This window comes from Camelus dromedarius, chromosome 2, assembly GCF_036321535.1.
Source record: "Camelus dromedarius isolate mCamDro1 chromosome 2, mCamDro1.pat, whole genome shotgun sequence".
NCBI classification, from domain to species: Eukaryota; Metazoa; Chordata; class Mammalia; order Artiodactyla; family Camelidae; genus Camelus; species Camelus dromedarius.
The window spans coordinates 104,303,808-104,592,165 of NC_087437.1; positions in this window are offsets into that span (position 1 = coordinate 104,303,808).

Consider the following 288,358-nt stretch of genomic DNA (forward strand, 5'->3'; position numbering starts at 1 on the left):
TGTATATATGTACTGCACAATATGAAAGATAATAGCTAACTTTTATTCATTTGTTACATTATCTTTCTTTTAGTAAGATATAGAATATTTTGGTTCCTTGGACATAAATGCACATGAATAAATTACTGATATGAAGAAATTGTCAAGGTCAAAGTTAAAAGCACTTCATGTAGAAATGTGGAGTCTTTAATTGAAAAAAATAAAACATTGTTACCTGATGATTTCAGGCATGTGAATCTTGGTGGCAGGAATAATATGAAAAATACTAACTTAACCTTTTAAAGACTAGTAACAATTTTAGTAATATATTTTCTGTTGAAGGCAAGTAAATATGAAATTTTAAAATATTGCCATTGACAGGACAGTATTGTAATGACATCTGTGGTGGTGACAACCAATACTTTATATCTACGAGAACATCATTTGCATAGACGGATAAAGGATGTTGGCGGGGTACAACTGTTGCCACACTGAAGAATAAATGCAGCCTAATTAACAGAATTGAAGCAGCTACACTCATATTCTAGTGCATTTATCTTCTTTCACTTACTTTCCATATGCTGTTGTGGTCACTGAAGTGTCGTTTCTCACTGGCATGCTGTAGTGTTTCCTGTCCACCTGCTGCATCTTGACTGCTATGTCAGGATGCTGTGAGTGCAATTCTCTTTCTGCTCAAAAACATTCTAATTAAAGTCCACTGTCTAATGGAGATTCTGCTATAAAAAGCAATTGAAAATGGTCCAGCCCTCCTGCTCTGAAGAGTAGGTAGAAACAATTACAAAAACACATTTGTCAATTGCCTTTAAGCTATACATTATATTCTGACAATGTTATGTACATAAGACTTTTATTTATTTCACTAATTTTCTGACTTAATTCTTTGCTACTGTTTTTCAATATCCATGGAAAATAAGCTTTTGAGAAGAAGAAATGAATGGAAATGAAGATAAACATACTTTCCTGCCGTGGTTATGGCCAATGTTACATCTCTTTAAATATATCAATCAATTTTTTTTTAAGGACATCAGCTCAAGTTTCTTATTTCTTTTACCTACTTTTCCAAGGATGGAGCAACTATTTTGCTGTGTGGAAATAATATGTTAAGGCATTACAACAAGATTATTTGTTCCGTGTTATGCAGGGGCACCGGAAATCTTACACTGTAACTCTTGATGTCTTTGACTAGAACAGGCCACTTATACTTCTGGGCTTTCATTTCTTATATGAATAGGAAGTAGAATGAATAACTGACTTTTAAAAGCTCATTAATTTTGACATTTCTGTGGTTCCATTTATGGTTTACTCCTTGGCCAGACGCACCTGCACATGCAGGTTCATATGGAACCAAACGTATTTCTTTATATCAATAATTAAAGATATGATGATACTCTAACTCATAGAAATAGTTCTTTTGTATGCCAACGATTTTATATTAATGACTCTTCGAGACCTAATGAGTGTAAACATTAGTGCTAGCATTTTACGTATTTTGAGTGATTTAAGTGAGACAATAACAAGAAAGTCCTTATTACTCTACAGTATTTACTTCAAATCCTAAAATAGTGAGTAAAATTAAACCCTATATAATTATCCTTTCTGTCAGTAAAGGTTCTGGGATAATATATCTTATACCTGATAAAAATATAAATATTTGTCTGTAAGGTCACCTTTGAGTAAAGGTAGACCAAGTTCACTTGCATTATCCTCTATATACTTTTAAAGCCAAATTTCTTTATTTCAACACCTCTCCAGCATTTATCCTCTATAGCAATCATCTCCTCTTGCCTCTCAGCCATCTCATTACTTCAGTACCTTCCAATTCTTGCCACTTGCCAATCAAACAAGAAAGACATAAAGGCATTTGAAGAATTTTGGACTGTTTCACTGAATCAGAAAGACATGGACTCTGGCACAACTAAGCTGGTTTGAACGTCCAATCTAAGCTGTGACCTTGATCAAGTTAAATATTAAACCTCTCATTTGCTTCTCTAGCAAACAGGTAATGGTGTCTGCTTCAAAATGCTGTTATAATAAAATGCTATATTATTTGACATAGATGCAATGAAAGATACCTAAAAATTCACTTGAATTTCATAAAATAATTTAGTAAGGTAGACTTACTAGCAATAATGTAGTGTGCTACACTTTTGAATACATTTCAAGTACATGGATTGAGTGGAATGAAGCACCAGTGGTCACCATTTTCAGTCCAAAGACTGTCCTAAGTATTTTTTGATTCTTCCCTTTTTCTTAATTCCTACTGCCTTTAACTTTTATTGGGTTTTCACTATCCCATACGGTGACTATTTCAACAGACCCCTAAAGGGTATCATTTCATTCTTCTCTGATCTCTCTTTGAATTTTACAATGTTCCATTAGATCATGATTCTAGTCACACCTTTCTCAGTTTTGCACTTTGTAACATAGTTGCTACTGACTGAAGGAGAGAGTGAGCATCTTTGCAGAGTCTGAAATGTCTCCAAAATCATCCTAATCCCATTTTCTGTCACTGTCATGACTCATGTTTCCTACGATCTAGTTGTATTAAATTTCTCCTATTTTATTAAATGTAAGATTCTATACAGGTAGCTGGGCTTCCTCTTAACTGCTTTCTTATCTCTCTAACAAAATACAACCCACCCTTGTAGTCCTGAAGGACCGAGCTCCAGTATTACTTTCCCAGTTTCTCAGGGTGGATTTGGCACATTTTCCTTTATTGCTTCTATGGCATTTTTTATAACAAATTTAATACTTGTTGTGTCTGTTTTCCCAACAGAGGCTAAGTTCACTTCCATTATCCTCTGTATACTTTAACTGTTAGCTTGGTAATTTCAGCACAATGAGAATGGATAGGGAAGCCGAGGGGGAGGGAGAGAAGGGAGAGAGAGAGAGAGAATGAACTATGTGCTTGTTGAAAAGAGAAAGACATTATAGGCATCAGTGTAAAAATACTAATTAGAATAATGAAATTTCCCATTTCCCCCAAGTTTATTTATTAACACAGAGCTAGATACACATAAACTAAACTTCCTATGCTGCAGATTATAATATTTCCCTCTTTAATCTGATGCCCAATAATATATAATCCTAATTAATTTCACAGAATATTTACTTGAACTCAATATGTTCCAACTCATGTTTAAAATTTTGGCTCATGTTTATTAACTCACCCAGAAGAATATTTTAAATCATAATCAGCTGGAATTATTCAATCATTTTTTCCCTCTCCACCTCTCCTCTCCTCCCCCATTCATTTCCTTTTATTCCATTCTGTCTGCTTTCCATTTGCATTGCAAAGGCCCATGACAAGAGAAAAATATGCACTTAAGGATGAAATATTTGAGTTGAAAGAAGCTTTATGGGGTAGGAAGACATTGAGGATAAGCTTGTCTGCTTCATTTTTTTATCTGCCCTGGTCTGATCAAAGCATATCAACTAGATACAGTCAAGTAATTGCAGGGTGCTAAGATTATAGTGCGATATATGCAAGCCTTCCTGTAGAAAAATGCAAATACATTTCTGTTGATCAGGAAATGAAAATGTGCATAAAAAGTTATGTCAATTTTATAGGAAATTTTTTTTTATCATTTTCAGCCTCACATGTCAAAATAGCATCATCATTATTAGTAAGAATCAAAGATGAGCTAGATGGAGGTAAGCCTGAGAATATATATATGAGTGATTTGATTTTAATTACAGGTCGTGTAGAGGTCCATAATTATAAGCACAGTGCAAGTTACCATTTCCTTTTCTAATGCATTTGTGTTAAGTGACTTGAGAGTATATGGTACTGATTCTCGAGGATGATTAAGTCTCTGTGTAAAGTTGACATTTAATTTGCTGGACTACCAAGTGTGACTGCAAAGTAAGAGGATGGCATTTGATGTCTGGATTGTGGAATTAGGATAATATTTCAGTATTACAATTTATAAAATGACACCAAGATGTTTTATCTTTTAATCTATTCACTTTTTTTTCTCTTAGAATAAAAACACTTATTCAGGATTTAAAAAATGTATTGGTTTCCTGCAGCCATACAAAAATCTTAAATTTTTGACTAAAATTTCTGTGACTTTTACCAACCTTAATGTCTCTACCTAAAAACTAAAAATAATAAACACAGAATCCTCAATTAAATACAATTGAGAGACTAAAGGGGGCAGCTCTTGTGCCCTTGATGATAGCAGAGTCCAATCAGAAGAAGATGTGTTTAAATCGACCATTTTCTTTCCTGGCAAAGACTCAACCAACGAAAAGCCATAGACTCTGTGTTTACTACCTCTCGCCCAACTTTCCTTTCCCCTACTCAAAAAGCATTCTCCTTTCCTTGCTGTGCAAGGACCTGCACTATGGTTGCAGAACCCAAATTGCAATTCTCTGCTGATCCTGAATAAACCCATTTTTGCAGGAGAAATATCTGGCAGTTCACTTGTTCTGGGTCAACATTTTAGTGGCCCCTGCGGGGACCAGAGAAGACCCCCGAAGACTCTGGGACTGGTAAGCACACAAGTTTGGTACCACAGATGGAGCCCGCTGTGCCCACTAGTCCACTGACCCTGCTTTTCTCCTGGATCTGAGCTCACATCCCCTTTGCATTTGAAGCTCTTCAGGTTTTATTCGGGATCTATTTTAATGTTTTATCTTCCTGGTGAAGGTCTTGTTCTGTATGTGAATACTGTTCATTTGGCACTTTGGTCTGATTTTGCAATCACACTATTTCAACCAAAGCTGGCTGAAAAGACCTTCAGCCCATTCCTTCAGGCACAGGGGTTGCTTCATTGAAATGTTCTGGTTTTTTAGCTTTCAGTCTATCCCAAAGAAACACACTCTGAAATTGCCTGAAAAAGCCTTGGCCTGGCTCTTCTGGGACTAAGCTATCTCCTTACAATTTGCTGATATTAGGTTGGCAAGTTATTTGAATTGAGCACTTTGAGCTATAAGCTGTTTGAGCTGTTTGAAAATTGTTCTTTTACTCTAGAGAAAAACTTCAGAGATATGGGGTCCCAATTATCAAAATATTTGGAGGGTGCCTGCCAATCCCCTGCCCCCAGCAGGGATTTTGGCTGATTTTGTATTTAAAAATCTTGGCCTTTCCTCATGTGTATTTTTAGCTAAATGGATTGACCAGACCAAAGGCAATTTAAATTCTCAAGAGCCATTATGGAGAACTTTTGATTTCCCCAAACTTAATTTTCTTAAGGCCAAATTGGGCTACAATAGCTCAAACATTTTGAAAACTGATTGGAATTTTTATTTTGTTTGGTATTTTGAGGGTTTCCAACATTATCAGGAATCTAAAAATTGTCTTTATGTGAAAAAAAATTTTAAGATTAACTAAGGCCAAAAAAAAAAGGATTAAAGAAAGATAAAATTGTTCCTGAAGCTGAGGCTCCTCTTCCTTGGATTCTTGTCTCTGCCTCTGGTGCCTCTTGTCTCTCTCCCTCATCTCCTGTGGCCAGACTGTCTCCAGCACCATCTTCTTCCTTCCCTTCAATGCCCCCATGCATCCTCTGTACCCTCAAATCCCTCATGTTTCTCTTGCTGAATTCCCCCTCTTCTTTGAAACTCTCCTCATCCCCTTTTCCTCTGAACTTTTCAAAATCTGTCCCTTTAAAAGTAAGCTTTCTGAGGATTCAGAAGCTAAACTCTTAAATTCTTAGACTCCCTGGACTAAAGCTGAACTGCAAGTCATAGTCAAAAATTTCCCCAGAGTAACTGTAGACACCCACAGATTTGCTGAGGAATTTAATATAGGCATTCAAACTTATCAACATAGTTACTCTGACTGATATCAGCTAGTTCATATGCTTGTCTGTGAAGGCCAGGGACAGTACTGGGTGAAAGCTGCTGACTGGGAAAATCCTGAAAGCTGTCTAGAATTACAACCAGAAGACCAGCCCACTAACTTATTATATGATGAGGCTTTTCTCCTTAGATCTGTTGCCCTTATCCATTTATTAGGTTGAGACTTCAAAGAGAAGTATCATGCCAGAATACCTGTCTCCCAAAAGGGGGAAATAATCCTAGAATTTGACAGTAGTCATCAAGTAATTGACAAAGCAAATTAAAAAACAAAACAAAACAAAACAAAACAAAACAAACAAACAAAAAACAAACCTTTGACATCTTTTATTTGTGTTGTCTCTGATTAGAGATCCTGGAAAAACTGATCATCTGTCCCAACAGAAGAGCTAACATCCCCCACATGGGCAAAATCTCCAGCTGGTATTATAAATAATCACAAAGCATCCCCCACCAAGATTCAAATAGATTCCTCAAAACCTCTTCCCAGAATTAATCAGTGCCTTATAAGCAAAGACGCCCTTCAAGGCACAAGGCCAAGGAGAGAAGATTACAAGGCTCAAGGCCCCATTATTCTTTGTAAATGCCCCTGTAACACTCCCAATTCACCAGAGAACAGAGTGGGTGAGGGTAAGAGGTCCATCTAGGACCTTCGGAACAATAAATAACAATGTAATTCCTTCATATGCTGTTATTCTTAACCTCATATGTTACTAACATCCATTCCTACCAGAAGTAAATTCTTTACTTAAAATGATTTAAGCAGTGCATTCTTTAGTTTCCAGGTGATAAAGCTTCTCGATACCTTTTTGCCTTCACTTGGGAAGAAAAGTGATTCACCTAGAAGTAGCTCTCAGGATCTTACTGAGAGTCTTCTTATTTTTCACAAATCCTGGAGGCTCCTCTGGATGAGATAAAAGTTCCTTAGAGGTTCCACTTTGTCACAGTATGTGGCTTATTTGCTTCCCTGATCTCCTTCTCAAGCCTCCTCACCAGAAGAGAGCATCCACCAGCTAAAGTTTTTAGCCTTAAAGGGACATGAGGTAGCCAAAGCAAAACTGCAGTTTGCTCAAACCCAAGTTCTACACCTAGCATCTGATATCAGAACAAGTGCTATACTTAGATCCAGATGGATTTCATCACGTCCAAAGTTTCCTAAAATCCAAAACTAAGTGCCAACTGCCAGATTTCCTTGGGCTAGTTAGTCATTGCCAAAACTGTATCCTAAATTTCTATGACCAAACTTCTGTATGTTTTACTAAACAATAACAACCCTGATCAAATTTTATGGGAAAAACCAGATTAAATCACTTTCAAGGCCTTAAAGGAGAGTTTGATGAATGCACTTGTCTTTGATATCCCAATGATCAGATTCCATTTTTTGTTTTTGTATATGAAAAGGAAGGAAATGCGCTTTGAGTACTCACACCAAAACACAGGGCCCACCACTGACCCATAGGGTTTTATAGCCAGCAACTGGCCCTGTGGCATGGGGATACCAACCCTTGCCTCAGTGCCATTACGGCCACTGTTCTTTTGGTTAAGGCCACTGGGGAAAATTTTGTGGGATCCTCTTTAACCATTTTTGTACCTTATGCAGCAGAAGCGCTCCTGAATTCTCGACACACTCAACAATTCTCAGCCAGCTGCCTCACCTCCTGTTAAGTCCTTTTGTTAGCTGCTTCACACATAACTCTTCTACATTGAAATAACCTTCACACACTACTCTTTCCCTCTCCATCATGGATGAAATTCCTCATGACTGTTTAATGTTGATGGATTATCTCCTGACTCCTTGAGATGATCTACAGGAAATTCTCTGGTTACCACTGATTTCTCATGGTTCAGTGATGGTTTTATTCAATAGGCAACAATGGCAAATATTGTCCTTATGCTACTGCAACTTCTTTGGATGCTGTTGAGACAGCATCTTTACCTATGGCTGTTTTAGCCCAACAGGCTAAACTGCACATTCTTACTTGGGCTGTGGTAGCTCATGACATTGAAATGTTGTAGAACTAATGTGGCTTCCTTACTTACCAAATAAATAAAATTAACCATGGTCCTTGTGCTCAGGAATCATTTGATGCAGTTCTTTTACTTGCCACTTTAGCTATTATTAAGAATGCAGGACATTGCAAATTTGACCTTCTGGAAGCTAAGAGAAATCACTTATTTGATATTTTTCTCCAAGGATTGCTGCCTTAATATCACCCAAAGGGTCCAAAGGGATATTTCCCCAAATGACAACAAAGGAAAAAATAGCCAGAGAATCCCAATAATTGGCCTCAGGAAAGAACAAACAAAACTGGAAAGTTAACAATTATTGGTTTGATAAAAATTTAAAAAGCTCTGGTTTGGACCAAGTAACAACCCAGTCTTACTGGAGGACTCCCCACTGTACACGCATTAAACCATTGGTCTCCTGACAAAACGATAGCCTTTATGGTAATCAATATTGATGTGACACATTAACAAGCTATGAAATGTGCCTACCTTACTTGTCCCTCTTGTCTGAAGTGCAACTCAGGAGAGCCTGTTAGTACTGCTCCCAAACATTAAACTGCCTAATGAATCATTCACAGCCTGGCAAATAGATTTCATACAACTTTCTTTATCTCATGGATATAAATATGTTTTAGTCATGGTCTGTGTGTTTTCACACTGGACCAAAGCCTTCACTTGCAGACAGGCTAATGCCTCTTTTGTGGATAAAATCCTTTTACAAAAGATTATTCCTACTTAGAGAAGTCATCTTGAACTTCATAGTGATCAAGTAGCTCACTTTAGTGGATAGATTCTTCAACATTTCTCTGCTGTTTGGACAGTTTTACCTTTTTCCTATTTCCCATCCTCAATACTCTAGCTTAGTTGAATGTACTACCAGAATTATTAAGACTCAGTTGGCAGAATTTGTAGAGATCTTGCAAATATCTTGACCAAAAGTATTACCACTGGTTTTTCTAAATCTCAGATCCACCCTTTTTGGAATTCTTAAACTATCACCCTTTGAGGTAGTCACAGGATGCACAATGCACTTGACTCTTGCTTCTTTTGACCCACAACCGATAAAAAGGGAGATATTTCAACATTGCAAAGGCTTAATTGCTTCTATTAAAAATAACCATGTTTTGGTACAGCCATCTGTTCACAGTGTGCTTTCAGGAGATGAAGACCTTAAGCAACACACCTTGTAACCTGGAGATTTTATCTACTGGACCAGATACCTCCAGAAGAACTTTCTTCAGCCTCACTGGAGAGGCTCCTATCAGGTACTGCTAACCAACTCTTGTGCCACCAAACTCCAAGAAATAAATTAGTACATTCACATGACACATCTGAAGAAAGCACTGAACACTGACTAGACCTACACATCATTTGATGACCTGAAAATGAAGAGTTCTTGGAATTGAAGCAGATGACATCTGATGATACAGCTTTCTAAAAATAGCCAGAGCAGGCCTGTTGGAAGTTTATCATGAAATCTTTGATGGTGACATAATGCTTCAGATGATTTCCAATGTCTAGGATTTTGATACCATAAGCATTTTAGATAAAAAATGCCTAACAGTTCTCCCTTCTACCTCTCCTTGTTACTTGAGTGTGACATCAATAGGTTTCCAGTCTGTGCAATTTCACTTTGACATGAGATACTAAACCCAGGAAAAGTTTTTTTCTGACATTGAGGGTTAAAAAGCTGTTGAAACAAGAAAACCTAACTATTGATCAGTAAGGCTTTTGGAGAAAGATCTTGCTCAGAAGGGGTTAATGTAAAAAAAAAATTAATAAACAGAAACTTCAGTTAAATAAAAATGAGAGATCAGAAGGAGGAGCTTTTATGCCATGTATAATATTGGAGACTAACAGGAAGAAGAAAGACTCCTCTTCTTTCCTGGCAAGGACTCCATAAATGAGACGCCATGGACTCTGTTTGCTAAAGCTCTCCCAACTTATTCCCCCTCTATAAACATGTTCTCCTCCCCTTGCTGTGTGGCGACTTGCACATGGCTCACCATGATTGCAGACTCCTAAATTGCAATTTTCTGATGATACTAAACGAACCCATCTTTGCTGGAAAAGTATCTGGTAGTCTATTTGTTTTAGATCAACAAAACCTAATCTCTTCCTTTGCAGCAGGACCACCTTTTAAAATCTTAAATGTCTTGATGGTTATCTGTCTTGTTCATACTAATTCCCTAATATGTTTAGTTCTGCCTTGCTGATATATCCTCAGGTCTTAGTTACACAACAGATGAAACCATCCACCCAACAGTTACATTAAGGGAAGTTTTTTAAAAATAGATATAATAGTATTTCTTATTTTAATACTAAAGAGCTATGTTATATCCAAAGTGACAAAAATAGAAACTGAATAATCAATAAAACAATGACATGTTGGTAAGTCCTTTCTCAACCTATTTTTGTGATTTCATGTCATAATCATCATAATCATCCTGGTTAGATGCTTTGATGCTCACTAACCAACACCTACTAAACTTCTTGCTTAACATATGGTCAGAGAAACCTCTACCAATTCCATGTGCTACCTAGTGATATTCTAGTCTTTGTTAAGTTTCATTAAATGTAAACTTTAATTCAACATGGCCCAACTTGTCTTAAAAATTGGCTGTGAAATTAATAGTCATAGTAAATGTCCAAAAAAAATTACCCAGTTAGACTAAATATTTTTTCCTACTTAGACTCAGACCATGGAAGAGATATGTAAAGAGATTGAAATTTTAGACTCTCATAAAATTGACATTTGGCTTTTTCCATCAGCTAAGTTTGAATATTAGCAAAATAAGTAACTTTATATGTTCATAGAGGAATATCTATATATCTACATAGATATATAGATACATGTAAAGGCCAGCCTTATACTTTATTATCTCTTTACAATAATTTAGACCTATCCTTGTAGAATATAAATTCAATATAATTTTCCTTTTTGTAATGTTCTCTTAGCCATCTTCATGCAAGATGGAAGAGTTAAAGACAAAATTATGTCACTGAATGTTAATTAAATATGCATAATTTTTCCTTTTTTGGGGAAACTAACAGCTTTTGATTCCTTTAAAAGTAGCCTTTCTTTATTGATTGCTAAATTTCCTTCCTCCCCCAACACCTACCTTAGGCTGAATACTACAACCAATTAATTGTTCCTTTAGCACTCCTTAAAACCAACTATTTTCTAGAGAAAAAATGCTGGAAAAGAGCACTGATTCTTTTTCTTCTGCTTCTAATTCTAAGCTTATCTGAGTCAGAGCTATTGAGATCTTCCGCAACAACTTGTGAGTGAGGAACTAAACTCTTAAAGTTCAGGTACTTTATTTTGTTCACAGGAGGTATAAATAGTCCAATGGAGAGTGAAATCTGAAACCGAAGCAAAACTAGCCAAAGGAGATCTTGACACACTCAAAAAAAAGCCAATTATGGTTCTCTGAACTTTGGGGGAAAACAACCATATTCACCCCACAGTCACTGAGCTAGGTTTTTTCAATGCCCAATAGGCTAAGGAGTTGAGCACTTATCTGGGTGAGTCTTATCCACCCTGAGCCTGGCAAGATGGGAAGGAGCAAAAATAGAGAATTTCTTCCCCGATTTCAGAGAGGGGTTGATAACTGTATTTGAGTCACAGACATACAGGACAAAACATGTTTGCTTTTCATAACTTTGAGATCCCAGCTATAAAGGATATTTTCAAACAGCCAGCAAGAGTCTTAATTATCAGAGAAAAATAACTCTCAATCTTAGGGAATTCAACAGTCAAAAGACACATATGAAATAGAATTACTAGAGGAGAAATATATAAACAGTAAAAATAATGATTAAAAGATCAGAGATTTCAATGGAATATAAAATCAAATTTTGATTTGGATCTTAACAGAAATGAGTTTGAAATATAAAATTAAAATATATGAATTAGAGTTGGTTTCCAGTTCTGCATGTAAGGAGCTTGGAAGTCACCATTTCATACTGATGACAGGTAAAAAGCTAAACCAAATAAAAAATCAACAGTTGTTCCTGGAGTCACAAGATAAGGGAGGACACAGGACAAAACTCTGCCCCCCCAACTGGAGAGACAGACAGATGCATGCTGGGAGTCATAACTTACCAGAGCAGAGAATCAGGACTGGAACTGCTGGGGGAATCAGTGCAGTGTTAGAAATAGATGGACTGGAACTGATGAATTGATGAAGGCTCAGTGCAGTCAGCTTTGAGAGTTAAAAACTAAAGGGGGACCCAGTCTAGTGGGGCCCCACATTATTGTGGAACCACTAGACGCTCAACCAGGTTTCCATAGTAAGTATCAGAGAAAAATTCCCTCCTGTTCCCAGCAGGATAACAGGATGAGGAACCATTTTGAAATACCCCGGAGAACTGTGTTCTTAATAAGACCTGCCCTCAGGGGAAACTAGTTAACCGGAGCCTAACCTGCTGGGGTTTCATCAGAGCTGGGGCTCCATTAGGGGAAGGGAAACACCCAACACCAGCATACTCTAATCATCTTTTCTCACTTAAGGGAGAGGAAAAAAATCCTGAGAAACACCTGTGAAGCTCATGGTTCACAGGCTTAGATTCACTAAAACACCTTGACCTAATCTTAGGACTAAAGAACAGTCCTGCTCCCCCATCCTCTCACCACCACATCACAAAGGTCTATTTGCAGCAGCTCCATTTATCCAGTGCATCATGCCCAGCTATCAAGAAAAAAATTGTAAGGCACACCAAAGGTTAAGTGTGCAATCTGAAATGATAGAGCAAGTGTCAGAACCAGAAACTGCAGAGACGTTAGAATTATCAGAAAGTTACCAGGGATAAAAAGGGCACTATATAATGATAAGGGGTCAATTCTCCAAGAAGACATAATAATTCTTAATATGTATCCACTTAGCAATAGAGTGTCAATCTCCCCGAGGCAAAACTGATAGAATGGAAAGGAGAAATAGATTATTTCACTATCATAGTTGGATGCTTCAACACCCTTCTCTCTGAAATGGACATATCCAGTGGGAAGAATATTAGTAAAAATGTAGTTTAACTCAACAACACTATCATCAACTAGCAATAATTGACGTCTATAAACTGCTTCATCCAACAACAGCTGAATTCACACATCTATTACAAGGCTGTTATCCAAAATATAAAAATAACTCTTAAAATATAACAAACAACCTGATTAAAATTGTGCCAAAGACCTTAATAGATACCTTAACAAAGAAGATATACAGATAGTAAATAAGCCTATGAAAAGTTACTCCGTATTGTAGGTCATCAGGAAAATGCAAACTAAAATAACAATCAGATACCACTATGCAGCTATTAGGATGGCCAACACCCAGAACCCCACCAACATTAAATGTTACTCGTCATATTTTTTTAAATAATGCTACAAACCTATTTGTACTATTAAGAGGGTAGGATCAGGAAATACTACTATTGAAAGGAGAAATAGAGAAAATTTCAAGTCAGCAAGGAGAAATTTAAATAAACATACATTTGTCAAGCTAGCAACATTAAAAAAATGGTTAATTTAGAAAAAAACTCTATTAAGTAATAAACATAATAATACCATAAAAAATAAAGAAAATTAGATATAGCACTTATTGCATTTAATGTCAAAGGTCTGAATTCGTTAAAAAGTCGAAGTTATAAGATCAGGTTAAAATGCAGAACCAGGTTAGATGTTTACAATGAACAAATTTAAAACAAAGTGTCTAAGAAAGCCTGAAAAGTAAGGAATGACACAAAGATAGCCAGAAACTATGAAACAAAGGAAGAAGGGGAACATTAAGAGCAGACTAAATTGAATAAAAGATTTCAAAAAATTAAATGTAAAGAAGAACTTTAGGTAATGTTAACAGGCACAATTAATGAAGGAAGTATAATTTCAGTATGCAACATAAAATATCACATCAAACAGATAAACTGAAAACATGTCACCTTACATCTAGCAGACAGGTAATACATTATAAATTATGATTCATTGCTGGCAGGTGTGTGAGGAATCTGTGCTTCCTTATATTTACATTGCTGGTGCAAAATATGAATTAATAGAGTTTGATGCAGGCAATTTGGCAATAAATACTAACATTAACATATGCAGTGTTTGATTCTTTGAATCTTTCCTACATAGATACGATGTTCAAATATGTCCAAAAATACTTCTTAAAACAATTTCATAGTGGGCAAGAACAAGAAACAATATAAATGCCCATCAATACAGACAGGTTAGAATAAAAGCGCACATCACATAAGCACTAAAAAAGAAAAATTAGAGTAACACTTGATTTTTTGGAGAGATTTTCAGTAAGAAATTGTTGAATGGGAAAAGTAAGATGCAGAAAGATGTGCATAATAGTACCCTGCTTTATAGGACAATAATAACCATCTCTAGGATAAAGGTATAAACGTGTGTGTGCATATGTATATGTATGTGCCCATGGAGAAACATGCAAAAGGGCACATGCTACTTGTTAGCATGGGTGAGTGTAGATAATGGCAATCACGGAGAGAGAAAAAAGGTAACTGCAGGAAACATTCCATGTATTATATAATTTAAATTATGTATATTATAAGATCCATGAAAAAAGTCAATAAAATGTTAACAAGTTTGTATTAAAATGTTGGGATTTGAGGTGATTTTTACTTTAATACATTTCATGTATTATTTCAAATTTGAAAAATAAGCACCCATGTTGAAAATTCTTAAAAATTGTCTTTGATTTTATAAATATAATACATGCATAATCATATGAATATGTATATAGTATATAAATGTTTATGTTATATGTTTTTATGCAGCACTGATATTTTTACTTCAATATGAGAAGCTTATTAATTTCAGTGATACGTATATAAATAACAATTACTATTGACTTCCCTTTTTAAGTGATAATTTCAGAAGCCTATCTGTAAATAGCTGAGAGAAATGTCCTAGGCCATTACTAAAATTGCTGATGAAAAAGAAGTGACTATCAAGATGCGAGAAGCAGAAAAGGTGATGGGGATCATGTTTTTTATTTCTTCCTCTGGTAAACTTTCCTTGGGAAAAGAAAAACTAAATTGACAATGACTCAACACATGCAGCTCATTAATAGATTTACCATTTTCAAATAATTGTGTTACTCAATGGAAAATACTTATGCATTGATGGAACATCAGCATCCTAGGCTGGTGTAATCCAAAATATCCCTCCAGCTTCTAGGTAATCAGAAATCCTGCAACTTAGATCGCCATTCCTTTTAATCACCTAACTTAATCACCTTATGGAGTAGAACAGAGAAACGCATGTTACAGTGTAAAGGACAAATGCTTTAGGGTCGCTACTTGTGACCTTAGAAGATAACTTTACCTCTCTAAATCTCTTGTATGTATGTAGGGATGATACAAATAGCTAATTCACTCTATTTCTTTAAGGACTTAAAAACATTTCATTTATGCAAATTGTTGGCATGGAACAGACAAAGCATGATAAATCGATGAAATCATAACTGATATCAAAATTCTGTTCTCAAATCAAAGCACTCTGGTAAGAGTTAAAGCCTTCTTTATGAGAATCAGACTCAAAAAGACTTTAACATTTTCCCCTGACAGTTTTTTAGGGGTATAGAAACTATAAAGGGATATGTCTAGCCCACCAGTCTATATCAGGTGGGGCAGGCAATGCAGTTAGAGACAAGGAGTTTAAGATGAAGGGTGTTACAGTTACCAAGGAGTACAGACAGAGGAGTGTCAGTCCCTTCGGACTGCTGTAACAAATGACACTGCAGACTGCGGCTTATAAACAATAGAAATTTATTTCTCATCGTTGTGGATGCCTGGAAGCCTGTTTCCTAGACAGCTGCCTTTTTGCTCTAACCTCACGTGGCAGAAATGGCAAGAGAGCCCTCTTGATCCTCTCTCATAAGAGCACTAATTCCATTTGTAAGGGGTCTGCACTCATGATGGAGGTCCTACCTCCTAATACCGTCATATGAATTTTGAGGTGACACAAACAGGGAGGGAAAGAGGATTTCTAAAAGTTTGCCAGCAGTAAAAACAAAACAAAACAAAACAAAACAACTTTATGGCCAAAGTATATTTAAATTATCACTAGTCAAATACATTTTTAAATTCATTCATATTTATTGAATTCTCACTTCATAGTCCACATTTTTTATCTCATGCCTTGTATTTACTTTCTAAATTTATGTCATTTCAGTTTCTAATAGTGAAAATGAGTGTCATCAACAATTGAGAAAAACCTAAAAAGAAAAGATACTAAACCTGACTTTTACAACATCTCATTGTTTTCTGTCTATATTTATTCTCCTTGTCATTGGTTCATTTACCTTGTTGGAATAAAGTACTCAATCTATTTTCCATTAAACTTCAAGTGCCATCTACACTTTTTACCATAGAAGAAGCGTAATGCTTGAAGACACTGAGCATTCTGATATCATGATATCAAGAGCATTCAGTATGACACTGTTGTCAAGGCTTAAAGATATAATTAAGAAGTGACTGCTAAATTTCCAGCAAAGAAAAGAACAATTATTCACTTTATCTTTCTTGTATGCCTCAGATAACTCTAAAAAAAGGACAGATTCATCATTGCTACATAGAAAGTTAAATTTTCATATATATATGAAAATGTTTATATTTGATTATATATATAAAATCTACTTTTAGTAACTGACATTGAAAAATCATGGTCATATGTTTTCACTGAAAGTATGGCATTTTAAATATAACATTTTAAATGTGAAAGTTATGCCATGCTACTAGGGAGGACACACAAGCTAAAAATGTAGCAATGTAGAGAAAATTAGAGTATCTCCTGTGACATTAATTGTATCACTCTAATAGAGATTTTTATAAACTAGTAAATGCTAATAAAATTTTGAATTAATCTTTTTTACCTTAAATTTGTATATTTGCAATTCACATATTAAGTATGAAATTAGTTTGAATATCTGAAAGTATTTAGGTACTCACTATTGAAATCTAATGTAAAATTTGTACTTTATATGCCAAAAATAAGTTTTTGTTCATAAATATATTCACATCAGTTTTATCTTCTAAATTTATGTATTTCCGTTTAGTAGCATCAAATTATAATCTTTCAAGTAATGAATAAAAATAAGCATTATTCAATTATACTCTTAAAGTAATATATAATTAGATTAATTTCTCCCTAATTTTTTTCTACTGTTATTTAGACAAAATTTGCATTAGCAAGTAGAAATATGAATAGAATTATTAGCATTTATTGATCTTTCAGTTCTTCCATCTTCTACTAGATTATGCTGATTAAGGATTTAGTTTAGCATTTTTCTCAGAATCATTTTGCTGTAGTTCCTGAAAATATCTGTGTAGCTGCTGTCTTGTTCACTTATGGAATTAAAAATTGACTTTTGCCTAAGGAAACTTCTTATAGTCATAAAAATGTGAATGCATAAATTATTTAGTTTTAATTAATCCATTACATCTTTCTGAATGGTCAGCTACAGAATTAGAATCTGTATGATACTGACTATAGCTTAAAGTGCTTCCAGTAAGGTTTCCATGATGGAACATACAGTTGGTTCTATGGGATAAAAAAGACTATTAGTTGTTGGCAGCCTAGATGTTAATTTTCATTTTTTTAAAGAATTTTGTAGATAAAAGACACAAATTAATCCAAATCACCTGGATTAAATATTCGGATTTTGCATGGCTGCCAAAAATCTACAACTTCATAGCACTGCAAATTATAATTGTATATATATTTTTCTTAAGTTCTCTCATACCTTTGATTTCTCCAGATTGAAAAATATATAATCATTAATAAATAATAATAATAAAATTGCTGGTTAATTAGATCTAAAGACAAAAGAGGGAACTTTTGTGTGTTTGTCAATTATTACATACCAGAACCTTCAATGGATCCGTAAATGAGAGCTTTTACTTCTAATTTTGAGGGTGCTATTATTCTAATTTTAAGATGAGAGAACTGAAAATCAGAATGGTTTAAGAAATGTTTCGAAGTCTGACATTGAAGGATTCAAAGACAAACCCAGATAGTACCAGAGCAAAACTCTTTCCAATATGATTCAAACACAGAAGAATAAGGAGTCTCAGTTAATACCAGAACTGACTTCCTGGCTATATATTCATAGACATGCCAAGAAACAGACTAAAGTTATTCTAAAATGGCACTCGGCACTCCACCCAATGGCATGTATGTGTTGGCGTCCACGTACAGGAGTGTGGGTGCATGAGCTGCGGGACATCTGCATGTATAAATTGTACTCCTCTCTAGCAGTTTTAACCCAAGGTACAAATGTTGTATATGCTGTAAGTGCACCGAATTTTTATAATTCAAGTATTGTAATATGTAGTAAGAAGAGATTAACGCTACATTTGTATGAGGGAAATGCCCTACTTCATGAACACACACAGAATTTTTTAAAGTTTTCTCATTGTTTCCAAGAATATCTGTTATCATAGTGCAATAAACAAACCCAATAATTCAGTACCCTCATGCTAAATACTCCAGATACTTAAAAATTTAACAGCTCAGAATTAATGCCTCTAATGTAACATGGTCAGCACATAAATATTTAATCTCACTTCTGTAAACTTTCAGAGTTAGCATATATTGTAGTAAGACTTTAACAGCACCAGCATATAGAGACATAAAGCCCACTTGGTTCATTGTAGCCAGTGCTTTGAGCCCCCAAATCTCTTACCAGAACTACTTAATTGGAGAAACTTAATTGGAAAAATCTAAAGATAATTATCTTCTCCCTTTAAAATTTTCCTACTCAACTGCTAATGGATGTGACAAGACTTTTTTGTTTATTTGGTTTTTTAAGACGTGAAAGTGTGCAAAGGAAAACCAGAAAGGGCAGGCATAATTCCTAAAATGCTTAATCACTTCTTGAACAAGTTATCAACCCTGTGTACACTTAGACTCCATGCACATGCTCTAGAGATATATAGGAAGCCATAGTAAAAAAATGAGCTTGTCTTCCACTGAACGCTGTTTAGCAAAATCAAAGTAGACACTGCCCTGACACTAACCTTATAGATGTCACTGTCCCTTCAACTCACCACAGGGTTTTGGCATTTCAAAAATCAGAGGACTCAATTTTCATCTTTGAGTGAGAGTGCCTTAATGTGAATCTTTAAGAAGCCATTTAAAGTCCTTTAAATCTCCAGGGTAGAATTAAATTTTTGAACTTGGGTGATGCCCCAAATATCTTTTATTCAGACAGGTGTCAAATATCTAAAACAACACAAGATGTTTATTTGAACACGAGTAATTTAACAACAAAGGAGAAGCTGAACTAGGATATGACATCGTGCTCTTTCCTCTGACTCTTTTGAAACAGATCATTAAAAGTTTGTGCTGATGATGCAGGTGTTTGTTGTGACACTTACCAGCCACCTACACTTTGCATTTGAAAAAAAAAATGCAAAAGCAAACACTGTTAGGGAAACCTATTTCTTTAAATTATCCAAGAGTAATTTATGCTCCTGAGAAGACAGTGTGTCAGCAAAATTGTTAGGTTTATGATTAAAAGATATGTGCAATTTAATAAGGTTTGTAGGTCAGTGAATTGGCTTCAGGATTTCAGGCAGGAAGGAAAACAGATTCAAAACAGCTGAGCATAAAAACTGCAATAACAAAAAGAAAACCACAATGGGAAAAAAAAATTAGAAGACGGAAACCAAACTGTTTCCACAAAAATGAAATCTGATATCATATGATGATCACACACAACATATTTCCAATAAGATGCAAAATAGCAACCGAGGATTTACATTATAATTGCCACACAGTACTTACTAAATTGAACCGGTTTCTACTTCCTAGAATATTAGAAAAAATACGCATCTATAATTCTGGTTTATTAGCCTGCTTTAAGGAGATGTTCCCTAGTTTATGCAACTACCAGTCTACAAGAAAAGCAGAAGGAATCAAATTCATGCTTTTGTTTGTTTTGTTTTTTAGTGAATAATTTTTTAATTGTTCTTAAAAACACTCAATATAAAAATAATTGAACAATAATAGTTACCATTTGTTGTGTGCTAGACACATTGTTCATTTGTCCCAGTGTAAATGCAGACACAAAAGAGAGAGAAAATTAGTATCAATCAATGTACAGGGTAATTTTAGGTGAACAATAGGCATTCATGCTGTAGATAAAATAAGTCAAATTGGGCATTCAACCTAATTTTTTCTGAGTTATTTTTATTTGATAAACTTAGACTTAACTCTAAATTTCTACTTTCCCATCCTGGAATTATGATTATGTCTCAAGGTTTTCCAGTATGGGGAAAAAAAAAAAAAAGCCCATTAGTGCTCTGTCATCTAAACACTCTGCTTATCTCTGATTTTCTTAATAGCCCTTAGGTTTGAAGTTTGATGATTAAGCTAATTTCAATGCCATGGTCAGATTAGAGAAAGCTTGCTAGCACTGGGTACTCACATATTAAACTTTGATCCTCTCTAAGGGCCTTTTTTTTTTTTTTTTTTTTGGTTTTGTTTTCTTATGAAGACTCTTTCCTTCAAGGAGAATAGTGTTGCTTTAGAATTTGAAGAGTTCTTCGGAATTCTCCTCAGTGGCTCATGAAAAACATTTCTCCTCACCAAAACTCTGCTATTTGTTTTCCCTCATAATGTGTTCAAATAAAATTATAAAAGATATTAGAGGATTTTGACTTTAAAGAACATTTTCCAAGGTAAATAATGATAAAAATAATAATGTCAAGAATACTAATATCTTAAAGTATCTTGAGGAGGTTGGAGGTATAACCACTTTAATTCAATGTCATATTTCAAGAATTATTTTGCCACATGTGTACAATGAAAATCACAGAATGAGTAAAAATCTGTATAAGAAAGGAACTGAGGAATCAAGGAGGGAGGGAAAGAGAGCTGATTTGGTTTCACGGCAGCAATGCAAAACTGAAGACAAGCTAGCCCTCAAATAAGATGCTGTCATGATTTTAGTGAACAAATATTTGCCAAGTTTCAGCACTGCCTGAAGTTGCATATTTATTCGACAATTCTCAGTTAGGCAGTTTTGTAATCCGTAGCTTTATCTACTATTGTTACAAATATGTTTCACTTACAGACTTCATTTTCTTCTAAATTAGAACTCAATTTATATGCTGATATTCTTGTTCTGTTAGGGTCTATTACGTGTTAATTTCCAGAAAGCTTCTAAAGTCACTTACAAAAGCTAAGTCAGAATAAAACAGAAGGAATTATACATTAAAACATCCTCCCCCTAAAACAACAAATTGGTTAAAAGAAGCAAAGAACTCGTATTCTAAGTCAACTTAAATGAAATTTCTGCCATTTAATAATCTTCCTAATAGAAAATCATACATGCTTTCAAAAATTGTGGCAAATCAAAGTTGTAAGAGGACCCTGAACATCATTTTCCCTCTTATGAGGAGACAAGCATTTTGTTAGCAATATTATTAGATATTTTAATAATTATGGACTTTCTGATTAGTTTTACACCTTTGAGCCCAAGAAGTCCAAATTCATGATACTGGAATCTCTTTTTTCTCCGTTACCATAGCATCAGGTTAGTGGACATTTAAATATAATCTAGACATCTAATTTGTTCTCAGTCCACAGATGGTTAACAAAGTGAGATGTAGCTACAGAGATCAGCGCAATTTGTCATTCAATTCATCTCACCAAATGAAGTGACAGATTATGCTATTGCTGGGTGAGTAATAAGAATTTCATCCCGTCACCTCTTCTCACATCACGTTTCATGAATTCTTATGCGTATTTTCATGTCAGATGTATTTAAGGGACAAGAAGTTCACTATGAGGTGACTTCACTTGAAAACTTCATGTTTTCATTTACTTGTTTGAATCATTTCACATTAAATAATTTTTTATATTTTATTTACTCTCAAATTATGTTGTAGATATTTACCTCATCAGTTCTGCTTACTCCTAAGTATGTTAAGCACATAATAAATGTTTCAATTGTAGAAGGACCATTAAAGAAAGAGGCTATGAAGCCAGGAGCTGAGTTGTCCATCCTGACTCCAACACTTACTGGCTCAATGACCCTGGCAAGTCATGTAACCCCCCTGAGCTGCATCAAGCATATCATATGTAAAATAAGGACAGTAACAGGACTCCTCTCAGTGGATTCTTATAAAGATTAATTAAGATTTTTAAAGATGTTTTTAAAAGCCTGCCTAATACAGGGAAAACTGTGTATTTATTGTTACCATCAGTGGCTATGACAAATATTCTCCTAGAGTGTCTAGATTGAAATTTGGCAAACTTTGTCTTTAAAATGCCAGACAGTACCTATTAAAGTTTCTCAGGACACAGACATCCCTATCACATTTTTGTTTCTTTGTTTTGTTTTTAGATTCTGTTAAAATAGGAAAACGTTCTTAGCTCACAGGCATGAAAATGCAGGTTAGATTTGGCCCACGGGCTGTAGTTTACTAGTCCGTGGTCTAGATGATGGGGTCCCTGCAGAACACAATATACAGTAACAGAGAGGAGGAAAGCCCTGGGGAATTGGGCCAAGTGTCTGGTTGTTTTTCCATGTGTTTTTGATCCTTTTTTTACTGATGAGGACTGAACAGAATACTTTTGCTAGACCAGGTAGGTGCTGTATTGGTTAGTGCTAGTAAAAACCTCATAACCGGAAGTAAACTGAGATTAGGACTTAACTAACTGGTCATGTTTGGGATAGTCCATATCATTCAGCTCCATCTGCCTAGTTTTGATTGAGACTGTGGTGGGAGCCGCCATCCTTCCATCCCCTCAGTCATTGAGAGTTTCCCCAGAATATGAAGTGGATTATGATTTCTTTTCTTTCCTCTAATGTTAAATATTTTGCTATTTAAAACAACAAAAAGGAAAGAAGTCTAGTTTATTGTCCCATTACCTTACAAATCTGACTCTTCCACACTGATAATTGTGGCCAACAATCAAAATCGCCTACAGAAGAAGTTTGTTTTATTCATTACAACCACCCATCATATATCACTATGTTTTCTCCTTTTGCTGATGGCTTCAGTCAAAATATATATCCTTTCAGAGAAGCAATGACCTATCTTTAAATATAATGTCTGGCCATGCAACGGTTTCTCCTCTCACATTAATAACCTGAGTAAGAAAAACATCTTGTCAAATACATTGGCTGTAATCTCAGTGCCACGTCCCATTACCTTTTGGTATGTAATAAAATTTTTCAGATGAACCCTCCCATTTAAATGATTGTACCTCTAAGAACATTCTTATATAAATGCATATTCACCTGGAGTTCTCAAAATTTCAGAGTGGGTGGAAAAAAATGGTCATTTAATCTCATTATGTCTTTTTCGCTTTTTATACCATCAAGGATATTCATGAAATTTACAAGTATGTTTGAGTCGGTTTTACCTCATTTAAGCTGCCTTAAGCCAGTGTTGCTTAGTGTTTCTTTAGAAGCATCACACTCTGATATATTTTGCATTGATCTGCATGCACTTTAATGTTTTGAAATATAGAGAATGTATATTAGGAAACACTGGTCTGAGGTTCCATTTATTTCATTACTTCTAGAATTAGTGGGTTTTTTTTTTTTAAGAAAATAGAGCTACATGCAAAGTACTGAGAAGATATTGAAATTCTGAAATAAATTAACAACGAGGCCAGATAATGTAGGAAAACACAGACACAGGTATAGCTGCCTTTTCCCAAAGACAGATACTAAACCAGGCCCATTGGCTTAGTCTCCAATCAGAGATGGCTGTGGTGCAAAATTTTAAAATTTCAGCAGCATTTCTCCCTGTCACTGTTTGTATGGATGTTACAATAACATCTTTTTTTTTTTATACACAATCCATAAAAATAATTCATTATGCTTTAGGTAATTAAAGCTTCAGGTAATTAAACTAGCTGATTCTTCTTTAGTGATGGCATTTATATAGACTTTCATTAAGCATTTAGAAACAAAGATAAAGCAAAAGTTCAGTTAAAAAAATGAACGTATTCTACCTTACATCTAAACTATGATTACTTTTCTGCTTGGAAATGAGTGGTGATTCTACTGCTCTCTGACTTCAGTGCAAAGGAGAGGCCACTACCTCTGAAATGGCAGTGGTGCAAATCACACCATGTTTTTCCCAATGTGAGAACAATGATGACTTTAAAATTATGCCTCAACTCAATAACTCATGTCAATAAGCACAAATGTGGAAATAAATACCATAAACTCAAATATCACACTATTTCTTCTAATTAGTTCCATACCAGAGATGCCTTCAGTTTAAACCCTATTTCATACACTTTGGATGAGGCTAGTTTCTTTCAGTCAACAGTTTGGACAAATTTCTCTTTTATAGGAATTGTGAGAAAATCAGAAACTTCACGAGGTCCCCAGTGAACCTACCATAAGTTCCTTTTTCTCTGAAAGTGCTCAATAAACATGATATGCACGATATCCAGTGCTGGCCTTGTCCAGCAAGGCAGCATCAGATAGTGAGTGAATCTAAGGCAAACTGAGGCAAACAGAAGCAAACTTAGCGTGAGAGACCAAGGATGATGAAGAGGCTTAATCACATTGTCACAGCCCTGCATCTGGCCACACCTGGAAGAAATAAGGCTCATGGATTTTCTTTTTTTCTTTCATTTGCAAAAGTAAACTTATTTAAGATTTATTTATGTAATTTGCAATTTAGTTTGAATCAGGTTTACATGGTTTGTAACCCAATGAGAGTCATTCAATACAGATAGTGATATATGACAGAAGATATTGAAAATAACAAACCTTACAGTGCAGAATTAGCTGTGCTAACATGGGATCAAGAACATGGACTGCATATCGCCACCTTCCGTCCCTAGAGGGGATATTAACATTCTTGTTATATGGAGTCAAAACCATTTAATAAATTACTCAACTGCTGTACCTACACATTCAGATTTACTCAACTAAAACTTTCAAGTATGTGATAGAAAACTATCCAGATGTTTGTGCATTTTGACTACTTTTCCTGGCCTTTCCATACAAAGTCTGTTTATACAAAGCAGCATTTGGTCATACAAACAATTGCAACAGAAGATGATAACTCTATGATGTCACTATTATTTGTGAACCTAGAAAATTAAGATTCAAAGAATCTCCACTTCAAGTAAAAAACAAACAAAAACACACCACATCATTCTTTCTTTACCTCACAGGGAGAATACAGTTAAATAATTAGATAACAGTAATCATGAACATTTAAATTGAATTTATTTAGTAAAAAGTAAAATGGTATTGGACTAAGTTCAACCAGAATCCAGGAAATGTCTTTTCTATAGACACATTTGTAACTTAACACTTTTGCAAGAATTTTTCAGTGACGTCGTCTCATTGACTGCTGACAGAATGTAACAGTATTAATGGGCATAAGAGCTTAGGTCCTTTTGTGAGGAGGTGATGGATGGTCTTATTTCTTTCTGTTTCATTGTTCAGTATATCTCTTTGAGTCAATGCTGACGACTGTAATAAATTCTCATCATATTTCCAGAACCTCTCCTTTATACTGAAGGTTGTTTGGATGTGAGCTTGCCAGCGTTTTCCAATAAAACTCCACTGTCAATGTCAATTAAAGTAAAATTTGTCAAACAGCTTGTCTAGAAGTCAGATTAATGTTAATTATGCCCCAGAAATAGATGCCTACTTTGATGGGTAGTTTTTTAAAAAAATTTAAATGACTACATTAGAAGGCATGTAACTCATTGGTTTTATGCTTTATTTTCTTAAGAGTTTTCAATATAGCAAAAAAGTACTCTGTTGACTTTTAATGTTAAATTCAATATCACTGCAAAAATAAATCCTGTTTAAAAAAAAACCCCTGTGTACCATTTTATCACTACTTAAATATAGATAGATACAGAAATATAGATAATATAGAGAGATAGAGACAGAGACAGAGATAAAGAATGTGAACAAAATTGTGAATTGTGAATTCTTTTATTCCAGAAATGCTTTTCCTGTTACAATTTTGTCTGTCAGCAAATCCCAAATCATAAGACCTTATTACAATAGCAAGTTCTGAGATCACAATAGGATTCGAAATTTGACTTCGCAACCAAAGAGTTCTGTGACCTTGGACAAGCTGTGGAACTTCTGTAAAACTCACTTTCTTCATCTAAATAGTAGAAACATAATGGCTTAACATGAGGAATAATTGAGATAAATTACTCAAAGCTGTTGGAAAAACATCGATTACTCAATAGACACCCATAAACGTTTGTTGGCTGTGTTGTTAACATTGTGATTCTTTTTATTGTTATTATGGAATATCTATTAGCCATTCAACCAAAAATTTATATATTCCAAAGATGTGGCTAGTGATTCTCAGTTATAGTAAAACTATTTGTTTACAAGTTGATAGCTTATTAAAGTCCTCTATCGTTTATGTGTTGCACATTCATTTTGCTCTGTCAAATTAAGTTTTTATGTCCATTTGAAACTTTAATAGTTCACGATACACCTTTCTTTATATGTTGGCAGTGTAGCATGACATTTAACACCAGACACTTTGGAGTTCTGGAGAATCTAAGGGGAGTTCAGACCCTGCTACTGCCTGGTCTTGAGACTTTGGGAATGCACGTATCTTTTCTAAATTGAAAGCCTCCGCAGTGTAATCGTGATTATTACAAATGTGTCTTTGTGGTATAAAAGTCCCCACAGAATCAATGAATTTCCAAATACATTTATATTTTTTAAATGAACTTAAAAATCTCAACTGACAAAACAACTTGAAAAATGGAAAATTATAGATGTTTAAAATTAAAGTGCACCAATCCCTCCACTAGAGATAATTCTAGCTAAAATTATAACTACTTTATTTCCAGTCCTTCTGTGGACCCTGTGGTTCAAACTCAGAGGTACAGTTTGTACCTTTCAAAAATTATAAAGTGTTCCCAACTGAAAAATCACATTAACATTGAAAATTTCTGCTGGTTTTACTGTTCACATGCTGGGTTCCTAGAAGATTTACACATTCTTTTCCCCTATCACCCCCATCCCTTCACCTTTGCTCATACACTGCAGTTCCTGTTTCATTTCCTTCTCTGTTTTCTCTCTTTCTTCTCCGGAAATCTCTGCCTTTATCAGACACTCTGGACGTTTTACTTTTCCATCCACTTCTATGCCAAAGAAAACATATTATTCACTTTTAATGTAATGTGTCTCTTATAAAACCTGCTGTCATTTTTTTAAATTTGGTTAAAAATCAATGAAGTTTTGTATTTTTATTAAATTTTACATTGTGGTAATAAACCATAAATCATATGTGTAACTATAGAAAACTACAAGATTTTGGTGTGTTGAGTTCATAGGTAACATTATTTCTCTGAATTTTCCAAAGTTTAAAAAATTGATATGCGTTGATCAGAAAACAGTATTGCAAAAACGGATTTTAGAAATGTCAGTATCATTTGAGCTGGCAAGTAATTTTAGAAAAAAAAATTACCTCAAGGACAAAAATGTTAGAAATGCACACCTTTATTTCTCATCAGGGATGTTCTTGATGAAAATCACCCAGTTTCTTGTGTTGATACTTGCCCCATGATGAGTTGCTAGGATACACAGTGCTTATTTAAAGAGAAGGAATTGAACCAACTCATAGACAGACTTTTTATTGTGATCAGAAACAACCAAGAGGAAAATTGCCAGAAGTTTTGTATAAATTAGTCTGTTATTTCAGCATGCAGTCATTTCTTAGAATATTTTAATCAGTTGTGGATTTCTGAAGCTTTTCTTTGATAGTCTCTCTCCCACATCTTGATGATAGATAGAAATCATAATGGAGTAATCAATTTCAGACTTGGGTGGCCACTGAGGATCTGGTTTCAGACATGTCCCTGCACATTGAAAACCTGAACTCTCTGAACTGTACCAAACCTAAGACCACCACTAGCCACTTTTAGAACTTTATTGCTAGTTGCAACCTTATGATCTCAAGGTCTCCTCCTGCAACCATGTAACTATTTTTGATCCCACCCAATTTTTGGTTTATAAACATTCTTATTTCTTGCCACCTCCAATCATAATTCTTGACAAACAACTTATGCAACTTACTGTGGCCTGGCATTTTTTTGCCTTTATAAGTTTCTTCATTTTGTAGTCCAGCAGAACACAACTCAAGTGCCTCTTAAACCTGTGTCTCCCTGACTGAAGTCCTAACAAATCCCAAATAAATGTGTCTTTATCTCAATCAGATCTTTGTTTCTGAACATTTAGGTTAACAGTCTCTATTTAATATCACATTCCCCAATATAAGACATACTTTTTTAGAAATATTATAAATATTTCATGACAACACGTGACAATTATTTTTGAGGAAGAGCAAATTCAATAATTCATGTTTGATTATAATTATGTAATTCATATATTTGTCTTCCACTTGCCAATAAATATCATATTTAATCATCTGAGAAGTTAAAATTTGTTTACATGAAGAAACTTCATATTGGAATATCATATTATAAGGAAAAATTCTCCAGGTCAAACAAAAAAAAATGTCTAGTATAGCAGGAAATTTTAAGTTTGATTCTATAAAAATTTAGAAAATGTTTTGTCAGTCATTGCATACTTCTGCTATCCATATATCCAAACAAACATGCCAACAACAGATTTCTTCATTAAATATTTGGGATATGTCCTGTAATCCAATTTTCCTTCATGGTTCAATATTCTTCCTTCCTCCTCACACTTCTTTTCTTCTTTCTTCTTTCTTTCTTTCTCTTTCTCTTTCTCTCTTTCTCTCTCTTTCTTTCTTTCTTTCTTTCTTTCTTTCTTTCTTTCTTTCTTTCTTTCTTTCTTTCTTTCTTTCTCTTTCTTTCTTTCTCTTTCTCTTTCTTTCTTTCTTTCTTTCTTTCTTTCTTTCTTTCTTTCTTTCTTTCTTTCTTTCTTTCTTTCTTTCTTTCTTTTCTTTTTTCTCTCTCTCTCTCTTTCCTTTCTTCCTTCTTTCTTTTCTTTTTCTTTCTCCTCCTCCTCCTTCTCCTCCTTCTTCTTCCAGTTCCTCTTCCTCTTTGTCCTCCTCCTCCTCCTCCTCTTTTTTACTTTATCTCTGTGACTCTCTTTCTTTTCTCTCTTTTCACTTTATAATTTCAAAACCTAGTTATATAACCCATTGCTATGCATTTGCTTAAAATCTCTGTGTGGAGGATTTCTACTTCAGCTTTAACATTTATTCTGAACCTATAAATTCATGTTTCAAATTGCCTGCCAAAAATTAGTGTAAATACTGTGCTAGACTATAATTCAACCTGTTAAATATTAAATGTATTTCTAAATGAATGTGTCCTTTTATTTCTTAATGTCCTTAATTTTCCGACAAGACATCAACTTGGCTCATTATGTCACCGTTTTCCAGGGTGTTCAGCAAAAAAAAAAAAAAAAAAAAAAAGATATCGTTGACTAGATATTTCTCCTCTTCAACTTTCATATTTTCTCAATCATAAGATACATTGTTCTGTCTCTGATATGTCACATTAATTTCAAGCCACTTACTGCCTCTATTGCAAATATTGCAAATTCTATATATGTCCTCAGCATTCCTGATTAGGATAATTGCAATAATATCCTGTTTTCTCTATAGACCTGAAAGTTAGCCTTGATAGCTCATTCTTAATACTGCAGGAAAAATCCAATTAGCCTATTTGCTTACTTGAAATCTTTATTTCCTATGCAGTATGGCCTATATTTCTAATACAAGTCATTCCAATGTTGAGCTAAATTGCTGCTACCTATATATAAAGTGTATTTCTCAGTAGCTTACAAATATATGTTCTTTTCTACTTTTCATATTTGTGCATTCTACGTCATATGGATGTACTTATTTATTTTTTTAAATTGCTTTTCACATATGCTATGGAATGAATATTTATGTCTTCCCAAATGCATATATTGAAACATAATCCCTGATGGTATTTGGAAGTGGAGTATTTCAGAAGTGATGAGGTTATGAGGATGGAGCCCATGAATGGGATTAGTGTCCTTATAGAAGAGATCCCAGAGACTTCTTGCATCTTTTCCACTATGTGAGGACGCAATGCAAAGATAGTCATCAATGAACCAGGAAGCAGGCTCTGACCAGACACTAAATTTGTCTGTGCCTTGATCTTAGACTTCCCAGCCTTTGTAACTGTGAGAGATAAATGTCTGTTATTTATAATTTACCCTGCCTATGATTTCTGTTATAGCAATCCTAACAGACTAAGAAACATGTCAACACTTTCTTATATTTAAACAAATTCTCAAGTTTTCATAAATCACATTGTAAAGTTTAAATCAAAAATTTTAAAATCAGTTCATAATTCAATGCTTTAGTGGATTTTACTCAATTAAAAGTGCCACATCTGATCTTTTCCAATTTAAAAAATATATTCTTTTCTTTTCAGGTTTAAAATGAAGTGTGGGCCACATTGATTCTGAGTTGTGTGAGCTCGAATATAAATTATATTGCAGATGCAGGCTACAAACTTACAAGAATGTTACAACGATATTGCTGTAACTGGTCAGGAACTCCAGGAATTTTAATCTTCGTTCTGTCACAAACCTGCTGTATGACCTTGGAAAGTTAAGTTCTATGTCTGTGCATTTTTACAGAAAAGATCACTGTTTTATCCAGGCACTTTGATAAACATGTCATCACTGTACAGCGTAACACACAAGGAAAATCAGATTCACAGAATGTATGACCTGAAAGAGAACATGAGGGAGTATCCTGTTCATACCTTTAATCTCAGACAGTCCTGCCTATAAACCACTAGTCATATCATGGCAGAGTCAACGCCGACTGTGGATGGAGCCCAGGCAAGTGACATCTATTTTAGAATTTGAACAAAAATTTAATAAAATGATTTCCTGCTCATTTTAATCATTAATTATAAAATACAGCAACCATTCAACTATATATATGATATAGTTTGCCCATTTTTAATGTATTTTTAAACATTATTTTATATACACCCAGTATACTGTTACATTTTTTAAGACAAATTGTTAAAGTCACAGCTCTTTAATTTTTTCTGTAAAAGGCTGATTTCACATCTTATCTGTCTTTGCATTTTTCTAATAATATCTGAAACCTTGCCTCCATTTGCATTAGAACTCCAACCACAAACACATTGTCTAATAAGTTCCGGAAAACTTAGCTTTTGCTCTTAGACACTGAAGAAATTAAATCTTAGGGCAATCTTATTTAACTTGGATTCACAGAGCCTTATTCAGCACACAGTATTCTTAAAAGGGTGGCTTTACTTAACTAATGTGTTCTTTCATTAACTTCTACATATATATTTTCTTTATAACTCTACATTATATAACTTTATGTTAAATAATTTAAACAAGCATTTGATTATAAGAAATATTATGGTAGATCAGAATTAGTTAATTTTGAGTAAAGTGCTAAGCTGACATAGGGAAACATCTTTTCTGGGCAACACATTTACTGAACCTCTGCTAAATATTTTTGGCATGTGAAAAATCAAAGATTGCACAATTTGGATTGAAAAGAGAATGAGAGTATTTGTAATAACTCTCATTTAAAAGCTGCCTTCACTTATTTATGAACTATGTACATTCTGAGTGTGACATTTTAGAGAAATATACTAAATCACCAAGTCTTAGTTATAAAGAAGGCACATTAATGAAATTCCTGGTATTATATTATTTTTGGGTACTTCAAATTACTAATTACTGATTCATTCACATGCTGCTAAAATCAATGTTGACATATAATACATATGTAATAAGATGCATCTATTTTAAGTGATCAGTTCGTTAAGTTTTGACAAATATATTTACTTGCATCTATATAACTCCTATAAAGTTTCAGGATATTTTAATAGACTTGCAAATTCCCTCTTGCTCCATTTATAATCAATGTTTCTCCCCCTTGCTCTAGGCAACCACTGATCTGCTGTCTGTCAGTCTAGATTAGATTTGTCTGTTAGCATTTGTTCACCTTGTTGAATCTGAGCTTGTGATTTCTCACCTCATAAGGAATTTCAGCTGTCAGTTTTGTCAGTAATCATTAGTTTCATCATTAGTTTCATTTTACAGATGAGGATATTACACCACCAAATGTTTAGGTGGCTTGGCTTCAATTCTATGACTAGTTAGAATCTCAGTAAGTAATTTGTGTAACTCTGACCAGGGACTTCTTATCTTTATTACTCTTTACACACCGCAAATCATGAAAAACACAATATGATGAAAATTTCAAATGATTTATCCTTATATTATGCCAACTATTTATAAAATAGAGTAAGTTATCTCTTTTCTACTTTATATTTTTGAATAAATTTCTTTATAAACTGAACTTACATTTCAGTAGCACTGGAACTTTTATAAATTTATCATAAACATTTTAATTCCACCAACTTGGACTGTATTTGGAGCTAGTCGTGATTGACATGAAACTTTTCTTCGGTGATGCTGTGAGAACAGCCACTAATCTCATCTTTTAAAAGTGACATTTTAAGTGACAGAGGATAACTGCCTTTCATTTATGTTTTTAAAATGTTAAAAATGTTAACGTTTGATTTCTTTGCCAAATTTGACTCTTTTTAAATAACCCAATTACTAAGGTCTCGTAGTTATCAGAATAATAGTCAAAGAGAACACAATTTTTCATAAATTGAATTTAATTAAAACTGTGTTTATCTCTTAAAATCAGAATATATCCTGACAATAAAGTATTATAAAATATGTTAAAACTGAAAAGAATAAATAGCAAAAAAAATTCTGAATGTGACCGTGTGCAAAAGAATATATTAAATCATACATATACTACTGAGTATCAAGTAAATAAAACTGGAACAGTGAGAAAAAGGTTTTGAGCTTATATGTTGCAACACTTATGCAAAGAAGCATGATGTACTTTCTCTTCAGCGTTTTACTTTTTTTACATGACTAAATATTCCCCTCCTAATTTTTCTCCATTTGGGCACTAGAATAGAGTTTGCAGTAAAAATATATTAACTTTATTTTAAAAGTATTTACTGAGACCCTAATCTGTACTATGACTTGTGCTGGGCTTGAGCATATAGATAGGACATATATCTTGTGGAGGAAACACACATGATACTGACATAAAAACAGTTAATCAAATTATATTTCTTATGTAGAAAGATGGGGTCTAAAAGTTGAGTGAATTAGGCAGGTGAAGAATGGAAACAAGTACATTTCATGTTGTCACTTTCCCCAAATGTACATCTTCAGAAGTGAAGGCCACCATTCACCTCTCAGAAAAATGGGTATCCCCCTGGAAATGACAATCACAAATAATTTTACTTCCCTGGAACTTACAGAAGATATTCATGGGGATAAAAAGCAATGAACTTGGGAATTAATCTCTAATTTGTATTGAGAGCCACAGAAATGATGGAATTGCTTAAAACATGAGATTTTAGTATTTGAAGCAAAGAATATCCAGTCTTGATTCCTAAAGAACTTTCCCAGTTAGAGAACAGGTAGAGAAGTAGAGGCCAGTGAAGGGTTCTAAGAAGGAGTGGCAGAGATGTGGGAGGAAGTAGAAATGTGGGAGGACACAAAAAAGGAATAAAAACGTGTTTTGAAAAAGTAGGAGCGATCCACTCTGTAGAATGCTGTGGGAAGTTCAGTGAGATAAGGAAAGAAAAAACACAATTGGGACTTAGGAACTTGGAATGTCAGAAAGCATTAATAAGAACAGCTTTGGTCCAGGACTATGTATGCATCGAAACATGGTTGGAGTAGGCTGAGCAGGAGAAGCAAGGTGGTGAAAATAGAGAATCATGGGACACCACTCTTCCAGGATGTTTATATGTTGTAGGGAGTCCACTTACTGACGGGAGCTTGATACAGGACGGGAAGTTTTCGTGTGCTTTATCGGGAGAGAGTGTCCCTTGTCTACAAGCTGATGGAATGATCCCACAGAAAAGAGGGCTGAGTGTGCAAGAGCTGAGGGAATAATTAAGGAAAGCCATTCCTGAAAAGGGGGAAGGAGCACAAGTGGAGGTTTGGGTCTTGTAGAAGAGGAGGAAAGTAGTAGTGAAGGATCAAGGCAGATTTGTAGATTTGGTGGTGGGGTAAGTAACGATATTGTTGATGAATGATGTTTACAAAGTGTGAGACAAGGTCATTAACTAAGAATAAAGTAAAATCGGTGATTTTTGTAGACTGCAGAGAGCAGCGCTTTCTCTCTTCTTCAGCTGTGCTCAAACCCGGGACTTGACATTTCATACACTAATAGCCGCACTTTATCATCTTGGCCTTGAATATGGGATAAGAAGAGGAAGGAACCGAAGGGAAAGATGGGGGTGACTTTAGAAGTGCATCTCTTTCACAAACCAAATAATGCGGGAATCACTGAATCCAGTCTAGTAGCTTCTGTTTTATTCTATCTTTTTGTCCACTTCCTTTGTAATTCTGTTTCAAAAAAAAAAAAAAAAAAAAAAAAAAAAAAAAAGCGGCTTTGGGTGCGCATGTGCACACACGCACAGTGTAGGACCATTGCGTGTAAGCAAGAAAATGTCCGTAAGACTAGTGATTTACGCAGAGCTCGACAGCCAGTGATCCCCCACCCATAGGAACAATGACACAGATAATGTTATGTTGAAACCTTTTACTCTTGTAGTCATTATTCGCAAGGTGATCTTTGGGTGCTACATTTTTTTCACGCCCACATTTTTGTGCTTTTCCAATAAATACGATCACTTTTTAAACAACAGGACAGCATGTTGTATATTGTAATATCTCATTGGTGCCCAGTGTCTTTTCGTCAACTGCTCATTATTGGCCCTTTTCATGGATATTTTTGGCCTAAAAATAATGAGCAGGTGGCGTGGAGGTAAGAAGCCATGTGGGTGTTAATGTGGCATCACTTTCTGCAGAACAAGAGGAAGCGTTTTCGGAATCTCAGGCTGCCAATCTACTCAGCTGGCACCTGTGGTCTAAACTGGAGCACCACTTTGAGAGCAGGCATGTTGCCACTGTAACAGATGGTCGCGAGTATTGACGGCCAAGTGATCATGTATGTACGTTGGTTGTGGGTGTTGAAAGCAAGCTGCTCATTTAAGAAGGTCAAACAGCAGTTTGTCCAGAGCTTCCACAAATAACACTAAGAGCAATAGCAGTCTATTTCTCATATTCTATTAATTATTGTCTTACTTATGCTCTCATAAAATTACTTAGATTATTCAGCCTGAGAATTTCATATGGCAATCGATAAAATGCAGTGGCATAGCAGATGCCCTGAATGTGAAATAAGTAAAATAATTAACTCTGATAGCTGGGAAAAAATGGTAGGGAGAGGCTTAAATGTCACATAAAGTGAATGGGAGTTGAGAGTAAATTACATGTAATATATTCTTTTTAAATAGGATGCTCGGTCTGGTAAATTTATCTTCAAACAGCCCTCAAGTTTCCACTAAACTGACTAGGCTTATTATTTATTAATATTGGAAAATTGGCACATTACAGACCCTGTGAAAGGTCTGTAGAGCATTGTTCCTACCAGTTATTTTTTCCCTAAATAGGCTCAATTCAAATATTACCAATCAATCTACAACGGCATCATTAGTCATCCAACTTCAAATGAATAATCAAAAATATCACAAGACATACTAAAAAATGTAAGCCTTCCAATAACTTTCATTCCAGTTTGTTCAACCAGCAATATTTTTATGAAAGAATAAATAAATGCAGACCAGTATGCATATCAGACAGACTCTACGATGTCTCCTTCTCCAATTAACCCTAAATCCTGGCATCTAAGACCGAGTGGAATTCCCTGTCTCTGAGTACTGGCAGGATCAGTGACTTATTTTAACCAATGGAGTATAACTAAGATGGTATTATATTACTTTTATCGTTGCATTATATAGATTATAACTTCTATCTCACTAATGGGTGAGCTTTTTTGCCTTTTTGTTTTGCATGTTTTGAGAAGCAAATGGCCATGATGGAGGTATATATGGTAAGGAACTGAAGGCCACCTCTGTCCAAAAAGCCAGCTAGGAGGTGAGGGAGACCTCTGACTGATAAATAGAAAAAAGACAAGTCTTGTACTCCAGAAGACTACAAGGAACTGAGTTCTACCAACAACCATGTAAGGCTGTAATCGGATCTTTCTCCAGCCAAGCCTTAATGAACTCCCAACTCTGGCTGGTACCTTGATGGCAGATTTCTCAGAGATCTTGAAGCAAAGCACCAAACTAATTCAAACCTGGATCCCTGACTCTCAGAAACTGAAATTAAAAAAAAAAAAAAGTTTGTTGATTTAGATCACTAAGTCTGTGACAATTCATTATGAAGAAATTCATAACTAATAAACGGTTATTGACAAATTAATAAAAATTCAGGCAATGACGGAATCTGTATGGACTACAATGGCAAGGAGAATTGCATAGAGGAGACTGCCTTAAAATGATAGAATAGGTATTGTCTGCATTCCTAAAAGAACATCATGAGGAAGTATGATCCACAAAGAAAAGATCACGAATGCTAGGGAGAATGCTAAAGTATATGGAGATAAAAGTGAAAACCTCTGCCCCAAACAACCCCATGCTTTTGTCTACTTTATTCTTTATCTTTGAATTGCATCAATTTTTTGAGTTATTAGTATGTAGTAGATTCTCAATAAGGTTTCTAAATAATTGCAAAATGATGAAAAATTGGCAGTTTAGTGAGGATGGTGAGTGTATGATAGAAAATAATAAAATTGACATGCTAGATAAGATATTATTTGGTGAATAATTGATGAAATAAGATGGAATTTTTGTAGTAATAAAAAATCCTGACATTTACTTGGTATTTCCTATGATGAACAATAGGCAAGTGTTTTATATGCATTATTACATTAAGACTGGCAACAAGCCTATGAGTTAGACACTATTTTTTGGAGAATATATATATATATATACACCAGCATGGTAAAGCTTAGAGATGTTAAACTGACTGTTCAGTATCTCTCACTCTTGACAGAAGTTGAGCTGGGGTTTAATCGTGGGGTTTCTGATTTTAAAAACAATGTTCTCTACCTATACAGAAAGCTAAGCAATTGATGAAAGAATAGAAAACATGGGTACTGTAGTTTTGAATTAACAATGAAGTAAAAATAAAAAAGAATAAAAAGGCACACATGTATTATAATCATAACTCTGTCACTACAGAATTATGCCATTAAAATACTTTCATCTCTAAAATAAGAATTATTTCCTAATTTTGTGTGTATATATACATAAATTTGTTTATTCAAATTCTACCTTTTTAGGTTTTTGAATTAAAGTGTACACTGGAGTTTACATTATTTTATATTCCACTTTATTATTTCATTTGTGGGAACAAATTTTTTTTTAAACTACTTTGTTTTAAGTACAATAGAAATAAAGGATTTTATGTTCCAGGAAAGCGGGGGAAATTGAGGGGAGATAGGAAAGATAACCCATAGTGCAGGTGAAAGTATTGGGTTTTAATCAGAAGGACACCTCTCTTCTTGTGGAAGGGAAGGAAGGAGAGCTGAAATGATGAATTTGAGTGTCAGAATTCTAGGGAATTACTATATTACGGCTTTGCTTAGCTCTTTTTCATGTGAATTAAGTGTATTAGTTTATAGGGAAAAAGGAAAGGAAAATATCTAGTCTGAAATGACTGGAAATAATTATGGGCAGTGAACAAAGAACCAAGTTCCTTGAGGATCATTAAAAAAAAATCTGAGATTAACAACTAGTTGTTATTAGTGACTATGAAGATATGGAATAGTGGTATCTATTTGATTGTATCCATCAGCATTTAATCGTATAGGGGCATGTTTAGAGAGGTTACATAGAGAGATTTTAAGTATGAATAGGTATTGCTGGAGAAGTAACAAAATGATAGAAGGACAAAGTTTAAACAACTAGAAAGAAATGGTCCATGAATCTCAGTTGTATATGAAAAAAGATATAGCCCATGATGATAAAAAGCTATGGTTAGACACTAGGATATTTATATTTAACACAATAACTTCAAGGATGTTTTATTCCCAATAATCCAGTATGTAACCCCAGGATGGGTGAAAAATGTAATGCAGAAAGTTATTTATAGGAGATGATAATTTTTTATCAAGAATATGTAGGCATTCTGGTGGATTAGGGAGGGATTCTGTAGATCATATATGAAGATATTAGGTAAATGAAGATAGTAGCCGCAAAAGAGTATGATTACACAATGAATAATTATAGAGAGAAGTATATAATGACGGTAAAATCATTAAAGAATAGTGAATTTTGCAAGAGGATGGAGGAGAAATAGTTTGGGAGTAAGGAACAGAGTGATCGTGTTTCCCAGCAGTAAGTCTGTGGAACAAAAAAGAATAAAGAACCTCTTTCTGCATGGACTGAAAAGAAAAAAAAAAAAAGCATGCTCATTTAAGAAATAGAGTTGGAAGGAAGTTTTAGACAAGAAAAGTTAAGAGTACAGCTAAAGATATTGACATTGGAACAGAAGATTTAGTGCCTATAGTAGTGCTGTTAGAGGTGTGGAGGGATGGAGGAGAAACTCCATCAGGGAAAAGGAAATTTAGAGGGTTACTAGAGATATAAGAATAAAGCACAAGACTGATGCTCCAAGAAACTTACATGTGGAGCATTGACCAAGAACAATAGTGATAAGTGGTTAGTCTTGATGTTGTCTTGCAGAACAGAGAGCTCCTTTAGGTCTAATGAAATACAGCAGACGCCTGGAAGGGACAGTCCAGAAGTTATGGTGTAGAGCTGGGCATTACTTTTCCTGAGTTAGTACAGCCGAGGCTGTCACCAAGACTCGAATGTCTTGCAGGTGTGAGAAGACAGTGACCCATCTGGCCATTACTCAGCTCATCCTTGCTGGCGCAGCCTTTGTCAGGCTGGATATTATGGGCTCACCTGGTTTGCCATTTGTCAAGGCATTTTGCCATTTGCCTTATGTGCAAGAGAAGTTGCAGTGATTAGAAAACTTTCATTCTGTAAAATAATCATGACAGTAATAACCTCAGAGAGTCAGAGAAAATTGCAAAACTATGTAGGAAAATGCGAAGGCTGAGGGAAGATTTGTGTACCATATGCTTCTATTAACAGAGATGCACTACAAATTTGGTTCTAACGGCCAAACCAAAATGGAGACATGATCAGTTAAATGACTCATGCCATCCATCCAGAAGGAGAGCAGGAATATTAAGCACAAAAAGACCTTTATTTTTAAAGACAAATATATTTTCTGATGTTGAGAACTGAGAAACAATTTCTTTTTTTTCTTAAAAAAAGTTCTATTTAAAAGAAGCTAATAGAAAAAGTGAGAAAAATATTCTTTAATTTATCCCTACAAATTTCAGGAAAATGTTTAGAAGTTTAAAAAAAAAAAATATATATATATATATATATAAAATATCCCTCTTTTTTCTTTTCATGCCACAACTTTTCAGTAAAAATGGAATTAAAAATATTGCATATGTCATGAGATCACTGTAATAATTAAATGAGGTCTTTTTAACTAGCTTAGCATTGATATACTTGCTTTAGAAATCAGTGAGTCACAGGGAAAGGTTAAGACTTTTCAGTAGAATTTAAGACCGGAACTAAAAATCCTGGTAAATTTATAAAGGCAGAATGGAAGTGTACCTACGTGTAAGATCCTGTTTTCCTCAGGAAACAGATCTGAGTGCATCTGTTCCAATTAAACTATTAATGAATAGTCATGGCCACAAAATGCTGTGCCATGGAGGTTGTACGTAATGGTTTTTAGCTTGGAAAGTATTCGAATAATGACCTGGTGTGATTTTTTAAACAATTAAATCCTCACAGTGGTCTCATTTAAGCAATTTAGTTATGTTGAAACAGTCAAGATGAAGGTTGTGAACTGAACTGTCACATAACAATTGTACCGGATTGTTGGAAGATATGCCATGAAATACTTGAAAACAATTGGTGAAGAGGATGGTTCTGGTTTTAGAATAACTAATGATAATCTTGGTTTCAGAAAATAGTTAGAGAGCAAGGACAAAAGTCTGCTGAGGCCACTCATAATGTGGGAAATAACACCATATAATCGGAATAGAGACAAATGCCAGTTGTCCTAATTTTAATATTAGGGGTGTTTAATTTGACATTTACAGAATTAGAATTACTTTGAAATAGTTTTTATAATTTAAAATGAAGAGTTACAATTTATAATTTTTAAGTGTATCCTTGCGTATTGCTAGTGAAAATCTGTCTGATTTTTAAAAAGGCAGCCTTTTAATGACCATTTAGAGAATGGAGGTTCCGATCAAAGAGACAGGGGATATGACCATGACAGTCATTCAACAGTGGGATGACATGGCCAGGACAGATGTGCTGGAACTGGCAAGGAGAAAATGGGTGAGGCTGAGATACAGATCAAAGAACACAGAACAAACATTCGTAACCTACTGATATCAAAAATTCTGGTTTAGGAGAAATACACACTGCTAGTTTATAATCCTAAATTTTAGTACACATATACATCTTTACTCTCATTAGCAATGACATTCACTACATGCATTTAAGTGTGTATACAAGAGAAAAACTTTAAACCCCTGTTTCACTGAATTTAAAACACCATTCCACTTAATTTTAAATGTCCTAAGGTATCTTTGAAATAAATGGTTGTATGTATCAACATTCTTCATTTAAAAAAAAGATGTTTCCTTGGACCAGAAATGGACACATCTGTGGCAGTTACTCTCTCCTCTCCTGAGATGCCCGCACGCTATCTGTCCTTGGCTGCTTTCTGTTTGGAACAGTGTTTTTCCATTCTCTTTAGATCCACAGGATGATTTTGCTGGTTCCTGGGAGGTTTCTACCCACACTTAATTGAGAATGGATTTTACACATACTCCTCTTGGAGCCACTTATTTCTTGAGAAATACTAGGTCAGCAATCTGGACAATATTTACTAGGTGAATGGGGAATATATTTATGGATTTTTAAGCTTAGCCTTCCAAATACTATGATAATTAAGACAAGAGAATCACAGTGCACTCCTGAGTCAATGGTAACTACTACAAACATGGAAAGAAACTTTCAACATCAATACAAGATCTGCTTAGTCACTGAGTACTAATTTTGGAATACAGATTTATTGTATACAATAATACATATAGCAAAGTTTGCAGAAATACAGAATAATTTAAATACTCCCTAATTAGGTTTAAACATTAAATAACTTTTGCCAAATGTAGACCTCATTAGTTTGCTTTTCTGCTTCAGTTCTAATATTTTCTAACATATAAAGCTCAAAGAATTAATCTAATATTTGACTTAAAGTTCATTCTTGTACTATTTTGTGCTCAGATGGTCCAATTTAGAGTTTCATGATGTTATGAATTTTTTTCACAGTGACAGAAAGCACATAGCTTTCACTACATAGCATTTTGTCCATCGAAGAATGGATTCCACTTTTACGTTTAACTTGATCTTTTTTTTCCTATGGTTAACTGTTTCAACAAAATTCCATGATGAAAGTAGATTACTTATTTCTCATAGATTTCTCTACTTCTGATTTTTTTATCAGAATAAACCTTTATCCATCTCTAATTATTGTGAGAGATCAAGAGTTCCACTTCAGTGAAGTAGAATAAAGTAGGATAAAGATAAGCAAACGAGTGACATTTGTAATAGTTGACAAAATAGACATTTCCCAGGATTAAGTAGTAGCAATTTGTCTTTGCAATGGATAATCAAGTCCACATGATGTGCTAGAGAAATGCTCGATATCACATGATTCTGAATGCTCGTATGCTCAGCACTTGTCAATAACAGAGCTAAATTTCGAGTTTTAATAATATGTCAAATATTAATGACATCACAAATAGGTAAACTTATGGAGTGCTTATGATTAGAAGAATTTTGTTCACATGATGAGGTATATTTTATAATGATCCTTATTTTTAATATTAAGAAAATGAGGCAAGAATATTAAATGACTTGCTCATCCTCATGTAATGTGTTCTCATTTCTAAATAAATGTGTTTCATGAACCTTCTAAATATCAAAATAAATAATAAAGCATAATGTAAAATGTTATAACCTCTTGTGCAAATCCTGATTCAACCTCTACAAAAACAGAATTCTCATACATATTAATTCTTAACATATTGTTCTCAAAACTGTCTCAGATGCTCTTTTAGAATAGTATGACTTTGTAGTGGAAAGATTAGGTCATTTAGCAAGCCACCTTTATTTTAGAGATGGAAAAATTTATGCTAGAAAATAAGGTCTATATACTTAGTTATTAGCATATCTATGATTGAAATGCCTGTAAAATTCTATACTATATTTTAAATATGCATTTGTGTGGTTAGTTATATGCTTAAATGGCTAATTTATCCAGAGAGACTAATGGTTGCAAATAAGAACCCTAACAGACAGACTTAAGAAAAGAAAAAAAATACCATTTGACCCCAATTTACCTGAAACTATTATCTTACTTTTATGTCATTTATAATAAAACAAATCAAAACTATAATTTATATTACCACTCCATTTTCTTGCCTTGTAGTCTCTAATTTAACCAAATTTAGACTCATCTCTTTAAATGCCTACCACATTTTCCCCTTAGATACTTACAAGGCAGTTCAAAGCAGAGTTTATGACACAATCCATCCCACTCCACTTCTCCTTCTCCAATTTTTTGTTTCAGTAAGTGGTGCTACTAGTTACTCAAGTGGTCAGGCAAACTTCCCAGATACACTTAGTACCTTGTGTCCCTTCAACCAACAACCAACAAGCAATTCATTCTTAGGTCTGTTGGCAATTCTTCCAAAACAGTTTAAGAATCTGAACCATTTTTTTTTTTAATTTTTTTGCTAGCTACATTGCTATCACCCTCTTCCAAGCAATTATCAACTCTGACCTGCACTGTGTTATTATGAGAGTCTGGTAACTGATCCTCCGGATTCCATCCTTTGCTTCTTATTGGACATGGCATCCAGAGTGAGATTATTACATGTAATTTGGAATCATCAGCTTATAAAGAATATTTAAAGCCGCGGAATGAAACCAAGAGTTCATAAAAAAATGATAATGTAAGTAAAGAAGAACAAGGATTAATTTTAAGGCACTCCAACATTTAGAGGACAAGAAGAAGATGAGAGGCAGAAAAGAGTTAAGGAATAACAAGTGACATAGCAGGAAAACCAGGAGAGTATAGCCTCCAAAAAAACACTGACAAAGTTTTTTTGTTGTTTTTTTTTTTTAAAATCAGAGAGTGTTCATCTTTGTCAAGTAGCATTGCAAATTTCAGGAAGAAAATTTATGTAACTGGATTTGAAAAAAGAAATCAAGTTTGTTGGTAATTAGACAAATGTTGCATCAATGAAATAGTAAAGACAAGAGTGTGTTAGATATTTGTGATGAGAAATTGTTGACAACCAATAGAAACAATCCCTTTGAGGATTTTTCTTCTGTGAAAGGATCACAGAATTGTGGTGGCAGCTGAAGACAGAATAGAGTCCTGGGAGGACTTTTGTTTGTCTTTAAAGAAAGGTGTCATTCTACTATATTTGTATGCTAATCAAAATTGTCAAATAGGAAGAAAGAAATCAGAGACAAGAGAGAGCAGTAATCTGTACAAAAGCACTTTTTTTTATTACTTGAGATGTAAAAGGGTCTGGTGTACAAATGGAAAGATAAGCCTTGGTTGTGAGCGGGAATTGGTCATCTTTTATAGTAGGAAAAAATATTTGGGTAGAGATCATGCTTTATTTGAGAAACAGAAGACAAAATAGTGTCATCAGGTGAAACAAGGTTTCAATTAGAGCAAGAAAGGGAACACAAGGTGGAGAGAAGAGATAGAGTAAGTACATAAGAGATTTTTCTGAAGAAAGACTATAAATTCTTGTGGATACAATAAAGTATGTCTGGGAGGCACGAGGAGGAGGCACTCAGGAAGGAGCTGGGAGAGCTCTAACAGCAACTGTCTGTCTTTGTGCCCAACAGATACTTAGCACAAGAAAAGCTGAGAAATTGAAGTTCTGAGTAAAACACTAGGTAGCCTTCTTCACAAAGTTTCTGTCTCTGGATAATAAACTTTAAAAAGTAAAAAATGAAACTAAAAATTCAAAACCATAAAGAAAAGGTGAAGGGAGGTAGACTTCTAAAAAATTAAATTTATGAAGGATACTAAAAAAAGTATAAAAAATCAAAAAGGAGAAAGATCATACTCATGATTATTTGCAGACCATTGAAACATATTTCCATATTTCTATATTGATTTTAAACTATTGTATACTGTATACTTATATATATTTTATATTTAATATATAAAATAAAGTACAAAAGTTCTCACAAGTGAATAAATCATTATAAGAGAATTCAATAGAAAAATGATAAAAGCAGTGAGGACGTAATGTAGGTAACCAGCATAAACCCTTGGGATGTGGAGCTTGCTAGAAACAGAGATACACAGGATTTACTCAAGCCTCTAGTGAATCTGTATCTTTGGATATAGGCAAGCAATCTACATGTTTAACGACCCCCAGATAATTTTATAGATGGCATATTTGAACTATTGGGTTAAGAAGTTTAAAAGTACTATTTATAAGACTCATTGTGAGAATAGCTTACAATTGCTGAAGAATGAAGTGTTAATTGAGCTTATTTCTTACATGAACTGATCTCATCATCACCAGAAGCATTATAGTTATTATCTAAATGTTAATGATGTAACTTTACTTACATAATTAGACAATTCTAGAGGACAATTCGATCCAATTGGGAAATAGGATTATGAGTCATCATATTCATGGTTATTTTACTTTTTATTCATTAAAATACAATGCTTCAGTGTAATTTTAGAAAACAGAAAGCCAATCTCTGAGTAGGATCCAAGATGGTTTCTAAAAAACTACCTACAACGTTTTGAATACAGTTTATGTAAGAGTGAACATAAAATGTATATTTCTTGTTTCAAATTAGCATGCATTCATTTCTTTAGTTGATGCTAGGTGAATTTACCAATTTTCTATTTCCTTCTGTAAGTGTAAAAATATTTCAAAAGTATTCTCTAAAAATAAAAAATGATTCTTAAGGCCATTTAATGATATACCAGAATATATGTTTACATCAGCCTATTCAAATTCACTTTTGGTAAAAGTGAGACCGTTTTAATAGGTAATATTAACCAGTCAATCCTCTCAAGCCCGCAAGGTAGGTAATGCTATTATCAGCAATTTAGAAGGAGAGAGTGACTTGTTGAAGCTCAGACTTATCATCATCAGACCACCTGAAATTTGAATCCAGGTAGTTTGATATCAGAATCTGCATGCCTAAACACCATACTCTAAATGCTTTGCAAAATTAAAGACAACACTTAACGGCAAATCTATGGCATTGAGTGTGCAAAGAATGAAACTTCACTTGTACTCAGAATGAAAATATGGTAGGAATAAAAATCACTGCAAGCTTTTTTCCTTCTTCTTTTTTTTTTTTTTAAGTGAGGGAACCTATATGTAAAGCATAAAACTGTAAAACTTGTAGAAGACAATTTAAGGGAAAAACTAGTTAACCTGAATTATGGTGATGACTTTTTAAATACATCACCAAAGGCATAATCCATGAAAGAAAGAATTGTTAAACTGAACTTCATTAAAATTAAAAACTTTTACTCTGAGAAAACAATGTCAAGATAATGAGAAGACAAGCCATAGATAGGGAGAAAATATCTAATAAAGAATCTAATAAAGAACATCTAATAAAGAACCATTATCCAAAATATAAAAAGGGCTCTTAAAACACAATAATGAGAAAACAAGCACCCCAACTGAAAAATGGGCCAAAAACCTTTACAGACACCTCACCAAAGAAGAAATACAGAAGACAAATAAGCATGTGAAAAAAATATTCCACACCATAGATCACTAGGAAATGCAAATTAATAACAATGAAATACCAGTATCTACCTATTAGAATGACCAAAGTCTAGAACACTGGCAACACCAAATATTGGCAAAAATGTGGAACAGCAGGAACTCTCATTCTTTGCTGGTGGAAATGAAAAAGGGTGGGGCTACTTTAGAAGAGTTTGGAAGCTTCTTACAAAACTAACCATGTTTTTATGCCAATACTAGGAGGATCCATTGATAGTGTTCTTCCAAGTATTTATCCAAAAGAGTTGAAAACTTATGTCTCCAGAAAAATCCATCGATTTATGGACAATTTATTCACAATTGTCAAAACCTGGAACCAACTATGATTTCTTTCAGTAGGCAAATGGATAATTGGCCTGTGGTACATCCAGACAATGAAAAATTATTCATCTCCTAAAAGAAATGAGCTATGAAACTGAGTTATCAACTCTTTTATCAAGCCAAACGACGTGGAGTAAACTTAAATGCATATGGCTAAGAGGATGAAGCCAGTCTGAGAGAGCTGCGGACTATTTGCTTTCATTATGTGATATTTTGGGCAAGGCAAAACTATGGAGACAGTAAAAAGACGAGTGATTGTCAGATGTCAAGGGGGATAACGGAAATAGATAAGGGCACAGAAGATTTTCAGGCAGTAAAACTAGTCAGTATGATCATTTAATGTTGGATCCATGTCATTACATATTTGTTTAAACTTTTGTCCAGTGAGCTGTAATGTAAACTATAAATTTGGAGGGATTATGACATGTCAATGTAGTCTCATCAGTTGTTAACACATGTACCACTTTGGTGGGGGATATTGATAATGGGGGAGGCTATGCATTTGTAGAGGCAGGAGTTTTATGGGAAATCTTTCTGCCTTCAGCTCACTTTTGCTGTCTTAAAAGTTCTCCAAACAAAGTCTTTAAAACAAGTGAGGCATACATAAAAATAGTCCAAATATTCTAAAACTCAATAAATAATTGAAGATTATGAGTCACTATTTTCTTGTAATTTTGAAAGTACTATCAATATTTTAATGAAACATAAATTATAATGTGTTTAAACTGGGATGATATAGATTTTATGCAACATCATTGAGGTTTTCAAAGTACTTTTATTTGTCTTTATAAAGTTAGAAAAATCTAAGGATAAACAAACGTGCATAACTATTGTGTGAATTATAATTTTTTCAAATTCAAATTTTTATTTTTTTTTAGGAATCTATGACTATTGGGAGATATGTTCAGATTTAAGAAAATAAATTATGTTAAAATGTTTTAATATAACATAATTTCTGGATTTTTCTAATAATTCTGATATAGGTTTTTAATACCAAAAATAATTGCAAAGTAATCATAAGCAAATGAAAACCCGTTATCATGATCTTGCATAAAATATTAAAGACCAAACTAATTTTATTTTTATATAAGTTGATCTATACATATTATAGGTAATGAAATTTTATGAACAATCCTTTGTGTGTGTGTGTGTGTGAGAGAGAGGGGGAAAGTTAATCATTTTAGCCTAAATTAAATTGATCAAAAAGTTGAACATTCACTTTAAAAGTACTATATCAAAACTATGTGCAATATGATTCAAATAGTAACAAATACATAGATTTACATATCTTTCACAAAAGTAACCACATGTATGAGTATTTGTATATTCAGATATATATCTTTATCTATATGTCTATATTTATAAACATAATCTTTATCAATGGCTATACAATAATTATAACTATATATTTGCAGTTTATGTATTTATATGACCATATGGGTAAATAAACCTATAATTAATGTATATTTTACTATATATATAGTGTATAAAATAATACATATAGTTGTAGATATTTGTATCTTAAATAAATTCACCGCTTTAAGGTGTTTATTTTTGTAAAGTGAAATTTCAAGTAAATGTTATGGTCTTCCTTATACCTGCCTAATTTTTCTAAATTTTCTACAGTAATTGTGTACTGTTTTCATCACTCAAAATGTTCTTTGTTGTTTTGCTAAATATCATTTTCAAAGACCAATACAGGTGAAGATGGAGGCTGTGACCAGATGATGGTGGAGGGGACTAAATTTTAATATATATGATTTATTAAGATCCATTCATCAGGTATTAGAGATTGATTTTAGAATGGGGGAGAAAGAGAAACTGAAAGACAGAAACAGAGACATACGGGGACCAAGTGATAGTGTCAGAAACAAAATGCAATGCACAGATCTCAACACTGGGAGAAATTGTTCATTTACTCCATTTACATGCCTAATTCTAACATTATACAATTTAAAACTACCTTGATTAATTGAAATTTAACCTGTGAAATCAATAGGAATTTTTCACCCTGCTTCTACAAGAGTCAGTACAAATTGAACAAGAAAAAAAAAATTTCCCTTTTAAAAATAAAGGATAAGATTTGCCCTATTTATTCCCTTTTCCTTGAGCATTTACTTTATAATAATTTTAAAGTATTTCTCTGTTTCTTTGAAATGCATGCAAAATTTTTTTAAAGCTAAATGCTCACTTTTGACCTAGTGCTCACTTATAGTCCAGGAATGTCTTTCTCAAAAAACTGGGAGCCACCTCTTGAAATGTAATCATCAAGGAAGATAGAGGCCCCAAGTCCCAGTTTCTGTAGGAGGTTAGGAGCCTGACTTCCGCAGGGGATTTGCTCTGACGTGAAAAGTACTTCCTGTCATAAAAATATGAGAAGTTATTTTTTTCTTTTAAACAAAGTCAATTGCCAGCACAGGTGGTTTCTCTAAATACCAAGTGAGTTTAGAATGAATTATGTGTGACAAACGGTGCCATCAGGTTCTCTACTTGAGAACCAGTGATTGCTTATCTTGACAGCATGCATGGAATGGGTTGTATCTATTTAGCTATGAAAACCATGAGGGTTTTCCTGCTTTTGCAACTTCTTACAGGTTGCCTGTGAAGCTCATCCCATTCTATTATTGAATGCTTATTCAATAATGGAACTATTTTATTTCTCATCTATATTTGTGGAGAGGCATTCTGATTTGGGAGGAGATTTTGATTTTAATTATATTTTCCACAACACTTCCAACTGCTAATTCATTTCAGCTGTTTGCATTATGACATAATAATGGTGAGGTAATTTTTTTTAATTTCCTGATTTGCTTTTTATGGAAACCTCCAAAGCCTCAAATGTTTCTAAAATATGAGCTGTAAATTTTAAACGATCAGAATTTGTATAAGCATCATCTTAAGTAAGTTTGTTTTCATTTTTAATTTTTTAAATTACATTGGTTCATGGAAACATAAGGCAGTATCCTAGAAGAAAAAAAAATGAATGATGGCAAAAATGTAATAATTAACAGGACTTAAAACAAAATATTATTTATGTTTATGGTTATCATTAATTGACAGGTATAATGGCATTACTCTCTGTTCTCTCATCCTTCAATCCACTTCTTTTTACCATCAGAACGTTCATTGACATGATACTCAGTAGAATTGCAGTAGTTTTCAAAAAATAGATGTCATTTTATTGGAAAAGAGATCATTGCATTTACCTAGACAATAGTGATTTGTTACATTTTTCTCTGGTATTCTATTTTTGTGTCATTATTAATAATCGTTGTGTACAGCTAACCAAGACAGCAGGTGTGATGTCCTGTAAAAGACGAGGTGAAATCATTTGAGACATGACTTTCCATTGTCATCATTTGTCATTTTTCATCATATTTAAGATAATATGGTGTTTAAAATTAATATTTGCAGACAAAGGGCTAGGAACCATAAAGACAATAATGAATAGAGTTCTTTAAAACAGAAAAAAAAGAAGATTGAAGTCACAGAACTCTGGATATTAATTAAATGTTAAGACTAAAAACATTTTGCTATCATCATAGACTTAAGAATTTGGTAATTGCATGATTAGAACTGCATGGATTAAAAAAAATACTCCTTAGTTATACAAGTCATGCTTCAGACTCTTGCACATAGTTCATAAAATATGTGCAAAGGACCAATATTATTTTCTATGCATGAGAAAAATGTTTGTTATGAGTGAAAAGCATGTTTTCATGTTATTAATAGCTAGAATGCTAATACTACCAAAATTAATCCCATTCTTTGCTCTGTAAAAATAACTGGATATTGTAGGAAAGACGTTTAAGCTTAGTTCCCTCCCTCCAGATGACTTCCTTTATCTTTAAACATGTTCATCGAAGCAGTTATTGAGATTCAAGGAGAAAGTTTTCAGTGGGTATTTCTCCTCACAGTCATTTAAAGTTGTTTTTTATATTGTTGATATAGTTAAATATGGCTCTATAAAAAGGTTTTAAAGAAGATTTATTTAGTAAATATATTTATCTCCTAAGACATGCCTTCTATTGATGTCTACATTTTGTTGGTCACTAATGTTCACAAACAAATCGATGTTAATTTTTATTTGACAAAACTACACATGCCAGGAATGCATTTCTAAATTTGAGTTTGTGAACTTTTACAATATGGTGAGCAAAAGAATTTTGCAATAAATCAATTCTGACAAAATAATGAACTGATTATATAGGTGATAAACCTAATAAATAGTAATAATTAAATCAATTAAATTTACCAAGGGGACCATAAATAATGACACCTCATAAAAGTAGGAAATATTTAATTACACGTTCTCCTCTTCAGAAACAAATTACTGAATGAAATCGTTTGGGGTTGATTAAATCATTGTATTATGACATAGTTATTGCTGGTTGAAACAGAAGCTCAAAATAAGAAATGACTTACACACAATATTTGTGTTCTATCTCGCTTAGCAATCTAGACTTGTATGAAGGTTACACATCATGAGTGTGTCCAGGGACCCACTCCCCTGCTATGGTTTTGCTCTGCCATCCCTAGCATGTTGCCTTTTTCTGTGAGGTCAGTGCTATCTCATTTGCATGTCTCGTGTCATAAGAAAGAGGAACAGAAGGGAAGTCATTCCTCCTTAAGGGAAATACCAGCAAGTGAACAGAAGAACTATCCCTTCTATACAATTGGCCACTCCTAGTCACATTGCCATACCTGCCATTTAATGCAAGTACAGAACAGGAGCTTATTTTTCTAGAAAATAGTATGGCCAGTGCCTCCCAATACCAAATTTAAATAAATCCACCATAATACAAAAGAAAGCAAAACAAAATAAACATCCAGAAACAAAAACAAATAAAACACACACACACACACACACAACTACCCCTCAAACTCAGTCTTTTAATACAAAGAGGGAAAGGAGAAAAAAAAAAAACTAAAATTGAGGGAAAATTAGCAATCTTTGGGACAATCAAAACAAGTAGAGAGAATACTGAAACAAATTACTTGTATTTCATATGAAAATTCATCAGGATTAGTTTAATACAGTGTAGTGACTCAAACTATTTAGGCACCAATAAGTTTTTTTTTTCAGTCAAAAAACAGCCAATCAACTGATTTTAATATTTAAACACTGAAAATAATCCTATCATGCTGTTATCTTTGGAATTACAAATACTCTGAAAAATCTTATAATAGTAAATATAACGTGGCTCAGAGGATCAGAAGATGTAGAAGGAGAAGATTTTATATATCATAAAGTTGAAAAATTCAGTTAATCTGATTATTCAGGGTGGCAGAATGATGCATTATGAAAGATTCTCAGTGATGACAACTTTCTGTAAACTGATAATTAAAAAAATGACTAAAATACAGTACAATTAGTCTTTATCACATGAAACATTGCAAAATATAGAATTAAGTGATTTTAATGTAAAGTAAGGGTATTATAAAACATTCAAAATGAAACTAAAGTAAAATTTTATATAATACATTCATAACTGATCAGTTTTATAATAAAGTTCTAATTTTCATCTCCTCTTCTGAGGAAGTTAGGATAATAAACATGCCCACATGCACAGTCTGATTCTCCATCCTAGTCTGATACTTCACCGTAGCACAGGGGAAGATACCATTGTGATTCTCATGCTGAGATCTAAATTTCCATATCAAGATTATTGCCACATCAAGGTAACTTTCTTGCTGATATTCTTTTTGGAAAGACAAAAATAAATTTTTAGGGTGAAATGCTGTATGTCTCGATATAAAGTAGATTACACAGTTTTATATATTCCTCAAATCTCATCACACTATACACTTAATTATTTTTTTATTTTTCTTTATACAAATTAAAATTCAATGAAATAATTAATTCCAAGGTGTGTAGGGAGGTGGGGCATGTTTTTAAAGTAAATACTTTGTTATCTCATCGTATAAAGTTAATTTAACATATGTTAAAGCTCAAAGTCACTTTTCCTTTGAATGACATTACTTAAAAGAGAGCAATCCATCCATGATACTCCAATGATATTCTATTAAAATATTATTATAAAATAATTTAAAATTTATTTACAAAACCAGATAATTAACAGATTATAAAACTTATAAAACTTCTAACTAGTAAAGCATAATTATTACTTAATCACATTCAAAAGTATTGTTATAACAAAAGTATTATTATTATTAAAACAAAATTGTCTCTAATATTAAACCAGAAAGAAATAAGTGGCTTTAGTTTTCATACATTGCTCATCAGCAAACACCTCATGTGACAGTCATTATTTGAGAAAGTTCTTCTGACATACCTCAAATTCCCTAAGGTACCAAATTTACAATACTCATACAGCAGAGATATGTTTGGAAAGTGGTGTTATAAGATGGAGAAATCGTTAAAATAATATTTTACCTTTAAAATTTTGCTGGCTAGAAAGATAAGAATCTCAGATAATAGAAAAAATTATTTAACAAAGCTAATAAAACTTTGTGGGGCATGATATGATAAAGAATTACATGTGACAATGAATATATATATGTTCATGTATAACTGAAAAATTGTGCTCTACACTGGAATTTGATACATTGTAAAATGATTATAAATCAATAAAAAATGTTAAAAAAAAGAATTACAATGTAATGATGTTTCTATTTAATAGTTATATATGTAATTTTTATTTTTACTGAATCAATAATTCTTTAAAATGTTTAAAACTATATTTGCTTATTTTAATATTTATTATAGAATGTAATGAAAACAATATTTTATAAACTAGACCCTTATTAAAATCCTTTCTCTAGAGTTCATTTCATGGGCATAACACATAGATGAAGATAAACTATAATGAGGCCCTAGATAATTTCTGGAGCTAATTCTCTCTGGAGAGCCATAAGATAAATTGACCTTATACAGAAATATTCTCTCTATTGCATTGCAAGTTAACACTATTGATATTTCAACACCCTTAGAAATCACATCATATGAGAATAAAACATCAATATTTTAGACCCCTAAAATTCTACTTTATCTAGTTCAACATTTTGCAGATGTACACTGAGGGCTAGATAGATTTGGCTTCTAGCTAGATCTGCTCCATTAGTTCCTCTTTGGACCTTCAGCTGAGGTAGGTTTCCCTCAGGGCAAATGATAGGAAGTCAGACTATAGAAGCATATTATACAAAAGAAAAAAAATGATGACTAATCATTCAGTCCTCTGCCATTCAGAAAGTGCAAGATGTCCTGACCATGGTTAAGACTTTTTCATTCTGAGTGAGACATGAAGCTGTGATAGAATTGGGAGCAAAAACACCTATTATCTGACTTTTGTCCTGAAAAAAACTATTCTGGTTATCTTTTGAAGAGTCATGTCATGGAGGAAGGGAAGAAATTGGGATCTTATAATAACCCAGGTGAGAACTGGCCAAATCTAAGACCAGGGGTAATTTTTAAAAAAAAATAATGAAAATTAGTGAAAACTGAGATTCAGGATATATTTTGAAGGTAAAAATAATAAAATTTCATCAATTATCCATTCAACAAATATTTACTGAGAGCTATGTGCCACTATCCAAAGCTTGTGGGATACATTAATTGACAAAACAAATGGTAATTACCAATAACATAGAGCATTCTGGTGAAGATAGTAAGAGACAATGTAAATGAGGAAAGATACAGTATTTTAGGCGGTGATAAGTACTAAGTAGGAAAATAAATCATGGAAAAAAATATAAAACTTTTATTTTAGGAAAAGTTGGATACAGATGAAGTTATGTAGGGCGGGACATAATGGAGACTTCACTGAGAAGCTGACTTTTTAATACAGAACTAGTTATAGATACCTGGATAACTAGTATCCAGGCAAGTGTAAAAATCCTCGGCCTGGATCCTACATACTACTGTGTTCCAGGGCAGAAAAACAAAAAGACCCCAATGAGACTAGTGTGTAGTGAAAAAACGGAAACGCCTGAAAGAGATCAAGAGTTATCATAATCCAAATCTAGGATGGCCATGCAGGTCCTGATAAGCACTGTATTGGGGTTGTCCAACAAAACAGAACCAGTAGAATATAAATGAAGATTTATTATAAGGAATTGGATCACATGATTATGGAGGCTGAGAAGACGCTGGAGAGTCAGTGGTATAAATTCCAATCTGAGTTGGAAGGCCTGAGCAATCAAGGAGTGTCAATGGCCTAAGTTACAGGTCAAAAGCAGGGGAAGACCAATGTCCCAAATGAAAGGTCAGGCAGAGAAAGCAAATTCTCTCTTTATTCTATTCAGGCCCTGAATTGACTGTTTGATCACCACCCATGTTTGGAGGCAGTTGTTTTATTTAGTCTACTGATTTAAATGCTAATTTCATGCAGAAACACGTTCACAAACACACCCGGAATACTGTTTAGCCAAATGTCTGGGCACCCTGGGGTCCAAGCAAGCTGACATAATATTAACCATCACAAGCACATTAGCCTTTTCTCTGTATGAGATAAGAAATCATGGAAGATTTTTCTCTAGACGGGATATCCAGGTGCTATTTGGGGAATAAAAAGGTAGAATAAAAGAGAAGGAGATTGGTGGTGGTTTGAGTCAACTAGCAAAAGTAAAAAATTTGGAAGGTATATATACAAAATATACATATACAAAATACAGAGAGTTAAGATGCTTCTACTAGAATAGTAACAGTGGGAATGGTGAGATGTGGTTAAATTCTGGATGCACTCTGAAATAAAAGTAGCAGTGATAAGATTTTCTGAAAAAAAATCAGATGAGATGTTTAAGGAAAGGGATTAATAATGACACCAGCTCTTTTCTTCCAAAATACTGGAAAGTTAATGTCACTATTTGATGACACGAAGAAGACTAAGGGGAAATTAGCTACATGTTATATCTGGGTAAAGACATATAACTTTTATTTGAATTGAGACCATTATTAGACACTCAAACAAAGCTGCTAAAAGAGAGCTGGATTTCTTGAGTTTGGATTTTGGAAAAGGGGTCTGGGCTAGAGATCTAATTAGGGAATTATTAGTATTAGGTGATCATCAAATCTATGATATACTATGAGATCATCTAAGTAGTGAATTTAAGTATAGAAGTAATGAAGTCTGAGTCCACAGAGGGATCTGAAATACCCCAAAACTTAGATATTGGGAAGATTATGAGGTTCTACAAAAAGACATTTGTGAACGGCTGTTAAACATTAAAAACATATTTTATGCAATAACTTAGAAATATTTAGTTTCAAGTTTTGGACCTTAGAATTCACCTAGGAAAATAGTGAGAAGTAAGCAGTCTATTACAAGTTCTACATAATGTATGACATGCATATTTTATCATTCAAAGTGCCACAAAACAATTTCTAATGCTGATTGCTGTGTTAATACCGTAATTTAATTTCATGTCTGCTTATTTACACATGATATTTGTAAGCTTTTCAGCATTAGTCCTTATAAATCTAGAATTGTTTTACTGGAAATGCACCTCTATTTTCAAATGAGAGTGAGTGGGAACTATTACTTCGTTAATATGTAAATGTATCATAACCATTTTAAAAATATATTTGGTCTTATCACTTAATCTCTACCACTTTCATTACTATTTATTTGTATAAATTCACATGAATTAATGAATTACTATAATAGCCTACTATGCTGATGCAAGCTATCTTTTCCCCAATGCCCATTTTCTACAATGGTGGCTTCTAACTTTTCATCCTTCTATAGAGTCAATTTTAAAGATAAGACAGATATTTGATACTATCCATTGCCTTTAAAGTTTTCACCACCAAGTTCTGTTTATCTGCACTTATATATTTTCATTTTCCTTATTGGATAAAGATTAACTAGCATACAATATTTTCTCTATAACTTACCTGGCATTCCTATTATTTATTGCTGTGTAACAGAGCATCCCCAAATTTAGCGTCTTAAAACAGTCATTTTAATATGCTCACAGATTCTATGTGTTGGGGATTGGGAAGAGGCAAAGTGAGGACTGTTTGTCCCTGTTCCATGAAGGGACCTTACTTGGATTCCTTTAAAATAATAAGTAACTCATCATTTGGATCAAGAATTATCTGAATATATATTCATTCACTTGCCTACGCTCTGACACTTGTAGTTGGCTAAGAACTCAATTAGAGCTTTGGTCAAAATATGGTATTTCCATTGGCCTAAGCTTTATTGCAGCACTATGTACAAAACATATTACACGTTGGATTAAGCTCCTAGTGCAAGTGTTGCAAGAGAGCCAGGTGGCGGCTGTATTGCCTTTTATGACCTAGCCTCAGAAATCATGCAGGGCTCACTTCTACCTTAGTGACAAGCCCTTCCAGATTCAATGGTTGAAAACATAGGCCTTATTTCTTCATGAAAAGACTATCAAAATCACATTATAATAAGAGCACGAGCAATGAGAGATGTGGCAGCCATCCTTGAAAAATATAATCTTCCACAGTGTACCCTCAGCCACATAATTTCACATCTCTCCCACATGAACAATGCATACATCTCCTCCTTCATTTGGCCATTCTAGTATTAATTCAAATTTGAGAATTTAAGTTCCCAGGTATAGAGGAAGCTGCTCAGGTAAAGGATACTGGGTACAGCTCTTTGTTTACTATTTCTTTTAGTCTGTAGACTTGTAAAATAAAGAGAAAAAGTATTTCTCTGCTCTATTGGGACTGGAGGGAAGGGGGCAGGGCACAACCATTAAAAGAATGACATAGCCTTTGAGGATACGATATAAACTGGTTAAAGCCAACTAGCCCCAAGATGGCAGAAGATTCAACTTCCAGTAAACCTTGAGCTTCACTATAGGCTTATTGTAATGTATTAAAATCCTAAATGACACACCCATATGCAACATGACAGTTCCCACACCGATCATAAAAGGCCAAGAAGCGGGGGGGGACACCAATTCCTGGCATTCCCTCTCTTTCCCCAAAACAGTTGTAATAACCCTCTCACTTGTTAGCATTATGAAATTACCTAGCCCACAAAAACTAACCAACCCTGCATCCCAGGGCCACTCTCACTTTTGAGGAAAAAACCTCACTCTTTCTATGGAATGTGTTTCTCTCTAAATAAACTTGCTTTCACTTTACTATGGCCCCCTCTTGAATTCTTTCCTGTGTGAGACAAGAACCTGCTTTCTGGTAACACTACCACACACTCATCACACAACTGTGGAATAGGCATGGGTAACCACTATAAACATTCCCAGTTTCAAATGGGAAAGTCAGGAGGCACTCAGAAGCCACTAGTCAATAAAGCTCCTGAAATCAATTTGGGCAAACAAAATGCTAAAAAAAAAACAAAAAAACTACCTGGATATATACATACATGCTACTTTTTGTCAAAAAGGAAGGATTACTCAGATGCTGTAACTAGAAGTCAGGTTCAAAAGCCACAGGGAGCAACTCCAAGACACTACAACTGAGCCCAAATCCAAATTTAAAAATATGCCCAAATCTAATCAATATAATCCTCTATTGATTTAGTCTCCCAATGGTACTACTGTGAGAAAAAAATCCTTACGATTATTAGAACCCTCTTTGTTTAGACCTGTATGACACCCCTGCATGATTTTTAGAGGGAGTTTTGCCCAAAAGGTTATGTGAAATATTACCCTATATAATTTAAGGTCCTAACATAGGAACTTATGGTTCTACCATGGATTTAATCTTTGCCTCAAAGCTATTTTTTAATTTCAAAATAATTTGCCATCTGGAAAATTTGGCAACAAGGTGCAGTTTTAATTTAGAATTCTACAAACTCTGACTTTTAAATATTTAACAGCTCATTCTTTATTTTATTTAAATTTTATTTAAAAGCAGAGAGAAAAGGCCAGATGGCATCTTCAACACTTTGCCTGGAGGTCTTCTAGTTAGCAATTAAGTTCATTAGATATGATTCCTATTTTGCACCTTAATTTAGGCAAGAGCATTGCCAAATTTCTTGGCACTCTATGGCAATTCCCCCTTTCCCCTATTTCCCAATGCCATTGCCCTTAATCTCCTTTAAGCTTTTACCAACAGGCTTCTCCAAGCCACTTAGGTTCATTAGCACTATTGTAATACTGTTCTAAAAACCTTTTAGGCTTTTATTAACAATAACGTTATGACTCAAAGACAATTTCACATGGGTTAGGTTTTGGTTATGGCAGCTACTACTTGCAGTTTTGTTCCATTCATTTACAAGTGCATACAACATTACCCCAAATTTTTCATCTTAAAACAATCACTTATTATGATTACGGATACTTTGGAAATTGCTGAATTTAGAAGAAAAACAGAAGGAATTTCCATCTGTTCAACGATATCAGAGGCTATACCTGAGAGGCCTCAGTTTCTGGGCAAAAGAATCATGTGAAGGCATTTTCATTCATGTCTGATGCTGGCAGTAATTAGGGATTCCTGCTGGCTGTGTCAACCAGAACACTACTTCACATATGCTGGACTTCCTTATAGCCTTGGATGTGTTACATTATCACTCAGATTTCCAAAGTTCTCCAGTGTCCTTATATGAACCAGCCTCAGATGTCATTTAATGTATTTTCTGCTATAATCAAAAAGCCATCACTCAGATTCCAAGGAATGAAAATCAACCCTCATTTTTTGATTGAAAGAATGTCAAGGTGACATCATAAGAAGAGCCTTACATGGGAGTTATTTTTATGGACATCTATGGAACATAAAGTTGGCCATGCCTGCCCAGCTCAAAATCTTTTCACAGAGATTGTATCATTTAAGTAAAAGGTAGCAGAAATTATTGCATACTGAATATGTGTACTAGTTAGAATATTTTATTTGTTTTGTAGCATTAAATTGCTGTTGTCTATAATTGATCAGAAGTTACAAAGGTACAAAGCACAATCAATATTATACCATGTAGAGTGCCAAGCAGCAGGTGCATTTTCAGTGTTAATTTCTAAATTAATAATGCTCTTAATACTTTTGATCAAAGTAAGAGTCCCTTGGTCTCATAGAGAGGATGGTTAACTTTATGTGTTAACTTGACTGGGCCATGGATTGTCCAGACATTTGGTCAAGCCCTATGTATGGCATGGTGCTTCTGACACCACAAATTGGCAGAATTTGTAGAGTGGATTGCTTTCTCTAACATGGGTGGGCCTCATCCTATCATTTGAAAACCAGAAGAGAACAAAGAGGCCAAGCAAGAGAGAAATTTGTTTGGGTTGAGCTGAGACACCTGTCTTCTCTTGACCTTGGACAAAACCTCACATTGTAGATGCTCCTGGTTTTCTGGCCTTCCAACTCAGACTGGAACTCAACCATCAGCTCTCCTGGGTCCCCTGCTTGCTGACTGCAGGTCTTGGGACTTCTCAGCCTTTGTAATTTTTTGAGAAAATTCTTTATAAAAAATCTCTCTCTTTCTCTTTTTCTTTTGTTCTCTAGATAGACAGATAGATAGATCGCCTGGTGGCTCTGTTTTCTCTGGATAATCCTAATATAGTCATATAGTAAAATTTTATAATTCTGGAAGGAAAAATGAAATTTCTCAAAAAATAAGTTATAATAAGTGTATTTTTACAGTCATGAAGAAAAGTAGTCATGTTTTAATCGTCTTAAGGGAAATAAAATCCATCCTTACACAAATTGAAAAAAATATTTCATTCCTATTACTGTGGAACTGTTATTTTTGTTGTTGTTGGTAAGCTGTAATTGACTAAAATTGATTTTTACTATTGAAAACAAAGTGGCATTAGTTTTTTCAGATTTCTACCTTGAGGAATGTTACACAAATAAATTGAGGGGAAATGTTATAAATGCATATGATTTCATATCTGCTGCTCTCATTTTGTAAAAGAAGACTATTTTCATGCTATCTTACTACCAGTTTACTTATTCATTTCACAAGTGACTAATAATAGCTAAACATATGATAGTAAAATAAGATATGATAATAAAATAAGATTTTATCAAAACTAGGTAAGACTGCAACACAGAGACAAAGATCCAAATTTAGGAGATGGTGAGAGATTTTTTAAATAAATATAATAAATCAAAACTGTAGAAGTGAGAACACATTAAATGATATTTAGTTAGTAAAACAAATTTTGCAATATTAATTCTGTATCAATGTGACTGTTAAGCTCTTTACAAATCTAACATCATTTAATTCTTATCACCACTCAGTGTTATAAGTATTGTTAGCATGCTTTTGCTTTACAGATGGGAAACTGACACATAGTACCCCAAATAACAGATAAAAAGTAGTATTTTATTCTCAGTGGCTAGAATATACTCTGTTATTAGTTGTTGGATGACAGTCTTGATAAATTGCTAGGATAATTTTTATTTCTAACAATTGAAAGAGGATATTTTCAAAACCTGGTCATGTCATGCATTGCTTGTCACCTTTTAGGAGGTCCCCTTTGCTGACTCTGGATGACAAAGCCTGAGAACTCCTCCTGTTCCAGCCCTTCATCCACCTTCCATAAGCTCTCCTGACTCGGGTGCCTCACTGTTTTATCATCTTATTGTCCACAGTGGCAATGTATTATTTAGCCCCCAAATCAAATAAAAATGAAATGAATGAATGAAAGAAGCAACACACAAAGTGAAGATACTGTCTTTCAAAGGGAAGTCAGTAGATTCCTGACGCTGACTAGGAAGAAACTATCCCACTATTTGATTAGAGCTTATTCAGTCCTCCATGAGTAGGCATGCAGACACATAAAAACGATTTCACATCCCCACATTAATTTACAAAGATTAAATGTGTTTATTACTGAGATTGTATGCTTAGAGTTTTTTAAAGAAGCAAAACTTAATGTAAGTCTCCATTATACTATGACCAATAATTTATTCCACAAAAATCATAAAAGTCCACAAGCGTGAGTTTATTTTGAGTATTAACCATATAAAGTGTTAAGTTCTGATTGGGAATGATTTGCTCTCAAGAAGGGTCACGGTGGCTATGAAAAAGAATTCAGTCTTTATCAGAAGGACCATGGTTCAAGTTCTGTCTTTCCCATTTAATAACTATATGACTTTGGGAGTAAAAAAAATCTTATTTAAAAGCAGTGACTAAATATTCACTCAACTTAATATTATTATAATTATTCAAATAGATAGTAACATGAATATTTAAACACCTGTACTAAATACATATTTACAAGTTTTAAATGACTCCAACTTACATGCATAAATATTAATGTATCTCCAAGTTGTTATCCAGAATAGTCTAGAATAATGTGTTTTAAACAAGATTCATCCAATCCACTAAAATACAAGTATTAGGGATACTCACTAGTGAAACTATGTATCCAGTTGCCCAGAGCTATTCTAGATCATATCTATTGTCCCAGCATCCCTTTCAGGTTAACATTTTTCCAGAAGAAAAATGTCTTCTTTGGACAATAAATTATGTGATCATCCTAGACTCTCATCACTAGAAGAAGTGTTTCAAAACCCAGCACAGATCTGAACAGATCAATTGAGATTTAACAAATAGTTACAAGTTAAATTAAATACTGTTAGTAAACTGAAATTTCATTTTGGGACTTTACATAAAAAATTGGTCTAAAATTCTTCAAGCATTCCTAGCTGTGTAGAAACTTTTTTTTTTTTAATTTCCAAAAGCGATTAGGAAATAAAGATATATAAGTGATTTTTAAAATTACTGTTAATCATCTATAGACAGAATGTATACAACAAATGTAGTTGTTATTTGTTTTTCATACATGTTTATAACACACTTCTACTATTATCATGTGCTTTCAGTTCCATCACTTATCCTTAAATACATCATTAAAATATACAAAGTTATGTATATATGCATGCATATGTTGGCACGTCTAAAACATCCAAACAGCGACAACCACCAAAGTGAGAGTTTAACGTTTCGAGTTGGAGGTAAGATTTCAATGCCAAAACTCACTGTCATGTTTTGGATTAGCATTCTCTCTAGCTCACATGTTCAACATATGAGCCCGTTCTAGTCACTGTTCTAGATACTGTACAAAACTCCCTGCTCCTTTGGAGTTTATATTATAGTGGGCTTACTGTACATTAAAAATAAAAATAGATACTAATTCATATGTTAATGTTAAGGAGGAAAATAAAGCCAAGAATTGGAGTTGGAAGCTTGGGGGGCTCAAGAGTGGACATTTTAATGAGGGAGTTAGGAATGATCTTTCTGAAACAAGGGAGCAAACCAAGGAAATACCTGAGGAAGGGCCTCCCAGGCAGAGGACGTAAGAGTCGTAGGGGTCCTGTTGTGGGAATGTGCCTAGACCCTCATGTGAGTAACTGAGCGAGAATGGTGAACAGTATGGCTGGAGCAGGTTTCTAAGGACGGTAGCAGGTGCTGAAGTCGGGAAGAGACTGAGAGACCATGTGAAACTAAGAATGTGGTTTGCTATTGCAACAACTGGTTTCCTTGCAGAAAAAAAACAACCTACGGGAACACTTTGATCAGAAGCTTGGTCATATCTGACTTACACAAGACCTCTGGACACTGGATTAAAGACAGACTGAAGAGACCCATGGACGAAAGCAGGGAGATCAATTAGACAGATATTACAGTGATTCCAGGTGACATGGGCCAGGCTGGTAGAGTCAGTGGAGGCGGGAAGGACTCTGGATATTCTGAAAGGGATTAATGAGATGATAACAGTGTCTAACAGAGTTCTTATGCATATCAAATAAAATAATATGCTTGGAGTATTTAGCACAGTGCTTGGCAAATAACAAGAAATTAATGAATATTGGTAAGCAGTGGTAAGTAATAATAGGGGATTGATGGTGAAGTTAATGAAGCATATGCTTCAGAACTCCTCACCAATGAAGGTCAGTTGTAAGGCACTCTTAATGCTTGCAAATTCGTATGAATTTTCTTAAGGGGCTCCTCAAACATGTGTAAGTTTCAGGCCACAAAATTCGGATCTGCCTCAGGAAAAATTATGACAATAACAATAGTAGAGGGAGAAAATGGGAAGGAGAAGGAGGAAAAGAGTAATAATAACAAAACTAAGGATTGGAAGAATGAGATGGAAAACTGTGCACCACAGCAAAGTTTTTAAAAGGCTCAAGAAAGATGCATTAATTATAAACGTAAATATACATATTTGCAGCTCCTCAAGCTTATAAAGCAGAGTTGAGTAATGTTTAAATTTTTTAATCAATTTTCTTATGTAGATGAGAGGCCTCTGATGAATTTGGCTGAAAATTAGTAACTAATCTTTTTCAAGTTTAATGATATATAACGATTTTTAAAGTCTATTAGTTTTCAAGAATTAATGGGAGTGCTCATAATGGAATCAGCCTGATTGTCTAGTGTAAATCCTGGGTGGAACATCTGGGATCTCTTCAAAACATTTAAATCTTTCAGCACTGCTTGGTTTGCTTGCTTGGTGGATATGCCTATTATCAAACACTTTTTTATCATGAAAAATTGCATTTCATCCACAGATGGCCGCCATTATTAGCAAGCATAGCACTGTGATATGTGGAGAAGGTATTCTGATTAATTTTTAAGTGTGTTGGTAATGTTTATGTGTAATATTTTATGTCAATTGATAAAGAATCTTGAATACAAAAAATATTGTATAACCCATTTCACAAATGGCTATTATTGTGTTCGCTTTTTGCAACAACTGGAGGGCGGCTACACTATTAGATCTAGTTTATAAATAAGAGGCTTGGATTGATTAATGACTTTCACAAACTCATGAGATAGAACATGGAAAAGCCAGGGAAAGACACAACTGTAAAAATCAGAATCTCGTATCCTTTCTAATAGATGGTTCTTCTCTTTAAACTCTCATTTTGTCTCCTTTTTTCTTTCTGTCTTTAAGAGGCTTCTTTCTCTGTGTGTTAAGCCATTTTGCTCTGTTTTAAATGACACAGCCATCTGTACTTTCCCTGAGAGGTTATTTTATACTAGTGCATGACAGCTCCTTTCAAAAAAAGTGTTCAATCAAACTGTGACAGCTATTAATAATTATTTAGCACCTGTGTTTGTCTAGGAATCTAGTGACTTCATAAAATGTATATAAATTTGGCTCCTTCAAGCTTTTGCATTATTTAATATTCTATTGAGAAAGGGCTCATTAAGTCACTTCTAAAGGAAGATTTTGTGGAGTCTCTCCTTACTCTCTTGGATGAAGAAAACGTAGAGTTAAACCTACAGGAAATTGAACATTTATTTTTTCTAGAATTTTCCGCATTTTAGTTTCTTTGCATCTGCTTAATTAGGGATCAGGGACACAAAATTATCATTGAGAATTAAATAACTCATTAAAATTCATTATTATAGATAATCAAAATTATTTGACATTTTTGAGATTGCAAAATTTAGTTCTCAACTGCCTGAAGTTGTAGGTTTCTGTCTTTACTGGACTGTATTTGTAGTGAAACACTTAAGTGTCTGTGTATTGATAATTGAAAGAGTTTGAAATTTTGGAAAATAGTACTAGTTTGACTATGCATACATAAAAGTAAACATTTCACATAATTATGTTCTGGTTTATCATAGTGTCAATAGTTATAGAGTAAATTAAATAATTATTCAAGTATCTAATAAAATAAAAATGGATAAAAATATTAACCAACACATAACATTTATTGCTACAGACACTATCTTAAATGTTTTATGTATATTTACTTATTTAATCTTTTCAACACTCTGTTGAAGTAAGTAATGTTATTATCTCAATTTGCAGATAAGAACTTAGGTATAGAGAGTTTAACTGCCTGGACAAAAGTTACATCACTGCTAGGTGATAGATGCAGAATTTATCCCCAGGCGCTCTGGTTCCAGAGTCTCCACACTATCCAGCTGTGCCCTATTGCTCACTATGGTGCCTTTCACAGCCTCACTCGGATGAAAGGAGAGTGACAGATGAAAGTAGCAGGTATATAGGTAAGGAAAAAAATTATTGAATGTTGAATGGAATCAACTGTCTTTATCATCACTAAGATGAGAATTAAAGAAAGGTAGATATTTGAATGTCAACAAGATTAAATTAATCAGAGTTGTTAAAACATCATTGTAGAATCTGGGGACAGTTTCCAATAACATAATACTTGGTAATATAAACTCAAGAAATATATCTTCCCTTATGATCTTAGTAAATCTGTGTTCATTTTGAATAGTAAGAAAAAAAATAGCTTTGTATAAAAAAAATTTTTTTTCCAGAATGGCTGTACTCCTTGAAGTGTGTTCAGGAAAGATGGGTTACAATACTCACTGATTGATATGTATTCCTAGAAAGCATTTCTATTTGCTATAGTTTTCTTTGCAGTTTTCTAACCATGGTCAGTATTTCCTTATCCTTTTGACGTCTTGACATTTGTCTCAACAAGCACACAGATTCTGCTATACTATTCAAAATGGTCCTAGAGACCAGATAGAAGCTCCATTTCTACTCTTTTTTTTTTTTTCTTTTGGTTCAATGGAACTACAGTGTGTCCTCAAAACCAATATCTATGAAATAGGGTTATTTGATAGGAGCATGATACTACTTAGAACAGCAACATTAAGTGTGGGGTAAAATATGAAATGAGTGCAAATGAGGGGTAGACACTTTTTTGACTGGCAAACATACAGCAGAAGATCCCATCGGGAGCCTGCATATAAGCTAGTACCAGGATAGCCAGGGACTCTGTTCCCTCTGTTTGCCCTGCCACCGCTCCTGCCCAGCTCTCATTCCATTAGGCCTGGTACTTCCCCTCATATGTGCATTTTAGACTTACCAAGATTCTTCTGCATTGGTCCCCAAACTTCACTATGTCATTTTCAATTGGTATTTTAATTACATAATTTTGCCAATAACACATCATTAAATGAAAAATGAATGTGAATGTTATTTTCTCGATGGAAACTAAGTTGAATAGCCAAGAAAGACTAGAAGAATGCAGGTAGATTAAAATTTTAAAGTTTTAAAAAGAGGCATAGGCAATAAAAATGTAAAGTTTGCAAATAATTTTTAAATGTTTGAAAGAATCTTGCCTTCAAACTATTGTGCCACTAACAAAGTTTCCGGTGTACTTTAAAGAAACAGAAACTTGTGGATTTATAGAAAATGTGTTATTGGTGAAGACTGTAGGAACAGTATGAGTTTGAACCCCAATCAATTGAATCCAAATTTTAAAAAAGGATTCTTTAGATAATTAAATAAATATCTCTGTACTAGAAAAATGTTAACTTTTAAAAATAACTTTGTAGTACTCAGTAAATATACATAAAAAATTTTATGTTCAAGAATGAGCATCAAGTATTACTAGGCAAAATACCCTGTATGCAAATTTTAGATGAAACTAAAATAAGTAAAATCAAATGCTTGAGATAAGTTTATATTATTGTGTATGATTTCTTTCTGTAACTTCCTTAATTATTTTAACTAAGTCTTCAGTTCTTTGATATTAATTTTGTATACCAAACACTCTCCAGCTTTACTTTGATTAGGATGCAGGGCATTCTTCACTAACTCAGAGAAAAAGGTGATTTTTTTTTAAATGTGTTTACATATATGTTGCACTCAGATGACTGACCCCTGAAGGAAGAATTCTAAGTGCATATATGTTTATTGAAGTGGAAATTATTGTGCTAACACCAAAAATTGACTATCCTGTCTGCCTCATGAGAAAGGCATCCAGTATGATTAAAAAAAACAAATGCTAGACAAAGCCAGGTAAACAAAATGACACTTGGATTCACTTCTTATTCCTATTCGGAATGAAGAATTTTCAGACAGGAATAAGCATCATACAATTCACAAATTAAGAAAACCTCAAAATAGGAAACATGACAAGGAATATAAAATCACCTCCTCATTCCCAAGTCCTACATAGCTATTTGTTGAAATTCATATTAAAGCCTTGAGCTATTTTAATATGTTCTCAAGTTTAGAAAATTTTATATGAATTTGTATCAGACTGGTAATTTTTCTAGATCTCTGAGTTTTTGCTGGTTATAAATTTAATATATTTTATAGCTTCCTTGATCCATCAATTGTAGATAGTTTAGCGGGTTTATAGTGAACAATTGCACAGAATTCTTTAAACTTGCTTTCTATCAAAAAGAAAATGATATAATTTGAAAAAATGCCTGTACAATTTACTAGTCCATATAATTCTTCCAAGTTTGTAATATTGCTTCCTGTAGCAAGTTGATGTAAAAAAATCCAGCTTTCCAAACATGATTGGAACTAGAATTAGGTATGATTTAACTGTGCTGTTGCTTTTTTATACAATTGGATAAACCTATTTCCTGTGTCAGATAGCTTGAAAAAAAATGTACTAGGAAAGAACATTGGGACCTTTGCTTGGTTCTTTCAAATATAATGTCAATAATATCTAAAAAGTTAAGGCTACCCAGATTCAGATGACTTGAAACTGTATCAAAGCTTATTCATGCAACTATCCCTCTGAGTTTTGTCAAACATCCATTGTCACAATTGTTTTTTTTTAAGTACATCTGTTTACTCTCTTGAGCTTATAAAATTTGCCACACAAAACTTAAAAAAAAGAAATATTCAATTAAATTCTACAATACTACCTTAACCTTTGCCTTCATTTTCTGAAGATAATGAAAAAGTAGTATTAGATGGTCTACATGTGCCACTTTGCTACACCATTTAATAAATTAGATATGCTTTTAATGACAATATTATGAAAGAGACTCACTCTCATACACTACTTAATGTAATGTATAGAAGAGGCAAACCAAAGTCATTATTTTAGTAATTGTTTTATCCTTTCTTAAATGTAGTCATATTTTATAATGAGAATAGGAGAGAATTTTTATTATATATATATGTTTTTATGTTAAAGTGTACATTTTAATTGGAAGTGCATAATTAACTCATTACTATGACTGATTGTCCTGTAAGTGAAAAGAATTAAAAATAAGAATAAAGTTATAAGTAATTAATCCATTAAGTATTAACTTTATCTTATTTTTTTAAAAAAGAAACAACAAAGCTCATGAGACCTTGGTACATGAATCTACTTCACCAGTTTTTCCTATGCCTCTATTTTCCGTTCCTCCTAATTTATTTGCATACTATTTTTGTTTGTTTCCTGTCTAGGCAGCTTTCTGAAACAAGGAGAAAAATTATATACACAATCTAAGTAAATAATCATAGACCGTTTTGGACTTCTGTTGCTTGTACTAATCTAGAATTCTTGCATATTTATTTTGGCAATTAATTTTGGAAAACCCTCAATAAAGTTTGGTAAGATAGACCTTACCTCTATACAGACTTTGTAACTGACTTAATTCAATTAGCTTAATCATAAACCCTTTGGTTCAGGAAAGAGTCACAAATTTTGAACCACAGAAAACTGGATTCAAGACTTCAGCTTAGCTGCTCAGGGAGAGCGGCCCTCTCTTCCTTGGAAGAGCGATAATGTAAGGAAGTCAGTCTGTGTGGTCCCAGTTTGAGTTGAATTTTTGTCACTGGGAACACAGATTTCTGTCACAGACAGATAAGCACAGAATCGCATTGTCTTGGTCTCTCACTTTTCCCTCTAGAGCTACGTTCTCATGTTGAGTGGAAAGTGATACAATTTATGGGTAGAGAGAAACTTCATCTTAAAGCATTATTTTTATGAAGTCTTACACTCATAGGCCATGTCAAAAATCAAAGCAAAACAAACAAGACCAAAAGTGACTTAGATGTTCCTTTCCTGAACAACTGCTTTCCCTTCACCTAACTGAATGTAAATTTTGAACCGATAGGGTTTTTCTCTTCACGTTAGCTGATAGGAATCTCATAACCAAATTTACAACATATCTCTGCCAACTACATGAAAGATGGTGATGTTCCCACCAGTGAATTCACTTTACTTTGTGTTCAATGTGTAAATAATACCCTTATTTCTCCTCACTCTTATTTAGCCTTATTTTAAATTCTATTCATTGTGTGCTTTTGTGTTAGGTGACAACTATTCTTGCTATTGAATTGAAGTAACAATAGTAAATAAATAAAACAAAACTGTCACCACAAGAATAACACAAACATCTATCAAACTCTTAGGAAACTATCTATTGTAAATAACAAAAATCAGATTCAACTATTTTCAGAAATGAAGAAAATGTATCGTTTTCCCCAGGAAGTCTAAGGTTGAGGTAAGTTTCAGGTGGGTTTATTCAACAATTTAACAATATTTTCAAGGATTTAGGTTCTTCAAATATCTTAATTGTGCCATTCTTAGATTTGGTTTCACTCTAATATAAGTAGCAAGATGGCTGCTTCTATCCTTCCACACTTAAAAATCCTATTTTCCTAGGATTGGAAAAGACAGAAACATGGTATCTGAATCCAGGAGTCTAAGGAGCAGGGACAGATAGACAATCTTATCAGGATAGTAGGGCTCAGAAAAGGAACAGAGTAAAGTAAGATCTTATGAGTAGTCACCTCATCTATGTAATTTGATTGCTATCATTAAGTTACAGTATAATTAAATGTTTTTAATACAGTGCATTAGATGTTCCAAAAAAAAATTAAACAGTAAAAGTAACTGACAAGACTAGGCACAGGTAAATTAGCAATTTTTTTTTCTCTTTGAAAAAGATCTGAATTTCTGTTGCTTCAAAATTCTGCTCTCCAAGGGATCTGTTAACTTTACTATTTCATGTCTACTACATATAGGCCACCATATCTTGCAGAAATTTATAGCAATTTTAGTAAGTAAATTAAATCCTGCATTTAACCAGTGAATCATGGAGTCCAACATTCTGTCCGTGTGTGAAGGACACATCTCCTCCTCATGCAGCAAACTCACTTTGCTAAAACAAACAAAACTATAGAAACTGAAGTTCTACATATAATAATAAAAAAAAAAATCAGGCTGTATGTGACACACAATTTATTTTCAGCAAGAAAGCATTTGACCATTTTGTACCTATAAAAAGTCCCATGGGAGAAATTAAATTATTGACCCTGAGGCACTTATTTTTAAAGGGAAGAGTGAATTTACTTTTCTAACCATTAATCAAAGAAGAGTGGGTGAAACTTGAAAAAAATATATATTTCCAAAGCAAACCTGAAGATTGAAGTCCTCCCTTTCCTACAGAATGATGTTAAAATAAAAATGGCCTTGTCTGTGTGTTTGCTGTAGACACCAGCTCCAGTAAACTACTCTGTCAAGGCCATCGTCATAAACAGTGATGGCAGGAAATGTGACTCTTCATCTTCTTGCCAGATTATTTTGCGGCAACAATTTAGTGTCACCCGTAGGCATAGTTCATCACTTCGGGAGGAATGAATTGGAAAGATGTCTCTCTCACACACATTTAGAGTCTTTTTAAAATAATAAGTGAGAGAAACAGAGACAGGAACAGAGCTGGAGAAAAAGAGAGTAGGGGAGAGGAAGGAAGAGAGAAAGGGAAAAGGAGAGGGAGACGAGAAACCAAGATTTTGAGAGAAAAACTAAAGAGCGAATGAAAAGGCAGAGAACTGAAGTATCTAGAAATAAGTGCATATATAGAAAAAGTAATAAATTTTTGTGGATAGATCATATTTCTAAACACTATTAAATGATGTTAAATAATATTTTTAAGTGATACAATGTTGAGCAGTAAAGTGGTAGATGTAGTGGGCTAAAAAAATCTGCAAGTTGAAGAAAAGCCAAAAGAAACAAACATGATGGAAAATAAATTTCCATATAAAACTCAATTAGACTGATAAAATTCTTAGTTTTATCAGTCCTGGAATTAACAGTCAATTGGCCAGAGATTTCTGACTTTTCCAAGAAAGAGACCTTGATTCCTAAAAGAAATAGCCCTGATCATTCTCATTCTGTTGCTACTTTAAACAAGGGAAACATTCTCTCCCTCCTGCTTTTTTGTTATTCTTTGTCTAGTTCTTAACTGTGTTCTAGCTCTCTTTCTATCATTTTAGTTCTGCTTTGATTAAATTGTTCTCTTTCCCAATAAACCGAAGAACCAGCATCAAACACGGTCAATGAGAAAACCTAGAACAATGGCACACTGAGGTTGTAAGGACCAATCATGTCAAACACACAGACTAGACAAGACTGTCCTACTGTATGCTGATAGGATGAATTAATAGATTGGAAGATTAGGATGACATAATCCAAAACAAAAGTTAGGGAAGTTATAATCTAATTACAGCATTGTACTGTAAAATCTGAGTGGTGTAATGAAATATATCAATAAATAGGAATTGTTCAATTACTGATACTAAAATGAGAAAATGGTATGCATCAAATACACACACAAATACACTTCAGCATATTGAACTACATGCCATAAATATTTGCAAGTGGATAGATATTGAAATTCTGTTGGCAGAGACCCAATTCTTGACATTGTCATGTTTAAGAATTTGGGTTTGTCCATGAGGATTGAAAAGATTATAATAAGCCCTGTCTGATAAATGTGATAAGTAGATTGAGGGAAGAGAGATGACAAAAAAGGAAAATCTATTTTTGATCAGTTGTTTTGAAAGAGTGAGTTAACTGCAAGCTACTGAGAATATTATCATTAAGTAAAGAACATAATAGAAGTAGGATGTAGATAAATGAAACATTAAAAACAATACAATTCACTGATTATCCTCATCATAATCTACCACCAATGGCTTCATCATAATGTATAATATGTATAAAACTAAAAAGGTGCAACTTAATGTCAGCTTTAATCTCAAGACAATTTTCACTGCTTTGAATTTCCACAACATTTGAGCTAATAAGGTGTTAGGGTACAGTGGCCGAAATTGGAAAAAGAAGAATGAGAAAGAACTCCACTATTTTACAGTTTTACAAAAGGATGGGTGGGTTGAGTCGTTCATTTAGATAAATCCTCCTATCTTTGTTTTCTAGGGAGACTGTCCATTGGTTCGTAAAAAACTACAGGATTTCTCCAATTTCAGTCTTGTTCAAGAATTGCTTACTGTAGCCTTTGCTTTGAGTCTATGGTTTATCCCATATCTTTCCCATAAATTATTTTCCTAAAGCTAGCCTGATCTGCTTCTATAGCTTGTAAACAAATAATTCAGAAAGACACAGACACGGTTTATTAGTTATCATTGATCTAAGGACCAGTAGAGTTGTCATCATAGCTCTGTATAAGCAATTTGCTTGGGGAAATCAATGCACTGCTTTGCCTCAGGCATAGAATCAGATTAAAAAAGAAAGCTTGTGGGAAAAGTGAAGGATCTGTTCATCCTCTCTAAAACTGTGATGATAACCAAACAATCACTTTTCTTATCAAATGATTATATGACAGTTCCTATAAATCTATTCTTTTCATTGATGTGAATTATCTTGTAGGGTAAGACAGTAATTCACAACCATGAATACTGTTTATGCCTTCTTGGAAGATCAAAATAAACGCCTTACAACAATTTTATCTAATACCTTGAAGTGCTCTTCTTTTTCCTCATTTCTTTCAGAACTTTGCTCAAAAATCATGATGATCATATTAAAGATTATGACCACTCAGCATTAACTTTCGCTCTATCATATTTTATTTCTCTATACACACACACACATACACACACATTACTTGTGACTTTTCTTATTATACTTGTGTATAATAAACTCTAGAAGGGCATGGGCTTCTGTTTCTTTTTTTTTTTTCCTGGGTCTTCACCCTAAGATCCCTGTTGCCTTCTTCTTTTTGTAGCTACCAACATCCAGGGAGTGACTAAGATAAGGGGTTATCCTCTGTCTGCTCATGAATGCAGCCACACTTAATCCCCATTGTCCCTGGTGCTTCCAGACAGTACTCAGTGCCCCCATCCATCATAGCATCACACACAAGAGGACAGTGACATGTGTACCTGTATAGAACAATTTTAAGTTCAACATAGCTAGGCTTTTTTCCTTTTTTTTTAAATTTTATTTTATTGGTATAGTCAGTTTACAATGTTGTGTCAATTTCCAGTGTAGAGCACAATTTTTCAGTCATACATGACCATACATATATTCACTGTCACCACAGCTAAGCTTTTAAAAACAGAACAAATCAACAGACTTGCAGGATGTAGAAAACCTCATTGTCTCTCCACAGCTCTCTACCTTTGAATTAGAAGGTTGGGTCTGCAGCCTTCAGAAAAGAATTATATGGCCAACACTCAGATACATAGGAGCTTCTTTCTGAAGTAGCTAGAATATGTTGAGCTCACTTCCTATGACAAATTGCTTTGTAATGGTTCTCGCATCTCTGGTATTGGTAACAAAAATTGTGTAGCTCTATGCTGAATGGTAAGTTTTATATTTGGTGATGTAAGTATGGCCTTGGTGTTGAGCAAGGTGAGCCAAATAATCATGCTTAAGAAGGACAGTCATCAAAATCACTGTGACCCTACAGACTAAATATGTTGCATACTAAATTATTATTAATTACATATTTATATTTTAACTGATCTAAGCAAAGTAAAGCTAATCAGAATCACCATTAGAAGTGAAACATCTTTTTTTCTTATATTTCCTTTATTTTATGGTGAAAAGTTGCTTGGGGGTGGAGTAGAAGCCTGCAGTATAGGAAAGGGGTCAAAGTATATTGGTCAAAAGCACAGGGTCTGGAGTAAGAAATCTTGTTCTAAATCTTTGCTCCATTCTTTTCTTGCTGTATAAATTTTGCAAAATAAGTGCATATCTGCACTTCAGATTCCTTATCTGTGATACATATATAATAATTACATTTAACAAGATGTAAATGAGATATCAAGAAGGTTGAAGATTTTAACAAGGGTGAAGTACCTTGCACAGTTTCTAACTAATTCATAAGCTCTCACTGGGTGTTTATGTTTCAAATGTAAAAGACGTTAAAAGAGAAGCAGCTTCCTTTTCAGTTGAGTGGAACTCTGCTAGGAAATGGGATAGGTCTCCCACACAATAGTCATGTTCCACCTCTAGAAATAAGACGGAAATTGGGAAGTATCTGTGTAGATGCAAGTAAGAGGACGCAATGGAGAAAATGACTCACTACTTGAGAGAGCTGGGACGGAAGAAGGGAATTTAAAAGTTTCAAGGTGCCTGGCACTTTTTGCTTGAGTCACATTAAGGGAGATGACAGACATAAGCCATGAGCAAGGAGGAGAGTGGCTGGATGCACAGCTGGAGAAGTTAGCAGGGCCCAGATCAGAGCACAGTTAATGAAGGACTTTGAATCCACTCTTTTTTCTCTCCACCAACAACTAATCCGTCTGATCCTAAGCCAGTCATTAGTTTTCTTCAGTAAATTTGAACTTTCCAAGCTTATTCTTGCCCCTGGGTAGACACTTGCTGTTGCCAGTCCCAACAAGCCCCCCTCTTCAAGTCCTGGAATGGCTGCTTCTTGTCACTCAAGTCTCAGCTCAAACTGTCCCTAACTGTGGCTGTGCCGGACCTTACTTCCTAACGGGGCCTGTCTCTGCTGCTGTCATCCCATCTTGTTGGATTTTCTGCTTTTAATTTATCACTATTTGAATTGATTTAAATAACTGTGGAAAAATAACCAGGCCACAGTAAATTATTAATTTATGATAACATCTTTATGCTTATGTTACCACAAGATGTCCTCGTTCGTAGCAAACTGATGAAACTCTCTCTCTCTCTCGCTATATATATGTATATGTTTTACATATATTTTATAGACTTTTCCTATGTGTAATTGGGATTTTACAGAATCCTTGGATGTGTCACACGGTTTGAAGAAATAGTACATCATCTTTATATATAAACTCTAGGTCTTGCAATTTTTTTATCTTGAACTGATTAGAAATGACTTTTAACAAATATTTTTTCAAGGAAGAAAGACAATTATATGTTTTTGCTATTCTCATTTTGAAACCAACTTTTAAAGACTATAGCATGCTCATTTTTAATGACCTTGTGTAGGTTATGAAAAACTTCCTTAATGTTTTAGAATAAAGATTTACAAATTTAAAATTTGTTTTCCTGGTATCTGCAAAAGTGGTCTTCAAGTAAACTCATGCATTTTAAACAGGTATTTATCCCCAAAATGTTGTGTGGGAACATATAAAAATTAATTTTGCATTGCCTGTTCTTTGCCCCTGAAATGAAACTTTATTAGTGAAAGAACACTATTTTATTTAACATTGCCTCTAATAAAATAGGAAATCCTCATGTATAATTTTTGAATGAAATAAAAAAAATGGGGGAAAAAAAAGCAAGGTCACTATATTAAAAATAAAATGAAAGAAAAAGACAAGCCAGATAACCCAAAAGTAAAACAGAAGACAAAATAAATTACACAAAAATGAAACAAATGATATGCAAAATAATGGCACGGGAAATGTAAATCATGCTAGATTTTTAAATCATGATCAAGATCCCTGCTTGCAAACACGCTGGAATAATTCATAGCAGAACAACAATTTCCTTAAAAAATAACTAGAGGAAACTCAACAATCCCTCTAAAAAGTGACATTTATAAAAAGCAACCAAAATATTTAAAAGTATATCTAGAGGGATTAAACTACCTGGAGCAAAGAACCTTGGAGACCTGAGCTGAGGATCTTCCAAAGTCTTTACACTGTCAGGAACTTGGATGTGAATCTGGTCCCAAAGGATGTGAATCTGCTTGTTTTGCTCTAGTCAGTTCCCAGCTGAATCCTCGCATTAATTTCTCTCCCAAGCATGTTTGCTTGTCTGTGAGGTTGGTGGGTATCTCTGTTCTCCTGTTAATGACTTGGTGTTGGGTGTATGTGTGTCCCTGGCTCTTGGAGGTGTGATCTGTTTCCCTATGGTTTCCTGGCTCTAGAGTGGATTCAGTACTAACTCTGAGCTCCCCACAACTTTACCTCCTGTCTTCTCCCAGCTGCAATCCGTTCTCAGTGATGCCTTAGGAGCTGTGGTGTATGTATTCTGTAGAGGAAGAATGAAAGAAGGATCTAGACCTGGTTTCTTACCTCTCCTGAACTGCTGCTAGCTCTTTCCCTCCCCCAAATTCTTCATCAGATTGGATGCTTTTGGATTCTTTCCCACCTTGTGAGTGCTTGCTGGGACTCCTTTGCAAGAAGATGTGTACACCTCCAATCTCCGCAGCCCTTGACGGTTTCACACTGTCTTATCCATTTGCACTGGACCTCACCAACTTTTCGCATATTCAAGATAAACTCTTTCTACAGATGTTCAGTTATGTTGACCTCAGGTGAGCATGTGTGTGGGAGCCCATGATTGGGTTAACAAATTGTAACAGACTCCAGCCACCTTGTCTCCTTAAAGAAGAGCAAATGTGCTTAGTAACTGCCTTGCTTGCATAGTTGAGATTTTAGATAGCACTCTGCTCTTTGCAAAGCAAGCACCCAGGCCCTCGGCTATAAATGCTGGGTGTGCCTGCTGTTAGATAGTCTTCCATCCCCAAAACAAAGAACTGGCTGGTCTGGTGGTCTGCTTTAACATATCTATAAGAATGTATCTTGTTCCCCTCTTCCCTTGACTTCCCTAAAGATAAACTGTAGGCCCCCAATTGTGGGAACAAAGGAACGAGTCTTGGGCTGGAATGGTAAACAAGTTATAAAAAGCTGCAGACTCAGAGGTGAGAAGGCTGGTTAGACAATGATGGGTAAGATCCCCAGAGGGGTGCAACCTAAGACAGACTCAGACACCTGAGTCCAAGGAAAATGTTGTTAAGCAGCTGCTTCTTATACGTCCCTCCCTGATAAGCTGTAGGCTCGCTGGTGCCAACACAAACATGATTTACCAAAACATAAAAGGTCTTCTGACCTTGAGCCAGACTCTACAATCTCAGTCCCACCTTGTCTTTCCCTAAATTCCTGAATTCCATCACACAACTGTCAGTGACTTCTCCTTTGATTGTACACAATAAATGCGGGAGCATCTGAGAGGTTCGTGGAGTTGGCTCCCGACTCCCTCTCACTCTCTTGACTTTTTCCAGAGTAATTCATTCCATCTTGGTAGGACTTCTGCCGGCCAGAACCCACAACTGGTGACAAACCCACACATGTGCTCGCGCCTCCTTTCTTCCCGTTGGCACCAACTCTCCTTAGATTTTGATCAAGTTATTTACAGGCTCACCTCCAATTTTCAATGGGTTCAAAACAAATTTGTGTATTTGTAGTTAGTCTGGCTCTTTGTCATTGTATTTTAATTGGGCAGTGCTGATCTAGCAGTAAACATCTACAGAATCATTTCTACCCAGTGCCCTGCCCACCTTGGTGGTATTTTCTGCCTCCCAAGTGGGTACTTTGAGAGCACATGTACATTCCACAGATTCAGCAGTGCCAGAAAACTGGTTCTCTTAGGCACCATGCTGGGCACAGACCTCTCTGCTCTCAGGACACACCCAGGAGCACAGCCAGTTGGGAACATGTAGCTTTCTGCATTGTAGGGGAGGAGACAAAATTCTCCCTGAATCCTTCTTAGCAAAATCCCATAGCACATTCTTTATTTGAGCAGAGAACCTCCCATCCCCAGCCCATCAGCTTATCTGCAGGCAAGATTCTTCTTTTAATCGCCCTTTGTGCACTAATTAAGGGAATGATCCACATCATTTTATGCTTCCATAAATAATCCCACTAGTTTAACCATGGTCTCTTTGATATCAGTCTGTTCAATGAGTTTATAGATTTTTCTAGGATTCAATTTGAAATATCATCATCATCATCATCATCATCATCATCATTTCTATAAGCAGTCCCTCTTTAGTCTACATTAAGTTGATACCAACTTTTTCTACCAATCTTATTTTAACATTCATATTAAAAAAAAAAAGTTAGTTTTTTTTTTTTTTTTTTTTTTTTGTCCAGTTAATACCATTCCCTGTTTTTAGAATTTCAATGAGGTTCCTCTAGGGAACTAATGTAAGTACATTTATTCAGTCTGGCATTCTAAGCTGTGTTCCCTATGACTTAGGGATTTTAGCTCTCTCTTCCAAACTCATACATCCTTTAAACCACCCTTTCCTATGTTTTAACCACTAGGCCAGACTCTCCTGTTGAACTGCCACAATGCCTTAGGATGAAAAGCTCTAGATATATGTGAAAGGTGCATTACTTATAAGAACAGAACTTCAGCACCTTGTCTGCAATTAGCATTGTGTTATCCAAATTGGTCCTGAGCTTTTATTGCTAAAATATATTCAAGTGACTTAGAATGCTCTGTCAGGAAGTAATTTTATCTGATTAAATATAAAAGTATCGATAATTTCAGAAAATCTGAATAATGAGAGCTTAAAGTGAGGGCATGTCCCATCAGATAGTGACACTTTCTATGAACATACACTGCTTAACACCATATTACACTGGTATGGATCGGATAGAACAGATTAGAAGTCTTCTCCACCACCACCAAATATTTTAATACACATAAGGATAGGCATATGCACTTTTCGTGAATGATTTTAAATCACATTTCAAGAAAAGGAACTGATTTTAAAAATACATAAATGGCATGGGGATATTGGTGAAGATTTGGAAGAAACATCATAATAGAACCACTGTCATGAAAAAAAAGCAGTATTTGTCCATGATGTCTCTGGATGTTGCCCCTCAAGTAGCCTAGCAATGACCAGCTAAGTCTCCTTTGACCTAATGACCTAAAACCAAGCCTGATGTGCAAATTTGTCAAGTATTTAGCATCTAGAAACTGTATGATTTTCACACCAAGACTGTAAACTTGATTGCAAAGTTCAGCATCTTCTGGCTTAGTCTATGTTCCTACCTTCCCTCTCTTTCCAAGTGTATTTGATGCCCCCCTCCTAATGCATAGCCCAATCAATCTCCCGGGTCCAAGGTTACCTATTTATGAGAAGTCAAGAGTCTTGGGAATCACCAAGAGTCTAGAATCCTGACAGACCTATGCCTGTAAATTTTTATCTTTTTCTTTTCATCTTTCCATTTATTTTCTCTCCTTTTTTTCCTAATTGGAGTACCGTTGACTTGTTAGTTTCAGGTATACAACATAGTGATTTGATATTTTCATAGATTATGTATGATACAAAATTATTATAATATTAACTATAATCCCTGTGCTGTACATTACATCCCTGTGACTTATTTTTTAACATAATTGGTAGACTGTACCTTTTAATCCTCTTCACCTACCCAACCTCCCACTCCCACCTTTCTGTTAACTACTAGCTGTAACTGTGAATCTATTTCTTCTTTTTTTTTTTTGATTGGTTCCATTGTTTTCTTTTCTGAACCTGGAGCATATCATTTTATGGTGTTTGTCCTTAACCCTGCCTGACATTCATTATTTTTACAGCATGTAGTAAAATTATTTCAAATGGAGTAAGTTATTAAGCAATGAAGGATAAGTCATGTAAGTATTGAATCATCAGATTCAAAAAATACAGAATTATTTTATAAGCATGAAATTTTAAAAATAGAAAAAAATTTAAATCTATACATTCTATAGTAAAACCTATCAAAATGATTTTGTATGCTTAAATGCACCACTAAAAATATTAAGAGATAAATAAATAAATAAATTTAACCAAGGAAGGTGAAAGACCTGTACAATAAAAGTTATAAGATAGATGTTTGATGAAAGAAATTGAAGAAGATGCAAATAAATGGAAAGACATTCCATGTTCATGGATTAGAGCAATTAACATTTAAAATGTCCATAAGAGCCAAAGCAATCTACAGAGTCAATGCAATCCCTATCAAAATTCTAAAGGCATTTTTCACAGAAACAGAACAATCCTAAAATTTTTATGGAAACTCAAAAAAACAGAATAGCTAATGTACTCTTCAGGAAGAACAATAAACCTGGAGGTATAGCACTGCTTGATTTCAACCTATATTACAAGCTATAAAAATAAAAATAGCTTGGTATTGGCATAAAAACAGACACATAGATCAGTGGAACAGAATAAAGAGCCCAGAAATAAAATCTATGCATATATGTCTAATTAGTAATATAGTAAACTATTTTGTGATATAGTAAATTAGTGATGTAATGAAAAGCTAATCTGTCACCTTCCATTCTCAATGCTAAAAGGTATGAAAAAAAGAAGGAAAGATTGGAACTTCAATATCTCTGACAATTACGTGTTCCTGTAAAAGCACCAAGTATGGAAAAAATGGCCGATCTACTAAAAGGAGAATTAGTGCCATTTTGAATATGCCAAATAACTCAAGTACCTGGATGTGACATTTAATTTGGTTGTTTTCTGCATGAACCCACTAGAGAAAGCTCTCATTTACATAATTGCTTTCAAAAAACTTTGCTGCACACTGGGATGCATTGTAGAGGTAACACTCAAGGTTCTGGCACTAAAAAGGAGAAATAACAAAAGATACTGAAGGAGTTAAAGCCAATTTTATTTGAATCTCATAATTACCTCAACAGAAATTGGGTACACTAATCTATGAAGAGTAATAGTACTATAAGAGATTTTCATTCATTTGTTTTTCTGTATTTGCAGAATCTTCAACATTGCTCATATATTCAATTTATAACTAGAATAAAATAATTCTATTTAAAAATAATAAGCATAACTTTATCAAACTTGAAATGATGTATTCATTGAGTGATTTACATGATTAAAATAGAGAATTATTATGGAGAGTTATTTTAAATTACTTAATTAAAATGGAAAATTAATATGCAATTCATATAATGATATCTACAGTGGACAATATATTAATGGTAAACAGAAGTATCAGCTTAATGGAATTTTCAAAACGTATAGTATATCTAAAATTAATGACATTCTGTAGTTAGAGGGGTTATTAGAAAATGAAAAACATAAAAGGCTTCAGAACTGGATAAATTTTTAGAACTAAAAGCACAGTTAGGGGGTTTTGCATTCTAGCATATATTTCAGATGTGCTTATGAAATATTTTTTCTTCCTTATCTTCTGAAAAAATAAACAACTGTTTTTATTCGATTATTCAGGATTTTGATCTCTTTGAAAGCAATTTGGAATTATAGATTTCCAAGGGTTAGGGAATTGCAGAAGACAAATTTCTGTTCTTCAAATTGTTTTTCTTTTTTCTTATAATTTTTCCATTAAGAAAAATTATTTTTAAAGATCTTATTTGGTATAATACTCAATTCATTGCACCCACACATGTGTCCCAGGTAATAGATGTAGACTATTGTCCTTATTGGAATAACCTCCTGTCCCATTATTCCTGAGGATATCTAAACTATGGAATGCACTAGATGATCATAATCCTTCTGTTAACTCTTTCAATGCAAGGATTCAAAAATATAAATGTATTAAAAAAAGAAAGTTGTAATATGTGACATTCTCAAAAACTCAGTTTGGATCTGCTTTCCCTCCTTCACTTTTGGCTTGAGTGTCAGGGACACTCTCTTGTCACTCTCTTCCTGGTCTCTCTGGGCCCTGAGGACCAAAGGCCTCACCCTGGGGGCATTCGTCTCTCCGGTGTGGAAAGTCACATTCAGTTATATCCTCACCACGTGACAGCTTCTAAGTTGTATGGAAACCTACAAATCATACTTAAGGATTTAGCAGAGGAAGAAGTATAAAACCAGAGCCTTGTATTTTGCTTTTTATTTTTATTCTTCCAACACCAATAATTTTGTCTTATTTCTTTACCAACAAAGTGATTGGATCTGTAGCTAGGTTCTTTGGGAATATTGACCCATTAATCAAAACCCATACCTTATTTTGAGGAATGTTATCAATTTATTCTTATGAGTAAAAGCATCTGTTTGCCTTTATTATATAATATATAATATCTTATACATACACACACACGTATATATGTGTGTGTATATATATATATATGTATAATATGATATAAATACATGTTATCCGTTGATTTAAAGAGAAGTTTAAACTTGAAATTAACCATTATAAATTACCAGGACATAATATTGAATGACTCCTGGACATTAAAAGTTGTGGAGGCCTAGACAAAGTCTCTTTGATTACACTAAATTACTAGCATCAGGCACATTTCAGAAATATAATTGATACTCAAAAAGAGTTGTAAATAAGGGAATGAATGAAAAGGTAATAATTGTAAAAGAAAGAAAGAAAACTCAATATATAAAAAATGTTTCCTCAAACATTGAGATTGCCTTTATTTCCTTTTTTAGTGATATTTTTAAGCTGTTAGACTATATTCTTCTAGATCCCCACAATTAGAGCCTCAGTGTTTTATTCCATAACTACTATCTTCATTTATGTCAGATGAGCAGATTATAGTGAAGCATACACCATGTCAGCAGGATAAATATGTGTCCAATTAAATTAAATTGTCTTGGATTAGGTTGAAACTACATTTTGATAATAGTTTGGATGCTTCATGTGTAATATAGGAAACTACATAATGGAAAGGTTTTTTATTCCCCTGAAAATGCATTTGCTTTCTTGTATATAATTTTTTCAAATGTTTAAGTAAAATCTCAATATTTAGCGAATTATACATTTGTATAAAGAGTCATTCATTATAGACTACATTTAGGTACATTGGTAAAAAATGTTTTGTAAAGCTAAACAGATGTCACAAAAAAATGTTTGTATTGTTTTTGTTGAATTTGCAATTGTCAGCATCTGTAATATGTCAGTAGGACAGGTTTGAATATGGCTGCCAAATTTTCGTAGCCTACTAATTTTACGCTAAATATCACACCATCAATTAAACCCTTCAAAATAGGAAGATATCAATTAATGTATTGATTCCCCAGAGTTTGATTTTTTAATTGAATCAGAGAAAATACGATTTGTTGAAGCCCACAGTTTCAGCATTTGCAAGATAAATATATGTTATAAATGAATAGGTTTTTTTTTTTCCTGTGTCAAAATAAAAATCTACGGTTACATTCTGGCTGTTCCTTATTTTAGGGGGAATAAACCCTTTTAGGAAATTTTGATAACAGGCCTCAAGTCATTACCAGACTGTATTCAGTGTCTTAATCTTGTCTTTTTTCATGCATCTAAAAAGTCACCTTTGTGTTTTTTAACAGACAGATTTCACAGTCTACAGGTGGAACAGCTTGAATCCATGCCTGTGGAACTTAGGTTAAGTTCAACCATTCTGTGCTTTTGTTTCTTTATAAGAAAAAAATCAGAATAATGATAATACTTATTTTATTGTACTATTATGAGGAATAGACAAAACAATATGTACAAAGCATTTAGAACAGTGCTTGTAATATTGCAAGTAATATGTAAGTGTTTTTATTATTGTTAACTGTATCTCACTGCTCTAAGTCAGGCCTTCATCATGTCTTATTAAAGGTGTGTAATAATTTTCCATTGGACCTCTCTGCTCCCAGTTTTTAGATGTCCTGTTACTACAAGTAGCTTACAGTTTGATATTTTAGAAATTAAAATTCACATATATTAAGTCCATAAATGATTAACATTTTTCAACAGTTTATTTACAAGAATAACTATTTTTTCCAACAACCTAGAACAAAGCCTTGGAATAAAGAAAAAAGTTTAAAAAGCTTTGTATTGTGATACCAATGCACTCATGCATTAACTTCTACTGTTGGTACTAAATAGTTATGAACCCACAGGCAAATAATTTCAACTTTCTAAAGAAAATTATATTCTGTTCAAGAATGAAGAGTTAAAGCTTGCCTCTTAGATTTATGAGCATTAATAAAATAAATTTATGGGTTTAAAAATAAAACTCAAAGCAAGTTTTCTCTCATGCAGCATTCAATGACTTTAAGTAACTGCTGTTATTATTGCAATTGTAGTTTTATTATATGATGTGCACTTTTCATCAAATGACGTATTAACTTTCTAGGTCTTGTTTGTTTATGTATTGACTTCCATCAGAAAAGGGGTTGTTTTGTTACCTTGTACAAGACCAACTATCCTGTGATCTTTTATAAGCCACAGTACACTCATGTACGTCTCTTCATACAACTATATATAATATGCATATTTTTATATGTGTGCTTCTGGAAAAAAAAATAATTATGTGCCAAGTGCCTCAACTTTAATATAGCAGAAATGAATTGGAAAATAAAATTAAAAATAAAGGTCAACAACTGAACCAAAAATATGTTTCGCTGGAGAACTGACCTTAAATATATTCTTTTAATTGTTCTGATTCATATCACTTCAGATTTTCACATCCAGATACTTTCAGTTCAATTCAATCTATACTTTTAATTGTTCTCTGTATTTTAAAAATGTGAGAAGATGGTTTAAGAATAGCATTTATTTTATCACAATAATATATTTGTGTATATACTTTGTACTATGTATATTCATATATATATGAATATACACATTCTTCTCTGGTACCCTAGTCATTTTCATTATGGAAAATTTATCCTTTCAGAGAATTCCATATCCCTTATCATATTGGAGTCTCACAAACTTTCCCTGAGTTTGACAGTGTAGTCCTAAATGATCCCTGACTCTGGTTATTCTCTTTTAGGCCCCAAAGGACTGTGACTGGCCCATATATGCAGTAGGATATGGCAGAAATGGTGTCCTCTGACTCCCACGGCCAAGTTGTAAAAGATATCAAGGCTTCACTTTAAATTCTCCTGAATCACTCACTCTGGGGGAAGTCATCTACCATGTTACGAGGACACATGCAACTGTGAAGAAATCCAGATTACTAGTCAATAACTGAGTTCTCCTGGCCACAAGCTCATCAGTTTGCCAGGCATGTGAATGAGCCACCTTGATAGCGGATCTTCTGATCCTAGATAAGCACTCAGATGATAGAAGCCCCAGTCAAAAACCTACTCTGTAGTCCCAGCAGAAAACTTGATTCACAACCAGTCAGCTAAACTGCACCCTAGTGTTTGTCAATAGAAACTCTGAAATATCATCTTTATTAAATGTCTTAAACACTAAGTGTTTAGGCAATTTATTACACAGCTATGGGAAAAGAATCCAGGTAGAAATGAGCTGATCATGCCGATTTTTTCAGATGACTAAACTGAGGGTCTGATACATTAAATTATTTTCTCAATATCATAGAACTAGTTTGGAATATAATGGGGATTTGAGTACAGTTTTTTATTTTTTCTTAGACAAGAAAGCTTTACAAACAGGCAGTTGGTGAAAATGACCCAAAGGAGGCCATTGAAGTGGCATAATCACATGCTTCTTATGCTCCCCATAGTCATGAAATATTAACGGTAATCTAGATAGATTCTCCATTCCTCTCATTCTACCCTTCAGCTCTTAGGAATTGAACAGTATTGAATAACTTTCTTCATAAAAGCAGCTCCCTCTGCATATCTAACTCTAATATTTATACACCATTAATTCCTTATTGATTATCAGGGACTTTCCATCCTGGCTAGGAATATAGATAAGTTACTAGTATCACAATTTTAATGCACCAGAGAGCCATGAAAGAAACAAGAGTTGATGAACTAAAATTCTAGGGAAATGAGCATATTTCTGAAGTTAATTGATAATCTAAGGTCATTTCCTTCCATGAGGTCATCACCACAAAAGCGATGGAAATATACCAATTTATTGGTAACTATAAAAACTAAGGCAACTCTTTGCTAAGACATGAAAAAATTTAACCTAACTGAAGTGGAGCTGGGCCTGGATTGAAAAGTACAGCTTCCATAAACCCAACTCCCAGAATATGAAGAGTGAGAATGTGCTAGTCAAAATCAAGGATCACAATAAACAAAAAAGATGGGTATATACATGTATTCAGGTATTAGGCTTGGAGATAAACATAAACATATCATTTATCCCCATATATAATCATATATATATGATTTCTGTGACTTGGTTTCTAGACTACCATGATGATACAATTAGAAAGAGACTGTAGGATTTTCATTCCTCTCTGTGCCTAGTGAAAAGTTTTAGATAAATGATTGTTAACAGAGCAGGAAGAGAATTCGGTTGTATACATTAATGTTTTTCCCAATGATAAGGGGAGTATCTGCAAAGAAAAGTAGTTAATAGGTCTTTGTTGGAAGGAAGGAAGGACAGAAGGAAGAAAGGAAGACAGGAGAAAAAGAGGAAGGGAGAAGTAGGGAGGAAGGAGATAGTAAAGACCTATTTGTTTAGTTAAGAAAAGAAATCAGCACTATTTCTGAGTACAAGTTATGGGCTTGCTCCTAAGCAGTCAGTCATCTCCTTACAAAAATTCAGGGCTTGTTTTGATATTTTACATCAATTTGGTACAATATCATCAAAGCGAATGAGGATTAGCCATTTTGAGGATCAATAATTTCTTCATGCAAAATAAAAATTGTTTTCTTATGTTGGACATATTTCTATGTGTGAATATGTACCATGTTTATAGATATATTTGTATAAACACAGTATAAATTCTGCTTTCATATTTTCGCTTGTGAGTACACATCATCACATCATGTTTGTGCCAAATAATCATTAAAATGAAAGTCTTATTTTAATATAATGGTGAATATATTTGACCATAAATAAGTTACCATTTTTGTTGTTAAGTAGGATTTTTAGTGCTATTTTTGTATGTACAATTATGTTGATTTCCTCCAAAGCGATTGATCCAAAAAATAAGTTTCTGTTTAAAGTTAATTTATTTTTCCCAGGAAAAGTAAATGAAAATAGCAATAATAATTACTCAAAAATATCTGTTATGCTCGAAATCAAAAGAAGTTAAGAATAAGTAAAATAGAAAAGTTACTAAAACAAAACATAGCTGATGTGTTTTTGTTGATGAAACATAATCCATGGTATGTTCTTCAATGAAATTAGAATGGCTAATATTGATTTTTAGAATTTTAATGTTAATTTATTCATGTTATCAAATAAGACTTCTAAACATGAGGAGTTAATACCTAGTTTTATATTTAACATGTGGTATGATGATATTAAAGATTATTTGATATGTATGTGTATGTTATTTTTTTCCTTTTAACAGCCTCTCCATTTACAGCCTTCCTTCTCCACCCTTAACTTACATTTTCACAATGAAAGAGACAACAGACCACTGTCAGCTAGAAAGGAAAGAGACAACAGAGAAGCTTATATTGTCTGGTGGGTCCAGGACTTGACATATACGATAGATCTGGAAAACAATATGGAAGTTGACAGCTTTTCCACAACAGGAAGTTTTTTTTTCTACACAGACACAGACACACACAGACACACACACACACATACACACACACACACACACAGACACACACACACACACACCTGTCTATGGTGAACAGGAATTTGAAAGAAACACAGAAAAGCTGAATAGAGTATGTGGGCTTTACCTATTTTTTGCTGTCTTCACTCCTATTTACATGTGAGTGGAAACAGTGCATGACTATGGATATTTAAGAGAGAAATCATCACAAGGTGCTAGGATACTGCAGTACAATGTCAGTACAATGTCAAGGGCTCCATCAGAGTTTGGGGATGGTGGCTTATGCTCCAGTCCCCATGACTCCAGAGGTGAGACTAGAGATGGCTTTTGGGTGGTAGTCTGCAGATAGGGTAGAGTCATTTCATGGCAGGCCTTCTAGTGCCCATTTGGGCAGTTCTAAACATCCAATGAAATAAGGGAAAAGCTTAAACCTGTGAAAGGCTAATTTTAATTGAATTTTGCTTGAGAAAGCTAGAAAAATGTTTGTTTATGGAATTTTTTTTTTAATGTTTTCATTTGCTGGGAATAAGTTTTGGTTTGTGATAACTCCTTTGGAGGTTGTTTGGAATTATATTTTATTTACGCACGGAATCTTGCCCTTAATTTCACTATTTTTTAATTAAGTGTTATTTAAATACATGTTATGAGATAACGGTTTTCTGTCATTTGCTTTAAAGTAAACTTGATTTTTATATTCTAAACTTTTTTGAATTTTTAATAGTTTATTGATATCCAACAGGTCAAACATTTCATACTTTCATGCTTTAATCCATATCATTTGTCATGTTTTGAGCTATACCTTACATTTTAAAATCAGATTGACACTGCACCTGCCCTCCAGTGAATGTATGTGTGCAGACAGGCTGTTTCTACTATAATGAGGTGAATAAGAATGTCCATTTCACCCTAACACAAATTATTTTAAATGCAGCTATTGATTTATTTACTTAAAGGCTTTTGCTTTACAGAGATGTTATGAATATCAAGTCTCAATTACTGCATTTTAAATTTATTTTCTACCTGAAGCATCATGTTTAAACCAGAACAATTACATGGGTTATGCTGAGTAATTTTTCATTATTATAAGTGCTAAACCACCAAGAAGGACATTTAATTTGGAGGCTAGATTAAGAAGAAACATGCTTCATTGGTTGTTACTATGTCAGGAAAGTGAGCAAGAGACTTTAAGGATAAAGTTTTAGGAACAAAAAAAATATTCTCTCCCCTGTGCTTGAGCTATAAAACCATTGGCCTTAATCCATCTCACTAGTAAGAGGGTATTATGTAGTCCTAAAAATAAATGTGCTTGGGGGTCAAAAGGATATAGAAGCTGTGAAAAAATGTGAAAGTAATGTGGAAACATGAAAATATCATAGAAGATATATAAAGGCCCATTTTTAGCAGGTCTATAACCTCTGCTGGTCACTGATCTCTGTTTATTCTACAGGGTCTTTGAGAATCAATTTCTAGAAGTATGTAAGTCATTTATAAATTAATGCACCTTGTAGACAGGTGAGGCTCCACAGAGGCACACCGCTATGCTCCCACTGAGTACCCCCAGAGAGTCAGCTGAGACAGATTAACTTCTTGGAGGCTCAAAAGCATCAATACTCATCACTAGAATCAGGATAGTTGATGGTGACGAGAATTGATGGTGAGTCTGTGTTTGTCTACAAGGACTGTACATAGAACCTAAATCCACTGGGGTTTCTTTAAAAATATCTTAATTTTATTGACATTTGATGAAGAAATTGTGGTACTCAAGTCACTAGGCTTTCCTGTCATGCAATGACTCAGCAGAAAATTGAGCTAAGAAATTGAGCTTTCTAGAAGGCAATTGCAAACCAAACTGCTGCTTTCAACCTAGCCTAATTATTCCAGCTAAGAAAAGTCCCTGCAAGTGAAATGGTCTTTCATTTTAGTTTTTAACTGACCTAATAATCACCTTATCTCATAATAGTATGCCTCACTCTGTGCTCTGGGGAATTGTTTTCTCAACAGTCAAATTAATGTCAAGCAAATCAAACTGTGTGTAATGAGACTTTATTTTAAATTATAAACAGAGAATTTCAATCATGTGAACAAAAGAAATATCACCTTCCCTTTCAATGATTTTTCCATTATTCCAAGACTAAACTCTAAATGTCTGAACACAACTTATAAGGTCCTGGATAATACGTTTAGAACCCTCTTGGCCTCCTGTTTTAATTTGCTAAACCAGAGCTTCACTGATCAACACTTAATTTGAGCTTGACACATTCCTACCAGTGTCAGGATCTGACCATGATGTTACCTTAACTAAGAAGAGCCATCTTTTCTCTTTGCGTTCTTTACACTCATTGTTCAGATCCCATTTTATATATTTGGTTTAATGTCATGTCTTCAGGGACAACTTGTCCAGGCCTGCAGCCTCTCTATAATAAACATATAAACAGCGCCCTAAATTTTTTTCAGAATATTTTCACAATAACTCTGTATGTGAAATAAATCATTAAAAGAAAACAAAATTTCTTGGGAGGTATAATTTAAAACACAGTTTAACAAGCAACTGTAGTGTGCTTTTTGTGAGTATTGATTTCATATCTTTTTCCCTCTTATACTCTAAATTCTAGGTATCCAGGGGTAATCATTACTTTGCTGCCCGGTATATCTCTAGCTCCTAGGGCACTGCCTTACACATAATCATCAATTTGATAAATATTTAATGACATTAATTTCTTCAATTAGCATATTAAAATAGCACTCCCTATCTCCAATCTGCTAATGAAGAATGATCAATTGAAAGTCAAGAAAAACCACATTCTACTTAGTTTATCTATATTCAGCCTATTACATATTGAGGACTCCAAGCAACTTACTGTACTGACTAGCAGAGTTATTAGAATAATATTTCCATAACTCTCAGTAGTCAATACGGATTTGTGATAATTGATAATGAGTGAGAGAGACATTTTACTAACGGATTGATTCGTCAAAAAACTGACCAGATTGACACTGATGCAAAATGCAGTCCAAAGGTTAATGATTCTTTCGGAAACATACATAGAGACTTTTAAATCAAGAGCTTGAGATAGTTCTTTTTACCATTTTATACCAACACTTAAATTTAAAATGGCTAAAATAAAAATTATTTTTCTTATAAAATTTTCCTTATATAAAATGCATTATTAAATTTAAATGATGATAAATATAGGTGTATGATCAATTTGGTACATATTTATGTCTTTTTATGTAGTTAACATCCTTGGACAGAAACAATTGACCTGAGGCATTATCAGCATAATTTGTATCATGCAATCTAGGCTGTAATTAAACATCATATCCCAAGCATCTTAAAATATACTCGTCTTTTATTGTATTGCCAGATCCCTGATTGGAAGCCACATCAATTCAACAGCTAAAATAAAGCAATGATCATGAATCAGATAATTATCAGAGAGCCTTCCACATCTGTTGGTCCAAAGAGAATTCATATCTCTCTCTTTGTGCATCATTCCACACATAGGAAAAAGTTGATCCACTATCCACTTTAGTTACAGAATTTGAGAATTTCCAGAGAGAGAAAGAAACTGATATAGAACTAGACACAGGCATTTATTCATCATCATTTATGGTGACAATTTATGTATTATTTGAATGTCAGCTGCATTAAAATATATGTGTATGTAATCTCCTTTAAGCTGGTTTCTAAATGTCATAATTAAATTACGTGTTTTGCTAATTTGAGGAAAGCAGTGTTAATTTTTGAGATGATAATGCACTTTTTTTTCTCTTTCCACAACTATTTTTCTATGTTTGTTATATGCATAGGCACATCCTTTCTTTAGTTTTACATTGTGTGAGGCTGAAATTGCTTTCATGTAAATTCACCTACAGAGAGATCATAAAGTAGACTCTGTCAAAATGTCCCTGTAATGCATTTTAAATATAAATGGAAAATTGGCATTTCTCAGTATATCTTATTTTAGTAAGAATGTATTTTTCCACATACAAGTTTTAAGTTCCCGCTTACATAAACACCTGTTCTGGCTGTTGTTTCCAGTTTAATGAGTCTGGGGACGTTTATATCTCTGAACTGAGAGTTGTTCTATCGTTTTGACATTTAATTTTGTTTCTCTTTTATAAATGTCTTGTAAAAAGAGAATCATTTAGCATCTGTTTCGTTATCTACCAACATCTGTCCCAGTTATCTACTGTAACAAAAAATACACACTTCTTAAATCACAGATTGATTCAGTCTTTGTGGTGGCGTTCTTAATAGCACAAATTTCAGTGATGTATTAATGTAATATGTTATTAAAAGAAACATTTTCCCTCCATTACTATACATATATAGTACATATGTATAATGAGAGAGAGAAAATGTTTATTTTTGTAATAACATATATACATATATATACACACACATATAAATTCCGGACTTCTGTAAAGAAATTATTTGGAGACTTGAATCAATTATTTTAAAGATTTAGGTAAGATTCTTCCTTTTGGAAAAAAAAAAAAAAGTGGAGCCAGATAGAATTTTAGCAGTGATGAGTTTGAATGCTTTAAAGATAAGAGTCATCCTATAAAATTCACTTAAAAACATTTAAAAATATGAAATCATCAAAAGAGCTTCTTTCCCAAAAAAGGTACTCAAAAACCTCACAACCTGTCAAATACATTCAACCTTTATTGAGGCAAACCTCCACAGTGATCCAGACCTCCTACATTCAGACTTGTTTATCTGAGATTCTGATCTGGAAGTGATCTCCAAGGAGAAGGGAATATTTTTGGCTGATTCAAGAGGAATCTAAATTTCAGGAGCAGCTGTGGTCTGAGTCAGGGACACTGAAGAGGCATTGGTGAGGCCCACAGCGTCAGCCATCGCAGTGCTTGCACTAGTGCTGAGTGAGGTAGCGGCAGCTGGGATGCTTCCTACCTGGGTAGTGCTTTGGGACTGGTTCTCTGGCCCTATAAACAGTTGCTTTTCTTTTTTTTTTTTTTTTTTTTTTCCCTTAATTTGCAGAGTCACTGCCTTTGGCTACTATTAAAACCCTGAGAATACAAGAGAAATAAACAGTAAACAATAACTGCTTAATGTATTATTAGGTGTTTATATGCACTCTGAAAATAAATCAAGAAAAAGAAAGTGATGGGAGCTGCAATTTCGAATAGAGTGGTCAGGACAGGTTAGACTTGAAAATACTCATGTTTCTAGATGCTTCAGTTTAGTGTAAGAAGGCAGTATTTCAAAAGGTTTGAATGAAGTTTGAAAATGAGCTCTAATATATTAAGAGAAGAAGCTTCCACGTCCAGCTAACAGAAGTGAAAATGTCTTCAGGTAGAAATACACTTGGTGTGCATGAGAGAGTGTTCAGGGTATTTTTTCAAATAACAAAAATATTGTAAACAAAAATTATGATGAACATATTATGTATATTTAGTGTAAGATTAATCTTCCATTTAATTAAAAGTCATAAAAGTCTATGCAATAGATATTGCCTCAGAATAATAACAAAACTAAAGAAAATAATTAAAAGAATCAGCACTGTATTTAGTGTAAAATATGTCATTGTCCCTGGTAGAACATAAACACCTTTGACTTGTTTTTGGTTATATAACAATTAGCATTTGCTGAATACATTTTTATTTATGAAACTGTTCTATTCTGGACCTGATTTACTTTTAGATTTATAAAATATTCATGCTAAATATTAAAATACAGAGTTAATGCATTCTTTTTAATTGGTCCAGAATATATTTCAACAATATTTTAAAAACCAAATGTTATTATGAAAAGTGAGTCATGATATTTTGTTTTATAGGTTGAAAGACGTGATCTTGAAATACTCCTTATGATGAAGGAAATATCAGGCATAGATGAAGGAGACCTCAGATGGGGAGATACAGTAGTAAAGAGATAATGGTTACAGACAGCTAGATAAGTACATATAGTGCAATATAGGTAGTGTCATATCTAACACTATTACTAAAGGTTAGTAAGTTTATGGTTTTATCCAACTTTCTAAAAATTAAAGGTAAAATCCAATAAAAATTACAAATATCATAACTGAGAGCCACATGCATAGTACAGAGTGTGTTCATTTCTGACACTTGCTATCTAGACAGAAATTGTGGGACAATTCTCTCCTGTCCTCAAACCAACTTGTATTGTTTGCTGTAGTTGCAGCTGAGGCCATGGCTTAACAGTAACTACAACAGTATAAACATATTATACTTTTCAAAGTCAGAAAAATAGAAAACAGACATCTAACATTGGGAAAGCCCACGTTTACTCAATTCCTAATTCCTGGTGATTGTTTGCACTGAAAGTTCCTCAGTCAAACTGTCAAGTTTCTGTCCTTCCAAAACTCCATACAGAGACAAGTTACATGCTCATCATATATGTTATGTTACGTTACGTTACGTTAAGTTATGCTATGTTACATTATGTTACATTATATTATATTGTTATATTCCTTGCCTATATATTCCTCATCTTATATGAATCGTTTTAAGCCTCTGATAATGATTTCCCTAATAAAGTTGATGTTAACTCATGTAAGCAAGTTTTTCATGAAATGCATTTTATGGCATTCATGTTTAGTCTTTCTTATTATCAAATATAAAAACAAACATATGCTTTTACCACATTATGCAGCAAAATGTTATAGAAAATTCAGGGAGAAAAAATGAATCTAGTCCTAACTAATCCCCTTAATGTTTTTCAAGGGAAAGTTTTAATGAGAATGTAATTTTTCTGTCTTTTGTAAATGCCAAAGTTTGAAATGATCTTTGATACAAGAAATACAATGATGTTATCATTTGCATCCAATATATTTTTAATCTTTATACTGATGGCAAAAGGAAAAACAAAAGTTTGGGGTCAAGAAGATGAGAAGATAAGTCACAGATCAAGAGAAAATATTTGCAAAAGATATATCTGCTAAAGGACTGTCATGTGAAATGTACAATGAACCCTTAAAACTCAATAATAAGAAAACAAGCAACCCAATTAACAGACACTTCACCAAAAAAGATATACAGGTGGCAAACAAAAATATGAAAAGATGTTTTACATCATATTCCATTTGGGAAATGCGCATTAAAACAAAATGAGATACCACTACATACCTTTTAGAATGGTCAAATTTCGGAACACCGACAACACCAAATGCTGGTGAGGATGTGGAACAATAAGAACTCTTACTCATTGTTGGTGGAAGTGCTAAATGGTACAGCCACTTTGGAAGACTGGTTTCTTACAAAATTAAACATAGTCTTACCACATGATGTAGAAATCATGCTCCTTTGGTATTTACCCACATAGGTGAAAATTTATGTCTACACAAAAACTTGCATGCAGAGGTTTATAGCAGCTTATTTATAATTGTCCAAGTTTGGAACAACCAAGATGTCTTTCAGTAGATGAATGGATAACTAAACTGTATATTCAGACAATACAATATTATTCAGCACTAAAAAATGATCTATCAATTCATCAAAAGACATGGAGTAAAATTAAATGCATTGTTAGTAAGTGAAAGAAGCCAATCTGAAAAGATTAATGCTGTATAATTCCATATATACAACATTCTAGAAAAGGCAAAACCATGGAAAAACTTAGTGGTTGCTGGCATGGGGAGGAAGGGACAGGTAAATAAGTGGAACAGGTAAATAAATGGAACACTGATTTATAAGCCAGTGAAACTATTCTATATGATACTGCAATAATGGATATATGTTGTTATAAATTTGTCCAAACCCATGGAATGTACAGCATAAAGAGTGAACCCTAATGTACACTACAGACTTTGGGTGATAATGATGTGTCAATGTAGGTTCATTATTGTAACACATGTGCTGCTGGGGAGGGGGTTGTTGATGATGATGAAGGCTATACATGTGTATGGGCAGGGGTTATATGGGAAATCTCTGTATTTTCAGCCTAGTTTTTCTTTGAACCTAAAACTGCTCCCTTCCAAAAAAATGTTCAAATATTTTATGATATCACTTATATGTGGAATATAAAAAATAATACAAATGAATCTATATACAAAACAGAAACAGATTCACAGACACAGAAAGCAAATTTATGGGAACCAAAGGGAAAAGGGAGGAGGGGAAGGATAATTTAGGAGTATAGGATTAACAGATACAAACTACTGTACATAAAATAGGTAAGCATCAAGGATTTACTGTACAACACAGGGAAATATATTCAATATCTTGTAATAATGGAAATAATCTAAAAATATATATATAACTGAAAAAAGTCTATTGAAAAAAGGGAAGGAGAAATAAATACTTCCGCAGACACAAAAATTTTAGAAGTCTTAGAAACCCTTTGTAATACAAAGTGTGAGTTTGTTTCACCACATGAGAAAATAACTGTTTTGTAACACTTGGTTATTTCAAAACTTGTTTTTGAATTGTTACTTATTTTCTTGGCCTTTAAATAAATAATCTTCAACTATATGTTATTATCAATAAGTGTAAGAAAAAGTATTACAAATTCGTATTTTAAGTGTGATGCTCTTTTTACAAAAGTATTTAATTAAATAATGAAGCAGAATTTCCAGCCTCTTGGGATTTCTGCTTAATGTAAAAAAGAAAAAAAAAATGCTTTCTATGTCTAAAGATGCATTTCTCTCAAAATTGAAAAAACTGCTCCTTTGATCAAGTCTTATTTTTAGAGCTATAGTTTCACGAAAGCATTCTCTAGTATCATACATAGCAGTAACTGTGAATCTCTAAAATGTTTACTGAATTATATTATTAAATGTACAACTATCACTGCACTCACAAATCTACTAGAACTTTTTTTTTTAATGAATGAGAATTCCTTTTTAATCAAATACTTCTGTGTGTCTTTAGGAAACTCCCCTACTTCTGTGTAAAGGAATAAAACTACTTACTATTCCATTCTACATCTTTAAAAAATCTTCAAGCTTCTAAATGATTGCAAATGAGTCAAGTCCTAACTTTACTAAAACATGATGAATACCTTTCATGAGAAAAGACAAAGCTTTCTTTTTCTCTTTTAGTATTGTTTGCAGAGTGCTTGTTGACAATATAATACAATACAGAAGTCGTGGTAAGAAAACAGTGAGAAAGAGATCCTTTTCTGAAGTGGGAAAGGCAGTTGCATTGCTATGCACAGAATATGCTGTATTTGTTCGCCAAGAGCGCAGGCTTTCTTTCAGTTGAAGGCTTGGTAGTTTTCAAACATGTTTCACTAAGATCTCTCATATTATGCTTGACATCTTTACTTGACAATGTAAAACACATCCTGGTGTGATACTTCCAGACAAAGTCATTGTGTTCTAGCAAAACTAGTCTGGTAGTGAAGGCACTTACATCTGATCCCTGTTTTTCCAAAGAAATATGCACTCTGATGCATTTTCCAAATGAACATAGACAACTTTTCTACAGTTTGCCAATATATCGACAAGGAAGTCAGTTTTCTTCCTTTCTTCTTTTGAACACCACCACCACCCCTCTTCCAGTGACGTGATCGGATGTTTTCATCTAACTCTAAAAGTGCATTTTATTCTGATATTTAGTTAAAATGTTTCTTGTCCTTACCTGTTCAGCAAAAAAGTCAGAAAATAAGGACTAAAACTACAATTTAAATAACACACAGAGAAGTACTGATCTTTTTGTGTCTCCATGTTCGATAATCAAAGTAAAGCCAAATTTTATATATATAAAATTATTTCTTAGTTTTTGGCATTTTCAAACATAGCCTAGGTCTTGCATGAACAAAAGAACTATCCGTAACCTTAATTATAGAAATTATATTTTTTAGTCCTTTTTAATGGAAAACCATAATAGTACACTGACAGTGACTGAATATTATGAATCTGTGCTGTAGTAACTTGCTGTATCAGACAGTCCCTCACTACCACAGGATACTTGACCTCACCTTTCTCTTATCCTGGCTACCACAGTGCATTTGCTCCAGCTGGTTTCATGGGAGCACAACCTGATAGACTCCCATTATATGCAAGTACCTTGTGAATCTTTCTTTTTCTTTTTTCTCAAAGCTTATCTTTGATATCATAACAGGACCCTACTCAGTGCCCACATACACAATTTGAAAATGTTGGGAAATTAATGCAAAACTTTGATTAATGGGAGCTTTTAGCCAAAATATAAAATCTTCCTCCTTCCCTCACCCATGGACAATTTACACATTCTGTTTATTTGTTTTTTTGGTTTGTCTCCAGGGGTTGTACAATTTATATTACTGCTCAGGATTCTAGAATGATAATGACTCTCTCACTTTCCCTACTTCATTCTCCTTGTCCCTCACTACTGGCTTGGAAATTATACTCCTTTTTAAAAGAATAGCTTATGAGCCACTGTCTGAGGTTCTGGTTTGTGGATAACACAGTTTATGACACGTATTTGTTCAAACATAAATTAGTAAGTTAAAAACATAATTTGCCTTTTTTTTTTTCTAACAGTATCTTCAGAAGTGAAGTCAAAGGAAAGTTGAGTTTTTGGTTTATTTGTTGGTTGTCCAGATTTTCTCAAGATAACTTAGAAGTCTATAATAAAAAACATCTATTTCTATCATAGTCACATTCTTTAGGCAAAGATATATCTAACCACACCAGTGCCCCAATTTATACTTGTAACCAATAGTAGTGTGAGCAGAAACATTAAAAATATCAAAATATAGATATAACCTTATAAGCATAAATTAATTTACCTGTATTGATAACAATCCTATATCCTACTATTTTTCCTAACGTGTTGCAGGTTGATTTCAATGTCAATCTGAATACTTTTTTGTTCTGCAGAATAGGAAGTAAACCAGAAAGGCATTATATAAGATCAGATCAAACTAAAAGTTGAAAAGTATATGTAGACTAGATAAACAAGATTATACTGTATAGCACAGGGAAATATATACAAGATCTTATGGTAGCTCCCAGAGGAAAAAATGTGACAATGAATATATGTATGTTCATGTATAACTGAAAAATTGTGCTCTACACTGGAATTTGACACAACATTGTAAAATGATTATAAATCAATAAAAAATGTTAAAAAAATAAAAGTTGAAAAGTATATAAAAGTATTGGACTATGTAAAAATATATGAGTAGAGTGTAATGTTGGAAAGATTCAAGGTGGAAAGTTAACTTAAATTATTGACATATAATGAACGCTGGAAAATAAACCACTTAATTCTATCAGATGAAGGGGCCTAAATCTTTGAATTTGAAAAGACATGTGCATTTAGAGAAAATAAAAAATGTAGAAGTGGTAGTTGCATCTTAAAATCTGGTCCTGCACATTCTTTATTTATTAATAAATATTTTATTAATATTTTAATAAATATTAAACAGTATTGGTTGAAACCAACTTTAAACAGTATTGCTCATTCCCACACATTTTCAATTGGAATAACTATTCTTCACTGTCATATCTGGGTATTGGAATAAAACATATGAACAATTTTGGGGGGAAGTGGTTTATGGCTTAAGCAAGATACATATTTTGAGAGATATTTATTAACCCAGTCTTGTTTTTTCTTCCTAACTCTGTCAAATATATCCCTAACGTTGAGCAGTGTGCTATATACACATGGCCAACAATACATGTGATTTAGCAACATGAAACAAAAGCCAGTCAGTTTTTATTTCATATATACAGGCAACATTAGGCAACCTTATGCCCATTCAACTGTAAGCGGGCTGCAGGATCTCTATAATTAAAAGAAAAATGGAATAAAACATCAAACCAGAGGCCATGCCTATTAGCATTCATGTTGCATTCATGAAAATCTATACTCAGTTTTAAATATTACTTCAATATGTATCACCTGATATTAATCCCAGAGAAGAAAATTTTAATGCTTTTTCAGTTTTTGGCACCCCATTTCCTAAGACTGAACTAAAGGAAAGAATTGAAGTGGTAGTGCATTTATTTGACAAGCTAATTGAAATTGCACAGTAAGTCAGTCCGATTTCCAAGGACAGAAAGGTTAATGGACTGTGCTTCTCTGCACTTGGACAATAGCTGAGTTTTCGTTACTGAAATAACTGTGATTTCCTCTATTAGTAGTTACATTATTCAAACAGCAATGATATGTTTGAAAGGAAAACTTAATCATTATAAAATAAACCCCTTTTAGAATATACAGTTCACGAACTTACACTGAACACACAAGGCCACGTCCTTGTCAGATAATACAAAATGCACATTTCTTATTTTTTCTGTTAAAAACTGTTGTGACTTCAACTTAAATGTATATAGTGAAATGACACAACCAGAAAGCATTTTAGACAACTGGTATTTAGCCTATTACAATGCTGCTGTAAATGGGAAACAAGAGCTTTTCTGATACAATTCAGCTCCAGGTGAAAATACATGCAAAGCCTATGTCAGTGGCAATTTTTCCATATGAGGATAATATTTGAAATCATGCAGCCAGAAAGTGAAGTTTATGTGAGAAATTAAACTCGGTTAGGAAAGGACAATACATAGGAACAAACTTCACTCTAACTTTTCTAAGTTGAACTAAGAAAAAAGTGAAGACTTAAAAAGTTGAGAGAAGAGCAAAACACAATCATTTCTATCACCAACTTAGTAATGTTTAATGTCAGCATAAGTGTATTTGTAATGTCTCTAAGTTTTCCGTCACTCTGGGATTTGGATAAACATTTAGAAATAATATTTACTATTGTCTTGCTACAAAAATAATTCAGGCTCAATCATGTATTTATCACTTCAACAAACATTTGTTAGGATCTACTGTGTGGCAGGGAGTTTCAGAGGTCTTGCAGATTTATCAGTGGATAAAATAAAACGTCTCTGCTCTTATAGAACTTGAAAAGAGACTGTAAGAGAGAGAAATAAGCAAATTGAGCATCACTACGATAGTAATGGTAAGAGCTAAAGAAAAGAAATGAAAGAAGTAAGGGAATATGATAGATCAGAACTGGGCAAGAAGTGGTTGGATAGGTGATTACGTAGTTCCATAGTAAGTAGTTTAGAATATATAGAAATGGTAAGTAAGAAGTCTTTCAAAATCTCCTATTAACTTTTATTCGTGGTCAGCTTGTGTATATTTTGATCGACTCTCTTAAATAATTGATTTTCAGTATGCATACTTTCAGACATGCAACAGTTACAAAATGAAAAATCATACCTACACGTGGCATTTTTTGGAAGATTTCATTGAAAACAGTATTTTTAACATTTCATTTCATTTTTTAAACTCACATTTAAAGATTTTGTTGAATAATATGAATCAATTTAAAAATACTGACTAATATACATTAAATAGATAAACAACAAGTTTATACTGTATAGCACAGGGAACTATATTCAATATCTTGCAGTAACCTATGGTGAAAAAGAATATGAAAATGAATATACGTATGTTCCTATATGACTGAAGTAGTGTCTTGTACACCAGGAATTGACACAACATTGTAAACTGACTATACTTCAATAAAAATATATTTAAAAATTTTAAAATAAATATATAAATATATCCAGTCTCTGGATCAATAAATAAATAAATAATAAAATATGCAATCAATTTTCAAGTTCTAAGTAACTATATTGTCTCTAATTATATTTTTTAATCTGAATACATAATATAGTTATGCTGTATCTGTAACAATTTATAATCAACAGTGTATGGTTAAGAATTTTTTAAACTGTATAAATTTCTAATTATTAACAAATAGTTCAAGTAATATGAATGGGTCAAGACATGATCATTTTAATATTTTGATACATATTTCTAAGTTGATTCAAAGAAAATAAATTTTAATTTCACCATTACCAGCAGAACATGTACGTTTCTGTTTTCTCACCCTCAATAGTAAGCAATAGATGGTACATGAAATGACTTAATAAAATAAAGAACAATTTAGTTGATTTTACATGCTGAACTTTTTTCTTATTTTAAACTTTTTACTAGTGTCATTGCTACACAACAAATCCATAACACAAATGTGTAGTTTGACGAACTATAAAAAATAATAAATAATAATACTATAAAAACCTAGGATAGGAGAGAGAGCCTTGAGTGCCTCCTGGAAACCTTACATGTGCTCTTCCCAATCACAGGCCTATTCCCACTATGATCAGTCACAGATCTAATTTGAGAGTAAATACTTCCTTTTAAAAACAGTTTTACCATCCAAGTGTGTACCCCTTACGACTATGGTTTAACTCTGTTTTTTTTTTTTTTCCATTTATTCTTTATATCTAAAGATACTGTCTAGATTTCTTGGCAATTAACTTATCGAAAAAACATTATGTTTTTTCTACACAGAGTTCTTTACATTCTAGATTCTGTAGATTTTTATCTGCATTACAAACTTTAATATGATTCTCTATGGATTGAAAATTGACTTAAAAAGCTTAATCAAAATCAGGTTCACTGTTTTTAGCAAATTTATTTCACAGATGGGTTCTTTAGCAGAAGGCTTTTATCATTGGAAGTTTTTTTTTCCAATAGGAATTGAAAACAGTAATATTATAATTCTATCATTTCAGCTATCTGCCATAAAAAAAAGAAAATTTGTGTCCTGCCATTTTACTAAGTAGTTTAGTTCTTATACGGAAATGCTTCTGTCTTTTTTCTTGTTGTTGTTCTTTAATACTAATTTTCAAAATAATGAATGGAGTCCCTAGTATTTTCCAAAGGTTACTACTTATTTTTGTGTAATGTAGAAGCTATGAAATTGAACAAAGGTGATGCGTTTCAATCTATAATAGCAATTTTCCTTAATTATCCTCAAATTACTTCTTTTTGGCAGTGGAAACTGTAGTTCCTGAGTCCTCCTGACATGATCCTAAAAGGCAGTGATTGCCTCCTAGTTACCGAGAATGACAATATGTTCCAAAGACACATTGGACATTTTCTGCCCTGGACTTGGAATAAATAATACTTAAAGAAGTGTCATTTTAAGGCTGCAATCTAGGCACTAGAGATACTTATTCCCACTATTTTGTTATTATTTTTAGCCATTTTCAGTTGACAGTGCAATATATGGTAAAATATAAATTGATTTCTGATACTTCGAATCCAATTCAGGACTGGAGATTCTTTACTTAATCTCTCCTATCTTATATATGAATATTCTTTTAGCACATGAAAAAAAATTCCTCAAGGACATTAAGAAAGAATTAAAATACTACATAATTACACAGTTGCTTTATCCCATTTCATACACATATTCTTAAATTTGGATACCAATGCTATGACCAGTAATATGAATATTTAAATTATTTTTGCATGTGTTTGCCCCATTCTCTACCCATTTTTACAGTTGTAAGTACATTGCTAGGTATGTAGCCCTCTTAAGTAATAATTAGTCTTTCTACACCTTATATCAAACATTTTTTGTCAGTTTTACATGTGAATATATATTTTACTCTTATACACAATTGTTTATCTTGATGTCTGTTTAGTCATTCTAATTGTCTGAAACTTATTCTATGAACCCTCAAAGGCAATTGTATGTTGATCACAGTTTTTCCTAAGGCCTGTATATTTGAAGTCAATTTAATTAGAAAATGAATACTTGGCTCATATTTTCTTTCATGATATTTCTTAAATATATATTTTCCCTTTCCCTTTGGCATTAGTATTGCTCTTGGAAAGTATGAGGATAATCTGGGTATATTTCCCTTGTTTTTCTTGTCTGGACGACAATTTTATTTCTTTTTCTTAAAATCAGTGGTGGACAGTATAGTGCCCCCCAAAGATGTCCATTTCCTAATCCCCAGAACCTGTGAAAATGTTAACAGGGCAAATGGGACTTAGCAGGAGGTGTGATTGAGTTAAGGCTTCTGATACGTGGAGATTATCCTGGATTATCTAGGTGGGGGCCAATGTGATCACAAGGTCCTTATAAGAGGGTGGCAGGAGGGTTCAAGTCAGAGAAGCAGCTATTATAATGGAAGCACAAATTGGAAAATGTGGGGCCCCAAGACAAGAAATAAGGGCAGATTCTTAGAAGCTGGGAAAGATAAGGAAACCAATTCTCCTTTAGAGTTTCCTGTAGAGCCTCCAGAAGGAACACATTCTTGTTAACTCATTTTAGACTGTTGACCCTCAAAACTATAGGATAACAACTTATTTGTTGTAAGTCACCAAGTCTGTGGTAATTTGCTACAGCAGCAGCAAAACAAACAGAAACAAAGTCAAACACCTATACTGAAATATGCCTCAGTATTAGCTATTCTTGATTAATTTCCTCACGTAAATTGATGTGACCTCTCAATGTACACTTTGAGAATTTATCAGGGAAGAATAGCGTCTTTAATTTCTTTCCCCTAGCATTTTTTTTTTAAATAAAGTGTATCTAAGATACTTTTTGAGTTAATTTTTGTTTATGGTGTAAGACTTTTTGTACAGATATATTATTCCACTGAATATATATATTATTGTTTCAGAATCATTTTCTGAAAAAGTTATTATTTTCCCATTGGATTACCTCATCTCATTTGTCAAAAAAATTGATTATATTTATGTCTGTATTTTTTAATGCTCTCTTCCATTTCACTGACCTATATGTCAATTCTTAGGTCAAAAATCACACTTTTTATTATAGCTTTAGTCTAAGTCTTCAAATTGGTGGTATAGACCTCCAGTTTCTGGTCCCCAAGTAAAAAGTTCAGAAGGTGCCACACTGACTTAACAAGTGAAAAAGCTGAATAGACATAAAAAAAAAAACATTGATTTTCTTGGATCCATAAGAAAGGGGAGGACATAGGACAACCCTCTGCCCCCAGGATTGAAGAGAGGACAGGAGAATACAGGGAGTCACGACTTACCAGAGCAGGACTCGGGAGTGGAACTGCTGAGGGAACCAGTGCTGTGGCAGGAAAACCTGGGCTGGAACTAATGAATCCCTGGAGAGCCAGTGGAGACAAGTCTGAGAGTTACAATCTCCAGGGGGACTGAGTTGTGGGAGGCCTTGCGATATTCTGAGATTTACTTCCAGGAGTTCAACCAGGTTCCCAGAATAATTATTAGAGAAAAATCCCGTCTACCTTCCTGAAGGAGGAAGGGAAAAGAAACCATCTTGAAATACCCCAGGGCTCTCTGTTCTTCTTAACAAGGCTCGCCCTCAGAGGGAACTAGTTAATCAGAGCCTAGACTCCTAGGGGTATTATCAGAGCCTAATTGACCTAAGGGAAGGGAAATACCCAAGACCAGCTGCTTGAGCCATTCCGTCCCACCTAAGGAAGAGGAAAGAAACTGGGAAACACTTGTGGTATTTAGCCCAGAGGCACAGACAACCTAAAAAATCTGAGACCTAATCATAGGGCTGTAGAGCACTCCCCTGCCCTCAAACCTCACCACCACATTACTATTTGCAGCAATTCCTTTTACCCAGCACAGACATGCCGTGGAGATTTTGCAGGTTCAGCTCTAGACCACCAGAATAAAGCAAATATTGCAATAAAGTGAGTCACACAAATTTTTTGGTTTCCCAGTGCATACAAAGTTGGGATTACACTATACTATAGTCTATTAAGTGTGCAATAACATAACACCTAAAGTAAGTACGAACTTGATTGCTAGAAATATACTTTATTGTTAAAATTTTGACCATCAACCTGAGCCTTTAGAGAGTCATAGTGGTAACGTCAAAGATCGCTGATCACAGCCCATCATAACAAACAAAATAATAATTTAAAAGTTTGAAATGTTGAAAAAATACCAAATTGTGACAGACACACAGTAAGCAAATGCTGTTGGAAAAATGGCAGGGGGTAGACTTGTTCAATGCAGGCCTGCCCCAAAACTTCAATTTGTAGAAAAGGCAATATTTATAAAGCACTTCACTGTAAAGTAAAGAATAAAAAACGAAGAATGACTATACATGATGCTTGGCTGTCAAGAAAAAATTGCAAGACATATTAAAGGACAAAAAACCAGAATCTGGAGGAGAGAGAACAAGACTCAGCTATATGAGGCAGGGATGTTGGAATTAACAAAATTTAAAAAATTAATTAAAATGCATAAATAAACTTAGTTACCTTCCCTGCCCCCCCGGAAAAAAAAAATTAAACATTAACAAAGACATGGACGTTCTTAGAAACAACCAAAAAGCATGGCTAGAGATCAAAAATTGTAACAGAAATGAAGAGTTCCTTTGATGATGGGCTTATTAGTAAACTGAACACGGCTGAGGAAAGAATCTCTGAGCTTAAGAATATCTCAAATACATAGTATAATTTCTCCAACTTTATTATTTTTCAAAATTTCTATAACTAAATCAGATACTTTTAATTTCTATGTAAATCTTAAATCATCTCATCAATTAAACAAAAATTATCTGCTGGGTTTTAATTCAGGCTTTGTGATATCCAGACATTATTAATAAGTAATTAATAGCAACAATATCATTTCCAATCAATGAACATCATATATATCTTCACTCTTTCATTAATATATCTCCACTTTAATGTAATGTCTTCTATTGGTTTGTTACTGTTCCTTAATTTCCATATTTCAGTGCTATTCTAAATAGTTTCACAGTTCTGGAGGCTAGACGTCTGAGACAGAGCTGTCAAGGTGTCGAGGTGTTGGTGGAGCTGGTGTCTCCGGAGGCCTAGCTTTTGGCTTGTAAATAGCCTAGGTCTCTCTGTGTCTCAAGCAGGTCTTTCTTCTGGTGATTCTGTACAGGTCCAAATCCTTATAAAGACACTAGCCAGATTGGATCTGGGCTCACCATAACAAGAGCTTTTCAACTTATTTACGTATTTAAAGACGTCTTTAAATACAGTCACTTTCGGACATACTAGGTGTGAGGGCTCCAACATATGAATTTAGGAACACAATTCAGTCCTTACTACCTTTCAAGAAACACTTTCCATTGTTGCTTAATATTTGGTAATTATTAATTAAAATGTCCAAATATGAGAGAAGAAAACTGAAATCAGAATTTTAGAACTGGATAATAACTTAGGAAACCTCAAACCTAGTATCCATGTTTTTAATATGTGTGTCCTGAGGGCCTTTAAAATAAAAGATTTATCCAGTTTAAAGAGGAAGGTAAGTTAGGACAGGGAGCATCAGGCATATCTCTATGGTCTCCAGAGCATCTTCACTGTTGTTTCCTCCATGTGATGGAATCATATGCCAATTGTGTATGTTCTTTTAAGACGTATCACATTGCCTCATTTCTTATAATCCGATGACTAGATTTTTCTTTTGAAAAAGAAACACATAATTTGAGCCTTAGAATGCATATTCATGGTAAATCAAGAAAAAATTGTTACCAATTTTAATGTGTATGGTTAATGTGAGTGGTTGACTTCTGAATAATTGCAGCTTACAGTGACATTCACATAAAAGGCGCTCAAGATAATGTATAGGTCAGACATTTATAACATATGGAAAATACAAAGATTTTCAAAATATTGTGAAATAAGTCTTTCTAGAGAGACATCTCATAGATTTAATATTAGTGTATTAGTTTCCTAGGGCTGCTGTAACACAGCACCACAAACTGAGGGACTTAAACCAACAGAGATTTATTCTCTCACAGTTGTGAAAGGTAGAAACCTGAAATCAAGGTGCAGACAGAGCCATGCTCACTCCGAAAGTCAGGGAAGAATTTCCCTGGCCTCTTCCCAGCTTCTGGTGGTTACTGGTCCCACTTCTTGGCATTCTTTGGCTTTTAGGTGCTTCGCTCCAATCTCTGCTTCTGCTGTCATGTGGTGTTCTCCCTCTATATCTGTCTGCATTATCACCTGGCTTCCTTATAAGTTATTGGAAGTATGGCCCACTCTAATTCAGTAGAACCTCATCTTCACTTAATTAATTGCATCTGAAAAGATCATGTTTCCAAATATGGTCACATGAGATTCTGGGTCGACATGAATTTTGGGAGGACACTTCATCCAGTGCACTTGGTTATTACGTCTTTTGGGGGCAAAAGAGCCACACAATAATATAGTTTATAACCATGATTTTTAAAATATTTTTCCATCCAAAGCAGTTGTTATTTCGTCAAAGAAATGCTAATATGGAAAAATAGTGATTAAAGTGGAAATGGTCAACACTGATCTGATTGAACAGGGTTAATGATCTGAAGTTCTCACTCACAATATCATCATAGTTCTCCCTCAACTTGAAAGCCTTTACAAAAGATAAAAGAGAGAAGGAAGAAGTTATAAGACACAGAAAGATGTAAGATACTTGAAACTCAGTGGATTGTTAATTGCATTAATATTAAGCAGAATCTGAAGGAAGAAGAGTAAGTAACTTCCAAAATATTGTATCAATTGAGATTTTCTTTTAAAGTGGTAATGAAAGTGCTGCCAACAGCTCTGGCTAACATAAAATTAATACTTTTTGCTATTCTGTCTTTTTGGTATGAAGTGATCCTATGTTATATTGCAGACATTCTGCCTTATCTTGGGTATTTTCAGAAAGTAATAAGAAATGTCATTCAAGGATGTTTGAAGAACTAGAGATCAGAGAGCAAAAAGCCCTTTGATCTTCCTTTGAGTAAAAGAGATATCAAATTGGCAAATGTTATTATAAAGTATAATAGCAATCCCATTAACTGAAAAAAAATCATATATTGGCATGATGCTCAATAGAAAAAATAAAGTTTATTATCATATAACCTTAATAACAGTTCAAGCTCTATAGGAAAACTAAAAATCAGCTGGATTATTCAGCCTTTCAAGTCACTGCAGAAGATAACTTCTGTCTATTGCTTTAAAGTTGTGCTAAAAAATTTATGAAATAACTTTTTCTTAATTGAAGTAATCAATAATGTTTTGTGTACTTCAGCAACAGTTATTAACTGACATTAACTGATCATAAGAATATTGGAGCAACAATGTTAATCAAAAACAGTCCTACATTCCTTAATAGCTCCCAATGTGACAATAGCCAAGAAGATAAGAAGTATTTCCAAATAAACGTGCAGTGATGATCTTAGTCTCTAAGTAAGTCCATTTTCTTATATTTCAAAACAACAATTTATTCATTAAAGCAAAGGAAGCATCTAATATGTTGTATTCAAACTGCAGATGAACTTGTTCGCCTGCTATTTCACAAAGCTCCACAATTCCTTTGTTCAGCACATAGTCTTTGAGTTCCTACAAGGTTCTAGTCAGTATTCTAACTGCCAGAGATTCCTGAGTGTTGGAAGAGTCCATCAAAAAGACATGACTGCTGAGATGTCCCTCAAGCTGGACCTGCGCAACTGGGGCAACTGGAGGCTCCCCCACCTCCTTGGTCCTTGTAATGTGCATTCTGCTTGTTTTACCCACTTTTCAGAAACTGCTCCAAGGATACCACTCTGAAACAGAATTGTGCTGTTGAGGCTATCTGGACTGGGTTCTGACTGAACCCAGTAATTCTTCTAAATAAACTTTTAAGATATGGTGGACATACCTTATTATGCCCACCACAAGCCTCTTAAATAAGTTCCTTTGCTCCTTAAACCTACCACTTGCCAATCTGTAATGATCCACCTCTTTCTTCTGTCTCCCTGTCCTCTGCCTGGTTTCAGATTATGCCTGGACATCTCTTAAGGTTGTGAAGGAACCATGAATGAAGAAGACAGTCAAAAATCTCTGCCTCACAGAAACTACATTTTGGTATTAGGGGAAGACAATAAAAGCAAAGCATAAACTGCATAGGGTTATGGAAGCTTGTAAATGCATTTTAAAAATTGAATCTGGAATTGGAAATTGGTTGCACAGCATGGGTTAATTCAAATTCCAACAAGAGAAGTTCTCACTGAGAAGGTGATATTTGATCAAAGCTTTGAAAGAGGTGAAAGAATGAGCCATGGGAGTATCTATGGAAGAGCATTACAGGTAGAGGAACAGGTATACCTTGGAGATACTAGGGGTTTGGTTCCAGACCACTCAAGAAAGCTAATATCACAATAAAGTGAGTCACATGAATTTTTTGGTTTACCAATGCATGTTAAAGACATGTTTATGCTATGCTGCAGTCTAGTAAGTGTGCAATAGCATAATGTCTGATAAAACCAATGTATATACTTTAATTAAAAATAATGCTGTTGGAAAAATAGCACTGATACACTTGCTCTGTGCAGGATTCCCACAAACATTCAATTTACAAAAATGGCAGCATCTGCAAAGGGCAGTAAAGTGAAACACAATAAAATGAGGCATGACTGTACTCACCAGAATAGAAGCCCTGAGTGGCCAGAACGGAGTATTTCTATGGTGGAGGGGAGATGACAGTAGATGGGATCAGAGAGATGACAAAGGGGCCAAGTCATGGAGATGAAGCTGTGTTCATGCTCATCCAGACAATGACAAATTCTGAATACTCTGGGGTGCCATGAGTTATGCTACTCAGGCATCTATTTTCCACTTAATATTATGAATGTATTTATTTTCAGATAATTCCATATACAAATACACTTATACAGAAAATAAGTATTCTAGAAAACATTATTTTCTTCATGATTGCAAAATTTTAAAAAATTACCTAATCTAGGCATAAAACAATGATTTCTTATTTCAGATACATAACAAAAGTATTTACTGTATATAGAAGTTTTGCATTAATATTATCAAAATTATCAAAAATTTTGATATATGACTAGTTAGGACTAATTTTGGTACAATAAGTATCAAACAATAGAATTTGTGGTACCAAGCCACCAGCAAAGCCCTCAATGATCTCAGCAACTAATCTTGATCCCCTGGTGTAGTTTCCTCCATGTGATACTGGGTTGGTCTGTATGTCAAGCAGCATTATGACAGAATTAATGGTTTGTCACTCCTAAGATTAAATTATAATTGCTCCTGCTCTCATCAATCACTCTTGGGAAACAAGCTTTTATGTTGTGAGCAGCCTTATGGAGAAAACTACATGATGAGGAAACAAAACCTCTCGCCAAGAGCCAAGAAGGATGAAGCCCGACAATAACCACAGTGAAGGAGCTTGCAGATATGTTCACAGGACTTGGAGTCTTGAGTCTCAGAGCCTTGAATCACCAACCAACAGTACGGCTGCCATCCTGTGGGAGATCCAGAGACAGGCATTTTCAGCAAAGCCCCTCCCAGAATCTCGACCCTCAGACACTGCATAAGAAGTAAGTGCTTATCGTGTCAAGCTGCTGTATTTTAAGACAATTTGTTACAAAGCAAAATAACACCGTGCATATTTTGGTATCAGAATCTGCATCCTAAAGAAACAAACTTGAAATGTGGGAATGGCTTTGAAACCAGACAGTAAAACTTAAGAATGATAGTAAAAGTCTAAAGCATTTTTTGAAGCATTTAATAGAATTTTATGGTCTTTGATAGATCTACCAGAGAGGACTTACCAGAAGAGAAGGAAATGTTTTTAAAAATTAGAGAAAGGGGTTTATTGTAATATAGTAACAGAATGTTTAGCAACACTATAGTCAACAATGTAGTCTTTAGAGTTAGATATAAAGTTAGATTTAATGAGGCTAATGTAGTCAAATACTGAGAAAAGTTTGAGATTTTTATCCTGTTTGAAAGCTAGCAAATTGGCCTGCCACAATCCCACTGATGCTAACAGAGGACATCAGAGTCCTCAGAGACAAAGAACTGTACATGCCTCAAATCACTGCATATGCCACAAGATCCAGATTTGCTCCAGCTAATTTTCCTTCCCATGTCCCAAAGGTGATGCAAAGCAGCTTTGGGTGATGTTGAATTTGTGTCATCAATGAGGAACCACAAACTTTAGAGACTCCCCATCTTAGGAGGGAACTGTATGAAAACTATGGTAGGCAGAATTCTTCCTCCAAGAATTCCAGAGCCTGTGAATATAACATGGTATATATCAAAGTCCCTCTGCAGGTGGAGGCTACAATAAGAATCTTGAGATTGGGAGAATACCCTGATGGGCCCAAAATAATTAGAAATGTCCTCATAAGTGAAAGAGGGAAATAGAAAAGTCAGTGTCAGAGTAATGCAGCATGAAAAAGCTTGGACCAATCATTGCTGGCTTTGAAGATGGAAGTGGTCCATGGAGCCAAGAATGGCAAGAAAACAGATTCTCCCTGGGAGCCTCCAGAACAAGTGCAGCCTTGCCAACATCTTGATTTCAGCCCAGTAAGACTCATTTCAGACTTCTGATCTCTAGAACTATAAGCTATTATTTTTATGTGGTCTTAAACTACCACATTTATGGGAATTTATTACAGCAGCCTAAGGAAATTATTACAGATAATGCCTGGAAGTAGTGTGTTGCTCTAACAATTACCTAAAAAACAATAAATGATTTTGAAATTGGGGGTTGGTCAGAAACTGGAAAAAAATTGAGGAGCATTCTAGAAACAACTTAGATTGCCTTGAACAGACTTTTAGTAGAAATATGGATATTTAAGACTCCACTGGTGAAGGTTTAGAAGAAAGTGATGAGCATGGTAGAGAAAACATATCACCTTAGAGAATCCCTAACTCATTGTAAGCTGACTGGTGACAGATGTATATGGACATTAAAGGTATTTCTGGTGAGGACTCAAACAGAAATGAAAAACATGTTATTGGAAACTGGAGGAGAGATATCCTTCTTATTCAGTGGCAGGAAGTTTGGCTGAATTGTGTCTTGCAGCTCTGTGCAAAGAAAATTTTGTATGTGATAAACTTGGAAATTTAACTGAGGAAAATTTCCAAGCAAAATGCTGAAGATGTGACATGGTTGCTTCTTGCTGCCCAGAGTAAAATGCAGGAGGAAAGGAATACACTGAGGGAAGAACTATGAAGTAAAAGGAAACAGAATTTAATTATTTGAAAACAAAATCAGCCTATCCAGACTGCAAAAGATGCTAAATTAGGAGGTTCACCATCAGGACAATATGCTCTAGAAAGAATGCCATGGGTATGACTGGAAAAAGTCGCTAGTGCCGAGGAAGGAACAAAAGGTCATACATAGTGTTCACTCCCAAAAAGATTCTTTGAAGGTGTTTCAACTCATGCATCACCTCAGGCATCTGGAAAGAAGCCAGGAGTAAGTATGTATTATTCAGGAGAGATCTGTTGTAAAGCCTCTTGTCTGATAGAGCAAATCCCCATGACATACATGGGGAACTCACAAGGGTCCTAAAAATTTTTTACCAACAGACAATCTGCTAGCTTGACCAAAAGGGACAGAGAGAGGATGAAATGATTGAAAGACGGCTGTTGGGCTCTCAAAATTCTGTAGCAGAAAACAGACAGGTAAAATTACTAAGCTGCAGACATGAGCTACACTCCTAAAAGATAAAGGTTAACTGTGAGGGTACAGGAGCCCTGACTCAGGGAGTAGAGCTGAGAGCCAAAGAAAGCTAGTGCTTTGAAAGCTAATGCTGTGTGCCCAGCTGGGTTTCAAAACCGTGTGAACTGTCAACTCCTTTTTTGCTTCTGTTTTCTCCTATTTTGAGTAGGAATATCAGTAACTACTATCTGCCCCGCCATTGCATTTTGGAGGCATATAACTTGTATTCTTGTTCCACAGACCTACAGACAGAGTGGAATTTTGCCCTAAGATGAATTACAACCAAAGCTTTACTCAAACCTGATTTAAATGCTGAGATTTGGGAGTGTTGAGCCAATGAGACATGATTTGGACTTGAGTCAAGGCCATAATTGGTTGAGACTTCTGGAGATGTTGCTATGGTATGATTTCATTTTGTGTGTGAGATGGAATTAAATCTTTGGGGTCCAAAATATACTCTACGGTTGGCAGGATAATGGCCCTACAAAGGTGCCGTGTCTTAATCCTCAGAATTTGTGAATATGTTACCTTATCGGTGAAAGCAAGTTTGCAGCGGCGACTAAGTTGAGAATCTTGAGATGGGGAGACATCCCAGAATTTTCCAGATTGTCTAGGTGGGCTCAATGTAATCACAAGGTTTGTTTGTTTGTTTGTTTGTTTGTTTTCTTTTTCAGGATGGCAGCTTTAATCATCATGGCCAAGGCCCCTCAGGATCCCTCCACTACAAACCTCTTTGGCCAGAAACCCATCCTTGACCATCCCCAGAAATCATTTCCCAAGAGGCCTCCGCCCTTGGGCCACTGACATAAGAAACTGACATCCTGTGTCAGTCTGTGGGTGTCTTGGGCCTATGGGCCACTCTTCCCCAGAGGCCTATTGGACACTCAGGCATGGGATTAAGCAGCAGTGAGCCGGCTCTTCTGACCATGTCCAGCTTCTCCTAGGGCAGAAGAGTCAATGTAGGAGTGATACAACATGAGACAGACTGGACTAGCCATTTATGACTCTGAAGATGGATGGAGCTGTGAGCCAAGGAGAAATGTATGTATGTATGTGTGTGTGTGTGTGTGTGTGTATATATATACACACACACACTTGTGATTTAAGCAATCAAGTTTGTTACAGCAGCAATAAAAGGCTAATACATAAACCTACAAAATAACTGCCACAGAAGGAGACACAATCTTTATCATCCCAGGCAACAAATCCTGGAGATACAATCTCTGTCTTCCAAGTCTGTTTGCTATGCAGACGTTCTGCTATGCAGAAGCACCATAGACCCATGGAGAATTGTTTCTCAATGAGGAAAATTCCAATCATAGTGTGGAAAGTACTGCATGGTTTCCTCTTATTGCTTATAGTAATAAGTGAGAGAAGTGAGAGAAAACAAAGGGAAGGTTGTTAAAATATTAACACTTGATGGCTTTGAAAGCTCTCAAGTTTTTCAGATGGCAAAGGATGCTAGTGTTCTAAGGAAAGATCAAATACATGACTGCTAAAAAATAAAATAGACCAAAGATAAAACTGAAGGTATAACTGAAAATCTTCTGTTGAGACCTCAGAAAGATCAAAGGTTACTTCAGACAAAAGACTCTCCAAATAGATAAAACATGTGCCTCAGATATCCTTTCCGTCAAACATTACAACTTTTAAAAACCTGAAGGTCATTGCCCCTCAACCTTCCCAGATGAAATGCAAGGTGGAGAAGGCTTATCTCCAAGAGATTACAAATGTGGCTTTTATCTAATGGTAGGAAACTCAATAAGAGTCACAACTTTTAAAAGGAATTCTGTATTCAGAAACATTACCAACTTTGACTGAAAAGGTCAGAGAAAGTATAAAATGAAAAGAGAACCTTTGACTCACAAAATCCTAGTAACAGTAAGCAGACTGAGAAGCAACATGTGCTACCTTTCATGAAAAAAGAAGCACAACTCAGAGTGGAACCGAGACCCTCCATCAATTATTTGCTGGCCTTGAGACCTAAGCGTAGAATGTACAGCTCTTGCCTGGCTGAATTTTAGAATTGTTTTGAACCAGTGTCTACTTTTTCCTTCTATTTTCTCCCCTTTTTGAAGATGTTGTCTGTGCTAACTTCACTGTTATCAGCTGGGTGTTTCGGGGGCAGATAACTTGTCATTTTAGTTTTACAAGTCAAGAAGGACTATACTTGAACGACTATACTTAAGGAATCAGATTCAAGGAGCTTCATTCCCCCTGGACCTGATTTAGATGCAGGATCTGGATTTGAGCTGATTTTGTAATAGATAAGACTTTAGGGAGGCCTAAGGAGAAGGTGGGTGTGTTTTGCTTGTAGGAGGAATATGAATTATTGATAGCCACACAAGGCTGGGGTTGCCAGCTTCCAGGATGGCCACCAGTGTTCCCCATTGGTTGGTCTCACACATTTGTATGGACTCCTCCCATATGACTGGGGTTTGTCAATGTACAAATACCATAGGGCAGAATATTGTTCTCTCTGTCTCTCCCTCTTTGTCTCTCTCCTGTCTTTCCTCCATCTCTCCCTTTCCTCTCTTCCTCCTGTTACTCTCTGGCAGAAATAAGCTGTCAGGTTGAGCAGACATATGAGGAGGCCTATGTCTTGTGAAACTAAACCTCCAGGCAGAGCCTGTAAGGAACTCAAAGGCCAACAATCAGGTGAGTGAACTTGGAAGCAAATTCTGAAGCACCAGTTAAGGCTTGGAGTGGCTGCTGTCCTCCCTAAGGGCTTGGTTTGACCTTGTTACAAACTCTGAGCTAAAACCGCCCAGCTCAGCTCCTGGTAGATTCCTGACTGTCAGAAACTGCGGGAGAAAATAAACATTTGCTATTTTAAACTACAAAGTTTTAGGGTAATTTGTTACCCAGCAACAAATAACTTGTTCAGTTTTGTTTTAGATTTTCCAAATTAGCTTGCTTCAAAACTGTAATTATCACTTTAAGAGAGAAGCATTCTCAGACTTATAAAAAAAAGTGAAAATTCAAAATACTTTTTAAATGATATTGGAAAATATTATAATACATATATTAGACCAATAAAAATCAAATTCTGACTATTGATGACAAAACTCAAAAGTGCAACTTATTAAAAAATAAATCAGTGCAAAAATTATTTTTAAATAACACTGATTTTTTATTGTTGTTTTTATTTGCAATCATGTGTTTTTGTACTGCTGATTTTGTTCTTTCTCTAACTATGAATTAAAAAGTAAATAAACATTAAATCGCTGAGGACATGAAACATTAAAGCATGAATGACATGTTCCTGCCCCTACTTCAGAAAAAAGTGGCAAAACACATTTAAAATTTTCTGAATCAATTTTTAATTCATAGTTTGAGTTTTATGGGAAAAAGAAAGGTAGATTTACAGGAAATAAAGAATCACATGAATAATAAATTAATAATTTTATTAATTTAAAAAATCAGTCTCAAACATATAAATCAAATAATGATTTTAGCACAACTTACCATGCCGTTATAATGGAGAGAAAGTGAAGCAAAAATTTTAATTATAAAAAGATGCTTTTTCTCTGTGGTAATAAATTTCTGTTGCTTGTATATAACTTTCTAATATAAAATTTAGAAAGAATTACAAAGTGCCCTATTTGTACTGATTCATGAAAACTCTTAATTCCTAAGATCTTCTATTCTGTTTTCATTATCAGTTAGCAGTTACTTTTTCTATTAGATGCTATAGTTTCATTAAAGTTGTTAATTTTAAGATTTTGCTTCCTTAAATTGTTCAATAACTTAGAAACTTCTTTATGCTTTCTTTTACATTTTTAGAAATCCTATTTTAATAAATCTTGAGTGTCCTAAAAATTAAAACTTGCTTTGTAGTTTCCTGCAATGGTACACATATGTTTTATAATAATTAGTACATGTGAAATATACAAATGAGGAAGTAATTGAAAACAGTCAACTTATTAAATAATCATCAATTTATGTTGTTTCTTATGTTTTCCATAGTTAAATTTCCATATTGATGAATCAAGACTGTAACTTCTTCTTTTGTTTATATCTCAAAATTTTTCTCTATTTGGCAAAAGCAAAATACAGATATATATTTCTGTTTCACATGTTTTTGTAGTTTCTATACTTACTAATTAAATAATGAGAAAAATATTGTCCTGTAAAATATGTTTTCTCCAAATTTTAAATAAATATCCACCTGCGTATATTGAATGACATGCAACATTCTCACTGGTCTAAAATGATAGCTGTAGCCTATTGTCATTCCCTATGTATAATCAGATTCTTATTTTTGTTCATCTCTTACTTATTTGCCAATGTCTGTTTCAATTTGTAAAATAAGTGTGATGTTTTAAAAGCCATTTCATTTTAATAATGCAAGGATCTATTCCAAGTCTTTCTTGTTGACTTAGAAATTTTTCTTAGAAAGTTCTCTATTGACTCTCCCCATTTCATTCAGGAATTACTTTCAAGTTGAAAATAACCTGAAAATTCTTCTCACAGAGATTTCTAGTGTTCCCTGGACCCAGTGCTCCTCCTCCTCCAGGGTGATGGGATGGGGGTGCACTGTGGATAACTTCCTGCTCCTTGGAATTAATCAGAGATTTGTTGCTATCTCTTGCCAATTAACCCAGTCCAGAAATTAAATGAGTCTTTCGTGGCTTAAAGTTCACATGAGTTCTCCTTAGTCTTCTTTTCCTTGTCGCAGTTTCCAAACAAGACCTCCCGTGGAACAGAAAGGACACAAGATCAAAGGCCAAGTTGCTGGATCTCTCCACGGAAGATGACTTCCTTGGATGGCTTACCAGGCCCACATGATCAGTATGGGATATATTAGTGGGATTCAGTTGCATCTTTTTATAGGTAACCTGCCAATTACAAAACTCTTTATTAGTTTTTCCACTTCCTGCATTCTTCTTGAAGTGATCTCTCAAACAAAATGCTTAAAGACAAATCCTTGCATCAGGCTCTATATTTAGAAGATGCCAAACTAGAATAATAAAAATGCCTCAAACTTCCAATGATAATGTAAAGACAAATAAGACAGCTTGGTCACTGGGCTCTGCTCTCAGTGCCAGCTTTCTTAATAACATCACCTATTCTGCTGACACTACTCTGTAGGAAATAAAACATGAGAGCTCCTGAATCAACAGGATCTCAGAGAAAGTTAAAGGTAAAGAATCAAGAGAAAGGATCATTATTCTGTGTGGCAGGGACATACATTGACCACCTTAAATGTTTTTTAAGTCTTTATTTTATAGAGTAGTTTTAGGTTCACAGCAAAGTTGAGAGGAAGGTACAGAGATTTTCCATAGACCTCCTGCCTACACATATAGCCTCCCCCACTACCAATATCCCCCACCAGAGTACATTTGTTATAATCAAGGAGGCTACATTAACACATCATGATCACCCAAAATCTGTAGTTTCCATTACAGCTCACTCTTCCTGATGAACATTCAAAGGGTTTGGACAAATATACCACCATTATGGTATCATTCAGAGCATTTTTCACCATTATAGCATCATTATACTGGGAGTTTTAGTTACTATAAAGAGGTAAAAATTAAATAAAATGTATACAAAATAGGAAAGAAGAAATCAAACTGTCATTAAGACTCAATGGAGAGTATGTTGAGAGATTTCTGGGAAAGGTTTTCAAATTCGCTTTTAAATTTTGATCTTTGTTCAGGTCATTTTTTTTTTCTTTTCACTCTTTGCCTTCCTCCTTTAGATAATGGCATGAGATGATGTGCTATGTGGTGTTGCTTCAGAGATCTTGAAATAATGAGGGAAAGTCTAAGGAAATATGTAAGTATCAGCCTAGGGCTGTGATATCACTAAACTGCTGATCTTACCCAGCATCTCCTGCTGAGGAGTTTTTGATCAGGAAGACAATTATATGTTTCCATTTTATAAGCACTTTTTCTCCTTAAAGTATTATGACACACACAAGGCTTACCTGAAGAATAGTTTAGAGAAAATCCTTAGTTATAATAAAAATGAGAAGATTGTCATTTATAATGAAAATAACAGATATAGCAAGTAGTATTACTGATTAAATAAAGTATATTTTCACCTGTTTAAGAAAACAGAAAGAAGAAAATAATAAAGGAAAAAACCACAATCAGTAAAACTGAAAGCAGAAAGACAATGAAGTAACTCAATGGAATCAAATCATGATTGTTTTTAGGACAATAAAATGTATAAATCCTTAAACCGATTGATTAGGAAAAGACACAGGTGGCACAAATTACAAACATCTGTAACAGAAAGGGGGCTATCACCACAGATCCTAAGGACATTAAAGGGACAATCATGAAATATAGTAAACAATTTTATTTGAATAAGTTTGTCAATTTTGATGGAATGGATACATGTCTGGGAAGATACAAACTATCAAAGGTTAATCAAGATGAAAAGAGAATACATAAAGTCCTAGCTATGTGGATAAAATTTAATTTTTTAGCTAAATATCTTACAACAAATAAAATTGAAATCCAAAAGGCATTAATTGCAAATTGTACCAAATGTTTAAGGAAAGAAATAATACCAGTTCTACACAGACCCTCCCAGAGCAGAGGAGAAATAAAATTGCGGTTCATTTTATAAAGCTGATTACCCTGATTCCAAAATCAGAAATTATAAGAGAGTAAACAGCAGAACAATATACTGCAAAAACATAAACACAAAAATCTTTAAAAAATCAAATCCATAAAGATACAAATATGATAATGCATCATCACCATTAGCTTGTATAAGAAGCAACCACTACTTCTAGGGCTGAGATAAAGCACCCATGAAAGACCTCCCACAAAATCTGAGATCCAGATTTTGTTTGACAAGACACTGCCATGGACTCCTGCATGGCAGGGAAGTTGTACAGTAATGTGCCCACGTAACTTGCTAGAAATCGACCCCATCTGGTGCCAGCAAAATCTGGCCATGGGATTGGGTCTCCAGAGGGATGCCACTCCAAAACTCCTCAAGGTGGGTATCTGGGGAAGTTTTGGGTGCTCCTGCCATGGGGCAGTGTAGAACTCTAGAGCAAGGGAAGTTGCACGGGTTGGGTTTTGGAAATCTCCTGGGCTGCACATGCTAAGGGTTTGGTGATGGAAATTCTTCCCTTACTGCAGGAACCTGGTGCAAAAGAAGCTACACAGTCCATAGGAGCTTAATGCTAAAAATAACATCTATGCTTCAAGACTTTGGTGCAATAGGAGGTACGAATGCTATAGGAATCTGGTTCTCAATCATCAAACATGGCTACCAAAACTTGGTGAGATAGAAGCTGCATATGTTATAGAGCTTGGTGCTAGAAATATCACCTGTGCTGCCAGAAGCAGGTGGTAGGAAAATGAACATGTTAAGTACTTAGTGCTGAAAATACCGCCCATGTTGCAGAACCCTGGGGCAAGAGAAACTTCCTCTGCTGTAGAAGCTTGATGCTGGAAATACAACCCATGCTATAGGACCCTGATGTAAGAGGAGCTGCATATGCTGGAGAAGCCTGGTGTTGGAGAAGTTGCCCATGCTGCAGTTTCTGGGAGGCACATTATACACATTCTATGCTGGAGAAGCTAACCACACAATAGGAGACGGCTGCCAGAGCACATGGGAACCAGGAAGCAGAAAAAAAAAAAAAGAATGATTTCTTTGTTCAATGTCTACTCATGCCTTTTACTGACAAAGCTGAACAACACAACAGCTGGCAAATAAAAAAATATTTAAATGCCCAGATCCATTTTCTCAGAAGAGAAAATATGGGAGATATTTATATCATCTATGCAAACCCTTTACTTGAAAGTTCAAAATATTTTAAGATAAATTAAAGATTTCAATAGAGAGATACAGTATATTGCTGAATTGGAACAGGCAATATTTTTATGATGTAATCCTTTCCCAGTTGACTTATAGATTCAACGTAATCACACCCAATAGCTTAACAGGATTTTGTAGCAGTTGTCAAGTTGACTCTAATGTTTATAAGGAAATGCAAATGACCAAGGATAGCAAAATAATTTTGAAAAGGGAGGACAAAGTAACAGGACATACACTGCTTTATTTCATGACTTATTATAAACTTACACCAGTAAATGTAGTATAGTTTTGCTGAGGAATAGACAAATATGTCAATAAACAGAAAAGAAAGTTCAGAAAAAGGTAAAACAGTCTTTCAAAAAAATGATGTTAGAACAACTGGATATTCAAATGAAGAAACAAAAACAGAAGCAGACAAACAAACAAACAAACAAAAAACCTTTGATCTTTATATTATGCTATATACACAAGCTAACTTGAAATGAATATTAGACTCAAATTAACCATTCAAATGCTAAGGTGTCTAGATAAAAACATATGAGATAAATCTTTACAAATTTGGGGTAGGCAAGGCTGAGACAGGATTAAAATTAATTAATTAATCAATTAACTAATTAATTTTGAAGTTAGAATTCACCAAAGTTATTTTTTCAAGGATAGTGTTAGGAAAATGCCAGTGGCAAGCCACAGAGTGGGGAAAAAAATATAATTGCAGATGTATATCTTACAAAGGACTTTTATTTAGAATATAAAAAGACCTCTTTAAACTCAATAATAAGAAGACATATAGGAACCCAGTAAAAATGGCAAGAAAGTCAAACATTTAAAAATAAATTCAAATATATTTATATTGCTGAAAAACTGCTCAACAACGTAAAAGAAGAAATGCTGATACACTCAACAATATAGATGAATCTCAAAAACATTATGTTGACTGGGAAGAAGCTTGATTTCATTTATATGAAATTTCCAAAGAACAAAACTGAAAAAAGAAAAAAAAAAAGCAAAAAGAAAAAAAAGCAGATAAGTATTGTCTCTGGCATAGGATGGGAATGACTGACTTCAACTAGGTAGAAGTGATGGTTTTCAAGGTGACGGTTACATGTGAGCATTTGTCAAAACCCATTGAACTATATATTTAAAATGGTGCACAGCTATGAAGATTATTAACAAAAAGAAGCATTTCATCAACCTCATTATTTTAACATCTTTAGTTCTCAAAATAGCCTTTCTGCATGTGTTTTTTCAAGAATGTATCTCAGTCCAGTCATCAACAGGGTGGCCTACGTTTATCCTGTATCAGAGAATGAGCTCTGTACTGTAACACATATTTTAGTCTCTTTATATCAGGGGCTTTGTTTTGCTCATCCAGGATTTACTGTAAAGATTTCAGGTATCAAATATGAGCACTAGTTATTCCAGGAAAGAACAGCAAAGATAGGAAAGAAACAATGACCTAAAGAATTTAGACGTTAAACTTTAGTCTTGTGTTAGTAGGAGAAAAAAGAAGAGAAATCTGTAAGTGGAGTCCACTGCAGGAATTAATCAAGAGAAACCTTATTCAATAAGAAGAATGTTCTGATTTCTGTATTATTTTTGAGAAATCTTAATATGTGTAGGGTATTTTAGGATTATTTTTAATCACAAATACTTAAAATAGTATAATATTGTAATACTTAAAGAGGAATACTCTAGATAGCTGAGATATTTAATTTATAAGAACTCATTCTGAAACAGTGACATGTAAGTATTAGATGAAGGCATACATTTAAATATTTAAATATATTGTGGAAAGCTTGACGTATTGATGCATAAATACATCATTAAATAATGTAAACTGCTATGTGTGGTGTTAACTTTCCTAGACACTGTCACCTAACTCTTGAAGAATTAGAACTACAAGAACTAGCACAAATGAAAGGTAATATGTTACCAAAAACTGGGTACAGCAGAAAAGTCAGGTAATTGAAATTAGACACTTTATTAAAATCATGGGTGATTCAGAGCCAATTAACCATTTCAAGCTAAATGATACAATCCAAAGATAGCTGATGACAAACAAAATGTTAATCATCAACTTCTGGGTTTTTACTAGAACTCTCTCTGATGAATATACAGAATGAAATTTCAATAGGAACTAGTCTAGATGAGCTCTTCTTTAAGGACACTTTGGTTTGGTCATATCTGGTGGAGGACATACCCTAATGCTGCTACTCATAGTCTACATTTTCCTAACATGAAAAATTAAAGAGAAGCTGAATGGGATGGCAGTGACCGGATCCTCTGGTATTACTTCTTTCCAACTAGGCGATACCATTCTGAACAGGTAGCAGGAGAAATGTGGATATTGGAGTTTTTAATTCCTTCAGGCATGTGAAGGAGATAAGAGAGGCAAAAAATGAATCTTGATATAATCCTTATTATTTAGAGTGGATAAGGTAAGGAAATCTGTTTTTCAAGTATTTAGTTGTCATATGTTATTTCATTAAATGGCTAGATCATATATATATTTTTAAAGATTATGCACCAATTTCCGATTCTTTTGTTATCCAGTATTTACTGATAATTACAGTAGTTCAGTTGAAAAAAATTTTGAATATAAAGAGTAGATCTGATAAACATACAGACTGATGAGCTGTCAACTCCAGTCTCAGCATTCTGCTGCAGGAAAAATGCTTTCTTCGCCTCTATTAACTTGTCTTATTATCAGAATTGGCTCATAACTTCATAATTTTTTATTACAGACTTACAATTGATTATGATCCTCAATTATTTTGGTGCTCAAATTTTCCCAAAATTGAACATGGAGATCCCCTTGAAATTGGCCTCTGCAATACATTTTTAGTGAGATAGTTCAGTTGTTTTGTAAAAACTAAGTTGATACACAAATATGGTGACAGCAATGCCTGAGATAATGCCAAGATTTTGCATTTTTGTTTGTTTCATTGTTTTTGAAAATCTTTCATGGCAAGGCTTCATACATATTAAAAAAAGAAAAATACCCTCTAGAAAGATTTTTAATTTTATACTCCACAATCCTGAATATTTTCTCCCATTATTCCTCAACTAATGTAGGTAAATAGTATTTCTCCAAATCTAATTGCAATTATTTATTTCCATGAGTAAAAAATTTATATGTTCAGAATCTCTTTTTGAATTGTTGCATGGAGGCCTTTTTCATAATTTATGTGCTTTTGATTTTTATATGGAAGATATTTAACCAAGTAGTACCCTAGATCTGTTGATAGATATAAAGCTTCTCCTAATTTATAAATCAAATTAATGACATATTAAATGATTTGTGTTTTGTCAGGAGTTTTCCAAGGTATGTAATTCTACCTTTTCCCCATGATATCAACACTTAGTAACTGTCTCAAAATGAATGCAAACTTCATTTCAGTTTGGTCTTCCATTCTTTGGACATAGTATACTACACAAATTTACTATTTGTCAGAAAAAAATTACTGAATAAGTAGCATATAAAATTGTTTGCTTCATAAACTAATTTAATATCCAAACCATAGTTTTTAATACTTCAAAGAAATTGTTATCAAGATGAAGTAATGTAACGGTAAGACACGAAATCTATCAGATCTGAGCAGAGCATTAACTTATTATTTACTCCTGGAAACAAATGATCCTTTCCAGGCCTTAGTTACCTTATCTGAAAATAAATGATATTAGATTTTCCAATTGTTTAAATAAGTTACATATTAGTTAAAATCATGTCACTCCTAGTGCATATTGCAAATGAAATAATAATTTCTTCTTGTACATATGTAATGGAATAAAACAAAAAATAAGTATATACTTGGCCTGAACTCGAGGCCATGGTTTTATGTGTAGTCCAGTAATCAACAGTCTTTAAAAAAATTTTGTCTAATTCTATTAGTTTGGGGAAAGTTTTTATAATGTGTATACTTTTTGAAGATTATTTCCTACTTGCTTTGAGTCTCTAACAATATTTTTCTAATATTTGTATAACCTTTTTATTATGTTTTTAAAACAATATATACCATAACACTGAGAAGTTGACATGCCATTGCCTGAACTTACATAATGAAATTATGTTGATAGATTGCCAGAGATTCATTTACATCAATGCATATTCTGTTTATATTTATATTAGAAACTCTCTCTGTATAAACATTTTTCAACATGAACTTTCTAATAATAGTCCTCCTGGAGCAGAATATCGTAATCTTATATAATTGGTATTATATAAGAGCACCCTCCTGATAAAGCCATAATTCTAGGTTACAGCATCCCATCCTTGATGTAACTTTAAAGAAGAGAACATGCTGTGACAAAAATAAAATTCTTGAAAACACTTCATTAATTTGTTCCTTTGAGGTCATTTATATTTTCAGTTTATACAATGAGGGTTATCTTTCAAGCAGAAAGTCTGATAACACCTACTGCAAGCTTGACCTAATTAGAATCTGAAAGACAGCTTTTTAAAAATGCCCCTTTAACCTTGACCCAGGACAGTGGCCCACTATTTTAAGTCTGACTGTTAGAGCCCATAAGCAGTGTTTATTCCTCATTCTGACAGGGTCTTCATGCTGCACAAGTGAGAATGAAGAATACGTTAAGACAAGTCTTGAGTAAAAAGCAAAGCTACAAATTATGCAGTAAATTCCTTATTTTATAAATTACGTTCTGAAACATAGCTATTACAAATAAACATCAAGCATCTGTGAGTTGTGGGAGTAATCGGTGAGATTAATGAACAAATACCTCTAAGGGATGTGGAAAAGTGAGATTGTCCCAGATTGACTTACTTGTATAAATGTTAATCTTTATGTTTATGTTAGTGAATTCTGGGCATGATGCAGAATAATTGTCACTGAACCTCTCATATCCTAGGTCCTAAGCTAAGTATTTTTTAATGTGATATATTCATTCCTAATGACCTTGTAGAATAGGCATTGATCTTATTTTACAAATTAATAAAAAAGAACTATTTACCTGGGGTGAGCAAATAGTAGCAAGTTATAATGATAGTCTACTTGCATTAGAATGATGATTTTAATACTCTTGTGTTTCCTCTGTCTTGATAGCTATGCATAGTAATATTGAAAAATTCAATAACTTGAGTCTTACAAAAACAAAAAATGATGCTAAGTGACCTCAAATGTCCAATCAAAACTCTATGATTATAACTTTGAGTTTACTTTGTCTAACTCATATATAACCAAATGTAAATCATACACACTGCCCACCAAACCAAAACTTCAAGTAGTCAATAGATTATAATGAGAATATATATAATTAAGGTAGTTTTACTTGGACTTACCAATTGTAAATCATAAAGTGTATATATCATACTCAGTGGTTGCTCAATCAGATCACATAATCAGATCGATAATCTGTTATGTAAAGGTAGAAAATTCTCACATGCAAAAGGAACAAAATTTGATCATGTTTATTGGAGAATACTTTAATTAGCCTATAAATTTGCATTTAAATGTAATAATAATATTATAAAAATTATTTTTCAGCACAGATAATAATTTTCACCAAATTACAAAGTCATTTATTATAATAGAATTTATTCCTATTCCATTATTTTTTGTTTGCCTTTTTTCTCTAACCCAAAGTGGCTCCTCATCACCCTATCAAAAAAATACTTTTTTTTCAAAAAGAAAAAATAAATACTAGTTTGCTTAGTATTGAAGCAATTACTGAGGAAAATTAATTAAGATTAATTTATGACTGTCAATTATTGTGGTGTTGAGGTTTTTTCACCTCTAACAATTCCTTTCTACTCAATTATTTTGCCTCTGAAATGTTTTTAAAAGCATGTTTCTTAATATTCTTCCTGTCAATATTTCACTTTGGAAAAGGAAATATAACCAAGTAACAGGCTATGTGTGGAAATACCTTAGGGAATAGAGTTCATGATTATGTTATTTTAAAAAGCAAGATAAACAATAAGAACGTATATCTTGATGTTCAGGTACAGCACATGTTTTGAATAGTTATTAGGCTCTGGGCATTTAAAAATTTGTTGGCATCTATAAAATGTAGTGTATATGCAAGATAAAACATTGAATCAAAAGTAATTTATTCATCCCCATTCATTCCTCATAGTGTTTCTTAGAAGTAAAAGAACCAGAAAGAAACAAGACACATTTTTTGATAAATTAGACTGATGAGCAGGATCAGTGAGAGACAAAACGTTTTCCAATGGACAAGAATATGTAGGGACAGGATGGTGGTGATGGTGATGACGTAGAATAGCTATTACAAAATCTAGAAGGACCCACTAGCAGCACATTTATTATCAGATACAACCAATCAAATCAAATATTTTGGCATTGTATCAGAGGATGGAGAAAAGTAATGATAGGCAGCAGGTACCACTTACAACAGTAATCATTAAAGCAAATAAATAAAACAAATGGATCTGTTTTCTCTACTAAATATCTGACATTTAGTGAATAATTAGGATCATCTACGGATGGTGATGCAGGAATTTTGATAATCTGTCTTTTACAATACAAATATTTTTTGTTTCTTCTAACCTCAATACATCTTAATATGGAAATTATTTTATGATAATATCCATGGGAGGAATTGATTAGTATAGTCATTCTTTTAATGCTTCCTTTTAATTTTATTTTCTGGTGCTGTGTGTTTGTGCGCATGTTTGTGCATGTGTGGTTTTTCACAGATATGTAACTTGATATTCTGCTTCTTTTGTTGCCTTGAACTCACATACTATGCGGCTACCACTGGCTTAGGACTCCCATCAACAATATCATGTCACTATGCACTTGAAGTCATTCCTTTCTATTGATGATGCCCTCAAATATATTCTTACCTTGAGACCACCCTAGAATAACTATGCTTTCTACTTAGAAGCTATTGCATTTTTTTCTATATTCACTGGCATGATTTCTCTTCTATATTATTTGATTATCTCCCTATTTTTGCTAAACTGTTGTCCTCTAGGACATGCATAAAAGTCAAATGACTTTTGGAATTGACTAACATTGACATGTCTTCTATATTGATTACAACCAGATTGATTCTATATCATTCATTAGTGATGACATTTCATTGTGGTGGCTTGTGGCCACAAGTTATTTCAAAATTCTCCTTGAGATGTGATATCTAATTCACTTACCCATTATTCCATTATTCTGTACTGGCCTTAGTGACTTGCTTGACTAATCAAATATGATAGAAGTGAATCCCGGAGCTTCCAAGACTAGGTCACACAGATACCTGAAGCCACAGTCTGGGCCCCTAAAAAGGCTCGGTTTTGGAGCCATGATCCGTCATGTACATTAAACTAACTTGATAGGGAGGCTACATCAGAGGTCCTGAGATGACATGAATTAGAGGGAGGGGCCTAGCCGAGCTGAGACTTGGAGACAACTCTGTCAAAGAGTCATGCAGCTGACAGAAGTGATTTTAGAGCCTATAGGAAATCTTTAGCTGAAGCATCTCCCAGCCAAGTCCTACCTGAATTTGTTGCCTATGAATATATAAGATATGATAATTTTTTGTATTAATTAAGTTTAAATTGATTAGTAATTTCTTCTATGTGCCTGGAAAGCGAAACAGATAGGGAACCAGAGAAGCATGGTTTCTGCCTCAAAACTGTGTTCAGAACAATGTATAATCCATGCCTGTGAGTCACAAAAATTAATGTTGGTTTATTCCCAGTCTTAAAACTTTATATGCATTTATTCAGAAAAAATAAGCTATGCAATTAAATCTCATTTATCTTTTAAAATATAAGTACAGGATTTCACCTATTTTGCAAAAGTTGTTACAAGTCAGTCAATACCTTTCTCTTTCACAAGGGCAGATCCAGGGCATTTTCTTCCCATGAGTCAAAATAATTCTTAAAAGTCCAGAATATCAAAAGTGTATTTTGTATGTATTTTTATTTAAGTTTCAAAGTAGGCTCTTATGATAAAAGGATCTCTCCTGGTATCTGAAATTTTCCCCTGCCAGATTTGATTTAGCTTATGTGACATGATTTTATGGCATCTCAATGTGGATTAGAAATCATTTTCAAAGTCAGAAGTAACTTATTCTAACTATTTCTGTCATTCATCATCATTTTAAGTCTCTCTTGAGTAAACTGCAATTTATACCAAATTGTACAATATGGTTTGGGGATGTCTGATATTATCTAGAGGAGGGTAAAACACAAACTGTCCAGCTCTTTTAAATTAGGGTTTTGTGTAGGATATGCGTTACAGTAAAAACATTAAACAAAATTTGCAATTGACTGGAGACTTGAATAAGAATTATTGATACAGCCAGTTTACCTGATATGCTGAATCTCGTATAGATTCATCCAAAAAATATAAAATTCATCTGGAATTCTAATATTCCAAGTTTATTTACTACTTCAAGATTTAATCTAGAATAAAAACAGGGGAAAAGTTTGATACTGGAATTAATCATATGGTGCAATGAATTCAAAATGCCTCAATGAATTTTAAATTATTTTTCTTCTGCTATGTATTAGAATTACTATGGCATATTTATTTTTATTCATTTTTTTAAAGTATAAACATTGCATATGTAAGAAAGCTGCTTCTGGATTTATTAGAGAAGTAAAAGATTATTAGTTAATGTATATTAGATGAAAACATTGTATTTAATATTTACTAGAGTAAATCATTATTGCCACCAATAAGTACTATAAGAATAGGAAAATAATGAAAAAAAATCATCTGTTTTGAATGGATAAAAAGCTTTATGAGAATCAAGACCACATCATATTATAAGCTTAGTGACAAGGCACTCTAAAAGATGAGTTGAAGTAGAGGCTTTTCCCTTGGGGTGTTGACAGATCTGTGTTGTGCAAGAGGCTGAGAACGCACACTTGGTTTCAGTAGAGGGTTTTGATGGAGGGAGTGAAGAACCTGACAGCCTCATTAAACAGGAGTGATAAAACTGAACACTTAATGTGCCTAAATATTTGACCAAACCCCTACTCTGTCCCTGCTCCAAAGATTGGTCGAGGGTTGGAGTCTAAACATTTAAGCACTAAAATAAGTCCTATGGACAATTTTTCAGTCTAGAGGTTTAAAGGGCCTTTTTAGATGCCAAAAAGATCAATCTAACAATAAAACAGGACACTCCTAAATCTTTGTATATTCAATGACATAATTTCAAAATATTTTAAGTGGAATTTGACGTAATAAAAAGGAGATACAGACAAAGCCATAATCAGATAGAAATACGGCAACATACTTCTCTCAGTAGCTAAGAAGACAAGGAGACAAAAGTGTCAACAAGGAGAGCAGACCCTCAGTACATGGAGGGGGCTGGTGCCAGGACCCTGAGGACATCAAAATCTGAAGACGCTCAAGTCCCTTATATAAAATTATATTTGCCTATAACCTATGCAAATCCTCTTGTAACTTTGAATCATTTCTAGATTACTTATGATACCAAATACAGTATAAATGCTATGCAAATAGTTCCCAGCACACTGCAATTAAAGTTTCACTTTTGGAAGCTTTCTGGACTTTTTTCCAGATATTTTCAATCTGTGGTGGGTTGACTCTGCAGATTCGAAACTTGAATACAGAGGACTGACTGTATATGGTATATCTGACCTAATAGATTATCAAATTGAGCAGATTTATATATTATGTATACACGTGCACACACACAAAATATGCTTTTAAAGCTATATATACAAAAATGAAATAATTCACATTCCTTAAAAATGTACATGGAACACTTGTCAAAACACTTACCAAAATCTATTATAAACAGGGCCATAAATAAAACTACAATAAATTATCTGTAATGTTTTCTCCGACCTCATTGGTATTAAGCTAGCAAACATAAAACAAATTCTGCAAATTAAAGAGTAGACATTTATGACACTTATAGGCTGAATTGTCTCCTCCTCAAATTCCTGTGTTGAATTTCCAAGCCCAGTGCCTCAGAATGTAACTATATTAGGAAATGAGGCCTTTAAAAAGGTAATTCAGGTTAAATAAGGTCATATGGCTGTAACTGTATTTAGAAATAGGGCATTTAAACAGGTAAGTTAGGCTGAAGACAATAAGGTGAGGAACTAATTCAAAATGACTAGAGTCTGTGTAAGATGAGACAAAGAGAGACCACAGGCAACGTGTACAGATCAACCACCATGTTAAGAGGCAGCAAGGGCGTCTACATCTGTAAGCCAAGGAGAGAGGTGTGCAACAGGCCACACACGGTCTTTGGAGGAAATCCACCTTGTTGGCGCACTGATTTTGGAATTCCACCTTCCAGAGGTGTGAGAAGATCAATTCTGTTGTTTAACCTACCCAGTCTGTAGGAATTTGCTATGACAGCCCTAGCAAACCAAGACAAAAAACATTTCTTATACAAAGAGGAAAGAGTAACAAAATTAAAATTAAAACAATAAGGTAAATAATAATAAAGATTAGCCATATAAAAGATAGTAAGATGAAACTACAGCAGTCTTCAAGGAAAATTCCTAACAAAAGTACATTTATTAGAAAAAATAAAGTTGAGTATCAGTAACTAAAGGCTTTTATCTCAAAAACCTAGCAAAGTACAGAAAATCATATGTAGTAAACATAGAAAATAAGAAACTACAAAGAGCAGGACAAATGAGACATCTTTATGTTTCTCTCCATCTGTATGTTTATACGTGTTCTCTATCTATCCATCCATCTGTATTAGAAATATTAAAGCAAGCTACAAGTCCGATCTTTGACTATGTCAATAAAATTCATAAGCCTTTATCAAGACAGATTAAGAGAAAAAGTGTAAGTGGGAAAAAAATTACCAGTCTCAGGAATTAGAAAGTAATATTTAAACAGATCTACAGACCTAAATCGCACAATAATGGCTATTATGAAAAATGTTATGCGAAAAACTGTGACAATTTAGGTAAAATGGATAAATTCTTAAAACCAACTGAAGCTGAAAAGGAAATCTTAATAATCCAATATCTGTTAAAGGAATGGAATCTATCTTTCCAAAACTTATAAATAAGAAACCCTTGTCACAAGTGACTTTCCTATATATGGGAAAAGTAACACCAATATTACATGAACATTTCAGGAGAAAAGAAATTGAAATAAAGATACTTCTCAACTATTTTTATGAGACCAAAATTATCTTAATATGCAATCCAAAAAAGGATATTACAGGAAAGAAGAATCAGCAACCTATCTGCCTCTTGTTAGAGTTGATTTGAAATCTTAAACATTGAAAATTGAGTTTGGTGTTAAATAGGAAAATTTGAGATATCACAACCAAAGTAAAGATGAGAGTATAAATGTTGGATTAAAAAATACTATATAGTACAGATATTAGTTAATTATCCCTAACTGTTGTGATGATGTCAACACAAATAATCAATGAACAATCAATAATAAGGAACAGAAAAGAGTTTTGTTTGAGCCCAGCTGAGGACAAGCCCGACGGTAGTCCAGAGACCATGATTTTTAGCACAGTTTTATACCTTGTCAGAACCAAAAATATACATCAAATATGACAGGGATACATTCCTTCAAGGTTTCAACAGAGACATATAATCACAAATTAACATGAAAACAGTGAGACATCATGACCCTGCCTTCTGGGAAGGGAACCTTATCTTTAAATTCATTAAATGAGTAATATAGCATTGACTTAATGGAGGAGAGGTAGTTCTCCCTATCTTCAAGATGGACGTTCTTTAATTGTTAAAGCAGATGTACCATGTATGTTTGACAGACCATAAGTGAGGCTGCTTTAGTTCACATAAATTTCAGGCCAAATCATGTATGAGGGAATGGCTTTCCCATACAGCAATATGTGAAAATTTTTTCCATCAATGGGTTCAGTAAAATCCCAATAAGAATGCAACTGAGTGTAGAAATTTTCAATCTGATATCAAAATACATAGAGAGAAATACAAAGAGCTGATAAGAGCCATGATAATCTTGAAAAATATATTGAAGCAAAGACCTTCCATTACCAGACATAAAGCTATAATACATGAGACTTTCTATTAGTGTCAGGACAGACAAACAACAATGGGACAGAACACAGACCCAGTAATATTAGCCTTGCTAACACAATGTCACTTGAATTAAAATAAGGATGGAACTACATTATAATAAAAGTATTTCTTTTTAAATAAATGGTAGTGCCTCAAACTAGATAACCATATAGAAACAAGAAATTCTTGAACTCTAGTTCACATGATACACAAAATAAATTTGGATAGACTGTAGACGTAACCTTCATAATCTTTGGGTAGATTATGTTCTAATGGGACATAGAAGAAATAACAAACTATAGATAAAAATAAAATATAGCTAATCAGAAGATATAACATGAATATAAAATATCAAGTTATTAGAAATAATAATTGAAATTATTATACATATAATTTATATATTATATATTGAATGTATATATAAAGGATTCACATTTTATAAATAACATCTAAAAGAGTATGAAGCAGTATTACATGAAATGGTGAAGTAGGCAGTTCTAGGAGTCTGTCATTCCACCAAAATAAGTAAACTAGAAAAAAAAAAACCCAGAATCAACAATTTGATGCCTAATAAACCTGATCTGACACTTACAAAACCAGGACAGAGCATTGATAGAGAAAAAGCTACTTATCTTGAGAAGGATAACATTGTGTATAGCACCCACCATTCTCCATTTCTTAGCCCTGTCCTGGCAACAGAATAGCCACCTGCTTGCCTGGAGCAGCTGACTGGTGCCATTAAGGTCAGTGGAGATTTTTTCCTGTGAAAATTTGGTGTCAGGCATTTGGTCATACTGGCAAATTATTGCGGGATGTGAGGGGGAGAGGGAGCTTTTGCCCTCTAAAGTTGCAGTAGCTTCCTCCTCTGGCATTTACTAAAATACTTAAAGATTGGTTAAGATTTAACATTTGGACAGCACTTATTTTTGAGCCAGACATTAATGATAATCTTTGCCAGGTAATTGGCTGATGCAGAGAAAACAGATGAAAAAAAAAAAAAATCAGTGGCCACGCACAACAGGGACTACATGTGGTGGTGGTTAATTTTATGTGTCAACTTGACTGGGCTAAGAGATGCCCGGATTGCTGATAAAATCTTGTTTCTGGTTGTGTCTGTAAGGGTTTTTCCAGAAGAGTTTAGCATTTGAATCACCCGACCAAGGAAAGAAGATCCCCTCACCATTGTGGTCAGGCATCATTCTTTATGGAAAATACTATATAAAAATATATGAGTCAGTCTTAAAAGAGAAGCAAATTCTGTTACTTACAAATTTACAACATGGATGAAGCTGGAACGCATTATGCTAAATGAAGTAAGCTACACAGAAAAAGACAAATCCTGAATGTTATCAGTTAGATGTGGAATCTTGAAAAAAAGTCAAACTCAGAAACACAGAGTAAAAAAAGTGGTTGCCAAGGGCTGGCAGTGATACTATAGTTGGTAACACTGTATTTTTAATTCAGATTGGTCAAGAACATAGAATGTAAATGTTCTCACACACAAAAAAGGAAATATATGAGGCTATGTGATAGATGTATTAATTACCTCAATGGAGGGAATCCTTTCATAGTGTGTATGGATATCAAGCCATGGGACCTTGTTTATCTTCTTTAATACAAAATCCTCACACCTAAAACTAGGCTGTCACCTAAGCCTACTTCTGAACATATATGTTGCATAAATGACAACATTATTTGCTACAGGTTTTTATTATGTGTCAAACTCCTACTTGTTTGTTTTAGCGAAGTCTTTAACATACTAATTTCTCTGTTCTTGAAACTGAACAATAATCTAATTATGTTTTTCTGTGCTTTAGCTATGTACTTATTTTTAACTGATGGATTTTCAATCACACATTTAAACAAAACCCTGTACTAATTAGTACTAAGCTATGAGTATGAAGAGTGAGGCCTTAAACCTAATGCTAGATTATATTTTAAAGGATATCTAATTTAATGTTCACATTTATTTGATATACTAATCTACAAAGGGCATTGAATATTTGGAACACACATAAATATTTAATTTTACTTAGAGTATATTATTTAAATCACATGAAAATCACATTTTGTTTAATTACATTTATACACAATCATCATAAGACTACCTTTTCAGGAAGAAACCGGCAAAAGAGTGTCTTTTCAGAAAGGAAGGATATGAAGAAACCACATTCCATGTTTGGCATTTTGAAATGGAACCAACTTGGCATTTCTGATGTCAGGATTAGGGTCACAAACTCCTGTGTCTTTAGGTATCATATACATTTCTTAAAACTATGCAAGTAGAGCAGACCCAATCAAGACAACAGCAGTGATGGAATTGTGTTGTTAGGGAAGGGGAAATTTCCCCCTCTACCCGTCTTGACTTCTTGTGGCTGGGCTAATAATAAAATTGACATAAGACAGATAAACAGGAGAAAAGGAAACAAATTTTAATTCACACACATGGAAATGGGACCTAAGAAGTGGCCAAAGCAGGCAGTTTTTATATAGAATCAGCTCCTGCACAATCAGAGAATTGTGTAGGAGCTCATTACACAACCTGCAATTCTTGCCCTCACTTTGCCTTTAAAAACCCTTTCCTGAAGTCCCTGGAGAGTCTGGGTCTTTTGAGCATTAATTGCCTTTGCTCCTTGCTCGGTTCCTGTAGTAAACACTGCATTTTCCTTCACTACAACCCCGTGTCAGTAGTTTGGCTTTACTGCATGAGGGTGAGCAAACCAAAGTTCATTCAGTAACAACTGAGGCACATTTGAAACAGGGGTGACCTACCCTGGCCCCCAACAGTGGAGATATGTACCTTACTTAGTTATTTCTGTTTATCACAAACACTCTGCTCACCAAGTAAAACATGTCTGTAATATATTCTGTTACACTTTTGTACCTATATGTATCTAGATTAATAAACAGATTTGCAGATCTTACTGTATAGTTACATAGTGAATGTGCTACGCAGCCTGTCCTAAAGTGAATCATAGGTATCAATTTTTATTATGAATTGTAGGACTCACATTGAAAAGGTAAAGATGAGACAGGAGGGAAGGGGGCAGGGCACAGCCATTCAAGGAATGACATGGCAATTAACACCGAAATGGCAGAAGATTCAACTCCCAGTAGGCCTTGAGGATCAAGATGGTGGGAGATTTGACTTCCAGTAGACCTTGAGCTTCATTATATGCTCAATGTAATATATTAGCATGGTAAATAACATGTCCACAGGAGCCATGACAGTCCCAAGGCTAATCACAAAAGATAAAAGAGTGGGCAGTGATCCAGTTCCTGGGAATCCCAGCCCCTTCCCCAGGGTAGTTGGAATGGTCCTCCACTTGTTGATGTGTGAAGCTACCAAGCCCATAAAAAATGGCAACACTGCACCTCATGGCCTCTCTCGCTCTCTTGTCTTTGGAGATGGACTGCACTCTGTCTATAGAGTGTGTTTCTATTTTTACTTTAACCTGAGCACCCAACCCCCACACCCCGTGGCCTTTTGCCTTCTGAAACAGCCTACACTCTATGTAGTATGTTATCTCTCTAAATAAATCTATCTTTACCCAACTGTGGCTCACTCTTGAATTCTATTCTGTGCAAAGCCAAGGACCCACACGTGGCAGGGCACGTCCCAGGGACTCAATTGAGATGTGAGACACGGTCCTCCTCTCGCCCCACATTCATTTTCCCTGTATCAAATATACTTCAAAATTTGTTTCAAGAATGTTTTAACAAACCTTTATTTCAAACTCATACTAATGAAGTACAAAAACTCAAACTTTTTTTATACCTGGCATTCTAATGTCTTCATCAAAATTTATATTAATTTTATCAATGCAATAACTACTTACATATCAAATATAAGAGTAAAAATGGTTACAGTAACATTCTACTATGTACAAACAGCACTTGAATACCACAGCACATTGTCATTCTTGAGAAATGCTGTTATATGAAGGCTGTCTTATGCATAAGTACTTCTATGAATCAATTCTCCAAATTTAAAACAATTGTTAAATTACTTAACTGACAAGTAGGGCATTTCTTCATCTTAGAATGTTCTTCATCATTTTTCTTCTCGACTTGTTTTTGTCCTAAAAATATTTCAAGAAAAATCAAATTTTGCCTATTTTATTCTGCCAAATTACTGAAGTTCATCCAAGTTCCAATTGTGTATAATCAATCAAAGTCCATTTAATGCTAAAAGTGAGGTTTTAACACTACTTATTTTCTCTCATAGATATTTACTATAATAATGTCATTTTAAGAAAAAATATTCAAATTTTCCTTCTTATAAAAAAGATATTCTCTGTAATCCCTTCTTCTTGATCTATGTAAGATTTATAAAGCAGTTACCTCTCATATCTGGCAGACCAGGTAAAGGGTTAAGTATCTCTTATGTTGATGTAATAAAAGCTCAGGGAGAGATACAGATTCACTGAGATTCTAAAATACTGTGATTTAAAAAAATACTGTAAGCCCATAACTAACAATAGTTGTGAACATCTATGTCTTGATTTTTTTTAATCTAATATTTAACAAATGGATACTATTTCACAACAATGGTTCCTATCTCAAGTATGTCACTTACTAAATATTAAGATATGTTCCAAAAAAGTATAGTAAATGAAGATTTAACAGTAAATAATACATTTATTTATATATATATATATAAAGCCTATAATATACTCTATCTCTATATATAAACAGGTCCATAATATATTCCATCTAGATACATGTATAGATAGATCTAGATTAACAGAAAAATTAAAGTTATTTAAGGTCATAGTTATTTATTAATTTAGAAATTTAGGCTGTTGGTGATGGCTAGTTAGAAGTCTCCAAACCAAGCAAAGCAAATAAATACTGTCTGGAGAGGAAACCTGATGAAGAGAAATGTTGGAGAGAGCATTTGATATGAGTCTCCACGGGGACGTTGCTACCCACTTTGCCCCATGCCTACTGAAAAGGCTTTCATGGCATCACCAAGAGCTTGAAGTTCATACACTGTGACCTGTGGAGAACACCATAGAATGATGCCTGACTCATGCTTAAGAGTGATGGAAGTAGTTGCTTTGGGTTGGTCTGCGCACTCAGATGGTTCGGAGCACAGTCAACAGGCCACAAGTGAGTCAACATGGCCATTTTAACGAGAGTCCCAGAGAACCACAAGGAAAGGTGGAGACTTCAACAGTGAGAGTCTGTGTGGAAAGGATGATGGCAATACTAGGAATGAGCTAAACATTCATCCGTTACATCACAGGAATTGTGATGGGGGTGGGAATACAGCATAGGAATCTCTGAGGAGCATCTTAAAGACACGATGAGAGAAAGTGTTCACAAAGCACACCTGCTAGTGCTGAGCTACGAAGGACCTGGACCAATCACCTGTCGAATACTGAGAAAGAATGTTCCTGCTCCCCTCTTTAGATCCTCCTCTGCCTTTTAACCCCAGCTGTGTGTTAAAATCATCTATGGTTTTTCACTTACTGTAAGTGACAAGTCCTAATCTTGATTTGGGAAATACGAATTTCTAGCCAAAATTATGAATTCATAAGACATCTGTCAAGACTTGTGCTGAAACTACGGTACTTTCACTGTCTGTCCTTTGCTGCTTAACTCACTGGGATAGAAGCCAACTTCACATTAACCTTCTGATAGAATAAGGGCCCCTCAAATATGTCCTCACCCTAATACACAGGTGCCTGTTAATCTGTTACCTTATATGGAAAAAGACCTTTGAAGATGTGATTAAGTTGAGGGTCTTGAGATGGTACAGTTTTCATGGACTGTCTGTATGGGTCCAATGTAATCATAAGGGTTCCTATAAAAGACAGGTTGGAGGATCAGCATCAAAGACAATGTGACGGTGAAAGCAAAGACTATAGATAAATATAGATCTGTGAGTGTGTGTGTGTGTGTGTGTGTGTGTGTGTGTGTGTGTGTGTGTGTGTGTTTGTAGGAGAGAGAGAGAAAAGAGGGGACAGAACTTTGATGATGCTATGTTGCCTTTGAAGGTAGACGAAGGGGCCATAAGCCATGGGATACAGATGGCCTCCAGACACTAGCAAGGCAAGGAAGAGGATTCTCCCCTAAAACCTCCAGATGAAGTGCAGCCTGCCAACCCACTTCAGACTTCTAAAATCCAAAACTTTGATATAATCATTTTGCTATATCTTAAGCCACTACATTTGTGATACGTTGCCATAGCAGCAACAGGAAACTAATACACCCACTCATCAAATTTTAGAGTTTCAGTGGCTGGTAAATGATTGGAGCAGGAATGATGCCTGGAGCTAAGAGGGACACTGCCCGATACAGCCAGCTCAAAACAGTTATTCCCAAGCTTCCTAAATGTAAGTGTCCTTGGGTCAGTGTCCTGAGAAATCAAAACTCTAATTTTAGCATAAATTCCAACACACTCTTACCTGTCTTCCAGTGCAAGTTTAAGAAATGTATCCTGAATATTCAGAGACTTGCAATGTTGCCAAAACTTGTTTCAAAAGACACAGACGTTCAGCCGGAGTCACAGAAGCCTTGTTGGTTTTGAGTCCAAATGTCCTCAGAGGTCATTTTCTTTAAATTGTTCATTTGGCAATTCAGCTTCTGGGAAATCAGGTGCTTGCCATCTCTGCAACATTTTCTAAAGCAGTCAGACACATTTTGGCCTGGCTGAGATACAAATTCCCCTTCCCCTTGGGAGGGAATTGCATCTTTAAAAATAACATTTTATCTTTTGCTAGCGGCAGGTCAGCACTTTTATTTTATGTAAAACCTCTTTCCTCAGGGCGCTGACATGCTAACACCTTAACAAGCATGCCCAAGGTCGTGGTTGCGTTTGTGACCATATGGACTTTCCTCTCTTGAAATAAGTTTTTCTGGGCGGTTAATTACATTTTGTTTTGCTTGAGGCCATTCAGAGCCACATGCAGGCACTTAAGATTATCATCTTCTTGTTTGTCTTTTCTAAGGGTTTCTCTTAGTGCTAAGAAGAATTATGTTATCATCAGAACTAACTGGTTGCTTTCACAAATGCTTAGCTTACTTTCCTTTTGTTGGACATCTAGTATTTGAAAACACTCTGAAGGAACCTTTCAAATGTGGCCTTTTCACCATCCATTGGAATTCAGCAAGTGAGCAGTGCTTTCGAGTTCCACCCTCATCTCTGCAAACCATTTCCAACTGTGTCATCTATCAAAATAAACTGACAACAATTCTAAGAGTTTTAATCGACCCATTATGCAAACCATCCGTGGCCTGAATCATAGCAAACCCAGATGTAGTGCCTACGTTAAATTGCTACAAATCATATTTTGTAAAATGTGGGATGTGAGATGTAATGCTTCTTTTTTTTTTTTTTCTGTTAGTCAATTTAATCTCCGCTCTAAAGCAAACCTGGCTCAAAGCTGATGTCAAATTCAAACTCAGTTATCCTTGACTGTCTCTGTTCAGCTTGAGTTTGGTTAATAAGTCAGAATAATATATGTGCACATTTACTTCTTCAAATTGAGTCCTTCATTCCTCTAAAAATTGGATTTTCATATTAAAGTTGCTTTACGAAGTGTTAATATTTGAAGCCTATGATAGTTCTAAACATCCTTTATTAAACCTTTCATCTTTAGTTCATTGTTTTGTTAAAAACAAGACAACCGGCCTAAAACGGAGTTGTTTAAGTTAAGTCTTGCCAGCTAAAATTTGTCATTCAGTATCTAGCTTTACAAGAATGAAGTCACAAGCCACTGCAGTTGCTGATCTTCAACATACCCTGAAAGGAGCTCAGGGTGGAGATCAGGAATGAGGCGCTCTGTGCCCTGGGAAAAACTGGCAGAACAGGCCTCCACATAGATATTTTCAGGAGAAGATTTTATGAGCCCAGTTTCTTGCATCTTCTCATATCCAGGAGAGCACTAAAGTCATTAAAGGAGACATCTGCTCCTCGTGACTAGCAAGAACCTTCCACCACAATGTGTGCTTGACTGCACGTGTCCCCCTTTACTAAAATCGCATATATTCCGACTCCCCCCGACACCTAAGCAGTTCCTCAGAGCTGTCTAAGAAGATGTCTGCCTGCCATTCTCCTCCTTTCGCCCCCAGTAAAACTTAAATCACAGCTCTCACCTTGTGCTTTTTTTTTTTTTTTCTCAAAGTCAAAGCTCCAAGTCACCAAACTGAGATTTACCTTAATCACAGTTTGGGCTCTCCCAAAAATGGACTCTTAAGCCAGCCAGTCAGGAATCATCAGGTCAGCACTAGTTAGGTCCTCTGCCTGATAGACTTCCGGCATTCCCTAAAGGAATCTTACAATAACCCATCTGCTTTGGGGCCTAGTTTAATTTCCTTGTTCCTACTCCCTTGTCCCTATAAAAGTCTTTTATTTTATACAACTCCTATCGGTCTGCTAGATTGGACGCTTCCAAATTCATGATTTGTTGAATAAAGCCAAAACGATCTTTAAAATTTACTCAGTTGCGTTTTGTTTTTTTAACAGTTTGTTCCAGATGAGGGAAAATCTCAGGCACAGAGTATTACGTCATTTGTGCATGTTGGCACTCAAGATTTTATTTGAAGTTACTTGCTTTAGATGACAAGATTAATTTTATACACTAATAAAATCAGGCCATACTGTTACTATTCTGTGTGTATGTTACACCAACACAGTCTTCTTTCACTCCCGATCGGGGTCAAATTAACTGAAGTTTAACCACTATGAAGTGCAGTGCGACCCTGTGTTCACCTCTGTCCCCGCTAGAAAATGCCTCCTAGGCATCTTCATTTCTGTCTCCATTTGTGACATATATACATGTTTTAGGCTGATGAACAAAATTAAAAATCATATTGAGTTTAAAGTGCAAGTAAGAGCCAGTAATTCTCAGTCTGCCTTTCCCCACACTTTTCCCAGTGATGCTAGTTTTTGTCTCAGGCTCTGCTTTCTGGGAACTGAGATTAAGTAAGATACAGAGGCGTGGTCTTAATTTCCCAACTTAATGCATTTTGCAAAAAGATTTACCGTTCTACGGCATTTAATAGTAACACCAGAATGGATTAGTCTTCTGTTTTGAAAATTACAAGATCTCAAAGGGCTTCCAATCCCCACCTAAAAAATGTCTCTGGAGCTGGAGTATCACTGAGCTTCACTCGGAGTCAGTTGTGCTGGGATGTGTTTGCCCTGTTGAGTGCTCAGTGTTGTGGGTGTGGTGCTTTTCTATTCCTGCTGTGTTGTTGGGCCATTGACACTCCGTCAACATGTCAAAAGCTGCTGCTCTGATTCAGGCATATATGGGAAAATATCCTACTCCAAAAAAGGCTTCTCTAATTTCTCCCTCTATCCATTATTTTAAAGTGTTCTATATGAGTTAGGATTACATTCATGCAGTAGAAACTATAAAAAATATGGCTCTAGCAAGATTAAATTGTAGTTCTGTTTTATGTTTACAAAAGACTTCTAGCCCAGAGTTGTGAGGGCAGCTTGGAACAGTCATCTAAAGCCAAGATCTTCCTGTCGCAATGCTCGACCATCCTCATCCTCAGCCATAAGTCTGCTGTCTCATAGTTCAAGAAGGCTGCTTGAGGTCCTGCCATCAGAGATCATTCCAACCAGCAGGAAAGGGATGAAGAAAGATACAAGAGTGTTCATTCTACAGTAAATAGTCACTTGCCATCAGCTCTCTATGTGACTCTGGTCTTGGATTCTGTTTCTTTTCTAGGAAGTCTATTGTCTAAATTTTGGAAGCTGATCTGAGAAGAGAGAGCAGATTCAAGACATTCACACCAGAATCTGATTCTCATGTTTTCTTTCTTATTTTCTCTTTCACCAGAATTTTATCCCCCATTCCTGCTCCGGTGCAGGAGAAAAGTAGGAGAAGAGGGGTGACAGGATAGAGAGATATGAAAAAAAGAATTAAAAAATATATCACAGCAAATATTCCTTAGCACAATCATTTTATTTTACACTGAAACCACAGACTTTTAGAAAAACCAAGATATTGATATGATTGTTTTACAACTCTGGTGCAGGTCATTGACAAGTTTAGTCTCAGTGAGTTCAGGACATTCAGGCAAGGGTGTCCCAAACTTGTCAAGATGGTGGAAGTAGGCAGTTTAGATGAAACACTTTGATTTATTTCCTACCATATATATTACTTCCTTATATTTGTAACTTGACTGGGGTGGTGCTGAGTTCATATAAGCAAAGTTGGTCCCAGATTGTAAGCTTTTTAAAATCTCCAGATAAAAGCTCATCCAGCTCTGTATGTAATAGTCCACGTAGGCACTTAACAAGAGGTTCATTTATTTTTATGGTTCCATGCGTGCCTGAGCCCCACCTCCTAGAAACTTCTTTCCAGTGGAACAATGGAAGAGCTTAGGCATTTTCCATTTTGAGAAACTCTAATGGAAATTGTAAGGCACCTATGTTAACAGCAGAGGAAAACTTAGGCACACGTGCCCATGACCAGAGCTGTCAAGAGAATGTGAACTGAAGGCGATGTTTGTGGGTAAGGACTCTCGTGGAGCTGAGAAAGAAGGACAGAATCACTAGGAAGTTCAGTTATTAAAAAATGTACTTGATTAGGAAAACTAAAGGTGGGGCTTGACTTTTGTGCACTCACTTTGCAATTATTTCTGCAGTGCCCAGCTCACACGTAAAGGAAGTCCACCTTTGCATAGGTATGTGTGAATTAAAGGATAGGAGCACGTCCTAAATGATCTAGTAAATAGACTTCTTGTGATAACCTACCTGCGTTTTTATATAGTTAGTTAGAATAAACCATTCCATAATACTGAGGCTTTTAGAATTCTCCTGTTGCCTTTGTTGGAAAAAAATAAAGCTTCTCTCAATATATGTACACACATACAATAATGTACATGCAAACATTTTTTGCAGATGATCACCTTCTAAATATTCTTCCTAGATCTCATGTTAAGATAAAGAAGACCCCAAGCAAAGATGTTTTCACATTTTTGCTCTACAAGTGAGGAAGCTGTTTACACAAATACACACTCATAGGAGGAATGCAGAAGACAGATTCTGTTCAACTGCAGTTCCTCTGTCTTTTCCAAAGCACAAAACAAATTTCAAATGGGGCCATAAAATAACCTTAATCCTCCACTTATATTAGGTTTAATGATCGCACCAAAGGGCTCTTCCGTGAAGCTTACTCCACATGCCTCTCAGCCTTCCTGCTATGGGCTATTACAGAAAATTGATAAATAACTGTATATATTTATAGAGAGAGAGGGAGAGGGAGAATAAGAGTAAGTTCACATAACATTTAAAAAAAAAAAAGCATTATTTTGATAAATTTTAAAAGACTTCTGGCCAGGGAGGTGACGTTACCGCATCTCTACAAGACGTAATTGAAGATGCAGCACCGCAGACGGACTATCGCATGAAGAATGGAGATAGGGTTTGAATGTAGGCTTTGTCACTTACTAGGCGGGAGGCATTAGTAAGTTTCTTGATTTTGCTGAATTTCATGTTTCTCAATTGTAAAATGAACATAATGAAACTGAATAATATTTTTGAGGTTCTGTCATACTTTATTCTACAAACATGCTTGTTAAACAAATTATGGCTATTATTATTATCTTGTCATGTAACTTTAAATATAAGCTTGCCATTATTTTTCAATTGATAGAGATCAGGATACAAGATTATGTATTACAATAGAAGATAGGAGATAATCTGTTATAAGATTCCTTAAAAACAACCATTGAGTAAACTCATAAAATCCTCACAAATTTCAAAATAATATCATCATAATGCATATTAATTATGGGAAATGGAAATTTGGTCTTATAATTCAAAGAGATCTTGAAGATGAATTACTTGTTCACAAACTTTATAGTCGCAGAGAAGCAAATGATGAGGAACACATTATCAATTCTGTGAACCACTACTGAGCTGATTTGTACCTGTATTGGACTACTTTATAAATACAAAGCTAGATAGAATGTGACACTTTCCCTTAATCAGTGCATGCAATTATTGAGATAAAAATGAAAAAGTATATCCTTGAATGAACCCAATACTCCTTTGATCTCATAATATTGTGTAAGGAAAACAATTATCTTAGTTGGACCATAATAAAGACATTGATTTTAATCTCTGGTATACTCTCTCATAGTTGAAAAATATTTTGTTTATGAATTCCTATGAATAATCACTCCCATCCTTTTTTAATCAAGCTGAATAAAATAAAATATTTATGTTTATTTAAAAAATAGGACACTATTGAAAACACTTTTTTATAAGATGGTGGAAGTTTATACTATATTAATAGGGGAAAAGACTTCCAAGGTATATTAGTTTTTATTGTTATTTGTTGTTAACAAATAAATATGATTTCCAAGTCAACTGCTTTGATCTTAATACATATGCAAGATGCCTATCACAATGGTACATAGTGTGTGTTTTTTCAGTATTGGTGCAAGAGGAATAAAATAATATAAAAATGTTTTTAAAAATCATTTCATTCAAATGTGACTTTTGTTATACATTATTTTATGTAGATTATAAGCAGAAGTTTACACATGCTACTAAATATCTTTTCAAATAAATAAATGCTAGAAAATATACGGGTCATTTTTATTAAAATTAAAATAACTGTGTATAAATATTCCACAAAACTCATGCAGGGTCTTTTAAAAGCCAATAAAACTTTAGTTACATGTAAAAGATAAATTCTAAATAAATGGGAGGTATAGAATGTTCCTTGAGGGAAGTAGTAAATATTTCAAATATGTTAGTTCTCTACAAAATGATGTGTAATTCTAATAAACTCACAATCAAACCACAAAATTATCTTTGGCAAAATTGAGAAAATTAAAATAAACAGTATTTTAAAAGTTAGTGGATGACACACAGTAAGAAGAGATTGGCCAGTGGAAGGGAGAGATTTTGCATTTACAGACATTGAAATTCTTTATAATGCTAAAATAATTTAGAAATGAGGACACTTGTGACATGATAGAAAAATAGAAATACAAACAAAAAATCCTGAGTAGCTATTCATCTCTAATTCATTATGTTATACTCGGGACATCTATTATTCATGAAATTCCATCAATACAATGCCTGTACTTTTCCCCAAACTGAATGGAAATGAATTCGTTATGTATTGTTCAAAAAGGGGCTATGTAGAAAACGTTTGTAACATGTTGGCAGTTTTTTTCCTATTTTATTAAAGATGATACTAAAATTGTAGTGATAGTTGAAACATTTAACAAATGGTGTTGGGATAATTGAATGTGTTATACTCCAAAATAAACTTCAGATGGACTTTATAACAAAAGTAATATAGTTAACAATTAAATAAAAATCAGAGGAAATTAAATAAAAAGTCACAAATATAAATATTTCTAGAACAAGAGTGGTAGAAGGCAATGAGAGACTTGATTTGGGTTTTCAACAGAAAGTATATGTTTGTGTCTTTCTCAATATGAAGAACTGCTGAATCTGTATCACGTTGATGACCCCGGTGGCATCTCTCAAACATTGCCAGTACATGGTGGTATCACTCAGCCAGCCTCAGGAGCAGTCACAGGTGCAGTTAACACATACATAAAGGCAGAACCAAAAAGGAAAAAAAAACAAAAAACAAAAAACCTGCACAGATATAACAAGGAGATATATGGAAATGAGAGAAAAAGTGATAAAATGGGTGAGAAAGCCCACAGTTATGGTTCCCTTCCTACCTCCACAGCCACTTTGGTCCTGCATGCTAATGCAAGTTGACATCTATCATCTGCTATCATCTGGCCAGATTAAGATCTGACTGGAACATTCCCACAGTGTGTACATATTGTGGGGTCCAGAGGGAATCCACAGACTCTACTCCCAATAGAAAACTTGTGCTGGGTGGACCTGTCCTCATTAACAGAAGATGGATTACATGCCCTTACTCTCAAAAAATCAACCAGGAACTTCTGGTGATACTTTCAATAAAAAGAAAATGTCATTAAATAGAAAAAGAGAACAGTTCAGAAAAATATTCACCTATGGCAGAATTCAGTGGTATATGATGTCAATAATAAAATCCATTATTTCTAGTAAATAAAAATGAGAAAAAAAGGTAATAAGGCATTCAGATTGAGATCTCAAGATTATAAATTAATGAGGAACATTACATTATGCTGTTAATACTGTGGAAAATTGGATCAGTTAAGTCTGTACAAACTTTCAGAATGCAGAAGAGATAAACATGAATATGAAGATAGGGAAGATGATACACAGAGAACAGATACTATACAGATGAATATTCTTTCTAAAAAAGATACGGGAATGAAATGAACAAAAGCAAAAACCAAAGACAAAAAACATAATGCATGCGCTGTGGAGGAGACATCAGAAGATCTACATCAGTAAATCAAAGGGGTTATTGCAGACCAGGCTATATTAAATGACAGAAATGAAAATGCTAGATAATATGCAGATAAAATTCTAGCATTCCCAATATAAAGGAAGAAATGTTCCAAAAATTACGTATGTGGTGGATTTCTTATAGTTGTTCTTTGTAGCTTTTATACCTCCACTGATCACTCCATTTTCTGTCTACTCCTTTCTCCTTTTTATTATTTCCTTTAACACAATACAACTTACCTAGATTCTAAATATGCATTCCCCTCCCACCTTCCTGCCAGGTTCTTATACACATTACCAAACTTCTCACCTGGAGAGCTACAAAACTCCTCAGATCTTTTCATGCTCCTGTATAACTTTTTACATATTATGAGTAGATTCTATATTTAAAATACACTGAAGCACCCAAGTGTACTATTTGATGACTATGTGGTGCTTAGGATAAAGTTTAACATCTTTACCAGAGCCTAGCCTCCAACAACCCTCCAGCCCCTTTGCTGGGAACTGACATAATGTCTTATATCCATTTTATTGGGTTGTTACATTCTTTCTTACTCCACGGCTTTGAATATCCTGATTCCTCTACTTAGATGTCTTCTCTATCCCATTCTTCACACACAGCAGGTCAGTTTCCCTTGAAATCTTTCCCAAACAATAAATGTTGGAAATGGTTCCCTCCACATGTCCTATCATACTTGTGATGCAGGAAAACAGATATGGGGCATGAGGAGGGCTGTGTCCCAGGCTTCGGTTGAGCCCCTGGGACGTGCCCCGCCAAGTGTGGGTCCTTGGCTTTGCGCAGGAAAGAATTCAAGAGTGAGCCACAGTTGAGTAAATGTAGATTTATTCAGAGAGATACATTGAAAGGCAAGAGAAAGCCACCAGGTGTGGGGGTTGGGTACTCGATTAAGAGTAGTACACACTCCATAGACAGAATGCGGGCCGTCTCTAAACAGGGAGAGAGAGGGGCGGCCGCGAGGCGCCATGTTGCCAGTTTTTATGGGCTTGGTGGCTTCATATGCTAATAAATGGAAGGACCAGTCTAAGTAGCCTGGGGAAGGGGCTGGGATTTCCAGGAATTTGGCCATTTCCCACTCTTTGACCTTTTGTGGCTAGCCTTGGGACTGCCATGGTGCCTATGGGCGTATTATTTACCATGTTAATATATTACAATGAGTGTATAATGAGGCTTAAGATCTACTAGAAGTTAAATCTCTCACCATCTTGAGCCTCAGGGCCTACTGGGGGTTGGCTTTTTCCCCATATTGATGTTAATTGCTGTAGCATTCCTTGAGTGGTTGTGCCCTGCCCCTTCCTGTTTCATTTGTAGCTACTTTCCAAATGTTTTCCTTTCTTACACTATTACAAACCCACTGCCTAGTTCACAATAAACACACTGTTGAAAGAACTATTTATGTTTGTGTTGTGTCTGTCTCGATGTGGATGTATGTGTGTCTGTGAGAAAAAGACAGAGACAGAGACAGAAAGACTTTCAAGTTATCATTTTACCTGTGATTATCTCTGAATGGTGTAATTAGAGATGATCTTTTTTTTATCCTTTTTTAAACATTTCTGTCTGTTTCGTATTTTCCATCATATACACGTATCACATTTTATTGAAAAAAGTACTAAAAGCCTTAAGAAAAAAAACCCAAAATAGTTTAACCATCTCTACTTCTTGAAGTCATGTATTAATTTCTTTACTGTCGCTATAACAAATTACCAAAATTTAGTGGCTTAAAAAAGGTAAGTTTATTACTGTACCATTCTGTGAGTCAGAATTCTGAAATGTGTCTCGTTGGACTAAAACCAAGGTGCCATCAGCTTGCTTTCCTTTCTGCACCCTGTAGGAGATGAACTTTTTCCTTGCTCATTTGGGTTTTTGAGAGATTACATTTCTTGAAATTATAGGACTGAGGTCCTCATTTTCTTACTGACTGTAGACTGAGGACTATTTCCAGCTTCTGGAGATTGCCACATTCCTTAGGTAGCTCATGGCTTCCTTCATCTGCACAAACAGCAATGGCAGGTCAGGTCCTTTCAGTGTGTCTTTCTAATCCCTTCTTCCACTGTTATATCTTTCTATGATTACAGCAAGGAATAACAGTTCTCTGTTTTTTAGGATTCATGTGAATAGATTAGGCACACCTGGGTAATCTCAGTCCAATTCAAGATCCTGAACCATATTCACATCTGCAAACTCCCTTTTTGCCATGTAAGGTGATCTCGTATTAGAGTCTGGGGATTAAGTCATGGGTATGTTCGGTGGAAGCACTGGGGGAGGGCATTAGTCTGCCCACCACAGAGTGCAAATCAGCTACTCAAACCACATTACCTGAATATTCAGCCTCAGAAATTAAGATTCAAATATAGCTTTGACAAGAGTCTCTGTCTTTGCATTTAAGCTTTTACATTTTTAACAGGTGAAATACGTAGTAAGTTATGATTGGAAAATAATTGTATTGAATCTAAGTTTTATTACCATCGAATCTGCTGATGGCAAAATGGATCACCCTTTTAACAGACCATGGGAGAGTTAGTATAAGAGAAAGCAATTCAGTCTTTAGTGTTTTTAGTAAATATATTAAAGAAACATTCATTTAATGCTTGTTATTTTACTATATTTTCCTATCTCATGTATTATTTCATTTTGCAGTGATGTAATTTCTTCCTTGATTTATCTTTTGTCATGATAATAATGAAAAATCATTTTGAGCTGTTAGAAGAATCTTGATCCATAGCAATTTGAAATCTTCCTTTTTTTATCATTATTGTCCTTATAGATCAAATCATTTTTTTCTCTAGGTCTAACTGGATGTGTTTATTTCATTGTTTATAAGGAGAATTAATGTCTCTGTCTTTTATTGTATTTCAGGTTTATTAGTTATTGTCTCTTATTTTTCATAACTTACTTATAAACGCTTGACTTCTAGTTGAATAATATCTCTAATAACAAAACTGACGTGTAAGATGTATTTTTGCAAATAATGAGATTTTTCTGACTTAGTGTTTTTTAAAACAGTGCCAAGTAATATTATGAGTTCAAGATACATAAACTGTAATTAACCTTTAATACCAGACAATAAATGTCAAGAGAATAGATTATCCAGTTATTTTCGTGGTGGTGGGCTGGGGAAATGATGAATTACAGCATGAATCACTATCTACGTAGAGGATACTCAGTTACATTGTGCACATGGTGGAAAATATGAAAGAGGAGCAAGATGTAAGAGACTTAGGTTTTAATATTTCCCAGGCCTATCAGTTGCTAGTCCTTTCCCCCATTACATTCTCAGTTTCTTTATTAGGTAAATATTGATATTAAGTGATTGTGTCTTTTATATATGTGCAGTTTTATTCCTGCTATGTTTTCTGTTTTTATTTATCCTGTTTCATCAAGATGAGCTTCTCTACTTTACTGTTAAATGCTAGACAACCCACTTCTCTTCTTGCTCTGTACCCTGTATAATCAGTCCTGCCCTAGGTAACTTACGATCCATGAATTCATTTACTATATGCCAATGATTCCCCAATTTGTGTCTCTCACAAACTTGGACTTATCCTGATCCACATACTCAATCATTACCTTGATATTTCCACTCTATTTAGAATTCTCAACAATCCTTTAGACTCAGCATTTACAAAATACAACCTATGTATTGTTCTTTTCCCCAAATTGTTTCCATTTGGTGATGCTAATATTCATCAGGGCCATCCATCTGTACAGCTTACAAAAAACTTACTCTTCTTGAAAAACCATTCTCCCCTGCCTTCTTTCAATCCATAACATCTTTTCAATTGTATTTCCTAAATTTATTTCAATTTATCACCCCTCCCTTTTTTTTTTTTTTAGATTTCCAATTAATCTTCACTACTGCCACCTGTTAACAGTACTTCTGGAAGGTTCTCCAAAATAATCTCCTTTCATTTACTCTGATCCTCATCTGATCCGTTATCTCCACTACTGACAGTCTTATTTATTAAATAAAAGCTACATTATGTGTTACCTTTTCTTTAAAACAGCCGGTCCTGCTACTTCCTGAACATGGCCTCAAACATATTGGAGGATCTTTCTGACTCATCGTTTGCTATTTCCTTCTTCACTTTTTGAATTCTAGCCCCAGTGGGCTTTGATTGTTCAGGTCCTGTAAAATTTTACACCTCTCTGGATAGCAATGCTACCTCTGTTTCAACTAAGTAATTTATTTTTAATCCACCACCTCTTAGCACAAAAATTATTACCTCTGAGAATAAGAAGCCAGATCAGTAAGGTGTTTACTTCAAAACTTGTAGAAATTTATAGCTAGAGCATAATATTATAAAAATTACAACAATCATGACATTGATTAATGTGCACAAACTGCTCACAACAATGCCACGTGGTAGGCACAAGTGTTATCAGATTTCACAGATATGGAGAATGAAGTTTGGAGAGTTTATATAAATTGCTTAATGTCACACAGTCAATAAGAAGTGAAGGCATGATGCAAACCTAGATAATTTGATAGGAAGGTCATATATTAATCAGGATACTGCCTCAGAATCAGAGTTCCCTTCCACGTTAATCTATTGTAATTTAAAAAATGAGATATGACCTGGGTGATGAGAGTGTTTAGATTGTTATGGAAATGCTGACTCTGCCTGATCTAAAAGGCAATCTAAATATTTTCTAAATTATATTGTATTTGTCAATGATTTTTTTTCTATTTTTGATTAGAAGTATTTCATTGTACAGATTTATCATTATTGCTGTGTCATAGTTGAAAATGTCAACCTATATTTGAGAAAAGACATCACTATTAAAATTATATTTTCAATTTTATTTTAACATTTCTCATTGAGTAAGAAAATAAAATTAAGTTTTCCTTTAACTCTTGTGTAACACTAGTGGTTCTGGCATTTTTAAATTCGAATTGCATACAAAATAGTTTCTGAAGGGAAAAATTTGGAAACTGAAGATTTGATTGATGCTAATAATCTACGAATTATTTCCTACAAATTATGGTATTATGCTAGATCAGATTTGTCTACAATAATTCATAAGATAGTTACTATAAATAAGATAAGGGAAACAAGAAGAAAAAAGTGAAACATGACCTTGGAAACGGACAGCTAAAATCTAGGATGTAGTGTTTCTTACTGACATAAAAAATTCCATATAATGTTAACATCAGAATAGAACACTCCATGCTCACTGTGGAAGTAAAAGCAAGACCACTCTTGAATCATGTCTGTGTGTAGGAAGAAGACAAAGAGCTTAGCCACTACAAAAATAACCAAAACTTTTTTTCTAGCTATTTCTTTGCCAATGACAGTTCTAGCCCTCTTCACTTATCTCCTCGTATAGATAAGAATTGTTTAGATAACCACTTCTTGAATCAACCTTATTTATTGGTATCCTACAATCCAGAACAAACTGTTGCTTCCATGAGCCCTCTTTAAGATCACTTAACAACTCAAACCCCATAGACTCCTGATTCTCTCTTACTGAAAACATTCACAATTCCTTTAATATTGTCTCCCTCATTACAACAAGTTAACAAACCTAACTTTTTTTTTTTTGCCACAATTGTTTTCCAGGTAGCCTTTTGGATCTGGACTTTTAACAACATTGTGCAACAAAATTAGACCAGTTTGGTTGGAACTTAATTTTCAGCTAAGAGTGGTATGTAACAATTTTGATGTAGTTGGTAAAGGCCAGATTGTGCAAGGTCAAAAAGGTCTTATTAATATTTATTTTATTTTATTTTACATTTATTGAATACACAAATTGATTTAGACAGGTTCATAATTGATATCTATTATATATAGTATATAGTTTATATTCTATTGCATACATGTGTACATGTGAATATACATATAGATGTTAGTTGTATTTTTCTTTTACTTTTATTAGGATTTGGTATGTTGCCTTAAATCGAGCCTTTTTATGTACTTAGTTTTATTATTCCAATGACAGTTCAATGTGATCTCATGTTATTATATCAATGAGTTCCTACTTTTTAAAAATAAAATCATAGTAACATTGAAGGTAATGTTACTTTCCATGCTGCTCCATGAATTTCAAACAAAATATTTCCTGTCACCTTGGTCCCCATGTTGGAAACTACATACTTTTGTCATAAGTGCAGCATCATGACATATGATATGGAAGTTTCAGTTGATCAATCTGCAAGGGAAAAAAAACTATCATCCCTTATGTCTTATGAAATTCAGAAATTTTGATAGAGAATGTACAGAAGTACCTATTTCTTACTTCAACTTATCTTGAAAATAAGAGTAAAGGGAACCTAAATTATTACCTTCATCAATATCATTAAGGAAAACATTCTGAAAAGGTCTTTTTAGGAAAAAATTAGTGTTGGATGTCCCTATCCATAAGAACACAGTTTCAAAGATTCTTGCTGAATGGATGTAAGTCTTAACATATAAAAGATAATTTTCAGTGATCTAACCAAAGAAGTGCTATTATTGCATATGATGAGCCATGTCAAGGACATTAAATAAACTATATAGTCATTGAGTTCATTCCACTATTGGCCCAATACAGGGACTGAAATATGGAAATAGTAGACAAATTATCCCAGGGGAGATTTACAGAGGGGAAGAACCCACCAAGAGGATTAGTTGATTCTTTCTTTCCAGTTATTTAGGGCAACTATAATTATTGTTCCATTACAAGATAAAAATAAAAATAAAAATAAAAATAAAAATAAAAATAAAAATAAAAATAAAAATAAAAATAAAAATAAAAATAAAAATAAAAATAAAAATAAAAATAAGAAGCCCCTCATGCTACTATTAAGCCAAAATCCCTGAGAAACACAAATCTCTGGGGAGTCAACTATAATTCACGGTAGCTGAGTAAGTGACCAAAATGACATAATCATTCCTCCACTAGTTAGAGTAATTTTCAAAGAAAGAAATTCACACTAATCACATTCCATATAAATTCCTTACTCTTCAGGAGAAGGATACAAGAATACATGATTTTTTTCCAATCAAAAAATCCCTGTCCCTGCTACCAATCTACAAATTACCTAGTTTTCCCAAAGACAGCTATCTGAGACACATCTCTGGCCTATACTTTCAAAGTCTCTAAAACCCCTGGGAACATCACAGCAGACCCTTTTCACCTGGAAACAGACAGTCTCCCACACCAGGAAATGTCTTCAGAGAGTTAGAAAACCTGCACCCCCCTGCCACCACTTCACAACCCTGCATCTTTCCAAAACTAGTGCTAAGAACCAAACTGCTCATCAGGACTAGAACTCTCTGAGAATGACAGTCACCTCTGCTATGGATGTCTCTCTCTAGTATTTAGAAGGGTGCTGAAAAGTATTGCTCTAAAGCACAGTATTCGTCATATCCTTTTCCTGACAATCATCACGATTCAATCCCCTCTTTCTGGCTTTCTCTCTTCTCTACTACTCTACTTTTATCCCCATAGTGCTGCTTTTTATTTGCGCTGACTTAACTTCTAATTCCTCCTTTCTAAATTCAAACTCAACATTTCAAAGACACTGGAATCCACAGCAGGTGGAAGGAATACCTGATTCAGTGGTCCAGTGAGAATAAGGAGTATCACCATGACAGGGGGAGAATGGGTAAAAGAATCCAAAGGTATGTTCAGAGAATGGCTCTAAGGAACAGCCAGGCAGGAAGAAATTCAGCAAAAGGACTGTGTCTCTAAATTTTTCCAATTCCAAAAATCTGATTTAGACAAAATCACTACGTTTATTTCAGTCAGATTATTTGATCAAAACTCATCAGTTCACTTCATCTAAATTAGCTGCCAATTCTAATTCAGTAATGTTTCTATTATCTGGGGCAATTCATTTATTATTATGTTAAAGAATATCTCATAACCCTAAAAATTAAGAGAAACAAAGATATTAAGATATTATATAAAGATGCTATATATTGAAGCAGGGGTTAATAAAATGCAGCTTACGGGCAAAATCCAACATGCTGCCCTTTTTGCTTTATTTTATCTTTATGTTTAAATAAAGTCTGACTGGAACACAGTTATGCCTATTAATTTATGTATTATTTAAGGCTGCTTTCACACCATCACAGCAGAATTGAGTGGTCCTGCCATAGATCATCTGGCCTGCAGAGCCAAAATATTTATTTTATGGACCTTTATAAAAAAAAAGTTAATCCCTGAATTAAAAGAATATTTTTGTAGAATCCCAAATCCAAAGTATTTTGAACAACATACCAATACTTCAGTTATAGAGAAGGCTCTTTAAATTTGTGGATTTTAACATACTGTAATAATTGTATTATGACTCATGTAGTTGCATTGTGAGAATGAATGATGCATGATTTGGGGCAATTATGTTCCCATTTCAGTAGTTACTGATGTAATTTTATGATGAATAAATGTTTGTCATATCAATATAAAATATATTCATTTCACATACCTCCCCACAACCAGGCAAAATGGTTTATAGCCTCGGGCTATAAACAGGAAGAAAAGCTCCATCCAATCGCCTAGGGTTGCAGCCCACTAATATTTGTTTCCATTCTTTTTCGGTAACTCTGTGAATAGTGCTAATACTTGTTTACAAAATTCCTTAAAAATATGCCTTCTCACTTTTCTCTCTTTCCAATCAAAATAGCAGGCCTTTCTTGCTCATCATAACTGGCTTTGCCCTGATGCTAAAACTTTTGGTACCAGAGATAATGTTCTTAGGGCCATGTGGGATCATTTTTGCACATTTGTAATCGCATGTACTGGATTCTGCAGCCAGGGCTGCTGTAGTCTCAGAGATCACTGCTGATCTATAACGTATTTTAAGCAACTGAACTAATTTCACTGGGTTTTTGCTATAGACTGAATATTTGTGTCCCTCCAAAATTCATACGTTGAAGCCAAATCTCCAATGTAATAATATTTTGAGGAAGGGCCTTTGGGAGGTGATTTGGTCATGAGAATGGAACCCTCATAAGCAGGATAAGTTTTCTTATAAGAAATACCCCAAAGAACTCTCTTGCCCCTTTCACGATATGAGGACACCGTGGGAACATGGCAGTCAGGAAGTGAGATCTCACCAGGCATGGAATGTGGTCTTTTCAGTTTCAGCAATTGTGAAAAATTAATTTCTGTTTATAAGCTAACCAGTTATAGCATCTCAAACTAACTCAGACAGGCTTCAACTTGTTGAGTTTTCCCTGATTTCAATGCTTAATAAAAAGAATCCTAATTTTCTTTGCATGGGTTATAATATTCCATTATTCTCAAAGCAATTTTGTGTTTCATACTGAAAATTTCAGTTACTTCAGCTTTTGTACTCACCCCTACTTCTCACCTTAGCACTCAATACCAGTCCCCCAGAGCTGATCTTGAAGAGAACACCAATGATTTCGGTAAATTCAGATATGCTGCTCTCCTTTGCTTTCTGAATCACTGTTATTGTACCAAGTTGACTGACTTAATTCACTCTTCTCTTAAGATAAGTTAATTCTTGGAAGATTTTCCTGTCAAGTATTAGGGTTCCAACAAACTGTTTTCCACTAATTATCCAGTAATTATCAGTGTTTTCATTAACAGTGACAAACCTAATTTTGGCTCAAGTAAAACTCCTGTAATATGGTCCCTCTAGGGAGAGAAGTCAATTGACATTTAAATAATGGCATTATTTGACGGTAAAACATATATAAACTTGTTAAACCCTGGGGGGAAATGTAATATAAGTAACTTTATTAAACAGTAGGGGAAATTATGACTGTCACAGTGTATTTCCTGAATGCTGTGTACTATTGACACATGAAATGAGTTCAATAGTTATTAACATTAATAGTTTCTCTTGTTCACAGTTGGATGTGATTCAATTTAATCAAGACATATTTACTGAAAATCTGTTTTGTAATGTTTTGCAAATTGTTTTTGAAAGTGGAAAATGTCCAGCTTGGCTTTCAAGGCATCTAATCTCTTCTCTAACTGTCATAGTATACAACATAAGAGAGAAACAAACGATTACATGGGATCTAAAGGACGTTGTATCTGTTTGAGGATATTGAGAATAACTTCCTATTGAAGCTTGTATTTGAACTCTAATATGACAAATACATAGCATTCAGAAAACCAGACCAGATTGACTCTAAAATTACTCATTCATGTAGACAAGGTTTTGGTGTTTGAAATGCAGAGTGAGTTTAGAATGAGTAGTTCAGTTTAATTAAAATACCCAGAAATGAAGAGCTAAAAATAGAAAAAAGATGCATACTATACAATGCCTTAAAAGCAGGACATTGTTTTTTCCTAATGTGTTCGGAAATACAGAGTCACTAAAGAAATTTTTAGACAGAATATTGACATGATCAGAATTTCAAAAAAAAAATAATTAGAAGTAGTTGGATCTATTATTTAAGTTAGGGTTAATATTTTATTTACTTCCTTATTTTATATGTCTTCAGATTGTGTTGAGAGTAGGATCATGGGAAAGAGTGATGGTTTAAAATTATTGTAAAGGAACTCTGGATCGGTGAAGTGACAAATACAGTATTTCTGGGCTACCACTACTTATACAATTTTACGCACTATGAAATATTTATACAATAGAATAAATAACAGCACTTTTTGTGCTTCATAAAATGGATCCATGCCTCTGTAGTCCACATCCTCATGCCATAACCAACCAAATGGCATACTTCCTGGAATTATTCATCCAAGGAGAAAATAAAAGTAATAACAAAAGCAATTGGGTGGAAAACAGGATTTAAGACTTCAAACATGTTTAAAGCTCAAATAAACTTATTCATTTTCAGTCTATTCATAGCATTAAAACTATTTCAACCATCACATTTATGTCTTATAAAACGAACAGTTGTGGAAGATATTTTGTTTTAGTATAATATGTAATCAATATAAACATATGGCATTCTGAAACCCTAATTTACATGCAAGTCTAAAGTTAATTGTTCTTCAGCATCTTTTTCTTCCTGTAGGTTAGACTGTAGATAGGGAGATGATCATTTTATAGCCTTTACCTCTTTACGGAAAGCAGGATTTCTCATACGTTGCATTTTGAACCCATGATTTACTGGTTTCCCTAATGAAAAACGTGATTTCCAAGTCTCTTTTACCTTAAATACTAAAATTTCAATGAAATTTTGTAAGCATATAGTGAACAAAATAAAATGCCACATTTTAAATGGGATTGTGTGTTTGTGAAGAAAACATGTTTCATACTGAGTATCAGAGAAAACTGTATTATTTTGGGTTATAATGTAGTAACTCTGTTATCACATCTTCCATACTTTTTTATTTCGCTATTCTTTTCTGCTGAAGTCTCTGTACTCCCTCAGTTTCTCTCTCACACTTTCTTTCTTTCTTTGAAACCTGGATTCTTGGAGTTACCCTTGAGTAAACTACTCTAATGGTCAGCCAGTGATCGTTCAGTGGCTTAGATTATCTTCTTAAGCGGCTTGAGCCAGTAAAGTCTTCAACGCTTTGCCGAAGGGATATATACATATATCCCTTAATGTCCTATGCCGTGAATACCCAAGTAGTTTACACATATACCAGAACCATACTTTCTGCTTGTATGGGGCTTCAGTGTCAGTAAGATCTGACACACCCCAGCTGGGTATACATTCAGTGTTCTTTATCACCAGGACTATGTCAGAGCTTTTCAAAGTCTTTTATCAACATCTCCTTTCTCAAATCTTCCTTTAAATTTTTTTGACTTTGTATTTCATTTGTCCACATTCATATTGCAACTTTCAACAGATTACAATTTTGAACAATTGCTTCTGACTGATTTCAGCAAACACCCTGAACATCAGGCTTTTCTCAAAGAGAAAGCTCTGAGTCAGATCAAAATGAGCCTCTGCCCTGCACAGTGATGCTTTTCCGGGGAGCTTCCACTCAAGGCAGATAGTGACAATGCTGTTGCAGTGGAGCACTTTGAAAAGCTCCACATTAGGTCTGGTCTCGTTTAGCAGCTGCACGGTGTCTGGTATTTACAAGTAATGCAGTTTTAAAGCTTTTTTTTTTTTTTAAACCAATCACAGAGCCTGGGAATGGGAGTAGTTTAAGTTACAATGCAAAAAACCCTATTCTTACTAAGGGTTAGCTATTTTTCTTGAATAAACCATCTTCTTTAGTAGACATTATAAGAAAAACAATAAGTATAAAACAATACTAGAAAATTGCCATTAGATATATTAATAAATTCAAATTATGAATTCAAGATTCAGGAAAGATATAGAAAACCATTAGTAAAATTAAATTGGAGGTGCTAGAAACTAATAAAGAATAGACGTTTTTAAGCTATTGAAATGTTCAGGTTTATTTATATTGTGTACCCTACTTATCACGACTGATGCAAGTAGTAAAATCAAAATATTAACAATAGTAGACATAAAAAGGAGATCTAAAATATGCATATCCTAGGAGAAAACAAACAAATACAGCAATGGTAAAGAACAAACATTTAAGAAATATTTTTTTAAAGTATTCTGAAATGAGATACAAGAAAAATAAGGATTGTTACACAGATCAGAATGGCTAGGAAATTTTGATACATTGTGTCAACACAGGAACATATTCTTGTAATGTTATTTAACTTGAAAGATCAAAATCCCTTTGAAAGGCCAGGGAAAACAAAGCAAAACATAACACAAAACACCTATAATTAATTAATTATAAACATATATTACGCTAATTTCCTAAATCTGTTTTCCTTCTAAAGAACTATCATTTTATATATATGTATATATATATATATATATATATAGGGCCATAGCCATGAAAAATTATGTCTCCTGTGTGAACCAAAAATACTGCAAACCATATCAGCAAACAAAGAATGCGGAACCCATCAAGTCATCAGCTGCTGCCGCCAACCTGCAGTGAAGACAAGCCTGCAGCCCGGCCTCTGCAGCCACTCACAATGGTGCACCCTGAGGGGACTCAGAATAAGAAAGGACAGGATATTGGCTCTAGATAGATAGATGCTTGTCAACGGAATGAATTCAGTGAGCCCAAATGTTTGCTTCCTCCCATACATAGAAAAGTGCTAAATTCTTTAACTTGAGATGCCTGATTTTCTTTAGATAACAAGTAATATTTTATTGTTCCAACTACCTGGTCTTTGTTGTAAAGTTCCTGTATATTCTAGCTCCTCCCCTACCTCTTCGGAGCAGTCCCTCCGAGTGATCTCAGAAGCTGTTGTCCCAGGCTGAGTCCTCCCGCCAATAAAACGTAACTCTCAACTTTTAGGCTGCGTGTTTATTTCAGTCAACACTGGCGTATCACTGAAAACGCACACCTAGATCCTGATCAGAGACCCTCACATGGTCAGCCTCAGCTTATAAGAAACATCTGATTTTATATCCTCCTTGGAACAGGAAATGAAACAGGCAGGTTTGGGTGCCACTAATTTAAGAGAATCAAATTAGGAAGCTGCTTGAGCCACTAATGGAGGGAGGAGGAAAAGAAAAGAAAAGCCGTAAAGACAGGACTAGGGCACATCTACATTTTGGGTCAGAAAAAGGAAGAACAGTAGAGGCAGAAGGAGACACCAGAAAGTAGGCAAAGACGGCAAGAAAGAAGAAAATGAAGAATGAGGGATGGTCTGTGTGGTTATGACCTATAATGTGTGTTACTATTACAAACCGCATATTTCTAGGGATTGAAAGGGCAGATAGAAAAAAAGGGGAAATGGCAGGTAATAGTCAGAAGAGGAGAATTCCAGGGATATTAACGTTCTTATTTCCATCTGTATTACAAAATGCCCCTGGGCTAATATTATTTCCAAACTATATTACTGCTAGTTAACAGGACATGATTTTTCAAGTAGAAATAACGGAATGAGTTTTTTTTCTTCCCCATCTTGTTAGAGCAGGCAGATAGCTAGATATGAGCAGAGAAAGGGGGACATAAACTAAATGGCAGGAACTGGGCAGAAAGGAGGGGCACAAGCCAAATGCAGGAAACATACATAAGCACCAGGGGTGCCTGGGCAGAGAAAGAAAAGCTGGAATCTTTGGGCTGATAAGGGGCCACACCTTTTGGCCTGGAGACCAACAAAGAAAGGTCAGAAAAGGCAAGAGTTTCCAGTGTCCAAATGTAGCCTTTTACTCATTATGCCCTCGTTTCAATAACATTAGCCTTGCAGATCAGAAGTATCTGTCATACACCGACGCCATGACACTTCTGCTCCAGAGTAAATAAGGACAAAAATCCCTTCTCCCTTTGGGAAGGTGGAGTTGGGATGATCATCAGGAAATAGGACCCCAAGCCCTTCCCTCCTCAGTGAACATTCTACCCATTCATTTTTACACCCAATGTAACTAACTTGCCAAGGAAACTCAGGGCAGCTGCTCACCTGAGCCTGCCTACTCTCCCCTTAAGAGTGTACTATCCATCCTTTAATAAATCCTAATTTTACTTTTCTTAACCTCTATGTCTTGTCTCTGAATTCTTTCTGGGATGGGACAAGAACCTGGAACACCGGTTGGATCCACTGGCAAAAATCTGATTTTAAGAATGCATCACACTCTCCCCTTTTGCTAAGCTATTCGAGGAACTCATTTACTGCTCTTCAAAAAAAAAAAAAAAAATTCCCAAAATAATACATGAACAAAATTAGGTTGTGATATGCATTGAGATCACTATAAAATACTTTTCTCATTGAAGTTGCTTCATACATGACAGATGTTTTGACAACCACATTTATTATCTCCCTGTGTATTCCCCTTTGTCCTTCCCTGTGCTAACATCTACTGACAGGCAGTGATCAGCGTTAGCAAATAGCTCATCTGGGGCTGAGCATCTAGCCAGCAAGCCTCCTGCAGTCTAGAGGCAAAACAAAAATTCTCTGTTGCATAGCTGTTCAGTTAATTAAACACTGGTAATGTCTGTTCTGTTGTTCTTATTGAAATTAAAAAGACAGTATTTTAACCGATAGTAATACCATGCCAGAACAAACCAGGGCCACATATCAAAGAACATTAATGGTAAAATGCAATATGTCCTGCTCTCCTACCTGCAAAGTGATGTTATTGGGAGGGAAAAACATTGCCCTTTGAATTTTTATCATTATCATGTGAGATTTATTAAACACTGATATCGTTTTATTGAGCTAGGTCTTCTCCAAGCAAGTTTTACAAGCCCTGACATTTAAGAGCTAGGGTTTTTAAACCAGCCAGTGTTGATAAAGTTGATTGTAAAATGCTGGTACTTGAAAAAGAGAAATTACAAAAACAGGTTGAGGGAAGGGAAGTAATATTGAGGGCAGAATGAGAGAAAAAAATGCTTTGCAGTTTATCTCTAGGAGAGATAAAGTAAGTTAAAATGCTGGAAGTGTACTCTTATTTGTCAGGAAATGAAAACAATTAAGCATATAGTTTGTAGGAAAAGATCTCGGTTAGGAACAGCAAGACATGCAAGTTACAGCCACTATCTGGCAGAAGGTTATTCTGTGAAGAAGTAAAATTGTAGAAGTATTTGTATGTGGAATGAGTTTGAGGAAAACTCCTAAGTTTATCTGGGATTGTTCTCCTTTGATCATCAGTGGTTAGTGATAACTATTTTCATTAAGGTTTCAATATATTTTTCTTTCATAAGGATCTAAGCACTACTGTCTTTCAGCAGATAATCTCCACGAATGGCACAATGGGATAGAAAGCAAACAAAAATTTACAATTAACCAAGGCTGTACTACGCATTTATTTAGAATTCCATACCACTCATTAATCGTATATTCTTTCACATATTGAATTGTTTACACAAATTAGGAGAAAAGCAACCAGCCACTAACAGGGGAGACTGGCTGAGTCAGGCAGGAGTATAGACAATGCTCCTTTCTTTCTGCTCTCAGTGAGTTCTGTTCCTCCCTCCACTCCATTGAAACTAAAGTGCATTCAGTGAGTCTTGAAAATTTCCCTTAAAAAACCTTATGTGACTTTATATCCTTTGACTGCAGTTCAACCCATATCAATCCTTCAGTTTCCTCCATGAATGAGTATAAACAAAACATTTGGAAGATAGTTTTTTTGACTTCACAGATAGTTTCAGATGCTCACTGCCTTGAAAATGTAGGCATTAAAAATTGAAGGAGTTGTGAGATAGGACTGTTTTTACTTGAAGAAACCTTGCTAAATGGCCTAGAGAAACTGGTAGCGGATAGAGGGACCCCCAAACTGGAAAGCCCACCACACGTATGGGCAAGACCATGAAGCAGGTGAACAAGACCCGCCAAATGTGTGGATCCTTGCCCATCGACTGAGAAAGAATTCTCAACAGAGGCAGGGGAACAAAGGGGAAAAAAAAGAACTACTTTTATTGCTCAGAGAGGGAGAGAGAAGGAAATACTCAAGTGGAGAGCTGTCAGCTAGGTAGCTGGTCAAGACAACTCCAATTTCTGACGGAGCCCTGGGGTCTTTTATTGGAAGGCTCTGCCTTCATTATCTTCATTCTGGTGATGGTGCTAATTACTTTTTGTTACAAGCTATTTCCTCTGTCAGAGCTCAGGCCTGAGGCAGAAACTTTGGCAGGAACAAAAAAAGAGATACTGGGTATGTCCTTGGAGTTAATGCAGCAGCTGTGGGACGTAAATCGTCCTGTTGTAGGACTATGTCCTTGGAATTAAGGAGCCAGTTGTGGGATAAGAGCAAGGTCCTGCCTTTCATCAGCCTGGCACGTTCTGCCCCTTGTTGGAAGCCAGTCAGGGTCAGTAAGCCTGTCAAATCACCTCTCTCTACTTCCCCCTGAGAGACTTCATACTCAAGAATCTTCTTGGGGAAATGGATGGAAGTCTCCATTTTCTGTGGCTTCTTCCTGCTGAAAAGGGGTGGAGGCCTGCCTACTGAAGCAGAAGTCTCTATCTTGTTTAAATCTAGATATTCTGACCCTGGGACAGACTTCTGACCATGCAGCAGCAGCATCTTTGAAACGGCTGGAGGTGATTTGAAATAAAACGGGAAAGTACTTGAATTAAGATGGTCCAATAACATAATAATACATTTACTAACATTTGCTTTACTAATACAAAGCTATTGGGATCACAAGCAATATATAAGCAATATACCCACTTACAGTGAGATAAGTTTTGCTGTAGGTAAGTTCAAGAAAAGCAAGTTCCACTTTTGTAATTTTCCAAAAGTTTGATCAATGAAACTAGTAGTGAAGAGTAAGTAAACGACTTGACCTGGTATTTAGTAAATCTATGTGGCGTGGATTCCCTCATCCTGTTTCTTAATTTCTCTTTTTCAAGTACCAGCATTTTACAGTCAACTTTATCAACATTGCCTGGTTTAAAATCCTAGCTCTTAAATGTCAGGGCTTGTGACTTATTAAAAATAGTTTTTATCTCCTTGGATTTTCTTTCTTTCTTTTGGCACAACTGAGGAGTCACTATCTTCACATTCATCAACCAGCCACAACCACGGTAATATAAAATTCTTGACATCTTGAATAAAATGTAGTGAGATAAAATCATTGATTTTCAAGTCTCTCACAGTTTTTATCACTCTATTTGCCAAACTCTATCCCTCCCTAATTTTTTGACATTTGGTTCTAAGTTACAAATGACTACTTTAAGAGGAGTTATCTCTTGGAATTCATAACATACAATGGTTTTCCATATTTTCATGACTTCATTTCATTTCCTGCTGCTTGAAATCCTCCCTTGTCATCACCCTTCCAACCATCTCATCAGTTATGGCTGAACTCAAATCCAAGCTTTCTTGTGAAACATACATTGGAATCTTTATTCTGTAAAATCCTTACAGTGGTTCCTGTCAGCATCACTCATTTGAGCATATAAATTTTATTCAAGTGTATGATTAATTGTGTGTATCTTGCTTCCCCAGTTAAATTGTGGGTACGAAGTGCAACACTGCTGAGTCAGTAAAAGAGAGCACTGGGGTGCATATATTTTCCCAAGCTCCATGAGGGAATGGAAACAATATATGCACTCCTTATCCCCCTCATAGACTCTATCTCAGTGCAGAAAACATATTTTGGGCTCTGTTTTTATTTGTTTGAAATAGTGGTATATTTTAGACAAATGCAATTTAGAGAAGAGTATGGAGGGAATAAGCCATGTCTACTCCATCTCATTGAAGCAGTAACCACTCATTGCCTGTCTGTACTGTATCCCATGGCGTGAATCTCATCTCCCCCTCTCAAGGACTATGATCAGGCAGCAGTTCAGTTCGCAGTCCAATGCGACTGCCCTGAAATGTGGTCTTGTTAGAGCTAATGTCAGTGGGCCTGTCAGAGTCAACAGCAAGTCCTCATTGTCTCAGGAACAATGAGGTGTTAACTTTGGTTGATCTGCAGTTATCAACTGCTTGATATCACTCAGCTTTTCCCTGGGCTTTGAATGAGTTCATGGCTATCAATACATACATATATATGTGTGCATGTATATATATATACACACACATATATATGTATATATATTTGAAATTCTTTATCTGAAAATTATTGTAGCATTATGATTACTCTTTCCCTTGTGATGTAACCCAAATGTATTGGTTTAAGAATGTATCATCTCTGATATTGCAAGGGATATTTGCAAGCCAAGACATACTAGCTCATGCTTTGAAAGTAACAGAACTTTACATAACTGCATCTTCACTACAGTTTGAAATTTGCTTTTACGTTGTTTAAAAGGTGGTGGTAGGAATTACAAAAGCATGGCAGCAAAAAAAGTTTTACTGATAACATATAGTGTGTAATATTAGTGATTCTATATACAAGTGACTTTAGAATATCTTAGTCATTCTTAACTCAACATCATGAATGACCTTTTTGTGGAGGAAAAAAATGTAAGTTATCTTAAAGGAAGCTAGTTTAATTGATTTCATTGTCTTTGTTTTTTATCTCTAGGCATGAATAATAATTATTCAAAATCATTTAATTACTTTGTATAATATTCATTAAAATCCATCATTTCAGCCATTCTAAAACACATCATTATTTTATGCATTAAAAATGCAGAAAAAAAATTCTCCCAAACGAACCAAGATAGAATTTTTCATAGCATCCTAAAAATTGTATCCTTTTTGAAATATCTAACCCATCTTCGTTAGTGAAATGCTTAGCATATATTACTCCTGAGATTACAAAGAAGGAAATGATGAGTGAAATTAATTAGTTAAGGTATTCCTAAACTTCATTTTGAGAATTAAACTCTTTTGCAGTACTTTTTATATATTTTTGTTGAAGTATAGTCAATTTACAATGTGTCAATTTCCAGTGTACAGCACTTCAGTCGTGTAGGAATGTATATTTGAAGCACTTTTTGATTCAGAGTTATCAGTATTTGTATTCTTCACATGACGTCATCCACTGTGCCTTCAGAAGTGTTGTTGCAAAATTATTAGAGTGCTTACTTCTTGTCTCTGAAGGTTCTTACCAAGACTCACCCATTTTACCAGTTTTTGTACATATACAAGCAGGTCATAACATCTACATCATGCCTATGAAAACCCTACTGTGATGACAAAATGAATTATAATTTCAGAGATGTTGAAATGTGTCAGAATGTGTGTCTTTCAACCAGTGAAGTAACATATAATACTGTTTTCCTTTCCCTCAGACACACAAAAAAATGCTAATCAAATAATTCAAAGCCATAATACTTTAGAGAAGTATATATATGCTGAGACATTCTTTGGGGGTTCTCCCTAGATATGACTTGTCTTTGTTATTTTTCTTGGTCTTCACTAAGTGTGAAGCGTGACTAGGATTTCCAGTACTATGTTAAACAGAGGTGGTAAGAGTGAACATCCTTATTTTGCTCCTGGTTTTAAAAGAAAAACTTTTGGCTTTTTACTGTTGAGTATGATATTAGCTGTGAGTTTGTCATAAATGGGCTTTATTATGTTGAGATATGTTTTCTCATACCAATTTTGATGAGAGTTTTTATCATGAATGGATGCTGAATTTTCTCAAATGTTTTTTCTGTATCAATTGAGATTATCATGTGATTTTCATCTATTCTTTTGTTAATGTGGAGTATCACATTGACTGGTTTGTGGTTATTGAACTATCCTAGCATCATTGTGATAAATCCCGTTTGATCTTAGTGTATTTTATATATATATATATAATTATATATGTAATATATATAACATATATTATATATATATAACAAATATATATGGTTTAATTTGCTAATATTTTACTAAGGATTTTTGCATCTATATTCATCAAAGATATTGGCCTATAATTTTCTTTTTTTGTAGTGTCTTTCTCTGGTTTTGTTATCTGGGTAATGGAGTCCTCATAAAAATGAAATTTTGGAATGTTTTATCGTGTTCAATTTTTTGGAATAGTTTGAGTAGGATGTATATTATCTTATCTTTATATGTTTTTAGAAAATCTTTGTGAAGCCCTCCATGTTGGACTTTTGTTTGCTGGGATTCTTTTGCTTTTTTAATTACACTTTGTATTTCTCTCCTAGTGATCAGTTTGTTCAGATTATCTATTTCTTCCTGATTTAGTTTTGGAAGTTTGTATGTTTCTAGAAATTTGACCATTTTGTCTAAGCTGCCTATTTCATTGGGATATATGTCTTTATAGTATTCTCTTATCATTTTGTTTATCTGGATCTTGTCTCTTTTTTTAAAAAAAGCCATGGTAAAGGCTCATCAATTTTGTTTCTATTTTTAAAAAACAAGATCTTGGTTTCCTTGGTCTTTTCTATTGTTTTCTTTGTCTCTATTTCATTCGTTTTCCCTCTGATATTTATTATATACTTCTTTTTTTCTAACTTTGGTCTTCGTTTATCCTTGTTTTTCTAATTCACATAGATGGAAGTTCAGGTCGTGTGAGAGTTTACTTTTTTCTTGAGTATGGCCTGCATTGCCATAAACCTCCCTCATAACAGCTTTTGCTGTATCCCATAGATTTTGGAAAGATTTGTTTCTCTGTTTATTTATCTCAAGGTAGTTTCTGTTTTCCTCTTTGATTTTTGATCCATTTATTTTATTGTAGCATATTGTTTAGTTTCCACTTGTTTGTATTTTCCCACTTTCCATCTTGTAATTGATTTGTAGTTTCAAACTGTTGTGATTAGAAAAAAATGCTTGATATAAATTTATATCCTCTTAAATGTGTTAAAACTTGTTTCTGGGGTCTATCCTGGAGAACATTCCGTGGAATGTATATTCTGCTGTTTTGGGATGGAATGTTCTGTAATAATCCATAAAGTCCAATAGGTCTATTGTGTCATTGAAGACGACTGTTGCCTTATTGATATTCTGTCTAGATGATCCGTCCATTGATGTAAATGGAGTGTTACTTGACTTTCCATTCTCCTGATTCACACCTGAATTCTCTGCTATCAAATAAAACTTAATCCTTGTATAATCTTTTTAGTGTGTGCTTACATTTGCCCATTTTTTTTCCTAATTCTTTGCACTTATTTTCACCATTTTTCCAATAGCCTTAAGCTCAGTCTCATGTGACACCTAGATTTCCAGCTCCAGCGTCTCTATTAAATCCTCTATTACTTATTTTTTGATTTACTATAGATGCTGAGTACTTCACTTATGCAGTAAAATTTTAAGTAGCATCTTTTCTTATTAAAAAATCAATATGTGTTAATTATAAAAAGCTTAGTATATGTAGGTAGGCCAAAATAAAAATTATCTATTACTTTCATAACATTGATTTAGGTATTATTGTGCGTTCTGGTATCTGTTTCTGTGCCTCTTGGGCTCCCTTCATCCATAAATCTACCTCACCCCAACTGATCAAATACAGTATTTTAAATTACATTTATACAATTCATGTAACTTAATTTAAATATAAGTGCTATATTGCATTTCATTTTGTAAATATATACAGAGTATTTAATAAACCTTATTTTTGAGCATTTAGATTATTTCCAAATGTTAATTATGTAAAAATTATGTGCTGTTTTTGCATCTCCATGATTTCTTTGTGATTAATACTTAGAATTCTATATTAAAATATATTAATATTTTTGAAGCTTTTTAAAACTACAAGTTAGCATATGCTCAATGCTGAAAACAAAAACAAAAAGACACAGAAAATCTCAGTGAGGGAGGAAGGTTATCCAGTCACACCTCCCAAACACATTTACTTTTTAACTCTTTCTCTGCATCTTTTAGTCTTCTTTCCCATACTATCTGCATGCTCGTTAGACAAATGTTGTCATACTGTGTGTGTGTTGATATGCCAGTTTTGACCTAACTTTTCACATTGCAACAATTTATTATACATTCACCTGTCAATCAAGATTTCTTACAGTTATTCAACAGCATAACATTATATCATGCATATCATAATAGAAAATCTATCTAACCAGTGACTCTAGGTTCTTTCCAACTTAACATTGTGATTAATATGTTATAAATTTTCAAGCATTTATGATTAAATTATGAAGGTAAATGTCCTTCTGGTTATCCAGTTGCCATAACACAATTAGCATCATGTGCTGGGTATAGATTTTCTGGGTCAATGTTTAGCATACAGTATTTAAATACTTAATAAGTACTGCCAAAGTGCACCAAAATAGAACTTAGAATTATTTAAATACCTACTAGCAAATGGTTTCCCTGCTTCATCAGCAACTCTGGCTAGCATAAAATTTTTAAATGTGTATAATGCTTAAAGGTGAACTAATTCACAATAAATTAATTTGCTATACTTGACTATTTGATTACTAGGTTTAACTTTTATTTTTCACATGCTTCTTCACTTGTCAATTGACTCTTGCTTATGTCCCAAGCGAAAATAGAGGACACGCCCCAAGTAGACATTTGAAGAGAATTTCATAAAGGGGAACTTTACAAACGTTTGGGTAGTGTGTGGGAGAACCACAAGGGATAGAGCAGAATCTGAGGACTAGGAATAGCATTTCCAACCCAGGCCCAAAAGGACAAGGAGAGAGTTGTCACCAGAACCCAAAAACAGAGCTGTGTGGAGAGGATTGCCAGTGGAAGCTGTGGCCTTATGTCCAGCTATCCCTGCAAGACCCTGAGGGAAGGAAGGAGACAGAAGAATAATGACCGCCAACCAGACTTTCCTCCTGACGTCTCCTTCCAGTGTTTCCATCAACTACTCTCAGTCAGAAGGTGGTGGACAAGAGCTCAGAGAGTGGAGGGGAGCTGGCTGAGTGTGGATCCTCAGTGTTAAACAGAAATTCCCTAGCACAGTGCTCTTCATTCGGTTCCATAATGATGCTCTTTTTTCTTTGGTGTTTATTGTACTTATTCATTCAAAAGTACAGTGACGTTTTTCAATAGATGATATAAATATATTTCCAAATGTATTGTTTATCTTTTAGTTTTGTTGCTTTCTCACAGGCAGAGGTTACTCATATTTATGTCATTACGTGGATCTTTTGACATATGGTGACTTTCTTTGGTAGCGATCCAAAAATAAATATAAATGTAAACATACAAACAACCACACACACCCACCACATACTCTACTGCCAATGTGTTTTTTGTATATAAATAATGTAGAAATATTTAATTCTTCTGAAATACAATGTATATTCTCTGAGATAGATTTTCCCCCCAAATGTGCTAGTATATCCATGCATATCTGGACCAGATGTGTATCTCTGTCTCTGAAATGCCATCTTTATATCTACTCTATCTATCCACCATCAATCAATCAATCATCAGGATACAGATACACATGTTTTCTCCTTCCTCTTTTTCTTTCTTCACATCAACCATGAGCCCTTCATTAGCATAAGGTCATGTCTATTACTCTGCCTCTAGTGATAGCTCTTAATGTTTTTCTAGCATCAAGTTGGATTTTTCAATACTCTATTTTTTAAACTGATTTCACTGTGGATTTTAAGATATTACTTTAGTTTTCAGTTTCCTTTTAACAGTTATGGCTTTGTCTGTTCCTATTGGAGTAGGCCTTTGTCTACTTCCCATTTTATTTATTTTCATTTAATATATTGTTTTTTAATCTTGTCTGTCCACTCGTACTAGTTTTCTGCTGTTATTTTTTAAATGCATATTTTAACTTCTTTTGTTCAAGTGTTTATACTGCATTGAGAATTTCAAAGAATTTCTTGTCTTTATTCCTTCACAAGACTAATTGTAAAAATGTATGTATTGCAACACTATGCCTCTTCTCTGAATATTCAGCATTCTTCTTTTTAATCTACCAGGATGAAATAATAAATACTGGTTATGGAATATTTTATATGGAAAATGTATAAAGAAATACTATATTATGCATCAGTCTGGGACTCAGTTTAAGTAGGAAAATAATGCAGATGAAGTTAAAAGCCTATCAGTATTTTATTGTTGATAAATCTTTCCCACTAGTGTGCTTTTTATTTGACTTGTTGTTTGCTATGTCTTGCTTTTCTCTGCAGTAACGTTCCCCTCGTCATGTTTTATTGCCTTCAGTAACATTCCCCAAGTTACGTTTTACTGCTTTTGGAATGATCTGTGATTTTTTTTAGACTGTGTTTTTTGAACAAATTTTCTCTTTTAATTTCTTTCTTTCCATTTCCTCTACTGACAGAAGTCTCTTCTGAGGTTAGAGAACTGCTATGTCTACAGTTGAAGCCCAACATGTGTTCAAATTCTGTTCTATGCTTAGTACCTAGTTAAAGCACAGATGTCTGTCTTCATTCAAAGTAAAGTGTATTCTTCAAACTACACTCTTTATTAGTCTTTTTCATTTGTTTACTTGTTTTTGAGGGTGCTGTATCTGAATAGGTTCAGGATGATAATGGTTGTGATATAACTTTTCTATACTCTCTGGCAGTCTCAGGAAGCAGAAACTTCATAGCAGAGGAACAGATCTCTGATTCAGATTAGAAACTCATGACCTTGGATATGGGTCTCTACTGAAATGCAACGTCTCCTTGACTTTCTTCAGAAATTGTTTATTTGAAAGGTAATATCTGGACAATACATGCTGTTAAACCTAGAAAAATTTCTAACTCCTTCTGTCTTTGGAGGAAAGTGGAAAAAAACACTTAAAGGCAATATTTTATTGCATCTAAATGATTATTTTTTATTTTGTTTTGAACACTCAAAAGAAATTTCTAATAGAATGATTTCTAAAGGCATGTGAAAGTGATAAAATATACAATGGTAATACTTTTTAGATATCATCACTTCCACAGTCATTTGTGGGGAAAGAATTATAACTACGTGTTTGTGTTTCCCACAAGGTTTGAACAGGATCATCTCTGAGGTTGAACTGCTGACTCCTTACAGCCCACCTCTCCCATTACTGCAAAATGTGGCAATAGCCTTCTGATGCAATATTCATTAGTGGGAAATAGTTGGGCCAGTTGTTCTTTCTATATCCTACCAAGAGATGACAAAATTAAATTATTTTTTTTCTGGTACTGTTTTTCTTCAATCACTAATTTAATGTGTATTACTGTTTTAGTTCTTTAGTTAGTGTTTTGATTTCAGCATTTGATCAGAAATAATTTAATTTTTATATTGTTCTCAAAAAGTTCCAGTCTATAAATTTTTGCCATGTCAACCTTATAATCATCAGACTAGGTTTTTACTAACAATTGTTCACATTTATATTAATCTGTCTGTCAGACAATGTCGTAGGAACTTTTTACGTATAATAAGTAATTTAATACCCTTGACGACCCATTGAGTTTGGCACCATTACGATCTTCATTTTACTTATAAAGAAACTGAAGCACTGAGAAATCAAGTGAACTACTTAAACTCAAAGGATCGGCAAGTGGCAAGATTGCCAAGTCTGCTTTCGGGTCTTTCCCTACATATATGATATTCTCATCCCAACAAAAGTCCTCTTTTAAGCGTAATCATTTGTGTGTGGTAATTTCTTTATTTCTATGCCATTGATTATGCTCTTTTATCCAGGTGGAGTATTTTCCCCCTGCTTCTCTATCAGTATGTGTTACCTATGACCTCATATTAATAATATTTAATAATCTTATATTATTACAACCATTCCTTAAATTTCCACCACAGTATGTCTAGCATATGTTTTATGACATATTATTTTGTACTTGTATAAAATTGGTATACTCACTCATTCAGTAGTTAGTTATTGAAAATCTACTGTTTTCTAAGCAAAGCACTAGGTACTGAGAAAATACTAGGATTCAAGACAAAAATGTCTGCCTTTGATAATGTTATATTCTGGAATATAGTTCACAAAAATTATAATTGGTTTTTTTTTTTGCTTCAAAATAAACTAGCATATCCATTATAGCATATTAAATATTTCCATGAATAATATCGTTTCTACAAAGACTGCTGAGGTTCATTTAATTATTTTGCTCTAACAGTTTGTCAGTTTCTTATAAAGGTTAAAAAACTCATAAATTCTAGTCATTTACCAACATGAAATTAAAAGTTATGTTCACAAAAAAGTTTATATATAAACGTTTATTAGTGTTTATTCATAATTACTAGAACTTAAATTGCCTGTAACTGGTGAATGCAGAAACCAACTGTGGAACATTCATACAATGAAATACTGCTTGGCTAGAAAAAGGAACAAAGGCAAGACAAAAGACAAAGGTAAGAACACGGAGGAAGCTCTAAGGCATAATGCTAAGTGAAAGAAGGCAGAATCAAAAGGACACAAACAGTATGTTTCCGTTCTAACAGCAATCTGTGAAAGCAAAGCTATAAGGAAAGAAAGCAGATTGGTGGTTCCTAAGGGCTGGGGCAGAGGGGAGGGTGTGCTACCCAAGAACATAATGGGACTTTTGGGGGTGATAGAAATGTTCTAAATCCTGATGTGATGATGGCGATTACATGACTCTGTATTTGTCACAATTCATGCAAAAAACTGTAAGTTTATAATAAAATAAACAATAAAAATGAGAAGCAATTAAATGAGTTAATAGTAGACTGAACATGAAAGAAAATAGAGTTGCTATGGGGAAAGGTCAATAGAAAATAAACAATCTGAAATACAGAGGTCATGTATATCTGTAACTATATCTATAACTACAACAAATAAATCAGTATAAGATACTGGCAGAAACAAAAGCGTATGATAAATGGCAATTTTAGCTTCTAATGAATAGGATTAAGAGTGGTACAAAAACAATACATGAAGAGATAATGACTGAAAATTTTCCAAGAATGATGAAAAAAAATGACCTAGATACTTAAGAAGCTCATCAAATGCCATGTGGGAGAAAATGACATCTAGGCACATTACAGCAAACATGAGAAAACAAATGAAACAAATCACAAAGAAAGAAACAAGCAACCTTAAAGACAGCCAGCCAAAAAGACACGTGCCATGAGAAGAGTAATGACAATACTCTTAAAGAGAAATTATGGAAACCAGAGACGATAGAGTGATATCCAAAGTGCTAAAAAAAGAAAAGAAAAGAAAAAGCCAATCCAGGATTTTAAATCCTATTAAAATACTCTTCAAAAATTGAAGCAAAAATAAAGTTATTTTTGGACATACAGAGGATGAAATCATTGGTCCTTATTTTGCATTATAAAAAGTACCAAATGATATTTGTCAATCCGAAGGATTCTTCTCATATGAAATTTGGAACTCTAAGAAGTCATAAAAATTGGTGGAATTAGTAAATGTGTGCCTAATGCAAAACAATATAGACTATTTTAAACAGCAAACATTATATTGTCTTAATGCCTATTGCACAAAGGATGGACTAATTTTAATCAGTTGAATAGTTATAAGGTTCTCACATTGTTTCTTAAGTGGCAAATAATTGATTTATTGTTGATTGCAATGAGCCAAGACTATATAATACATTTTTTAGATTACATGGAAATATCAAAATGAGAAATATAAGCAAAACCTAAAAAGAAAACAAGGAATAAAAATTCTCAAGTAATCTAAAAGAAAGGAAAAAGACATTTTTTTCTCTTTTCTCTCTTTCACAAATCATTTCATCTTTAACACTCTTTTTCTTGAAGTAACACTGAAAGAAAGAATAATTCATTTATTAATAAATGTGTGCTTTAATAACTAAAAAGAAATAATGAGCAAAGTCAAAAAGGGTACACTAATAATATGACAAGAATAAACAAAAAATGACAAAAACAATCAAGATTTACATATTTTTTGCAGAATGGTCCCTGTTGACCAGTCTGCAGTTTCTAATGATTAAAACAGAGAAATTAACATGATATATTCTGCACATCTTTATGTGAGAGGTATTGCTAAATCTGTGTATACTATAAAGATATACTTACATTTTACTCACCTATGAATTCTGTATTTCATTTATTTATTTTTAAATGTGATACCATTTGTCATCTACTAGAATAAGCTTAACTTATTGGAGATGAATTTAAAATGGGTATCATATTGCCAGAAATAATCTACTGATGTGTCTGACAAATCATTTTTGTTCAGAGTTTCAATAGTATATAAGGTATAAAACATTGAATATTTGTGGCAAATATTGAGCTGTTCAATACACTCTGCTTCTGTTTAATTGCATGTGAAAGAAAAATTTATGTCTTTAATTATCTACATTTGCAATTGATAAGAAAGACAAATTATGAAGTAATTACTGGAATCAATGTAGTTGGAAATGAAAGCAAAGCTCTGTATCTTTTGCTACTTAAGTCTTTAAGTTCTCTATTTTTTAATACAGTGGCTCTTGATGTATTGTGTTTCTTGGATAGTTACTCATAACAAAAACATATGAGAAAAATTAAATATTGATGTTCACAGTAGAAGAGTTGCAATATTTCACAGAGTTTTACCAAATAAGCAATATTTCTACTTGCTAGGCATTCTTTGTTGATGAAAGGTTATTTTTCTTCCCACTCGAGAGGAAATCAGAAAAGTCATTTTAAACTATATTTAACTGTATATTCTATTTTTTTAGAAGCAAATAGACATGAAATGCAACAGAATTGTTGACCGAGATGGCTTTTACTGTGACAAATCTGATGATCTCTATGTTTTAAAACAAGCCATGCTGTATCTTAGAAGTATGGCTGTATTCTATTTGAAATGTTTGGAATATTTTATGATTGAAAAAATATCAACTTCTTTTTAAGAAATAAATTCTTCTTTCCACTCTAATGTGGAATTTTCAAATGCACATACAGAAATATTCAGATCTTACCGAATTATTGAATTTGACAATAAATAAAAAGATAGGCAAAATATCACATGACTCTTTAACACATAAATATAATTTCTCATTATCTCTGATCTGGCCACGAAATATATACATGAATTTTTTTATATATCTTTAAAATGTAACTTGAAAATTTCTGTCACTATCTGAGTAGGTATCCTCTGGGATGCAGCATTAATAACTTAGAAACAATTTAACTCAACACTCCAACTCCGTTGTAGATTCTCTACTATGTTACAGTCATTATGATGAGGTAAGTAGACTCAGATGCAGGCATTTTCATTTATTTTTCTCACTGATTCATGTAGTAAGTCTCAAGAGACTCCTCCAAGGCAAAAATTATAAAAATAATTAATATAGAAATCAAGAATGAAATCAAAGAAGAAATGAACTAAAATTTTTAAAATAAGAAAATGTATATTTTGAGACAAAAATTAATGGAAATGCTTCAAGGTACTGGAGAGTTATAAATTTATGAAAGCGCATATTTTTAGGAATGGTAGAAGAGACTTAGCTCTGTGGTATGAATGGCAGGGTGATATATAGGATACACTTTCTGCCCTTGATCTTTGGGAGCTTTCTGACTACTTAAGCAAGATCAGAAACATACTCATTGTAAAGGGATTAAAAAATAAATGTTTATAATATGTATAAATAATTTTAGAAAAGCAAGGGAAATAGGTTTAAGGAAATCAAAGAAAACTTTCAAAAATATCAAGAAAAGACACCACGAAATTGTTTAATCTGTGGTGGCCTTTGAATAAGAATTCAAATTGCAATGAAAAGGAAATGTACACCCAAACAACTAAAATTAAGTAAATAAATATATTAGGTGTGTACAATGTTGCAGTTGTTACTGTAAACATTTTGCATTTCTTATCATACTCAATATTTCCAACATTATGAGGGGCATAGTTACTATTATTTCATTTTTAATTAAAGGAGCTGAGGCCTGGGATTAAATGACTCCCCTAAGTCATAGAGCTATTTTGTGTAGATCCAGAATTCAAACACTGGTTAACATCTGAGCCTGCCTTCTAAACCACACTGTTACATTGCTTAGACACTGCAATGGGGGTTGAAAAAGATCACAATGGTAATCGATACATTGAAAAGCATATTTTTGGTTATTAGCATTCATGAGGCAAGAAAGAACTAGAAGAACATGTTAAGGTCAGATTCTTAAAGAACCATGTAATATAAGATAAGAAGTTTGTATTGGAGTCTGTAGTCAATAGTGGAGATCTTTACATAAATACATAAATACTAAACATGTAAGTAGATAGATAGTCACTGTGCTAGGATCACTGATACATCACTTACATTTATGTGTCCATTTGTTTACTCATTCAGTTGTTTACTAAGTTTAAAAACCTTTTTACAGAATGCTTATTATATGCCAGACACAGTGCTACACACAGGGATCCTGATATAAATTGGAGACTTTTGATGCTGTGAAGAATTTGCAGAAAGATTTTTTAAGTCAAGCTAAAATTAAAGTCTAACATGATAGTAATACTTTTGAGTATGTTACTCTATGATCCATATAGATTTATGCAATACATAAAATTATTTGTATATCATATATAAAGAAATACATATGTATAAAGAATATATATAAATATATAAAGAAAATATATATGTGTAAAATATATCCATATAAAAATAACTATACATATATTTTATTTATAATATATAATGTTAGAAATACACATGATTTACACATAATTTTATGTAAATATGATTACTAGCATACCACAGAGTTAATATTCTTTTTATATGAATACACTCCTTTCTTATCTACATGACACTCATCCCTAAAGTACTGTGAGTCACCTCAAGTTAATAAAGTAGTTCTTACTCTTTCATATTTTTAAAATTAATATTTACTTTTCCAAATAAGTGTATGTGCATTTATGTATTAGTTGGCTAGGGCTGCCATCACAAAATACCACAAACTGTGTGGCTTAAATAACAGAAATTTATTCCCCATGGTTCTGGAGGCTGGAAGTCCAAGATCAAGGTGTTGGCAGATTTGATTTCTCCTGAGGCCTCCCTTGTTTTCACAGATGACTACCTTATCACTGTGTTCTCACACTGTCTTTTCTCTGTACCTGTGCACTCCAGGAGTCTTTTCCTTTTCTTGGAAGGACACCACTCATATTGAATTAGAGTCCTACCCTTAGATTTCATTAAATATGAACTGCTTCTTTAAAGGCCCTATCTCCAAATACAGTCCTGTTGGAAGTTGGGTCTTCAACACATGAATTTTTGAGAGTGTAACAATTCAATCCAAAACAATGTATAAATATGCACACAGTCAAATCAAATCATGAAGTATTTTTAAATGAGCTTTTAGATATAATTTTTCATATCAGACATTTCTAACTATGAAATATTTTGTATAAACCATTAAAAGTCAATTGATACTGACCTAATTCATTCTTGAAATAACTGCATGATATTCCACTGTGTGGTTAAACCATAATTTAGTCAGTCATTCGCATACAATATATTGACGACTTTTATGACATTGCAAGCTTTTATGCAATAAATACCTTTAGATACATATTTTTAAGTATTAAACTTTAAATTTTTTAAATAATAAATTCTCAAAAGTGTGATTTCTAGGTCAAAGGCTTTGGGTATTTTGAGTTTTAGAAGAAATTGCTAAATTGATTTTCCAAAGGAAATACACTTGGCATTTCCTCCAAACATCTTATAGTAAATCTTTTTTGTTATAGACTCCACAGCAGTAGGACTTTTAGCCCTTCATTTTATTTTTTAAATCACTTTTATGAGGTTGTTACTTCCTTATCAATTTAATTTTCTTTCTTAATATCAGTGAATTTTAGCATCCTTATATAGATTTGGATTTGAAAATCTATAGATTTGCAAGTTGAACCACATACTTTTGCTCCTATTTTATAAGTCTTTCTCTTATCAGTTTATAATAATTATTTGAAGATTATGCACAACTCTACAACTGGTATCTGTTTGTAAATTATTTACTGGGAATTTATCTTAATAGGTAAACTGAGAAGATGCTTGTCCATTTCTAGACATACAGTGCTATTTTCCTCCACCTCTAATTTTCCTCTAGTGTCTACATGCTAGACAATGAGACAGATAAAAAGGCAAGTACAAAACAATTCACTGTGAAGTGACAAAACTGTAAACAGAACAAGTTATGACCCAGACTCTCAGAAAGAAATTTAAAGTATGGATTATTAATATGTCCAGGTTTCTAAAAGAAAAAGGTGGACACATTTAATGAACAGATGTGGGTTCTCACAAGACAAATGAAAATTATGCAATAAAGTCAAAAGCAAATACTAGAAATAAAAAAAAGTGACAAAAATTAATAGTATGTTTATTATGTTCATTATTAGGCTAAACACAACCCAGGAATGAGCAATACATGCAAAAACAGAGTTTAATTAAAATTATTTCAGGTGAAACCCAAGAAGGAAAAAAACACAGAAATGAAGAAAACAACACAGAACAAAAAAAGACCAGTTTTGAGAGAATATCTAATGGCCCAACATAGTTGAACTTGGCATTCAAATGGGAGAAGACAGAAAGAAAACAGCAGGAGAAAAGATTTGAAAAGATAATGACTGAAAATTTTCCAAAAGTAATGAAAGACTTTCAACCACATAGGCAATAATCTCAGAAAATCTCAAACAAGAGGAAAAAGGAATTTACAAAATACTAAAACATACCTCATGTATCTACACATTGTAGAAAGATGTGTTTACACTGATACCTGCAATTTCACTATATTTCATTTGGATTCTTAATATACATATAAAACAGTTTCAGAATTATTTTACTATATCATTACAATAATTAAATTGATAAAAAACAAATTTGGGCTACCTTTTGCCATTTTTTTTTTGAACCACCTCCCAAAGACCTGTTCAAGACCCAATAGTGTAGAAATAACTGTCTAGGCCCAAGATGGAGCCACTTCTGCCTGTGGTGCCATATCAGCAAATCAAAACTCAGAGAATTTTTGCATCCCTGTGAATGCTCCCCTTGACCAGAAACACAGAGTATCCAGTCAGCCAGTCCCCAAACACCAAGCCAGCTCTGGGCCTTCTCACCCCAAACAGGGTTGACTGTGTGGCCCCAGCCAATCAGATATTTTTAGTTTTTCTCTTCCTTTTTCTTTATTCTTCATCCTATAAATCTTCCTGCCTTCCACCTCATTTTGTAGTTCTCTGAGACTATCTGCTTCATGAAATGTTAAATAAAATTTGCTTGTATCACCTAAACTGTCTTCTTTAATCTTTTTTTTTTTTTTACAGTGTATGGTTAAATACCTTACCCTAGGCTTTGGTGCGGTTATAGTATTGATTTGAAATAAAACTATGTTTATTTGTTTTAGTGGGTTTTGGCTTCTTTTGTTGTTTATTCTTCCAATTTTAACTGATTAAAGTTTATATATTTAATGATGTGGGACATTATTGTGCTTTCAGTAATTAAAGAAGGTATACTTAGAGGAATGTCAATTTTCCTTTATCCTTTCCATTCCGTTTTGTTATCCTGTTGGTAAACAACTTCATTGTTTTCTGGTGATTCTTTTGGTAACAGAAGTTTGTATGTGTGCTTATTAATTTTTAGCAGGCAATATCTCTTGAAAATAAAATACATCCTGAACAAAATTAAACTATACCAAGTGATGCCAGAAATAATATTACATCATTTCCAAGTTGGATTCGTTTCAGCAACGTGAAATTACTACAGTGGTATTTATTTAATCATTGTTCTTTAAATTGTACATTAGTATTATATATATTCTTCTTTCTGCATATTTCATAGTAAAATATGTTCCCCATATTGGGCCAAATACAAGGATATATGAACTTAATGTCACTTAAAACCCTCCTTTCATTGTATCATGTGATTCAATAATAAACATGTAATTCCAGTATTTTTGTAACTCACTATAGCATATCTTTTGAAGAAAAAGACATTGTTTCTGACCTCATCATTACAAATAATCAGATATCTTCATTGATTCTTACTGTGAACTTGAGTATTTAGTTTCAGTATTAGATTTGAACTAACTGTTAGTTAGCTAGCTAGCTAGCTAGCTAGCTACCTTTAAGGGATATTTGAATCACCATGAAGAAGGGCTTTCATTATCTCCTCATGAAAGAATGACACCTTTCAGGAAATGATGATATTGTTTCCATAAGTAAAATAGTTTCTTATCTTCTATCACCTGAAAATGTTCAGAATAATTATGAAAGCTATAATTTACTCCTAAGTGCTGGTGTAAGAGTTCAAATTAAGTCACACAGCAAAGAATTCCTAAATTCTTCCAATTCTCACGTGTTCACTTAAAGAAATTATGTTATAAACACTCTCTAAAAAAAAAAAAAATCCCTTAATTGCATTTCATTATTTACCAGATTTTAATTTGAAAATCCTGTTGATTAGCTCAGTGATTAACCTGTAACCATTGTGTCAAACTAGTTCTAAGTTGCATGTTTAAAAACCTTGCTTTAATTGACAAAAATGCATTAAGTAAAAGTAATATCCACTTTAAACAAATACTTGAATTTAATAACATAATTTTATTGCTTTCATTATATTTGTAGTCATTAGTTCACAAATTCAAAATATATCTGGATGTATTTTTACTTCTTTCTTGTGCAAGCATAAAGTCTCTTTTGATCAAATACAGTTTTTTTTTTTTTCTTTTGGTGAAGGGGTTGAATTTCTACAGAGCAAAATCAGAAGAAAGAAAGAAAGAAATATCAATCAGATGGTAAACCTCTTGCAAATAGTAAATAAATACATGTTTACAGAATTGAAATCTTTCCTTCAAGCCAATCCTTTTTGATTGTTGGTTTATTTGCTTGTTTGATTAGTTTTAGTATGTATTTCTCTGCATTTCTTGAACAGCAAATTTACTCATCTAGGATAATTTTGTCTATACATATGCAAACCAATGTTTAAGTACATGTTTAAATATATCCAATAGTTATACTTATTGAAAAATGGTTTTCTGAGCAAAAACTCCATGTTTTTATGAAGACTTCTTATTGTACATTTTAAAATTGTGTATTCTACTCCATGGATGATTTGTCTTTAAAAATATGCAACCATAGCTTTCAGAATAAGGCCAGCAATAAACCTGATGGTATGAAGCACAATGTGTGTACAAGTCCATGAGCTGCTCCATTTGGGAGCCACTTACAATTGCTTTCTTAAACACCACAACTATTGTAACTATTGCCATAATTCTGTAAGCATTTGTTTTTCAGACTTACTAAATCAAAGCCAAATAAACATAGAATTTTCTTTGTATTTATTTCCATGTCTATTATTTTCATAGGAAAACTAAAATTCAGCATTGAGACTTATAATGGTCTGAATTTTTATGTCTCCCCGAAGTTCATAAGCTGATGTCCTAACCCCAAAGATTACCATATTAGGAGGGGGGACCTTTGGGAGTTGCTTAGGTCATGAAGGTGGAGCCCCCATGAATGGGATTAGTGTCTGTAAAGGAAACCCTACAGACAGCCCTCAACTCCTGCTATGTGAGGACACAGCGAAAAGGTTCTGTCTGAAGCCAAGAAGTGGCCCTTTACCAAACATTGGATCTGCTGGCACTGTAGTCCTAGACCTCTCAGCTTCTAGAACTATGAAGAAGAAACTTGTGTTGTTTACATGTCTTTGACATTTTGTTACAGCAGCCCAAACAGACTAACGCAGAGATTCAGTTTAGTCACTAACACTTCATCCGTAAACAGGTAAGTGGAAAATGGGGCACCATACTAATTAGCTGTTTTGCAATCACCATCTTAAATGGACATAGTACTTATTTGACTTCATTTTAAAGATGGACTTTTCACACAGTCATTAAATTATAATCTCCTATTCCAGAGAATTGCACAGTTTTGGAAAAAGAAGAAAGAGGAGTTTTCCTCTGCCCCATGCCATTTTGTTCTGTTCCATGACAAGGAGCTAGTAATGTGGGAATACAATCCTTATCATGGCCCAAAGATAGAAAAATATTAAAAGAAATAAACAGGCAGGTGGATGTGGAATAAGAATGCAATGTGTAATGTATAATAATACTGTGTCAAAAATGTGTGTATATTGCTTTCAGTGTATGTGAAAGAGAAGATGGTAAGGAGAGTCCCCAGTGGATGAGACTTACACAAAATCCTGAATGATGGAAAGAGGATAAGTATGTCTGGATGGATGAAACAATTGAGAAACTAAAAGACTAACATAGCTAACACAGCCTAACACAGCTTAATAGCATAAATACATTCCTTGGAGGGGTTCTGTGCTCAGAATGCAAAGGCCTAACTGTGGACAGGAATAAAAGACAGTGACACTGTATTTCTCCTCTGCACCCAAATTAGAATGAGTTCAGTCTCAAACCCCCACCACACCTCATACCCAACTCTAGGCCAAACCCAAGGGATATTCCTAAATATACTATACCAAATTGAAGATAAAATAAGTGATCTACATTTTGCAGGGTGTGAACAGGGTGGTGGTCACCTCTAATCAAATGATATTAAGCCTGGCACTTGATTTCTCTTCTGTAATAACAGATCATAAAAGCAGCACTTCTCAAAATTTAATATGTATTGTAACCACCTAGAGAATTAAAACACAGATTCCTGAATTCCACCCAGGTCAGTAGGTCTAAATACGGCTCTACAATCAAACGACCTTGTTTCAAATGAAAGCTCTACATGAAACCCATCAAATCATATTACGTGAAATACATCTTTGAATTATTCTACAGATTATTGAATATATTTTCTTTCTAAAAGAAGTGATGCTCTGCAGACTCTTTTAACTCTTAATACTATATCCTGTATATCTTTCCATATCAGGGCATTCATAATTACCCATTGCTTAAATATAGCTTAATTTAATTAATAAGACAGACCTAATTATTGGTGCATTGTATTATATGCAATGTATGCATATGTAGTTTTTGAGCGTATGTGAGAGAAAGAAAACAAGAGACAAAAGGACCTACAAAGAGGCAGGGGTAGAGAGTACAGGAAAAACAGAAACAGCACAAGGCTTGAAAAGGACTGGGGAGTGTAATTTGGGTGATTCAATAAAATTTTTATTCTTAACTAGTAACTTTGCACACGTTTGCTATTTTCAATTTTATTTTCATGGAACAACAGAAGCAACAAAATCCTAAAATCAGTTTGTGGTAACTGGCTGTCCTAAATATTATCATGGCATTAAAAAGAACCAAAAGCATTTCCACAGCTTTCCAAACAGATATCAGAATGTGTAATCTCCACTCATGTCATTAACTTCTTTGGTAATCTGTAGACATAGAGAATTAACAATTCCACAGAATCTTTACTAATCTCGTTTCCTCTACCTTTTCTATAAGAATTGAACAGTCTGTTGTCACTATCAGTGGGTTTCGAATCCTTGCATTAGAAACACATGGATACTGAAGGCTGAATGTATTCCTTGTCCTGGACCATTTTATGTAAAGGGCTCGCGCATTCCCAGGTTTTGATTGGGGGAGATGCTCCTGAAACTAATCCCCAGGGATACTGAGGGACGACTGTGTCGATCTTGAAAGACTGGAGTTTATTGACACATGAGCAAAACCCAAATTCCTTTCTATTCAGCCCTCATGCTTCTAGGGGTAACCCTTCTTTTTCCTTTTGCCCTTAGTGGTTTTATTTTTCTTGAAAAATTCAATGAAGTAGTGCCTGTTTAAAACTATCTTTAATTCATGATCTGTTTTAATCCTCTAAAATAAAATTTTAAATTTTAAATGATTACATGCATAATTATTTTTCCATATTCCATTCAGTATTTACAACTCCTGCAAAATCATTTCAGTGGTATTGTTAAGGTTGACAATATACAACTTCCACATCAATTATTCAAAGTCTATTTTCAAATATTACACCACTTTATGTGCAGCATAAGGACATTGTAACTATTATCAATTGCTCGTTCTTATTATTTGTTCTATTTTTGCCTCATTTTATTCTTACATAAACTACAAAATGCAATACATTCCTATTATTTCTGTTATTGTAGTCACTTTTCTCAGCAGCAATGAAAAATAAGAAAATGTAATTTTCTCTTATTTTATTTTATTGATTCCAAGGGTCTTTTTTTTTTTTTTACTTTATGTATAGATATTTTTATTTTATTTTTATATTTATTTTCTTTCAATAGAATTTTTAAAGATTACTTTCCGTTTACAGTTATTACAAAATATTGGCTATATTCCCCATGCTGTATAATACAAGATCCAAAGCTTTTTATCTCTTTATATAGAATCCAGTTTCTATATGATTTTATCTTTCCTCTGCTTTAAGGACTTCTTTTACTACCTCGTATAGTACATCTGCTGGTTGTGAATTTCCTCAGTTTTTGTTTAAAGAAATTTTTGTGTTTTTTATTTTTTGAAAGATGTAATTTACTACACATAACTGATTTGAGTTGATAGATTTTTGTTATTTTTTTTTTGGTTTTTTGGTTTACCTCACAGCACTTCAAAGTTTTTCTTTCTGCTGCCTTCTAACTTGCATGAAATTTGACAACACATCTGCTCTAAATTTTTTTTCTGTCTTGCAGCTGCTTTTTATTGAGTTTTTTTCCCATTAGGTTGATTAAGATGTGCCTAGGTAATTTTTGCTGTTGTTTGTTGGTTTTGTTTTCCCTTTGTTTGCTTTATTTTGTTTGGTTTTTGTTTCTGTTTGTTTTGTTTTGTGTTTTCCCTATTTGGTGTTCTCTGAGCTTACTGAATATCCGGCTGAATGTCATTAATTAAAAAAAAAACTTTTTTCTTTAAATATTACATCTTCCTTGTTCTCTTCTCCCTATGAAATTCAAGTCATACATAAGTTAGAGCATTTGATAATGCCTGACAATATCTGAATGCTCTTTTTTCTTCTTTTTCCTCGTGTTTTAGTTTGAATAATTTCTACTGTTTCATCTTCAAGTTATCTGATTATTTCCTCAGCTGTGATGGGTCTATTGGCGAAGACATCAGAGGCATTCTTCAGCTCTGTTACTGCATTTTCCTTCTATGGCATTTGTATTTGACTTTCTCTAACGGTTTCTTTTTCATCCCCTCTTACGAACTTACTCCCATGATCTTATATTTTTGTCATCTTTTCCACTCGATTCCTTAACAAATCCATCATAGTTATTTAGAATTCCCTGGCAGATAGTTACACACCTGCCATACCTGAGTTTGTTTCTAATGGTTGTTTTTGCTCTTAGTAATATTATTTTTTCTTGGCTTTTTGTGTGTTGGAATTTTTTCTGTTGAAAGTCAGACACGCTGTATAACACACTACAGGCTGAGACAGATAGTGGGTGTTAATGCTAAGCCTTTATTTTGGGAGTTTGAATTAAACTATTAGACATTGCACTGGGTTTAAAGTTTGTTTTTACTATGCTTCCCCTCATGGCACAAAACTTAAAACTATTCTATTTCAGTATTTCTCAACTCTGGCAGCACTCACATTTTTGATTAGGTAAATATTTTTATGGGGAGATTTCCTTTATGTTGTAAGATGTTTGGCAGCAGTGCTGGTTTCTAGATGTTAGATGCCAGTCATTACAAAAAAATTGTCCCTAGATATTACTAAACATCCCCTGGGATAGGGTAAAGTGACCTACAGTTGAGAATTATTGTGCTTGTTATAACCTTGTCTTTAGGTAGAGTCTGGCTTTTCCAGAAGGTGTTTCCGATGTCTACACCACTCTCAGCGTTAGACTGTTTCTTTTATGCTGTGCCCTAGTGTTGATCTCTTTTTCACGCACATCCCTTTTCCATCTCTTATCTCGAAATATTTTGCTGTTATATGTTATTTGCCCCAGTTAGTCCGTTAGTGAGGGGAGCAGTATAAAAGTGACTGCTTTGTTTAAATTTCCATGTTAGGCAGGCACCATGCTCCTGGGTCTTGCAGGGGTGGCTTTCTCAGCGTGGCAGCACCTCCACTGACGGAAGTGCAGAGCCCAGTATGTAGTCCTGCCCCTCCTCTGGGGCGTGGAGAGTGTGTATGTCCGTGCGCGCGCGCGTGCGTGTGTGTGTGTGTGTTTGTGTGTTTGTGTGTGTCAGTCCCGGACCCCTTTTCCCCAACTTAAATGCCTCTTCACCAGCGTCATAATTTAAACACTATTTGTTGGTCTCTCTCTGCAGACTGAGCTTTCTATTCCACAGAGTACTGGAAGAAAAGCATCTAATTATAGTTACTATGCTTCTCACGCAGGTGCTGCTCTTCCTCTTCCCTATGTTTGAACTATAAGTGAAATTTTCTTAGGGCACTTGTTAATCATTTTTTGTTAGCACATGGTGGAGTTTATTAAGAAAAAAAAAATCTGTAAGTTGATATAGAATCCTCTAACACCAGTATGCCATAAGGGTTGCATGTGATTTTTTTGTCAATACACGTGTATTTCCCATCCATTCATAAATACAATAAAATAAAATAAAATAGCCCTTATCGAATTATGTGAACTCTGTACTATTGTGTGTTCCCCATACAATCAAGTTATGTCTCAATTTGCATAGCAAGTACTTGTCTTCCTCTATATACTGAGTCTTCTTTCCCCTGCTGTAACCTTACTTTGTCCAATAGGATCAAAAAAAGGCAAGCATGTGTAGCCTGTAGTACCTCTTTCCTTGTGTGGATAAGAACAACACTCTTGTAAGCTCTTTACTCTCTGAGAAGAAATTGGAAGTCTGTCCAATGACTAATAAAAGAACTGATTTGCAATCTGATGCAAGTCAGTTGAATAACGGATGGTTATACCAGCAGCATATTGAAATCAAATTTCCTGAATTTTTAAACTGTGTGATCTTGGGTAATTGACTTTATCCATCTATAGTTGATCCTATTCATCTGTAAAATAAAAAAAAAGTCACATGTATGTATAAAGAGTTTAAGAACTTCAGAAAAGTTCCTAATCTGGAATAGGTTCCCTATAAATAGTGACAGGCATTATTATCTACAATGGGGATCTAACATTGGGAATCTAACGTTACTTAAGCTCTTCTACCCACTTTAGTCACCGATATTTTAAGAAATTAATTCATGCACATAAATAGCATTGTCATATATCGTTTCGTTCTTTTTTTCATTTGTATTTAAGTAACAAATAACTTTTGAAAAAAAAAAGAACATATTTCAAATATAATTTAAGAAGTGAGAGTTTACATATTTTACTAGTTACATGAAAGCTCTTGTAAAACTGAAAATATTTTTTATCTCGTACTTGAATAATTTAGCAATGTTTTAATAGAACTAGGGAAATCTTTTTCAAAAATTATGGTTTTTAAAAATTCATTTTGTTTTTATAAATGCCAAATGTATATCTTGTTTTCTTCTCTTATCTAATCTAGAAAGAAAAATACTTATATTTTTAATTCTGTATTTCTTATTTTAATCTGTCTTTTCACCTTCCTTCTTGGTAAATTCTAAGAATCTACTTAGACATCTTTAAAGCTACTTATAACAAAACATTTTTGAAAACTGTTTCTGTTTTCACACAGTAATTCCTGGCCACCACTACACTAAGTAATTTTTCTTGATGGAAAAATTATCTCTTAAAGCAAAATAAAGCAAATTTTTGTATATATTTAGAACTCTTCATACTACTGAAGATTTTTACAAGTAATATGACTTTCTCATGCCCATATAAAACAATTTTTGGTACTTAACTGAAAGAATTTAAGTGCTAGAATATATTCATATTTTCATCCATTTATTTGTTTGGTCACTAGCAGCTACTGTGTACACACTGTCAAATATATCTAGGTTGACTGCATGACATGAATTAAAAGAAATTGTCAGTTGCTAAGCTTATCTTTAATGTGCTACATTAAGTGCAGAAAGTTATATTATTTTTTCCTATTTTATGCCTCTTTTTACACTAGTAAACCTTATTATTTGCTTTACTGCATAAGAATCAAAACTGTGAATTAAGGAAAGAATAAAACACATTAAAATATTAAGATGTCAAAATTTTTGTTATTATTTGCTTACAAGTAAAACCCAAGGTAACCCAAGATCTAAAGTAAAAACTGGCACTGGATTTTTATTATCATCCCCAACAATTCTGATAGTTTTAAATAACATCTTTGCTAAAGGTAGTACATTTAGCCTATAACCTTTAATGAATTACAATTTCCAATTAATGTTATCTAGTTCCACAGAGCTGGATACTATGGGGTTTTCACAATAACCGTATTTAACTTTGCAAGTAAATATAAAGTTGTAAACTATGCAGAGTAGTTACATTTGTAAGTTATATTACGAAACAAGTAGAATTCAGACAAAATTTCAGGTACAGCAATTTTTTAAACTTAAAAAGAGAAACAGGTGGTACCTATTTTGCTTGTTTGATCCTTTAAATTCTCATGTACATACAGATTTCAATTTAAAAAAGGGTAAAACATTACATAATAACAGTGTCTCTGTTTCAGTTAGTAAAAAATGCAATTCTCTACTTCTATTTTAACTACTGAAAATCGTAATAACCACATTTTCAAGAGTCAAGGTATAATTTTCTCTGTTTCAAACATAATTTATTAGCCATCCGTTTTAGGCACCATTAATAGTTTGACATGGATAAGTGTCTAAAAGCATTTTGAGTTGCAGAAAGTAATACACTTACCCACCATTTACTTTATTATAGCTACAAGAGAACAGATTTCTTGTAATAATAACACATTGAAAAGAATGTTACAGTTTACATTGTGGAAAATAACATAGTATGGATTTAAATAAGAAAGTAACAGTATCTTTCTATTTCCATTGTTTCATAATTTCTCCAAGCTTATTGCACAGATATGTGAATGCTATTTTACAAAAAGTAATATTTTATTCTCACGTACATTTTTGCTGTGCTGGGGCCAATAAGTAGAGGAAAATCATCTATTATATAATCATCATGAACAGTGTTTCCATTTTGCTCGAGGAGCAGTGGTAAAGCCCTCTGCTGCTCTTTAATCATCCATAAAAATATTTACAAGTAAAATCTTTCCTCACCAAGCTTAGGGTCACTGGAGTGATTACACTCATGAATAAAATAAGTAAGAGCTAATGTGTAATTACTGAGTAGAAGACAATGAATGACTTTCTGTTCAAATGGTAATTAGTGAACTTTTGCTTAAATTTCAGTAAAATAAATTCTAGACCAATTATGGTTTACATATCCATGGAATAGATCCATTATTACTTTTATTCTGAATAATTCAAAGAAAGAATACTTTGGTATTTGAATTGCTTTGCTTTTTAATGGATTTGTATATACTGATTTGAAATTTCCATAATTTGTTCTTTTAATTTAAATAGAGCCTAACTATTCTCAGATATGCCTATCTGAGAAGTTATATATTGAAATAATAATGGCATGTAATGTTATTTGTGAAAAATAAACGAGTTCTCTATTCATGAGCTTCCTGGATACTGAATTTGAAAGGATGAACAAAGATCCTTTTATATGTGACTGTGAAGCATAATTTGTAAAATAGAAATAAAAGAAATAATGTGTCTAATTATCAACAATGTTTATGAGACATAATTTCAAATAAATTACTTTATCTAATTATCTAATTATTATTATTGTAAAAGTCATAAATATGCAATAAAATAATATAATTAAAACACATTATTTGTGTAGTTTTTAAGAAAGAATATTAGTTTAATGAATGGATTCTCAAAGTCTTATTATTGCTGGAAGGCCTTACTATTTTGGCATTTATTAGTCACCTAAATAAGTCTTAATTTTTGCCTGGTTGTTGCTTTTTTTTTCCCCAAATGATTGATGTTTTCTTTTTTTTTTTTTCCAAATGATTGATGATTAAAGGTTTATTTCTCATTGAAGTAAGCAACTCAACTGTTTTCTGTTCTAGAGAATTCTGGGAAAATTGATTTCTTACCACTACATTTTCTAATAGAGTAATTTTACCATAGTAGTTTCACTATAGCTCACTTAATCCTTTTCACTGTGGTATGACTCAGGGGAAGGAGGATCACGCGACAGTGCTAGGATCTTGACAACTACACATGACTATTAACCTTTCAACATGGCTGAGTCATCATATGACCTCTCATAAACTGGACTAAATCTAGAGGAACAAGTTTTTTAGAGCAATGATGTGTTTTTTTCTTAATGTCCTTATACTTCTTTGTCTTAATAGATTCACAAGAGAATGAAGATTGATGCAGAAAGGGCAGGCTGCTTACTCTTTGATATTGTAGGTGTCAATGTATCTATTTTAACCTTATTTTACTACATTATTTTGCTCTTTTTCTTTGAAAAAATGTTGCTAATACCAAAACTGAAATATTTCCATCTCTATTAGCATAATCAAAAGATATGGAAGGATATGATGTGAAAATAAAATATAGGCAGAGCACATGACATAGCTCCTTCTCACATAAATTCAGTACCATGAAATTTTCTTCTGCATGATTATCTTTCATCTAGTATTTATTTTACTAATTTTCCAACTCATGTCATCATACCTGATTTCAATATGGAGCCCTTAATTTTCAGTTTATACCTACAGGATTTATCCACATGAATACTTGACCAATGATTTAAATCAATATTTTGACTTTTTGAATCATATATATTATACTCATTTTTATTTTCCCTCATATTAAGTGACAAACAGGTACAAAGATTAAGAGCTTGGATTGCAACTGAGACTACATTGATCAGAATCTCAGTTTTTTCATTACATAATACTCTAGTTACACTTTAAAGCTCTACTTTTATTTCATACGTACAAAACAGTGTTGTCATAAAGATCAAATACTATAACTCTCTTAATATGACTGTGGTAGGAGTCATCATGTATTAGGTATCTTACTGTAGAAAACAGAATTTAATTGTCATGGCCATTATTTATAAATATTAGATTTGTGTAGTGTATATAAATTGTTCTTTTTACGTTTTTGTAACAACGACTTTTGTAACAACAAAAACAATGACAAAAATAAACCTCTTGGGTGACCCTCTTAAACCACGCTAAGGTTTGAAGACATTATAGGGACAACTCTTAAGAGCAAATTAGAAATCCACTTGTTAGAAATACTTTTTGTTTGTTCGTTTTGGATAAATGATGTTATTTTAGTTGTTGCAATTACCACGGGAAGGGCTAAGCCACGGGGAAAAGGCGGGGCTGTGGATCCTCGCGGAGGCTCCTGGGAACACGAGCTCCTGGGGGCGCAGGCTCAGAACAGCCTCGAGGCGGCGCCTGGCTGCTCAGGCGGCTGCGGGCTGCGCGGTCTGGGAGCCCGGAGTTCGCTGGGAATTCCAGGTGTCTGCAGGATGAGCCCTCCAAAGGGCGGCTGGCCCAAGAAACCCATTCCTCAAGACTCAGAGGGGTTTCCCTCTGTCCCGGACCCCAGCCCCGAAGCCCCGGCGGGGCCTCGGTGGTGCCCTTGTGTCTGAGGTGCGGGCGGCGCTCACAGCCTGGAGACCGGCTCCAGCCCGGGCACCTGGGCAGGAGGGCAGGGCCCAGCTCCTTTTCGTGCCGCTGCGGCTGTCACGACAGAGAGGACCCCGGGTCGCGAGGTCACTACGCAAAAACGCCAGGTAACCACCTCCGGCAGTTGCGACGGAGGCTGACGGCGAGGACGTTTTCCGGGAGCCGATCTGAGCACAGGTAGGCCCTGCGCCCACGGATGCGTTCCAGGCCCGCCTGTGTATGGTTTGTTTTTTGGTAAAATTTATTCCTGTAATTGTGTTTATTTGTTCTTAAATATTACTTACCTCTAGGATGGGAGTCATGTCTTTATCAGTTTAGGCACTTTTTAACCATTCCTACTTGGGGATATTTATTTTATCCTAATTGGTTGTTTACCTACTGCTCTCCGTGAGGATTAAACGAAATCACAAACGTAAATCCATTACATACAAATTTATACATATTATGTATAGTATAAATACATCTTTCTATTTACATGTAATGATTTACGTATGTGTATATATGTACATACACAAATATGTATATATAAATGCATTTAATGCGTTTTAACTATGACTAAAATTATAGTGTTACTTTTGATTTCAAAAAGTATCTAGTCGCAGAAAGTTGTCTGTCTACAACGTAACCAGTATTGCATCCTCTCTTTGACACTGGGAACATATGTAAATTATTGCCAATTTTCTAAATAACATTAATCTGTCATTATTTTCAGCTCTCATTCAGCCATCGTTTCACTTATAAACTGTCAGATGTTTTGTTTTTCCTTTAGCTTAACTGTTAATGAGATCTGCAGATGAATATTAAGGCAGCAATTGTAGTAGGACTTTTGAGCTGCAGAGACAAGTTGGAAAGCAAATCCTGTCTTATTCAGTCTGTCTCAGAAAGTAAAAACAAAGAGTAATGCAAAATATGCTCTGAGTACCTGAGATGAAATGTCATCCTATTATTGTATCCTTAACTCTGTCTGTTCTTAGACATACTGAATACATATATATCAATCCAGTTTTTCACTGCTAGTCCTTTTATTCATGCATTTGTTCTGTTTTTTGGTATAAGACCATCTAAATCTATATATCTACATCTATAATTATGTGGAAGTTTTACCCTTTTTTCTTCTTTTATTTCCATTTTCTGATCACCAAAATAAACATGTTTGTGTAGGTAATTTGGAAAGGACATAAAAATGCAAAAGATTAGCACAAATACTGGATTTTAGATGTTACAAATAATATATTAATTCCAACTAAGAGGCATGCCATATCAAAATGTGCTCTAAGTTTATTTAAGAATTAAGAAAACTAAGTATTAAAAGAGGGCATTTGAGTGATTTTGAGATTTAATTTCTACCTGGGGAATGTGTATTTCCAGGTTTAAATATAATTTTGAACTTGTAGTATAAATAGTACTAATAAAAGTAATAAAACTTTCCACCTGAATTCCTCAAAAGTAATAATTGTATTTTCTGAATGTTTGATTTTCAAGGCAGGTATTGGATAAGCTTTAGTTTTTGACCGTGCAATGACTGTAACATCCTTAGTTTCAATAAAGAATTAAGATGTTTAATTATCAACAAAATTATGGCAATCATATCAACTTTTTACCTATTATCACCAAGGCATCTGTACTCTGGGCACAATGCTCTTTTTTTTTTCTTTCTTTTTTTTAATTGAGTTATAATCATTTTGCAATGTTGTATCAAATTCATGCAGAACACAATTTTTCAGTTATACATGAACATACATACATTCATTGTCATATTTTTTTTCACTGTGAGCTACCACAAGATCTTGTATATATTTCCCAAGATTCCGTATAATCTTGTTTATCTATTCTACATATGCCTGTCAGTATCTACAAACTTTGAACTCCCAGTCTATCCCTTCCCACCCCCAGCCCCCTTGGCAACCACAACTTTGTATTCTTTGTCTGTCAGTCTGTTTCTGTTTTGTATTTATGTTCTTTTTTTTAGATTCCACATATGAGTGATCTCATATGGTATTTTTCTTTCTCTTTCTGGCTAACTTCACTTAGAATGACATTCTCCAGGAACATCCATGTTGCTGCAAATGGCATTATGTTGTAGGTTTTTATGGCTGAATAGTATTCCATTGTATAAATATACCACATCTTCTTTATCCAGTCATCTGTGGGTGGATATTTAGGCTGTTTCCATGTCTTGGCTATTGTAAATAGTGCTGCTATGAACATTGGGGTGCAGGTGTCTTTTTGAAGTAGGATTCCTTGTGGATATATGCCCAGGAGTGGGATTCCTGGGTCATATGGTAAGTCTATTCCTAGTCTTTGAGGAATCTCCGTACTGTTTTCCACAGTGGCTGCACCAAACTGCATTCCCACCAGCAGTGTAGGAGGGTTCCCTTTTCTCCACAGCCTCTCCAGCATTTGTCATTTGTGGACTTTTGAATGATGGCCATTCTGACTGGTGTGAGGTGATACCTCATTGTAGTTTTGATTTGCATTTCTCTGGTAATTAGTGATATTGAACATTTTTTCATGTAGGCACAATGCTCTTTATCATCCTCAAGAGTCAACAATGTTTTAAAAAAAAAGATTTCCCTCAAATTAAGAATTAATTAAAATCTATAGTTTCATTTTTTTTAAAAGGTTATAGGATTATATTAGATATGTACAAGACCCTCTTTGTTTAAATATAAAATAGTGTTTCATTATATTGAGAGAATTCTCAAGTTTCAATCATTAAAAGAGTTATGATAGCAAATTATATGTGAATAAGTAAGGAATTTGTGTGACATTTTGTAAGGTTGCTATAATTTGGTATGAAACAGAAAAACTACTTTGGTTTAGGTATCGTGGTCATAATTTTATTTTATTTAAAAAATTTAGTCATAATCTTACATTTAAAAGTTAATAAAATGTGAGTTAGAGATATTCTATAAATTTTCTAAGTTAATACAGCTGATTAGGGAAAAAAGAATCAGAATTCACATCTCCTGTATTTTTTTTTCTCTAATTTGTTTGTTTATTTTACTTTCCAACTTCTCTCTAAAGCATTCATCTTTATATGTTCACTGGAGCAGTGATGTTGGATAAAGATAATTCTCAGTTACCTACAGCTTTAGTCCAGAGACTATCAAGATAAAATTAGAAACAATTACTGAAAATTAGTAGATGTTTATTCCACATACGTTTGCTATCATAGACACTTTGGCTTTGTATGTCATTCGTTAGGAATGTCATTTTTCCCAGAAGCACATTACATTTTTTTGGCTTTCTGTTAATGACCAGCATGTGTTATTTAGCAGGAAATTGCTCTGATTTATTTTTCCCAGAAAGTAAATAAAAATCCATATAAATGTACAATATTGGTGTGATTGGCTTATAAAGTCTCAAAAGGAGTCCATATTGGGTGTTGCAATTATTTCCAGAAAAAAAAAATCGAAATTAGCGTCAGCATTTTTGTGGGCCAAGACAATTAAGTTCTGTTCAATTCTGTCCTTGCCGCAGTGTGTGATTAAAGCTAGATTTACTTTCTTTTAGCTGGTCACATTTCTGAGTCAATGAAGTCTTTCGAATGAATAATACATCAACTTAAATTAGTTACAATTAAAAAAAATCATCTCAAGGATGTAAACTAAATATCACCCTAAACAGATTCACAATCTTACAGCACTTTTAAATGCATATCAAAATGTAAATGCACAGCAGTTTCTGCCAAAAGATTTACCCAAATACCCTCCAGAAAACTTTGCTTCTTGTTTTAAAAAGAGGAGTAGAGTTTGAACTCATTAACACATATGTTTCAGATGCTTTGTGATCTTCCAGCAAAATAACCTGGCTATTTTTAAATTTTCATATTTGAAATGCTGTGGCAATGATGAGACAGATGAGAAAGTATCTGGTAACATTTTAGTTTATTTTTTTAACTTTAATAATGCCATGTCATAATTTTTCCTTTCTTTCTCAGTAAAATATTAACCATAATTAGGGAGTTATGATCTAAAAAATGACCTTTAGTATTTATATTGTACATTGGAAAAAGCAGTGTCTAGAATGCTAGGTGTGTTTCTATGTTTTTATTATCTGTAACATAGGTCTGATGTTTCAAGGAGGCAATTAAAGCCATTAAATGAGCAGAATGGATTGGATTGTGAAAGGTATAAACCTAGAAAACAGCAACTCCCCTTTTTTCCCCATATATGCTAGTAATTGGATAAAGAAACCAGTGGAAGCTATCAGAAGTCTCTAAATCATTCTATAAAACTAGGAAAATATATTTAGTTTGAAAATACCAAGTTAAGCATATTGATGTTATTAATCAGAAATGAGTAAATTAAATATACATTAACTTGCCAAAGAAACACTTCAATATGCATATCTGATTGAAGAGGATGATTTAATGGATTGAGTGATATTTCCAAAGGACTATGTGAAAATGTATCATTTTATAAGATTCCAGATGCCTCAGAGAGGTTTATATGCCCCTCCAGAAATTCTCTTCAGGATGTAGTGACCACGTAGCCCTGTGTTCCGACTAAGCAAACACATATAAAAGAGATGAAACAGTATGTTTTGCTTCATTTGATCCAAATGGCCATAATTTTCTGATTCTCTGGAAAGAATAAGCTGAATTTGGTATGGGCTATTTGATGATATTCTTTGCAGTAATAGCTAACAGACTCAACTGTGGTGGGTGAAAGCATTGGAAAGACCTTGTATTTTAGGAGTTTAAAGCTTCTGGTTCCATTAGTGAAATAGTAGGAAAGTTCAGCTGCTAGAGTCATGGAGATGGCACAAAACTTGCTAAAGGAAACTTGCAATTTGGCATTAATATTCTCTGAGATTTGATCAGAAATGAGACTGGAGAGCTTATTGGACTGTCTTTGCCAAGTTGAATATTGCTTGAGACTTGATATTGGAATTACTGTGAAAATAAATAAACATAAATAAAGCCAGAGAGAGAAAGAGAGAGAAAGGTCAAAGGAATATGTTGCTTTTCCCCCTCCTTTTAAAGTGTTTAGTCTCCTGAAACCTACATTTCCTGGTATTACAAAGTGAACTATACAGTGCGGAAGAAAAAAGGTCTTTCCCTGAAGCATTATGGCAAACCTGAAACAATTTTAGGTCTGACATTTCCTGCAGCTGAATCTGATGAGAAACAGATCAAAGTCAAGGTGAATGTTTTTCCTCACTTCCCCCTGAGAATCAGAGTTAGACTGTGTAGCAGTTGGTACAAAAACTTGCTACCAGCAACAGAACAAAGAGATCTTAAAAGACAATCTAAGCTTATCATGAAAGCATAAACATTGTTGCCTTTAAAAAAAAATTAGTTTTATCATTGTGCAGTTTTGCTGTCTTATGTGAAGAAATTAGGTATATCCCAAACCACATAAACCCATTGCATTTATATTCAATTTTAGGCAATATCCATTTTATATATTCAATTTTAGGCAATATCCATTTTATATAATATCCATTTTTTTCTCTCCCATGGGAGAATTATATTTTAGTGAGCAAGATGTAGAATTCCCTTGAGAAAGTGTTCTTCAAGGTAACTAAACATACAGGAGGCTGTAAGGTCTCACTCACTTAGCATCCTTTGATATAAAATCCCTCACTCAACCTTAGTTTTCTGTTAGCTGTCAAGTTAGAAATAATATAACTAACTCATTAATTTAAAGTGTTCATAGTGTATATGTGTATCTTAGGTCATCCCTCCGGTGAGTATCTGCATTTATTAGGAGACATACATTGAATTGAAAATAAATCTCTTAACTGCATAAATTTTTGTATGGATACAGGGTTTACAATGAGGAGATTTGGCCATTTATGTCTCTTCATGAACTTGAAATTATATCATGAGTTAATTATTTAATTATTTAATTTATATAATTAGATATAACCTTGACTTTGTCTACAATATTGATATCTGTTGCAATAAAGTATTTTCAATAAAAATAATAGTATATATACTGTTTTGAGTGATAGAATCCCAGGAATAAATCACTATGTGATTGTCAAAGTAGGCATATAATTTAAGAAATAAGTATTTCACTATTTTTAGGTTTTTTTCTCAGAGACTATGTATAGGCATATTAAATACACACACAAACTACATAAATGTTTTCTTCTGATAAGAAGATGGATCTTTAAATGGTAAATAAGTTATAAAATATTGAATTGTGTGTGGTGTTAAAAATAATGCATAGTATATTTTCAAGGTGGACAGAATATTTCTTTTGTCTCAATTAAAGTTAGAAAGTGAAGCCATCACTTAGAGCTTTTAAAAGCTGGTATTATGAAAACTATTTCAATTATACCCTAAAAGTCTAAAGAAAATTGAATGACTAACAATTAGTCTTTGATAGGGGTTTCCACAGTTTTCTAGTGGTATAAGAAGTAGTTAAATGCCAAAAGCTGACCATTTTTTCTATTTTTGCATATTTTGAAATAAGCAATAATATTGGAACACAGTATAACTTTACACTTGATATTATATTGGAGAAAAGCTGTATACAATGAGATACATAACTTGAAAGAATCTCATCCATCTAGGACAACAGAACAGAGACAGTGAAAAGAAAATGGTGTCTATGGGAAGAAATGAGGTCCTCATTTGAAACAATTGATAGGTTAATAATATGCATTTAGTAAACTTAAGTAAGCTCATAAAGTAAAACAAAAATTCTAATATAATGAAATTGACTTAATTGCCCTAATTAATTGCTTATTTTATATATTGTAGTTTTAGGGTCAGGATATTCTGATCAAGTAGACATTTCCAAATTTATGCATGGTCATGTATTTTAATCTAACTCAAATGGAAAAATGGACTATTTAATCATATTTTATTAATTCAATTTTTAATCAGTGATTTGCAATAGTTTTAAAATGATGTCTGCAAGAAAGCAAAGTATGAGTCATCTTCATTGTGACAACCTTGTTATGTGCCTTCTTCGCTAGCATACTCCACATTCCCCGGAATTCCCTTTCCTTTTATATTTGTTAGTGTGGGCTGCTAGGGAGATTGTCTCTGGAGAGTTGAAGAGCTGAAGGAAGGCAGTAACCGTTTTACACAATTCACCTGTTTCTGATCTGCTGCGTTAACATGTCGTCCTGAAGCCATAGCTGTGCCTGCGTTTGTTCTCTTCCTGCTGAATTCCCTCAGTTTGTCTGATGCATGGGTTATATATTTATGTTCAATTCCATCTGAAAGAGCCCAGGATTCTTCAGGATGTCCTTGTCAGAGGAAAAGCAAAAGATCAGTGGTTTGCAGGGACTGAATGTGGGTGTAGGGGTTTTCTGCAACAGATCATGAACAAACTTTCCGGAATGAGGAAAATATTCTAAATAACTGTTGTAGTATTGGTTACATGACTGTATGTATTTTTCAAAGTTTTCAATTTATATACATAAAAGAAATGAGTTTATGGTATGTAAATCATAACTTGATAATTCTAACAAAAAGATAAGGAAACACTTAGCAATAAGTTTTTCAACCTTCCCAGAAACTACAAAATCAAATGAAGATAATTTTGAGTGGCGTAACAATAAAATCGCATGGCAGGCCATGTCGGTGTCACTTTTATTTTGTATGCCTTCTGATTTTTCAATCGTATAACTGATATATAGGAAAATAGGTGATCTTATTTTCAGATTTGCATATCTTGAATTCAGATATCTCAAATCAGTAACAAGCATCTATATACATATATATGTATGTCTGTGGTAAAATATATATTTAATTTCAAATTCATGAGAATAATATGAATCTATATTCATCAATATTTTAATTTGTTCTATTAGTTTCTTACTTTAAAGGACAATATACCACATAATTACATAGAACAAACTTGTTATGAGAATGAGGTCATTATGTATTCTGACAACCATAATAATTATTTATAAAGTATTTAATCCTCATCAGTCTACTAGGCACTTTACTTATTTTATTATATTCAGTACTGAAATTAAGAGAGTCATTTGCTCTCTGAATTTGGAAATAAAGGCCAAACCTCAATGCCATCATGTGTATTATGAAAGATTTAGTAAAAGATATGTAAAATCTTTTATAACTTTAAAATCCTGAGAGTTAATGAAATTAACATGAATTAGGCTTTTTATCTAACCTTTTAATAGCTTTTTTTTCCCACATACTATGATAGTTAATTTTATTTGTTCAAGGACTCATATTGCAAGCATTAAACCAAGCACAAGCTTTGATTCTGTGAACCCAGATTCACAGATTTAGGAAGATAAAAGCAAACTGTACCCCATGTACATGGATGAAAACTAAAGGCTCGTGGCTAATTACACTGTAGTTTTTAAGTTTCTACACCCTAGAACTAGAAGCCAGTAGTCACAGGTCCTTTAGATCCTTCTGGGTGTCCCACAGGGTGTCTGCACTTTTCTTGAGTTGGGTGACCTCTTCATCCTTCACCTTCTGGTTGATAACACTGGTCAATCACTGAGCATTCAGGATACATGGAAGGCTCAGGAAGACCTCATTCTCAGTGCCATACATCCCCTTCACCATCATTGGCACTGGGTGAATCCTGGAGAGATTTTTCAACATGGATTCAATGAGATCAGCCACACTTAGTCCAATAGCCCAGTTGGTGTATCCCTTTGCTTGATGACTTCATAGGCATTCTAACCTTTTAATAGCTTTATAATAGGAATTCAACACATATCTTAGGTTGACACTAATTTGGTTTTAGAACAGCATGACTAATTGCACAGCATACCTGATAGATCTGCATGCCTTGGGAGATGCTGGCGTCTCACTGGCATCCTTGGCTGAGTTCCCAGCTGATAGCATCAACTAATGGTCGTGTGAATGAATGAGCCTTTGGATGAATCCAGCTCTAAGCATCAAGTCTCTTCTGGCCTTTGAGTGAAAAAACTAGAATAGCCTTCTATAAAGCTAAATACATAAGAACAAATTGTATTTTGGAGGAAAAATTAGAACATTTGTATTATACCAAATTCAGATAAATTTTAGACAATATAAATTCCAGAAACCTTTGGCTTTAGTGAGATATGCAGCACACATGGTTCCATATTTGGCTATTCTTAAATCGTCTGTATTTGATTATGGTAGAGCTCTTTCAATGGCTTTTTTCAACTGCCTCTGCTCTTTGTAGTGTTCTCGTTCTGCTCCACATAGGCATAGTTTGTGCTTCTTGTCTAAATAATGTTGCCTTATGTAACCATTACAGAAAGTGTGGATGTGTGCAACAAGTCTGACTTGACAGCTGTTAGTATAGTTAAGTGACATTAAAAAGTCATGCTGAGGTAAAAAGGAAAGAAAAGTTAGACAAGAAAGAAATGGACCTTTTTTTCAGGCAACCACTTAGTTTTCCCATGTTTTTGGACTGGATCTGCTGTCAGAGTGAATATCACCTCTGTTGGGAGAACATACTCCATGGTCTGTTGTTCTGTACATTCTGCAAAACAAAGCATGGATTGCCTTTTGTTGTAGACTCTCTTTTAAAAGATGTCCACATAGCAAAACATCTTCAAAGAAATAGTGTCTCCCTCCAGAACAAAGAGCATGTTTTCTTACTGTCTAGTTACAAAATGTTTAGGTTCCCTAAATCTATTGGGACCCATTAGGTCATTATAGTCATAGACCAAAGACCCATGCACATGGCACCTGTGGACATTGAGGTAAAGATAATTGACAGAGTTGTTCTTGTGTGATTTTGTGCTGCCTGTTGAACGTGCTCATGCAGTTCTTTTGTCTAATTCAGGAGTCTTATGTCTTCTACATTCTTCCATGAAACTGTGGCACCTTATCTCACTGGATTCAAAGTAGAGTGAAATCTCAGACACTTCATTCTTGTAGACCAGAGTGAGAAGAAAATTTTGATGAATGTGATAAGTCTAAATGTTTTTTTAATTAGTGTGATACTCAATTTTTGAAAATTCCTTAGAAATTTCATAATAAGAGTTTATTGGATTGTATTTTAAAATGTTAAGAGGCACGCTTTTCAAAGTTCCGTTCTATCTGAAGTTTATCATCACTGAAAATGTCTTCTGAGACTTTGCTAGGTACATGTTTGTCTATGTAGCACTGAAGTTAAAATAGGAAATAACTGTCCTTCACTAATACTTTGTTGTCTAGGCAAAGCCAATTATTGTTTATCATTCTAATTTAGTTTTCATCGAGATTATTTTTGTTTCTTTTGAGTTTTAATTATGCTTCCAATCAAGTCCACTTTATTTAAAATTTACTTTGCATCAACATTTGTATAACATTTAAAATTGCACATTTTAAAACATCTGTTTCAGTTAAGCTTTCTCTCTTATTATCATATTTGCTGCAGCTGTTTCTCCCATTGACTGTCTGATACCACAAGTTTATTTTGCTTAATTTTTCAATTTTGTTTTCTTATTTTAAGATGAAATGATTTTTAACACATTTAGTTTAGGGCAACCAATTTCTTATAATATTCTTTGTATTTTTTGTGTAGTAGCTCATTCTTTGTTCCAAGGGGAGTAAACAGTGTTGACACAAGTTCACAGGGAAACACTAACTATGAGTAGAACCATGTGGGAAGGTTTTTACAGGTTTAGTTGTGAGCAGTGCACTTGGCTATGTCTTCTGACACTGGAAGTATTACTATAGACAGGAACTTGAGAGCAGGGTAACTGAGCCTGGAAGCATAAAATATTGAGGTAGGATTCTTTTTCATCTGATGACACCAAGTACCCTCTAATAGACTTTTTTTTTTAATTAGACTTTTAAAAAAGACTTTAGAAAGAGATAAACATAGATGTTGCAGTTTTAAACCACAGAGGTTTTTGGTTGTCTTTTTGTTTTTTTTTAACTTTGAATCTTGGTGTCAGTTTAGACTCTAAAAGGAAAGCAGGTAAATGAAGGACTACATGTAACTGAATGTTCAGATAGTTGATAACATTCACATCATTCCAACTCATAAAAAGGATTTTAAGCCTACTATTGCTTTCTTGTACATGTTATGCTATTTATTATATTTCTATCACTGTATGTATATGTCTTACATGTTATGCTACTATGTGAACCATCAAAAATGAAAATATCTTGCATTAAATGAGACATTTAATAGTTCCTCTATGTTTATAACTTTCTTTTAGGAACATCCACAAAGAGAAAGAATGTTAATGGCACATAAATAATGTTGCTTTGTAGGCTAGAGAAGCTTAAAGCAATTTCATACTGTATCTAAGCTCTTTGCAATGATACTAAGGGAATCTTTATGGTCTCAATTCTGTAGAACAAAAAAGCTGAAATTTAGAAAAAATTAGGTCACCTGCCTGCCCAGAGTCACAGGCATGCTAAGTGACCAAGGTAGAACATGAACCCTGGTCTTTTGACTTAAATATTAGTTTATTTCCCTTCTATATGGAAGTAATGGAAATGTCACTGGTCTGGACATTTGTGTCTAATTTGCTGGAATTATAACATTTGTTTCTAATTCCAGTTTAATCAGTAACAGTCTATCTGTCAACAGACAAGTGATTTTGACTCTCAGGTATTCATTTTTTTATTCAGATGCAAAAAGAAGAATTTTGGCTTAATATTTTGCTAGATTCCTTCCAGTTTTGTTTCTGATTTATGTATTATTTCATCTAATTTCAAATTTTCTAAAAATTATGAAAAGAATTAAATGTTGACATCTTATGTTATATATATCATTCACACATACTTACATGTGTATGAATATTACTGTATTAATTAAAATATATTTTATATCCATGTGTGTACATGTGTGTATATTTATGTGTTATTTCTGATACTTGTGGAGAAATAACTAATACCAAAATGTAAGCATTATCTTTAATAATCCATATTGCTAGAAATACTGTTTTCATTTGGTATGTATCACCTCATTTTCTTTTATTAAACAGTACTTACTTCATACAAATTGAAATATATAAATATAGAATATGATATATTATATAGTATATAAATATTTAAATATATGTTAAGACATTTCAAATATGTAGTGATAAATTTTCACTTATATAATTTTAAACCAACCCAAGATGTATTAATCCATTTAATAATGAATATTTTATGACATAGTATATATTTGTTCTGTTTGGTTATCAGATGGGTTTTAATAGAGATTATTTTGGATATAGTGATTGATTTTTAATGATAAACATCTTGTTTTCTCTTAGCATTTTCTCTTATTCCTTAAAATTGTCAGTCTTTTCCTTTACCATGGTAGTGATACTGTTGACAATTTGGAAGAGTAGAAATCAAAAAAAGTTTTAATTTTTGGGTTATAAATGATAGGGAAGAGAATAAAAATACTCTCCAAATTATTTTGAATTGGTCAGTTAACATAAAATAAGGAAAATTATGTTTGATACATATAGCCTCTCATTTATCTTAAGAATTTAGGAGTCTTGCTAGGAATGAGGCAATTGCTTCCTTTGAGATAGTTTTTAATTCCCATAGAAATATGTTTGAGGTTTACATTCATGAAATATGAAATGAAAAATTCTTCTTACAAAAGTAAAAAAGGGAATAAAGGAAATTCATCATACTAAAATATAAAAATGATACTTGAAAAATTTTACATGAATAGCTATACTAATTGCCGGGGCCATTCCTTGGTCACATAGCTATTTATCAAAGACAGAATGATAAATATAAGCTATGGTTTATAAAATCCTCTTGAAAATATTAAAATAAATGATTCAGATTGTGCACAGATGGCCAAATGCAAACGCACTCTTTATGTATTCAGAGAACTTTTTTTCTGTATGAATTGGGTAGGCTTTCAGTGAGCTAAATACACACAATAACTTTAAATGAATTATTGGAATGATTAAGTTTTTGGAGAGTTTTAAAACATGAAAATCCTAAGAAACCATCATAATAAATTGCGGTAGGGAGCATTAGATTTTCTAGTTTAAAAGTATAATTTGTTAAAGTATAGAATTTTAATTTTATGAGGTTGTAATTCTGTAAGGAGCAAGAAGGATGAATGCTGATAGTTAAAGATCAGAACATCTTATTTTCTCTTCATTGCATGAGCTTTCTGTTTCTGAATTTGTTAATGCTGTAAGTGTGAAGATTATTAAGTGATTTTAGTCTTTTCACTTCCTGATTCTGTGAGTGACACTCATCTAAGGGTACTTGGGACAGAATAGTTTCATAGAAAGAAAAACGACTGCCCTTTTTCTGGTCAACTTTTATTTCATATCACCTAAAAAATACTGTAGTTTGTTGCTCATATACTCTCTAATAGAATGAAGATTGATAAATTAAGTTTCTGTAATTGATAGGATGTGGTAGGAAATAGTAGTTACATTGAGGAAAATGATTTCAATATTGATACATATCCTGCATATCTTAAAATTTGTTCTTGGGCAAGTCACTTGTGTTATTACGTCTTTGTATTATTTCTAGTCTACATCATAGTAATCCCCATCTTTGCTCTCTATCAACAACGTGGTTACAAATTAACTGATAAACTTGGGGCAGTATATTTATTTTTTCTTTCATTACTAGATCAAGGATTGATAAACTTTTTTTGTAAGTGTCCAGATATGAAATATTTTTAGGTTTTGTGAGCTAGTTCCTGTAGGAACTACTCAATACTCAATACTGAAGCACAAAAGGCAGCAACAGACAGGATGAGTGAGCATGGCTGAATTCCAATAAAGCTCTCTTTAAAAAACAGGTGGTCATATTTTCCTTGCAGAAAGTAGTTTACTAACCCATGTAAAAATGAATTAAAACAAAAAAAGATTCAGGCACCCTTAAAGCCTGATCATGTCAGGGATGTGCAATCTCTGGAAACTTCCTGTGTAACTCATACGCAGTTGAGCCATTTTAGCAGAAAATACTCAGGAAAGTGTTGGAGGTTTTACATGTTACTTGAACATAGTGGACAGGGAAATAGGTTGGTAGAGTTTTCAAAACAGTTGAGAGGGTACCAGAAGGTATAACTTGCCTTCTTTCCATCGGAATCGTAAGGGAAGTTACTAGAAGCCCTAATAAGATCTTCCTACATTTTAGCGATGTCAAGTGGCAACAGAAAACCTTCATGGGGATTTGAGGGCCCAGTATGATTGCTCCTCCAGTGAAGAGAATGTTGACAAATGCCGTGTTCTGTTTACCCATCAGCTGATAGTAAGATTTGTCCTCCTTTGTTAAAGGATTATAAATGCCTCCAGAATCTGTATGCCTTCTTTGTCTGCCTCAAAACTCTTTATTTTGGTTGTCTATGTTAAAGAGCCTTTCTGTAAGTCTCTCCTGTGTGATGGGGTTTGATCGCAGCTTAATTGTGGATAACGGCTCAGCTATTGTCTACCACTGTATATTAGGATATATAAAAGGTAGAAGAATCAAGCCACCCGGAATGGTATTTTTCCTATTGTTAAATCATCTGTTGAATTAAAAATAAAATACATCAAATAATTAATTTAATGTTACTTATTGGTTAAATGCATTTCACTTAATTAGGGTTTTTTTTTTTTTTTCCATCATGTCAACATAGACTATGAGGAGTAGAATGTTTGGTTTGTGTCCCTAACACCTCCTGCAGCACTCAGTGAAATAAATCGATAGTAGCTGAATTCTTTAACACATCTTTTTGGAAGACTGCTCAGTCTGTCCAGTGAAACTTCAAAGTGTCTTTGGGAGAAAGGGTATTGGTCTACCCCCCTCTCTCTCACTTTATATCATCTGGTAAAAAGCATTGTCTCCTTGTTGCTTGGGGACAGAAATATGGTGCCATTATTCAAAATCAGACTTACTATCAATGTTTAGATAATTTGTTGGCATGCTTTTTTGCATTTTATATTTCATGATACATGTTTTTCTAAATGGACACTTTAAATAAGTGGGCATTAGCAGTTATACTTAGGTTTATTCTGTGATAGAATGAAGCATTTTAAATCAGATGGTTGATGTCAGCACTACTGAATCATTCTCTAGGTTAATTGTTTTCTATTTCCTTGGGCAGGCTATTTATTTGATATATTGTCAAATATGCTTCTTTGATTGTGTAATTATGCTTTATTGTATGAATTAGCATTCAGAAACTGAAGATCTTCATGCATACATTTAAATTGATTTTACATATGTGCTTTACTCAGGCATATGTTTGTTTATTCATTTCCCATTCATTTAACTTGCACATACTTTTATGCCCTTTCTGACTATTAACTATAATTTACAGAGTTTCAATCTAGCATTTCTAAGGAAATCATCTGCAGTTTTATTTTTCTTAGAAAGTTTGAACAAAACATCTATATATTCTAACATGATTAACATGTTATAATAATGTGGTTAAAATTGAAGTTTGTCCACATAACTGAAAGGAAAAGGAAGAGGAAATTAAGATTACTGACTATCCACTGGTTATTACCAGACAAAATAAACCTCACATATTTCTGAATTAAGCTTTGGTCAATAAGGAAATTGTCCACACTGTTACAAAAACTGTATTAGAGAGTAAGAGGGATAAATGATTTTATAACTTACACTAAGGGCTTCTGCCAATAACTGCAAAATTGAAAATCTGAAATGACAGTTGACTGAGGAGAGGAAACGGGAAACAAATCCAGTGGTTACCAGAAAGTTTGGAATATAATAGGAGAATTCTAGGTATGACATTGGGCATTGACTCCAGAGAATAGCAATCATTATTGGAGGAATGATTAGAAATAAACCTAACTATGAAGAAAGGAACAGCAAAAAATTACCTAAATATCACATTGGGTAGAAGATAAAACACATACACACACAAACACACACACAACCACACATTTATAACCACATAGTAGAAACTGACACATGAATGTTACTGTGAATAAATCCATACTAATAAATATGAAAGCATAGAGCAAATTAATGTGCTCTTCAAATAAATATAAAAATTGACTCAAGAAGAGAGTACCTTAATTGCCCCAACACCATAAACGCAATATAAGTAGAAATCCTTTATGTAAAGTGGTATGTGCGTATGATGTAGAATGCTTTAAAGGTTAAGTTCTATGATATAGTAAGTAAACATGATTCTGACATTACAGAAAATTTCAGTAAATAGAAAAATTGAACATTCTTCATCTCATTTTATGAAGCATGAATATTCTTGATACCAAAATAATTGCAATAGATTAAAAGAAAAAAATGCACATTGTTTCATTGAAAATGTTGTTCTGTCAAAAATTAATAACTTAACAATGCATAAAGTTCATTAATACATTATGAAAACCTTTCATTTTTCCCATGAATAAACTAAGTGGTTAAAATTGTCAAATTGAACATGAAATTCCCAAGTTGACTTATTCAAAGAAATATTATTTCAATAACTTTTGAAAATATGTACATTTCAAAATAATTTAATGTTCACTACTTCTGTCAAACCCAAATAGTAGAGAACTTTTTAGTCTTATTACAAGCTGATGCAAAACACTGAACACTATGATTAATCATGAATTGTTGAAAGCATAACTTTAGAATCAGGAAAAAATTAAAGATTCTAACTATTACCACCTTTATTAAGAAGCATATATTGAAAACACCTGTAATATATGAAGGTGAGAAAAGTAAATCAAAGTTACATATTTGGAAAAGTAGAGGGAGAGCTTCCTCTATCAGATGTTAGGTTATACTGCTAAATTTTAGAGATTAAGAATGTGTAGTACAGCTCTACAGTAGTAGGATGAATTATTCAATAATTACTCATGAAATAATAAGTTTTTCATATGGGAAGAATAAAATTCCATCCCTTATGCATGACCTGAAAAAAAACCTAATAACATTGAATAGAGAAGTAAATGTAAAAGGTAAAATTATAAAACTTTAGAAAGCAAAATAAGATTAAATTTGGGTAGGAAGTTATAAAAGACAAAAAAATAAAAAATTGGAAATAATTTATAAGATTGTCTTATTCAATATAAAATATTATTTATTTAAAAATGCTTAATTAGGGGGAAAACATTGCCAGAATTGGGGGGGAACGCATTGCCAGAATAATGCTCATAACCAACCAAAGATTTTTATTCTAGATATATAAATAATGAGTCAGTAAAAACTACCAGATGAAAGTAGTTGAAAAACATCAACAGGAATTTCACAGAAGGAGAAATGCAAATAAACTAGAAGCCTAAGTAAAGAAGCTCAATCCTATGAATATCAAAAAGAAGAACTTTAAATCCATAGTAAAATACAATTTTATATTCAGCAATTTGATAATAATTAAAATAAAGTTAAAATCTGTGTATACTAAATGTGTCAGAGTGTGGGACAATGGCATTTTCCATCCTACCACTAATGGGAGTTTAATTGGTCCATTCATGTACTGTTTGTTGTTTGTTTGTTTGTTTGTTTTTTGCATTTCCAATAAAGGTGAATGTATACATTGGTGTATATTCTCTAATTCTCATGAATGCCACTGCCTGAGATTCAAAGGAAGTGTTTCTTGATGTAAGCAATTGCTATGCATATTTAACCTTTATTATTATTTCATAAACCAAAGAGATTTATTTTACCTAATATTATCTTGACTGTACAATAAAAATGTACAACAAGTATATGTGCAAAATACTGCTAATGAAAATGAAACCTCTGTGGTGAACCTCTGCTGTTAGCATGCAGTGCATCTTAAGTCTTCTGTGTGTGTGTTCTAGTTATTTTAACATAGTGGGTTATAAGACATCCTATTTGAAAAGAAGTTACAAATTCAGTTTAAATATCCAGCTAATATCAAGTTACACTGACTGTTCACTGAGTTTAATTCACGGTGTATATATAGACAGCTACTAGACTGCTGTCACATCTAATAAAAAGAGTTCTGACAAGGCCACACATCCACAGTAATTTAACACAGGGATATGGAATGTAAGTGAACTACAAAATAATGCATTAGAAGCTCCGTAATGTCTGCATTAGGATGGATATGTTAATATGCTAATATTCTTATTCTTGGTAGATGTTCCCATTTTTGACTAGGTAATTACATGTTTGATTATGTTTTTACATAAACCAAAATGACACCAAACTTAAGAAAAAAGAATAAATATGTACTAAAGCTGAATTAAATACAAAGATATCAAACCTCCTTAGATATATTTTCAGATGATCTTGATATTAAACTTATATTTTAAATATTTTAAAACATATTTATCAATGTGTTATGACTTTAGAAAGTTTCCACAATCAAAAATGTTATTTTTCCTCAGTGATTTCTTGAATTGTTTTTAGTGTTAAAAAAATGTTCTAGCCTTAGAATGTTTGTAGTATTCCCCAGCATATTCCACAACATATTCTTGGTTCCTGAGGCATGTTTTGTTAACATATATCTGTATATTTTTAACACACAATTTTCAACCAGGCTCTCTACTTTCTTCTGTTTATCTACCTTTAGATTATTTTGCTTAACTATAATATTTTAGTTTTGTGACATTTCATCCATTTTTAATTAATCTTTTCATGGGGCTATAATATTTTAATTGCTCATTTATTAAAAATATGTGTTGAAATATCTTCTAAAACAACTCTAGTTATTGTAGGAGGAGCAACTTCTTGCTTCATTAATCTTGCACTCCAGTGGGAGGAAACAGAAATACAATGAATAAAAAGCAAATATCACAGAGTAAACAGGTAGATTAAGTATCAAATGATTAGGTAGATTAGGTGGTAAATGATGGCCTGAATTAGAGGTCATGTAATATCTGTAAGAGCTTTACAGGAAGACTTTAGCCAGTTATGAAATTGATTTAGTGGATGTATGACCAACATTCTACAACGTAGAATAAAATAAAAGACTGGCGAAAATAGCATAGCATAGCACAGCATGCAGTGGAAGAATTAGATGCTGTGTCCAAGAGTTCTTTTGTATGTTAAGTGAGTGTGAAACTGCACATGTCTATGTGTGTTCACATGTTTGTATACTGGAAATACAATATAATACGCATTTCTTACCATTGGGCCAGGTCAAAAAAGTTTAGAGAACACTGAGATATTATAAACACACTTTTATAGAGACAGGCTTAGTTACTTAGCAATTCCTGTACGGTAAGTTCATTCCTAAGTGCTTCTCATTTAATCCTCACAGTAGTATTAGGTTGTATTAATATTTACTCTTTTTCCAGAAAAGGAAATTGAGGTACCTAGACAGGTTAGGTACTTTCATAAGGGCAGTTTCAAATTAGTATTAACTTTGAATGTATGTTCATGTCATTGTATCCACATTTAAAATAGAGTTTGAAGAGTTGTTTTTCATGATTAAGAGAGGCAACAACCATCTTTCTATTTAGGAAACTGTTTTGTTTCTTCTTAGTTTTTTACTCTTGTGGAGAATGCTGCAATAATGTTTTGTAGATAAAATTGTGTGCACAGAAACACCTTGAATTTTTTCTTAGCTGTGTTTAAAGCCTCAGATATATTTTGACAAAATGATTTTTAAAAAGATCTCTGAAGGACATCAGAGTATCTTCAAGGTAGAGGTTCTCCTGTTCAAGTACCCAGTTCCTCCTGCTAACCTAGAGGCTTGAGCTTTGTGATACTGTTCTGTGTACAGCTCTTGACATTAACTTTGGCATTCTTCCCACATCCACTCTTGTTCACAGAATTACTGCTTAGTTTTCTAGGTATGCTGAGATGCAGTAAGTTTCGGTGAATTCCTTTCTACGTCTTTTTGCCATATTGCCTTATTGCCTACAGGAAGTCAGGGTTCTTTTGTTTTGGTTTGATTTGTGTTTTCAGTCTTGTTGGTTTGTTATTTTTCTTTAGTTTCCCCTGATACACAGAAAATGAAACAAGTGAATAGCAAGGTATGATACTGACTTTCACTCATGGTTGCCATACAGACAGATCATGACCAGTGTGACCATTGGTTTTTCTGGTGAAAAAAGATCACTTAAAACAGAGTTGGACACATAGAGTTTAGGTGATTAAAACTATTTCCCTATGTGTTTGGGGCCATCTGACCTTTTCAAGCTCAGAAGACAGGCTGTCCTTTGTAGTTAATGTATTTCTCATGTCAGGCAATTTTCAAACGGACACTTTTGTTTGGTTCAGCTACTAGCCTTAAAAATAGAATGAACTGGGTTGTGCTCTCTATTAACCTTAAGATAGTATGTCCTGATAGTATGTGCAGAAGAAATGACAAGTCTATTGGATGACCAAGGAATTGTTTTGAAGGTCGTATCATCTGGCATGGGGCCTGCCTGCTCTGTTGCTGCTGCATGTAAGATATTTAAGATTTGGAGATGTGAAGTCCTTAACTTCATTTGAATTATACTCCTGCGGGGTACTGTGATGTTACCAGGTACGCCCAGCAGAAAGGAAAGGCTCAAGAACACGATTGCCACTGTCATCCTTCAGTAGCCTTGGAAGAGGTCAGCTCATGAGGCTGGGTGTCCAGTACTAAAGTCTAAGTTTTGTAGCATTGAACTGCCTAGAAGAGTAAGTAGCAGTCTAAAGTAATTAATTAGAGTTGGGGGATTAAGCTGGGGTTTTCTAACATACGGTCATTTCTTCTAGAGGACTGCACAAACGGGTTTTGTATGGGCTCAGGTTCAGAGTTCTGCAACATGACGTCAGCTGTGGCTGCTGGTATCTTCACTAGTCTGGACTTGCGTGACCAAGACACCTCACTCACTGGGCTAGCAGTTGGTGCTGCTTTTGGCGGGAGTTCATCTGTGGCAGTTTACTTGATTGATAGATGTGGCCCTTCCATGCAGCTTGGGCTTTTCAGTGCATGATGGCTGGGATCCAAGAGAAAGTAGAAGATGCCAGATCTTTTAAAGATGGCAAAGCCCCAGAACGTCATTTTTTTCTGTCCTCTAGTAAACTTGGTCCCTCCATGGGGAGTAGAAAGCACATACAAGGATGGAAGAAATTGAATACAATCATTTATAGACCCTTCTTACTGTAAAAAATCCTTACATTAACCACGTATTTATCATATCCAGTATTCTTCATTCCTTCAGTTATAAATGCTCTATTGATACGTTTTCAAATTCAATGATCTTTCCTTTGGCTGTGTACAGTCTGTTGCTAAGTCTAGCTAGTAAAATTTTCATTGTTGATATTGCCCTTTTCTATTCTAGAGTTTCCATTGGGTTCCCTTTTATAGTTTGCATTCTTCCACCGAGATTCTCCATGTTTTCTGTTATTATGTCCATTTTTCCCTCTAAGTCCTTAAAACATCTGTTACAATAGTTCTGTTAAAATTCTTGAAATTACTATTTCTATATTGTTTGATATTACCTCTTTTACTGATTGCCACAGGCTGGGTGACTTAAAACAACTTGAATTTGTTATCTTATAGATCTGTGTGTCAGGAGTGTGACACAGATCTCAATGGGCTAAAATCAAGGTTTCTGCAAGGCCACATTTCTTTGCAGAATTTCAAGGGATAATCTGTTTCCTTGCTTTTTTCCGCTTCTAGAGGCTACCCCATTTCTTGTCTCATGGCCCTTGTCCTCCAACTTCAAAGACAGTGAAGACAGTATGAGATTTCATATTATATCACTTACGAGTTCTCTGTCTCTTGATTTCAGTTTTAAGGATCCTTATGATTATATTGGGCCCCTTTGGATAATCCAGGATAATCTCTCTAAAGGTTGTTTTATTAGGGATTTAATTCTTTATCTGGAACCTTAATTCTTAATTTATATGTAATCTAACATTTACAAATTCTGCAGATTAGGATGTAGACTTTTTTTTTTTTTATTTGGAGGGGGCATCATTATTCTGTTTACCATACAAACCCAGTGAAAATTTCATTTTAGATACTGTCCTTTTTAGTTTAGAATTCCCATTTTGTCCTCCTATACAGTTTTCATTTTTCTACTATTTCCCCATAATTTCTACTATTATGTCTGTCTTTTCCTTTATGGCCATAAAACACTTGTATAAGTTATATTTAATTCTCATTTGATAATTTGCATGTTCTGAATTCCTTTTTTTATATGACAAAAGGTATAATTAAACCACATCACATTTTAATCAGGACTTCTGTTTTTATGGTTCCAGTAGAAGATTTTGATTATGACCAACATGTACTCTCTAATACTCACTTATGGGTGTTTATTTCTATTAACTTTGCCCGTAATCCTTTCAGGCAGTCCACTCTAGGACATTTAATGCATGTTTTGAACTTCCCCTGATTATTGGTATTATCATGGAATTTTTTAATATTGCTTGACAGGATGTCCTTGCTCTGACATTTCCCAAATGCCACATATGTATTTCTCCATCTAAAGCTCTTTGATCCATTTTGCCTACAGATTGTTTAATTTAAAACTCTGTCTCTGCTGCTTAATTTCCAACCCTGAAATGTTTGTTGTGAGCCAGTTTTCAACCTGTGATTTATTAATATAGGTTAAGTGAGGAAGGGTCTTAGATTGAGACAACAGGGAGAATGAATATCTTTCTTTGACACTCTGACATTGTTTGTCACGTCTAGATGCTTCAGAATGAAAGAATGAAGCGATACAGGAAGATCCAAAATAGATAAGTATGGTGTGTGTGTGTGGGTTCCTTGTGTCCTTGTGATCTGGAGAAGAATTCAAGAAATTATACCTTTCTCCTGAAAATGAAAATTAGGAATTTAAGAAGGCACTTCTGCCAAATTAGTTTTATTTATATTCTTTATCTACATCCTGCTCAAAGAGTCAGTCACTAATATGATTACTTGTTTTTCTGATCTCAAAAATAGGATATTGTTTGTGTGTGCTTTTCTTGCATGTAAATTTGAATTCTTTGTTAATGACTTTTGTATATATGAGCACATATATGTGGTTTATGGGTTGCAGATGTGGGTGTGGGTTTGTGTTATTTTAGAGGTTTAGAAGATAAAAGCTTTTGGTTCCTTCTGAAGGACAAAATGTGAGATTTATCCCTAACGACTCAATAAGCTACCTTTTCTGTATGTCCCCATAGCACCCTGCACTTTCTCCTACTAGGATTTAATTCTCTATTGTAAAGCAGTGCTTATCTTGTCTATATTATTTATTTTTATTATTCATTCTTATTCTCCAGGCTGGCACAAAATAACATTGGCTAAAAGAATGCTAATGAGTAACTAAGTAGTTATTCAAGAAGAAATTTGTTTTATGAAGAAGTATGTAATATGTGTCAACAAAGGATAAACTTTGAAAAAATTCAGTTTGCTCTTTATTTTCTACAAGTTATCAAGATAGGTAAAGTTTAATTTTATTACTTTTATTACATTATCAACTCAGTGTTTGTAAACATCAATATGATATGCGTCCTTTTGCATCTTGTTGAAGCTTATCTCTATGTAAAAATATTAGTAAAATCATTCCTACTGACAATGTAGATGTGAAAGATTTATTTAAAAAGATGTAATAGGATCAGATTTGTACTCTGGAAATTATTTTATTTGCTTACTTTTTTTTTATTCTAAAGTGCATTTAAATTTCATTTAATGGTTCATTTTTATCACCTCTTAAAGTAAACATCTATGTAATGTGGCCTCCAGTTATGGCCAAGGAGCAGTGATGTAAATAACTATAGGTTTAGCTCAGGTGGAACAAGAATATGAAAAGTCATGCATCCAAAGCAAAATGACCTCATGTGTAGAAATTGAACATGGAATTACCTTAGAAGCTACATTAAGCAGCTTTATTACAAGAATAATATTATGTAGATAAGGTAGCAGAATATTAAAAAACAGATTATAGAACACTTTAGGGTAATCTATTATCATCCGCAGTTCTTCTTTATTTCTGTAGTTGAACTCACTTGAACAGCTGCTTTTATGAAATGTAAGTAAATTAGTTGCTTACCTATTGCCATCACATTTATTTTTCCTCTTGTCATACGGTGAATGTGATTGTATGGCAGCCAACAACTCAGGGAAAAAAATGAGATTTCAGTTCAGGTGACTTTGTTGATGGCTTGTCAGGCAACGACCATATATTTTGACAGTGCTCATTATGATGTGAATCCTAAATAGGCAGGATTGAGGCAGGGCACCATGAGAAAGAGTTCAAGCAGCAGGGACCTGGATGAATGAGAGGCACTGAATGTTGAAGTCAGCAGGGACTTAACAGGGGGTAAGGAGAATCCTAGATTAAATCAAGGGAAAAGTACACCCACTGCATATGACCTAGACATAGCAGACAAACATGGTAATGGCGAGGAGTCTGTTTCACCTGGGGTTACGATGTAACATTAAGACAAGATTCTAGACTGCCCATCTTAGGGCAGATCATGATTATCCACCAGTTATGATTTTTGTTCAGACATTAATGAATGCAATGTTAAAAACATGTTTATTTAATTCAATATGCATTATGTGCCAGGAACTTTACAAATGATTAACTTGACCTTTTGATAACATCGAAAGGTAACCAATATTAATACCATTTTTCTGATGAGAATTTAAGTTCAGTTCAAAAAATTTATACACTATCAGAGAGTACGTAGCAAAAGAAACAAACAAAAATTTCCCTGTAATGCCTCACACAATCAGAAAAGTTTGGAGGGGCGTATATTTGAGAACTACAACCAGTGGTCCTTGCCTTTTTCTGCTTTTTGTCATTATTCCTCTCTGTGTGTCACATCCATTTTCTGTTTCTGTTGATCGGTTTTCTCCATGGAGAGAAACAAGGGCAACCAGCAGCTCGGGACTCAAATTTTCCACTCGAGAGTGAGGGTGTTATTCTCGGCACTCCGATTTAAATATCTCCATGAAAAGACTCTAACTGGCCTTTGGTTTAGGCCGTTCACCAAATCCCTAATGCTGTGATTAGGAAATCAGACTGTATAGGTTCCATCGTGGGGCAGATGCCAATCCTAGTGCAGACACTTTCATCAAGTAAGCAGAACCATGTAGGAAGAGGGTGGAGGTATTAGTTTGCTAGAGCTGCCATAACAAATGACCCCAGACTAGGTGGCTTAACAGAAATACATTGTCTTCCACTTTTGGGTGCCAGAAGTCTGGTGTTAAGGGGCCAGCATGGTTGATTCCTTCTGAGGCTCATGGAGGAGAGATCCTTCCAGGCCTCTCTCCTTTGCTGGCGCAGGGTCGTCTTCTCCCTGCGTCTCTTGACGTGGTGACATCCCTGTGTGCGTGTCTCTCTCCAAAGTTTCCCTTCTTACAGGGATACCTGTCACCTCACTTTAACTTGGTAACTTCTGTAAAGACCTGTCTCCAAATAAGGTCACACTCTGAAGTACTGGGCATTAGGAATTCCATATATGAGTTTTGACATGACACAGTTCAACCTATAAATTATGTTAAGTATATTAATTATGATGTAGAATCACACTCAGTAACCTCAGCAAGATGGTGTTTAACCAGGCAAGGTTGTATATCTGAGGTCTGCACAATCTGGAGATCTGGTACTTTAGTGCCCCTTATTATTTTCTGCCTTTTTCACTCTTTTTCTTTCTGTGTTTGTTTAGAATGGCCCCCGCCTTTCAAAAGCTTTAAATACATCACAATATATTATAGTACTTTTATTTTCCTAAATCTCAAATAATAGAGATCATTGTGCACGTCCCATTTTGTTCACAGTGTACAGACTTACTTGGAAAAAAAAAGTGTCCATCTGTATTGTTCATGTTCCAGTACAAATAAGGCATCTGCAGATGAGGGTGCTGGATAGTGTTTAATTTGCAGAGTCAGCACAGTGTTTTGCATGGATGACCGAGTTAAATGAGTCTGATATCACCAACCAGCCAGCATGCCAGAAACAGATCATTAAACCTGTAATTTTCACAGGTAATAAAGATCTGCAAATAATCACTGAATGCTTTGCCCCGTCCTATGATTATATATTTAACTCCCAAAGAGGCAAATTAAAGCCATGAAGCTATCAAATGTTTTCAAAGATGAGAATTTAGTATGCTTCAAATATAGTGTCAACTTCCATTTGTCAAGTAATTACATTAATGAAATAACCAGTTTATTTTAATGGCTGTAATACTGGCTTTTTTGGTGTGAATTCATCGTGAACATGTTTGTGGTCAAATGACAAGGCAAAATTGGCCACGTATATTAAAATGAAACCAATCTGCTAATATCAAATACTGTTAGCTAATGCATAATTGATAATGTTGCAGAAAGCAGGTGGTATACAATGAAGTCAAGTGGAAAGCTTAATTTTAGATGATTGATGTACAGACATGTTCTAATAATGTCCTAAAATACAATGAAAATATCAAGCAGCACGTACAGGCCTGCTCAAAAATAGAGGCAAGTAGAATGCCTCTGTCTGGTTTTCAGCAGATTAAGGTGACTCTGAATAAAGGCAATGATACTAGGCTTTATGAATACCGGCCACAGGCCCAAACTAGGAAACTGAGGATGAGAGAAACATACCAGCCCTTCTGGCTGCACACATAGCAAAAGATCATTGCCAAGAGAAGGTGGTCATGTCATTCTCCCCAGAGGCATTGGAGACAGAAAACAGAATCAGCAGGGTAAATGTAGAAGCATAGAATCTCAGAATTAGAGGAAAAAAATATGAAGAGCATTGATCTGAGTTCTTGCCAGTTCTGAATATTCATCATCATCACCTGATGAACCTTTAACATATTTTAGTTTATGCTGCTCTGCTTCCCTTCTTCTGATTTGATAAGTCTAGACTGGGGCCCAGGCGTGTTGATTTTTAAAACTCCTATAAGGTGTTCTGTCTTTTCTTTTTTCGATTTTCCCCCTTACCCATCTAGTTTTTGCATATCCCAGATGACTGGTGGTCAGTTTCTGCTCTCAGATAACTTTGAAAAGGGAAAGGATAGTGGGGAGAGAAGCATATATTCTCTATCAAGACTCTACTAATCCCCATCACATATTTTTATGACTTCATGTAACAGAAAGTCACTGATAATTTTAAGTGTTCTTTAGTATCAGTCCATAGAAGTGCTTATGTTCAGATCATGAGGGAATACTCTTAATGGTAAGTTGGATACAGTCAACTATGTATCAAAGAATATTTGATTTTAACTATAATCAGCCTATGCTTGCAGTTTTACTGTGGTTTAACAAATGGAGCTGGATCCTAATCTGGTTTTATCCCACAATACATTGTCATTAAATCTTATCTGGTCAACTGTTTCCAACCCTTATACAAATTGTATTCATTAGACTAAAACTTCTTTCAGCATCAGCATTAAATCAATCTCTAATTTATAATACACGCAGGTTGATTCCTGGTTTTGTAAATATTCCCGCCACTGCCAGTTTCATGCTATAAATGGGACCTTAGTGAATGTGGAGTTGGGAAGTGTATTAGTTTCCTAGGTCTGCTGCAACAAAGTGCTCCAAAACAAGAGACATTTATTCTCTCATGGATCTGGGAGATAGAAGTTTAAAGTCAAGGTGTTGGCAGGGCCATGCTCTCTCTGATCTCTGTAGGGAAGGATCCTTTCTTCCCTCTACCTAGCTTCTGGTGCTTGACAGTAATCCTTAGCATTCTTTGGCTGATAGATGCATCCGTCACTCCAGTCTCTACCTTCTTTGTCACATGGCGTTCCCCTCTCTGTGTTGCTGTGTCCAGAATTTCCTCGCCTTATAAGAACATCAAACATTGGATTAGAGTGCTTGAAACCCAGTATGATCTTATTTTAACTTGATTACTTTCACAAAATACAGTTATTATTTCCAAATATGGTCACATTCACAGGTTCCAGGTTTTGGAATTTCAATATCTTTTTTAGGGGGACATAATTAAACTTATACCAGGAAGGGAAGTACGGTAGCATGCCATTATATAATATTTCCACCACAGAGAGACACTAGATATATATAAACAGAAAAGCACATTTAATGGTAGATGTTTCAAAATAATTAGCAACTGATATGTTTTGAGTATTTATTGTCTTTTAAATATAACAATGCTTATAAATTTATATAATTTCACTTTTAACAATGGCTGTGTTTAGCAATTGTCATGCATAATTCCTAAACATTTAATAATTGACTCTTCTAATGTGGTATGAGCTAGTTCCAATACACTACTGATTGGAAACATCATATAACCTAAATCCGAAAAATACGATGTTGAAAGTGGGAACTAAGGTAAACTAGAGAAAGTCTTTTCCCAGCCTGAATTATTTCCTCTTTCATTACAATGCTGAACAAAACTAAATGCCTATTGCCCATTTCGTCCATCGTGATTAATGAGGGAGACAATAGTCAAAACCAGGAATATAAGCAATCCAGAGACTACTCTCTGTAGACAGCCCTCTATTGGTATTTCTCACATGTCTGCAAATCTTGGAAACAAGGTACTGGCTGCCCTTTGTTCTGAACCATCTTTCAAGACTGGTTGTTCAGAATACAGAGGTCTCCCGTATGACAGGTTTGTTTATAGGCAGGGAAGACAGAGAGAGTGTTGCTTCCAAAGGGCAGGTCTGCTTATGGTTCAGTGTATTAAAAATACTGCCTCCCGCTGAAGCAAAGTGCAGCCATGCTTACTGCCCGCTGTGAAATACTCTGATGCTCTGATTCTGTGTTCTTCTTCTCTGCCTCAACACACTGAGTGTGCAAATGTTATTCAGCCCTTGTTGAGTCATGCTGTGGAGCATGGGGTTTCAGGGAACAAGTACAAAAAATAATGATTCTCTGGTTACTGACATTGCTGTGAGTAATCAGCTGTACTTATTTTCTTACTCATCTAGTATTCTAGGTTACTAGAAAAGCCTATTACATACTGGACACTCAAGACCTATTGTGTGTCTTCTCTAAGCTTCCATGAAAATATGGTCAGCCTGCTTATCAGTTTGCAAGGGGAGAAACATCTCAGATGCTCACAGTTCTTGACATCCTTTTTTTTCTGTTGAACTTGGATTACCTAATCTATAATATTTCGTAAAATGAGCCTCAATTTAAAGCTTCACTATCCATTTAGAATTATAGTTTAACTCAGTATTGTTCTTGTTTTTATTTACCCCATGTTTTCAGATGATTGTAAAATTAGCAACAAAAATGTCTGAATCATCTTTGTTACTTCTGTGTGATAGTAGCTGGTAAACTTTATATCTTGACTCAAAATTATCCTACGAGATTTACTAAGCAAAAACCAAAACAGTTGTTAAACTCACTCTTCTGATGTTAATTTTCATTTTGATTCATAAAGTATATTTGTCTTTTAACAAAATGTCTTGTTAAATTTGTGCACTGACAAAACAATATATGCTTATATGGTCTGTCTATGTATGTATGTATGTATGCATGTATGCATGTATGTATCTGCCATCAGTCTATCATCTATCTCTACCGTAGCTGCCTTGAGAATGCATTTTATTGTTGTTACAATATTGAGGTAAGTGAATTTAAGTAAAGCAACTAACATTATTATTTTGAATGATCTTGTATTGATTATACCCATTAAATACTATATGCTATTTCAAATATGTTTTCCTTTAAAACAAATTAATTAATTTGACTCACTGAATATATAGTATAATGAATGTCTGCTATATAACAGATAATTATCAAGGCACTGAAAATGTAAATAGGTCTTGAGTGTCCAGTATGTAATAGGCTTTTCTAGTAACCTAGGATATATCAAAATATATCAAAAAATCCTGGCATTCATGGAGATGACATTCTACAAGAAGACAGAAAATGAGAGTTAAAAACATTCTCTATTATTAAGTAGTGTTTTGTTACTAACTGAAAACAAAGCACTTTTAGTGAGAGGAATGTGGAGATCTATCACATCTTTGGTCCCCAAAGGCATTTCTGATGGGTTGACATAGTGCAGACACCTTAATGGCATCAGGAAACGTGTTCCTGTCTTGAGAAACTGAGTTGAAACAGAGGTATTATTTAAAAGCAATGGCTCTGAGGTATGGGCAAGGTTTGCATGTTACAGGACGATACTTAGATCAGTAAGATTAAGAGTCATTCACAACATGATGTGTATGGTAGAAAATATAGTGTCTGAGGTAGTGAGGACTCAGAACAAGTAGGACCCAGTTTAGAGCTGGATAGGGACCTTGGATTTGGGAACTTTGGAAATGTGAAATGTTTCAGAATAAAGAGCAAGTGAAACAAAGATAGTGTCTTTCTTTTGTAGAATTTAAATCTGGGAGAACAGTAACTGATTGAAGACTTGAAAGGAACTCAGAATATTAGGATGGAGAAGTAGAAATAAAATACACTTAAAAACATGCTATTTGTTTAGAATTGAGTGAAAAAATCTGTATTTGTTTAAAAGTTTATTATAATTTATCATATTAAGTTTACCACTTTAATTTTAACTTACAAGATATTAATCATTCATAAACTTGAATTTTTGATTAAAATGTCCTAATATATTAATATTCTCATTTTTCATAAATTGGACTAAACTTACCTTTAACAGTGTTTCCTCATGCTCATCACCAAGCAAGACAGAACAATGTGTATATTGTTTGAAAATGACCTATTAACACAGCTTAATAAATAAAATGGTTAGAAAAAACATGGAAAATAACATGGTTCTCAATTCAGAAACAATGCATTCAAACCACCTTGGTTTCACACAGGAAGACTGGCTACACCTGAAAAGTTGGTCCTCAAACTTTTAGCTTCAGCTTTGTATATAATTTTCTTCCAAGACTATTTAATGGACATTCCATATTGGTCTCTTAGTCTCATTAAAGGAAGGCAATAACAATGCCTGGGCTGAGGTGGATGTCAATGGAGACACAACCATAAATTCTAAATGTAGATTCAGAGGGTTTGTGTTTGAAAATGGAAAATAATTCATGTAATACACGTTTTGTTATCATTTGTGAAAGGCAAGTATATGTTGCTTAGTATGAAATGTCCCTAACACTTCAAAATATGAGTTGATAGAATTACGCCTGCCTGCTGTTAGTGCAATGCCTTGTGTAACTTCAGGCATTCAGAAGTGAAATAGGGAAAGTTCTACTTTTATGATGAGAGCTATTGTTACGATGGTGGATGCTGCTGGATTAAAGATTTTTGTAATTGTTTCTTGCCTGGAATATATTAAATTAGTAATAATAATCGTTATAAGTAGTAGTGATATGGTGGCTTGTGTTAGAAAATACCTGGTGAATGCTTCTGTAACTTGTGGGTTAATTATTAGAGTGGGGATAATAGCTAGTATGTTCATTTCAGTTCTGATTCAGATTAGTAACCAGTGTGAGCTTGTTAGTACAATTATGGTTCCTAAGTTAATGGTCAGTAGAATGATATTAAAAGCAATACATGTATTAGTTTGGGAAGCATATAAATTAACATTTCAGGCAATGGGCCTGATAGCTTATTTAGCTGACCTTGCTATGAATTGTGGTGTAATGCGGTGGCATGAAGGATTTTGAATTCTTAAGGGTTTATTAGTTCCTATAATTCTAGAAATAAGAGGATTTAAACCTCTGTTATTTAATCTGTCAGCGTAATTGTTTTGTCATACGTATTTGCGGTGGGTTGCCTGATACGATGGTGTGCATGAAACCGCATATACATAAGGCTAATGTTAGTGGTAAAAGTGTTTCATAAGAGTTGTGTAAGTTGATCACACTGAAATTGTGGGTGGAGAGTTGATTTATAGAAAGGAGATTGTTAGGAGGAGTGTTTTAATAATAAAGTTGGATGTGTTTAGTTCTGGTACATAAGGGTTTTGAAATGCTCCTAAAAATAGGATTATTGTGAAAATTTTTTATCATGATGATGTTAGTATACTTTGATAAGAAGAACAGGGTGAATGGGCCTGTTGCATATTCTATATTGAAGCTTGATAAGATTCCTGATTCTCCTGTTAAATAAAATGTTGAATACAGATAAATCATATTATGGCTAGGGGTCAGGATGGGAAAATTAGTCATAGGTGTTTCTGTGGAATAATTAGTGTTAAATGTATAAGTGATCCACTTAGTAGGAGGACTGATAAGAGAATAATTGCTAATGTTACTTCAAATGAGATTGTTCTGCTGCCCAAAGAGCTCCATTAGTATATATCTTGATTTGAAGCTCATCCAGGTCAGAAGATGGAATAAACAGCTAGGCTTGATATAGCTAGTATAGATAGTACACCTAAGTTTATATTGATTAGTGGATAGAATCTGAGGAGAGGAATTCATAATGTATAGGGGAAGAGGAATTCATATTGTGAGAGCCAGATTGTTAAGGCTAAAATTGGTGCAATATAAATATAGACACTGATGGTGTTGATGGTCATATGGTTATTTAATAAATAATTTGAGTGCATCAGCAATGGGTTGTAATAATCCATAGAGGCTGAAGGTGTCTGGCCCTTTCTGGAGTTGTGTATAGCCTAGGACTTTCCTTTCAATTAGTGTAAGAAATGCTATGGTGAGTAAAATTGGAATAATTAGTGAAAGAATGTTGATTATAAACATGTTGTTTGGAAGAGCAACTGAACCTCTGGAAATAAAGGTTTAAGTTTTATGCAGTTAGTGGGCTCTACTAACCTGGCAGATCTGTTCTTGGGTAGGGTATGTGTAAGTTAATTGAATTGAAATTATATCATCAATTAGTTTGAAGATGCTTTTGTAAGGTAGGTCTTATTTCTCTTGTTCTTTCTGTCACACAGTAGAGAGAATATAATATCCCCAAATATCCGTAACTCCTTCATATTTCTCGTTCTCACTGTCGTTGGGTTGGCATCACATAACTCTTTGCAGATGGTAGACTGTGAATTGAAGTGATGTGTGTCTGTTCATGGGTGAGGAATTACTTTTCCAGATGCACTTGAAGGTGGAATAGAGCCACTTGCTTTAGTGAACTCTGAGTGAACAAACACTGAAAAATTCAATTTTTAATTTCTGTTGATTCAATTGATTCTATAGCATTTCTAACATTATGCAGACTAAAATAGAAATCAGACTCTGAGTGGAATGCTGCTGAAAAAATAAGCAAACAAACAAAAGGAAAAACTTAATTGTATGGTCCTGGCTTATGAGTTGGGTTGGGGAAAGTAAGGAAACTGTTATCTAGGCATAAAGAGGTGGAGATTCATATTAGCAATAGCAAAACATGTAGGAAACTATTGCCTAAAATCATCTGGAAAGGAAATTCTGTGCCCACTGAACTTGTAGCTCTAGCGGAGGAAGTTAGAAACATGTTAATAGTGTGTGAGTGTAGCTGTGGCTTGTGTTTATCAAGATCTCAGGAGAAAGAGACAATCTCTAAAAATGACTGGACTTGGAAGTATCCAAATAAAAAAGATTTCAGACTTTATTGAAAAGGTTTATTGCAAGAGGCATGAAAGGGACTACTGAGGTTTTTGGAAGGGATCTATTTCAATAGGGAGAACATTGCAACCAGGACATCTGCAAACATCTCGAAAGTAGGGCAGAAAAGGGCTTTCCTCTTATCAGGAAGAGTGAACAGGGATAAAAAGAACCAAGTGTGGGAGAGTGATATATTGTAAAATGCTTTTCCCTGGGGTCAGTAGATCCTCAAACTTTTGAAAAATGTCTTCAGAATGGGCTATGTTCTCCCTCTGGCTAAGACTGGGTCAATGTTGAGGGTCCTGTGAAGAGAGACACCTAACTACAGTTTGGTTAAGTCACTGAACAAGCATTTTGTTCTGATTAATTGGTGATGACAAACAAGTTCCACAACAACTAATCTTTCCTGAGGCAAAGAATGGGATTTGGAGATTCTGGCCTGGTTATGTACAAGTAACAAGGTGTTTGTGTGTGGGGTGGTGGTCCATAAGTCTCCTGCTAAGTCATAAGGGGAAGGTTGTTCATTGTAACAAGGCTTTCGTTTCAGTAGCACAAAAGTGTGGGCATGTTTCTTCAACCCCAGCTGTTCACCAAGAGCATGAGTATCAGATACTAAGTTTTAACACTGTTGCAAGCAAAATTTGTTAAGAATTCACCTGCTTGACAGAGTTGGAAAAGTCAACTAGTATAAGATCCCAGATGGTAAGAGATGGTATTACCAAAGACTGAACAAAAAGCCCAGTAAAATTTCTCAAAAATAGTGGCACAAGTTAAACATTGGAACATAATTTCAAGGTAGCCTCCATTAATTGAGAGGGGATCAGGTGGGGCAAGGAAGTGAAATTTCCAAGAAATAAAACAGATTTCGTAAATATGCCTCAAAAGAACTTTGGGTTTGGTAATTAACACGTGGAAATGACTGGTACCAAATAGATGAGAAGGCAACTAATTTTAAGGAAACTTTGCTGGCAAGGAACCTAAGAGATTGGACTAGAAAACTAACTGTTTGAGGTTTAAAAAGAAGAAGGAAAATAAACAAACAAAAAAAAAAACTTGTGGTCCCTAAGCTTCTTCCTGAAGGGATTAAGCTGAGAAAACTGGCCAACTGTGGGAGGGCGTATTCCCCATTACTTTCCTTATGTGTGGACAAGAAATACAAATTATAGTTAATCCCAGGAGCAGAACAAGGCAGGAGCCAGGGCAATAAAGATTTCAAAGAGGATTTCGGAGAGAACTGACTGTTGAATCTTGTTGTGAACCCCACTCCCACACCTAGAATAAGAGTCCTTCAAAATATCTTCCCAGCAGCTCTTCAGAATTATTGCAGACCAGTCACTAACAAGATAGAACTTTGATTATTTCCTTCAAGGAGGAGATGTGTGTGTTCTACGTGTGGAAAATGCCTGGTGACTAGGACAGATTTTATGCCTTTTCTACCTTTCCTTTGCTCTACCGTGGCAACTTTTGTAATCTGCTACGTAGAAGGTTTAAATACTGTAGGCACCAGGGTACTTTAATACACTTAGAACACGTAAGAGGCAGAAATAAACAATTTTTGTGCTAAACCACTGAAGTTTTTTCTTTTTTTCTATTCTTGTAACTGCAACATAGCTGAACATTTTACTATTAATCGTTAATTCCAAACTCTGCTGTATTTTCATTATTTCCAATTCCAGCTTCACCATTTGTTTTCTGATTTTTGTTCTATAAACTTACATATAACATTCCCACACATTTCATGTGTATGCATTACTTTTGCCCTAGGTAACACATACTCCTCTCATTGCCAGATTCCCTATTTATGGTACTGAAATAATTGCTATTCACCTTTCCTTTCAAATACAGAAGAAATTCTGATTATACTGTGTGATGGAAAGTGTTCCTTTTTAAAAGGCTTTTTAGCACACTACAAACTCCAAATTTATAATCCACTTAGATTTCTTGCAAAGACTGTATGCCTATTAAATTCTAAATAAACAGGAATTTTTTCTAATGTAGTATTGCTATCAAAATAAACTTAATTATATAAAGTAGTTTTCATTGCTAAACAAATCTAATATTACTTGTTCAAATCTTAGTGTAGAAAGAGCGATCATTTTATTCAAATAGAATATACTCAGTCTTCTTGTCATAGTCATAATGTGATATTTGCAACTTATAATTATATACCTGAAGTAATTGAATAATAAACTAAATAACTGGCTATTAATATTTTTATTAAAACATTCATGCTACTATTTGTATAGGAAGTATAAAATACTCAATTCAACAAAACTTTATTAATTCTGAAATAACATTTTTTGTACATAGACATGATTATAGGGTTAGACCTATTAGATGTACAATGAAAATTATATCTGGTTCCATCTCATGTTAATAAACTTTCCTACTTTTTGTGGAATTTAGTTAAATCAATGAACATTAACACATTCAGTTTTACATAATAACAACCATATCCTTTTGCCTATTAAGTATTGAGACTCCATACTTTCTCCCCACTCAACTCTGAAACGACTTTCTTCCAAGTTTCTAGACTGTGTCTGATATATGCAGTTTGGTAACCTTTGTCATAAATCTAAAAATTGACAGAACAAGACAGTTATTGTAGTAGCAGAATCCCCATTCTATAATCCTTTCTCTGTGGTAGATTCTTCTTTCAATTTTCAGTTTAACAAAAGAACTTTGCATATGGGTAGCTAGGCATTAATCATGTAGTTCCTCAGGAACTATGAACTGTAAACATTGTTGATAATCTAATGATGTTAAAGGAGTAGCTCCATTTTCTACCCCCTTCCTACTCAAAACATGGTCCATATCTCAGGCACAGCAGCATTCCCCGACAGCATCTTAGAAACAGAATCTGCGGCCCTGCTGAATAAAAATCCACATTTCTATGAGATGCCCATGCGATTTTATAGCTAAATTAAAGTTTGGAATATACGGTCTTTACCCTGCACTAGAATGCATGTTTTTCCTTTGACATAACTGAGAAGAAAATAGGTCATAATGAACTGGATTCTTCAATGAAAATTTGCTATGTGAATTTGTAAAAAGAAAAAAAAATGTTTATGGGATTTCAATAAAAAGAGATGCTTCTGCCCACCACCCGGCCACTTTTTTCATGAGGACTAACACATTCCTGCTGTATTATCCATTAATACTCTTTGTAGCAATATACTACACATTAAGTTGAAGTTTCAACATAATAACTAACCTCCCATCTCTAAAGTAGTGGTTTCAAACGTGACCATGACTCTGAGAAAGGATTTCTGATCTCAGATTAGTATTGAGAAAGAGAAAGACATGATTTCCTATCTCCCTTAGGTTAGGTACTTATGTTTATGATGCCCAAAGGAAAAGCAAGGATATGTGTACCATGTTATGGAAATATATTGTGTATAATATGCTGTTCATTCCATTACTCTTCTTTTCCTGTCATTCGGAGAAATCTAAGTTTTATTCTTTGTAAAGGCAGTGATTTGTATAAGAATATTTTTTAGAAGCATTGAAGAATCTGTTTATGTAAGGCAATTAGGAACTTGCCTAGATACAAATTCATTGAACTAAAAAATATGTTCCAATTGCCATTCAAGCTTGAAAACAGCAAAACATCAGTTTGCAGAACCAGAAAAGGGCCTTAGAGAGCAATAGGAGAAGATGAAAATCATCATTCTGAGTGCACTAAAGAAATTAGCCCTGAAATAGCCCCTCCCTTCTGATACTCATTTACATCTTAAAGGATTTCTAAAATTGGCTTGTAGATGAATACCTTTTTTTGGATGAAATTCAGTGAAAAAGAAAATTTTGGATTATAATAATTGACTTTGTGCAGGTGGATTTCACTTTATTTTTAGAAACATTCCTTTTATTGTTACCTAGTTTAAGTCAAGCAAAAAAAAAAAAATCATTTGTGATTATTAAGTTCTTTGCCTGTAAAGTGTATTTGTGAGATAATGAACCATGTTTTCCCACTGTGTAAAATACACCATGGGGACTAAGAAGCACTTTTAAAAGTTGGGAAAAATCTTTTAGGTCACTGGGATACCACTTAGGAAATTAGCACTCATTACATCAAATGATACCCTAGTGGTTTGTGAAGGTCAACATAGCTTTCAGAGAATTATGACCCCCTGAGAGCATATTGCTCAGCCATGATCATTTTATTTGCAGTGCATCTGGCTAGTTGTTTGTAAATAAAGATCTTCATGTGGTGTGGTAAATTATAGAGTATTTTTGCTGTATATGAGAATAAGCTAATTCAGTTTTAAAGGACAGCCCTTATATTGTATGTTTATATGAATAAAACATACAAGTTATCTCTTTTCTTTCAATGGTAAATATTTCAATATGTTCTATAAAAGATCACAACGAGTAAATCCATCAGATCCCAATTCCATACTTTATTCATAGGCCCAGATAATTATCAATGATTTATGTATACAGAATGACCATATGTATTTGTAAGTACTATGTGAAGGCATTAGGATACAATTCATACCCATTATTTCCACCCTTACAAAAATATTTAGTATATATTAAGTAGTATGGGTTATGCTGTATAATAATGTGTAATAATAATAACTAACATTTATTGAGATTGTAGTATGTGTCAGGCACCTTATGTGACTTATCTTACTTGTTCCTCTTAATCATTCTAAGACATAAGGATGGATTTTATGTGCTTAGATAATCAAGGACAGATTGGAAAGACAACCTTTGAGAGAATAAGTAAATGAAATGTGTAGGACTATCTTACATTTTGTTTGTATTTTTCTACACTACGCTACAGAGAAGTGGATAATGCAATTTTGAGGAGAATTACGTATTCAGAAGGAATTTTCTGATGCTTTGGAAATTTACAAAACCAAAGTCAACTGCAGTATAAATCCACTCTAGCTTCATTGTTTGAGAGGAAGTTCTGTAAGATCATCTTCACTTGAATGCAAACGGGCCCATCAAGCACAGAAAGCTCCAAACCTTCTCAGTGGTCACTTTGCACAGCTCAGTGACTGTTACAGTCATTCCTATCCAGATAAAAATTTATTCCTCATTCCTTTACTTCAGCCGGTTTAAAAATCAATGCCCAAATACCCATCACTGTTCTAACTTTAATCCAAGACACTGCCCTCTCTCACTTAGATTACAAAACAATCTTTTAGCTGATCTCACTGACAGCTCCAGCTCCTTTGCTCCATATGACATCATTTTCCATATTTCAGCCAAAGAGATAATTTAAGAAAGCTAACTGAGCCTTGCTGCATTACTCTTTGAAGCACTTACAAGTGTATTTAGGCAGTGTCCGAAACAGGGTCAAACTCTCCGTTTCTTTGCTCTAAGTTCCTTCATTATTTCAAAACTATGTGATCCTCTGCCCAGTAGAAATACCGGTAAACTGTGACAGTAGGATAAATGCATTTTCAGACATACAGACTCTCAAAAAAGTGACTTTGAGACACTTTCTTCAGGAAATTACTACATGATGTGTCTGACCTAAATGAAGTAAACAAAGAAAAAAGGAGATACAAGTTACAGTAAACAGAATAAAGAGATAAAGGGAATCCTTAGGACAAGACAGATAGGATGACTACTTTATACGGGATATATGAAATAATTCATTAAAATTGAAGCAGGTTATATGACTTGGGAGATGTTTTCATTAGGAAGATAATGTTTGTATATCTATGTATCTTAACATAGTAGAGGAATGTGAGGCAGTTGGAGAATTTGGAATAGAAATGGTGATAAAAACATACAAAACTAAACAAATGAAAGAAAATATGGTAATTATTAGTACCAAGAAAATAAAAAGTTTTTATGGTAACACAAATCTTGAATATTTATCTAACCAACATTTTCATGAAATGTTTTTGAAAAGATGGATTAACAAGAAGAATGTGTTGTATCATAAATGAGAGATAAATCCTCATGAGCAGCAGGAGGTGAATTTTAATTTTTCCATTCTGATGTCTCAGTTCGGTATTTCAATCTGAGGAGCAGTGACGGAATTATATACACATGGCAGTGTTCCCTACCTAATGCTAATTTACACTGCAATGGGAAAAAACTTGAAATCCTGGTAACTAGAGAATACATCTCTCTTCTATAGTTTGCACTTTTAAAACAAAGTAAAAAAAGTTATTCTTCCTCATCTCTCATCTTTATTTCAAGCCCTCCAAAATTCCTACCAACTCATTAATGGAGTTATCAGACTCATTGTTTCTTGTTCCTTAATAACTTTAGGATTAATTTGTATGTGATACTATTGTAATTCTACTACTATGAGATGGTTACCTACGGGTGAAATACATACAGAGCAGTTTTAACATGGGCTTGGTCTTTGCTTGTTCTGAGTCCAGCTGGTATCTTGGCTACCCTCATACTGAAGTCAGAATAAGGTAAACTACTCCAGTGGTTTGAAATCCCGGGTCATTTGACAGGAAGGGGAAAAAAAAAATGTCTCCATGTTTCTGATCTTTCTCACAAATCTTTCTAGTTGGGAATGCTGACGGTATTCACCTGACTGAAAGTCAAGTTTTGGCTCTAACTCATTTCTATACTCAGATCCAGCTCTTGTACCCTGTTCCTTCCTCTAACAGAGATAGGCACTTTTACCTTTCTGCACCAAATTTTGCCATCTGCTAAATGAGGGAATAGAACTATTATACAATGTAGAATATTATTTTTAGCACTAACATATGCTATTCTAATTTTTTAGTATTTAATAAAGTAAATCATATATCTGCTTACCTATAAATTAAAGAAATTATATAATTTCAAAATACATAATGGAAAGTTATATAAAATAATATCAAAATGTATAAATATATAAGGGGTTTATTAACTTGAACATAGAATATAATAAATTATATTGTTGTAAATTTAGACATTAAAAAAATTCACAGTGAATAGACAAGTAAATATCGCTTCTTGGTTTTCTGGATGTTATTTTAGCATTGTCACATGCACAGTTATAACTAAAATAGCTTTACATCAAAGACATACTTCTTCATGAAAAGTTTAAAATTTACATAAAATACATTTAAGATTTAATTGTATAAAATTCAAAGATATTTTAAAGAGTTAATTTTAAAAAGTATACTCAGTATGGAAAGTTAAATGAAAAAGTAAATCAAAGCTCTCATTTAGAAAATATATTTGAAATTGTATTTGTTAACTAAAATTTTGTATCTCATGTGTTGGATAATAAGCTATTGAATTAAAAGCACCTTTTCTGGTTGGATTTTCTTTCATATAAGAAAGCATGAAGCTAGATTTTTGTTTCATTTTTTTTTTTAATTTTTTTTGTTTTTGTTTTTCCTACATAGCTGCCAGATACTATGTATGGAGGGACTCTTTTGATGTTTATAAATAAATGTGAAGGATGATGTCAATATGGTGCACTAGGAATCTCCAGGCTTTAATTGCCCCAATGGAGACATTAGGTTACAACCAAATGGACCAAAATACCTTTTTGAGAACTCTAGAAAACTTTTAAGAAGATTCAGCACCCAGTTGACACATAGCCAAGAAAGGATTTGATTGAAAAGTTTGTTTTTAGCTCATCTTTGCCAATCTCCCATCCTGGTGTAATGCAGCACAGTCAGAAGGAAGGCTCTCAATTCCTGGTTCCTGGAAAGAGTGGAATCTCTACCCAGTGTTCTGAATTTGTCTGGGGTCTACTTGAGGGACTGGTAACTCTATCACCTGAGTTGACTGCTTGGGGAACAGTGGCATAGTTGGAATAAGAGATTGGAGAACTGTAGCACCAAGGAGCATTAGAGCAGCAGGGAATCTGCTATTCTACAGGCAGGCACTGGAGGGAGCAAGAGATTACAGGCATAGTGATTCATTAGAAAATGAAGCCAAAAGCTACTGAGGGTGAGCATTTTAGAGAAATTAAGGTAGCTAAAAGTAACCATATATACTAGAATAAAAGCAGATGCTCAAGCTCAGTGAAGACACATCCTTAGAAGAAATTTGAGATGTCCCAGAACCTCTAGCTGGGCTGGCTGGTGAAGAGTCTTCCCCTGCAAGAGATAGTCTGTAAAGACTGGGAGAGGTGCTGCTTGTTTTAAAAATCATAAGTCTCAACAAAAGATCACAGTTATACAAAGAAACAGAGAAATGTGGCACAATAAAAGAGCAAATTAAATCTCCACAAACTGACCCACAAAATGCGTATCTCTACATTACTGAATAAAGAAACTGAAACAACTGCCTTAAAGGTATTCAGTGAAGATGCAGATAGACAGATAAACAAAATCAGGAAAATGATGCATGAATGAAATTAGAATATCAACAAATAGAAACTAGGAAAAAGAACCACATAGAAATTCTGGAACTGAAAAATACAATAATTGAATTCAAAAATTCACTTGAGAGGCTCAAAGGTAGACTTAACCAGGCATAAAATACTAGCAAATTTTAAGACAAGTCATTCAAAATTATCAATTCAGAGGAGCAAAACAAAAATAATGAAAAACTGAAGAGAGATGATTCAAATAACTAAGATATTAAAAATGGGACATTATAGCCAATGATGTAGCAATAAAAGGTCTTGTAAGAGAATACTGTGAACAACTGTACGGCAGTAAATTAGAAAAAACTAAAATAAGTGGATGCGTATCTAAAAACATGCAACCTACTAAGACTGAGTCACGAAGAAAAAGAATATCTGAATAGACCTGTAACTAGTAAAGATACTAAACCAGTGATCAAAACCCTCCCAACAAAGTCCAGGACCAGTTACTTCACTGGTGAATTCTATTAAACATTAAAGAAGATATAACAGTCTTTTTCATATGCTTCAAAAAACTAAACAGGAGTAAACACTTCCAGATTCATCCTATAAGGCCAGCATTACCTTTACACCAAGCCAGACAAAGGTAACTGCAGACAAAGAAAACTGCACATCAGTATCCCTAATTAATATTAATATAAAACTCCTCAACAAATACTAGAAAACTGAATTCACCAGCACATTAAAAAGGTTATACACCATGACTAAGTGGGATTTTCCCCTGAAATGCAAGGATTGTTTAACATATGAAAATCAATCAGTGTAATAGCGCACATTAACTGAATGAAGGACAGAAACGGCATAGCCATCTCAATTGATACAGGAAAATTATTTGACAAAATTCTGCACCCTTTCATGATAAAAACATTTAACAAGCTAGGGATATGACGAAGCTATCTCAACATAGTAAAGGCCATATATAAAAAGACAACAACTAACATCATACTCAAAGGTTAAAGACTGAAAACTTTTCTTCTAAGATGAGGTGCAAGCATGGAAGCCAACTCTGACCACTTCTATTAAACATAGTACTGGAAGTCCTAGTCAGAGAAAATTAGGTAAGAAAAATAAAAAGTATCCAAATTGAGAAGGAAGAAGTAAAATTATTTCTGTTTTAAGATGATATGATCTTTTATGTAGAAAAGTCTAAATATTCCACAAAAACCTCTTGGAACTAATAATTTCAGCAAAGTTTCCAGGATACAAATCAACATAAAAATCAGTTTCATTTTTATATAATAACAAAGAACAATTCAAAAATGAAATTAAGAAAAAACCATTTATAATAGCATCAAAAAGAATAAAATAAACCCTCACATATACAGTTAAATAATCATTGACAAGGGAGCCAAGACCGCTCAATGGGGAAAGAAAAATCTCTTCAACAAATGACGGTGGGAAAACTAGATATTCACATGTGAAAGAATAAAGTTGGACTCAATTTAACCCACTTACAAATTAACCCAAAATATATTAAAGACCTAAAATAAGACCTAAAACTATAAAACCTCTTAGAAGAAAACACTGGAGAAAAATTTCATGTTATTGGATTTGGCAGTGATTTCTTGGAAATGACACCAAAAGCATAAGCAACAAAAGCAAAAATATAGAAATAGGATTTCTGTGGAACAAAATCAACAAATGAAAAGACATCCTACACAATGGGGAAAAAGTACAATTATAGATCTGATAAAGTTTTAATATCCAGAATATGTAGTGAATGCCTATAACCCAACAGCAACAAAAATAAGCCAAATAAAAAATGAACAAAGAACTTAAGTAGATATTTCTCCAAAGAGGATAAACAAATGTCCAAAGAACATATGAAAAGATGCTCAACAACACTCATTATGAAAACCAAAATGAGACATCACAGTCATTCAGATGGTCATTATAAAAATAAATATTGATATAGAAAATAGAATGGTGTTTCCCAGGGGGTTGGGGGGAGCAGGGAAAGGAGAGTTGTTATTTTTGTAGGATGAAAAGTTCAGGAAATCTGTTGCACAACAGTGGGAATATACTTCACTACTGAACTATACTCTTAAAAATGGTTAATTTAGGAAAGAAATAAAACTGTAATACATGTGTTGCACTGAATGGAAAGGTGGGCAAGGATAGTAGAGTAAGGGCCACCAAAAATCCTTTCTTCTATAAAAGCAAAAAAAAAAAAAAAAAAAACACTACAAAAATATCTAAATCAACATTTCAGAACTATGGATATTAACCAATGGCTTACAACAAGCTGGGGAGTATTTATTCAAGAAAAAGGGCTGAAGTAGTGAACTGTGTGGCATTTTAACTTGCCTTATTCACAACTCCCTGTACCCTGTTTTGCAGAAATTATGAAAACCAACAGTCCCACAAACACAGTGTAAACCCACAGCCTAGCAGTCACTGGAAGCGACAACATGGCATTCATATTCCCTCAAATCAACATTCTTAGAGAGTTGTATTATTTGACTTGTTTGGCAATTCCCCTAGAAACCTTCAATGCAGGGCTTGTTTTTATTTGACCTGATTCAGAACTGATTCCCAGTGTAAACAACCTTTTCTCAAGGGCATTTGTTGGAAATAATCAATGCAACCTTTTTTTTTTCCTCTCCAAAAAGGAAAGTCTTACAGTGTTTCACTAAATAAAGGTGGCAACAAAGAGATCAAAATTAATTTAAACAAACAAAAAAGCACTTATGGACTAGGAAAGTACAACAGAAATGTACGATTAATAAGAGTAGTTTTAACATCAAATTTTAGCTGGCAGAATGAAGACAGGTCAATTGATATTATCCAGTCTGCCAAACAGAAATAAGAATAAGAGCCTCAGAGACCAGAGACCCACCATCAGAGTACCAACATATGCAAAATGGCATCATCAGAACATACCTAAAAGAAATACTGAAGAAAACCTTTCAAAGTGAAAGCAGAGGACACTAAATAGTAACTCGAATTCACACAATAAAATAAAGTACATTGATAAAGGTAACTACATAGATAAATCTCAAAAAGAGCATGATGCATTTTTGTTTGTAACTTTTTTCTTCTATCTGATTTAAAAGACATCTGCATAAATTAATAATTGTAAGATTATGCTGACTGTGTTGTTATGCATAAAAATATAATTTGGATGACAAAGCATAAAAGATGGGAATTAAAAAGAGGTCTATTAGAACATATTTTTGATGCTGTCTAAATTAAGTAGGTATTAATCCAGACTAGATTATTTTATAGAAGATGTTAATTATAATCCCTACTCAAGCACTAAAAAAATAATTCAAACAAAGTATAGTTAAGGAAACAACAAGGGGGTTAAAATAATCTATTTGAAATATTTGGTACAAAATAAGTCAGTAATGGATGAATGGAGCATATATATATAAACAAGGGGCAACTCTCAGACATAAGTCTTACTTTATAATTACATTCAATGCATAGGGGTGAAAATTTTTAATTAAAAGACATGGATTTGCAGAATGGACTTAAAAAAAGGACTCAGTTTTTGCCATCTACAGAAGCCACCCTTTGGTTCAAAAGCACAAGTAGGTGAAAAGGAAAATGACAGAAAAAGATATGCCGTGCAAACAGTAACCAGTGAAAGATAGAGTGGATATACTAATATCAGATAATGTTAACTTTAAGACAAAAAACTATTACTAGAGACAAAAACAGATTTTCTGCTATAATAAAAGTGTGAATTTCAGAGAGGCAGAACAGTTATAAACATATTTGAACCTAAATATAGAACTTTAAAATACATGTTGAAAAATAAAAGAATTGAAAGGAAAAATAGACAGGTCAACAAAAATTGTTGCAGACTGACCAACTCTGAATAATGGATAAAACAGTTGGGCATAAAGTAAAAAAGAAATAGTAGAAGATTTACATAATGCTATAAACCAACTATACCTAACAGACATCTACAGAACACTCTATCCAATGACATCAGAAAATGCATTCTCTAAAATGTACCTGAAATATTCTCCAGGAAGAATATATGTTAGGCCATAAAATAAGCCTCAAAAGATTAGACATCATCTAAGTGAAATATTTTTGCTTCAAAAAAAAATCTAGAATGTGAAAGGATATTCAGAGAATGGGAAAAAAACACTTACAAAATATTTATCTGATACAGGAATGTTATCAAAAAAAATAAAGAACTCAAAAGTTCACAATTAAAAGATAGGTAATGCAATTTTAAAATGAGAAAATATTTGAATAGATTTTTGTCAAGAGAAAAATGATTGAGAGCTTCAGAGACATCCCTGGATATTTCTCTCTGGTCCTTAAATATATGCCCGTATATTTCAGAGCCAGTAATTTTATGTATCAAATTCCTTTCTTGACTGGAATATTTCTGACTTCTACATCTTCTTTTACTGCATTTTACTGCATTTATCTCACCTTAGCTAGGGAAAATTCCTTATTTTTAAGGGCTTCTGTGATTCTAATAGACCCACCTGTGTAATCTAAAATAATCTCTGGGTTCCAAGTGATTAACCAAGTTGCTGGTCTTCTACCTGATCCTACACCTTGCTCGGTAGAATCAGACAACAGCACTCATAATCCTACTTGGTAGTTTTGTTGGGGACCCAGCAGAGGGTTGATCTTGTTACCCCTGACCATGCAAGCAGGTAGGACTCTGATTCTTCAACTGTTGGTGTGAGAGAGAAGCTGGTGTACTATTTCCAGTCTTGGGGAAGTAGCGGGTACTTCAGTTTCCCAGCCAAGGTAGTGTCCATGGGGTCTGGTGACAAGCTGAACTTCTATCCCTACCCAGCAGCAATGAAACTTAACAAGGCAGTACAAGGTTGAGCTCATGACCATTCTTAATTCACCCCCTCTACCATCACCACCTAGTGTCAAGGAGACTGAACAAGGCAATGAGAGTCTGCTTTCCACAAACACCTGGGGTCAGTAGGGCCCAGTGAGTAGCTAAACATCAACACCCACAAAGTAGCAGTGATACTGAATGAGGCCGTGTGAGTAAGGACTCCTGGGCACTTCAGTGCCTCCCATTCCAGAGAAATGACGTCCAGTGGGGAATCCTACCACCCACCTGCTATGAAAGAGACAAAATAAGGTGGCACACGGTGGTAATTGTTTGCTTTTGCTTCGTCAGCCCCCAGTGTCAGCAAGAACCATGAGGAGATAAGCTACAGTTCCACCATATGTGTCAGCCATCTGACTCCTTTTTTCCTTAAGTTTGTAAGGCCAGTGGAGAGGTAACCATGCTCTCCAAGCTGGGAGGCAACATGATGGTGTGAGTCAGTGCCCCACATTGCCCCACTGGATGGTGTTGGTGGAGCCCAGTGAGAAGTTAAACATAAACACCCAAGCAATTATGGGAAGTTGAGCATAAACACCCAAGCGATGATGAGGTTGTGCCATGTGTCAGCTGGGGTACTGCCAGCTTTAAAAAATAGGATCCACTTTGGTTTTTTTAATAGAATTTATAATATTTCCAGGATACAAATAAAAAGTACTCTTCATGCTAAGACCTAGGAAAATCACAAGTTGAATGAAAAAAAAATCAGCAGAAACCAACAGGGAGATAAATTTGATGATGGAATTATGTATCAGATATTTTAAAACAACCATAATAAAAAAGTTTCAACAAGCAATTAAAAATTCTCTTAAAACAAATGAAAAAACAACCTTAACAAAGAAATCTGTGTAAAAGAGTACTAAATAGGAATGATGAGACTGAAAAGTACAACAAAAACAAACTTCCTGGATGGAGTTAATAGTAGAGTGGAGATGACAGAAGGTAGAAACAATGAATTTGAGGACAGATCAGTAGGATTTACTTAATCTGAACAGTAGAGAGAAAACAGAAATAACAGCCTCAGGGACTGGTGGGACAAAAACAAAAGAACTCACATTTGTATCATGGAGACCTAGAGGAAGAGGAGAGAGTAGAATTAAAAAATTTTTCTCAAAGGCATAATGGCAGAAAACATTCCAAATTCGATGAAAGATATAAACCTACAGGTTCAAGGGATTGAGCAAAATAGAAGATCCAAAGAAATCCACAACAAAATATATCATAATCATAATTCTGAAAATTAAGACAAATAAACAATGTGGAAAGAGCTAGAGAACATGACACATTACTTTAAATGGAACAACTATATTAAATAACAAGGGATTTCTCATCTGAAATCATGAAAACCAGAGGAAAATGGCAGAACAATTTTCAAGTGTTAGAGGAAAAGAATTGCCAGCTCCAGCTTCTACATCTGGCCAATGTATCTTCAGGAAGTAAAGGAAAGTAAAGATATTCCCAGACAAAGGAAAACAAACAGAATGTGCTGCTAGTAAATATAATCTTAAGTAATAGTTAAAGAAAGTTCTCAAAACAGTAAGGTGACGTAGAAAAGTACCTGAAACTTCAGAAAGGAATTAAAAGGGACTTCTGGTCTGGACAATATGGTATAGTCCAGTTTCTTCCTCCTCTTGCCTACTGTGCAAACTATATATTCTTTAAAAATGTGGGAGACAACCAGAGGAAAACTCTGATTTACAATTAATGGTAAAACATTTAAAATCATTACCCTCTTTACTTGTTTTAGTATCATAATTTTTTCAATGTTTTATTTTAAGGGGCTTCTTAATTTCATTACGTAAGTGAACATCTTGGTTCAGCAGTTAGAGAGGAATTATTTATGACATTTATTAGCAATGTGGAGCAAATAAATTTTATTAGATGCGTGTTGGTGGTGATTAAATAAAATAGGAAGTGTTGACTATATAATCTTATACACCTAATGCAATTTTTGTTTCAATTTGTGTTTCATTTTCAAAATTACAGTGCTGAAGGAGAGTGGACATAATTAACTATATATGGGATATTAATGTGTGCTTGTAATAGGGATGATGACTTTTATAGAATGGGATGATTACTTTTATAGCCCAATTAAAATTTAAGAGTTAATGTTCTTTCATTACTTAGATTGGATTTTCTTTAATCTAGAAGTTTCATATACTTTGCTTCAGAGCTTATGTATGTGAAGTGAGTATTTGGAAAGTGGAAAAATAATATTAGTGATTTAATTCACATAATCAAATGAAATTTAACATTGTCCTTCTTATTAATTTTAACCATCTATGAATGTAATATTTTTATCATTATTTGTTTCTTAATAGAAAGGAGAAAAATAATATTTCTATGATGAAGATCATGTCTATGTAAGAGTAGGTTCATTCAGCCAAACTGAATGAACTAAAACTCGATCAAAACCAATTTAATTTACTTAGCATAATTTTGCAACTCGGCAGAGAATTGAGGGACTATGCCTTTTGTTATGGGTCACGAATGTCAAAGTAATTGAACTTGTCTTTCTGGATGTGAATTGACCTTTGACTGTTAACCAATCCCATTTCTTTTAAAAATTAATTTTAATATTAAATTTAAATATTACTTCTAATTTTGATTCATTTTAGAAATTAAATGAATTAAATTGCATTGTTTCATAAAAATTGATAAGGATTAACAATTTAGGCTATATATGGTTATAAAATTCACTTGGAAACAGTGTCAAAAACTTGGTAGATATTTATAAAGAATAATGGGCCTCAGATTCTAGGGGCTAAGTGGTTGTGTCACTGTGCATTACATCACTAGTAATTATAGCTATGAAGTTATATGGATATGAAGCATCCATCTAGATGCACATAAACATATACACCAAGCCTATGCTTTTGTGAAAGAAAATAAGATAATATTTAGTTCAATTTGAAGAGGATAGTCTCCAAAGTAGAGAATAAAATCAGATAATTTGATCCTTTCCTACTTTTATAAGGCTATCAGCTAAATGTTTTTAAATGCAATAAAATGATAAAAATGAAATTTTAATTGCAGAAGATAATATTGTAAAAATGGCCACAGGTCTTCATTCCTCCCTTTATCCCCTCCACTTGCGAGGCTGCTTTAAGCTTCTTCTTTTAGGATTTTACTCTAGTTTACTATTCTTTTAATGTAAATTGGACTTGTGACCTGCTTTGGTCAGTGGAATGCAGCGTTCTTCCAGTCTTGCTCAGAATTGTACCAGTATGTAAACACACTTGGTGGTTTGAGACATGGAGCAAAACTAATATGGCCCAGCCAATATTCAAATGTAGAGTCCTTTAGCTGACCTACAGTTGGTATCAGCCATACAGAGTTCTGCTGAATTATGCTGAGATCTGAAGAACCAGCCAGCTATGTTCCATCTTAATTGCTGGCTGGCAAAATCATGGACCAAGAATTTGGTTCTTGTTTTAAGCTACTAAATTTGGAGTGAACTATATTACACAGCAATAGGTAAATGATAACAAGGAAAATAACGAATTTTGAAAGCTTACATTATAACACACATAACTTTAAAAAGTACTTTAAAATCATATAAGCTTTTAAAAATTCCACCTAAAACCAAAAACAGACACACAATATTAAAAAAAAGCTAAAGCAAAAATTGTTGATAAACTATGTCCAGTTTCATTTTAGGAATGCAAACTTCTTTTGACTGAAACCGTTCAAAATAATTTTAATTCTTTAGACATGGAAGCTTTCTGGATTAATCCTTTTTATTTTCTATCTCTGTTTTCTCCTGTTTAATATGTTTAGCATTTAGAATGATATTCTCAACCATCCATCTATTTGTTTGTTTGTTTGTTTATGGAAACCATATTGTAATTATCAAATGTTTGTTGTTTTTATAGTACTTCTCTGTTTCCTATTGGTACATGCAAAGCCTTCTTGACTCTGAGAACATTTTTCCCTCTGGTTTATGTTTCCTCTAAACATAACCTTTCTTTTTTTTTAAAAAATATATTTCATCTGTACTACTGGATTTCCTCATGTCTCAGTTGATAATTTTCTGTTCAAAATTAATTACTGATAAGGAAGTTCAAAATTATAGTAAACTAATTCATTATGAAGAGAGTGCTATCTGTAAGTTAAATTAAATCTACATCATAGAGACAAATAATCAACACTGATATGTCCTGATCAAAAATTCACAACTCCTGTGTTTATTTAGTTGTAGAACTTCAATCTCTATAATTGAGAATTCACATTTTAGAGGTGGCTATAAAATAATCAACATATCTTCATCTAAATCTTCACTAGAGGATATATTAACATTGTAATAATATCAATTTGTTTTATTTTTGAAATGCCCATTAGGTTTTAGTTCTCACATCAGTAAACTTAGAGCTTTTCAAAATTTCTTTTTAAAATTATTTTTTATCCACAGGACACTTCTGCCTGTGCACAGCTTTGTAGTTACCCTGTCAAAAGTAAGAAGCTAAGAATGTGTTTCATTTAACCAAGTCTTGCTCTTAAAAATATTACTGTAAATCACAGGTTAAACTCTTGTGTGACATACCAAGTTAGCCTTACAGGGAACACCGATTGGTGACAATAGATAAAATAACAGTTACTCGTAAACATTAGAATACTCAATAAAAAATGTCTCCTCAGCAAATACTTATGATTGTACCCCAAATACAGAAACAGAAGGTTTTTATCATCAAGGTTGTTATTTTCTGTTTTAAGTTCACTTTCTCTAGAGGCTATTAAAGAATGCATACATTTTTGCTGACATTTTATCACAGTAATAAAATGAGATGGGGCTCTATACTCAAAAGGCCCCTAAAATCAGTTACCATGTTTACTGCAGAAAACAACTGCTTGCCACACTTTGAAAAAAAAATCAGTAAATTATTACTTGATTTATGGTTAAGTGTTTTGTCACACAAAGCCCTTAATTTGTAGTATAATTTACAACATTATAAATTTATATCTTGAGAGACAGGATCAATTAATACTGCTTTTCCTATGATACACTCACCATAGAGTATGATCAGTTATCCATTAAGTTGGAAATAATTGAAGTTTCAAAAAAATGTTTACTTATATCACACAAAATACACACATAGAAATCAGTTTTCTTGATTACATTTTTCTGTTTCTACTAACCTATTTTTCTTCATTAGTAAGAATCATTATACTTGTATATGTTAGTGCAGATTCTTATACAGTTGATTTTACAAGTTCCAGGAAACAATTAACAATGACTTCTGTTTAGAATATATTTTTTACCTATATTCTTAAGAGACGTTGGCCTATTATATTCTCTTATGTAAAGTCCTTGTCAGAATTTTGGGTCAAGGTTATCCTGGAGTGATTTTTTTTTTTTTAATGTCAGATCTTCTAGCATATATATTTTGTGAGGGGAATTGTTTCAGAATAAGGCCAGAGTAACTAATTTAAGGAAGAATGTGATCTCAGCTGAGACTAACTTCAGACTGTTATCACAAGGAAGCTGAGGAGTACACACCTCACCACAGAGGAAAATGTTCTAGGAATTTTATGAAGAAGGAGACAGCTGCAAATTTAATTATCCAACAATGACTTAAATTGGAAAATGGCTATGCCAATTGTTAAAGGGAGCTCTGGTGAATGGTTGCATCCAGCACAGTCCAGTCCTTGCATGACACAGATTCTGTTGCTTCTCCCAACTTTTTTACTTCATGTAGGCTCAGCCTCACCAAATATTCCATTTAATTATAATTTCTGGAAAAATTATAAGGGGAGGGTTAATGTGACAAATTTTGGTCCTTTTGCTGTAATTGGTCCTGACTTACTGAGACCATAATTGATCATCAAAAATCCCCATTTTCCACTATCCACTGTAGCTACACCTCCCATTCAGTTAATGTTTATGCTGATCAAAATTGGCTTGCCATCTTGGTTGGACTCAGAACTTCATATCTGGTATCCTGTTTGTCATATTTTCATTAGACTTTATTTGTTGTACTTGTTTATTTACTGATAATACTTGTCATGGGAAAGGCATGAGTTGCTTCAGTGAGCTGCAATCTATTTCTCTCTGCCCTGTTACATAAAAGCTGACTCACCTACATGTAAGTGATTAGGGCAAGTTATTCCTGTCAATATGCTAATTCCTGTTCTCTGCTGGTCTAATAGCAAGAATCACCTAAAATGGTCGGGTAGCAGATGAAAATTTAAGTTTCTCTGGTACAATTCCAAATCATGCTGTTGTTTTGAATATGTTCATATATACTAATTGATTTTTTTTTTATTCTATGCCTGATGACTTATTATCTGGATCACCTGTAGGTCAGTTTCATTTGTCAGTTTCCCTTGATTTTCAGTCTGTTTTTGTCTCATGTTAATAACAGAGATATTTTATTACATGTTGACACTCTACATGAAAAATTTAAACAGCTCTGGATAGTTTTATTTTCCTTAAAAGAAGAGTTCACTTGCTCCCTGCCAATAGAGTAAGGGTGTATTACCATGTCTCAGTAAGTAACCTAGATATTTTGAGCCTGTTGTTGTAAGGCGTATCTCTACCTGGTGCATGGTCTCTGCTGAATGAATGCGGTGTTTATTGCTGTCCTCTCTCCTCATGCTGCAGTCCAGTTTTGTCCTCCTGCAACATAAGACTATTGAAAGACCTTAGCTTTTTTAGTCACTTAGAAATTTCTCTTTGATTTTCTTGGCCTCTTGCCCCCATGCTTTTTAAGATTTACCAGTGATCTACAATAGAAAGCACTCAGAATTCTGGGATCACTTCTCTAGGTCATTTTTCTCCAAGATTTCTGTTTCTCACATCCTGAATACCTTATTACTTCTGAAAACAAAATTTTGCCTTCCTCATAACAATATCTAAAACTTAGATTTCTCAGTTTCTGCTAGGCCTTTATGCCTTATCATGAGATTAGAAAAACAAAAAATCCCCAGCATAAAAGTGGTATATTTCTGGCCCCCTGCAATTTGTTTATCTTCTCCCCACAATGTTGTTGCTCCAAGTTTCAGTTACTTGTGTTCTCTGATAGTAAGTACCAGATGTTTTCAGCACTTCTTTAGTTTTATGGATGTGCTTTTCTGATTCATGCTCCTCAGTGGTAACCAGTTGCAGAATACAACTTTACGTGATTTCAATACAATAAAACATTTTGAGACTCTTCTTAATGGGCAACTTTTTTTTTCAAATTATAAATTTGAAAAAAACAAAAACAAAACCCTGTCATCTATGATTATGACATACTGGTTTTCAAAGAATTAAATCCTGGATCCTAACCACATTTTAAGCAAGTGAAATTAGACTTAATTTCTTGAATCATCATTTTAGCACCGCCTATCACTTTAGAGTATATAACTACATAACTGGCATTTTCATTTAAACAGCAAATCCTAGGTTACTATAATTTTTAAAATCATTTTTTTCAGAAACAGGAAAAATTATCAAGTAAAATTTTTGTGTAGATAGCTATTGTGATTAGTATTATATTGTCTGAAAAGATGACGAAGTCCTAACACTCAATACCTGCAAATGTGACCTTATTTGGAAATACAGTCTTTGAAAATAATTGAATCAAGATGAGGTTTTTGGGCGCTAATCCAATATGACTGGCATCCTCAAGAAGAGAACACGCAGAGACAGAGACAGACACAGACAGAGGGAAGGTGATATAAAGACACAGGGGGAATAATATCTACAAACCAAGGAATTGCCTGAAGCTACCAGAAATTAGGATAGAGGCTTGGAACAGATTCTCCCTCACAGTCCTCAGAAGGAACCAGCCTAGCAACATCTTGATGTCAGTCTTCCAGGCTCCAGAACTGGGTTGTATAAGCCACCCAGTGTGTGGTACTTTGTTGAGGCAGTCTGTGGGGAAAATGGAGTCTCTCAGTCTCCCTCTCCAGACACCCAGAGCCCAGGGACTCAGCTGTGTTATCCCGCATGCGCGGCCCCCATGCAGTATTGTATAAGCATGACTTGCACCACACAAGTGTACTAGTTAGCTCCTGTCGTAGGCTAGATGCTGGCTCTCTTTGCCTTGATACGTAAGGTGGCTGGGACTTTCCATTGCCATTGAGGCCTGTGTACCCCTCCGCAATAAAGGCATATTGGAGATACCTATGGCTCAGAGAGTGTTCCCTGGTCTGCCCAAATTCATGAACCCACCAGGCCTTGAGCGCCTACAGTATACAGTCCTAAAAAGCTAATACAATAGATAAACCACCTGAAAGCTGTAATCTCTAAACCTAGATCCGAGGGAAACTGTATGTCCGAACCTCCTTGGACACCTTTACCCAAGGATTCAAAGAGAAATCATTAATTAGACTTTGCCTCAAACTCTAAAGACAGGTTTTATAATTTGTGATAAATTACTGGAATCTGAGATTACATTTCTTAAAGAATAAAAAAATTATATAGTATTAATGAAATACAGTTAAGAATTTTTAAAAGTTAATGGGATTTAAAGAAGCTTGTATAATGAAATAAAGCAGGGAAAGTATATAAATGTATTTAATTATAGGTAAAAGTTAGATAGGCTAATCTCCTCTACCCTTACCCACCATACACACTAAAGGAGACACTCTGTACTAGTTAAAGATGTCTCAGAGCAGGAAGCTAATAGTCTCTTTTAATAGGTGAGAATAATGACTCAGTGACATTATGTAAATTTCAAAGTTCATGTAGATATTTTGGGAGATATTAGACTCAAATGCAATACTGACTAGCTCCAAATAGTGCAGTCATTTCTTTAGCTTTCCAAGAAAGGCTGACTAGACTGTTTTGCAAGCCATCATACTATCAATTTCTTCTGTATTAAATTATTTTCAAGTTATGCATATGCAGTTTCTGTGGTCCTTGACATTAAGAGTTGAACTCTAACTGCTATAAATATATAATGTGAAACAAATGCCTTTTATTATCCAATTATATTTGAATACATAATGAGTATTTCAAGTACTGGAGATTTTAATAACTAATTAAATATGTCTTCCCATTAGGAGAAGCTACTATAATCATTTATTATGCTTGAACATTTGAACATTTTTAGATGATAAAGAAGATTTAGCCAGAGAAAAAAGAAAATAAGTAATTTTCTAAGCAAAGGAAACAGCAATGTCATGTCCCAGAATCTGGAAAAAGATGATAATGTAAGAGGAATTTAGGACAGGCAAGAATGACAGGTTTGAGAATGAGGTGGAGGATCAGATAATGTGAAGCTGAGAGAATTACAGAGTCCATAACACATAGATCCCTGTAGGCCATGCATAGTGCTCACCATTGTGAGAGACACAGGGTGACTCTACATTATAGACAAAAAGGGTAAGTCACAATTGAGTTAACTAAAGCACATTACCACAACATTATAAGGTCTTTAATTTTCAGTTATTAAAAAGAGCTGATCTTTTATGATCTTGTTCAGTTTGTTGGAAATTGAGACAGTGAAAATGCTATTCTGCAGAAATAATATTCTAATTTCTTATTAATTATATCCCCAGCTTGCAGAAGTAGTTTATAAGACCCTTGATATAATCACTCACATATACATCTCCATAATTACTTGATAGTTTCTAAAGTGTATATATACACACACACGCATATATTTATAAGGCAGATTTTCATATCTAATAACACATTGATACATATAGTTACATTTCTCTTTATAAAATTATTTTAATTTACACTCCGATTAAAATTATGGGAGTAACCTTGTTTCTACAGTTTGATTTTTAAAGTATATCTGGGTTGTGAAATTTTTTTTTCTTGTGTGATTAGATTGCCATTCCCCTTTTTTTATTGCGGTGTTTTTTGTTTCAGTTTTTCTTAAAGAGTTAAATAGTGTAGTTTTAGATTTAAAATAAAATTCAGAAGAATGTACAGAGAAGTCTCATATACCCCTGCTCCCATACATGCATAACCTCTCCCATCAGTACTTCCTACCACACTGGTTCTTTCATTAAAAGTGATGAATCCACATTGATACATCATAGTCACCCCAAATCTGCAGTCTGTGCTAGAATTCACTGCTGGTATTGTACATTCTATGGATTTGGACAAATGTATGATGGCATGTAGCCATCATTATTGTTTCAAACACAGTATTTTCAATACCTTAAAAATCTGTGCTCTGCTTACTCATCCCTCCCTCTTTCTCAATTTCTGGCAACCACCGATCAATGTCTCCATAGTTTTCCCTTTTTAAGAATGACATGTAGTTGGAATAATACAGCATGCAGCCTTTTCAGATTGGCTATATTCACTTAGTAACGGGCATTACTCTTTTCCTCCATGTCTTTTCATAGCTTGGGAGCTCATTTATTTTTAGTGAAAACTTATATTCCATTGTCTGAAAGTACCACTTTTTATCCACTCATTTAGTAAAAGGACTTCTTGGCTGCTTCTAAGTTTGGGCAATTTTAAATAAAGCTGATAACAACATCCATGTGAAGGTTTTTGTATGGACATAGTTTTTCACCTCCTTTAGATAAATACCAAGGAGCAGAATTGTGGGAACTCTTGGTAAGAATTACTTTTGTATGATGTGATGCAACACATTAACAAACTAAAGAATAAAAACCATATGATCATCTCAATAGATGCAGAAAAAGCTTTTGATAAATTTTAACATCTATTTATGATAAAAACTGTACAGAAAGTGGGCATAGATGAAACATACCTCAACACAATAAAGGCTGTATATGACAAACAATATTGTTGAAATGGCCATACTACACAAAGCAATATACAGATTCAGTGCAATTTCTATAAAATAACCAATTTCATTTTTCACTAAAGTGGAACAAAATAATTTTAAAATTTGTGTGGAAATGCAAAAGACCTCAAATAGCCAAAATAATCTTGAGAAAGAAGAGTAGAGCTGGAGAAATCACACTCCCTAACTTCAGGCTATACTGCAAAGCTACAGTAATCAAAACAGCATGATACTGGCACAAAAACAGATACATAGATCAATGGAACAGGATAGAAAGTCCAGAAATAAACCCACACAATTATGGTCAATTAATTTATGGTAAAGGAAGCATGAATAAACGATGGAGAAAAGACAGTCTCTTCAATAAGAAGTGCAGGGAAAACTGGACAGCCATATGTGAAAGAATGAAATTAGAACATACAGTAACACCATAATACAATAATAAACTAAAATGGATTAAAGACCTAAATAGAAGACCAGGCACTGTAAAACTCCTAGAGGAAAACATAGGCAGAACACTCTGACATAAATTGTACCAATATTTTTTATCTGTTTTTTATATCAAAGGAAATAAAAGCAAAAATTTAAAAATGGGGCCTAATATAATTTTTATCAACAAAGCAGAAAGACAACCTACTAAATGGGAGAAAATATATGCAAATATTATGACCAACAAGAGGTTAATATTCCAAAATATAGAAACAGTTTATTCTACTCAATTAAAAAAAAAAAAAAAAAACCAAAAACAAAACCCAAACAACCCAATTAAAACATAGACAGAAGCCCTAAATAGATTTTTTTCTGAAGAAGACACACAGGTGATTACACATACCATTCTTTTCCCATTGAATTGTCTTAGCATCTTGTTTAAAGTAAATTGATTGAAAATGTGAGGGGGTTAATTGCTGGGCTCTCAATTCTATTCCGTAGATATATACGTGTTTTCTTATACCTGTACCACAAAGGCTTGTTTACAGTAGCTCTGTAGGGAGTTTTATAAGTTTTTGTTTTTGTTTTTGTTTTCCTTTAGGGTCCCTTTCATTTCCCTATGTATCTTAGGATCAGCTTGTCAGTTTTTCTGAAAAAAAGTAATTTAGAATCTTGATAGAAATTACTTTGAAGCTGTTGAGCAATTTGGGGAGTATTATTATTTTATCAATATTAAGTTTTACAATTCATGAGCATGGATATTCTTCCATTTATTTATGTCTTCTTTCTTTTAAAAATGTTTTGTAGTTGTCAGTATGTAACTTTATACCTAAGTAATTTATTCTTTTTGATGCTATTCAAGTAGAATTGTTTTCTTAATTTCATTTTTGGACTATTGTTAATGTGTAGAAATACAATTGCTTTTTTTGAAATGGTAGCAGTGGTTATCTTTATTTACTGTTTTTAGTTTTTTTGAAGTATAGTTGGTTTACAATGTTGTGTTAATTTTTGGTGTACAGCGTAGTGATTCAGTTATATTCTTTTTCATTATAGGCTATTACAGATACTGAGTATAGTTCCCTGTGCTGTACAGTAGGACCTTGCTGTTTATTTTATATATAGTAGTTAGTACCTGCAAATCCTGAACTCCCATTTATCCCTCTGACTTCTATTTCTACCTTGGTAACCATAAGTTTGTTTTCTATGTCTGTGAGTCTGTTTCTGTTTTGTGAATAAGTTCATTTCTGTCCTTTTTTTAGATTCCACATTTAAGTAATATCATGTGGTATTTTTTTTAATCTTTCTGACTTACTTCACTTAGTATGACAATCTCCAGGTACATCCATGTAGCTGCAAATGGCATTATTTTATTCTTTTTTATGACTGAGTAGTATTCCATTGTGTGTGTGTGTGTATGTGTGTGTATTACAACTTCTTTTTTTAAAATATATTTTTATTGAAGTATAGTCAGTTTATAATATGTCAATTTCTGGTATACAGCACAATACTTCAGTCATATAGGAATACACATATGTTCATTTTCATATTCTTATTAACCATAAGTTACTACAAGATATTGAATATAGTTCCCTGTGCTATACAGTGCAAACTTGTTTATTTCTTTTATATATAATAGTTAGTATCTGCAAATCTCTAACTCCCAATTTATCCCATCCCACCCTTTTCTCACCTGGTAACTAAAAATTTGTTTTCTATGTCTGTGAGCCTATTTCTGTTTTGTAAATTAGTATGTTTGGCTTTCTTTTTTTAGATTCCACATGTAAGTGATATCATATGGTATTTTTCTTTCTCTTTCTGGCTTACTTCACTTAGTATGACAATCTCCAGGTACATCCATGTAGCTGCAAATGGCATTATTTTATTCTTTTTTATGACTGAGTAGTATTCCCTTGCATAATATACCACAGCTTCTTTATCTAGTCATCTGTCGATGGATATTTAGGTGTTTCCATGGCTTGGCTATTGTAAATAGTGCTGCTGTGAACATTGGGGTGCATGTATCTTTTTGCATTAAGGTTCCCTCTGGATATGTGCCCAGGGATTGCTGGATCATATGGTAAATCTATTTTTAGTCTTTTAAGTAATCTCCATACTGTTTTCTGTAATGGCTACACCAAATTACATTCCCACCAACAGTGTAGGAGGGTCCCTTTTCTCCACAGCCTCTCCAGCATTTACTGTTTGTGGACTTTTGAATGATGGCCATTCTGATTGGTGTGAGGTGATACCTCATTGTAGTTTTGATTTGCATTTCTCTGATAATTAGCGATAATGAGCATTGTTTCATGTGCCTATTGGCCATTTGTATATCTTCATTGAAGAATTGTTTGTTTAGGTCTTCTGCCTGTTTTTGGATTAGGCTGGTTTTTTTTTTTTTTTTCTTGTTAAGTTGTATGAGCTGTTTACATATTTTGGAAATTAAGCCCTTGTCATTCTTATCTTTTGCAAACATTTTATCCCATTCTGTAGGTTGTTTTTTTGTTTTGCTTATGGTTTCCTTTGCTGTACAAAAGCTTATAAGTTTAATTAGGTCTGATTTGTTTATTTTTGCTCTTATTTCTGTTGCTTGGGTAGACTGCCCTAGGAGAACACTGCTGAGATTTATGTTGGATAATGTTTTGCCTATGTTTTCTTCTAAGAGGTTAATAGTATCTTGTCTTATGCTTAAGTCTTGAAGCCATTTTGAGTGTATGTGTGTGTGTGCGTGCGTGTGTGTTTGTGTGTGTGTGTGGTGTGAGGGAGTATTCTAACTTCATTGATTTACATGCAGCTGTCCAGATTTCACAACACCGTTTGCTGAAGAGACTGTCTTTACTCCATTGTATGTTCTTGCCTCCTTTGTCAAAGATCAATTGACCAAAAGTTTGTAGGTTTATTTCTGGGCTTTCTGTTCTGTTCAGTTGATCCATATGTCTGTTTTTGTACCAGTGCCATACTGTTTTGATTACTGTAGCTCTGTAGTATTGTCTGAAGTCTGAGAGGGTTATTTCTCCAGCTTTATTCTTTTTCTTCAGTAATGCTTTGGCAATTCCAGGCTTTTGTGATTGCATATAAGTTTTAGGATTATTTGTTCTAATTCTGTGAAAAATTTCATATATTTTTGATGTATTTACCAATTCTATAAATGGAATCCAAGTTTTATTAGGACCCCAGGTTTTAAGTGTATTTTGGAGGGAAAAAAGCATGACTGGACTATGTGAGTAATCTGTTATAAAATAATTAAAATTTTCTCTAAAACAAGTTGAATATAGGTTGCCTATATCTGTATTCACAAGAAAACTTTGTTTTCTAAGAGGAATAAAGATATATTAATTGCCAGACATGGGAGAAATCTGTGCAGGAAAATCAAGTACAAATACTTGACAAATATATACCAGACAAAACCAATGCATTTTTTTCAATCTAGGTTTTAATATTTATCCATGGATAACCTAAACCCTACTAAAGTATCTTGTTTTTAAATGATACTAGGCATTTATCACCTCCTAAATATATTCATGGGGTCAGTATTATCACTGTTTTTTCAGTGATCATGTGAGAAATTAGCTGATATTTTAATTAACTTGCATTGTTTTTTAATTTTGTTTTTATTGAAGTGTAGTTGATTTACAGCATAAGTTTCAGGTGTACCACAAAGTGATTCAGATTTTTTTCAGATTCTATTCGTTTATATATTATTATGAGAAACTATAGTTCCTTGTGCTATAAAGTAGGTCCTTGTTGTTTGTCTGTTTTATATATAATAATGTGTATATACTAATCCCAGTCTCCTAATTTATCCCTCCCCTACCTTTTCCCCTTTGGTAACCATTGTTTTCTCTGTCTCCAAGTCCATTTTTTTATTTTTAAATAACATTTGTATCACTTTTTTTAGATTCCACATGTAAGTGATATCATATGATAACTTGCATTTTTAAAGCAGTTTATTTAAGATGTCAGTAATAGGGAATTCACTTAGAAGTTTGATTTAAAAAGCCTCTTTGAACTCTTTATGTTGGAAGAAGTTTTACAAGCAGGGGATGTGTGATTTTGTAGTAAGCGTATTTTGGAAGGTAGCATTTCACCTAGAAAGAAAAAGGCAGCAGCAGCAAACAACAATAAAACATTCTCATATTAATGTATTTGCAGTGAGACACTTCACATTAAAAACCAAAAGCAAACAAACACAAAAGCTTTGTGCACAATTAAAATTCCAAATAATAATGAAAACAAAGATGTTCTATTTTCCGTACCATACTTTCATTTGAATAAAATATTCAAACTTCAAATTCACATGTTTCTTCAGGCATTAGATAACTATTCTGTAGGAAGCTTTGACCCTTTTATATTCTTCAGATAGTAATGTTTTCAACAAGTAATGCTAAAAAAGATACCTTTCTTCCATTACTTAATAAAATTGGTAATCATGCTGCCTGGAGGATTTTGTTTTCCAATTTCCTCCCCTGCTGTAAGGCGACTGTAACTTTGATTCACAGCACATCAAGGCAAATTCGAAGAGATTTCTTTTCTTCATTTAGATGTTGACTGTTTTAATTTAGCATCTTAAAAATTCTAGGTTTTTCCAGAACACAGAGTTTATCCTGGGGTATATAATATATGAATATGAGTATTATTGCACATAATCCTAATTTACTGAGATCCCATTCCTTTCTCATTTATTTATCTATTTGTTCAACAAATATTTATGGGAAACCCCCTCATAAGGTAGGAATTAGCAGGCACAGGGAAGTTAATGATACATCAATCTCTGACGTCTCACTGCCTAGAAAGTAAAATAAGAAATGCGGTGAAGTATTTTGGTACAATGTCAGCCTATGGCACAAACAAATCTCATTTTGTGTTAGATTTATTTATCAGAAGTTGAGTAACTTTTTAATTATTCTTTTCCCAAATTCTCGATATCTAACCATTCATTGTTTTGGACCTTTGCCTTTGTCTGTTCAGGCTGCTGTTATAAAAATTCCATAAAGACTAGTGGCTTCTACATCACAAAAATTTATTTCTTACAGTTTTGAAGTCTGGGAAGTCCTAGATCAAGGCACCAGCAGATTCACTGTCTGGTGAAGGCCCATTTCCTGGTTCAGCAGCAGTTGTCTTCCCGCTGGGTCCCCACATAGCAGAAGGGAGGTGGCAGCTCTCTGAGGTCTCTTCTATTAGGGCACTAATACCATTCAGGAAGGCTCCATCCTCATGGGCAGTCACTGTCAGAAACGCATGCTGTAGAGACAAGACTGAGGGTAAGACTGTATGACTATACAACCTTTAGCTAAAACCTCAGAAAAGACTAAAAGTACATAAAGTCATGCAGAGTCTCATCTCTAGAGCATGCTTTCTTGACAGTGAGTCTTAATTCTAATGTTTTGCTGCCTTAGAGAGGCAGATGATTATCAAAATATTCTAGTCCTTATTACTTTTTGTTTAATAATTCTTCCCTCCATTTATTTCTCAGTTCTTACATTATACTATAAGCAGCAGGAAGAAATAAAGCCCCACCTTCAGTGCTTTGTTTGGCAATCTCCTTAGCAATATGACCAAATTCATCACTTACAGGTTCTGCTTTCCACATAAATGGAGGCAAGAATTTTATTAAATATTCTACCACTACGTAACAAGACTATCTCTAACAAGGCTCTCTCTTTATTCAGTTTCTAATAACAGACTCCTCACCTCACTGGCAGCACATTCATATCTGAATTTCTACTAACAGTACGTTCATGTGATTTAGACTTTGTCTGTAGTGCTCCTCAAAATTCTTCCAGCCTTTGCTGAGTTTCTGGTTACAAAGTTGCTCCTCATTTAAAATATCTGACACAGCAGCATCTCATTCTCGTGTACCAATACCATATAAGAATTGTATTGATTACAGGTAAATCCCAAGTTTCATCCACACTCAGGGAGAGGGGATTGGACAAGGATTTGGCTCATCGGGGGTCACTTTTAGGAGTGTCCACCACTGTCATGGTCTTGTTTGTATCAGTGCCATTTGAGCACATGCTAGTGGGAATGTATTTGAGAAATGGATAATATCAAGACATTATACTGCAAATTACCATCCTCAGACATGTGATGCTCTCGTGCATTGTTATGTGAAGACACAAACAGTGAGAAGAAATTATACTAATCAGTTCACTGAAGCAGTTGACGCACAAACTAAAGATCGTATAAACTCTGATGTGCTTTGAAATGTGTCACAGTAAACAGCCAATTAGCTGTTAATTTATGATAAGCTTTTATCTTGTTAGGAAAGATAACAATCTTTTGTGTGTCTTGTCAGCCTTAGGAAATAACTGCTTTTTTTCCTACACAACAAAGTAAAAATAAAGAAACAGTAGTTTTCTGTGTGAATGTAGAATATGTCAGAAAACTTCTATAAGCAGCAAGAAGAAATAAAGAAATAAAGGAAAAAATATTCCTAATTAAATTTTATTATTTAAATATTTACAGAGTGTCTGTTATTGACCAATCACTATCCTAGGAAAAATAGGTGATTAAGTTATCATATTGTCTTCTAGGAGACAAGGGATCAAAGAGATGTGAAAAGATAAAATACGAGAAGACAGATATACCCCCCGTCCCAGGGGGTGGGAAGGGACTGGGAGTTCAAAATGTAGAATAGATAAACAAGATTGTACTGTGTAGCACAGGGAAATATATACAGGATCTTGTGGTGGCTCACAGAGAAAGAGAATGTGACAATGAATGTATGTATGTTCAAGTATAACTGAAAAATTGTGCTCTATACTGGAATTTGACATAACATTGTAATACGACTATAACAAAAAATGTTAAAAAAATTTGTTTTTTATAAAAAAAGTCAGATATAAAGAAGGTAAACAAAAGATAAACTGGGCATAGATGAATAAATAGAAAGCAAAATAGATTATTTCCCTTCTATGAAGGCAGGCATTTGGAGCTAGATGACTGATGTAATTAGGACCCACAGGAACTGCATGAGCCTCAGTGAAGCAACTTCACAGAAAAGCCTCTCTCTCCCATATAACTTGTGAATTCTGTGAGAGTACTTGACAAGGGATGAAATCCTGCATTGTATAACTGCTAGGTAATTGACCCAAGCAAATCCTACTAGAATAGTCTATCCGTTTTCCTCTTTAAATGAAATCAATACCAGGAGAAGCCATATCTTCAGTCCTTACCAGCTATCATTTTATCTGTCTGCTAATAACCCAATAGCATTTTGTTGAGTAGGAAGAAAATACAGGATCCATTCTGGCTTACATTGGGATAGAGAGGATCAGGAACCAAAAAAAAAAAAAGAACAAAAACAAAAACAAACAAACAAACAAACAAAACAAGTGGGAGAGGAGCCTGGATGTTAGGAAAGAGGAAATGGATGCTAGAAATGGAAGTCTGAATTGATCCCAGTCCAAAGAATAAATTTTATGTTGTGAACCTAACTGCAAGTATTTCCTTAGCATTAATAAAATGCCAGATGATTCTCCATTGTTTTTCATATATTACCTCATTTAAATCTCATAACTGTTATATAAATATTATTTTTATTATCTCAATTTTATAGATGAAGAAATCAAAGATTACAGAGGTTAAATAATAAATAATTTATTATCTCAATTTTATAGATGAAAAGAATCAAAGATTACAGGAGGTTACAGAGTACAGTTTACTCTATAAGATTAAATTGTAGTAGTAAAGGTTGCATATCAGGTAAAAAAATGAAGCAGGACTTCAATTCAAGCAACCTGACTCAAGCTTTTTACAGTTCATCATCACAGAGTGTATTTTACAGATGTGGAACCAGATTCATTGAATATACTTACTATATTAAGGATTCAAAATTGCCACAATGCTTAGTTAAATGGCAGTATGATGGAGACAGTCACTGTTGCATCTTTAGCTCAGTTGCATTTATTTCTGGCATTTCCCTGGCGTGTGATATTGCTTTCAATTAGGTCTCTTGGCCAGGTTTTGGGAAAGGCAATTTCTCTAACTTCCCTTGGCTGTCGCTAGTATGGTACTTCTCTGTATACTTCAGAATTATGTGAGGGTCTGCCAGTTATCAAGTCTGTCCGTTGTAATCATGCGTTTTCGTGTGTGCGTGTGTGTGCGCTTGTGATGAATATTGGACTCGATAACGTGACACCCATGTGCTCCAACTCTAAAGGTTGCTGTGATAACACCCCAGGTTTCTCAGTATCGGTGACTGTTTCAGGTGAGAGATTTGTGTTTTCAAGTGAATTAAATGGCTTAGGATCCTTTGGAGGAAAGCTGACAAATTCATTACAGGATGCATGTGTCTTTGTGTTGTAGGGTCCTTTCTCATGGGGGTTTGTCCTTTCACTCAGTCACGTAGTTCTGAATCTGAACTTCAGCACCTGGGCAAAGGGTCATGACATTTTATTAAAATGGCTTCCCCATGCTCCTGATCATTTATTTTTAATTTCTTTTGTTTTCGTAGATAAAGCAATGCCCTGTTTGTTGCTAATTTATCTTGGCCCTAAGAATAATGTTTTGATAACCATCCCCATCGCTCTCAGTGGTTGTGCCTGCCCTCCTGTTTCCCTCTTTCTCATACTCTCCCATTACGATAATGTTTTCCTTTTTCTTCATACTTAAGTATCCATATGCAATCTCTATTATTTTATGATTTTATCATCCCCTTTCTCTCAGGAATTTTAGTTCTGCAACAGTATCTCCAATAGGTCATTGTAATCTGTAGAGGACAGCCAACATTGAGCTTCTAAATTGAGCTTGTTTTAATCGAGTAAAAAACCTCAGGTCAAAACTACATTTTGTGTTTGGAAAATTACTGAGAGGCCAATACCAAGAGAAACTTGTACAAGAATACCCTTTAGATTGAACTAATAAAAAACATGCCTGATATATTTAAGATATATATATATATACATACATATGCATGTATTTAAAAAATATAAATGTGAATGTGTGTATATGAAATACAGGAATAGACTGTAGTAGCTGAGAACAACTGTAAGAACTTTGATTTTGCGTTACAATGAAGTATAAAGTAATTCTAGAATTTTGAAAAGATGACTGATGTCATCGTTCTTAAAATGTCTCCTGTTTTGAGATTATATGGTAGGGAGTCAAGGGTAGAAACATTGAGTTCAATTAAGAACCTGTTGGACAAATCAAGTGAGAAATGATGGTGGATGTAACTTGGATGGTAGCAATGGAGCGGGTGGTTAACGGTCAATAGTGGATATAATTGAAAGTAGAGCAGGTAGAATTTGCTAGTAAATTGAATTCATACTCCAAAGAAAGTGAGTATTCAAGAAAAATGATAGTGTTTCAGACTGAATAATGCAGAATGAAGTTGCCATTGATACAGTGAGGCAGAATGTGGGAGAAGGTAGGCTTTGAGGGAGGAACAGGTTTGTTTTTTAGATAATTTAAGTATGTTAACTTTTAGACATCTAATTAGTAATAATATGTAGTTGCTTTTAGAAGTTTATAGTTTGGATAAGTGTTCCCAGTTGTAAATATCCATCAGATATATTCACACATTGACGTTATTTAAAACAAAAGTCTGGATGAGATCACCAAGGAGTGAGTGGGTAAAAATGACATAAGAAAAAAGGGGTGTTCCCTGGGCTACACTGAGTATTACTGGAGATTGTGGGAAAAGTGTGCTCATCAAAGGGAATTCAAACTTGTTCTAGATATTTTTTCGAGGCTAATATATTCAACTTTAATTTGCAGATTTTTTTTAAATAGCCATTTCTCTCTTTCCAGTGAATAGAGTAATAGATATGAAATGGTAATGGATACCTCAAAATTACTGAGTCACTCAGTGGCTATTAGAATGGATCTTCCAAAACACAAATGAACACATCAATTTGTAGTTGCATCTCGCACGTTATATTGTGTTCAGTTGACTTTTACACCATAGCTGTTACTAGTGTATAAGGATACCCTGAGTGAGTCCCAGCTCATCCTAGGATTGTAAAATATTAGAAATATTTAATGTATTTTTCTTAGAACTGTTTTGGGACTTACTTGGCAAGAAAAAATAGAAGTCACTATGATTTTTTAAAATACACATCCATAATAAAGTAAATAGTTGTGAGAAATAAACTATGCAAAAATTATTATACTACTTGAATAAATATGAATTTATATAGATCATCCTGTATGCAAAGCAACTTTTCCTAATTGTCAGAGACATTAATAAATATTTATTGAATATTTACTGTAAGCTATATATTGTTGATTTTTTTTTTTAGATCAAAGATGCCTAAGATATACTTTCTGCCTTTGAAAATGTACAATCTCTTAGGGGAAGCAAATGTATCCTAAAGATATCCATATCCTAAATATAGTGATAAGCGTATTTAAGGGCCTATGTGAATGTAAGTAAAATGTTTTATGTATTGGGACTACTTCTATACAGTGTACATGAAATTAAAAAAAGGATAAAATACTGCCCTGCTCATTGAGTGTGAAATGCTTCAGTAATTTCATTCACATTACTCACGTGCACTATATCAGAGTGCTGTTTTAGAGGAATGAATGAAAGCATTGAGCAATCAGTTTGAACACATGGGTAATACTTTAATTGAAGTCCTAAGATGAAGCTTGGGGCGAAGGCACTGCTGGAATGCCATAGAACAGTAATATGTGTTCACACCACCAGTGACAGGCTGGCACAGTGGGCTTCATCAACAGGTTTTTTTTCCCCCCAGGAGACATCTCAGAGGGGCTTCAACAAAGTATTAACCACAGTGTAACCTGGACCTACATGTTCCCTTTCTAGTGGGTTCAAAGAAGTCTCTATAATCAGTTCCTCAAAATTGGAAGTGAGCCCACTGTGAGAAAATTGACAAATGTTGTTTACCTGCTGGGTGGAAAAATGGAAAAATATCAACCTAAGGGTATATTTGTTTTGATCTTGCATTGTGCCTGGTGATTACACAGCAACTGGAAACTGGCTGTATGGCAGGAAATCAGGAGGTGGCCGCACACTCACAGGAACTCAGTGCTGGCAAACAGATATTTCTTTGCTGCCAAAAGTTTCTTGCTCACCACAAAGCTGGGTGACTTCAAGATGTTAATATACCCTGCAGCTGTAGCGTGGACTATAGCTTAAATACTGGAGAGAATCTCCACTTCTCTGTGAGAATTTCTGGGATTCAAATAGGAATTTGCGAAAAGAGAACCCTTTTAAATTTAATCCATTTAAAATCAGAGTTTAAGCGCCAAAACTGTTACTAAAAAGATGTTTGGGAGGAAGATTTTTGGACTATTGCAGACCTATTAAATGATGTGACCTCAGGAAGCTCCATATTTATTAGAACCCTCTTTCCATATGTCATGAAGAAGTCATGTATTTCTTTTTAAATATTGCGTAATGCAGTTCCCTTGTGTTGTTCCATATTCAGAAATAGGAGGAGCCTCTTTCAGGATGTTAAACAAAAGGCAAGACAGAACAGCATTAGGTTAGAAATGTAGCCCACAAGTTGTGCAGCAAGAAATGACTGATGCTGCAGGTGGGTTTCCAGTGTAGATGGAAAGAGTTTGCATGTCTCAAGCAATGAAAATAAATACAACCCCAAATGGGCAGAGGTTTCACGTGGCGTGGAGGAACTGGGTCTGTCAGAGTTGATTGGAGTACAGTAAGGAATGAAGCACAGACGATAAAAGGGATGTATTTGTTTTTCAACCTGAAAGAAAGGAACCATTCGGCAACCATCCTTAAACACTGACAGATAAGAATGTGCCAGGATGTAAATTCCACATGGACAGGGAGCTTAATAGGTTTTGCTCATTGCTTTATCAACATCACCTAAAATAGTGTGTGGCTTATGTGGTACTCGCGACATATTTGTAGGTTTGAATGAATGAATAAAGCTGGGAATATGAGAGTTTTATGGAAGCCAAAAAAAAAAAAAAAAAGAAAGAAACACTTGGTAACAATGTAAAAAGTCTTATCATTTTGAAAATGAATAAAATATCAAGTTGAGTCTGATATTGGAGACATTAGATAAGATACCTAGGATTTGTTGGAAGTGTCCTTAAATCTCCCATTTCTTTTCCCTGACAGAGACACAGAGTTAACAATTTCCCTGGGCCCATATTTCCCTACCTTAGTGTGTCTCATTCCATCCAATTGCCTTTTTGACAGTCTCTAAAAGTTCAAGATTTTATATTCCTCTTAAAACTTAGTATCTATTCTATTCACTTAAGGATAAATTAACTTTCTAGCTGATGAACCCATTCTTAGTATGTTGATATGAATGACACTGAAAAATTATAGTTAGTTGTCCCTGGTGTGTGTACTTTAGATAGATAGATAGATGATAGATAGATAGAGGATAAATACACAGATACATGGAAAGAGGGTGGATATAGATATATAGACATTTCAAATATTTAGAAGTCTTCAAACTTTCAAAACCAAAAGGAGGACTCCAGCCATCTCCAGCCTTCTAGGAGACTGTTCATGAACATTTTTTTTTTACTAAAAGAGCGTGCTCTAGTTATTTCCACATCATATAATTAAACTCAAGTTATATCCATAGTTTCTTATTTAAAAAATGATAGTCTGTTACTTGTGATAGTATTATAAGTTCCAGGTAATCTTGACAATATTTTCACCTTGCATAATGAAACTGAGACAAGAGAAGATCCAGAGCTTAAAATGCCACATTCTAGATCATATGGAGATTGAAATGCTTTTTCCTGTAATAGTCCATTATAAATGTAGACTGGGAATTTTTTTCAAAAAAAAATTCAATTATTATATATTATAGATATTAAGCATTTATCTGTATGAATCCAGTCATTCATTTTTATGAGTACAGAATATCATAGGGTTCCATGTGCACCTGAAGATTGTTTTACACTACAAAGAGAATGGTCTTAACTGTTTCAAAAGTGTCTTGACAGTGAACATGACTATATTTCCTCTACGTATTTTATTATTTCAGATTACAAAAATTCATTATTCACCAAAGTCATAAATATTTCTATTTTTGGAACTGATTATACATGGATTATCCCTGCTACAATGCTATAGCTGGGGATTAATGTAGAAATTATCTACATCTTTCTTTTTCCACCAAATTATTTGACTAATGGAGAAGTTGAATGCCACAGAGGTCTCTGGATTTCGCCAGGACCACACAGTTGAAGAGGGCTGTGTTGGGATTTTTAAAACATGCTTTCTAAATTTGGGGCGGCTCTGTCTTATCTACTCCACTAGTGCTTTTCAAACTTTTCTGAGACCACTGGACACAGAAATTTTTAGGATCAGGATTCTGGTGTTTCTGAACATTCTGGCCCCAGTTCAACTGGGCTGAGTTATGCTTTATTCTTTTCCACTTCCTGCTTTTATGGTAAATTTTGCTAAAATGCTTCCCCGTGCTAAAATCTTTATAAACCTTTATACTAGAAAACAACTCTTAAGTATGATTAATATTATTGGATGAACCCTCCTCCTTTCAGGACAAGAAACGTAACCACCCCCATACATGGTCATGTATGTGACACTAAATATATCCCTACAAATAATGACAAAAGTGTCCCCTGTTTATTATCAGGGAAGTCATCTGACCATTTGACCCAAAATCTCTGTCTTCAGTCAGTAGAACATACTAGTAGATTGTGTCATTTTGAGATTGTAAAGAATCTCCATAAGTTGACAAAGCCCAGGTGAGAAAGAACTAAAGTAATTTCAGCTGAAAGCCCAATGCAAGAAGAGAAGAGCGGCTGGTGATCAGACTCCAGGCATTGTTAAAGAGTAGGTAAGAGGGGAAGTGTGGGACAAATGAAAGCAAGAATTTGTAGATATATATTTAAGGCTATATTGAAGAAAATTTTCATGTGTGCTCCAAACAACACTGGAGCATAAAGAATTATGGAGCATAAAAAACTTATGTTTTCTCATTATGGATGGCTTGGCTTCTGAATCCATGAATTATTCATTCTTCAGATCTGATACTAGATTCCTACACTGAGCACCAACCTGCCAGGTGTCCGTCTATTCTCTTGTCCTCGGTAGTGGCTAGTGAAGCACAGCAAACCCTGTGGGAAGTGTAACCTTTTCCCTATGACTTACCCAAAGGTACCCACTTGTTATTTTCAAATCAGATGAAACACAGGGTCTTAACTCTTTTAGTAAATTATTATTCTAATTGACGTTCACTGGTTCAGAGGATTCTATAATAGCATTAATTTTCCTAAACTCTAAACAAAGGTTCAGGACTCATCAGAGTCATGGCAAATAAGTTACCAATAATATATTTTGTTCCAATTGTGATGTTAATTTACTTATCGTCAGAGAGTTCATCAAGCATTTCTCTTAAAATACCTATTCTTCTGGCTACATATTATCATGGAGAATTTCTCCTCTACCCTTGACAGAGAAATCGGTGCCGGATTTATTGGTTAGAAAAAGTCAACTACAGAATTGGATAAAACGTGAGGCACTATCTTTAGTGATTGAACAGCTTTGCTGGACTCTGTCCTTTGGCAAAAGTAATTACATGAGAAGAACTCCAAGGTCAGTCCTCAGTAAACCTGGCATTCTTCCTGGAAGCCCTTTGGAGCTGGAAGCAGAGAGATGAACCCCACATGGGACATCCACCTCACTGAGTGCAGGAGGCTGCTGAAGCTAATGGGATTGGTAGGGCAAGACATGTAAGAAGAGGAAGATTCAGATTCTCCATGGATTGTCCATCAAAATACATTGTGTTCTTGGTTGAAGTCTGGACTACACCTGAAAAGTGTGAGACTCTGAGGGGCTGTTGACATGCTAGAATTGTCTTCAAAGTGAGATTTGCTGAATCTAAATGCTTCATTATAAAGGAAGCCAACTACATAGTTATCCACAGAAGCTCTAGCACGCCCATCAGACAGAGTGGTTGAGACAGATTGAATCCCTGAATTTCCGTTATATCCTAGACATTCAAGGATGATCTGATCAGTACAAAGAATAGAAGACAAGTGTATAAATAACAAAATTGGAGCAGAAATTAACCATATAAATAAATGTTAAACAATTAGGGAAATATTTACAAATGTATGCAAATGCATTAGAATTACTGAGACAGTATGGTTAAAGGATATCAAAAATTTTGAAGCAGTACCTAGGAAAATAGGAACAAATTCTCAGAGGGAAAAAATGGGAAGATAGTTGGAAATTTGCCACAACCAGAAATCTCTCCCAAAAAAGAAAAGTCAATTTTAAAGCTCCATGTAATGTTCTGGATTGAAGTAGGCAGAATTCTTAAGTTGGCCTCAGGATCCTACCCTCAGGTCTTCATTCTACTACACCTTTATTGTCGGTGGGATTGTTATTTTAATGGAATATTATTGTATTATATGGCAAAAGTGAAGGAATTTTGCAAACATAATAAAATTTTCTAAACAACTGACTTCTAGTTAATCGAAGAGAGATTATTTTGCATGAGCCAGACTTAATCAGATGAGTACTTCAATGACAGAAGTTGAAGAGACTGGAACAACAGCAGACTTTTTTCTGCAGACAAAAGAAAAATGCCGTATTTTGGAGGGGGCCGTGTGGTAGGTAACTGCAGGAGGCTTCTGGCAGTGAAGCACCTTGGTTCTATACCTTCAAAGAACTTATTTCTGGCAATGATAAGCTGGCTTGAAAGAGGACACAGAGCCTTGAATGAGATTTCAGCCTGATGAGATGCTGAGCAGAGGGCCCAGCCAACCTGTGTACAGACTCCTGGTCCACAGAGCTGATAAACTTATGTTGTGTTAAGCCACTGAATTTGCCGTAATTTGCCATACAGCAACAGAAAATTAGTAACAGAAATTAAAGGTAAAAAGCTGTCCAACTTCTAATATAAAGTTTTCACAGTCCTAGCAATGAATCTATAAAAGGAGAGCATTAAAAGAAAGGACAAGAAAAATCACAAGGCAACCGTTTATTAAGACCTAATACACCTAACACACCTAAGGCAATCAAATCATGTAATTTGCTACATTAGCCAATTAAACACTTCATACTTATAGATGCCAGCAGTATCTTTTCATGTAAATTAACAACCATTTATGAGAAACAATTTCAGTAGAAGATGAATAGGAGCTTAATAATGAGGAAGGTCTAGGTAAACATCTAATAATAATCTAAATCCAAATTTCAGTGCCTAAGCATAACAAAGGTAGATTCCTAACTCATGCAAGCTCTGATGTGCATCCGGCAGCTCTTTGGGGCTTATGTTTCTCCATATGGTGACTCAGATATCTTGGTTGTTTATTTCTTACATCAGGATGGATCTATACCATGGACAAGGAGGATATAATCTAATCTTCATGCAGGCAAAGTTCCTGTGAGGATATAGACAATCTGTGATAAGATGTACTAATGGAATATTTCCCAGTTTAACATATTCTAGCATGTTCTACAGAAAATGTATTCTTTCACCTTGTTTTCAGTAAATGAGACATCTGTAAGAATTACATGTCTCAAAGTTCAGTTTTGCAAATATGTTAGATCTGGTCCTGTAAGAAACATACAAAAACCCACATCACACTGGGAAAAAATATTTCTGCCATAGATAATATAAAAATAATTTATACCTTGATATGAAAAAATTAAAAGAAAAATTGTACGAAAGACATAATCTATTGGGGGAAAATGGCAAAAGCACAAATACAAGTTTCAAATAAGAATTATAAATGCTATGATTCAAATGTTTGTGTACTTCCAAATTTCATATATCAAAAACTTAATGCCCAAGGTGATTATCCTAGTAGATGTGGGGCCTACTGGAAGTACTTAGGTAATGAGGGATTAAGGCCCTTATAAAAGAGGCCCCATCCAAGTAGCCTGTTCTTTTCACCATGTGAAGACACAGAATTCTGCATTCTACAACGCAGAAAAGGGACTTCATCAGACATCTAATCTGCCAGCACTGTGGCATCAGACTTCCCAGCCTCCAGAACTGTGAGAAATACATGCTGGTTATAAGCTACCTAGTCTATGGTATTTTGCTATAAAGCTTGAATGCATTAAGACAGTAAATAAAGAAATTCAAATTAAGTCATGAGACGTAATTTTCACTAATCAAATTAGCAAAAAACCCAAACAAACAAACAAAAAAACCTCTGATGTGGAAATGCATAGTTTCACACATAAGGTATATACTATTTCAATCACAACTGTTTCCAAAATTGTAAAGTGGGAACAATATACATAACACAAATGGCTGTTAATAGGGAGTTCATTAAAAATTAAAATTGATAATCAGTGAAATGATGTGCAGCTCTGTGTAGACAAATGAAAAATAAAATCCTTCAAAACATAGTATTAACTGACATTAAAAGAAGTCACAAAGGAGTAAATAAAATGTAATTCAAAGTAAGATGTACAAGTCAAAAATCTACAAATAAATGTAAATATTGTGTAGTTCAGTAATTCACTCATATTACTTGAGTAACTAACACAAATAATCTAGAACTACTCTAAACTTGAAAATATGCTTTTCAGCCATTTTGGACATCGAGTACTGTCAAGTTAGTATTACTTTGGCAAAGAAAAACAATAAACTTGTACTAATCCATACGGTGTAAAATTAAACTATGTCAGTCCTTGACTTGACAGTCAAAATGTGATAATTATAATTTCCTCTAAGGATTGTGCTTAGGCACTAGATTCGTAAGATAAGCCTAAATAAATATGAAATAATTTCTGCATATTGCATTTCTTATCTGATTTGAAGTCATACTCCAGTATTACCTATGTATTTCTTACTCTACTCTAAATTCTAATATTGATTAGAAATTCTCAGGGCAGGCCAACTTTTGGATATTGCAGTTCTGTTATCATAGGCTTAAGGTAGGTGAGTGATTTATTACTTCACAGAGAAGTAAAACATCAAAGGATGAAGTATTAATTCAGAGGTACCCAGGCTCAAGTAGACAAATAAACATAACACAGGGGATGTTAATAATGGTCAAGTACGAGCAAAAAGAAGTATGAACAAAGGACCAAAAAAATGCAGTGTAGAAATTTTGTCTAGGAGCCTGGTGATATTGGAAGAGAGATTCAGAAGTAGAAAAACAGGTCAATAGGACAAAAATCAAAGTGTTGACAGTGTATTCCAAAATATCAAAGAACAAGGCTTAAGCAGACTAAGGTTGATTCATACCAATGGAGATACGAAATTCTGTATTGTCTATGTGGTCACGAACAACAGTCGGGAGATAGGTTCTGGCCACTCTAGAGCAAGAGATACTTGTTTTGATTGGAGTTGTGATCCCTGCTTGTGAGGTTTCTCATGGGCTGGCGGTTGTGGAGGTGGTTTACAGCAGATACCTGTAGCTCCTGACCTCTCGAAGTAGAAGTAGAAGCAGAAGCAGTGGGATGAGACTTTGTGAAAGTTTTCATTTTTGACCACTATGTTTCTTCTACAGTTATTGCCTACCAGGGTCTGGACCTGGAGACTAGGTTCTGAATATGCTTAAGATAAGAGTGGAAAACCTGCGTGCTCCTGTTTTTCGACAATAAAACACAAGCAAATGTACACACACACACACATGCTCACGCTATGGGAAAGAGAGAAGAAAGTGGTCATTGATTAATTGTATTTCTTTAAAAATTCCCTTAGCAAATTCCTACAGAATACAAATATTATTAATGTGTAGTATATAACTTCAAACAATCTTTAATGGGTACCAGGAATTTTTTTTTTTTTAAGAGTTATGTTTTATTTGGCGGGAGGACTCTAGCCAGGATGACAGCCTCTCAGATCACTCTGAGGGACTGCTCCCCAGGAATGCTTTCTTATGTTAACAATAAGATTATGAAGGTGTATCTAAATTTTATCTGCAAATTATTATAGGTAATAATTTTTATAACTCTCCAATGTTCAACATAAATAATAAAATCAATAAATGTATTGAGTAAATAATTGTTTCAGCAAGATATAAATACTTACGTTTTTTCTCTTTTGTAAATTTATAAGCCAGAATTTTATAAGCACATACCATGTTCTTCAAGTTTTAGGTGTGGGGACATTTAGTTGTGTTCCAGTGCAGCAACAAAATGTGCATTATAATTTTGGTTTCCTCATTAAGAAGTAAATAGCTGTTTTCTCATCTGCATGTATATCTGTATCTATCTGTCTATCTGTCTATCTTTCTGTCTATATATATATATATATATATATATATATATATATATACACACTTTAAGTAGGAGATACTTTATTTGAGTAGTAAATTCTGACTAAATGCTGGATTTAAAATACTTCTTGTTAAATATGGGGAATGTGTTTTCTAAAAACTTCAAAAATTTCAGCAATATTGACAGAGAAAGATATGAGTAAGGCAGAATATAAAATGGTTATCAACTAGAACACTTCAGATTGCAAGGTATGGCTTCAAAACAAGTTCAAATTGCTTTTCAAAGTCGATATTGGCTTTTTTCTCCATGTGCCCTCAGCACCTCAAACTCTGTGAACATCTGATAAGAAGTGAAAGCACTGAGCTGGTCTGTCCTAATTTTTGTGTACAATTTTTCATCAGAGAAAACAGCTGCCAATGTTTTATGCCCAGAAACAAATTGTTTCTTTTTTTCTCTGTGTAATCAAAATCAGAAACATCAACTAAATAATAAATGTTGTGTCTTCTTTAAATATAATTTACTTATATGTTAAAATAACACTCTACATTTAAAAATCATTCTCTAGTGTTTATAAGGGATTAAAATTTTAACTAAAAATAGATTCACTTGCAGCCCAAAATATAGACAAGTAAAGATTGCAGCCACCTATATTGGGGAGAAAAGGAAATGGCAAGAAAGCTTAATGTTGTTAAAGTTCAAATTGTCAGTCAACTCTCCAATGTCTTTGTTAATGGGACAAGGTAGTGGCCCAGATAATATAGCATCTCTTCCAATGGTTCATTTTATTGGCCTCGTGATATATTAATTCTTTTTTTCTCCTGCATATTTATATCTTTAATTACATTTTAATACTGTGTTGTTAAATTAAGTGTGCATTAAATGAACACAAACCAGGCCTTGAAGAAAAGCTGTATATAAAAGACTATTTAATGGAAGGTGGAAAATACTCTGTCATTAAGATTTTATTATTTTAATCCAGAAAACATATAACCAGCACATGAATAAATATGAGACAATGACATTATTTTATTAGTGAATTTCTCCTAATTAGTATATTGAATGACTTTACATGAACTGAGAGAAAATTTTGAGAGTCTTACAAATGTCTGTTATGCTTTTGATGAGAGGCTATTAGAATGAAGGAACATCAACTGTGGTAGATGTATTTCACATACATACACAGAAGCACATATGTGTGTGTAAGTGAAAATACTGACTAGCTTGAAGTAGTAAACAAAGTACATCTCATGTCTCCCAAAAACATAAAGATGTATGCACAGGAGGAGGGTTGTCAAGAGGATGAACTGGGGAAATAAGCAAAAGCTAAATCATTCATGGTCTTAGGTGGCATTTAAGATGTTGAAATTTATGATAAGAGTGATATATGAGTAAAATATGATTTGGGCAAGAATCATCAATGAATGTTAATATGAGATTCAAAGTTTAATGAGTGATAGAATATTAATGTTGTCCCAAATATCTTCCCTAAAATTTTTAACTACAAAGTTAAACAAACAAACAAACAAAAATAGTAACTACAGAGCTGAATAACTGGACCACCCTTTAACAACATAATCAAAATTAACATGACAAATAAGAGGGATGGAATCATATGCTTCTGGATGTATTACCCTGAAAAGAACACAATTTCATTTCAATAATATTTCAGCAAAAAATACCTGAACTTTATCTTGAGAAATCTCAGAAAATCCAAAATTAAGAAAAAGAAATAACATAACTTTGTAGTTTAAAAAATGTCAACTTAATGAAAGACAAAGGAAGGTTGAAGAAATTTTCTGGATTAAAAAGACTGAAATGACTGACAACTAAATGCGGTAACGGGAAAAACAGTTACTTTAAAGAACATTACTGGGGCAAGTAACATATTAAAAAATGACTGCAGGCGATTACATGCTAATATTAAATATAAATTTGCTGAATTTAAAATTTATACTGTAAAGAATATTCTTCCTAGGAAATACACAGTGAAGCACTAAGGGATAGTGATGCATTATGCATGTGGTTGACTCTAAAGTACTTTACAACAAATAATATGAATAATGTATATGGAGAGGGAAGGGTAGGGAGAGAGCTATGAAGGAAGGAGAGTGTTAAGACAAATCTGGCAAAATAGTAACAATTTTGAGAAGAGAGTAAACGGCACTCTGGATGCGGTGAGGTGGATGAATTAGAAGAGAATCTATCTGGTTATGGACAGATGTGTTGGGAAGGTATAATAATTATCCAGGTGAGTGATGATGGTGTCCTTCCATTTGCATTAGAAGTAATAGAAAGAAGCAGAATCAAGAACTTGGTGATTTACTGTCCATAGCAAAGGGGGCATGGAATAAAAGAAAGTACTCAGGTTTTTGGTATATTCTCAGCGTTTGGAAGTGATCAGTGCACTAGGGAACCCAGGATAAGGAACCCAGGAAGAGAAGGTGTTGGGTTGGTGTGGAATGTGAAGTATGTACAGAACAATTTCATGAGAATATCCAAGGGCATTTATCTAAATGCATTTACAACTCAGGGGATGATATTGACGGAAATACATAGTTTGTCATTCATATTCAATCATCTGAAATATGCCTCTTGAATCACATGAATAGTGTAATCCCCTGATAAACACTAAGGGTTTAGCATTTGTCAGAGGAAGAAATGGAAGAAAAACTGTCATAGAAGACAAATTAAAGGAGAATTTCAAGAAGAAATAAGCTGTCAGATTTGATATAAACTTGACAAAAGTCAGGTGAAACGAGGACTTCTCTCTAAGAGTACTACAAACCTAATGACTTAACAGCAAGTTGTTATCTCACAGTTCTGGAGGCTAGCAGTCCAAGCTCAAGGTGTCCTGTCTGCAGAGTTGATTCCTTCTGAAGGCCACGAGGGTGGGGTCTGCTCCAGGCCATCTTCTCCCTTGTCTCTTTACATAGTATTCCTGATGTGTGTGTCTGTGTCTGTGTCTAAATTTCCCCCTTTATAGAGATATCAGTCATATTAGGTCCTAACAGCTGACCTCATCTTAACTAGTTACATAAACTATGACTTTGTTTATGAATAAGGTCACATTCTGAGATGTTTGGGGTTGAGGCTTCAGCAAATGAATTTTGGAGGGGCACAACTCTATACATAGCACCCAGGAACAACAAATACTCTTTAGACGGACCAAGGAGGATTTAAGTGCAGTCCAGGTTAGGAGGTTAATAGCAGGTTAGGAGACCCAGTGGGGAAATACCAGATTATCATGGTTGAGCAAGGGAAAGTGAGGTGAGGGATTGAGGACTGCAGGACAGATGCTACACTGCAGAAGTGTGACCGCTGTGGAGAAGACAAAGATCCTAAGGAAGCTCAATTTTAAAGATAGGATGAGAAAAGTAAAAAACATGCATAAATTCTGAAAAGAAGATACAAATGCAGGATAGTGAGGGTACCAAAAGGGAAAGAAACTTGTGAGGAAAATGAGAATCCATGAGAAGTGTAGGACTTAGAGAAATACAGTATCACCAGTTTCACAGTAACAGAGCGCTAAAATTACAAATAATTTAAATCTTCACATATCATGAGTATTTCAATGAAAAAAGTATGTGAAAATGTCTTGCAAATAGTAATATGCTGTGCATATAAGTAACATTGATATTATGTTTTATTATTATGAATACTGTATCTTATTTTATTAAGTATCACTTGGAAATCATACATTTAGAGAATGAGATGATTTTTCTGGAGCCTACATAATGAAGTAAGATTTGGTACAATGTACTAGATCATGCCCCAAACTGGATATCAGACAATTTTTGTTATAGTTTTTGCTCTTCTGTTAGAGAATTCAGTGTACTCATATCTGAAACTGAGAAATCAACCCTGGCTTTATTAGGAACATATACTTTTATGATCATCCAAAAAGATTAAAATAACTATAATTCTATATTTAAAAGTTGAAAGTTTCATTACATGTTATTGAATTTATTTTTGTCCAATAATACAAATAAAATGAATATTCAAAAAATTTACCCACAAACTTTTAATTATAAAATTATAAATGTATTTATTCAGTGTTTATATCACAACATTAAATAACCTCTAGGATATGAATACTCCATACTTTTTGGTTCAATATCAGCATGAATTTTTCTAGTCACAGATTTCCAGGTATGTGCTTCTTAAGCTGAAATTGAGAAAAATTAGTCAGATGTTAGTAATCCAGCTCAACTCTCTGATTAAATTCATTTGGAAAAGTAAAAAGTAACTTAAGAATAAATGAGCTAAGTTTGCTTATAAATGCTAAGCACAAAAATAAATTGGTATTTTATATTTTGTAAAGACTAATTTTTGTCGAAGAACTTGGTGTCTGAAATGGTTCATATTATCTCCCTCATGTTTTAAATTCTGACACTCATATTTATCTTGAAAACAAACCAACAAACCCAAATAATAAAAATAAAGCAAGACAAAAAAAACCTTGTGATATCTAGAGAAATATGATAAAGTCCTGATTTTAGATTGGAAAAAGCTGTTTATGTTCTTAGGGTAAAGTTTAAAAACATTTGCTAAAAGGATTATGTATGGAGAATGACCTATTGCATTTTTATACATATAAACATCAACAATTATTATATTTTAGTTTCAATTCCTTGTCTCTTTGTTGTCAGTCGCTGGAACCAAATATTAAAAGCATGAACAGCTTCTAAGTACAACCTAAATCACTCCTAAGTATTTTTGAAAAGTACATATTGCTAGTTGTTCTCTCTAATATGTGACAAAAAAATAGTGAGGATGTAGATCTCTCTGTATGTTCCTATTCTTAACCCTCACTTGCATTTTCTGGAACCCATTCTTTCTAGTTCCCTACTCACATACTTCACTCAACTATTCCTTTACTTTAGAGATAACACACTCAGGATTCATCTGTCTGAAAACATGACATGCTGTCTCGTTTTGCTCACACGTTCTCATCAAGTAATAGGCCAATCTCTTATTTTCCTTTGAGCCTTCACAAGTGACTACATTTGTGGCTTCAAGAATCTTTTGTGACTCCTAAGCGTCATGTTTTATGTTCTGAATACTGATTTCCTCAAAAGTTTTGTGTCAGTAAGTAAATTATTTACCTCCTTTTTTTATCCTCTGGACAGTGTTTCAGAAAAACTGAATTTTCCTTCTTATTTTGTACTTCCTTTTTTTAAAAACTTTTTTTTTTATTGAGTTATAGTCATTTTACAATGTCATGTCAAATTCTAGTGTAGAGCACAATTTTTCAGTTATACGTGAATGTACATATATCCATTGTCATATTTTTTTTTGCTGTGAGCTACCACAAGATCTTGTAAATATTTCCCTGTGCTATACAGTATAATCTTGTTTATCTATTCTGCATATGCCTATCAGTATCTACAAATTTTGAAATCCCAGTCTGTCCCTTCCCACCTCCCACCCCTTTTGCAACCACAAGTTTGTATTCTATGTCTATGAGTCATGAGTCTGTTTCTGTTTTGTATTTATGTTCTTTTTTTTTTTTTTTTTTTTGATTCCACCTATGAGCGATCTCATGTGGTATTTTTCTTTCTCTTTCTGGCTTACTTTACTTAGAATGACTTTCTCCAGGGACATCCATGTTGCTGCAAATGGCATTATGTTGTTGTTTTTTTATGGCTGAATAGTATTCCTAAATGTCCATCAATGAATGATTGGAGAGAGAAGATGTGGTATATTTATACTTTGTACCTCTTAATAGTGAGTTCCACGTCATGTCACTCAATGATTTTTGTCTTTAATTTCTTTGTTAGTGACATGAAAGACATTGATGTCAACTCTTGTTCCTTTTGGAAAGCAGTATAGCAGAGTGAGAAAACCACTGACTTTGGAGCCAAACTGAAGTGGGTACAAATCCCAATAAGACAACGTTCTGGTGAATTTGCATAATCATTCTGAAGCTAATACTTCTTATTTATGGAAAGGGAATAACATCAGTTCTTCAATATTTTACTGTTTGAACCTCTTACAGTTTTACTATGATGAAAAAAATTAAAGGCCACAATATTTTAGAATCTTAAACTTACACAGTCTTAGATGAGCATCTTTCTAACCTCAACTGAGTACTAAGCCTTTATTTTTAACCACGTGCCTGATCATACAGGATGCCCAGTGTAGCAGACACTCTCTAAAGCTCATTTAGATCAAGGTCTCTTCTTCCATGTATAAGAAAGTTTTACATGCTCACTGCTCTGTTCATGCAAGGGTCATGTAATGGATTTTATTTATCTTTTAAATTATTTTTATTTTTTATTGAAGTATAGTCAGTTACAGTGTGTCAGTTGATGGTGTACTATAGCGGGTTTTAGACAAGCAATTGCAAGTGCAAGTCACATGCATCACTTCCAGTTTGAAGGACCAAATTGCTGATGTGAGATTCTCCAGCATATATTTGTGTGTGTGTGTGTGTGTCTGTGCTTGTGTGTGTGCTGTCTAGGAAAGCCTGCACCTGCTAATGTACCTATAGCACGCCACAACCTTTCTGAGTTTGATTTCTAAATTTCCCTGTAGAATACATTTTCCTAGAGGGTCTCCCACACCCAGTTGGGACTTTGTAAAAGTAAAAGCAAAACAAAACAGATCTTGTTGTATTAAGGTACCAAGATTGAAATTTACAGAAAAAGAAAATAAAATCTAAGACTTTTTAAAATATATATATTTTTTTATTCAGTCAGCTGACCGCTTCCGCATTATGAGACATCAGGTTTTGGAAAATCCCAATGCCAAACTCTCTCTGAAATGTAACTTGAATATGTCTTAAAACTGGAGAAATGATTGCATTCTAAATAAATAGAATCATCCTATCCCTTTAGATAATGTTACTATTTGTTATTATTCTGCTAAGAATCAAATCCAGTTGAAAATAGAAACCTCTTCATTCCTTAGCCAACTTCCAACTGTGATCACAGGACCGCTTTCCAAGAAAATCTTTCCACACATGCTCTATTTCCCCCTTTCTTTCAGGATAAAAAATTATATTTCCCAGTTGACAACACTGTAATTCTTTGAACCACTTAATTCTAATTTGAATGTATGCTCAAGGGGTCAGTAAAATTTGCTTAAATTTTATTTTAAAATAACTGTAAGCAATGAAGTTAACATAGCCAATTTGTATTTTAACATATGGTTCAAAAATTCCCCAAAGAAGATGATACAATATTTTTAAAAGCTCCAATATTTAAAAATATTCCCCATGAAGCTAATTATAGTTTAAATCTGTTATTGCCCCTATGTAAATAAGCTTATTTTGGTTAAAGATTATGAAGCTTTATTTGTTTATGTAAGTTCTAGAATTTATATTTTATTAATATAATTAAATGCGGGGAGGTGACAATATCCCTTTACAAAATTCAATATACAGTTTAAAGCCCTTCACCTTTAGGAAGAGTATAAAGAAGCATTGTATTATTTTCTCAAGCCAGGGAATTGTGATGAATAAATAAATGAATATCAGAGAACAGTTTAGGGTGTTTTAAACTTTGAGAGTTGAATCTTTCTGAGTCTACATTGGGTGGAGAACCAAACATAAAAAATTTCCACCTGGAAACTTTCCACATTCTTCTGGAAAAACCTCCACGGTAGACCATTATATGTAATGATTCCTCAGCCAAAGGTAACTGCTCACAGTGTATGAAGTCCTTGTATGTCCATAATGATTGAAAGTTTATTCCCATAAATTAAGTCCTTCAAGAATCCAAAAACTAATCAGGAAGAAATAAGGGCATGAGGGAGACAGAAGGAAAGAAGAGGAAAATAAGTATACACATAATATCCAATTATTTTCCTTCATAATATGCAAATTCTTCTAAAACTGAATTGAAACCAGAAGGCTTGGGTAACTAATTATATGGGGGAGCCCCATATAATGGTCATTGCAAAATCTTTCCAGGAATTACTAACCAGCAAATTTTCTAAGTAGCAGCCTTTAAAATGTAGCCCCTCACCTGATGATATTACTTCTGTGCAGATTCCCATCTCATTATATTTATTCTGGGCAGTTTTTCACAATCAAAACTGTATTCAGCTCCTACCTATATTTTGCTGTGAAAATAATTTTTCTGTTCCACAGACACTTACGTCGACTTAAAGAAAATGCACAACATAAGAGCTGGGAGTTGAGGTTTTATTCAGGGTCTTACTGAGGACTGTAGCCCAGGAGATAGCTACTCAGCTCTGAGGAAGCTGCTCCAATGAGGTATGGGGGAAGCCAGTTGATGTATAATTTTTGACTAGGAAATACACATAGTGAGGCATACATTCTTGATAAATGGTTCTCACTATTCACAAGGAACAGCTATCTCAAGTCAATGATTTTAATGTTTTTCTATGCATGGGAAGACACAAGAATTTGGGGTCATTGAAATTCTTCCTGAGATACATGTCTAACTATCTGGGTGACCTGTTTCTCCAGAGCACAGGGGCCAGTTTTTCATCCTGAATTCCTCTGAGGTGCACTGTTGGTCAGTGACTGTAGTAGCTAATGACTTAACCCTTATAGAACTGGGTGGTGAGAAACACTCTTTTTCTTTTCCTTTTTTTTTTTTTTAACATCTGTAAATGTAAATGTATCCCTCTCTCTGAAAATACTGACTTTCATTTATTTGTAGGTACGTGTTTTTTTCTAATGCATACTCATATATGCTATCCCATGCAATAGTAAATGTATTTTTAAGGTGACAAATGATTCTAAAATTACATTTAATCTGTAAACTCAAATACAGGCTTCCCCAATTTTATAAGCAAGTACTCATCATGATACAGAAGATGGTGAAATTGTCAACAATAAGAAAACTCATACTGCCAGAAATGTGTTGGCAGAATTCTTAAAAATCTATCTTTAACTCAAATACCACTAACAGTATACTATGAGAAACGTTGTTGGCAAGCACATCCTTGACTCTTTAAACACAAGTAGAGAACAAAGATCACATAACCATTGTCACCCTCCTTACAGGAAAACTTGGGGATGCTCCCCATTAGAAAAATAGTTATTCTCTATGATGAAAGTGCTTTTTTATTAAATAGTTCTGTAATTGAAATACTGAAAGAGTAACTCCTCTGGTTCTTGGGAATAATATTATATGGAGAGTAATAGATTTTTAAATATGTCATTGTTTCAAAATATTCCTATGCAGGTTAGCTTGCTATTAAAACTATTGCCATCTTCTATGATTAACAAGCTAATCATATTATTATAATTAGCAAGTTAAAGAAAAATAATGGGGAATTAGGACAGCTGTCAAACAACTAAGGAGAACAGTAGCAGAGCAGATAAAGTGATACACAAATATAATACCATTTTAATATAATTTCAAATTTATTTGTTTTGTATAGGGAATGTGAAAAATTACACCAGAACAATGAAAGTCTTCTAGAAGTCTAGGAAAACCAACTGTCTAACTTTTTTTTAAGAAACCTTTTAGCTGGGTATAGTAACATCTGTCTTTTGAGAAACAAAAACAGAAAGTCATCACAATGGCATAAAATAAAATAATAATAGGAAAATAATAAAAAATAATTACTAATGATTAATAAAAACCCAAAATTGAGACTAGCATTTAACCTTCTTATGAAACTACTGAAACAAAAACATCTATGATTAGAGAAAAATCAAGTCCCGTATTAAAAAAATAAAAGAAATAGACTTTAGTATCTGGCCTATTAGATGCCCCAACCAGCACTCCAATGAAAACACATTTTGAATGCCAAATAAGATTAAGCAGATATAATTTTGAATGTATAGCTAAGATTGTAACAAACTAAGGGTAATCCTAAGTATATACCTTGTAAAACACTTGCATGTATACACAAGGTAACATCACTGACAATAATTTCAAAATTTTACATAATATTAAAGATGAAAATAATCTAAATACACATTAACTCAGGAGAATGAATAAATAAATTAGGACTGGAGCGGTATAAAACAATATAAGTGAGAAGGTCACTTGCAGAATGATATATACAATGCCATACAAATTTATAGTTTACAATGTACAAAATAGAATTATATAATAGTTAACAATAATATTTATGTAGACAATAACAAGCATGTACATAAGAATGATGTAATTTCAGTACATGATGGTGATTACTCTTTGAGGATAATGAGAGAAAGAGACGGTAACTGAATAGATGTGGACATAACCTTCAGTGTCACATGCAATTATTTACTTCTCATGCTTTTTTATCTTAAATACATTATAATAATACAAAGAATAATAAAGGAAATACATATGATTAGCTTTCAAAGTCATATAAAGTTTTCAAATGTACAAAAAAGCAAATATACAAGGAATTGTAATGAGGAAAAAGGTAAGCATGTAGGAAAAATCATTAACAGAGAAAATTAACGTAATGAGTTTGACTTCTGACAATCAAAAAGTTTACCCATTTGTTTTCATTTACATATTTGTAATTTTGACACTATTTTAAAGCAACGTATGGATGGAATCTTTTTAGCCAAGATAAACAAACTAATGGGCTATTAACTTAATAGATTCATAGAAATGGACCTGAAAGACAGCAAAAAGATCACTTGTTTTTTTCTTTAAATGTATAAATGTATTGAGGCCCAGTTACAGGTATTTTTCTTTCTTAAATTTTGACAAGTATCAGGGCTGAATTCAGTTCTTGGTTTGTTTTATCTTCTCCACTCAGCCATGAGCCACAAATGCTCTTGTGCTTGACTTTCCAGCAAAACAATATTATCATGTGCTATAACTCGAATCCTCTGTTTATGTGTGGTTATGAGAAGATAAATCTGTTTTGTTTAAAGGAAACTTCTGCTTAAGTTACATAAGCCCAGGGCTTTAACATACTTCTCTTTCTTTCATTACAATGATAGCCTAAATTGAATTGCAAAAACCATTCCTATGCTCTAAAAAAATGTGATCTATTTAAAGAAAAATGTATAATAAAATGGAAGATTTTGCAATGCCTTCTTGTTACTGTCAATATTAATGAAAACTGAATGACAACTTTGCATTTTACAAGGAAATAGGTTATGATGTATCATATATAATGCCAGGATTAGGGTGTACTTTATGTAGCACTTAATATCTCCTAATTTTGTTTGTCTGCTTGTGTTATTACTATTAATATCACAGGCTCACCCATTAATACTGATATTACCAGCTCATCTTCCTTTATCATCTTCCTTGAATATTAACTTCATATATATGGTATGAAAAAGCATTTGTAGCTTCATAAGAAGAGATAGAAAAGAAAGAGAGACTTGTAAATAGTAGCTGGTACAAACTGGGCTTTTTTCTCCCCAAGGTCTTGGAGTCAATCTTAATTATAGGTAGTTCAAATGACGTGACTAATTTTAATTACAAATTAGTTGAGTTGTGATTTCTACTAAAGTTTTTTTTTAATGTGAAGTCATGTAATATTGGACAACTTATCAAAATAATTAATAGGTATGAAAACTGGTATTTAGCCTAGAGTTTCTAAAAACTTAATCTTCATGGCCACTATTTACTTTAAAAATCACACGTATTTTCACCAGGATGAGTTCCACTAACAGGAGGGAAAAAACTTGTCAATTGTTAAGAATAATTATGTTAAGAATTTCATAAGAGTGAGGAGATCTATGTATATTTTAAGGACTGTTTTTAGAATATTGATAATTAAAGTGAACTTGATGAGAGTGAAGCTTAAAAAATATTAATAGTGTTCCCATAAATCATATATTCTAATGGCTAATCATAGTAATTGTCAGAAAATAATATAAAAACATAACCAAGAATATGTTTTTTGTTTTTGAGATATTCTTATGGTCCTAACAATAGATCTAGATGTTCAGAGCATTTCAAGTTTTTGCAATTTAAAAAAAACAACCACCACAAAACATTTTTTATTTCAAACTGAAGATGGACTACCCCCTACAGTTTAAGGTTAGATCCAACAATTCTATTGCAGCAAAATGTATTTTGCACTTTGCTCTGCTAATAAGACACTGCTTATAAGACACTATCCAAGTTTTGTGGGAGCATGACAACAGACTCAAAACCTCACTGCAAGGCACTCATCTCTAGGGAGCCAGTTACCTCCATCTCATTGCTAGCTTGTGATGAGAGTACTTAAAATGTGGAGATTGAGTTCAACTCATTCCATTTAGTCCATAAAGTGATAGCAAGTCATATTTCAAAAGAGCAGATTTTCAAAGTGTTTCAGTAATGAAATAGAAAACTCTCTAAGCTGAACCGCACCTTTGCTTCAAAAGTTAAGCTCCGTGTAAAACAGATGAACATATGCTCATGCCAGTACATTAATGTTTTTAATATTTGTCCTGATTTAAATTGCCCCTGTAAACACGGTTTTTACATGTTAGAATGCAATGGAAGTACTGGAAGTGGTTGAAGGAGTTCTAGTGTTTGAAAATAGCTTTAAAAACACTCCGCACACGATAGTGGCCTAAGCAGTGTAGAGATCAAATTCCAGGAAAATGATCTATAGTTTTGAGAAAGTAAGACATAAACCATGCTATGCTATAAAGGATTACTCTCCTTAAAACAACAACAAATGGTACTTCTGACTACCCTATTTAATATCATTCAAAGTTAACTAGAATGCAATGTCCCTTCTGACTAGAACACACAGGGCTCATATAAGCCCAGCTGGTCAACCTCTTCACCCTCATTTTCTGTCTGGCTTACTGTGCTTCAGTAACATAGATCTTTCATGTCCATAAGGTCTCATTCTATATCTTGCTTTCCGGGTTTGGAACATTCTGTTCAACTTGCAGAGAATTCTTTCCCATCTCCTTCCCTTGATATTTTCTCTCCCAGTTATTTCAAAGGATCTTCACCTCTTTAGTTATATTTAATATTTTCCTAGAAGAGCTTCCACAGCTCCCAGATACATCTATGTCAGTCTCTTTAGTATTTCTGTATAGATAATATTTGAAATTTTTATCATTTCTATCTTTGGAATTCTTATGTCCCATTAAGAATGTAAACTCCATGAAGATAAATGCTAGATATGTTTTGCTTTTGATTCCCTAAACCCTAATGCACTCTTTGGTACATCGTAGGGACTCAGTATATATCAGTTGATTCAATAAATAAGTAAATGAACACATGTTAACTTAAAACGTATAAACAACAGTAATCATACTGTGGAAATAGTCTTCTAAGACAGCTCTAGTGATTCTTGCCTTCTGGTAATCATGCCCTTGTCTTTTCACCACTGTTCTTGAGTGTGAGCTGGACCAAGTGACTTAACTTCTAACCAAGAGAATATGGCTGAGATGATGGGGTGTTACTTGCATGTTTAGAAAAGAAAAATTATATTAACAGACTCTGTTCTTTGCTGATTTTATTGAAGCCAGCTGCCATGTTGAAACAAGATGCTCATGTGAAAATACCCAGAAGCTGGTCTCTGTCTCGCAGCCAGGAAGGAACTGATGCCTTCAGTCCAACACCTCTTGAGTAAATCCTGCCAGCAGACACATGAGTGAGTTTAGGAATTGGTTGCTTCTACTTCAGCAATCCCGTCCCCAGTCTACATCTGGATGAGAGGACCCAGCTAAGCCATGTCTGGATTCGTGACCAAAAGAAGCTGTGAAATAATGAAAGTATGCAGTTTTAAGTCTCTAAGTTTTGATAACTGTAGAATACTGAGACAGATTTTTGACTCTCAGAGAATCTGCAAGTGAGCAAGTTTCATTTTAAGAAGAAAGAACGATCGTGAAGATGAATAGAGGCCTTGAAAATGGGGAGAATGATGGCTTTGTGTGAAGTGATGGGGCAACTTCCATTTTTGATTAGCCATTCCTTGATGTTATTGGACTGCATTTCTTGGCCTTCCGTATCAATACAATTTTCTGGATTTCTGGTATGTAAATTCCAGCTGTATTGAGATAATTTTAGTGCATTATTATTTATTGAAAATAAATTAACATTGACTAAGATGATGTGCCCATTTATACAATTGAAAATATAGGTAATGTTTAAGTAATCAATTAAGGGAAATAAGAATCTGTGGGCATTTTGGATGTGTGATTTTTGAGGGTCGTAAAGAAAAAAATGCTTCCTTCCATTCCGGTTCTACAAGAATCAAGCTATTAGCCACTGCAGTCACCCACTGACAGTGCTCCTGAGGGGAATTCAGGATGGAGAAAAACAGAAAACATTCTGTGCTTGGGATATACTGGCCCCTAGGTATTTAAGATACATATCTAAGGAAAAAATTCAATGACCCCAGATCTTGCATTTTTCAACACAGAGAAAAGTACTAAAGTCATTAACTTCAGATGTCTGTTCCTTTTAATTAACAGTAATCTTTTTATGCTTGACTACTTGTTTTCCCAGTGAAAAACGTTCATATATAATCCTGGCTCCTCCTTTACCTATTCAGAGCAGTTCCTCAGAACTATCTGAGAGGCTGTGTCCAGAGCTGTAGTTTTCAGCAGGTCCCTGAATCTGCCCTAACTCAGAACTTTTCTTTCAGTGGACAGGTTTAAGATAGAACTTTGGAGCTAGTTCAGAAACAAGTTAGATTCAAGGAAAAAAAAAAAAGAAGAAGAAGTGATATATAACAAATGAAGTTCAGACTGATGAGGGAGTGGTGCTTGTTGAGAAGACAAGGAAATTATTCTAATTCTTTAAGTTAGAAGATAAATAAAATCAATGCAATGGTAATTTAGTTGATCAAGCATCACTTTCCATTTAATTCTCTATGTAGCTCAAATTAGCCATGTATTAGGTCATTTGTAAGCATAAGAAGAAACCTCAAATTGATTTAGCTTAAAAAGTGAAGGAATAAGAATTTCTATAGGAATTTTACTTATTATTAAACAATTTATTGAAAGAAAGCTGAGGATTGAAGCTGGGGCTCAGGGACCACTTTAACCCATGGCTTCAGTAATCGGGACTGTATCTCAGGCCCCGGTCTCTGATTCTCTTAACTTATTAGTGTGATTCTCTCTAATTGGAGACTTTCTCCATTGGGCAGGAAATATGGTTACCAAAAATATGATAATTTTATATGCCACACCTCCTAGCACCACCACTGAGAATGCCTAACATACTCAAACTCAATTCAAAACTCCAAAAGGAAGGCACTCATTGACACAGATTGAGTAATGTGTACCTTCTTGGACCAGTCATCAGTCATATTGTGTAAATACAACGCTAGTGGTGGCCATAGGGATGGAGGACATGAGAGTTCATATAAAAATTAATTCTATACTAAAAATAATACAAAATACTTAGGCAGCAAAAGGGAAAAATAGGTGAATTGGACTTCATCAAATTTTAGACTTTTGCATTGACATGATCAAGAAAGTAAAAAGATAGCATACAGAATAGGAGAGAATATTAGTAAATCACATATCTGATAAAAATCTAGTACCTAAAATATATAAAGAACTGTCACAACTCAACAGCAAATATGCAAACAACCCAAATATTAAAAAATGTAACAATGACTAGAATAGACATTTTCCTAAAGAAAATATACAGAAGTTTAACAAGCACATGGAAAGATGTTCAGTATCATTAGTCATTAGAAAAATGCAAATCAAAATCACAACATACCACTTCACATTGGCATGGATATGAAAAATTGGAACCACATATTTTACTGGTCAGAATGTAAAATTGTGCAGTCACTATGGAAAACAGTTTGGCATTTTCTCTAAAAAAATAGAATTGTTATATGACACACTAATTCCACTCATAGATATATACCCAAAATAATTGAAAATAGGTTTTCAAACAAATAATTTTATACAGATTTTCATAGCAGCAGTAATCACAATGGCCAAAAGATAACAATGACTCAAATGTCCATCAACTTATGAGTGGACAAACAATAGTGGTATAAACATATGATGAACTATTCTTCAAAAAAAATAAAGTGCAGCTATACTACAATGTGGATAAGTTACAAAAAACATTATTCTAAGTGATAGAAGCCACAAAATATCACATATTGTAGGATTCCATTTATATGAAACTTCCAGAAGAGGTACAGCCATCGAAACATAAGGCAGACTAAGGGTTTCCAGGAGTTGGGAGAAGGGGGAATGAGTAATGACTGCTTATTGTATACAGCGTTTCATTTTGGGATGATGAAAATGTCTTGGAACTAGATGGAGGTGATGGTTGTACAACATTCTGAATGTACTAAATACAAGGAAAAAGTACACCTTAAAATGGCTAATGGATAATTTTTTTGTTACAACAATTTTGCCTCAAAAATTAAAAATGTGAAAATTGTCACATGTATATGTAATAACATATTCTGGTTTGTTTCTTTAACTCTTTAACTATTTGGATATAGTCTAAGTTATAAACTAAGTTATATATATATGTGTGTGTGTGTGATATATATAAGCACATATGTTTATGTTTGGAATCAAGTAATACATATATACTTGTAGAAATTATATAAGAGTACAGTTATTCTGTTCAATTATACAGTCCTATGATCACAAACTATACCCCTAATTCTAATCATCCAGTGTATATTTGGTTGCCCTTAATCACAGGCTAATGGCAAAAGGGAGACAGGTTATGACTTAACTCCATATGGCTAGTTAGATACAGAATCTAACTGGATTCTAACTTTGATTGTTATTGCTGTAATGGCTGTTCATTGTTAAGAGAAAAATAACATTTAAAGAACCAATATCTATCCTGCTACACAATGTGCTTTTTCCAGTGTGTGATATATTTACAGCAATGTAGTATGACTAGAAATGTGTTTTAAAAATTAGATCATATATATTCTAGAAGAATTTTGCATTTTCAAGCAGTCCCTCATGCTGAAAAAATAAGCAATATTTTAAAGTCACTCATTTTTTTTTTCAAATTTTTGAAGAAAGGATTCTAGACTAGGATATTTGAAAACCATTGATATATGGATTCAACAATCCAGACTATATTTGACTTATAATTTTGTTCCAGATATTTTTTAAAAAGCAATAATAAGTTGGCTACCACCGAGGAAAGATGTTTTCCCCAAAATGGGCCATGAAGGCTGAAGGCAGCTTATCACAGCTTTCCCTCCAAACTATTTTGAGTTGTAACATTATTATTGAAATAAAATAGCCACATATAACTACAAATATAAAAGGTGTTTGTATATTTTGTGTGTTTATATACGTGATACTTTTATTTTTCAATAATACCTTGTATTCAACAAAAGTACCTTAATAAGTTAGTCTAAAACTTATATGGTTCCCATATAGTATATGTATGTGTGTGTTATGTATGCATTATATATATATGTGTGTGTGTGTGTGTGTGTATATGTGAATATGTATACATACAGAGTTACTGAATTTGAGACCTAAGCAATTGTAATTTTAAAAGCACCCTCATTGAGGAACCTGGTTCCAGGCCAAAATCTTGTGTGTGATGTTTTGGGCCTGACCACAGGTGTGACAGGAGCTTTACCTGGCAGGTCTCATGGGGCGAAGCCGCCCTTTCACACAAGACCTGATACACAGCTAATGCACTGCAGCCTCTGAAGGGACTTTCAGTCAAGCACTCAGAGCCCCCTGTTCAGCCATGCTCTTTGAATAACTCCATTTCTAGCTGAGGGATCTCCTATTTTGCCTCCAGTTGTAGGTTGTCTTTATGGGGAACCTTACACCCAGAGCTTTCCCATGTATTTCTGCTGAGATCCTCTTATGGATTGAGGGGAAAACTGAAAACATTGTTTCCACTTTGAGTACATTTCTACTCCTAGACTTTCCCATTCTCCCTCCTCTTCTGATCCCCAAGTCCATAAAACAAAAGGCAGGAGCATTTTGTTTGCAGCTTCCTTGGCAGTGAGAACCACTGCCTGTGCTGATACATTTGACCCTCCACTGGTGCTGTTCTGTGAGGAGAAGAGGAACGTTGTGGGAGCTGGTGAGCCCTCCTCTTGTTTATACTGTCACAGTAATGAAGGCGTAACTCCTTCATGTGGCTTGTTGTTTTGTTCATCTGCTCTTGGCACCTGGCAGCTCAGCTCTTTACAGCTTAGCTGGGCTCTTATCACTCACTCCATCATTAATTCTCATATATTTGTTGTGCAGGAATTTTGAAAAGTCAGTCATTACATGATCAAGTCATGATCAAAGAATATAATTATAGCAGATACTCTCTGTGCTCCCCAGATGCCCTCAGATCCATTTGCCTGTGCTGTGTGTCTATACTCCAGCTTCTAAAGACTTCACCCGTGACCTTTTCCCCAATGTCTTTGCAAACACTTAGAGAGCCTGGGGTTCATGATACCTTTCTCTCCAAATGCTCCCCCCTCTACCTGCTTTCTCAGGTAGCCTTAACCAAGGATAGAATAGTGTAGAAACATAAGAGCGAGTTCTCTTGCCTAATTGGGACAGTCTTAGAGGTGTAATTTGTACTCAAGAGATCTTGAGATCAGACTGAGATGCTTCTTCCTTCCTTGCCTGCTTTCCTCTCTTGAGCGTTACTCTTGGAAATAGTTCCTCAGTAAGTCACTTGCATTCCCATTTATTCTTCTCCTTTTGAGAAATTCAGCAGAAAACAAAGATGGAAACTAGTGCTTAGGAAATAGGAAGATAAATTTTGCAGCTTTTTTAAACATGGAGATCTGAAAAGGCAGAAAAAATGGACAAATTTCTGCAAAAGAAAGGTTTAAGGAAGGAGTAGTAATAATTCTGACTTAGCCAATAGGCAGAGCATTGTTTTAAAAGGTAAAAATATCTTTATCCCCCCTTGAAATGACATCATTCCCAGATGTTTTACAGACGTATTTTATTAAATTTATAAAACATATATCATTGTGTTAAACTATTAGATATATGAAAGTCAATATATCTTAAAATGTTTTGAAAAAAAGTATTGTAACTATGATACCAAAATTAGAGAAAGACCTGAGAAAACACAAAAACTGTAGATCAGTCTTATTTGGCAACAGAAGCCAACATTTTTAATATAATATTAGCAAGCAGATGTGTCTCATTATTTAAAAAAGGAATACATGATAGTGAAACAAGGGAGTTTTTATTGTGGGAGTAAATAATATTTTCAAATTAGAAAATATGTTTATGTACTGAACTAAATTGATAAAGTAAAGGAGAAAATCCTGGTCATATTGATATATGATTTTGATAAAATTCTACATCTATTTGAAAGAACAAAGAAAATCCTTAACTTGAGTAAGAGTATATCTGAAACTAATAATAAAGACAGTACATAGATGAGCATTTAATATTTTCCCCCTAAAGTCAGAAAAAAAGATAAAATTGTCATCTATCGAAATTATTATTCAGCATAGTTTGGGGATAAAGAGATTGAGTAATGTAAATATACCAAAAATAGAGAAAATTATGTATGAATATTAGAGAGTTGAAAAAGTAAATTACAATTATTTGCAAGTAATTTCTACCTAGAAAACCCAAAAGAATCAATTGAAAGAATCATTAGAACTGATGGGAGAGATTAATATATAAAAGGGCAAATAAAAAAATGGTAAAAGAGAGATATCAACATGCAAAGTTATTAAATATGTATGTATATTAGCCAAAACCATTAAATATTAATACATAATACATGTGGAATGTGACATGACAAAAATATGAAGTTACAGAAAGGTTTGAATGTTGGACAGAGAATGTCAGGTTTTTTACATTACTTTTACATACTTACTCCTCCAGATTAACTTGCAAAAAGGTCATCAAGTTCTAAAACTAAAAACTCCTGAGATTTTGATTGGCAGTTTACTGTAATAGAATTTTTATTTGAAGAGAACAATGAAGAAAGTTGACATGTCAAAGAAACTGATAAAATGTTTTACCTTCTGTACAATAAATAACCAAGTGTATTTTAAGAGTCTGAGGAAAGAAATAGAGTGGAAAATGGCTTATGAATTGGTCTTGTACATTAAATGCCCGCCAGCTGCTTTACACAGCTCATTCCAAAGGCATGGGATAGTTTTCTTTTCTATCAGAAATAATAGCGGTTGGCATAGCCAGGGAAGA